Genomic DNA, 288,358 nt, shown 5'->3' on the forward strand with positions numbered 1-288,358 from the left:
CCACACCTGGCAGTTTTGCTTGCGGTAGCAGGAAATGCACAATCTGCTATCACACCTCCCTTCTGACCTCTGCCCAAAGCCGCAAAGCATCATTCCAAGTCCATCCAAATTTTATCTGCCTTTCCTTGAACTTTATTTACTGCATACTTTGCTCCCAATGTGGCCTCACATACATCGAACAGAGGAGTGCAAACTGGGGGATCAGTTCAGCAAACTTCATTGTTTCGCAAGCTTGAATCAACCCCAACTCCTGGTTGCCAGGCAGTTCTACAGCTTCTTCCACTCCTGCCATGATATGTTCATGCTTTGTCTCCTCCACCGTCAAAACAAGGCAACACGCAAACTGGAAGCAGAAAACCTCATCTTCCATCTTGGGAGCTTACAACTTTATGGACTCAACATGGATGTCACCAGCTTCCAAATCTCCCCAACTCGAACCTCATCCCAGGCGCCCCCCTCTGACAACCCCGCTCACTTGACCTGACTTACCCTGGACATATCCTTTCTCTCTATAAGTTCCACCCTTCCCACTGATATCGATGGTGCATCCAAATATAGCCACCCCACCTCCCGTTCCACCAGTCCAAACATTGTTTGTTTCTAAGCCCCGTTCCCCTTCCCACTCATGATGGACGTTTCTGCCCGAAACGTCGACTCCCCTGCTTCTCTTATACTACTTGACCTGCTATGATTTTCCACAACCGCATTCCATCGCATCCAACGTAATGAAGGAATTAATTTAGAGTATCTTGAAATGCAGTGCGACAGACAAATTCTCCAGTGCCAGATGCGATCTGTCCCATGATATTGTTCGAGGAAAAGCAGGAAAAAGTTGGGGCCTTAACACATATATTTGGCCTCATGCAAGGTTCCAGAGGGCTGGAGAATGACGAATGATTTTCCTCTGTGTCAGAAAACTAACAGAGATAATCTCGATAATTATTCTATCATTGGTGATGTCAGTGCTGGAGGTGTTGGAGAAGAGACTCTTTGGCCAGGTAATTTCAAATTTGGAAGCAAATTGACTTCTACCGATAGATTGCATTGGTTTCTGCTGAAACGTTCAACTCAGTAACTGGATTTGTTTTTTTGAGGAGGACACAAGACGGTTAATGAGGGAAGGGCAATGGATGTGGACTTTTACAAGGCATTTGATAACGTACGCATAAGAGGCTGGAACAAAATGGAGATTCTCGTGGGATCCGTGCTGAGCTGGCGAGATGAAGTAGCTTGGTCCTAGAAAACAGAAAGGTGGGATGGAATGGTAGTTTTCAGAACAGGGATATGTAACTACTGGTATTCCGCTGGCATCATTAATGGGAGCTTTGTTGTGCCTGTTCCATTTAAATTATCTGAAGGAAAATGTGGGTGGTCTGATTAGTAAGTTTGCGAATGATACAAAAATTGCAGGTAGTGCTGGGAATTATCAAATGATACATCCGGATACACCGATATATAGACAGGTTACAGATTCTGATAGAGAAAAGGCAGATGGAGCTTAATCCGTAAAATGAAACTTGTTGCATTTTGTCAGATCAAATTCAGGTGTCAATTATAGAACAAATGCGTTAGAAGCATTGGCACTGAGAAGGATCTAGGTGAAAACATCTCCAGATTCCTGACAGTGCAAAATCGGGCAGAGACGGTGGCCGAGAAGGGATAAAGCAAGCTTGAGTTCACAAGCTGAGGCATGGAGTACAGGGCAAGAATTACACCTTTTGTGGTTGCAGGGGAAGGTTTCATGTCGCACTGGGGGCTGGGGACGGTGGTGTCAGACGTGGATGAGGAATGGGCCAGTGGGTCCGGGAGAGAATGGTATTTGCGGTAGGCTGACAAGAGAGAGGGAGGTATGAGTCTGGTTGTTGCATCCCGCTGGAGATAGTGGAAATTGTGGCTTTTAATACTGAAAATAATCAGTCAGTATTGTTCCAGAGATGGCCAGATCTTTGTTGATCAGTGACTGGGTGCGGGTTTTCCCAGTTAGCTCAATTCAAAAATGTATGTGAGTTCTCTCTAGTAAAAAAACACTTGATTCATTCGTTAACTGAAACGATAATTGATATGTTAATTTGTCATATCTTCTGTTGAAGATTTCTGTGCACAACTTCACTCTTGCATGCCAAATGTGAGCGCATGTGCATGAACTGCAATCAAAGCATATCAATAAGGCTCACTTCGTTTGAGACTTTGCAAGAGCTTAGAAGCATTACAGAATGCAAGAGCGTGAAAATATTTCGAAAAACGGCTTGCAATGCGTTCAAAATTCTGAAATTTGTTTCGGTTGATTGCATGAAAAACGTCAGTCAAATAGCAATTCAGAGGAATACTGGCATCGTTTGAGTTGCTTCATTAATTATGCAAACAGAAAGTTCAAAACAATGATTGAATTTACAACAATGGGAATACCGCTTGCAAGTGATGCGCCGGTGTTACGTTCATGTTTGCAACATCGGTCAATACTGGTGCAATTTCCTTTTCATTTGTTTTAAATATTTGTAGAAATGTTGTTGCTCCTACACTTTATTTGAAACGAAAATAAATCCAGAAAGAGAAGTCCGCGATTAGACAATTGAATGTGATAAAGTAAATAAACATTTGAGTGTGCACAGCGCAGCATTCATAGAGACACCCGTCAACATGTATGTACTGAGATCTCAGGAAAGTTTTTCACAATTTTTGCTGTCGCACGAAAAGAACGAAAGTTCACATCATGTACTTAGAGACAATCATGGTCAACTCGAACTAAAATTCTTAATGACTTAGCAAATGTATCTTTGATATTTCCTGAATCTCATTCTTGCATCCCAATCTTTGCCATTTGACTACTGCGTCCCCTGTCACTTCAAGTAGGTATTGTACTTTCTCTGAAACCTGATTTTCATTTGTAACCAGGTATTATTGCGAGAAGGATACGAAACTAGAACTGGTTATAAGGATTAGTTGGCTCGTTAATTCAGGAACCAGCTAGACATAAGAGTTTACAAAACCTCCTTCCATTTTGCCAGAGCGGTGAGGAGAGAAGGAGGAGTGAAGCGAGGGCTGCCGAGAAGGGTGAGTTTTCCAGCATTAAGAGGGACTTACCTCGGGAGTCGGGTCTCCATTTTGCCAGAGCGGTGAGGATAGAAGGAGTGGTGAAGGGAGGGCTGAAGGGAAGAGTGGGTTTTCCCGCATATAAAGGGACTTACCACAGGTGTCTGGCCTCCATTTTGCAAGAGTGGTGAGGAACGAAGTTGTGGTGAAGCGAGGACTGCCAGGAAGGGTAAGCTTTCCCGCATTTAAAGGGACTTACCTCGGGAGTCGGGTCTACATTTTGCCAGAGGGGCGAGGACAGAAGGCGTGGTGAACAGAGGGCTGCATTGAAGGGTGAATTCTTCCGCATTCAAAGGGACTTAATTCGGGGCTGGGTCTCCATTTTGCCAGAGTGGCGTGGAGAGAAGGAGTTGTGAAGCGAGGGCTGCCGAGAAGGATACGTTTTCCCGCATTAAAAGGGACTTACCTCGGGAGTCGGGCCACCATTTTGCCAGAGTGGCGAGTAGACAAGGTGTGGTGAAGCGAGAGCTGCCGAGAAGGGTGAGTTTTCCAGCATTAAAAGAGACTTACCGCGTGAGTCAGGACTCCATTTGCTGAGAGGTACGAGGGAGGAGCGAAGGACATCTGGGAAGTCGTAAATTTGTGTGGTTGCATTACCCGAAGCATTAGTCGAGTAGTGTCTCCCAGTCGTCCTCCTTCTCTGAGCAAAAAAAAGGGCATGTGCGCCAGATTGGTGCGGCAACGAGTTTATTTTTATTTCTTATTTTTCACCAGTCTCTTTGGGAATTTAGAATACTGGGAAGGGAGGTGCGGGCAGTTGAATGTTCCTCCTGCAGAATGTTGGAGGTAAGGGTCACCACGAGTGTCCCTGCTGACGACATCTGCGGGAAGTGCACTCAACTGCAGCTCCTCAAAAATCGTGTTAGGGAACTCGAACTAGAGCTGTATCAACTTCGGATCATTCGGGAGGCAGAGGTGTTTATTAAGAGGAGTTACAGGGAGGTAGTTACTCCTCAGTTACAAGAAAAAGGCAGATGGGTTACAGTCAGAGGATGGAAATACAACCGGCAGGCAGTGGAGGGATTCCCCTCAACAATAAGAATACCGTTTTGGATACTGTTGGGATTGTCGACTTACCGGGGGAAAGCAGTGGGGCACAGGGCTCTGGCACAGCGTCTGTCCCCGCTGCTCAGAAGGGAAGGGGAAGAGGAGCAGAGCAGTAGTCATTGGGGACTCTATAGTTAGGGAGACAGACAGTAGGTTCTGTGGGGACGAGAGAGACTCAAGGTTGGTGTGTTGCCTCCCAGGTGGCAGGGTTCCTGATGTCTTTGATCGTGTTTTGGGGATCCTGAATGGGGAGGGGGAGCAGCCACATGTCGTAGTCCACATAGGCACGTGGCTCCAGGGATCGTGCAGGAGGGAGGGTTTTTGATTTTTGGATAATTGGGGCTCTTTCTGGGTAAGTGGGACCTCTCCAAGCAGGATGGTCTTCATCTGAAACAGAGGGGTACCAATGTGCTGAATGGGGGTATTTGCTCAGGGTATTCTGGTATTTTTAAACTAATCCAGCAGGTGGAGGGGAACCAAAATTGTAGTTCGAGTAAAGAAAATGTTGAGAGTACGGAGGTCCGAAATCAACTTTCAAGGACGCACGATGGCACCAGAAAGTAAGAAGTTGCTTTGAAGTGTGTCTTATTCGACGCCAGGGGCATCCGGAATAAGGTGGGTGAACTTGCAGCATGGGTTGGTGCATGGGACTTCGAAGTTGTGGCCATTTTAGAGACATGGATAGAGCAGGGACAGGCATGGTTGTTGCAGGTTCCAGAAATTATATGTTTCATTAAGAACAGAGAAGATTGTAAAAGAGGGGAAGGTGTGGCATTTTTGTTCAAGGACTGTATGACAGTTGCAGAAAGGATGATTGAGGACTCGTCAACTGAGGTAGTATGGGCTGATGTTAGAAACAGGAACAGAGAGGTCACCCTGTTGGGAGTTTTCTATAGGCTTACGAATAGTTCCAGAGATGTAGAGGAACAGACAGCAAAGACGATTCTCGATAGGAGTGAGAGAAATATGGTAGTTGTCATGAGGGATTTCAACATTCCAAATATTGACTGGGAACACTATAGTACAAGTACTATCGATGGGTTAGTTTTTGTCCAGTGTGTGCACGAGGGCTCCCTAACACAGCAGGTAGACAGGCCAACAAGGGGCGTAGCCACATTAGATTTCGTACTGGGTAATGTGCCCGGACAGGTGTTAGACTTGGAAGTAGGTGAGCGCTTTTGTGATAACGATCACAATTCTGTTATGTTTACTTTAGTAATAGAAAGGGGTATGTGTATACCACTGGGCACGAGTTATAGCTGGGATAAAGGCAATTACGATGCGATTAGGCAAGATCTAGGAAGCATAGGATGGGGAAGGAAACTGCAGTGGGTCGGCACATTAGAAATATGGAGGTTATTCAAGGAAAAGCTCCTGAGTGTCCTTGATAAGTATGTACCTGTCAGGCAGGGAGGAAGCTGTAGAGCGCGGGAGCCGTGGTTTATGAAGGAAGTGGAATCTCTGGTCAAGAGGAAGAATAAGTCTTCTGTTAGGATGAGATGTGAAGGCTCAGTTCGGGCACTTGAGGGTTACAAGGTAGCCAGCAAAGACTTAAAGAGAGAGATCAGAAGAGCCAGGAGGAGACATGAGAAGTTGTGGGCGGAAAGGATCAGGGTGAAACTTTAGGCTTTCTATAGGTATTTAAGGAATAAAAGAATGACGAGAGTAAGATTCGGGCCAATCAAAGATAGGAGTGGAAAGTTGTATGTGGAGTCAGAGGAGATCAGGGAAGCACTAAATGAATACTTTTCGACAGTGTTCACTCCAGAAAGCGACAATGTTGTCGAGGAGAATGCGGAGATACAGGCTACTAGAATCGGTGGGATTGTGGTTCACAAGGAAGAGATATTAGAAATCCTGCACAGCGTAAAAATAGATAAGACACCTGTGATGGAGGGGATTTATCCTAGGATCCTCCAAGAAGCTAGGAACGAGATTGCCGAGCCTTTGGTATTGATATTTAACTCGTCATTGTCTACAGTAACAGTGCCAGAAGACTGCAGGTTAGCAAATGTGATTCCCCTGACCAAGAAGGGGTGTCGAGATAATCCTGGAAATTATAGACCACTGAGCCTTACTTCAAATGTTGGTAAAGTTTTGGAAACGTTTATAAGAGATAGGAATTATAATCATCAAGAAAAGAATAATTTGATTCGGTATAGTCAGCACAGTTTTGTGAAGGATAGGTCGTGACTCACAAACCTTATTGAGTTATTTGAGAACGTGACCAAACAGGTAGATGAGAGTAAACCGGTTGATGTGGTGTATTTGGATTTCAGCAAGGTGTTCGATAAGGTTCACCACGATAGGCTATTGTACAAAATGCGGAGGAATGGGATTGGGGGAGATATAGCAGTTTGAATCAGTAATTGGCTTGCTGAAAGATGACAGAGGGTGGTTGTTGATGGGAAATGCTCATCCTGGAGTCCAGTTACTAGTGGTGTACCGCAAGGATCGGTGTAGGATCCACTGCTGTTCGTAATTTTTACAAACGACCTCCATGAGGCCGCAGAGGGGCGAGTTCGTAAATTTGCAGACGACACTAATGTCGGTGGAGTTGTGGATAGTGACGAAGGATGTTGTAGGTTACAGATAGACATAGATAAGCTGCAGAGCTGGGCGGACAGCTGGAAATTGGAGTTCAATGCGGACAAGTGTGAGGTGATTCACTTTGGTCGGAGTAACAAGAATGCAAAGTACTGGGCTTATGGTAAGATCCTTCGTAGTGTCGATGAGCAAAGAGGTCTCGTCGTCCAGGTACACAGATCCTTAAAAGTTGCCACCAACTTTGACAGGATTGTTGAGGAAGCATAGAGTGTTTTAGCTTTTACTGATAGAGAGATCGAGTTCCGGAACCATGAAGTTATGCAACAGCTGTACAAAACTCTGGTGCGGCTGCACTTGGAGTATTGTGGACAGTTCTGGTCACTGCATTACAAGAAGGATGTGGAAGCTTTGGAAATGATGCATAAGAGATTTACTAGGATATTGCCTGGTATGGAGGAAAGGTCTTACGATGAAAGGCTGAGAGACTTGATGCTGTCTTCGTTGGAGAGAAGAAGGTTGAGAGGTTACTTAATAGAGACATATAAGATGACCAGACGGTTAGATAGGGTGGACAGGGAGAGCCTTTTTCGAAGTCTGGTGACAGCGAGCACGATGGGGCATAGCTTTAAATTGAGGGGATAGATCAAGGACAGATGTTAGAGGTAGTTTCTTTATTTAGAGAGTAGTAAGGGTATGGGATGCTTTGTCTGCAACGGTAGTACTTTCGCCAACTTTAAGTACATTTAAATCGTCATTGGACAAATGTATGGACGTACACAGAATAGTGCCGGTGAGATGGGCTTCAGATTGGTATGACATGTTGGCGCAATATCGAGGGGCGAAGGGCCTGTACTGCGCTGTAATGTTCAATGTTGTATATACTGTATCATTCTGCATTTCATTATTTATTCTGTTTTACTTCTGAACAAGGGATGGGGCTGTTTGATGGATCAGTGGAACCGTGTCGGGATTCTTTTACTTTGAATTTAATCAAGTCCTGTATCTGCATTCAGGGAATCTCGTTTTTAGGCGAATACACCGAATGTTTTCTTAGTACCAAACCGAGCTGTACTGGCCCTAGAGGTTCAACCAGAACAAAGAAGAATAAACTTTACTCTGATTTACATTTGTGCAGATATGCTGTGGGAGTGTTTTTTTTTAACTGTGTAAGGTGCGAAGTCATATGCTCTATATCTTATTTGCGTTTGACTTTCATTGAGTATTTTGCGGTTGTTGTTTTAGAGGAGAAGAAGTTGTTAAAATGAACACCAAAACTCACAGTTACCCATAACCAGGTTTAAAAATTCATCCGAACTTTCGATGGAGTAGATAGTGCATACTTATATTGGAATTCCATCAGTCAATTTAAAAATAGCAAATATTCATGGAAGCCTGTAGAGGGAGTAATTGAAGAGGAAGGATGCGGTTCAGAAATCCCTTTTGGAAGAGTGGCTCATCGCGGGAGGTGGGCTCCTTCATTCACCACTTCAAATCTATTTTCATTTTATCCCGACAGCCCACTTAGAATTTCACGTAGGCATTGCCCCAACTGGGGTCTGCTGGACAACGGCTCCCCGGAGAGATGGCGATATCACAATAATGTGGGAATGTTTAATAAGATGCTACGCGAAGATTAGAATCGACTCATTTCAGAAGACAGTCTCCGAGTGGGCTCGCTACAGCGCGTGGAATGTAGAACAAAAAAAATGAAAGGCCGACGATGAGGGAGCAAACAATTTGTTCAGAAATGGTTCAGAGTCCTCGTGAAAAGATATGGATTTTGAATTCATTAATTTTTTTAAGGGCAATGTAAGATAAATGTTTTACAAAAAGTGGAGTTCAGGGAGTTGAACATGAAGTAAATTCAACTTCCACTTCCGGTCGATTCAATCATTGCTGATCTCGTCACAAAAGTGTTAAGGTACAAAGTACGAAGAGAAACATGAGTTACAAAGTGAAGTATTCCTTCATAGAATATTAGAAAATAAAAGAATTTGGCAACAGTTTACACTAACATTTCTCACGGATTAAACTAGGTTTTAAAGGAATATGCTAACCATTCAACTGATGATTCCTCCGTGCATCTCGCTCTGTTGTCTGCCTTCGACGCCACCACCACACACAGAATCGGTGCTGTTGAAATTGCAGCCTCAACGATAACTCCCCGTGCCTCAGGGTACACACTTCGGCAGGATACACTCTTATGCCGAGCCAAAATACTGCCACGAAACTTCGAGAGACCACTGACATCCTGCCGAGAGATGGAGTTGAGAGCTGCTAAGATATCAGTTCAGGACACGTCACGAGCCGCGGAGAGAACATACTTAGAGCCACCGAGTGACCAGGACGGGATCTGTCTGGAGGCGCATGGAGGCTAGAGTGAGAGCAGCGGGAAAACAAAATGATAAAAAAGCAGAAGAAACTCGGAGAAAATGAGAAGGAAACACGGAGAGTGGAGAAACTCCCGTTGGTGTGTCCAATTCCGTCGCTTTTATACGAGGAATTACGTTTTCCATACCAAATGAGACACCTGCTTGTGTCACATCGTGAAATCATTAAATCCCCACTTTGATGGAGGGACGATCGTTGATAACAGCGAAATATTTTTGGTCTCATGACACTACCCAGATGATTTTCTGTTTTGATTTACTGGGATTGCGTTGCTTGACCTCCAGTAAGTACAAACGTCTGATTTATTTTTGCTCCAACCGAAACTCCAACCGTCTCCTCTAATCAAAACCTCTGGAAACAAAATTGGACAAATACACTGCTGCAATCTGTTGCAGTCCCTGACGTGCAAATGCTACAGCTTACTTCACAAAGAATATCGTGAAATGAAAACGGTTCAGTGTTTTGTTTTAAGATCTCCAGGGACTTCTCTTTTAACAATTTAATACGGTGAGATAAAATTTTCAGTGCATTCGAAGAAGTCGATCTTTCCTGTCATGATAACGAGAAAAAAATCTCCTTCTTCTGGCCAAGTTGTGCAAACGCAACACTGTGATATATGGATACTCATGTACAAGAAATTGATGTATTAGCTATAAAAAAATCTCAGTTTACTCATTTTGTTATTTGTGACAAATTGTACGGCATGCTTAATTTCAGGTGTCAGCGCTGATCAATGCAATACGAATCTTTTCTCCCATCCTTCAGGGTATAAATGCTTCCAGGATGTCACAACATAATTTTAACTGGAACTACATTGGTTACTTTTTTCTCTGACGTTTAGGAGAAGAGGCAATCTTGGCGTGTTCGTGTACATTTTTTGTAAAATTGCAAAACAAAGTTATCTTAAAGATTTTAACAGAGACGATGGATAGCCTCCCCTCCAGATTTGACACATGGATCAATCAAATCAATTCCAAACGGAAATCTTCTTATTGTGAGCTTTTGCGCCTGCCAGAAGAGGCGATAACATGAGAAACAATCTCTGTCATAGGTGGCTACCACAAATATATAAAGAGGTGCTGTGGGTTAGTTTGTCGATCATTGCCTATGCACGTGCCAGAATTTATGAGCTGCAGATTCATAAGAATGTGTGTTGCTTTAGTGAAGTGTGGAAGTCACTTCTAGTTATTCAGCCGGTCTCACTGTATGGGACATGTCGTAATACTCTTGGTGAAGTATCTGAAAGAATCTTTGAAATCACCTGTCAACTTTGCCTGTGTCATTGCATAAATACCCGTATACGTGCATGAATGTAAGAGTTGCAGCATGTATCCGATTTACTGCAGAATAAATTTTGGGTCATTGGGATTTGAACCGACCGAATAGCTGTCACCTGAAATTCGCACAAGGAGAAAATGTGCAATATATGTCAGACAAAACAGGACGAAACTGCCTGAAATGGCAAAGTCCAACGCAATGGAGTTCCTCATGCTCTTCATTTATGTGTCGCATTTATTAGTTTTATTGTTGTTTTATTGGCGTCTCCTGAGGTCTCCTGTGGCAACCTTAATGTGTCTGACAGTCACGACATGAAGCAGCAAAATAAGAAGCATCGGAAGACATGGGGTTTATGAGAGTCCAATACCAGAGGAAATAAGCCTTTGGTTAGACAGGACATATTTGTAATCCAGAGAGTCCCGACAGTGTGAGAGAAAGCCATTTGGCCAATTTTCGCCGCACGAACCATCAAAGAACATCCCACACTGACCAGCCCCACTTCCCCACCCCTGTAAACCAACATGTACTGTAAGATCTTAAGACCACAAAACAGCAGCAGAAGTTAGGCCAATCGGCCCATCGAGCCTGCTCTTCCATTTCATCCTGAACGAAAGATTTTGTTTTCCACCCGGTTGTACTGCTTTTCCACACAACCTTTGATCAGCTTGGTAATCAAGAACCTGTTTATTTTTGTTTTAAATATTCTCAATGACCTGTCTTCCATAGCCTTATGTGGTATTAAATCCCACAGATTCACCTCTCTCTGTGCTAGAGAAGTTTCTCCTTATCTCCTGTCCTGTCTCACCAAAGGCTATTTCCTCTGGTATTGGACTCTCGTAAACTTGAAAGAAGGACATGGCAAATGTGATGATACTACGGCTTTAAGTTCTGTAAATGATGAAAGATGCTGAATATTCTGTTCCAAAGTCTGTAAAGTAAACAGCTTGTGAGGCCTTGATTTTTTTTAAAATTTGGAACAGTAGAAATGGCCTGAACTGGTGGGTACAGTCTACCCAGGACCTGTTTTTTTTTTCCAAGTTGTTGCCTTTAATAGCCTTTGCTGGTATCTTTAAAATGGATCTGGGAGCTCTCATTCCTGTCTCTGTTAGAAGTAAAGGCTGGGACTCTCTCTCAGCTACTAAAATGGCATGTCAGAAAATTGACCTTGCTGAATCTGCCTTGGCTAAGTGTGTGTTTATGTGATGTTACTGTATTGCAACAGTTAATTAGTCGTCGTTAATATATTATTTTATTAGCGATTTCGATAGAGTTTCAGTAAAATCAGCTTTTTCTTCTCTTATTGTTAAGTGTTTTTCTGCATTTTACTTACAGTGTATGGAAAAAAGTGTTTTCTTTAATAACCAACAGTTTGCAGAATCGAATTTTATCTGTAACAAAGCATCTTACACTTAGCGTTAAAATAAGCAAGATGTTACAGTCTAGACTGCCTTCGCAATATATGTTTGGGTGTGCTTGTTTTGGTCCATAAAACGATTCCCTTTATCTATGCCTAAAGTGTCTTCCCTTTAATCTGAGGCTCTTCCCTCAATCGTCGGCTCTCCTACCAATGGAAACTTCTTTCCGCTTTGTCCAGGCCATTCATTACTCATTAAATTTCAATCTAATCCTCCAGTCATCTTTCAATACCCCGTACGTATTGTCCCAGCTCTATGAAGCGATCATCATATGTTAAACTTTTCATTCCTGGGATTATTCTCGTGAACCTTCTCTGAACCTGTTCCAGCGTGAATATATATTTCCTGGCATATGTGGCTGAGATTTCCTCAAATATTCTAAACGTGGTATGGCCATAACATTATGAAGTCTCAGAGGTTCATCGCTATTTTTACATTCCGGTCCTCTCGAGATGAATGACAGCATTGTATTTGCCTTCCTAACTACCGACTCAACCTGTAAGTTTACTTTAAGGGAAACCTGTCTCGGACTTCCAATTTCCATTTAAAGTTACTTGCAGAACAAATTTTCAAAGTGTTGGTGGTGCAAATGTGGAATGAGTCTGTGGAGGAAGCAGTAGCAGCGATCAGAACGACAGCATTTTAAGAAATTGAGCATATACATGGATAGGAAATGCTGAGAGTGATATGGACAAACACAGGCTAATGGAGCTAGTTAATCTCAACACATCTGTTCGGCACTTGCCAGTTGAATCAAAGGGTCTCTGTTAAATTCTGTATGATTTTAAGACTATGAACAAATTCACATTAAGTCCCCAGGAGGATACGAGTGATCTGCTGAAGACACAGACTGTCTCAATATCATGCCTCGAGAAAGTGTCGAATATTGGATTATAAATCCAATCAGAAACGTCAACTGATCCACCAAAATAAACTCAATTGAACTTTCTGCTGACACCATCAATGATCTGTTTTAAAGTCAAAAATAAACACAATGGCACGGCAGCAAGCCTGTAACAGATATGTTGACTCAGGAAGTGTGTCATCATCTTGAAGAGGCAGGTCAAGGGAAACTATGGAATTTAGCTCTATGGAAGAAATGTTTGGGTTCCACAAAGCTGTCACTCAGTCTGTGCTTAGATTCGGAAATATAGAGCACAGTACATTGAGCAGCAAGTGTACTAGACTATACAATTATACTGAGTGAATTGCAGAAAAATCCGTGCTTCATCTCGAAAGTTTTTTTCGGGCCCATAGGTACTGAGGAGCGACGAAGTATATCCCGCAGATAATACACCATCTGTGGTTACATGGGAATGTGCCATGATGCTGTCGGGTGTGAGGTCGACGGTGGATAGGGAGCGGCCCAGGATATACCAAAGTGAACGGTTCCCTGCAGAAGGCTGACAAGAGAGAAGGAAACATGTTTATGGTGGTGGCATCCCGTTGAAGCTGGCTGAAATAGTGGTGAATAATCCTGAAATATTGTGCAAATCATACCCAACAGATGGGTCTGTATTTTTCGAGAGATGGTCAGATGTACTTCTTTTTTAATCAGTGAATGGACGAGAATTCTCCTAAAGACCATGTTCTGAAAAAAGTCAGTTCTCTCCAGTACTTAAGTATTTATTAATTAATCAAAATAATAATCTTATTTAATATTTGGTCATATGTGGTTGTGGAACATTGCTTTGTGGACTTTACCTGACGCATCGCTGACGTTAGTGGAGGTGATTAGAATGCAATGAAGACACGTGTTTTGAACGAGGACATACACTCCCGCCCAAAAGATATTTCAAAAGTATTAACCCCGACTGTAACCAGCTTGTTTCGGTTAAGCAGTGAGTTGTGGACATTTCAGGGATGATGCAATTGGTGCAACCAATCTGTCTTAAACAAATCAGAATGTATTTGCAAGATTACAGAATGAAACTCAAACGAAAGAGAACAGAATACAGAATAACTAAATCTATTCAAAAACTCAAGAGATCATCCAAACTTAATGATGTATTTCCAACTACTTGCAACAATGTGCATGAACAACGCTTGGCAAAGAGTAAAATAAAACACAGGGTCTGACAGGAGAGATGTCAGAGAGAGGAAGGATCAGCATGGACTTACTTCTTCGAATCCAGCTGCTGCCCAACTGAATGCTTGCGGACATCAAACCAAACCAGAACAGCGTAAAGCTGAGCTGGCGGGACTGGCGATTCCCTTTTGGTTGTACACGCTTTTTTCTTTAAATGTGAAAGCTTATTCAAGTACATTCCCGCAGGCATTTCGGAAACTTTCTTTTCGACCTCCTGGAAAAATAAACAAAGACAACATAAACTTGTAAAAGGAGCAGCAAAATCACACACGTCAATCATGTTAACACATTTTAAGATGTTTCAAGATCTTAGAAGCATTTTACAAATCCAACTGCTTGAAAACATTCATATCATAAAAATTACATTTTGTTCCATTCAAAATTATGACATTTCTTTACCTTCAGTACATTAAAAATTTAATCAAATTGCCAATAATTTGAATAATGACCTCCTTTGAGATGCTTCATTGATAATAGAAACGGTAGATCTAAAACAGAAATTTTAAATTAGAAACTATTGTAATATCTCTTGCAAGAGATGTTCCAGAGCTGTCTTTTTATTTGTAACAACGGTCAATATTGGTACAATAATCCTTGCTTCAAATTGAACTCAAACAGTTTTTCTGCTGTTGTTGCTTCTTCCCTTCATTGGAATCCAATCAGGCATTTGTGAAAATGTATCCACAAGGAGAAGTTCTAGATTAGACAATTGAATGCGATAAAGAAATCAAACATTTACCTGTAAAACTTGCAGCATTGATAGAGATACACATGCAAATATAAAAGAAAGATTACCCGCAAACAACCTTTTCTCAATTTTGCAGTTATATAAAACGAATCAAGTTTGCTATCTGTACTTAGAATTGATCAATTTTAAGTATGATTATAACACAGCGTGAAATCGGAAATGTTTCCGACACATTTCCTGAATCTCATCCTTTCTTCTCACTCTTACCGACTTGACTCCCAAAACCTCCCGTTTCTAACGCGCCTTTGTAATTACTCGATTAACTGATCTTAATTTGTAATCAGCACATTGACGCTGCAGGGATATGGAGATAAGACTGGATATTGGGATTTGCTGGATAGGTAATTGGGAAGCCTGGATAGACATGAATGTTTATTTGATCCCCTTCCATACTGTATAACTCAATGCAGTTGTCGTTTTTATTTTCATTTCTGAAAACACGCCAGGAGTTTTTGATGGACAGTGTAGACATGGTTTTACACTTTAAGTCATCAAGCTCTGCATTTGGATTTGGAGAATTTCGGTTTTGGACAGATTGTCAGAAACTTTTCTTCGTACGACATGTTGAGCTATGCCAGCCATAAAAGTTCGAATGGGAATAAAGAAGAGGAAAATTTTCTGTGAATTTAATTTGTTTCAATAGTTTCTGGGTGTGTTTGATTTGATTGGAACATTTGGCAAGGACAAACGTACAAAAGGAAGGGACAAAACGGTACCGAGTGCAAGAACAGGACACCTCGAAGATCAGCAAGGTGGACTTTGTGTGGAGCTGCAATAAATGGCGAGATAATAAATGAGTATTTTGCATCACCTTTTATGGCGAAGAAAGACATGGAACATATGGAATATGCGGCAATTGATGGTGATATGTTGACAAATATGGACGACTTGAAAAGCATAACATATGGTAAATCCACCGGAGCTGATATGGTGCACCCCGGAAGTCGGTGGGAAGTTAGGAAAGTTATTGGTGGGCCTCTGACTGAGGAATTTGTATTATCGATAGTCACAGGTTAGTTGATGGAAAACTGGAGCTTGGCTGACGTGGGGCTATTTTTCAAGAAAGCTTGTAAGGACCAGCCATTGAACTATAGACTAGTGAGCCTGACGTCGCTGGTGGGCAATGTGTTGAAGAGAATGCTGAGGGACAGGATATACATGCATTTAGAAAGGCAAAAACTGAATACGGATAGTCAACATGAGTAGGATGCGTGGGAAATCATGTTTCCCAAAATTGATTGAGTTATTTGAAGAGGTAACAAAGAGGATTAATAAGAACAGAGCGGTAGACGTGATCTATATGGACTTCAGTAAGGCATTCGACAAGGTTTCCCATGGGAGACTGGTTAGCAAGTTAGATCAAATGAAATACAGCGAGAACTTGTCATTTGTACACAGAACTGGCTCAAAAGTAGAGAATCGAGTGTGGTGACGGAGGGTGGATTTTTCAGAATGGAGGCCTGTGACCAGTGGGGTGCCACAAAGATTAACGCTGGGTCCATTACTTTTCGTCATTCATATAAATAATTTGTGTGTGAGCTTAAGAGGTTTGGTTAATAAGTTTTCAGATGTCACGAGAATTGGAGGTGGAGTGGACACAAGAAGGTTACCTTGGACTTCAACGTGATTTTAATCAAATGAGCCATTGGGCTGAGGAGTGGAAGATGAATTTCAATTTCGATAAACGTGAGGTGCTGCATTTTGGGAAAGCAAATCTGAGCCGGACTTTTACTCTTAATGGGAAGGTCTGAGGGAGTGTTATTGAAGAAAGAGACCTTGGATTGCAGGTTCATACCTCATTCAAATTAAAGTCGCACAGAAATAGGACTGTGAAGATGGTATTTGGTACGTATGACTTTATTGGTCAGACAGTTGAGTACAGGGTTGGATGGTCGTGTTGCGGCTACACAGGACATTGGTTCGGCTACTTTTGCAATATTGAGTGCAATTCCGGTCTCCTTTCGATCGGAAGGATGTTGTGAAACTTGAAATGTTTCATAAAATATTTACAATAATGTTGCCAGGATTGGAGGATTTGAGCAATAGGGAGATTGAATAGGCTGTGGGTGTTTTCCCAGAAATGTCAGAAGCTCGCGGTGATCTTATAGACGTTTATAAAATCACGAGGAGCATGAATAGAGTAAATAGACAATGTCTTTTCCCTAGCGTGGTCAAGTCCAGGAACTAATGGGCAGAGATTTAGGTTGAGAGGGGAAAGTTATAATAGGGACCTTCTGGGCAATCTTTTCACACAGATGGTGGTGCATTTGTGGAATTGGCTGCTAGAGGGAGTGGTGGAGGCTAGTAAAATCACAACATTTTAGCCGCATCTGAATGGGCATATGATCAGGAAATGTTTGGAGGCATATGAGCAGGGTGATAACAGATGCTAACTCTCAGTGTTTTGCTCTGTATCTTATTTGTGTTCGGCATGCATTAATTATTCTGTTGTTTCAGAATATAAGGTTTTTGTAACATGAATATCCATACTCCCAGACCCCATAATGAGAGGTTAAAAATCATCCGAACTTTAAACGAGTTAAACGGCGAATAATTGTCTCAGAATGACAGCAGTCAAGCCTTTTTTTAAGTCATTGATAAAGGTCGGGAGGAAGTGTATTTTAACAGGGAGGATGCAGTGTTCAACAATGCCTTTTGGGAGAGGGAAACACAGAGGGATGAGCACTGCTTCATTTTTCTCTCCAATTCGATTTTGATGTGATCTCACAACTTTCTTTCTTTCACAGAGGCATTGCCACTACTGAACTCGGCTTTAAAATGGTGCCCTGGCCACACGGCTACACAGATGAAACCAGGAAATTAGATTCCACTTCGTGTGGAGGAGTGATTCCGAGCTGACTGTCGAAAGAAAATGCACTATGGTTTAAAAAAAATAAATTATAGCAGAGAGATGAGGGAACACATAACTTGGTCACAAATGGTGAAAGTTTCGTGTGAAAAGACGGGGGCATTGAATTCATTGATAAATTGAAAAGAACTAGAACAGTGTAAGAATGAAATAAGATAAAATGCTTTGCAAACAAAAGGAGTTGAGAAATGTGAAAACTATGTAACTCCAACTTGCACTTTCATTACACAATATCATAGCTGATCGAATTATAATCTCAAAGCCACAGTTCCAGCGACCTCAACAACCTCTCACTCCATAGCGTGTATATAGTTGTATATTTGGAATGAAGAATGCTTGATTTTCACAATAAGTAATCGGGAAATATTAGGTTAAAAGTATCTCTTGATAATGTGAAATTACACAGACTAAAGCGCAACTGATTGAGGTAAACACCCGATATAAGTTGTCCAGTCCACCACAGCAGTTCTATAATTTGATAAGACCATGGATGATCTGGTTGGTGTGACAAATCCACTTTCTTGCTTGCCTCGATGCCCTTTGGCTCCATGACATAAGGTCTGTATTCGGTTTCTTTACAAAAAGCTTTTGGAACAGGACGACCATGATCTGTGTGTGCTGCACTAATTTTAAACGCCGTAACTCTGTCAAAATTTAAGCCACTTTTTCAATCTTGCACGGTCGTGTCACATTTATTGTTGCAATTTATCTGAGTTCTTATTGGTGCTGATTAGCCATGTATAGCTTTTCGGAGAAGAGTGAGAATTGTCAACCTTAACCACACATGACGCCATCTTAGACACCAAGAACGATGACACAATTAAAAACTTCGGGACAAAGTAATACCCGAAACAAGAGTTAAAAAGCTTAGAATAACTTCATAGAATATTCGAAAAATGAATAGTTTGCATTTACAATTTAGTATTTATTACTAGGATGATCAAGGAATGAGTTAAAAGTATCATCGTCTTTGATGACCTCTCCGCTAATCTCGCTCAGCTGTGTGTTCTCGACTATGCCCCGACACATACCGTTGCTGGTGCCGAAACTGCAGCTGAGATACTGCTTTAAACCCTTGAAGGATCAGGCTGAAAGCCACCATGAGCCCTGTAGACCAGCACAGGAGCCACAACTAGCCATCGAAGGAACAGGCTCTGAGCAAACATGAGCTGCTGCAAGAGCAGGCCGTGACATCCATGAACCGGTGAGAGATCAGGCTGGATACGTGATGAGCTGCTGAGAGACCAGTCTATGATCCCAATGAATCGCTGAGTAACCGGGCAGGGACAGCCATGCCTTGCTGCGTGAACAGGCTGGGACGGCCTTTTAGCTCCTGAGAGACTAGATCAGGACCAGCCATGAGATGCCGTGAGACCGGGCCGGCATTGCCATGAGCTGCTGAGAGACCAAAGTGGGACACGCCATGAGCTACAGAGAGAATAGGGCGGGGCTGTAATGAGCTGCTGAGACAACCGGCTTGGACCACCATGAGCTGCAGAGAGAAGAGGTTGGGACCCACCATCAACTGCTGAGAGAACAGAATTGGACCGCCACGAGCTTTTGAAAGAACAGGGTTGGACCGCCATGAGCCGCTCAGAGAGCCAAGGTGGGCCCGCCATGAGCTGCTGAGAGACCAGGCTGGGGTCGCCATGAGCTGCTGAAATAACAGGGTGGGACCCGCCATGCGCTGCTCAGAGAGCAGGGTGGACCCGTCATGAGCTGCTGAGAGACCAGGTTGGGGCAGATCATGACCTGCTGGGAGAAAAGATTGGGACACGCCGTGATCTGCTGGGAGACAAGGTTGGGAATAGTCATGAACTGTGGGAAACCTGGCTGGGATCCGCCATGAGACTCTAGGAGGCCAGGCTGAGAGCCACCCAGAGACCAAAGGGGGAAAAAAAGATATATTATGAGGGGAAATATGAGAACGGAATAGATGGAGCGAAGGGCCTCTCATCGACCAGTATTGTTCTTGAATATCAACCTTTTCATCATAAACTAATCTGCTTTGGCTGTCACGTTGTGAAGCGAGATGGGAACAATCCCCACTTTGGCGGAGTGACGTTCGTTCATAAAGCGTGAAATGCATTTTGTCTCATTATCCTGAGGACTTCCTGTTGTCATAACCTGGGACTGAGTTGTTTGAGCGAGAGCAACTGCAATCACCTGACTCATTTTATCCGTTTAGACTTCCCAAACCCTTGCTCAACTCTCAAACTCTGCCACCAAATTTTAACCAATCGCTTGCACTTCATTTAATGTAATAGTCGCAGCTTTATTGACATAAAATACTATACAATACAAACAATTCTGTGCCTTACCCTAATATCTGTAGGATTTTTAAAAATATTATGATGCTGAGAGGAAGTTTTCAGTGCGTTTGAGGAAGCACGTCAATCATTTCCAGAAAATGAAAAATGTTTCTCCTGTCGAACAAAGGTTTCCAACGTAATACTTGAAATGTGGATAATCTTCTAATAACATTAATGGATCAGTTTTAAAAAATCAATTTTACTCGTTTTATTGGCTGCCACAAATTCCAACACTGATTTAATTTTCGGCAACACAGCTTTTGTTGCTTATTAAGGGGAAAGTCAAAAATCAAAATAAACCTGTTCTCGCATAACAGCTTTATTTGAAACCGCAAGCTTTCAGAGATCCCACTCCTTCTTCAGATATTTAGTTCCGAAATATTGTGGTTTCAAATAAATATGTTGGACTGTAGCCTGGTATCGTGTGATTTTTGACTTTGTTCATCAAAGTCCGCGACTGGCACCTCCACCCATTTACGGGAAAATAAGAAAATGCCACAAAACCAGGAAATGTTTATTTCTTTATTATTATTAGCGCAAGTTACATGAGTGGAATTTTAATATAGTACTCAGCACGTGACCCTTGACATATATGTGCACACCAAGTATATTCCGAACATTTTCTCTCGTATTTCACAGATGTGACACACTAAGAAATGCATGACAGAGTCTTCATTACTTCTTTTATTGTTCTCATCCAGGTCTTTGTCAACATATAATTCCGGTTGTATCACACTGACAACTTTTGCTATTAATTCTGTTTTACAACGTTGTAATCCACAACCACCTGATGAAGGACCCGTGCTCCGAAAGCTCGTGCTTGAAATAAAGAACTGTTGGACTGTAGCCCAATTTCTTGTGACTTTTTCTAAACTTTGTACTCTCCAGACCTACTCCGGCACCTTCAGATCATGCAGTGTTTAAATTCGTCAACTTAACACATGAAGGGAATTGACAGCTGGGTAATCCATTCTAACCCAGCCAACGGTGCTCAAATTACACCAGAATACACAAAACAATGTCTAGAAATGAATAATAGTCATAAAGGTATCAAGTGAAATTCATAAATGGATATGAGTGCGAACACGTCTCTCAGAGATTTCTGAGGTAACCAGATTGTGACTATAAAAAGAGCCTTTGAAACGAGAATGAATGACGTTACTTGCCCTTGTTCACTGTTTTAGGAGTGTCAGCTAACTTTCTATTTATATGCATGAAGACCAAAAAGATGTAATTTTATTCCTACGCTCCACTGATTGAATTGCAAGTTTATCAATCAGCTGACAATATAATAAAAGAAAAGATTTTCTGTGAACACACGTTAAAATATCAGTGTGTCAAATATCTTGAACGCACACAATTTACATGAAACTCTAAACACTGCAACGGTGGATTCCTGGAGTAAAAATATTGTCGCTTTAGCAGGGGCATGCATTTTCTCTCAGTCTCAGGATTCTGGATAATCCAAGAGGGAGGACGGGAAAAAAAATCTGCCTGTAAGAGCTGCACCTTTGTTGAGGTATTTTAGGTGTTGGAGGTGATTTCCTCGAATTCCACGAGCAGCAATTACTGTTTTATATGCTGTTGCATTGTTTTGGAACTTTGAAAAAAAAAGTCAAAACAACAGCAGTTTAAGAGGGAGAAGAGCAGGCAAAGGAAGCACCTGGTGCGGACAGTTCAGAAGAGAGAGGGAGGGAGAGAACCTGCACAATTACTGCCTTTGCTGTTTGAATTCTTGTATCGCTGGACATCGGAGTGCATCTGGGAAAATTAACAAGCAGTCAAACTCACAACTAATCGTGGAGGAACTGTTGGGAGAAGTTCACACACAGAATCAGATAAGTTAGTTGTTGTTATTAGTCTGTCCAAAAGAAATTCGGCAGTAGTGAGTATAGTGGATTCTTTCTTGATTATGTGTTTTTGGAAAAAATCTCTTGATTAAACTTAAAATATAAACCATAGCTATAAATTTAACCTGGGGTAGTGTTTGTAGAGGAATAAGACGGTGTTATTTTCTGGGTCTATAGATTGTGAAGGAGCAAAAATGTCCTTTGCAGTGATATGTACTTCTTTACAGATGTTGGAGTTTAAAGAGAGTTCAAGGGTTACTCCAGATTATATCTTCCATAAATGCTGTTGGATGCGAATCTTATCAGATCGAGTAGATCGCTTGGAGAGACAGATAGAAGCGCTGAGGAATTTGCAACAGGAACAGTATGTGATGGATGGTAGTTTTAGGAGGGGGGGGTGTCTCAAATACATTCACATAGATGGGTTAACTGCAGGAAGTTTGAGAGAGGTCAGCACCTTGGGCAGGAGTCTTTTGTGGATATACCCATTTCAAACCGGTATGCTGTTTTGGAAAATGTAGTGGGTGATGGATTCTCAGGGGAACGTAGCACGAACAGCCAAGTTTCTGGTACTGAGACTGGCTCTAATGCAACGAGGGGTACGTCGGCGTCCAAGAGATCAATTGTGAGCGGGGAATCTGTAGTCAGAGGTACAGACAGATGATTCTGTGGCCAGCAGAGAAAAAGCAGAAGGGTGTGTTGTTTCCCGAGTGCCAGGATCAAGGATGTCTCAGAGAGGGTGCAGGATATTCTCACGGAGAAGAGGGGCCAGCAGGAGGTCATGGTCCACATTGGAACCAACGACGTTGCAAGGGGAAAGGATGAGACTCTGAAGGGAGATTACAGAGAGTTAGTCAGAAATTTAAAAAGGAGGTCCTCAAGGTTAGTAATATCTGGATTATTCCCAGTGCTACGAGCTAGTGAGGGCAGGAATATGAGGATAGAGCAGATGAATGATTGCCTGAGGAGCTGGTGTATGGGAGAAGGATTCACATTTTTAAATCATTGGAATCTCTTTTGGGGTAGAAGTGACCTGTACAAGAAGGACGGACTGCATCTAAATTGGAAGGTGTCTAATATTCTGGCAGGAACATTTGCTAGAACTGCTTGGGAGGGTATAAACTAGTAAGGTTTTGGGGTCAAGTGGGGAGATAGTGAGGAAAGATATCGATCTGAGACGGGTACAGCTGAGAACAGAAGTGAGTCAAACAGTCAGGGCAGGCATGGACAAGGTAGAACTAATGAATTAAACTGCATTTATTTCAATGCAAGGGGCCTAACAGAGAAGGCAGATGAACTCAGGGCATGGTAAGGAACATGGGACTGGGATATCATATCAATTACGGAAACATGGCTCAAGGATGGGAAGGACTGGCAGCTTAAATTTCCAGGATACAAATGCGACAGGAAGGATAGAAAAGGGAGGCAAGAGAGGAGTGGTAGTGGCATTTTTGATAAGGGATAGCATTTCAGCTGTGCTGAGGGAGGATGTTCTCGGAAATACATCCAGAGAAGTTATTTGGGTGCAACTGAGAAATAAGAAAGGATGATCACCTTATTGGGATTGTATCATAGACCGCCCAATAGTCAGAGGCAAATTGAGAAAGACATTTGTAAGGAGATCTCAGCTATGTGTAAGAATAATAGGGTAGGTATGGTAGGGGATTTTAACTTTCCAAACGTCGACTGGGACTGCCCTAGTGTTAAAGGTTTCGATGGAGAGGAATTTCTGAAATGTGTACACGACAAGTTTCTGCTTCAGGATGTCGATGTACCTACTAGAGAACATGCAAAACTTGACCTACTCTTGGGAAATAAGGCAGGGCCGGTGACTGAGGTATCAGTGGGGGAGCACTTTGGGGCCAGCGACCATAATTCTATTCGTTTTAAAACAGCGATTGAAAACGATACACCAGATCTAAAGGTTGAAGTCCTAAATTGGAGAAAGGCCAATTTTGATGGTATTAGGCTAGAACTTTCGAAAGCTGATTGGGGGGTGACGTTCGCAGGTAAATGGACGACTGGAAAATGGGAAACCTTCAGAAATGAGATAACAAAAATCCAGAGTAAGTATATACCTGTCAGGGTTAAAGGGAAGGTTGGTAGGTATAGGGAATGCTGGATGACTGAAGAAATTGAGGGTTTGGTCCAGAATAAGGAGGAAGCATATGTCAGGTATAGACAGGATAGATCGATTAAATCCTGTGAAGAATACAAAGAAAGTAGGAGTATACTTAAGAGGGAAATCAAGAGGGCAAAACGGGGACATTCGATAGGTTTGGCAAATAAAATTAAGGAGAATCCAAAGGGTTTTTATAAATATATTAAGGACAAAAGGGTAACTAGGGAGAGAATAGGGCCTCTCAAAATCAGCAAGGCGGCCTTTGTGTGGAGCCACAGAAAACGGGGGTTGGGATGCTAATGAATATTTTGCATCAGTATTTACTGTGAAAAGGACATGGAAGATATAGACTTTTTGTAACGAGATGGTGACATCTTGAAAAATGTCCAGATTTCAAAGGAGGAAGTGCTGGATGTCTTGAAACGGTTAAAAGTGGATAAAACCCCAGGATCTGACCATGTGTACCCGATAACTCTGTAGGAAGATAGAGACGTGGTTGCTGGGCCTCTTGCTGATAAATTTGTATCATCGATAGTCACAGGTGAGGTACCAGAAGACTGAAGGTTGGCAAACGTGGTGCCACTGTCTCAGAAGAGCGCTAAGACAAGCCATGGATCTACAGACCAGTGAGAAAGACCTCGGTGGTGGGCAAGTTGTTGGAGATAATCCTGAGGGACAGGATGTGCATGTATTTGGAAAGCAAGGACTGAGTCGGGATCGTCAACATGGCTTTGTGCGTGGGAAATCATGTCTCACAAACTTGATTGAGTTTTTTGAAGCAGTAAAGAGTATTGATGTGGGCAGAGCAGTAGATGTGATCTATATGAACATCAGTAATGCGTTCGACAAGGTTCCCCATGGGAGACCGATTAGCAAGGTTAGATCTCATGGAATACAGGGAGAACTAGCCATTTGGATACAGAACTGGTTGAAAGCTAGAAGAAAGTGGGTGGTGGTTGAGGGTTGTTTTTCAGACTGGAGGCCTGTTACCAGTGGAGTGCCACAAAGATCGGTGCTGGGCTCTCTACTTCATGTCATTTACATAAATCATTTGGATGCGAGCATAAGAGGTACAGTTAGTTAGTGTGCAGATGACACCAAAATTGGAGGTGCAGTGGACAGTGGAGAGGGTTACCTCAGATTACAACAGGATCTGGACCAGATGGACCAATGGGCTGAGAAGTGCCAGATGGAGTTTAATTCAGATAAATGTGAAGTGCTGCATTTTGGTGAGGCAAATCTTAGCAGGACTTATATACTTAATGGTAAGGTCCCAGGGAGTGTTCCTGAACAAAGAGACCTTGGAGTGCAGCTTCAGAGCTCCTTGAAAGTGGAGCTGCAGGTAGGTCAGATAGTGAAGAAGGCGGTAGGTATGCTTTTCTTTATTGGTCAGAGTACTGAGTACAGGGGTTGGGAGGTCATGTTGCGTCTGTACAGGAGATTAGTTAGACCACTGATGGAATATTGCGTGCAATTCTGGTCTCCTTCCTATCGGAAAGATGTTGTGAAACTGGAAAGTGTTCAGAAAAGATTTACAAGGATGTTGCAAGGTTTGGGGACTCTGAGCTATAAGGAAAGGCTGAACAGGCTGGGGCTGTTTTCCCTGGAGCGTCGGAGGCTGAGGGGTGACCTTGTAGAGGTTTACAAAATTATGAGGGGCATGGATAAGACAACTAGACAAAGTCTTTTCCCTGGAGTCGGGGAGTCCAGAACTAGAGGGCATAGGTTTAGTTTGAGAGGGGAAAAATATAAAAGAGACCTAAGGGGCAACTTTTTCACACAGATGGTGGTACGTTTATGGAATGAACTGCCAGAGGATGTGGTGGAGGCTAGTACAATTGCAACATTTAAGAGGCATTTGGATGGGTATATGAATAGGAAGGGTTTGGACGGATATGGACCGGATGCTGGCAGGTGGGACTAGATTGGGCTGGGATATCTGGTCGCCATGGACGGTTTGGACCAAAGGGTCTGTTTCCATGCTGTATATCTCTATGACTCTATGACTCAATAATGAATTGCTACTAATTGGCTTCTGAAGTACGGATTGTGACGTGCCTATTTAGATCTGATGTTCACCACCAGCGACACAGGTATTTTGGATCATCAGCTGTTCTTGGTACAGTCCTTATTTAAAAAATATTAATGCAGCCATATACACGCTATTGACAACTAATGGAACAGACCATGCTTGAACAGAGAAAAAAAAAACACGGTATGTGCGGTAAAGTGGTTTCAGTTTTTGAACACATAACAGAGGGAATTTCTTTGATGTCAAAAGATTTTAACGTTTTAGACGGTTTTTACCATAGCTAATGTCAACATAAGACAAATTCGAGAAGATAATATATTTTGACGCCTCCAACACCCTACTTGATAACATCTTCTGTTTTTCTACCACCGTCTTGTTGAAATAAAAACAATTCTCAGACCCCTAAACCACATTCTCTTCACATTACACAGATGCTGCCTGGTCTTACTCACCTTGTTTGAAAATTATGAACCTTTTCCAGAGCTTTCAGAGAGTAACTGAAGAGGATTGATGAGAGGAAGATGTTAACAATTAACAAAGAAGAGTGGGAGAAAATTGAGTGACTGGAACAAGGGAGCACATTGGTCTGTTGAGGGGCGAAGGAGGAATAGCACCAACAATGAGACTGATGTGACTTGCGTAGCTTCCAGTGGACCAGAATGATAGGTGGCTGATGTCTTCCTACTATTGGGCAGGTTTATAACGAGCAGGTCAGGAGGGTTGAAGGCAGAGCAAAACATCAGGGAGGAACAGCAAGACGCACAGAATAATTCCAAAGGCAGATAATGCTGTTAAATCAGGAAAAAATAAGATATCTGTCAGCTTCGGGCAATCTGTAAGCAAAAGAATTACATGGAAATGAGATGGAATGTCTTTGCTAAATACAATTGGTGAGATACTGACACAGGGTTTCTTCCACTATCCCGACCCTACCAAAAAAGCCGATGTAATATTGTGGGTGTTCCAAAGTCTCCTTCTCGGTGAAGGAAGGACTGGATGTGATGTATTGCTTTTTATGCTGTGTTCCAAAACTTAATACAATTGATGACGATAATATTTGGTGTAATAGAGAGCGAGAGATCGAGCGTGTGTGTATGTGTGTGTGTGTGTGTGTGTGAGAGAGAGAGAGAGAGACGGGGGGAGGCTGCCCCATACACAGAATGGATTGGGACTTTGCGTCTTCAGCATATAATTGTGCTGGATTGAGATATTTGTTTCCTGAGGTTCAGGTTGGCATTGGACTGCAATAACTATGAGAGATCAAGATAGGATGACTGGGAGCAGTATTATACAAAAAAGCCGTAAGTGCCGTCTTTGAAAATCAAAGGCAACAGAACCACGGGATGTATTTAAGGAATAGCTCATTTGATCCAAGTTAAGGGTTATGGAAACATTCCAGGTAGTAACAAACTGTAATTTTTCAACCACACTCACACGTGTGCACCATCATTAAATATGATCTTGGCTGATTCTATTCTCTTTCTAATTTCTCCTTTCCATCCGCCTCCAATAACTTTCCATTTCTCAAATCCTCCACATCCGTCTCCCAATAACCCTTTCCCGAAACTCCACACTCCACCCACTACCACAGACATTGTAAATCATTGCCCTCTCGTTCTGGACTGATCTATACCAGTATACAGGTCCTCTCACTTCCACTTTTCCACCATGTTCAGCATCTCATGCTCTTCAGTCAGGTCAGCCGCCCCTACCTTCTCCCACTCTTCAATAACTTGAGCGGGAACAAGATAAGTCTCTCCAACGTTTCTTCGGAAAACAGCTTACTCATTGCAGGTATCAGTCCTCGAAACTTCCACCACAGACACACTCACATCCTTTCTTCAAGAAGACAGTCCAGTATTCCAGACATCGTCTTCTCAGACCCCCATATCAGTTCAGCATCGCACTTGTATTCACTGTATCTTGTCGTAAAGACCTACATGATTATGTTCGTTGTTTATCCAATAACTTGTCGCGGATAGTGCACCTGATGAAGTAAATCACTCTGGGGTAAGTCAGAATTTTGCAATGGCCCCTCTGTTGAAATAATATTTGCTGTTGTTTTTATGATTATCTGTCAAACCGAAAAACCTGACATTTTCACACCCTATGTTGCAGCTGACCGATGTTTGCCCACTCCTTCAACCTGTCTCTGTAATTCTGCATCCTCTTTGTATCTCTTCACAACATACGTCTCCTACCTATCTTGGTGCAGGCTGCAATTTATATTGCTCCACCTCCTGTCGTTCATCTGAGTCCATGATAAAAATTGCCTGTCTTCTGTTTCCATATGTTTTTGACCCTCATTATTCCTTCTGTCACCATATAAGGAAATCTATATGCATAAAGCACACTTTGGGACACCACTTAATGCTATGCGCTCGTCTTTTATCACTCTTACTCTTTGGTTCTCTACTACAAATGTAACCTTCAGTTGTCTCGTCTAATTTTCTCTTGATATTCAATTCTAATTCCGAGTGACACTTATCATTATCATGCGTTTCAGGATATAAGAACATTTTTGTCAATTGTGGCCCTCTGACTTTGTTTATCCATGCTTTACAAATTGGGGAAACAATCCTTGATTGTACTTAACCCTTCTCCTCTTTAAAGGTAGATGAATGTTTATTTACAATCTCTTCCACCAACTTATTGTTGTGCTATTGAATACCTCTCTTCGCCAATACTTACTCTAAGTTGAGAATTACATTTACCTTCATCATCCTGAACCTTCTGATAAAATGATTACCAATTCTTAAATGTGCTTCCACTTGATCTATTTGACGTAGAACTTCTCCAAGGACCAGGACAAACAATAGCATTTTTCTTATTGACCTGGACACATACTGCTGTGGAAAGCCCTCCTGAATACAATCTCGAGACACTTTCCTTTCAAGTACCTATCGCTTTCGTTATTACAATCTACAATTGGATAAATATTATCCCTCCGCATAGCAAGATAATAACGTCAGTATCTCTAACAAACTGCTCTCCAGATTTTTGTTTCTGTGCATTCTCCCCCGCCTCTCCCACCAAGCCTCCATGCCAACGTAATGATACCTTCTTGTTCCTTCTATTTGGCAAATTGATAATCTCCTTGATGTTTCTGGCACATCCTCTTTCTCCAAATTACAAAACTTTCTCTACAGATATACTGCTCTCACCATTTTCTCTCTTTTTCTGAACTTCTTGCACCAAAGACATTTAACGCGAAGTATTGCTCTTCTTGATGTTTACCTCCGACTGTCTCCCTATCGCTATTTGACATTCTCAATTTGTCAGGCTTTCTCCCATCCTCTGCCATTCACGCTCTCATTGTCGCAGTCTTACTCAATACTTGTTCCTCCCATTGTGTATCCTTTTCTCTCTCCCGGTCTCTCTCGCTGATATACTCCTATGTTATCTCTCTCATTCATTTATCGCTGTTTTGCTCCCCTCGATATGTGTTTTTGTTTTTTAACTCTTCCCACACCGATCTCTGTCTGCCATTCTTTTGGAAAACGCCCTTTCTGCCTATCGCCCACAGCTTATTGTCTGTATATCTTTATTTACCTTTACTACAGTCTTTCTCCTGTGACGCTGCACAATATCTCAATTACTCACAATTTTCTGAACACAATTCTCTCCCTTTCATTTCCTCTGTCACACTCAGCGCATTCATTAAAATTATATGAACGAGGAGCACGAGTAGTAGTTCGTCTCCTGATGACTATTCTGACATTCAATTCGATCATGGCTGATGTTAACTCGGCGTCAACTTTCCTGTCCGTTCCCTTCAACTCGTTAAGAATTGAAAATCTTTCTATCTCCTCCTTAAACGTCCTTAGTACCCTGGGTTACCAATTCTAATGAGTGTATGGTTTGTTTTAAACAGAAAGTGCTTCCCTGAGTTTCATGTAGAATATTTGCTGTCAGTATGGAGAGTAACTAGCTGATCAGATTATTCAGAATCGAAAAATTGGCTGATAAATGAACATGTGAGTTTAGTTTGCTATTTTGACAAAAAATCAAATTTGACATTTGATTTATAACAAACGGTCAACTCTTCAAAGCTAATCAAATTTAAAGTCTGATGAACTCGACACCCAGAAGCAAAGCAGTCTACAGGAATTTCAGATGTCATCATTGGCAGCTTGAAAATTGGTCAGAGCAACTAACATCAAATATGAGAGCCAACGTCATCTGACATGCTCTCTCTAAAAGAAATATCAGAAGGTTCTATCTGTCAAAAGTAGCCTTTCCAGTAAAAACAGTAAAAAGGAGGTAGACGACCTGGGGAGAATACAACACAATTAGAAGGAAATAGGGTAGCAACAAATTTGGAAGAGTGGAAGGAATTCAGGACAAGAGATTATATGGACTTCGAGATATTAAGTGGAATTAATGTTTAATAATTGTGTTATTGGAGCAGCATTTTTAAAGAGTTGGAATTAAATAGTGGTTAGTTAAGACAAGGGGGCTCAAACCTTTAAGAGTTTTTGTTTCGATCAAAGAATAAAGAACATATAAAATTACAACACGGAAACAGATCCTTCGGCTATCTAAGCCTGCGCTGATCTAGAACTTCTATCTCGACCTGTCTCCCATTTCCTAAGGATCTGTATCGCTTTGCTTCCTACCGATTCATGTCACTGTCGCGATACATCTAAAATGGCGCTCTTGTGCCCGTCTCCACCACCTCCACGGCAAAGTGTTCCAGGCACCCAATACTATTTGTGTGAAGAACTTTCCACACATATCTCTCCGAAATGTCTGCCCTCTCACTTTGAACTCCTGAATCCTCTTCATTGAGTGCCCCCACTCTTGGAAAAAAGCTTCTTGCTGTCCTTGCTGTGGATACCCTCACGCTTTTAGAGACCACAATCAGCTCCTCCCCCAATTCCTTCAACCTGATGAAAATGATCTTGATTTCCTCAAACTCTTCATAGCGGAAGCCCTCCAAACAACAGCAACATCCCGGTGAATCATCTCTGCAACCTCACTAAAACATCCACATCCTTTGGTAATGTGGCAACCAGAACTGTACGCAGTATTTAAAATGTGGTCGATCCAAAGTAGGATGAAACTGTAACATGACTTGCCAAGTCCTTCACTCAATGGCCCGTCCGATGATAGAAATCATGCTGTATGCCATCTTAACCACTCTATTGATGCGCTTTGCCACCTTCACAGAACAATGGACTTGAACATCAAGATGTCTCTGTACATCAATATTCCCTAGGATTTTCCGATTCACTGTGTAGTTCAGTCTTGAATTGAATCTTCCTAAAAGGAACACCTTCACTTTCCCGGATAGAATGCTGTCTGCCATGTCTCTGCCCAACTCTCTGAGCGATGTACATTCTGCTGTATTCTCGGAGATTTCCTTTCAATACCTTTTACTCCAACAATCATAATGACATCTGCAAATTGCTGATCAGACTACCGTTACCTTCCTCAAAAACTTTTATGTATCTCACAAATAACAGTGGTCCCAGCACTGATCCCTGCAGCACACCATTAATCACGGGTTTCCATTGTGAGAAGCTTCCTTCCACTCCGACACTCCGTCTCCTGGTGTCCAGCCAGTTCTCTATCATCTAGGTCGTATACCCTGGACCACGTGCGACTTTACCACCTCAATCAGCCTATCATATGGAAATTCCCTAGTGCCTGACGAAAGGCCTTGTGTATTACATCTACGGCGCTTGCCTCACAAATCAACATTGTCACTTCCTCAAAGAATTGCAATAAGTTGGTAAGACATGACCTTCCCTACACAAAACCATGTCACCTATTACTGGTAATCTCATTTTCTTCCAAATGGGAATACATGCTAGGTCTCAGTATCTTCTTCACAGCTTTCCTACCGTTGACATCAGGATCACTTTTCTATAATTAGCTCGATTTTACCTGCTATCCTTTTTACACAGCGGACAAATTAGAAATTGCCCACTATTTCGTGGCCATGTTCAATGATGCTACAATGATATCTGTTTTGAAAGCCCCAGCAATTACCTCTCTCGCTTCCCTCAGTAACCTGACATAGATGCTGCCCGGATCTGGGGACTTGTCCACATTATTGCCTTTGAGAATACCCAGCAATTTCTCCCTCTTTATTTTGACTCGACCTAGGGTAATCAAACATCTATCCCTAGCCTCAACATTCATCACAACACTCTGCTCGGTGAATAACAATGCAAATACTCATTGAGAACCTCACCCATTTTCTCTGACTTTATGCATACGTTTCCTCCTTTGCCTTTGAGTGGGGCCAACCCTTTCTCTCGTTGCCCTCTTGCTCCTTGTATAGGAATAAAAACGCTTTGGATTTTCCCGTAATCCTGTTTGCTCCAGATATGTCATGACCACCTTCAACCCTCTTAATTCCACGTTTCAGATTACTCCTACATTCCCGATATTCTTCCAAAGGTTAATCTGTCTTGTGTCGCCGAGACGTTACGTACCTTTCCTTTTTCCACTTAGCTCAGCTCACAATTTAACCTATTACCCACGGTTTTAAATGGAAAAAAAATCTCCTGAACTCTAATCCACCGTTCTTTACAAATCTCCCACATATCCAATGTGGATTTGCCTTCAAACCGCTGAACCCAGTCAATATTCACCAGCTCCTTCCTGAATTTGGTGTAGTTGGCCTTCCTCCCGCTTAACCCTCTTACTTTATGACAACTACCGTCTTTTTCCATGAGTATTCTAAAACTTGAGAATTGTGACCACTACTCCCAAAGTCATGCCTACTGAAATTCAGAATACATAACCAGGCTAATTCCACAACACCAGGTCCAGTATGTACACTTCCCGAGTTAGACAATTTACATACTGCTCGAGAAACCCCTCCTGTATACTCCTTACAAATTCGGCTCCATCTACATCTCCAATACTAAGTGAATCACAGTCAATGTTGGGCACGATAAAGCCTATCACCATCGCCCTGTTGCTGCTACATCTTTCCATAGTCGGTTTACATATTTGAACCATTATCTCACGCAGGATTTTGGGAGGACTGTAGTAGAACCCCAGCATTATTACCGCACCCTGCCAATTTCTGAGCTCTGTTCTTTTTGTGTTACTCTTTGAGCCTGCCATATGCTCTCTTTCAACACAGCTGTGATATCCTCTTTGATTAGTAATGCAAACCCTCCTTCCCCTTTAACTCCATCTCTATCTTATCTGAACTATCTATATCAGGCGATATTGTGCTTCCAATCATGCCCTTCCCTCAACCAGGTTTTAGTAATAGAAATATCATCATACTCCCAGGTACTAACCCAAGTCCGAAGATCATGTGCCTTACCTACCACATTTTTAACATTAAAATAAATACACCTCAGTCCACCTTTGCCTTCCTCATCTCCTCCTTGTCTTGCATTCCACTTAGTCGCTCTGACTTCAGTAAGTTCCTTAGAAGTTTTAGTTACTACCTCCATACTGTCTCCTCATTTGATTCCCATCCCTATGCCACATTAGTTTAAACCCTCCCCAACAGATTTTGCAAAACGACGTCCAAGGATATTGGTTCCAGTCCGGCCCAAGTGTAGGCCGTCCAGAACTGATCCCAATGAGCCAAAATCTGAACAGTTCCCCGCTGCACCACCTCCAAGCCACGCATTCATCCTGCCCATTTTTTCATTTCTACTCTGACTCGCGCATGACATTGGTAGCAATCATGACATCACTACTTCTGAGCTTCTACTTTGAACATGGCCCCTAATTCCCTAAATTCTGGTCGTAAGACATCATCCCGTCCGTTTTGACTATATCACTGATGCCCATATTCACTACGATACCCGACCCCTTAAGAGGGCTCTGCACCTGTTCTGAGACATTCCCGACACGTGCACGTGTGAGGCAACATACCATTTAGGAGTCTCATTTTCGAGTTCAGAACCGCTTATCTACACTCCGTTCAATTGTATTCCCTGTGACTATCGTCTTTCCAATCTTTTGTCTGCCCTTCTGAACAGCTGAGTGCCATGGTGCCATGAATCTGATTCCTGCTGCCGTCCCCGTTGAGCCAGCTGTCCCAACATAACCTTAAAATGGACACTTGTTTTAGAGAGAGATGATTGCACGGTCACCTGCACTACCTTCCTGCTCTTTCTCTGCCTTTTGATCACTCATTCCCTTTGTCCATTGCAGGTTATTTTCATGCTGTTGGTGTGATTGTTGGGTCTTTAACTTCTGTGAGGAGCTGGTGAAAGGTTTTTACTTGTTTGTGGGCCACTATGACTACTCGCAGTCGATATGTTACTGTGTGTGTGCATGTGCATGTATGCATTTGCCCATGGGTGTATACACACACACACACATCCGTGCGTTTACGCATGTGTATATAGACATGCATACACACACACACGCACAGACACAGTAACATAGAGACGTCAAGGAGTCATAGTGGCCCACAAACCAGTAAACATCTTCTACCATCTTCTCACAGAATTTAAAGAGCCTACAGCCACATCTAACAGCACGAATGTAATCGACAAGATTACCTGCATGGACTGTGAAAAGCACAAGGTCGGACAAATGTGAAAGAAATTGACCATACAGATGCATAAACATCAGCTCGCCATTGCCATTCACCACAAGTAATCTCTCTCTTGTTTACAAACAGACAGACAATGAAGGAGACAAATTCAAATGGCACAATGAAACATCCTACTGCAGGCAAAATAGAGCGACCCGTCAGAATTCATTGAAGCCTGCACACCAATGAGTACAGGATCGTTGTATTAAACGTGACCCAATATACAAGCCAATCAGATACAGAACTGGAAGTGTAGGAAAACACAGAGGCAAAAATACCATTCGAGACAAACCAGAAACAATTCAGCGAAGGCGCACTAACCACTTCATCCAATGTGACGTCTGCAGGAAACCACATAGACTCGGTGATGAATGTATGACCGCACAGTAACACTCTCATACAAAGAGACACACACAGTGACACGCACTCTCACTTCGTCTCGTACATTCACACACACACACACACACACATGGGCATACACATACAGAAACACACACATGCACATGCACAGCTACACACGCAAAGTCATACACACTTGCACAAACAGATAGACTTACAATCACACAGACACAGTCACATTATGCATATATAGCTAAATATACAAAATTACACACTGACATTCAAGCACAGACACACACTCACTAACTCGTGTACCTCCTCCCCCCACACACACATGTTAACATGCCTAAATCTATCATATCTCAGACACACAAGGTGATTCAATGTACAGTAGTACAATGTCGACAGTGTGGGAGGACTGATATTCTAGTACTTGGTATTATTCAGTCAGTGCATTGTGCTCATCACTGCAATGTACACTGTGTGAACTAACTGAGACATGGACACTCAGCAGTGTGCATTGTGCATAGCATCGACTGTAATGCAACATCTACTCGATAATAGAATAGCTACTTGGACAATCAAAAGTGAGTACGCTGTGTGTTGTGTGCAGTAGGGTGCAGTGAACTGTAGTGGAGTACATTATAAAGAGGTTCTGCGATTTATATATGAAAGAACTGAAACCAACCTATTCATTCTAAAAACTGAGAGACTGAACAAATCATCCTGGTACTTTTTCAATATATAATTTCAGCTACATCACACTGTAAATGTTTGCTGTAAATTCTGTGCCTTATGATCTTAAGTTTGTGGCTTAAATTTGTATTTGCAAAATTACATTTTGTTTTGCTTAAAAACGGCATGAACCCATTTGCGATTCTGGAAAACGTTTTTTGAGATTAGAATCAGTCTGAACATTCTGGCAGAGACAATCTCACGAAGGGCACCTCACAGCTTAAATGCATTACCCAGTCCGAGATGGTTCCAACTGTTAAAGTTCACTTGAGAATGTAACTTTAAAACTGTTCTGCAATTTACATATGAAAGAACTAAAACCAACTCGTCATTCCAAAAGACGAGAGTCTTCACAAATAATCTTAAGATCTTATACTCCACAACCACCTGATGAAGGAGCAGCACTCTGAAAGCTATTGCTCCCAAATAAATCTGTTGGTCTATTAACTGGTGTTGCATGATTTTTATCTTTGCACACCCCAGTCCAATGCCAGAATCTCCAAAATATGTCAGTAATGCAATGTCTACTCTTTGGCATGGCTACTTTCCATTATACACACTGCAATAAAACAATACCAACAGTAACGCAAAGTTAAAAATCACACAACACCAGGTTATAGTCCAACAGGTTTAATTTGAATCACACTAGCTTTCGGAGCGCCCCTCATTCATCAGATGGTTGTAGAGGACACAATTGTAAGGCAGAGTATTTTTAGCAAATGTTTACAGTGTGATGTAACTGAAATTATACATTGAAAAATACATTGATTGTCTGTTGAGTCTTAATATGTTCGAATACCATGATAGTCTCAATTGTTTCACGTGTAAATCACAAGTTTTTTTTTCAAAAAAGGTTGCATTCTCAGGATAACTATAACAATTTGTGTTAGCTCGACAATATGTTGAAGGTGTTACCCGACTGTGTTCTCTGTCTGTGCCAAGATAAACAAAAGTGAGATAACAGAGTTTTACATGAAGCCATGCAGTTTTTCAGCAAAGTGCAATGTAACTTTGCGAGTACAAATTCACCTCAAAAACGTGTATGTGTACGTGTGCGTGTGGGTCTTTGTGTGTGTGTCTGTGTGCCTGTCTGTCTGTCTGGGTTGGTGGGTTGTGAGTATGAGAGAGAGTGTAAATGTGTGTGCATGGACGTGTTGCGTGTCTGCAGTCTGAGTGGATGCATATGAGTGTGGGAGTGTGGGACTTAGCTATCAGCCAATCAGTGGAACTTAGCTATCAGTGGCCGAGCAGAGGCTGATGGCTGAGTTCCATACCCATAAGGAGGGCCTCAACCGCGGGTCCATGGGGTCATGTCACACAACATTTGACCACCAGTGCACTATACACACACACAGGCACTCCTATACACACATACACACACACACACACAAATACAGGCACTCTTACATACAAACGGGCACACATATACACAGACACGCAGACACTCACACACACCCTTACATATACACTCCCACACTCACACATGCATCCTTTCAGAGACTTAGACCACTCTACACTCATGCACACACATATATGCTCTCTCTTACAAATACTCAGTACACCCACCCCAGACACACACACGCCCACACTCGCACATGTATCCCCACACAGACTTAAGACATTCCACACTCACATACAGACATATACAATCTCTCTCACATTCACAAACCCCAACCCAGACACACAGACAGACACACTCATACACACTCACACATGCACACATATACATACACGTTTCTGGGGTGTTGTTCCCTGACATTTGAACACTCAGCATTGTGTAACCTGTGTGGTCTACAGTAAAGCAATGTCAACAGCGTGAGATGACTGTAATTTCAACACACTGCACTTGCAGAGTCTGTATTGTGTACGGTAATGCAATGTCTCCAATGTGGAAATCCAGATATTTGGGCAATCATCATTTAGCAACATTCACATTGCCTACAGTGTAATAATGTCTGCAGTGTGTGGATTTAATATTTGGGCATTCACCTGCGTGCAGCCTGTGTATTTAACACATAATGAGAAACTGGAAACTTTCCAGTCTTTTCAGTGGAACATTGCAGTCTTTGTGGAGCCCTCAGGTACTGAGTGGAGCATTGTGGCCGTTGCGATCCGTCTAACAGGCAAATATTTAACAACCGGATTGACTGCCCAAAAGAATCAGAGATTATTCCTCTTGCATCCCTGACAAAAAGTGGTCCTGTCAATTGTGTTAGCCTCCTGGTATTTAACCTGGTTTTGTAACCATGAGTAGAAATTACTCCACAACTGATTCTCAACCAAAGGTTTAGTCATAAAGAGTCAACAATAACAGGAAAAGTACTGAGAGCTCTTGCGGTTTGAAGGAAGAATGATTTCTGGTCTTCTGACCTTTGATCCATGAGGTGTGAGTTCATATACCATACCTCCATATGGAACCTAGGACACATAAAACCAACCTTGAAATCATGCCAATGCTTTTCTTTTTCAGATTAAAAAAACAGTTGCTGTTTGTTGGTGCCATGAATGGCATGCGTGAAAGCAGTACAGACTGAGTCTCTACTTAAACCCAAGAAATGATGCATTTGGGTCTTTCAAAGAAGCAGGGAGATTGTGCATACAACACCACTTCTCTTTTTCTGAAGGTTCGGCTAAACCTTCCATTCTGAATGCATATATACTTCCAACGCCACATGGCATGACTGCTTCTAAGCCCATCGCATTGCAGGTTGCAGTTAATCAAGCTTGGAAACAATTTACTTTTTTGTAAAACTCGGTCTTCACACAGTTCCAATTCGAATATTTCTACCGGGGCCTGAGGTTTCCCAACTTCAAACATTTCACGGAATCGACCTTGAAGTTTCCCCCACCAGCATTCCACTGCACCCTCCAACACTGTGAACTGGCAACAAAACATAACCCTTCACTCGACCAGCAGTTACGCTTGTGTGCAAACTGGTTGACTTCTCCCCCCCTCCACGACCAACAAAACATTGACAGCAGACAATCGGCAATGCATGTGTCCACCACTGTGAGACGTAATGGGATTCTGGATGGTACTGACAGTTATTTATTACAATTCGGCACCTTTCCCAATATATACATTTCCCAGCAGCTTACTCTACCTCCTCTCTCCAACCCCACCCTCACTCACCCGTTGTTTACTTTTCGTTTTACTATTTCATAGCCTCTACTTGATTATTCTGTCAGAGTCTCCCTTTGTTTTCTCTCTCGATCTCATTTTCCTCTTCCTCACTCTTTCTCACTCTCTCCCTTTCCGCTTGCCATTTATTTTCCCTGGTGTTTACCTTGTCTATTTTTATGTCTCACTATCTGCAAAAATTATTTCAGCTTTCCACATTTGTATTATTGCTATGCATCGATGTTGGAGTTAATGGTGCAGAGTGATGCCAGAAATTAATGTGATTTATTTTGATTTATTTTTTCACATGCCCCAAAGGACACCGAGACGTTTAATATTGCCTGCTGTATGGCAGATCCTAACACAAAAAGACACAAGGGTGATTAAACAGAGTGAGAAATATGAACTTTCAGCTGTAATAGTGTGCAGAAAGCAACGTCAACTTAAGATTTAAAGTTTGTGATGTCCATTCAGAAGTCTGACAATAGCGGGAATAAGATGCTCTTGAACCTTTCAGTGTGTGTCGTTAAGCATTTGTACCTTCAGTTTTTCTTTTCTCAAATTGAGGGAATCGAGGATGACAGGGCATCACTTTAAGCTTCGAGGGGATAGGATAAAAGGGAACCTGAGGCACCTTTTTTACACAGCGGGCGCTGCGCATATGGAATAAGCTGACAGTGGAAGTACGCATTTGTACAAATGCATGGATAGGAAAGATCTTGAAGGACATGCAACAAGTGCAAGGAAATGCGGCTTGTGTGGATGGACATTTTGCTCGGCATGGACCAGATTGGGCCAAACGGCCTGTCTTTGTGCTGTGGGAATCGCTGACTTTATATGACTTTGAAAGGTTGGAAGAAATTATAACTGAAGTTTGGTAGGGGGGGGGGGGGTGCTTTAAAGATATTGGCTGCTTTTCCGCGGCAAAAACGAAGTGTAGGTAGAGTCAATGGATTGAAAGTTGGCTTGAGTGCTGATCTCGACAGTGATCACAGCTTTCTGTAATTTCTTCCGGTCTTTGGCTGAGCAGTTGCGGTGTCAAGGTCTGATGCAAACAAGCAAAATGATTTTTCTGGTGCATCTGTGAAAGGTGGTCCCAGTTCCAAAAAAGTTAGATTCCCTTGCCAAATGAATAGCTTCAGCACTTCCCAAATCGTACAAGATTTGTCATTTTTTTTTTCAAATAACTTTATCTGGCATTGTCTCTCCATTCATACCATGGCAGGTCCCACTTCTCGAGCCTTCCTATTGCCTGAGATATGCTGAGTATCAGGACAAACCACTACCATTCTCTTCCAATGGTTACAGGATTCTTGTAACTTGCTGTTGCTTTTTTCAGTGTTTACTTCTGAAGACGAGCTAGTCGCCATCCGACCTGACCCACTTTATCAAGCTACTGGGAATCTATGCAATTATTGTTTCGGCAAACTCAGATAATTGCGCAAGAAACAGCAGAGGAATAATGGCCAAACCGTCCTTCTGGAATGCCGTGGTTATGTGTTTGGAAGGTGCTGTCTAAGGAGTTTTCCTGAATATCTGAATTAAACAAAAAATACTTCTGCTGAACGTCTATTAGGGTGGAGTGAATACTTGTTGATGTGATGGCAATCAGGTGGGCTGTTTATCTTGGATAGCTTTGAGCTTCTCGAGTGTTATTGTAAATGTACTTTTCCAGGGACTTAAAAAGCATTCTATCAGACTCCTGAAATTGACTTGTTGATGGTGGACAGGATATAGGGCTTCAGGAGGTGGGCTACTCAATGTAAGATTCCTCGGCTCTGACCTACCACAACATTCAATGTTGTGATTTTCTACTCACAGTTACCACCCTGCACTCCCTACCCCGCAACGTAGGTTGGCAGTATGGGACTCAGTGATTGTGGTGCCATTGCATGTGATGGGACGATCGTTTGTTTCTTTCTTGTTGCATGGTCAGCGTTTGATACCTGTTTGGCATAAATATGATTTTGCATTGCCCAGCTAAGTCTGGATATTTTCCAGAAATTTCAGAGATTTGGACACATCAATTCCTTGTTCTTCTGATGCTGCCTGACCTGTTGTGCTTTTCCAGCTCGACACTGACTGTCAACAACTGGTTGTGGGGTTTGTTTATAAAACTCTTCAGAGGGTCACATTTTCCCAAACCCTGACCATCGGATGTCTGGAGGAAGAACTCCTCACCTTTCAACCTGAGACACTGGAACCGCACGGGTTGAATGCGGATTTCACCCGTTTCCTCATTTCCCTTTTCCCCCACCCACCTTATGCAAGTCCCAAGCCTCCAACGCAGCACCCCCATCTCGATCCGACCACATTATATCCGAGCTATCCACTCCACCCTCCTCTCCTACGGATCACCTTTTCCCCACCTTCATCTTCCTGTTGCATTCTCAGCTATCTTTCCCCCAGCCACATTCCCCTCCTATTTGTCTCTCAGCCCCCTTGGCCAACAAGCCTCATTAGTCATGAAGGTCTTACTCCCAAAACGTCGAACCCTCTGCTCCTCGGATGCAGTTTGCTTTTCCACCACCACACTCTCGACGCGGATCTCCAGCATCTGCATTCCGAACTTTCTCCCATAACTCGTTGTTAGGACTGGAGATCTGATCCGTTGGGTGTGGATGACGGAGCACCTTCCACCGTGCATTGTTTCACGCGCCTGTGCTGCTCCCACAATTTATCTTGCATATATTTATTTATTCCATCTTCAGCAAAACGGTCCCTCATCTGTGAGAAGGTAAAAAGATAAAAACTGCTCCTTGGATGCTGCCTGAACGGCTGTGCTTTTCAATCACCATTCTAATCTCATCTCTGAGATGCGCTTGGTTCTTAATATCCTCTTCATTTAAACAATGTCGATGGGAAGTAGAGATTGAAGTAAATATCCAGGCCGTGAGGTTATCAATAACGTTTAAGTTCATTTTTGTTTTCCATTCATTGGTGCGACCTGTGTCCCTGTTGGAGGGCGGGCATTCTCTGCCCAGCCCTAGCTGTCTTTGAAAAGGTGGTGGTGAGCTAAATTCTTGTACCACTGTAATCTCATCTTCAGTATTTCTTGGTCCACAGCGTTCCATAGACGCCCAGGTTTGAAGCTGTTCACTTCGTTTGAAATAACTTTTAGCGACATCGAGAGCACCATCGAATTGCCGCATGTGCTGCACAGCAACTGCTAAAACAAACGTGCACCTATTCTTAGAATGCAGCAAGAGATCATAAATTTCCCTCATCTCTTCGGTTTACAGACCTATCACGAAGGGAAAAGATACAGAGAGAGAGAGAGAGAGAGAGAGAGACAAAGAGAGAGACAGAGAGAGACAGACAGACAGAAAGACAGAGAGAGAGAAGGACAGAGAGCGAAAGCGAGAGAGAGAGCGAGAGAGAGAGAGAGAGAGAGAGAGAGAGAGAGAGATGGACAAAGATTGTGCAGGTTTATAACATTAACAGTACTTCAACAGGAATTCGCAGCGTGCACAATGTCTGGGAAAGTGTGCTGTAAAGTGATCTCAGCCTTTGTTCATCCACCAAATTTCCCTGAGCTCTCTCGATGAACCTTTCCAACTGTTGCCATATTTTAGGCAGTGTAGTTTTGATTTTCCATACAACCTCTTCTGTACTGCATGTTTTTTCTCATTCTGCGTTTCCACCTCGGTCTCTCATCTTTTCTTATATTTACTTCTGTCCCGAACTTTCTCGTTATTCTGTCTTTTTCTGTCTTCGCTCCTTTCTGTCTTTGTTCTTCTCCTTCCTATCTGTCTCTATTTTTACCACTCAATCTGTAGCTCTGCCTTACTTGATTTCACCTCCTGTCTCTTGTCTCTCACTCTCTGCTTTTCTTCTGTCTCTTTCTACCACTGTCTCTCCATGTATTCCACTGTCCTTTTCTCTTGATATCATTCCAATTGTTTGCGTTATTCACACTCTGTTCTTGTTCTTCCCTCACCATCTGTGTCCTGCCTCATCCTATCCCTATGCGTCTCTATTTCACCCTGCATTATTATTTTTCCACATTCTTAAACAACGTTGAGTTTTTGTTGGTTTGTTGAATAAATTCTTCCATATGGCTCTGTCTTCTCGCCGGTCACAACGCAGTTTTTCCATTGGTTGCATGAAATTATCTGTCACAGAATATGATGCACCAGCTCAGTGTCTATCAGTAGGGAAAATGCAAAAATCTGAATGGTTGAATATCCGATCATCAGATTAAATCCTAAATATTGTAAAATAATGTGTGATGATTTTGTAGATAACACATGAACAGAAGCGTCACACAGTCAAACATTGTGTCCGTCATCGATGGGAAACTGCAGACTTTTTTTCAAGGGCTGTGATCGATTCTCGGTGAATCTTGAATTTTTAATTCTTCCCAGTTAACCCAGTCTTGTCCATAAATTTGACTGTATTGCAGCCTCCATTTGCGTTCTGGCATCCTCTATATATTTGGACGTCACCGTCTGAACTGGATGTGAACACAACGAAGAGAGAGATCGTGTAATAGAGGTTTACAAGTATGGGATCCGTGTAATAAACGCACGTCTGAGGATATTAGGACGTGGCACATTTCTCCTTGCACAGGACAAGAATGAAAGACTTCAAACCAATGATGATGTTGTTTAGAGGTGATCAAGATCGACTGGTTCTCGCTCGGAAACAAACAGAGTACCACGGTGTGTGGAGTCAGGCATAGATTTCAAGTCACTTGAAAAGCAACATACTCGAGATGAAGAAGTTATTTCTTTCTCAAAACACGGAGATTTATTCTGGAATTGCTGCCTGGATGTCAGTCGGAGGCAGATTCCATTGAGGTTCTCAAAAGGGGCATTTAATGGAGACTTGAGCAGAATGGATATACAAAATTCGAGCGAAACCAAGGCGATTGCCATTCAGTCATGACGCACGTTCAAAGAGCAACTTGGAACAGTTTGGATTGAGCGGCCTCCTGCTGCACCCCGAGTGTTTTGTGATTTCGTGGGCCATACGCCAAACATACAGCAAGGCTGTGGACTAAAAGCAGAATGGAAGAGCAACTGCCCTTCACAGCATGGTGGTATTTGTCTGAGTGCGGCTTCAAGGATCGGTCGGCACAATGGAGACCACGGGATCCAATGATTACAAATGCAATTGTAACAAAGCAATGCAGTAGTCACTCTGGAGGTCTGATCATTTCAGCACAGGATGTCCACAGAATTGTGCCCTCGGCCCAGTTGGATTCATATCCTTCCTCAATGACCCTAAACGCTAGATGTTTGAAATGTCACACATGTTTAAGACAGGTGAAATTGAGCAAACTTGGACGAGTAAGCAATTCTCTTGCTGCCCGGATTCTGCCTGAGCTGCTGTGCTATTCCAAAGGACACGCTTGATTCTAATCTCCAGCATCAGCAGACCATACGTTCGACTAATCTCACAAATTGCAGACGTATTGGCTTGACATCAATAATGTGAAGACTGATGGGAGCCAATTTGCAGAATAAGTTAAAATAGACACAAGATGAAACGTGAAACAACATGTGACAGTCGACATTGCTTTGTCAAGAGCAGGCCATGCCTGACAAAGCTGATTCAGGTATTTGATGATGTTACAAAGTCAGTATATGAGGGAGTACTGTAAACGATGTTTTTCTTGGAATTTCATAACGTTTTCGCTGCCGTGCCAGTTGATAAATTGATTAGCAAATTGTAAATGTTTGTGATTCATTGGTCATTGGCAGCATGGACTAGAAATTGCGAAAAGATTGGAAACAAAGGGTAAGGGAGTTAGTCATGTGTCAGATTGGAGACAAGCTGAAGTGTCGCTGCCAGGGGATGACTTTCTGAATCCTTGGTATTTTTTCTTACTTTGAAGAATCATTCTGAGTTAGCTAATGAGGGTCAAATCCCTCAGTTTGGAAATTACATTGTTGAGAGTCAATAGTGAATTGTAAGGATACTAAGCACCTTCAGAGTGACATTAAAATAATAAAACTCACACAGCGTGTATAAGTTTCTCTAGGTGTTGTTTTTTTTTTAAATTTCAGTTTGGAAACTATCACTGCAACATGCCGGAGTGGGTGCAATACTTAATGAAAAAGTGTTCTGCTGGAAATGGACAGCGTGTCAGGCGGCATCCGTAGGGCAGTAATGTCGTCGTTTTGGACATTCGCCCTTCAGCAGGAATTCCTCATGAAGGGCTTATGACCGAACCGTCAAATCTCCTGCTCCTCTGATGCTGCTTGACCGGCTGTGCCTTTCGAGAACCACAATCTTCGTCTCTGATCTCCAGCATCTGAGTGCTCAGTTTCTGCTGGATGCAATAATTGCCAAATGTGTGTATTCATTAACTGAAAATACTGTGTGTTCTTATAAATGAATGCTGGGCTTGGATCATCTCAGTATCGCTCCAAGGAGATCAGCTGAATATGTGGGGAGCACAGCTCTTGGTGTTTGTGCTTCTGCTCCTGGAACAGCCCATCGAGTCTGAATGTGGATTAAGAGGACGGATGATGTATGGGGGTAAGGAAGCCTTTCAGTCTTCAATCTGACGAGCCACTCCGAGAGATGGGAGGCATTGACGGAACTGAAACGTCATTCAGGTGAACCAGGGATCTCCCTCAATTTAATTCTTCTTGCAATTCGTAGTTGTCAAAAAGGTCTGAACCTGAATGAAGCACTCTCAGTTTGTGGTTTCTGCCAAATTTCACAAAAATAATCTAATTTGTGCGCCTTACTTCAGCTACCGAGAAATGCTCTCCTTTTATCTTTAATCTTCTATGTACATCTAAGTTTTTGTTACTAAGGATGGTTCTGGTCGGAGAGTTCATTCTTTATGCCAAACCGAGAGCACAGAGCTCAGTATCTGGCTCCAGCTCCCCTGTCCAAATCACAGGAAAATGACAGTGTGCATTTTCTGTCTGCATTCTCGATAACAGACCACAGTCGACTACGGTGCACTGACCATGTCACTACCTCTCCTAATGGACAATGCTGGGAGTGCATTGTTCAGACCCGATCTCTATCGCCCCTGCCCAGACCATACGAGGAGCACAGTGCACTTTTACTGTCAAATTTCGCTTTTTCTTAACACACTTGGAACACCTTGCATAAAGCCTGTCGACGTATACTCTGGAATTGTTTTCCTTTCAGGGGAGATCTTTGGTTGCGTCAGAATTACTGGGACCTGTAGAAAAACGTTTTGTCGGAACGATGAGTACATAGTCCCTAACAGATGTTCCTGGGGTTATAACTGCTGCGTGGTCAAATGATGAAAACAACTGGCGAGTTGTTACTGTCGACTGTGACGTCAACACTCCAACAACTTGTCCAACTACGGAGAGAAAGTCTGAGTCTTCAGAACATGACATTTTCTTCGATCTGTGTTAATTAAAATCACTTAATTTATCTCTAACTCGTCTCAACGTTGTATTTTGATATTTCAGTCGTGGGGAGCTGTCTCAGTGCTCGCAATTGGGCAGACCCTGCTCCCTCAGCACTGATACTTCCAATTGTACCATGTCTTCAGCACAAACATTCCAATATTGCAGGAACCCCAAAGCACGAACCCACTAATAGTGTGTAGATCCCTCAGCAGTGACGCTCTAACAGGCCGGCACTCCCTCAGAACTGACCCTCTGTCAGAACAGCGCTCTTCTAGCACTGACATTCAGTGGAGATGAATATTCTGGAGACAGCAAACGCAATTGTGCTTTGATTGCATAGTTGCATAACCTTCAACTGCGGAGGTTGGAGCACTTTGGAATTTCCTGCGTAGATATGCAAAGGATTGAGAGTGGGTAGGGTGTGGAGAGATTTGCTCGTGATTGAAGTGGTTGGAATTCGTTAGGGCAGCTGAGAAGAGCGGGTAAACTATTTCCTACTGTGACCAAAGAACCAGACCACGTTGGGACAGGCTTCATTAAGTGAATAGAACATATAATGTACAGCAGCACTGTCGTTTGGGGCAGCAAGGTAGTTCAGTCTTTAACTGTGCTCCGTCACGGTACAAGGCATACGGGTTCAGTCGTACACTTGGGCGACTGTCTGTGTGGATTTTGCATATTCTTGCCATATCTCTGTGTTTTTCCTCTGGGTGCTCCTGTTATCTCCCACAATGCAAAGATGTGCATGTCAGGTGATTTGGCCGGGCTAAATTGCCCATAGTCTTCAGAGATGTATAGATTAGTCAGCGCTAAATACAGGAAAACAGGGCAGTTGATTGGGTTTGGTGACTAACTGTTTATAGGGCCGGGTGGACTTGCTGGGCGGGAGGCTTGTTTCCACACTGCAAGGATTCTGTAAAAAAAAAGTCAGAAAATACTCCGTTTTTCAAAGAATGGAGTTTTCTTCTGGATTGGAGTCTCGTTGACTCTCGTTTGCCTTAATATCTTGAATTCCAAACCTCACTCACATTAACGCCTTACTTTGAAGGGTAATCACTTTCAACTCACGACTTGTACTTCTTATTTGTCGAAGTTTGGATCAAAGCTGTCATGAATTTAAGGCTAATAATCAAGGCGAGTAATTCTGGATTGTAAAAAACTCTTGCTTTCTACATTGTACTCCTTCAGAGAGAAAGTATAACTTCTAGTTTGGTTCTGAAGCAAAATCCCATGACAAGATTTAATATTCTATATATTGTATGGAGAAGATTCACATTTAAACCAACTACATTTGGATTTTGCAGCAACTGCCAAAACTGGGTGGGGATTGGAAGCGCTCAGAGACATAAATACAAGTGTGCGGTTGGCAGTGGGGTAAGTTAATTTGAAAGATGACAGGTGAATGCAGGTGTGGGTTTATCGTGACGGGGTTTGGAACGGATGCAATGGATAGGAGGGAAGGAAGACGAACAGGCACATCATGTCAATATGACAGCGCCAAGTTGTAGCATTGGGTTCGGGTTCAGATGGAGGAACGGCAGCTTTGCAAACTATTGAAGTTGATGTTTACGTTGTGTGGCGGAAAGGTCCCAATGTGGACGACAAGTCGTTCTTCTTCCAGTTGTCTGGTGGTTTGTATTTCGTGTTGGGGGAGGCCCTGAATTTGCTTGTCCTTGTAGTAGTGTGAGGGTGAGATGACATGGTTGGACACTGTGCAGTGGGTTTCCTTGTTGTATGTGTTCCTGAGATGTTTCCAGAAAATCTCCAGGGTTTGCAGTCCTGCACCCAATGTAAAGAAGACCACATCGAGAGCAACGGACAAAGTAGATGTAGTGGGTAAACGTCAGGAAAAATCTCAGCTGAATTTGACAATATACTTTGGGGCCTTGAACAGAGTTAAGGGGTAAAGGCTAACAACTTTTGTGGCGGCAAGTGAAGCTTCCAAGTTTGTAGGGTGGGTAGATGGGGTGGGTGGAAGCAATATGTGAGTTGCAGAGGAAATGGTATATGTGGAACACAGACAGTGGTGGGTAGGAAAGTATACTTCTGCTGGTGAGCAATAATTCTAGTTGGCAGAGATTGGAAACGGACCTTAGAGACAGCATTTTCACACAGACGGTCGTGCGTGTCGGAAATGAGTAGCTACGGGTCTGTTAATTTATAATATTTAAAAGGTAACTTGATAGGTACCGGAATTGGAGGGATTTAGAAGGATATGGACCCATTGATGGCAAATAGTATTAGATTAACTGAGGTTATCTGGTTGTCACGGACGAGTTGGAACGAAGGGACGTTTGCTTTGTTACGCATCTCTATGATTATCTGACTCTGTTAGAAGTCATTGAGTTTGGCAGGTCGATGCAAGAGGAATTAATGCAGTAACTGGCAGGATCCTGAGGAGCATTGATACACAGACAAATATTGGGATGCAAATCCATTGCTGACTGAAAGTGGCAAAAAAAAAACAGATTACGTGGTAAAGAAGACGTGTGGAGTGGTAGTCTTCATTAGTCAGGACATTGACTGCAAAAGTTGGCAAATCTTTCGGCAGCTTGTGAAAAATATTGTTCCGTGACACTTGCAGCATTGTGTGCACATCCGTTTTCCGCAGCACAGGACGCCTTTGGAGATGTCGCACAAACGATTTATTAGGATGCTGTCTGGGTTCGAGTGGATTTGACATGAGTAGAAGTTCAATAAACTTTTCACGAGAGATTTAGAGGTTAAGTCGTGCATTCACAGAGGTCGATAAAATTATGAGTGGCATGAACAGAGTGAATTGCACGACCATCTTCACGGGGTTGAAATATCAGAAAACCAGGTTTAAGATGAGAAGGTAACATGAGAAGGTAACACATAGATAAGAGAGGCAACATTATTTTTTATGCAAAGGGTGGCAAGTGCCTGTAACACGCTGCCAGCTTGTCCGGAAGCATTAAAACAGATACGACAGCAACGTTTCAATGTAATGTGAGGAGAAACATGAGTACACAGAAAATAAAAGCTTTCTGACCATGTTCAGACGAATGGGATCAGGTTAGAAACACATGAAATGTCTGCATAGACACGATGAGCAAAAGGGCCTGTTCTTTTGAGGCACTGCTCTATGTTTGAAATCATAATGGAGGAGCATGTCGATGAGACTGGGACAACAAGAAGTTAAGTGGTCGATTAGAGTATGAGATGGAGAGGGAGAGGAAGGAGAGCGAAGCGGAAATATGAAGAATGATTGAGTGAGAGTGAGAGGACAGCTAATAGACGTTTCAGATGAAGTGATGAACGGAGTGACCCTTCACCAGCACTTTTTCGAGCACTAACATCTTTCAGAGCATTGGTAACATGTTGGTGACTTGCATTTAAGTCTATAACAGAGGCATTATGACCAGATATTTGTACACCACAATGATGGACCAGTCTTTTATTAAATATGATAAAATAATCACCCTCTCGACATGTCTATATGAGGGGAACATGCAATGTGGATTCAGTGTTGTTACTCAAAATAATAGACTAGGCTGCCACAATGCTCAGGTTCGAGTACTGGTGGAACCTGATTCCGATCAGTTCTATATCTGATCCCCACTGTTCGATGTGGTCAACCATTTATGTTGACTAAAGCAGATTCCGACCTGTGCTGTTCACTTTCCGCAAAGCATTCTATATATGGAATTCTATTAACAGACAATCGGATTGGCTGGCCGAGGGAGGGTACTTGTTGGAAAGTCAGCAAGGGGACTCCATTCCCAGGTCTGGATGTACTTAGTGAGATCACACAGAGTTAAACGCCAAATTTGAGGACATCCAGGGCCATCATCTTTGGAGTTTGTGTCCTTCCAGTGGGGCAAGGATATACAGGGAATGCTCCTGATCGAAGCTGCGACTTGGCGGGAAGCAATGATTCTGTAATACTGTCTTTGTGCGATGTATTAGGTGTGATGATGCTCTTGCCTTTTCCTAACTTCCCCTCTCCTTCAGTCGGTATGAACAGACAAAGAAAGCACAATGAAAAATGAGTAAAGGGCAATATGCTGCAATCAATGCTAGAAGTTTTATTACCACAAGTCAGAATGTAATGCTTCAGGGGTGACTAAATTGATCCACTGTATCTGAACCTGAACAACAAGGAATACAGTTAGTATCAGTCCCAGCCTCAGAGGGAGTATATGTGGGACAATCACTCAATCATTAGTTCTTACAGCAGCGTAACCTGCTGTATATTGTTGGAGTTTCCAGAGTTACTCGTTCAGATTCAAGTTCCATTCGTGTGCATCCCTTCTGTACTCTCTCTCGAACAATGATGCGCTCCCTGCAATTTGCTATCAAATTTCCACAACAAACCCCCGGCTTTGTTCAAATCAGTGAGTCACAGAAATCAGTGTTCAATCCTTATTTTCTCGCCTACATGCTTATCCAGGGAAGAACACAAAACGAAAAATCAAGCAAGTCAACTTTTCAAAGCTGATCTAACCGACCTGGCACAGTCGGTTTCGGGAGTCAAGCATCGTCTTCTCGAAGAAAAGCAATGCTGGTATGAGACCCAACCACCAACCCGCCCCCAACAACCCCCTCCCCCCATCACGACCACATCATCGCCGCCTCACAGCACATTATTCTGCGCCATTCTAAGCGACAGATTGCTATCATTCTGCTAATTTGGTTAAGTAAATTTCCCTCGACAGTGTCAGCAAGGTTCATAATCGACAGCAAAGCAAACGGCCTTTTGGCCCAACGCATCCTCCCAACTGCCTCACTATTCAAATCCTATTTTCCAGCGTTTGACACACTTTATTGCATGCACATTTGAATATTTCTTTATGGCTTGAGGGTTTTGCTCTTCCAAACGTAGACGACCTGATTTTCTCACCCCCACCACTCTCTGAACAAAAACGTTTGTCCTCACATCTACCATAAATTTTCTGCTGCTTACCTTAATATTTAGCTTCATATTCATTGTACCGCCAATGATGGGGCAAAGCGTCCTTCCTGCCTCTCATAAATTTGTACACCTCACTCACGTCCACTCTCAATCTCCTTCACTGAAAAGGAAACAAACCGAATCTGTTGAAACGCTCTTCAACACTCGAGCCCAAGGCAATATCCTGGCCAATCCCCAGAACCACTGTATCTTCCCCAATAAAATTTCATATCTCATACGTTGAGCATTCCAGAACTGCACACAATATAAACAGTCGATAATATAGTACAGGAAAAGTTCAGCAGTCCAGTCATCATCCGAGGAGCAAACATGATGCTTGGGCACAAGCCCTCCATCAGGCACATACTCACTGTGGACTGAGCAATATTTGATGCTGTTCAAACATCACCTTTGTTTAAATTTGCACCTCAGCTAATAATGGCAAGTATGATATGTAACTTCTTAAACATTTGATCAGCCTGTCTGGATATCCTATGAAGTCAGTGACTATGTACTCCAATTTCCTTGTGATCGTTGATGCTTCCGCAGGGTCACCCCAATCGTTTGCTATGATCTTGTCTTGTTGGGCCTACCCAAGTGCATGTACTCGCACGTATTTGGCAGAACCCCATTTGTCACTAATCAGCCCACCAATTCCATATTAGAGTCATTGGAATGAGAGACATTAGTATCTTGAATTACGAATGGCCTTCATCTGCTCTTCCATGATTCTATTCAGATAAGCATCCACTCTTAAAAAAACCTAGCAAAATATTCCTTCTAAAACAGGCATCAGCGAGGCCAGAACCAGAAAACCCAGGAGAATATACATTGCTCTTCGCATTTTCTCTTCAAAACTCCTCAGAGTCCCCATGAGCAGACACGATGCTCTTTTCAACGAGTCAGTGCCAATCCGCGCATAGTATTCATTCTCAGTGAAAAGGGATTGAATCCACCTCCTATATGTTAAAGTGAACGCGTGTTAAGCATTTTTTTCACCACCCCGTATACCTGCGAAACCACTTTCAGGTAACCATGTCACTGAACTACTGGGTCTCTCTGTTCGGCAACATTCCCCAGATGTCCCATCAACAGCACAAGTTCTATCCTTGTTTGGCTTACCAAAATCCAATGTATTGAATTTATCTACATTGAGCTCCATTAACCACAACGAAAACTGTGTTGTGAAGCTGGTGGACAAATGGTACCCTAATGATGGCAGTAAAAAGACTTGAAGCAGCTTTCGACCGAGTCGGTGTTTTTATCTTTTTTATGGGTGTGTTTTGGTCTGTTCAATGTACACCTGCTGCACAATATACACTACAATGATTGAAGAAGTAATATGAAGAGATTTTGAAGTTGAATATAAAGCTGTTGGTCAATTTCCAAGGACACCTCAGTCCCTGCAGCTCACTGAAGAGTGGCAGACAGGACGGAGACTATTAGCAATTCTGTTCCTCTTCAGAGGTGAATGTTTAGCGAAAGTGCCCGTCCACTCGGTTTTGCTGTCAATGTGACACGACCAAGGCGGAGCGAGCCCCTACCATGCATGTAAATGTATTGATGACAGAAGTCTCTTGCTGTTCACATGCGGACTGTTTGTATTTGCAGTCACGAAGACGCTGAGGAGATCAAAGCAGAGATTTAGGAACACACGACCTTCCTCATTTGTTTTCCGGTGCTGTTACAGTCCATCAGTGATGACAATGGAGTAGCGATTGAATCTCTCTGCTTTGAAGATCATGCCATATCCAATTAACAAACTACAAAATCGTTCATTGAAGCTGTGTCGGGCCATTCTGCATCTAAGTCGGTAAAATGTGGGGCTGGAATAAAGCACAGCAGGTCAGGCAGATCTGAGGAGCAAGGAGTCCCCTTTATCACGAGGACCTGATGCAGGAACCTTCATTCTGTCACTAAGGTCTATCCTGACTCTTTATCAGATACTGGCTGCTCTGTGTCTTACCACCATGCTTGTGTGATGGTGCAAATCCCTTCCAAACCAAAGGTGTCACTCTTATGTTTGAAACTTTTCTGAAATTGTGATTATGCAGTTTAACATCTTCTTTAATGATTCACTCAAAGTAAAAAAAAAACACCTGCACACCGCACCCGCAAAGGATCTCTCCTTAGTCACTTCTTATTTCACACCTTCCTAATGCCGCCGGGTGACATATAAAAGTACATGATTTCCAATTCATCCACGGACTCATCCAACTTTAATCTCGTTCAGTTGGAAATTCCTATGAGATACCTGGGGTCGTTTAATTGCCAACCTTCTGAACCATTGTGATATAATGCAGGATATAATAAGAAAGGAAAATTGAATCCTGAATTCACTGTAAATGGACTGATAAAGGCAAATTGTTATTACAATTAAACAGACGTCGTGAGACCAGAGTTGGAGTATTTTGTCCAGTTTGGGTTACCTTTCTTAAGGAAAGATGTGGTGGCACTGGAGGCAGTTCAGAAGACGTTCATCAAGTTGCTTCCACACATGATAAAACTGTAATGAAAGGAGTGCAAGTAACTTTAGCTTGAACTAGAACCTCATGATGGAGTTCAGAAGGGTGAGTGTTTATCTGATTGAGGCACTTTCAGGAGAAAGGCAATTGATAAGGTGGACATAGACCAAATTATTATTTTTGTGGGATAGTTTCGACCAAGAGAACTGGGATACAGAGTCAAAAGAGATAGTTTGAAAGCTGAGATGAGAAATAACTTCTTCTCTCAAGGATTGTGAGTCGTATGAGCTCACTGCCCTAGAATGCAGTTGGGGGAATCTAGAATTAGAGTGTGTACTCGATTTAGAAATAGAATTAGAATTGGAACTTTTGTCAAGTGTTCTCAAGCACAGAGAGAGAGAAGCAAAATAAAAAGTGTGTATTGTCCACATTCCCAGCGCCATCTTAGATACAGAGGTGTCTAATGACAAATCTTATACATTATGTAGAAAGGTCAGTAAATATAATTAAAAGTCAACATGAAAGCCTTAAAATAGCAAAATTAAGAAATACTGTCGAAAAGTCAACATTGAATATCAAGGAGCAGTGATAACATTATCTCTGATTTGACGTCAGAACTGTGGCACTAGAAAATCACAGCAGGTCAGTCAGCATCAGATGAGTAGGAGGGTCGATGTTGAGCGATAAACCCTTCATCAGAAATGTGATATTCCTAATGAAGGGATTTACCTGAAACGTCGACATTTCTGTTCTTCTTTTGGTACCTGACATGCTATGATTTTGAGCTGCACACTATTTGACACTGATCTCTAGCATCTGCAGTCCTCACTTTCACTCTTATTGCAGGAGCTTATTTCCTGGCACTAGCGCAAGGCAGTAATCACTTGTCACCTGTCAGCTCAAGCTTGTGTACTCTCTCGATCTTCTTGCAGTGAATATGGACTGTTCGGTAACTGAGGAGTCAAGGATCGGGGCTTAACATCGTACAATCATTGGCGAACGCCAGCACTTCTTTTGAGGTGACACTTCGTTGGAATGTGTCGTTTTTGGGTAAGGAAGTCAACCATTTAAGAGAGATCTTAAGGAACATCTTCTGTCAGAGGTTAGTATGGTGTTCATTACCACAGAGGACTATGCGGCTCATTCATAAAAATGGGTGTTCAATTAATAAGGGGAGTAAGTGTCTTGGGACAAGAAAAGGGAGTGGAGTGAAGGATGATCAGATCAGCCACGATATGATTCAATGTCGGGAAAGACTCAATCGACTCTATGGTCTAATTCCCCTCCTGCCTCTTCCGGTCATATGGGAAGAAATTGAAAACTAAAACGTTCTGCTATTGCTCATATATAACATAGAGTAAAAATATTGACTTGTCAATGATAAATCTGAAGATATTGGAGACAAGTGCACAGAGACCTGACAAAGCACTACAGCAGGAATGAGGATGGGAAGAATATAGCATTTAATTTGGCTGCTGAAAACACAGTGGCTCAGGGTAGTTCTCATCATGTTCAGGGAATACCGATCCTGAGGAGCATACATGCCAAAAAGTGTTTTCAGGTAGCGACCGATTGCAGAGATACAGAGGGTGTGATGAACTGAAGGGATATCGCACTGTGATGCAATAAACCCAGCTATCGCAGGCAAGCACTTGTGGAACAGCAGGAGCAGTTGAGAACTCAGAATGAACTCATTCGTTCTCCAACACCTCCATTTTACACCTTTTTTTGCATATCTCAACAGACAAAATTCTGAATATTTTTTGTGTGTATTTTGGAAATCGAAGCAAACGCCAATGGAGAAACTGAGCAGATGTGGCATAATCTATGGAGAGACATAGATAGAGATCAAAAAAAAACGTGCATGTTCAGGCCAATCTGACTTCCATCAGAGTTCCTTCAGAATTTAAACTCGAAAAATTATTAATGTTTGTCTTGCACTTGGGACGCTGCCAGACCATCTTGGGATTTTCCAGCATTCCGCGTTCTCTCCTTTCACTTTTAAATGTATCCACACCTCCTATCATAACCCACAGTTACTCAGGTCTATGAGCAGTGAAGCGCTCTGTGACCATCAGTGACTTGAGTATCAAAATCAATGTTATTGCAACCCTCCACCAGGGACTGCCCAGCCACAATTTGAGGCACATGCGCATGAGAGTTTGAACTACATGACCGAACAGACGATTCAATGGTTAATCATCACACAGATACGGTGGCCATTGCCTCCATCTCCAACATGTCAAATTGCCAGACAACTGACTGTACCCATTGTGAACAGGGAAATGATGCATACTTGTTCCAATCTTCCATCAAGCTGTTTGTGGATTTCCTGACACACGTCAGTTACCATCTCTGGCCGAGGTGGGAATCAACCATTGAATTCTAATTCGGAATTCCTGCCTCACTGCACTATTGGATGAGTAGAAAGATGGGACACAGTGAATATGTAATCAGCAGCCTTAACTATTACCTTGAACTACTTTAGTTAAATGATTAGATTAGGTTTGATTACTTACAGTGTGGAAACAGGCCCTTCGGCCCAACAAGTCCACACCGACCCGCCGAGGCGCAGCCCACCCTGACCAATTCCCCTACATTTACCCCTGCACCTAACACGACGGGCAATTTAGCGTGGCCAATTCACCTGACTTGCACATTTTTGGACTGTGGGAGGAAACCGGAGCACCCGAAGGAAACGCACGCAGACACGGGAGAATGAGCAAACTCCACACAGTCAGTCGCACGAGGCAGGAATTGAACCCGGGTCTCTGGCGCTGTGAGGCAGCAGTGCTAACCATTGTGCCACCGTGCCGCCCCTGGTTGCCACTTTCTTTTTCATTCATCAGCGGGTACAAATAAGGGTGGAATTCATAGCCATGTTCTTCCGAGGGAAACAAAATAAAATTCCATGCAGGAGGAGAAAGGAATGCAGTGATTTTTTTTTTCATCTGTTTTATCAACTCTTCCAAATTGCAGGGCCATCTTTTGGAAACCATGTCCATTAAACACAAGGTCGCTCTGTTCCTGTACTGCCCTCAAAGTGTAATACTGATGCTGCACTGTCTCTAACAAGGAGCAATGATTATTTCAGCACATACATCATTTTCCTGCCTTATTTTCTTATCTCAAACCTTGGGCGTCCAGGGAACACACACACACACGCACACACACATAGATATATATATATATATATATATATATATATATATATATATATATATATATATATATATATATATATATATATATATATCCACAATTCCAATCAAAAGTCGTAATTATTGACTGACGATTATCCTTTTCCAACTTTAGATTGAACCTTATCATGTTATGATCGCTGTTTCCCAAATGCTACCGGCGTGTGACTTTTCCATGTTGATTTGCTTAAATTCCAAAGACCCAATCCAGTATGTCTCCCTTGCTCGTTGGACTCGAAATCTGCTGCTTTAGAAAGTTCCCCTGCACACATTGCAGAAATTACTCCCTTCCTCACACCACGCATTGTTTTCTCTGGGTGTACCCTCGGATAATTAAAATTACCAACAAGCTAAACTCAACCAATCCTGCAGGTTTCCAAATTCTTCCTCAAAATGTGATGTTCCACGTCCCACCCATTGTTTGGAGGACTGTAATAAACACACAAAATAAACTACCGTCCCCCTTTTGTTGATCACCTCAGGTCCATTACAACATCATAAGTTTTGTTTTGGGCAGGAATGGTGGCTCAGTAGCTTGCACTGCTGCCTCACAACACTAGGATCTCAAGTTCGATTCCCCCCTCAGGCGAATCTCTGTGTGGAGTCTGCACATTATCATCATGTCTGCATGTGCTTCTCCGGGTGCTTGGGTTTCCTTCCACAATCTGAAGAAATGCTGGTCAGGTGAATTGGCAATGCTAAATTGCCCATCGTGCTCGGGGCATTAATCACGGGTAAATATAGGATAGGCGAATGGCTCTGGGTAGGTTACTCTTCGGATGGTGTTCGTTGTCTTGTTGGGTGAAATTGCCTATTTTGTGTACTGTAGGTGACCTCAGATAATCTGTTGAGAACTCTACTCCCCATTCCCACTGCATGAATAATAGTTCTTACCTACATAGTCTCTAATCATGTGTCAGTCCTGCCATCCTGCCAATCGGTCTGCCAAATCTTCATTACTCTCCATGTATAGACAGAACATCCTCCTCACTTTAAATGCTCAAAACTAATTGCAACAAAGCAGGTGTCATGTAATAGTGGTCAGTACAGAGGGATCCCTACATTAAAAGTGTGCCAATCTGAAGAAGTGTTATGCTGCCAGATGGTCTGTCCCCAGGCAGAGGACATTGTCAGTTGGTCAGTGCTGTGGATGCGGCGGTTTTTCCGTACAAAGGACGGCACTTATGGTGATAGAGTCACGTCTGAGGGAGCATCACACTTCAATCTGTAAGCACGAGAATGGTATGCACTATTGCGGGAAGGGCTGTAGATGTCATAACATGGACTATAGAAAGGCATCTCATAAAGTTCCCCATGATATGCTAATGGAGAAGATGAAGGCGCATGGGGTCCAGGGTGTTCTAGCTGGATGGAGAGTGAACTGGCTGGACAACAGGAAACAGAGAGTAGGAGTGGAAGGGAGTTTCTCAAAATAAGACGATAAAAACATATGACATAGGAGTGAAAGTAAGGCCATTCGGCCTATCGAGTGCACTCCGTAATTTAATCATGGCTGATTGGCATTTAAACTCCATTTACCCGCATTCTCTCCGTAGCCCTTAATTCCTTGTGATATCAAGAATTTATCAATCCCTGCCTTGAAGACATTTAGCGTCCCGGCCTCCACGGCACTCCGCGGCAATGAATTCCACAGGCCCAGCACGCTGTGGCTGAAGAAATTTCCCCGTATTTCTGTTCTGAATTGACCCCTTCTAATTCTAAGTCTATGTCCATGGGTCCTAGTCTCCTGGCCTAACGGAAACAATTTCCTAACGTCCACCCTTTCCAAGCTATGTGTTATGTTGTCAGTTTCTATTAGATCTCACCTGAACCTTCAAAACTCCAATGAACACAATCCCAGGATCCTCAGCCGTAGCTCGTATGTTAGACCGACCGTTCTAGGGATCATCCGTGTGAATCTCCGCTGGACACGCTCCAGTGTTAGTATGACGTTCCTGAGGTGTGAGGATCAAAACTGGACACAGTACTCCAAATGGGGCCCAACCCGAGCTTTATAAAGTCTCAGTAGCACAACGGTGCTTTTATATTCCAACCCTCTTGAGAGAAATGACAACATTGCATTCGCTTTCTTAAGCACGGATTCAACCTGCATGTTTACCTTTAGAGATTCCTCGACTAGCACTCCCAGATCCCTTTGTACTTTGGCTTTATAAATTTTCTCACCGTATAGAAAGTAGTCCATGCTTGTATTCTTTTTTCCAAAGTGCAAGACCTCGCATTTTCTCACATTGAATTTCATCAGCCATTTCCCGGACCTCTCTCCCAAAAGGTCTAGATCCTTCTGCAGCCTCCCCAATTCCTCAGTACTACCTGCCTGTCCATCGAACTTCGTATCATCGGCAAACTTCGCTAGAATGCCCCCAGTCCCTTCATCCAGACCATTAATATACAACGTGAACAGCTGCGGCCCCAACACTGAACCCTGTGGGACACCGTTTGTCACCGGCTGCCATTCCCTTCATATTTGATGCTCTCCTTTCTTATTTATCTCTTTGTTATCCACAGTTTGTTTTTGTAGCCTTACCAATCTTCTGATTTCCCAGTGCTTTTGGTCACTTTATAGGATCTCTCTTTTTCTTTGACACGTTTCTTGACTTCCTTTGTCAGCCCTGGCTGTCTAACCCCTCCCCAGATAATATTTCTTTTCTTCGGGTTGAACCTCTGTACTGTGTCCTCAATTATACCCACAAACTCCTGCCAGTTTTGCTCTACTGTCTTCCCCGCTAGGCTCGGCTTCCAGTCGATTTTTGTCATTTTCTCTGTAATGCCTTCATAAATTACCTTTATTTAACTGTAACACCATTACATCCGATTTTGCCTTCTCTCTTTCAAACTGCAGACTGAACTTTACCATATTATGATCGCTGCTTTCTAAGTGTTCCCTTACTTTAAGATCACTTATAAAGTCTGGTTCATTACATAGCACGAGGTACATGCTGCCTTGTGGGATCCATGACAAGCTGTTCTAAAAAGCCATCCTGTAAGCATTCCATGAATTCCCTTTCTTTGGATCCACTGGCAACATTATTTACCCAGTCCACCTGCATATTGAAGTCCCCCATGATTACCATGACCTTGCCTTTCTGACATGCCTTGTGTATTTCCCGGTACATGTTGCGTTCCTGGTCCTGACCACTGTTAGGAGGTCTGTACATAACTCCCACTTTTTTTTTTGACTTTGCGGTTTCTCAATTCCACCCACATCATCCGACCCCATGTCATTCAGTGCTATAGATTTAATTTTGTTCTTAACTAACAAGGCCACCCAGCCCCCTATGCCCACCTCCCTGTCTTTTCGATAAGTTGTAAATACTTGGATGATTAACTGCCAGTCCTGAAACCCCTGCAACCACGTTTCTGTGATGCCTACCACATCATAATCATTCACCATTGTTTGTGGCGTTAGTTCATCTACTATGTTACGAATGCTATGAGCATTCAGGTAAAGTGCCTTAATGCTAACTTTCTTATCATTAGAGATATTGGAAGTCATAAGATGACTTAAGATATCCTTCCTTTTTGCTGCATTCCTAGTCTGCCTCAAGCTTAAATCCACCTGCACACATGCTATCCTGCTGCTTATCTTTCCATTTACCTCCATACACCCTGTCGCTTTCACTTTCCCCTCCCCCCAACTCAGAAGTTTAAAGTCCTACTGACCACATTATTTATCCTCTTCGCTAGAACATTGATACCAGATCGGTTCAGGTGACCTTCGGTGTTCCATAACCATCCATGCTGGGACAACTGTTGTTTGTGATATATATATAAATAATTTGTAGGAATGCATTTGTTGCCAAATTAGCAAGTTGCAGATGACACTAAGATTGGTGGAGTAGCAGTTTGTGAAGTGGACTATCGAAAATCCAGCTGAATAAATATGGATTGGACAGATGGCAAGAACAAAATGTCAGGTATAGTTGAATGCAAGTAAATGCGAGGTGATGCATTCTGAAAGATCCAATCCAAGAGCAAACTATGCAGTAACCAGAAAATTCCTGGGTAAAAGTTACATACAGAGAGACTTGAGAGATCAGGTCCATTATTCCCAGAAGGTGTCAACTTGGGTCAGCAAAGTGGTCAGGGAGGCATATGGCATCCTTTCGTACATTGGATGAGGTATTGAGTACAAAGGTTGGCAGTTCGTGTTACGGTTGCATGGGACTTCTGTTCGACCACATTTTGAATTCTGCACATAGTTCTGGTCGCCATCTTACGAAAAGGATATATGGATGTTTTGGAGAGTGTGCAGTGGAGGTTCACCAGAATGTTACCGGGTGTAGAGGAAACTAGGTAAAAAGAGACGTGGGGGTTTAGAATTATTTTCATTGCAAAGAAGAAGGTTGGGGAGAGACCTTATGAGGTCTAAAAATACATGAATTTTAGATAGAGTGGACAGCAAGAAGCATTTTCCCAGAATGCAGATCTCAATTACTATTTGTCACGAGTTCAAAGTGAGGAGGGGAAAGGTTTAGGGCAGCTATGCATGGCAAGTTCTCTATGCAGAGAGTGTTGGGTGCTGGAACGCTTTGCCGATGGAGGTGGGAGAGGGGGGAACGATAGCGTCATTTAAGATTCAAGAAGGGACACGGAGCAAAGAGATGCAGATCTTTAGAAAATAAGCGTCACAATTAGATATCGAACCTCTATCATCGCACGTTTGGCAAGGTCAAAGGGCCTTTTCCTGTGTGGTAAATGTATTTGTTCTTTGTTATTGGCGCCTTGAGATTGAGTGCTCGCTGCATTGTCGGCTGATCAATCCTTCAGGACTGGACATTGTTCAAGGGTAAGTGCTATTAGAGCACTGCACTTATGGAGTGTCAGTGCTCTTTGGGCACCATCTTCTCAGAAGGTCAATCCTGAGGGAGCACTACACAGTCGGAGGGTCAGTACTGAGGAAATGATGCATTGAAAAAGAGTCAAAACATTGGTAGCAGCACAATGTCTAGTTTCAGCGTTGAGGGAGCGCTGCACTGGCTCCACAATTAAACATCTTGCCATGGACAATTAGGATAATACGGTTTCTGAGAGTATTGTGATAAAATGTTCTGTAGTAGGTATTTGCAAAGGAAGCACACCAGTCACTAAACTATAAGACCATAAGAACATAAGACACAGGAGTGAAAGTAAGGCTATTCGGTCCATCGAGTCCCCTCCGCCATTCAATCATGGCTGATGGGCATTTCAGCACCACTTACCCGCATTCTCCCCGTAGCCCTTAATTCCTTGTGACATCAAGAATTTAACAATCTCTGCCTTGAAGACAAAGAGGGTCACGGCCTCCACTGCACTCCGCGGCAAAGAATTCCAAAGGCCCTCCACTCTCTGGCTGAAGAAATGTCTCCGCATTGCTGTTCTGAATTGACCCCCTCTAATTCTAAGGCTGTGTCCACAGGTCCTATTCTCCTAGCCTAACGGAAACAATTTCCTAGCGTCCACCCTTTCCAAGCCATGCATTATCTTATAAGTTTCTATAAGATCACCCTTAATCTTCTAAACACAAATGAATACAATCCCAGGATCCTCAGCCGTAGCTCGTATGTTTGACGTACCATTCCAGGGATCATCTGTGCGAATCTCCGCTGGACACGCTCCAGTGCCAGTATGTCCTTCCTGAGGTGTGGGCATCAAAACTGGACACGGTACTCCAAATGGGGCCGAACCCGAGATTTATAAAGTCTCAGTAGCACAACCGTGCTTTTATATTCCAAACCTTTTGAGATAAATGACAACATTGCATTCGCTTTCTTAATCATGGACTCAGCCTGCATGTTTACCTTTAGAGAATCCTCGACTAGCACTCCCAGATCCTTTGTACTTTGACTTTATGACTTTTCTCACCATTTAAAAGTAGTCTATGCTTGTATTCTTTTTTCCAAAGTGCAAGACCTCGCATTTGCTCGCATTAAACTATTTCATCATTTGAATGAGACAGAGAGATCACACAATAAAAACAAGAAGAGTTATAGTAATACTGAATGCGAGAGCAAATATTCCCGCCTTGGCATTTATCACGAAATGCTGGACTCCCCGTCATCCCAGAAGGGGATACTTACAGCACCCTTCCATTATCTGTTTCATTTCCAAGCGCAGTTGCAACTGGATGTGAATCACAGGGGTTTGAAGGTGTACATTTATACTGAACTTCGCAATGTCCAAATGCAGCTTAACCCACACAACTTTCACGTTTGGTCTGACGAATTGCAAAGGGACTTTTGTGCCGTGCCATCTTCAGAGAAAGTAGAAGCTCCAACAGAATTAAATCAAATAACCACACCTAAGTATTTGACGATGCTTTAATCGCTCAGTGACACATGATAGAGTCACGTTTCAGAATCAGTCAGCTTAGTCGATTTTCCTCTGGGTTTTCCTGGATCGTCTTTTCTCTGGTCTTCTGCTGAACACCTTTTCTTTTTCACAGAGCTATTTGGCTAGCAGTGTATACTTGTTGCTGTTTGGCAATTCTCCTCCCAACTGTTCAGGATATCCAGTTTGATACCGCAAAACATCAGATCATTTCATTGGATTGGCGTCATCAAAACACTAAAATCAAATTTGAATGGAATTTTGCATCTGGTGCACAGCTTAAACTGATTGGTCGAATTTAAATTTGGTTTTGTTCCATGAAATTGCAATTCCACAAACTTGGTTCAATCAAGTGTGACATTTCTAGCCACGTTCAGCACTCTTTGCGCTTTCAGTCAGTCCTTGCTGGCTTCCCCTCTTTCTGAAAGGTACAGTGCACAACTACACCTTTATAACACTTGCCCTGAAGAAAAAAAAAGAACCATTAATTTACCACATAATCATGACATACATATACCTTTAATCTAAGTTCATAGTAACCTCTTCCCATATATGTGCATGCATGTATGTGTGATACACACACACACAAATACACACACACACAACATTGAATAGCTACCAATTTAATCTCGACATTGTGTTAAATCCATAATAACACATTTGTGATTACTTTCTTACGATTCACAAATGGTTTGATTTGTAAATTACAGTTCTCTATGATACAACTCCAACGGAATAGGTTCGTTTTCTTGTCTTTCAAGCGTTCAAACAATGTGAGACGGGTATGATCTGTGTACACAACCATCTGCGACACATTGTTCGTGATGTACACATTAAATGTTGTCAGGCCAGTAACAAACTCAATGTTCTCTTCTGACCGTAGAGCATTTCTCTGGTGGATGTTGAGTTTCTTCGAAAAGTAGCCAACTGGCAGTTGAATCCCATCATCATCTCCCTTTAGCAGTACAGCTTCAACTCCTAAGTCACGAGGATCTTTCACAAGTTTGAAAGGTTTCAAAAAGATTAGTGCAGCTAAAACTGGTGCAGGGGTTAATATTGCTTTAAATGTTCGAACGCCTCCTGGCATTGCTCTGTCACTGGAACTTTGTGCTTTTCTTCAGCAAATCGGTTAATGGTGACACTAACCAGCTGAAGGTTGGAAGAATATTCGGATAGAATCAGCTTAACCCCAAGTATCAAAGCACCTCTTTCTTTGAGGTTGGTCGTGGAAATTCCTCGACTATCTACATCTTTGCTTTCCGTGGGGTCAACCTTCCATGAGTGACGTTATGCACCAAGAAAGTAAACTCTGCTTTCGCGAATTCAGCATTGTTTAAGTTAATAACCGGTTCTGCTTCTCATATTCGTTTTAAGATCTCTGTCAACTGTACCATGTGATCTCTCCAGGACTTACGAAAGGTCACGACATCATCCAAATGGATTGCATAGTTTGTTAAAACGGCCACAACTCTGGTCGTGTCTCTTTGGAATGTGCAGGTGTGTTCTTCGTTCCATAGGGCATCACTTTGAATTGATGTAGCCCATTTGAGGTTAGAAACGCAGAAATGAACTTGACCGTTTCCATAACGTTACCTGCCAGTATCCACGCAGTATGTCCAATTTGGTGATGTAACTAGACTGTTCAACTTTCTCAATACAGTCCTGAAATTTCGGTTTTGGAAATTACTCCGAATTTTTAATGGCGCTGACCTTCCAATAATCGACCCAACATCATTGACTCTCGTTCCATTTGGGAACTAAGACAATCAGCGAACTCCACTTGAACTGACTCAGTTCGAAGACATCCTCGTTGAGTATGGCTTCAAACTCATTGTGGACCTGACTGGCCTTTAAAGGTTTGAGCCTATAGGAGTGTTGTTTGAATAAAAGAGCATTTAAGACGTCTACTTCATGTGCAATAGCATTACTCCTCCCCATCTGATTCCTATATTTGTCCTCAACGGCCGAATATATCTAGTTTACCCACATGTTTACAAACGTATCCCCCTCCACCTTCTTCACATTTTTAAACATATGAATAGGAAGGATTTGGTTGGATATGGGCCGAGTGCTGGCAAGTGGGACTAGATTGGGTTGGGATATCTGGTCGGCATGGATGGGTAGGACTGAATGGTCTGTTTCCATGATGGAAATCTATAGGACTCTGTGACTCTATGAGGATTTGATTCCTCATTCTACAGGGCAGTAACTAACACCTGTTTCTCCAGTTCTTTCTTTCTTTGTGTTATCTGGAGGCGATCTACGCAATCAATTATAACCCACGTGAAATGTTCTTCGAACATTGGAATTGACAACAAAGGTGCTGGTTTGATGACCACGTGTAACGTACCTGCCATTTGACATGTATGACACGCACGACAAAGGTTAACAGCTTTAGCTTTGCATTCCATGCCATTAAAATTGTTTATGTACCTTAGCCTCAGCTTTTCATACCAAGACGTGACCTTGAGGACTAAACACTTTTGCTTGACCTTCTGCCTGTTCAGATTTTCCAAGACCATTATATCAAACACGGTGTCCGCTAACGGAACCCATACTCCTTCATCTTTCTCATTAGTCTTTGCTTCGTACTTTGACTTATTATGTTAGGATATTGTGAATACACAATCTGTGAAAATACCAGGATATCTTTCTTCTAACTCCCTCAGGTTCTTGGTCTTCCTTGGGCTTTTCCACAACAAGCGGTATCACTCCCACCTTGGATCCTGCAAAATGATTCCCAAGAACAAACTGGATTCCTGGTACTGACACTCTGTCAATCACGCCCACTGTTTCCTCCCCAGTCTTATGTTGGCACGCCAAACAGATATTACACAGAAGAAGGCTAAATTTCTGTCCACCTATCCCACATTGTAACATACTTTCGAATAACAGATCGGAAAGAGTGCAAATTCTCTTATCTCCTACTATTAGCGAATGGTTACATCATGTATCTCTCAACATTCCAACTTCATGTCATTCTTCCCCTGTTCTTTAGTCTACTTAGATTATATTAGATTACTTACAGTGTGGAAAATGCCCTTCGGCCCAAAAAGTCCACACCAACCCGCCGAAGCGCGACCCACCCAGGCCCATTCTCCTACATTTACCCCTTCACCTTACACTACGAGCAATGTAGCGTGGCCAATTCACCTAACCTGCACATTTTTGAATTGTGGGAGGAAACCGGAGCACCCAGAAGAAACCCACGCAGACACGGGGAGAATGTGCAAACTCCACACAGAGTGTCGCCTGAGGCTGGAAATGGACCCTGGTCTCTGGCGCTGTGAGGCAGCAGTGCTAACCACTGTGCTGCCCACTAAATGAGTACAGTTTACCCACAGTGGCGAATTCTTAAAGAACCCAAGGACTAACTCCATACCCAGACCCTGCCTAGGCTATGCATTTACCTGCAGCTCCTCGTCTCTTCTTAAGGTTTCCTTTACTACTTTCTCAAATGCCACTGGCCTAGCTTCATTTTCCACATCTGGTCCCATAGCCATACTCCACAAAACTCTACTTACTCGAACCTCTTCTCCATTTTTGATCCAGTGTTACGTTGGCTAGTCTGGCGAACTCGAGGCTCCTGGCATTATTCACAACCCGATTCCACGAAATCAACTGAAGAGCGGCAGAATCTGCACCATTGTTATGGTATATAACAGTTGATTCAAAACTTGAAGAAAATGAGACACACAATGAGGCAGCACATTTCATACTCAATAATTAATTTGGTTCATTTCACTGTTTAGTCACTTAAGAACGAAACGAAAGGGATATTTCAGCACAACCTTCCACACTCTCTGAACTTAGTGGGTCATGGAATAAATGCATGTGTAGCATCTCAGCAGGTGTACGATGAAGCCAATTTTACATACCAGGACCAACATTTACATGAATCTGTAGTCAAAGAAATGCATACGTCTCCACAGAGAGTAAAACATCAATATTCTTCTCAACAAGGCAAAAGCTCCTGAGATAAAAAGCAATAAACTGAATGATTTCCTTTGATACTCCGTCTCTGGGTCTCTGGAAACCTTCCCACTTTTGTGAGCCTCGGAGTATCCTGCCGTTTTTGCTGGTCACTGAGATGTTAATGTTAGTAGAAGGGTTGCGAAAAAGAATCAGAATAAAATGAACACATGTTATTAAAGTATGTTGCAGGAACTCATTTGTTGTTCATTCTACTGAAATGTTCTAGCTACTAAAAACCACACAAAACCACCGAGCATTCTCAAGAGTGCCCAGGCTTATTAACATCAAAACCCAGGGAATGTTCAATGTAAAGCTCAACACAATCACTCCAACCGAAACCTCATTCAAAGGCTTATTCATGAAAGATTTCCTTTCCGACTTCTGACCAGAAATGGCCAAAAATCAATGAAGATGAAATTGCCAGTAAACCCAGCCTGTGACAGTATAAAGCAGAGCAGCGTGAATATTACACGGTGGGAGAGTCATCATAAAAAGAACGTGTTGCCTATAAACGATAGGATTGTGCCTCATTGCCATGTCAAATATAATGACCAGTTTATCCGATGTTGAGATTGTCACAAGGAAGAACATGACAAATGACGTAAGGTTGCAATTTCATAGAGAGAAAATCGAAATAATCAAGATGATTATTCCAAGGAAGAACAGAGAATTGGAACCTCAGTATCGGATCATTTAGTGTGCACAACTGCTTTCATATTCATGTTTGCTGGTGAATGATTTAATGCTTTGAAAACAATTAACCTCTTGCTTACTGGAAACATTGCCTCTGCAGCTGCTGTTTCGGATTAGGAGAGATGAAGTTAGCTGATAAACTAGAGCCGGAAAGTTGATTTCGAGTAGAGATTTCGTTACTAACATTAATTGATTTGTTCTGTCGACCAGTTTTCGATCACAGTGGCCTTCTGTTGCCAATGATTATGTGATTAGTCCTAACATAACTCGACAATTTGTCCAGCTGAATAAGCTCCAGAGAAGCGATCAGAACTCCAGCTTCTAAGGAGTTCAATCTTTTCCTGCAGTAAATGCCACCTTAACAATGAAAAAATGTCAATTTATCTTCGCAGCATCAGATGCTTTGAGGTGTGAGTTTCAATGACTAAAACAGAGATTTTAAATAACGTTACCAACATCCTGTACCTTCTGTAAATCAGCAAACAGAAATCTTCCAGAAAAGGAAGATCATAAAGCAATGTTCTTATCAGGAAGGGTAACAACTCGTCCAGTCCTGAAAACCGGGACTACTGAATTGCTTTCCCAATTTTCTCATAGGTCATAAGAGCCACTTTCTTTCATGTATAAGCGACTGTGTGTAGCCATTTGGGTTTACAAGAAGATTCATCTTTGAATTTGTAAGTTTTAAGCCAATGAATCGTACTTGTAACAATGTTATTGGAGTCTACTTATAATTAATCAAAATTAGCAGGAAGATCAATCTCCTCCGTTTTCTCTTCAACGTGGGTCTACATAACAGGATATCCCGGGTGGATTTGAAAAAAAAAAACAATCAGTAACTTTTGAGGTGACTTCAGAAGTAGAAATCTCGATTTTCAGCGGCGTACCCCCAATGAAGTGTCAAATAACTGTTGAGAATGTGGAGTCTGACAAAGGGAATGTGTCAATTAAAAGGGAGCCGGGGTGGGAAGTAATTTGACTGAGATGTACACGTTGAATGTCTTTTCCTTTTAAATAAAGGCGTGTGCAGATCAGGAAAGTTTGCATTCAATTTAGGAAGTACCTTATGGGGTTTGCTGTGTTTGACAAGGTGAAGTTGGAACCAGAAGAGGAAATGCTGGAAAATCTCAGCAGCTCTGGCAGAATCTGTAAGGAGAGAAACGAGCTGACGTTTCGAGTTTAACTGACACTTTGTCAAAGCCAAACAAAGGTGAAGATGGAGTATGGTCCAGGGCAGTATGACGTGAACCTTTGTGGTTTGTTAATGAGCTATTGCGTTAAAGGAGAGCAAATTCAGCTAAGTTTCAAGTGGGGATTTCTACAAGAGTTTAGTGATGGAAGAGGTGAACGCAAATATTGTTGCAGAAGATTTAATAGGCAGGATAAAAATGAAGCGTTGAAAAGTGTGTTGCTGGAAAAGCGCAGCAGGCCAATCAGCATCCAAGGAGCAGGAGAATCGACATTTCAGGCATAAGCCCTTCTTCAGGAAAGATGCTGATGCGCCAAGTGGGCTGAGATAAAAAGGTAGGGGGAATTTGGGGTGGGGGCGCTGGGAATACGATAGGTGTAAGGAGGTGAGGGTGACGTTGATAGGCCGGAGAGGGGGTGGGGGCGGAGAGGTCGGGAAGAAAATTGCAGGTTAAGAGGGCGGTGCTGAATCCGGGAGTTGGATAAGGTGGGGTGAGGGGAAATGAGGAAGCTGGAGAAATCTACCTTCATCCCGTGTGGCTGGAGGTTTCCTAGGCGGAAGATGAGGCGCTCTTCCTCCAGGCGTCGGTTGGCCAGGGTCTAGCGATGGAGGAGGCCAAGGACCTGAATGTCCTTGGCGGAGTGTGAGGGGGAGTTAAAGTGTAGATATTGCAATCTTTTCAACTTCCAAATTTGACTGTCAGTTTTACTGTCTTAAAATTAGACAGTATAAATCAGCAAATAATTGAGCATCCCTGAAGCAAGTAAATTATGAGAGAATCCATTTTGTGAACAGAGTCAGTATCTTCCAGCAGCCATTTAACGAAAAACCAGAAAAGCCAGATACAAAGGAATGTAAATGTGAAAAATTACATGAAAGTGTATTTTATGCAGACTGACACAGAGAGAGAGAGAGGGTGAGAGAGAGAGATGGGAGGAAACCAACAGTTGCAGAGGAATTGAAAACACATCGTGCAAATCGCAGACCCATGATTCCAATGAGAGGGTGAGGTCATGGATGAATCTGAACAAAACAATAGGATTCCTGATTCTATTAGTCACGTATATCCATATGTAGCATGGCACAATGGTGCAGCAGAATGTTGTGTTAGTTCAATAGTGATTTTTGGATGAGCTCCAGATGACAGGAACTGATGTCTTCACAGTTCCTCGGAGTGAAATGGTCCGACATTTGTCAAAGACTAAAGATGGAGTTTCACACTGCAGTCATCTGAGGCGAGCGGGAGATGGGCACTTGCGTGGATTAGATTAAAGGCTGGATTTGTTCAGTCATGGCCTTGTACCGGGGTGCAGTCCAGAATCATTGGGAATGATGAGATTGTATACAGTCCTGATCAGGCACACACCAGTTGAGCAGGATCATTGGAGTGTACACAGGCTGAGTGCTGGGCCCTGCACAGAATGGACACTGGTTTCTGAACTTTTGAAGAAGAAATGCAGCAGCACAGTGAAACATGGTTTGTGGGGCTTACATCTACAGAATGATAATTACCATGGCAGAAAGAGCAGAGAGTGTGTGTGTTAGAGAATGTCAATGACAGAAATACAGTTATCAGTGATCATTACATTTCATAGCTGTACAGAAATGCTTCCAAAAACACTAACACCAGCCAGACATGACAGTGCATGACAAGAGGTTTATTGCAGTGAAGGACACCTTTCAACATCAGTCACTGATTGACACACTTCCCCATGTCACTACGATTATTTTTTGCAACACGTGACCCATCGAATCGATCCATAATTTTAAATTTACCCATTTTTGATTTTTATAAATGTATTTCAGCTTATTGGAAAATCTCCTTTGCAATATTGCAACATTTTAAAAAAGAGTGTTGTGGAGAGATCCTCAATGATTTCCAAAGCAATCTTGGAGATTCCAATCGCTCCTCGTCATCTTTCGTGAGCCGCGGGATGCTGCTAGTTTGGGAGGTGACTCAGAACTCCCTCTGACACAATACAAAGACGCATTGGGAGTTCGGCCCGTTTTAAGAAAAACCAGGAAAACACAACTGGCACAACAAGACTCCACCAGAGGCTGCCATTTACCAGTACCTTAGGGGAGGAGTTTCAATTGCATTCTCTGACTTTTAAACAAAAGTAAAATCACTTCTAACCCAACATTTATAACAATGCACCTAGTATTCGTGAAAGACGTGCGATTTTGCTGCTAAATATGTAATGCAGTGCAAATAACCAGTGAGGTCACCAAGCGATCACACAGGCAAAACTATCCAAGAAGTATTTGCAGTCCATGACATCGAAGCGATTTGTGATGATAACAGATGACCCACTAATGTTTGTGACGGTTCCCCACACATCCCCGTCACGGACAATATCCCAGGTTAGTACATCAGCGCTGGAGCCCAGGATAAAGCACAATGCAAAGTGTTCAGTGGATAGTTATAGTCAAATGTCTTCACATCACATGAGATCAACAAACCGCTGAAGACATTGACAATTGGCAATCGCTGTCACAGTATCCCCCATCTAATACTCGAAACTCGCGCAAGTACGGGCTCAGAAATTTCCTTGTGCCGTATACATCAACATTGGCAGACTTAATCTGGGGAATACATTCTATGGGAACTGTTAAAAATAAAGCAAACAGAAACAACCTTCTTCGATCAGTTCCTTTCTCTCACTCGGCTCAACACACTCCCCAACAAACAGATGGCGAGTGTCTTTGGCCAAGTCATTAATCACATGCAGGCACAAGTGATGGATGATCAGGGTGATGTCCAGCATGGAGCTTTCGGATTCACGTGTGCTTGCAAAACTCGTTCTGAAGTTGAAGGAAATTCAACTGGAGATGTGAGGTGAGCTGGGAGGGAACACAGTAATCGAAGATCAGCGTGTCCCTCAATGTAACGTCAGTCATTGCACGTCAGTGGAAATCTGGTCAAGGCTCTTAACTGGTTGGTTACCGTCACGTTTGTAGAAAGCCAATCATCTATCACCTCTCCTGACATCTTCCAGAAATGTAAAGTCATCAAAACTTTGAACAGGAGGAGGCTACCGAACCTTCTAGAAGTTGCAAGTTTCAATCAGATCATGGGTAATATTTCAGTTTAATCTTCGTTTCCTATTGTCTGACCTTAACCCTTCGATCTCAATCTCCGAAAGTACGATAACTAAATCCTTTTATTTTATAAGATAAAAGTTTGATGAATCGGCTTCTGACGCTTTCTCTCACGGAGAATTCTAAGGCAGACCACATTCTTGACCACGTTCAAAATATGTTTCCTTATCTCAGTGCCAAACAGTTACCCCCATACCCCTTAGACTTCTACCTCATGGTTCTGGACTCTCTTACATTCATAATGCATTTTCTGCCCTGTATTGTGTCTCCATAGAAGTTTGTAAGAAACGTCTGGATCATTGGTATGAACACCTGTGAATCGAGTCCTAACCAGTCCAATAGCTCTTATACGTCAGTCCTGCCATGCGATGAATCATTCTGGTAAAACTTCGTGGCATTGTCTAAATAACCAGAACATCCTTCCCCAGATCAGGAGGTTTAAAAACCACTCGTGGTTTTCCGGATAGGATCTCATCAGGAGTAGTACTGGCAGAGTGTTTTCACAGTTGGAAGTTCTGAAACATTTGCTGAGAAAGCGTCGCACTCTAAGGAGTTTGGGGTTGGGTGGTATGGAGTGCTGTTGGAAGGTCAGTTTTGATGGAGACCCGCACTGTCGGAGAATGAGTAATAGCAGAACACTGCACAGTCGGAGTGTCAGCGCTGAGGGAGTGATGTACTTGACTCTCCTCAAATAAAGCAATTTTGCAATGTGGGGAAGGACATTTATCATAGATCAAACATATGACGCTCTTAGAGAGACACTTACTTTGGAGTAATTCAAATCAATAACTTCTGAGATAATGGTAACTCAAGAGGAACAGCAGAGAAATAAAACGCCAAGAGTAGCAAATGAAATAGCAAATGATTATGAGCTGGTGAAAAAAATCAACATTTGTCCTCAAACTAAAAATATCAATTAGTGCGGGATAGAAATTGGGGAGAAGAGAACGTAGTAAGGGAACAGTAGATCTTTGTTAAGATACTAAAGATAGTTCACCACCAGATAAAATGGAAATTGAAGTTTAAAAGACCTCCAATCCTTTCACTGAATAACGTAGGCTACAATGGTTAAGGTGGAAATGCCAGATTTTTGAAAACCACATATATGCGAATGTAAAGTTGAATAATAAAAGTCATGAACTGCAGATAATGCAGGTTCAGTATTAATAGACACTGGATCGTGTTAATCTTTCATGTTGAGAAATGAAGAGATATGTAACTCAGAAGGATTATTTTCAGAAAACCTGCCAATATGTGAAATTCATGACTCTTGACGGAGAGTGTGGTGGATGCCTGCAATGGTGGTACAGTCCGTTACAATAGCAACATTTAAGATACTCTTTCATAGGCACATGAAAGACAGTAAAATGAAGTGTATGTAGGTTAAATCGATCTTTGTGTCTGATGAAATATCGGGACAACACCGTGGGCTGAAGGGCCTGAATTGTGCTCTACTGTTGTATGTTCTATGACTGTTTTAAGCTATTTCAGTTGCCGTTATTGGTGTGTAATATATGTGTTCCTAATTTGTAAGCAATCTAATTTCTTTGAAATTTAGTTTTTCAAAATGGATTAGATCTGTTCCTGGGCATTTTCAATTTCTTTACAATCGACAATTCTTCACAAAAACATAGAGGATTGTCTGTCCGGTTATCACTTATCTTTCTATCTTATGCACTGTCTTCAGTGTACAGAAGCTTGCGCTATTTTGTTTAAGGGTTCCCTTGTGAAAATCTTTATTTTGCCTTATCCACTTTAAAACAAAAGTGGACGGAAAATGCAAAATAGAAGTGTAGTCGTGTTTTGTCTTGCCTTGAATACGAAATGAAAATATGATAATCTTGCCTTGTTGATGCGAATAGAGGCTGTGAAGGCTCGGTTTGATTCCTTTAGAGCAGTGAAGGCTGTGTACAGGACGTCTTCAAGAAAGACGGGTTCCACTTAAACTGGAACTGCACCAATATCCTGGCCGGGAGGTTTGCTGGTGACACTGGTGAGGGATCGAAGTAGTTTGGCAGGAGCGGGAACAAGAGTAGTTGGGAAATGCTGTGGTTCGTTACGGTTTTGGTGGGATGTAGCAAGTAGTCTCCGTGTTAAGTGAAAATAAATAACAGTTGTATTGATGGCAATATTATATAAATTTTAAGCAGCAGTAGATTAATTGTGGCAAAATAATTTATTTGATATTATACATACACAGATACACCTGTCCATTAAGAACTAAATGTATACTAAGCAGTAAATACAGAAGAACCATTCATCTGATTTAGATATATTGAAACACATGCAACCTAATGTGTACTGAAAATCTTCTTGACATTGTTCAACAACAAGTCACACAGCCTCCTGCTGGACGGGGACCCCACTTTAGGAATACTAATCTCGAGAACTCGTGGGTCCCGGCACAACTCACAATGCTAGTTCAAGCTGAAGTCCGCTGAATAGGGCAAAGTCCCAGAAAATTCTTTTCCGAATCTATGATTGCATGTTGCATCATCATTCTGAAATGCATTCAGTTTGTTGAAAAGACTTTCATTCATTTGAAACCATACATAACGGTGGGGCCGTGTAATAGATCTTCAAGACAATTCCCACCAACGGTCGTAACACTTTCCTTTTTCAGTCAAAACAATCAGTTTTCGAATTAGATCAGTTATCCAGTACTTTCCCACTTTATTTCAATGTCTTATTGTTATGTTCAATACCCCATTAATGATTCACCATTAATGGTTTTGTTTGAATACATCACTTCTCAGAACACAGGAAATGTTTCCACTGATTTCTCTCCATAGATGCTGCCGGACCCGTCAGTCGTTATCAATTGTGAATTGAATAATTATGGAAAAAAGGAATCTGAATTATAATCTAGCAAGTTACTTAGAAGAAAGTTGCATATAATTTTTTGTAACAAAGACGAAACATACGGCATTTGGCAATGCTTGAAACCACAACGTCATGTTCAATTAGGCGTTAAGGATTAACCTTTAATGGTTTTGTTTGAAGATACTACTTCTCAGAACACAGGAAATGTTTTCACTGATTTCTCTCCATAGTTGCTGCCAGCCCTGCTGAGCCTTTCCAGCAATCTCTCTCTTTGTTGTTCATATATTTAATTCTGTCCACACTTTGATTTAAGTGATATATTCCACTTGACTTCTTTGAAGGCAAGTCATTGCCATTTCTTTTGACACTGTATCACGTGTTCCCATTTTAATGTTAACGTGACCCCATTAATTACCTTGGCAAACTATTCAGGAACTCTGGCAAAACCTTACTTTCCTGACCAAACAGTAAAATAAGCATTTTTAGTCCAGTATTTTTCAAAGAGGCTTTGTGGTTTCAAATATTGACAAATGTCGCATGTTTGGTCTTTGTTGCGAAAACGCATAATCAACTTTCTTCTAATTAACTTGCAAGATTAAATTCAGCTTCCTTTTTTCCATAATTATTGCATTCACAATTGATAACGACTTCAAAGTTTGTGAGAAGATTTGTAGCTCGGGTGCTCGTTGCTGTGGTTCTGTTCGCCGAACTGATAACGACTTACTAAAGTTTCTTTCATGTGCAGGACCTGCAGTGTTGTTCGCTCGCAGGTTTCATTAGTTGCCAAATGATTATTTTCAAGAATTTTCTCTCCAAATTCATACTACTTACATTGGTTATAATAGCTCCTATTTTAAATTAAAATCGTAAAGAATTAACAGGTCTATAAGCCCTGAAGAAGGGCTTATGCCCGAAACGTCGGTTCTCCTGTTCCTTAGATGCTGCCTGATCTGCTGCGCTTTTCCAGCAACACATTTTCAGCACTGATCTCCAGCATCTGCAGTCCTCAGGAGGAAGAGTCAACTCAACTAATCTCAGAAGCGGCACAGCCCAAATCACTCAATGACGCCATGTCACATTTTCACTTTTACAATTTTAGAAAAACAGTCAGAGCATCTTTTAATCCTATCAAACTGGCACTTCAAAGTTCCATTGTCGTCACGAAAACGCCTTTTGGATTTTCCTTTTGATAACACGTTGAAAGTGAAATAAATGGCACACGGATAAAAAACATTGTCATTTCAAAGTCGAAGTTTAACTTGAAAGAAGTCAATAAAAGTTTTATGCATGTTTTCAGAACAAATACAATCGTTTTCTTTTGGTTAAAAAATATTTTCTATGGGAGTTTTCTATCGGAGCCTTAAATAACGATCCAAAATCATTGAAAAATGAATTGAAAGTCTTGAACTCATGATGTTTTTGCATGTCTCTTACTTTCTGTACTGATGGTCGTGTGAAATAAGGGATGCTTACAACTGTCCTGGCAATTTTCTGCGAATGCACTACAATTTCCTCTAACGGGTTTCTTTTACGTTCATTGATGGAAAGAGACTTGTCTGTATGGTCTATAAGGGTTCCATTCCATTTTTCACCCCTTTCTGAGATTAATCTGTGTAAGATTGCACACTGACTTTGTCTCGCTGCGCAGAGGTGGAATATAGGGTTAAACACTGTCAGCTACAATCTCAACAACCTGCAAAGCAAGAATTCCACATCATGACTGTACACAGATTTTTGTTAGGCAGGTTCTGAAAGTTTTCTGTATCATCATCTGTTTCAACATCAATATTCAATATTGCTGTGTCTCGTTGTCTATTCCTGTACCTTCAGTATATTGTTATCCGCATGCATATCCGATTTCATGCTGCTTGGATTATTCCAAATGTTTAATTCTTTTTAATTTAAAATTAACTTTTTAATTATTCTAACCATGGTTGCAGCGCAAAAATGATATGATTCGATAATGGGCACAGTAGAATGTAGCAAAATACTCTACAAATTAAATGATAATAATTAGGATTTTTTTGCTGGTTTCATATATATGATAAACATGAAGTGTGATGAATACATTAGGTAGCAAATTAATATATTGAGATAACTGTACGGGCATCCATCACGCAGTAGAAATATAAATAGTAGCAAATATACATTAAGCAGCAATCTTCGTTAAGGATATCAACAACACATGCAAACTAATGAGTGCTGGAATTCTACAAAAATGCTCAAAATTGAGTCTCACTACTTCCTGACTGTGGGGGCACCACTTTCCAATGTCACATCTGGAGAACTCAGGTTCCATTCACAATCTCAGTCCAAGCAGGAGTCCCTTGATAAGTACAAAGTCCACAAACATAATACCATTCTGAATCTACGAATCCATGTTTTTTCAGCGTTCCCATCGTACTTGAAGAACTTTTCCAAAACTCCATTACATTAAAATGATACGTTCAGCTCGACCTTTGTAACGGCTCCTATAAATAGTTCCCACTGATACGTTCTTCTTTTTCAATAAAAACAAAACAGGCTATTTTTGCATTTCATCTGCTTTTCCATACTTTTCCATTTAATTTGTTCATTGTCACGTCCAATTGAAGTTTAACAGTTCAGCTGTAATAGCCTGAATTGAAGACATCATTTGTAAAGCATATCATTTTATGTAGCCTGAATCATTGAGTTGGCAGTCTTGTCCAGCCTTCAACCATGATTAGATAGTAGTAAGCCATCCAAGTCACATGTACACATTTGTGCGCTGAGTTCATCCACCTTACCTATCAGGCCACGTGCATTGAAACAAACTGCAGTTTAAATCATACATTTTTCTTGTTCCCTTGCATACTCTTCCCTTCCTTGTCCAGTTATCTTACTGTATGTAAATGCTGTCCCGTACTGAATCTTTCTTTCATCTCTTGACGCTGTACCCACATCACTACTAGACTAGTGTAACCCCTACAGGGTGGCTCCTGCAAATCTCCCCGCCAAGAAAATTGTCCCCCTCTAAAGTTCACCTCTGGGGCTCCAGAACAATTCAAACGATCCAAAAAATCTGAAACCATGCCACCTCCACAACAACAATGCATTCATCTGCCACCTGTTTTCCTAATGGTTCTGTCAGTTAAGCCGTCCAGTGGGAATCGTGTCGTTGCTGATTGCAATTATTGCAGCCAGCGTATCAAGAACAGTGTTGAGCTCTGACTGATTCCTGACTGATAATGTTACGAGCGGGGAATTGTTCGGTGTTGTGGCTTTTGACATTACCAGCACCTTCATGTCATCGATGAGCAAGCAAAGGATGGCGACAAACTTCCTTGTACAACTAACAGAGTGAAAGATAATGCTTAATTTTGACTGTATCAAAGACCTTTGTAAAGTTGAATAGATTCGTTTCTCTGCACATCGCTTGTAGCTGTCCGGTGGTGCAATTCATGTGTCTGGGCCATGTTGTCAACCAATGCCATCAAGCTGCCACACGCAGATGGTGCTTGTGGGTGTGTAATCATAAGGCATATGCGAGCATTGGTTTCATTCTGAACATTCGCAAGTCAAAGGTACTCCTTCAACATTATCAGTGTGAAACCGTGATCATCAAAATGGAGTGGCCGCCTTGAAGACGTTTGACGACTTCCAATACGTCAGGAGTTTCCTGTCGATGAAGGAGACCAGTACAAGTGCAAATATCAACCTCCTGAGGAAATAGATGTTGGACCACAACAGCATGAGATCCAAAAGCAAGATCATAATTTGCAGATCTGTGGTTGTTTCGTTTGTCTTCTATCGTACTGAGATGTGGACTGTTCAGAGCAATCATTGGAAGGTGCTGGAACTGGACTCTCAATGCTGCATGCACAAGATCTTGACAATCTTCTGCGAAGAAAGCCACAAGAGCACCTGTCTCCTCGATTAGGCCGCGTTCGCCATCATAGAGGCAATGACCACCCTTGTTCAGATACAACGGATTGGATACGTGACCGAAATAAGACTCCTCAAGTTGGTACCTAATGGCGTCCGAGCTGATTGAGTCATACACTCAAGGTCTGGCTGGTGAAATACAGTATTCTCATAGACACTTTTCAACGATTGGTAAATACGAACCGAAATGGCAGAAGAATGCCCAGGTGTAACAGATCTGCAGACGTCTGTACAGACACACGCCTGGACTCAGCCAGAGTGTGAAAACCAGTCATTCCCGTATGCGAAGGCGATGATCTACCGTCGCCATTTGCACCAATTGTGCAGTGCCCTCTGGTTGCTAATGCCCCCCTTTGAAAATTTGCAGAAACTGTTATGGAAATTTTTAACCTGGCACCAGGGAAACAACACATCATCGTGAAGACTCACTCGTCCCCTACATTAATTCCTGTTTGTGCCCAAGTCTGTCACCTATCACAATTGTTTGCTTTTCTCTCTCACAGTCTTCTTTACTACAGAGCCAGGCATAGCTCCAAAAACTGGCTGTTCGTGCTATTTTCCCCTGAGACAACCTATACTCACCGATATATAAAATGCTGTACTGAGAGGGGATGACGCCCACATTACCTGCCTACCTCTTGTGGCAGTCAACCAGGAATCTTCGCCGTGATAGCATTGTTGGTGAACCTGTAGCTTAAGGATTGCAACATTTTAAAATGGCAACCTACCACCACCCTGTAAAGTGCATTCTAGGTTGGGCGATAAATGGTGGTCAACCAGTCACACCCATATCCAGAACATGACTTAATAATCTACCTCATTGAACTTGTGATGTGAACAATTAGCTGAAACTATTCTCTGTCATGCTGCTTGCCTCCTGTCTACCCCTCATGTCCATCTGTAGGTTCAACCTGCTACATGTTCAAAACAGCATGTCCATCTGTGGGTTCAACCAGCTTGAGAAAAGTTGCAATTGGACACGCTTCCTGCAGTCATAGAAGCCAGCGCCACGCGATTGCTGCCTTACCTACCACATCTGACACGATGAGAATTCGACTCAACTCTGTCGAATATATATGTCCCGCTGACAACTACCGGACACAGGGCAGCAATGTCTTTACTTGCTCTGATTTCGTCGGAGCTCACCATCCTTAGTAAAGCAGAGTTTTCATGTAACCCCCACGTGAGTGGCCAGCAGCAAGTCAGAAAAATGTTAGAGGACTCTCTCCCCCACCGCTGCTCTCCCTGGATCGTTTTTTTGTCTCTACCAGGGGCATTAGTGCTTCAGAAAACATGACGCTGTTTTAAATATCGATCTCCTGCATCTGCCGTCTTCAATGTCATATCCCCATTTTCAATCTGAACTTTGGGCGTATTTTTTTCCTGTTCACGACCAGATATTTTTCTTTGATAATTTTATTTGTGTTGCTAAATATATAGAGCAATACCCTGTGCATATTTACCTAAACTTTACTGGATTGTGTGAAATTAAATGAAGTTATAATGTGGAGAAAAATGTGAACTCTGATAAATAAACGATATCGCAGAACCCTTAACAAAATGCAGATGCATCGAGGCAGGCAGATCCACACTTCTTTGAATTTGGCAGGAGGAGTTGATAAGGTCAAAGAGGGCAGATGTCATCCTTGCTTCATTTATCAAGGCATCGAGTATATATTTCGATGTTCATGTGGGGACTGTATGCAATTTCAGGTCGGCTATACTTAGAAGTGACTTTGGAAAGAGTATAGAAATATTTTACGAGCATGTTACCTGGGCCGTAGGGTATTCGTGAGGAAGGGAGATTGTATAACCATGGTTTGTTTGGTCTTGATTGTCAAAAGATCAGTGAAACCTGACAGAAAAATTCGTAATTATTAGCTACGTGAATGGAATGGATAATCAGTGCTTTTCTGAAACTATGTTATCAATGCCAATTACTAGCCGGCACATTTTTAATGAAGAAGAGATAAATTTAAACTAGACCTCAGCTGCTTTTTCAACACAGCAGAATACACACAGGCGCACACACATTCACACACACACACACGCACACAAACAACTGAATTTCCTAGCCAGAGAAGTTTGTGGAGGCATATACGATGGTAACGCTCCAGAGGCATAATGGTAGATATGTCAACTGCAGGCAATAGAGGAAGACGACCACATAGAGGCAAAATGATGTGTTATGAAGTGTGCCGTACCTTTAAGAGAGAGGGGTAGCTGGCAAGGACTTCGAGAATCGAATATTGTGCCAAAAAATTAAACATATAAAATTTGGTTGACACAAATAGCTGGCAATGTACTTCCATGAAACAAAAACAAATTCAAATTCGGGCATTAGATTCAAATATGACCCAGATACCAAAATGCAATCGAATTTGAATTTTTCTGTTTGTGATTACATCAAATTGGACATTTTGAACAGTTAGGGGAGGACAGCAACAAGTGCAAACAAACAGACTGCTAGCTGAACAACTCTCTGAAAGCTACCTGTCCTTAACACATTTGTGCAGCAGAATTCCAAAGTCGGCCAAGACAAATCTACAAGAAGGTTCAACATCTCAATAGGATTTTTTGTTTGAAATTGATCTTTCCATAAATTTAAGGTGGAATTTATCTTATCAGTATTGTACATGGGTCGGGGGTGGGGTGTGGGGGCAAGCATTGATTTAAGAGAAATGAGTTGTAAACAGATGTGACTTTAATGTTCTCTATTGAACTTCAAGAATAATGTCGTTAATTTTAATTGAAATTTAAAAGATTAAGTCGTGAGGTGAGCTTCTTTTTGCGTCTGGTTTCAATTAGCAGAGGGGTTTACACTGTGTGTAAATGGTCTAACTGGTCAAAAATAATCATGTTTCTGCGTAATCTTTGTGGATGCACAGACCTTTTCTTTTTGCACCGTTCAGTTCTAAGGACGTCATTAGTAGAAAAATCACTGAATGTAAACTTTTTTTTGTGTTTTGCTGAACGAATTGATGGTTTATAACTCAGAACATAGATCATAGAACAGTACAACACAGTACTGACCCTTCGACCCATGATGTTGTACCGAGCATTTATCTTTATCTACGATCAAGCTGAACTGTGAACCCCTCAATTTCCGTCCATTCATGTGCTTATCCAGTATTCTCTTAAATGTCCCGAATATCTGTGACCCTTCTAGCACTACTGGCTGTGAATTCTACGCACCAAAAACTCTCTGAATAAAGATCCAATATTTGACAACTCCAGTATACATTACTCCAACCAGTTTCAAAATATGATGCCTCGTGTCAGCCACTTCCGCCCTGGGGAATGGTTTCTGGCTTTCTACGCTGTCATTACATTGTACACTTCTTTAACGTAACCTCTCTTCCTTTTATCTACTCTGTGAAAATCCCTAGCTCACTCAAACTTTCTTCATGAGACAAGGCCTCCAATGCAGGCTGCGTCCTGGAAAATCTCCTCTGCACTCTCTTGGAATCATATACATCCTTCCTATGATGAGTTGACCAGAACAGGACACAATATTCTAATTGTGGTGTATTCAAGTTTTTATAGAACTGCAGCTAAACCTCACTGCTCTGAAACTCATTTCCCTCTGTTCATGAAAGCCAAAAAAAAGCCTTCTTAAAAATCTGATCAAACTGGGTGACAAGTTTGAGGGATCTGTAAATGTTGGCCCCAAGATCCGGATGTACCTCTAATGTGTCAAGAATCCAGTCTTTTTTTTAGATTAGATTACTTACAGTGTGGAAACAGGCCCTGCGGGCTGACAAGTCCACACCGACCCGCCGAAGAGTATACCACCCAGACCCATACTCCTACGTTCACCCCTTCAGCTAACACTACGGGCAATTTAGCATGGCCAATTCACCTAACCTGCACATTTTTGGATTGTGGGAGGAAACCGGAGCACCCGGAGGAAACCTGAGACCTGATCTGGCTCGTTGCAGATAAGCAAATCCAATATGGCTTCCCTCCACTTGGCCTACCTACATATTGAGTCAAGATTCCTTCCTGGGCACACTTGACGAATTTGACTCCATCTCGATCATCTTCATTAAGGAGATTCCAATGAAAATTGGAGAAGTTTAATTTCCATAACAATAACTGTTACATCTGCACCTTCCTAAGTCCTGAAGTTCAACATGTACTTCTGTCGCACTTCTGCTTTTGAGAATCTGTAGAAAATACCGTATAAAGTGACTGCTGCTTTGCTGTAACAGACCTCCTCCAATGCGAATCGTTAAACTATATCTCCTCAACAAACTACTTTTCTGCAGCTGTGATGCACACTCTAATTATTAATGCTACTCCTCTATCTCTTTTACACCCCTCCCTGTTCTTTTTAAAATATCTAAACCCTGGAACATCCAGCAACCATTCTTGCCCTGTGAAATCTGTTATGGCCAATACATCGTAATTCCAAGCATTGATCCATGCTCTAAATTCATCACTGTTATTCCCGATACACCTTGCATTGAAACATACTCACTATAATCCAGCTCTTTGTCTTATCAATTCCGCATTCTTCCTGACAGACTTCCTGCATTCTATTTCTGCCCGTTGAACAAGTATCCTCTTCTGTGCTATGTAGCTCCAATTCCCATCCCACCGATAAACTAGTTTAAACCCTCACGAAGTGCTGCAGCAAACATCTTGCCCAGGATATTGTTTACCCGTCTGATCAAGGGCAACCCGTCCTTCGTGTTAAGGCCTCACCATTTACAGAAGGCACCCCAATGATCAACGTAACTCAAGCCCTCCCTCCTGCACCAGCGCTGTAATCATGTGTGTATTTACACTCGCTCCCTGTTCCTCACCTTAATAGCACGTGTCACCGGTAGTTATCCTGAGATAACTATTATACTCGTCCTCTTATTTAGCTTCCAACCTAACTTCCCAAATCACCTTTTAGATCCTCATCCCATTTATGATCTATGTCCCTGATGCCAACGAACATCACGACTTTTGCCTGCTCACAAAGCTCTTTTAGAATCTTGTAGCCTCTATCAGAGACATCCCATTTCTTGGCATCTTGGAGGCGGTCTTGATTGAGTAATTAACTCAAACTAATAGACTTAAATTTCTCAATCATTCCAGAAAATTTAAACTTTTCTTTGAAGCCGACATAGAAGACATTGTAGAAGACCGAGTTTCATTTTGTAGGTACAATGACTCGAGGGTCATTGTGTATGTGACTGTACTGTGAGTTTAAAAGAGATACATTCTTCCCTGTTGCTCTAGCGGATAGGTCTTAACACAGTGGCTTTGGAATATTTGCTTCATACTTTTATTTGGTAAAAAAAAACAAGAATTATCCCTGGGTGTGTTTTTTTCTTTAAAATTAGACATGAGTAAGAAGCGTATTCAGGATTAAGATAAATTGAACAACCTTGGTTTATTTCCTCTTGAACCTGGTCGAATGCTCCAAATTTATTAACTACGTGAATGGAATGGATGGTCAGGGTTTTTGTTTATATCCCCAGTTTAGAAAATTGAGTTATTAGTTGGTTTTCAGTTATTGTGAAAGATTTTGCTGCTGCTCAACTGCAATTGAGCATTCTCTGCTGGAGGAATACCTTAGATAGCGAGGCCTCGTCTTAACCGTGAAAAGGGGCTGGTTGTTTCTGTCTTCTATACTGGAGAGGGACAGTATCTGGTTGCTTTGCTAAATTGCCTTGTCAAAGGTATGTTTATGCTATACCATCTACATTAAAACATTGGATGTTTAATCTTTAAAAGTGCATTATTGGTATTTGAATTGAGTAAAAAGTATACTATCCATCTTTTTTATTGTATTCTAACTTTGTCACGAGAGCAAATGATGCTTCGTTTACAGCTTATTCTTAGACAAATCGAATCGGAGTTTGAACACACCATCTTCCACTTGCCTTTCAATAAAGACAAAGGATTTGAACGAGGCAATTGTTGTTGACGAGGCCAGACACCTCAAAATATTTCAAGAACGTAGCCCAAACCCGAACTTTTCCAGTACTTTTAAACAAAAATAAGGTGAATATTCCAGACACTGGAAAAACCACTCAGTTTTAAGCAGAACAGAATTTATTTACAGAGTACCGAATGAAACCAAGCAAAAGAAAGCAGAATTTAGAATAACAGCAATTTGTGAAGACTAGCAACACAATATCTCCTGCAATATAACGAACGGCTTTTCTGATTTCCTGCCAAATTCAATAAACAATCGCCTTGGCAAAAAAAAAGTGAAATACAAGACAGATTCTTACAGGAGAGAGAGGTTACAGAGAGGATCAAACAATGATCATTAGCTGAGATAAGGAATCTCCTTATTTCCAGCAGCTTGTTGGGTGCCCCAGCGAAAACTGAACGAAACTAGAAAAATGCTAGAACTGGGAGATTTGATTTTTCTGTGTATAAGCGTGTTTTTTTAATTAACGTTTTTCCTTATGTTTGACAAGGGTAGTTCCTGTTAGCCACAATCAAAGTTCCCTAAACACAGACAAATTGGAACCACCACCTTTTACAAGTCATTTTCAAAAAAAAAAAAGACTAGGAGAACATAATATTGTAAAAGGAGCTGCATCGTCACACTACCTCCTTACAGAACCTCGGGCCGATGGGGGTAGGGGGCTTGCAACTGGCAGGTGTCTCTTCTTCTCCATACGGACGATTATAGTTCTCGCCCAGGATCAAATTCTCGAAAAGCAGTTGAGTTTAGAATTATTGGACTTAAGCACATTTAGTGGTGACATTACGTGCTAATCTTCAGGGTTTTGCATTCATTGAGTTCAGACCGAAGGAGGTACGAGAATGAATGAGGTTATTCGACCCATCAGGTCTACTCCACCATTAAATAATAACTTGGAAGTGTTGAATACATTCTCCCGTTTCCTTCCTGTAACATTTGATGCCATTAACAATCAAGAAAATGCAAAACTCTGCCTTAAATATACTCAGCAACTTGATTTCCACGGTATGCTGCGTCCATGAATTCCATAAATATACCACCTTCTGACAGGATAAATTTCTCCGTATCTCTGCTCTATAGGGTATTTCCTTTACGCTAAGGATATCCCCTCGGGCACTTTTGGCTCCTGCCAATGGAAACATCTCCCACTCTCGACTCTACTCAAAACTCTCAGTGTTCTGTAACGTTTAATTAGATACACTTGAAGACCTGAACTGCTGGGGATTGGTTTCTCGGTTCCGCAATCAGTCAATCAGCACACCTGTGAATGACTTTTTGTCAATTTCAGAAGTAAAGGCTTATTCTATAATACAGCGTTGGGTTGGCAGACTCTGATTCCCCCAGAGGTATACACCTTGGCAATCAAAAGAATCCAACTACTTACAAAATCTGCATGGGGTTCATGTACATTGTTCATAAGCAGGCATTGAGCATGATCGCATAGTAACAACTGATCAATACAAAATTAGGAAGACGGCCTGGGCAGAAGACAACAGAATCAGAAGGGCATCATAAGTAATAGATTCAGAAGACCAGAAGGAGTTCAGCAACAGAGATTATATTAACTTCGACAGATTAAGTCGTTTTCTTGAAACAGCATTTTTAAAGAATTGGGGTAAGACCTTGGTGAGTTAAGAAAAGTGGGCTCAGTTTTTTAACAGTTTTTGTTTGGAATTCACTTCTATCGTTTGGAAAATAAATTGTTTTTTTATTAAACAGTGGAAATCAGGGATGTTTTCATTAATGAACACTTTGAACAGGGGATGAGGCAGAGCGACCTTACGTGGGTGCTTTGGTTATGATTAGCAAAAAGGTTCAAACTATCGTCATAACACCTGGCATACACCACACTCTGTGAATTCCATATACGTATGATCATTTGTGAAAAGCACTCCCCCCCCCATAATTCCATTTTAAGCTTGCAATCTCTTATCCAAAAACTGTGACCTCTCGTTCTCGGTTACCCCACATGAGGAAACATTATCTCTCCGTCTATTCTGTCAACACAATTCAGCATCTCATAGATCTCCTGCAATCGTCCACATTCTGGAGTCGGTGTTGGCCTAAACTGCTCAATATTCATGTATGACACAGAAAGCTTAAATTTGGAATTCATTGAGTGTTTATTCAAAGTTTTTTTCTCAAATAAAGACAAGCTTTAGCGAAAATAACACATCAAAGAAAAACAGGAAGTTTTGTTATTGAGCGGGACATTTCCTCTCCAGGTCTTACGATAGTTCAACAAATGTGTTTTATTCCTAAATATCTATCGGAGACATTATACGACCGGTTTGTGTGTTTTTTTTTTTAATTCACAGATTATCTGAAAATGCTGGGAGGGGTCTGATTATCAAATTGCGATGACGAATTTTCAACTCAGTGCTTCTGCACAGGCACAGATACCGTCACTGAAAATAGTGTCCCTTTGCTCAGCCCTGTATACACACACACAGACAAACTCAGTCACACTCCCATTCATATTCACACACGCACTCACAGCTCCGTTTAAACTAAATAGCAGAGGGGAGGGGACAAACTGGAAGTTTAAGAAGGAAGTTAAAGGGAAAGTTAGAACAAGAGATGTCAAGAAAGACAACGGAATCAATGGAGCACAAAACTCAAAAAAGCATCATGCCGCAAGTTCAAATGAAATGGGGATTGATAGGAAGGGTGAGGGGAGTAACAAATTAAACATAGTATATATGAATGCACGAAATATTAGAAATAAGGTGGATGAGCTTTAGGCTCATTTGGAAATTGGCAGTTATAATGTTGTGGGATAACTGAGATATGGCTTCAAGTGGTCAGGGCTTGGGAAATGAATATTCAAGGCTATACTTCCTATCGTAAGGACAGACTGACTGGCAGAGGGGGTGGTGTGGCCCCGTTGATAAGGATTGATACTCAGTCCGTTGCGTGGGGGGACCTCGAATCAAACGATGTACAGTCAGTATGGATAGAGCTGAGAAATTCTAAGGGTAGAAGGACCCTAATGTGAGTTTTCAACAGGCCCTCAAACAGTAGCCTGGATGTAGTGTGTCAGTTGAATAAGGAGCTGAAAGTGGCCTGTCTCAAAGATATTACTACAGTTGTTATGGGGGATTTCATCATGCAGTTAGACTGGGAGAATCAGGATTGTACTGGACCGCAAGAAAGGGAGTTTGTGGAGTGCCTCCGAGATGGATTCTTTGAACAGCTTGCGCTGGAGCCTAAAAGGAAGAAAGCAACTCTGGCTCTGATGTTGTGCAACGTAACGGATTTGATCAGGGACCTCGAAGAAAACGAGCCATTAGGAGGTAGTGACCACAATACCATAAGCTTTAATCTGCATTTTAAAAGGGAGAGGACAGAATCGGAAGTGACAATACTACAGTTGAATAATGGAGCTATGAGGGAGGAACTGACCAAAGTTCAATGGTGCAATACCCTAGCAGGGATGTCAGTGGAACAACAATGGCAGGTATTTCTGGGTATAATGCAGAAGATGCAGGATCAGTTCATTCCAAAAATGAAGTAAGATCCTAAGGGGAGGCGGGGTGGCCATGACTGACGAGGGAATTTAATGACCATAAAAAGACAAAAGGGAAAATGTATAACATAGCAAAGATAAGTGGGAAATCAGACGACTGGGAAGCTTGTAAAGAACAACAGAGGCTAACTAAAAAGGAAATACGCCAAGAAAAAATAAGGTACGAACGTAAACTGGCCAAAAATATAAAGTAGGATAGTAAAGGCTTTTTTTAGGTATGTGAAAAGATAAAACAAATGCTAAAGACTAAAACTGGGCCCTTGAAGAAAGAAATGGGTGAATTTATTACGGGGAACAAAGAAATGGCAGAAGAGCTGAATTGGTACTTTTTTCTGTCTTGACGGGGGAAGACATGAGCTTCTCCCAGATGTTATAGCGGCTGAAGAATCGGAACTGAAGGGAATTTATATTAGGCAGCAAATGGTGTTGGAGAGACTGTTAGGTCTGAAGGCTGATAAGTCCCCGGGACTTGATGATCTGCATCACAGGTTACTGAAGGAGGTGGCTCTAGAAATCGTGGATGATCATTTTCCAATGTTCTATGGATTCAGGATTAGTTCCTGCGGATTGGAGGGTGGATAATGTTGTCCCACTTTTTAAGAGAATTATAGACAAGTTAGTCTGACCTCAGTGGTGGTAAAAATGCTGTAGTCAATTATAAAGGACAAAATTACGATACATCTGGATAGCAGTAACAAGATAGGTCAGCGTGGATTTATGAAGGAGAAATCATGCTTGACTAATCTTCTGGAATTGTTTGAGGATGTCACTCAGAAAATGGACAAGGGAGATCCAGTGAATGTAGTATACCTGGACTTTCAGAAAGCCATTGATAAAGTCCCACATAGGAGTTTAGTTAGCAAATGTAGGGCACATGGTATGAGGGGCAAAATACTGACATGGATTGAAAATTTTTGAGGAGAAAGTGACGTCTGCAGATGCTGGAGATCAGAGCTGAAAATGTGTTGCTGGAAAAGCGCAGCAGGTCAGACAGCAGCCAGGGAACAGGAAAATCGACGTTTTCGGGCATAAGCCCTTCTTGGATTGAAAATTGTTTGGCTGAATGGAAACAAAGACTATTGATAAACGGCTCCCTTTCAGAATGCAGGCACTGACCAGTAGTTTACCGCAGGGATCACTGCTGGGACCGCAGCTTCTTACAATATACATTAATCAAAAATGTTGGTACTAAAGTAATATTAACAAATTTGTTGATGACGCAAAGCTGCGTGGCAGGGTGAAATGTGAGGAGGATGTTAGTATAATACAGGGTGACCTGGACAGGCGAGGTAAGTGGACGGATGCATGGCAGATGCAGTTCAATGTGGATAAATGTGTGGTTATCCACTTTGGTGGAAAGAATAGGAAGGCTGGTTACGACCTAAATGGAGTCAGCTCAGGTAAAGGGGCAGTACAACGAGATCTAGGTGTTCTTATACATCTGTCAATGAAAGCAAGCATGCAGATACAGCAGGCAGTGAAAAAAGCAAATAGTTTGGTGGCATTCATTACAAGTGGAATTGAGTACAGAAACAAAGAGGTCCTTCTGCAGCTGTACAGGGCCCTGGTGAGACAGCACCTGGAATATTGTGTGCAGTTTTGGTCTTCAAATTTAAGGAACAACATTCTAGCTTTTGAGGAAGTGCAGCGAAGGTTCACGAGGTTAATTCCCTGAATGGTGGGACTCTCTTTCGTTGAAAGATTGCAACGACTGGACTTGTATTCGCTTGAGTTTAGAAAGCTGAGAGGTGATCTGATTGAGACGAATACGATTATTAAAGGATTGGACACTCTGGAGGCAGGAAGCACGTTTCTGCTGATGGGTGAGTCCAGAACCAGATGAGACAGTTTAAAAATAAGGGGCAGGCCTCTTAGAACAGAGTTGAGGAGAAACAACTTCACTAAGACCATGTTGGTTGTATCGAATGCTATGCCCCAGAAGGCTGTGGAGGCCAAGTCTCTGGATACTTTCAAGGAAGAGTTGGATAGAGCTCTTAAGGATAGTGAAATCAAGGGTTATGGGGATAAGGCAGGAACAGGATACTGATTGAGGATGTTCAGCCATGATCATAATGAATGGTGGTGCTGCTCAAAGGGCAATATTTCCCACTCCTGCACCTATTGTCTATTGTTTATTGTCACAGACACACACTTGTGCACACTCACTTACACTCACATACACACACATGTTGAAACATACACATTTAAACTGGCGCACATACAGAAAAGCAGACTCTCTCCCTCTCCCTCCCTCTCTCTCTCCCTCTTTCGCATACACACATACACAAACAGAAACACACACACTCACACATAAACTGACGCACATGCACAGACACACACACAATTATATACCCTGACATACACGCATTCATAAACAATCATACTGACACATCATCACGTGCACAGACTGGGATGATCAACCATAGAGATACACATTGATGCACAAAAGAAAATACTCATTGAGACACATAACACACACGCTTACACACACACACACACACACACACAAACACACACACACAAACACACACACACACACTGCGATACACTGAAAGTAACTCCTACAGTACTGTAGGAGTCATACCGGCGCACAAACCAGGAGACATCATCGACCAGCTACTCACATAAGCTGAAGACCCGACACCCATATCCAAAAGCGCGAACGAAATCTACAAGATTATCTGCAAGGACTGGGAAAAGCACGACATTGAACAAATATGAAGAAGATTGAACATACTTTGGGTACAAACGTCAACTTGCCATTGCCAGATTCGACCAGTGCTCTCTCATTTCCAACCACGCAGACAACAAATGACAAAAGTACAACTGGCCCAATGTAACAGCTTACCACATGCAAAACAAAGCCACCTGGCAGAATTCATTAAAGAATGGCACCCCAAAGAGAATTGAAACAATAAACGCATTGAACTGGACACCCATACACAAGGAAATCCGATGCAGAACCAGGAGTTCTAGAAATAAAGGCAAACAAATACCATTCAGGCCAGACCACAAACAATTCACTGGAAATGCACTGATGACGTTATCTCGCGAGGTGACGAAACATGAACAGAAATTAATGAATTCACAGTAACACTCTCATAGAAACAAACATACACAGTGAAACACATTTTCACTTAATCCCATACATTCAGACACATACAAACGCACACTCACACACACGGATATACACGTAGACTCACACCCAATCACATGCACAGCCACAAACGCAAAGTCATGCAAAAAATCTCACACAAATAGATATGCACTCACATTCACACAAACAGACTCATTCACATCATGCATGTACAGATAAACACACAAATCACACACTTACATTCAAATGCAGACACACATACTCTCACAAACGCACATATGCACATATATAAATATGCCTTTTATCAGACTCACACATATACAGTAATTCAATGTGGACAGTGTGGGAGGACTCATATTCGAGTAATCAGCAGTATTCAGATTGTGTATTGTGCATAGTATTACACTATAAACTCTGTAAATGAACTGACACATGGACACTCGGAAGTGTGCAAAGTGTGTATCATCTACAGGAATAGAATGTCTACTCTGGAACAGAATAGCTATCTGTGCGTTGTCTGCTGTAATACAATGTCTACTGTTTGGCTTGAACAATCATCAATGTATAGACTGCAGCAAAGCAATACCAGTAGTAATACAACAACTACTGTGTTGGGTCACTGATATTTTGACACTTAGCATTGCGTAAACTTTGTTATCCACAGTAATTCAATGTGAAGCGTGTGAGGTGGTTGATGTTTCAATATGCGGCATCTGCACAGTCTGCATTGTGTACGGTAATGCAATGTCTAAAATATGGGACACAAGGTATGTGTATTGAAGACACAATGAGATCCTGGATTCTAACCAGGTTTTACAGTTGGACATTGCAGCCTTTGTGGAAACCTCAGACAGTGAATGGAGCCTGTGGCCGGTACGATCCGTGTTAAAGGCAAATATTTGACAGACTGACTGACGTCCAAAGCAATGAGAGATAATCACCCCGCATTCCTTCAATAGAAGTATTTCTGTCAAGTATTTCTTCTCGGCGTTTAACCTGATGTTGTATCCCTGAGGAGAAAGAAGTTAATCTCCAACTAATTCTCAATTAATGCATTAGTCATAAAGAGCGAACAATAACAGGCAAGTTACCGAGGGCAGTTGTGGTGTTAAGAAAGAATCCTTTCTGATCTTCTGACCTTTGAGCCAAGAGGTCTGAGTTCATATGTCATATCTCCACATCAAACCGGGGACACATAAAACCGACTATTTCATCACGCCAATGTTTTGTTCAGATTGAAGAACTGTTGCTGATTGTTGACAACAAGAATAGCATGCGGCAAAACAAAAATAGCCCAAGTCTGCATTTAAACCCTTGCAATTGGGCAAGAAATGATGCGTTTGGGTCTTTAAAGGAGGCTGGGAGATTATCCACACACCACTACTCTATTTCAGATGGTTCTGAATCAACTTTTCTTTCCAATTGCTTATATACTTCCAACGCGGAATGGCATGACTGCTTCCATTTCCCTTCGTATGGAAAGTTATTCAGTTAATCAACGTTGGAAGCAATGTAACTTTCTATCTAGTTGGCCTTCACTCCGTTCACATTGATGTATCTCTACTGGTTCCTAAAACTTCCCAGCATCAAGCAGTGCATGGAATCGGGCCTCAAGGCTTCTCACAACTCTCTCCCAGCGCCACCGCTAATAGTGAAATGACACCAAAAGGTATTGCTCCAACAGACCAGCCGTTAGTTTTTTTGGTAACATTGGAAACTTGTGTGTGCAAACTAGCTGTCTTGTCTCCCCGAAAAACTCAATGACAGCAGTCAACAGTGAGAGCACGTGCATGCTCCACTCTGAGAACTCCTGGGATCCTGGAAGGTGCTGACAGCTGTTTATTTCAATTCGGATGCATTCCTGATCTGTCGAATTCCCAGCAGCTCACTCTGCACCCGCCCCGCTACCCCCACCGCCAACAACTCTCTCTCCCACTTTATCTCCTTTTTGCGTTCCTATTTTGCTGCCTCTACCTGATTATTCTCTCTGACTATCGCTTTCATTTCTCTCTCTATCTCACTTTCTCTGTGTTAGCCATTTCACACATCTCGACTTTCCGGTTTGCCAGTGATGTTCCCCTGGGTCGACCTTGCCTACTTTTATGTATCACTACCTGCAAACAATATTTCACCTTTCTACTTTAATATTAATGTGATTGCATCGATGTTGGTGTTGGGTAGGTCATTTGGGAGGCTGACTGGTTTTTGATGCAGAGCAATGTCAGAATGGAGTTTGATTTATTTTGATTTATTCTTGCCACATGTCCATAAGTACAACGAAGCGTTTTGTGTTGCGTGCAGTATGGCAGACCACAACACACAAAGACACATGGGTGATAAAACAGAGCGAGCAATACCAAGTTTCGGCTGAAAACGTGTACAGAAATCAACGTCAACATGAAATTTCAGATTTGATTTGTCTGTTCAGAAGTCCTTAACAGCGGGGAAGAAGACGTTCTTGAACATTTTGGTATATGTGTTTAAGCTTTTCTGCCTTGAGTCTGTGAAAAGTGAATCAATACACTCAGTCTTTTCCCCAAGGCGAGGGAATCGAGGACGAGAGGCCATAATATTACGGTTAAAGGAGATAGAGTGAAAAGAAACCTGAGGGCAAGTATTTTACACAGAGGGTGGTCCGCATATTGAATGAGATGCCAGTTGAAGTAGTTGAGCAGGTAGATAAACAATATTTAAACGCATTTGTACGAAGATATGACTAGGAAAGATTTAGATGGGGATGGTCATTTTTATCATCATGTACCAGTTTGGGCCAAAGGGCTTGGATCCGTGTTGTCGGACTCGGTGGCTTTCTATGACTCTAAGTGTCAGGAAGATATTAGAACGGCTGTAGGAAGAGGCTTTAATGATGTTGTCTTTCATTCCACTGCAACGCGAAGTGCAGGTAGAGTCAGTGGATTGAAGTTTGGCTTGAACGTTGATCTCAGCAGTGACGATAGTTCTCTGTATTTCTTCCAGTCTTGGACAGACCAGCTGTAGTGTCAACCTGTGATGCATCCAGGTAACATGCTTTACCTGGTGCATCTGCAAGAGGTGGTGACGGTTCGATGAAGTTAGATTCCTGTACCAGATAAAGTACAATCTCTAAGAGATCACGCGAGGAGTAGGCCATTTGGTAACTCAAACCTGCTCTGTTATTTTGCAGGATCATGTCAGTTCAAACATCAGTCGCGTCCATTTTCCTAACCTTTTTACATGATTGCTTGATTGGTCAAGAATTCGTCTATCTCTGCTTTAAATATACAAAACGATTCTTCCCCATCTACCCACCCCCCCTCCAAAGCCCAAACTCTCAGTGCCAACAAATTCCAATTACTTACAAACAATTATATCTGCGCAACTCAATCGTAAATTTTTCCTCCCTTAATCTGAGGACCTCGTCTGTAATTCCACCATTTTGATAAACGTTCTCTCAACATTGACCTGTCAAGCTCCGAAACGGTCTTGTGCATTCCATCCGAGAAACTTTCTCATTCTTCTGAACACCAGTGAGTAGATTCCAAAATTTGTAAGCGTTTCTGTAAGATATCTGCGAACCAATATTTCATATCACGCCAATTGTGATTCTACAGCACTTTGTATAGTTGCCATTCAGCCCATCGAGTCTGCTCTGCCATCACTCAGCGCTGATAACTTTCTCAACTCCATTCCATTTTCTCTAATTCTATACCCTCCGGTCCAAACCTCTCCAAACAATGGAGACATCTTCCCAACATCGACTCTGTTCATGCTATTCAGCATTCGGTAAGTTTCAGCTGGATCACTCCTAATCCTTCTCAACTCCATCGAGTTCGACGCAGAGTCCTCAAACGTTCCACAAAAGTTAAGCTGTTCAATTCTGGGATCAGTGTTGTGAATCTCGTCTGAACACAGTTCAAGGCGAATATGACTTTCCAGAGACGTGGTGCCCAAAACTGGACTTGATACTCCAAATGTGGCCTGCCCTTCCCGACAGAGCCTCAGAAGAATATCCCTGTTTTGTGTTCAAGTCCTTTTGAAATAAATGCCATTATTGCATTTACCTTCCTAACTCCTGACTCAACCTGCAAGTTTAACTTTAGAGCGTCTGGAGCATATCTCCAAAGTCTTTGCACTTCAGACTTCTGAAATTCCTCCTCAATTACATAAAGTCTATGCCTCGATTCTTCCACCAAGATACATGACCTCACTCTTTCCCTTAATATACGTCATGTGCCACTTCATTGCCCACTCTCCTATCCTGTCCAAACACTTCTGCCACTTCCGCAATCCTCAATACCACTTGTACCTCTACCAACATTCATGTTATATGTAATCTTCGCTAAAGAAACCTCAGTTCCTTCATCTAGATCGTTAATGAAATCTTGTGGCCCCAAAACTGAGCCTTGAGGAACAATGCTTTTCACCAGCTTCCAGTCCAAGAAGGACCCTTTAATCCTCACACTTTGTTTTCTGCCAGACAGCCAAACGTCCACCCATGCTGTAACCTTTTCTCTAACATCACAGGCCTTTATCATACTCAAATCCATTGGTTCTCTTTCGTCTAGTTTGCTCATCAGTTCCTCAATAAATTCCAACAGATATTTCAGGCATGACATATACTGGTCAAACGATGCTTACTCTGTCCTATTTTACCATATACTTCCAAGTGTTCAGAAATCTGATACTTCATGATGGGTTCCAGCGTCTTACCCATGACTGTTATTTTCCGTCTACTGCCTTACACTCTTTTTAAACAGGGGTGTTATGTTAGATGTTTCCTTGTCCTCTGGGATCGTCCATGATTCTATTGATTCCTGAAAGATTATCACTAACGCCTCCACTATCATCTCAGCTGTCTCCCTTAGCAGTCAGTGTGTAGTCCATCTGGTCTCGGAGAATTTTCCAACTTCAGGCGAATCAGCTTTTCCAGCAACTTACTCTTGATGATACTCAGCGCTGTATCTCACAATCTTGAAGTTTTTGCGAAATTACTCGTGTCTTTTACCGTGGAGACTTTTGCAAAGTAATTATTCAGTTCATCAGCCATTTGCTTGTTCCTCACTACTATATCATCAGCGTCATTTTCCAAAGGCCCTATTTCTCCCTTTGTCTCTCTTTTGTATTTTATACAGCTAAAGAAATTCTTACAGTCTTCCTTGATATTACTTGCTATCTTACTCTCCTTAGTTCTTTTTATGTTGCCCTCTGTTGGTCTTGCTAAACTTCCCAATCATCTCGTTTTCCACTGTTGTTCGTTACTTTATATGCTTTGTCTTTCGTTTTATGTTATCCCTATTTTCCCAAGTCAGATTTGGTTGCCTGTTACTCCTTGTACCAGGCTTCTTTTGCCTGGGGATGAATCTCTTCTGTGTGTATTGAATTACTCCCAGAAACTCCTGCCATTATTATTCCACTGTGTTTCCTGCTCGGCTCTTCTCCCAGTCGATTATACATTGCTCCTCCCTAATGCCTCTGTGGTTGACTTTCTTCAGCCGAAATTACATTATCTTTAATTCTCCCTTTTCTCTCCCAAAATTTGATCATATTGTGATTTCTGCTTCCTAAGTTTTCTTTCAGCTGAAACTCCCTTATCAAGTCATTCTCGGTACACAGCCCTAAATCCAGTATTGACTGTTCCATAGTGGGCTCAGTCACAAGCTGTCCCAAAAAAACTTATCTCATAGATATTCCAAAAATTCCTTTTCTTGTGAACCACGAACAAACTGACGTTTCCAGTCCAACTGCATATTGAACTCCCCCATTATCACTGTGACTTTGCCTTTCCTACACATAGTTTCTATCCCCTGCTGTATCTTGCACCCCAGCTCATGACTACTGTTTGGAAGCCTATGCATGATTCCAACTTTTGCAGATCCTCATTCCTATCTACACAGATCCTACACACGTGACTCAACTTCGATTCTTCCTGTTGATTTAATTTTATTTCTTACTTCCGCGCAACCAAACCCTCTGCCCACTTGTCTATCTTTGATTCCAAGCTTTGATTGAAAGTCTCGAGTAACATACACATTTGGTGCAGTTAGTGAACTGGTCCAATCCTCCTTAATTATATAATTACATAGGCATATTGTCATCCGGTATACAAACAGTCCCATCGGTCCAACAAGTCCATGCATACCATAATCCCACACTTACTTATTACTACCTGCTTCTTGTCATTATTAACGACACAATAGCCTCCGATTTCCTTTCACAAGCCATGACTCTGATGGACTCTGAGGAGAATGAGAAAAGTAAAAATTTTGCTCACGTTCCTCAGACCTTTCGCAGCAAGCACAGCCGCTTGAGGCGTAAGTCTGAGGTTGGCAATGCGTCATTCCATCTCTGAAAACAACAAGCAGAACCATGTGCATTTGCTGGAAGAAGCCATCCAAAGCTTTGAATGTGTACTACTCTGAAATTCAATTCTGGCTGCTATGTTCTTTCATATATTTGTGCTCCATACCAAGAGCATCCTTTCCTGAACCGTCTCAGTGTGACTACAAAAGTAATGTTGGACAATGAAGAAAGTCTTTCTCTTTGCTCTTTTCCTCCAGGTGCTGACACAATCTATCAATTTACTGCCAGTCCTGAAGAAGTGCATAAGCCCGATACGTCTATTCTCCTGTTCCTCGGATTCTGTCTGACCTGATATGTTTTTCAAGCACCATGCATTCAAATCTGATCACCAGCATCTACAGTGCTTTATTTCTCCTACAGCCTACAACTGTCGATTCTGCAGTGATTTCCAGTTCTGTATTCGGAATTCCCTTTATGGAAAAACAAATCATCTCTTCAGACGCAGTTCAGAAAACGTTAACTGGGATGATCCAGGGATGAAGAGATTGTTTCATGAGTGAATAGTTAACACATTGTCACTACTCAATGATATTTAATCTCATTGTAAAATAAGGGATCTTGATGGCAAATGCTGAGAAGATATTTCCTCTTCTGTGAGAGTCTAGCATCAAACAGTATAATCTCATAATAAAGGGCTTCAGTTGAAGACTGAGATAGGAAGGAATATCTTCCTCCCCGTGTTTGAGCGACTTTCCATATTGTGGGGCCAGTGTCTTTGTTTATCTTACGGCTGAGAGTGATGGATTGTTGATCAATTGGAGGATGAAGGGCTATGTGGAGGGAAGGGAAAGCTAATGCGAGGAATGTCGGATCATCCATGTTTCTATTGAAAGGAGGAACAAGGTCGAGGGGGCAAGTGGCCTATTTCTCATAGCCTGAAAAATGAGTACACCTCTCCGTGAACAATGTTCGGAATGTTGTTGTGAAGAGTAGGTTGCCAGTCCATCCCTCGAAGCTATGTTGCAACACGACCAGTGGTTCCAGACTGTTTCCACTTTAATTTATGAAAGGCTGGATCTGACTTGCTGCAATATGTTCAGTAACAGATCTGACATGCATTTGAAAGATCACAGTTGGAGCACTGTCATTGTTTGGAATAGACGAGGTGAGAGTCTTACCCATGTCCAGCTTCAGTACAGGTGGCACACTTGACAAGTTATATGCTCAGTCGGAATCATCACAAACCTTGGTCAGACATCTGTCCAAGAGAGCAGTCGATATAGTTTTTGTTTTGTGGGTCCTGAACGATGGAGTTGACGAATTTTCCCTTTCTGTTTCATAGGATTTAAGGCAGGGACTTAGAAATTACGCCAATGCAAAAAAGGAATGAGAAGACTCACTTTCAGATGTATCTAAATTTTCAAGTGTTGCAAGCTGAAATGAGCCCCATAAAGGGAACAGATCTCCATAAAGGGACCCATCTGAGATTCCGACGTTGGCATGGTGTCTTCTAACACCAGAATACATAGACCAGAGCTGCATTCAAGGTTGCAAGTGTGCTCCAATTGTGGATATTGGAGATCAGAACTGTACACAGTGCTCCGAGTGTGGGACACAGTGATGAACATTGTTCAAGCTGTTGCAAGTGTGATCTAACTGAGGGATATGGAGAACGAAACTGCATGCAGTGTTCAAAATATAATTGAACTTTAACATAGCGAAACTGGAATAGTGTTGTAAGTGTGGTCAAAGAAAGAATGTGAAGACGAAAAGGACATACAGATCTACAGGTCTGGTCTAACTGAGGACTGTAAATGCCACGATTGTAGGAAGGTCCTCAGTTCTCTTTTTATAACTAATGGGTCTATATCCAGAAAGGCACACGGTGTTCTGAGTATGGTCTAACTGAGGGATATGGAGCGCAGATCTGTGCGCAGTGCTCCAGATGTGGTGTTTCCAACTGTTACAGAGATAAGAACTTTGCATTGTGCTACATATGAGGTTGGGGACTGAAGCACATGAGAACACGAACTGTGGAAAAGGATTGAACTATTGTCTAAACTGGGGATTCGGCTGTTGGAGCACTGCGTATTGTTTTAAGTGGGATCTGAAATGTAATACATTGACCAGAACTGTTCAGGAAATTCAGAGAAACGTACAGTCATAGAATCTGGAGAACAGAACTCGGTGCAGCGGTTTGAAGTAATTCTGCTAAGAGATAGAAGTCTCGGACAGCGTGAAATTATCAAAACGTGATCAAACTGAGGGAGAAAAGGATTTGATCTCCGCTGTGTACTCTCATTTTAGGCACACCATGCGAAATCCAGATCAGAAATGCGAATAGTGCTCCAAATACGCAAGGGATATGGAGAGCAGAACAAAGTTTCGTGCTGAGAGATTTGGAGTCCAGAAATGTGCATGTTCAGATAATGCGTGGCGTCTTACTGCGGGATATGGAGAGAGGAACTGCTCACAGTGCACTAAGTGTGGCCTAATCAATGGACGGAGTAACCACAACTATGCATTGTACCCCAGTGTTTTCTACCTGTGGTATACAGAAGGCGGAACTGAGCACGGTGCTAAGCATGCAGACTAAAGAATGAATATTGCGCTGCTAGCTCCATGCACAGTGTTGTAAGGGTAGTTTAACTGAAGCATGTGGATTGTAGAATTTCACACAGTCTTCCAAGTCTGGCTACATAGACCGGATCTGTGCGCAGTCCTATACGTTTGGATTACTTCAGTTAAATAGAGACGAGAATTATGTATAGCCGTCCAGGTGAGGCTTGCACCCTTGACTCTTTGCCCTCATCAAATTTCTTCCTCTGTCTCTGAAGCTCGGTGTCTGTCTGCCTTTCCCTTTTCCACATCTGCTATTTTATTATTTTATTTTGTTGGACTTTTCATTGTGCCTCTGTGTAATTAGCATTCTCACTTTCTCCGTCCCTTTCCATCTGATGCACAAGCTCTCCATGTATCTATCACCCGTTGTCATCTCTCTGTCCAGAAGGTGAAATATTCCCAGCTGTTTATTCGCTTGTTAAATATTTGTGTTTTGAAAACGTGGTGCTTTCATTAGTTGCGTCTTGTCTGACAACCTTGAGCAAAGTCACCAGGAAGAAGGTGTTCCTAAAAATGTACAAACAGGTCAATGACTGCCGGTGGGACATGTACACGAAACCTGGAATACTGATTATACGATTACCATGAGCTTAGCTTTTTAAGACCTCTCCTGGGACGTTGGAGCTGTCACTCTGGATGAGCATGTATTACCCCTGTCTGAATTATCATATGTCCAGAGGTGATTTGCCTTATTGAACCGCTACAGTCCATGTGATGTAGATAGACACACAATGCTGTCAGCGAGGGCAATTCCAGGATTCTGGTCATATGACAGTGAAGGAATGGCAATATATTTCTCAGTCACGATAGCGAACGACTTGAATGTGAACTTACAGTAAATGATTTTGCTATGTATCTGCTATCCTTTTCCTTTTAGAATGCAGTGGTCACGCGTTTGGAAGGTGCTGTCTAAAGATCTTTCTTGAATTTCTGAAGTAAGCAAAAACTGCTTCTTCTGAGATCCTAATGGGGCAGAGTGAGTGTTTTTAGTGTGATGGAAATCAAGTGGGCTTTTACTTTGGATGATTTCGAGCTTCTCGAGTGTAATTGGAACTGCACTCATCACAGCATTCCATCAGGCTTCTGACTTTTGACTTGTTGATGGAGGACATGATACTGGGAGCCAGGAGGTGGGCCACCCGTTGTAGGATTCCTAGTCGCAGACGTTCCAAGACATTTAGATGGTGAAATTTGTGATTTTCTGGTCAAAGGTACCCCATGAACTCCCCAAACCGTGTACTATGTTGACAGCGTGGGAACCAGTGATTGTGATGCTACTGAATGTCAAGGGATGATAGTTTGTTTCTTTCTTGTTGCTGATGGTCAGCGTTTGATACTTGTTCAGCATAAGTATTATTTTCCACTTGCCTGGCCAAGTCTGAATATTTTCCAGGTCTTGCTGAAGTTTGGAAGTTTGGACCGAAAAATCATTTCTCCAGCTCCTCTCATGCTACCTGACCTGCTGTTCTTTTCCAGCATCACTCTCTCCAGAACGAGTTGTGGGTTTGTTTATAAAACACTTCAGAGGATCACATTTACCCACACTCTAAACTGGAGGAAGAATTCCTCCTGTTCCACCTTGGCACACTGCAAACACACGGGAGTAACGCGAATTTCACCAGGTTACTCATTTTCCCTTCCACCACCTGTTATCTCAGTCACAATCCTCCAACTCAGCATCACTTTCTTGATCTGTCCATTAGCTTTTCGAACTATCCACTCCACCCTACTCTCTGACCTATCACCTTCTTGCCACCTTCATCTGTCTGTTGCATTCTCAGCTACCTTTCCACAAACCACACACTCCGTCTATTTGTCTCTCAGCCCGATTGCCCAACAAGCCTCATTCCTGATGAAGGACTTACACCCTGAAGTTCGACTTCACTGTTCCACAGATGCTGTCTGACCTGCTCTGCTTTTCCAGCACCTCACTGTCGACTCGGATCCCCAGCATCTGCTGGCTTCACTTTCTCCCACAACTGGTTGTTAGGACTGGAGATCTGATCCAGTGGGTGTGGAATGACAGAGCTCGGCATTGTTTTACGCGCCTGTGCTCCTCCCACTATTAAGCTTGCATGCATTTCTTTATTATATCTTCAGCAAGATCATCCCTCATTCCTAATGTGCACTTCGTGCTACTCTTGACATCCTCTTCATTTCAGCACTGTCGCTGGGAAATAGCGCTTGAAGTGAATACCCAGGCCGTGAGGTTATCAATAACATTGAAGTTCATTTCATTTTTCTTCAATTGGCGCGACCTGTATCTCTGTTGTAGGCAGCGTTCTTTGCCCAGCCCTCGCTCTCTTTCCGAAGATGGCGGTGAGCTAACTTCTTGCCCAACTGCAATCTCATCTTCAGTTGTTCTTGGCCACAGTATGCCATGGATGCCGAGGTTTGGAGCTGTTCACTTCGCTTGAAATAACTTTTATCGACGTCGAGAACACCACCGAATTTCCCAAAATACTGTACAACAGCTGCTAAAATAAACGCACACGGATCCCTAGAAAATGGCAAGAGATCAGACATTTCCCCCATCTGTCTTGTTTACAGGGCACAGAATGAAGGGGAGAGATACAGAGCGAGAGAGAGAGAGAGAAAGAGATAGAGAGACAAAACAAGAGAGAGGGTGAGAGAGAGATGGACTTAGATAGTGCAGGCTTGCAACAGTGACAACACTTCAACTGGAATTCGTTGCCTGCACATTACACTGGCACATTCCGACCCCGGGAAAGTGAGATAGAAAACGATCTCAGCTCCCTTTCATCCCACCATTTCCTCCCCAAGAACTCTTTGCATCTCTCTCGATCAACATTTTCAACTGTCGCCATAGTTCAGGCAATATAGTTTCGATTTTCCAAACGGCCTCTTCTGTACTGCATTATTCTTTCTTTCAATGATTCCATCTCGGTGTCTCATCCTTTCTTGTATTTACTTATGTCCCGACCTTTCTCATAATTTTGTTTGGCGTTTTCTTACTTCACTCCTTTCTCTCTTTGTTTCTCTCCTTCCTATCTGTCTCCATTTTTACCTCTCAAACTGTAGCTCTGCCTTACTCTGATGTCACCTTCTGATTCTTCTCACTCATTCGCTGCTTTTCTGCATCTCTTTCTACCACTGTCTCTACATGTGTTCCAGTGTTCTTTTCTCTTCTTGATCTCATTCTAATCGTTTGCGTCATTACCACTCATCCACGTTCTTCTGTCACCAGCTCTGCTTTGCTTCATGCTATCTCTCTGCATCTCTCTCTCTCACCCTGCCTGATTTATTTGTCCAGAGTGTTAAACAGTATTGAGTCTTCGTTGTATTGTGGAATAACTGCTTCCAAATGGTCCTGCTTTCTCGCTGCTCGCCATCAGATTTTTTTTACTGAAGTTGCAAGGAATGAGCTGTCACAGAATATGATACAGCAGCTCACTGTCTATCTGTTGGCACAATGCATAGATCTCAATGGCTGAATATCCGATAATCACCAGATTATATCCTTAATATTGTAAAATAACGTGAGTTGTATTTGTCGGTAATACCTGAAGAGAAGCTTCCCAGAGACAAGCATTGTGGCCATTATCGTTGGGAAACTGCAGACTTTGTTTTCAAGGGTTGTGACTGTTTCTCGGTGAATCTTGCATTTGTAAAGCGACCCATTTAACCCGGTCTTGTTCACTCGTTTAAAGGTACTGCAGCCTCCATTCGTTTTGTGGCATCCACTACATTTCTGCACCTAAAGTCTGAGCTAGATATAAGCACAACGAAGAGAGATAGCGCAAAAGAGCTTTAAAAGCATGGGTTCCGTGCAATAAACGCAGTTCTGAAAGTATTAATGTGGCACATTTCTCCTTGTACAGGAAAAGGATTAGTGGATCCAATCACACGATGGTATTGAACAAAGGTGAGCAAGATGGACTGTTTCCCGCTCTAAATTGAGAGAGAACACATGGGGTGTGGAATCAGGCACGATTTCAAATGACTTGAAATGCAACACACTTGAGTTGAAAAAAGTTGTTTATTCCTCAAAGCACTGACGTTTGTACTGGAATTGCTGTCTGGAAGTCAGGCGGAGATAAATTTTATTGAGGTTTTTAAAAGAGGCATTTAATGGAGATTTGAACAGAATAGTCACTCCAGAGTTCTGATCATTTCAGCCCAGGATGTCCACAGAATGGTGCACAGTTGCATTCATAACCTTCCACAATGACCTTGAATGCTTGATGTTTAAAATGTCACACTTGACTAAGTAAGAGTTAATGAAGCTCCTTGGATTATGCCTGAGCTGCTGTGCTATTCCAGTACCACACTCTCGACTCGACTCTCGACGATTTGCAGTCTTCACTTTCTCCTAAATTTGCAAATTGCAGACCTGTTCGCTTGGTATCAATAATGGGAATTCTGGATCAGTGGTGCTGGAAGAGCACAGCAATTCAGGCAGCATCCGGCGAGCAGCAAAATCGACGTTTCGGGCAAAAGCCCTTCATCAGGAAAGAAGAGTGATGGGAGCCAAAGTACGAAATAAGTGAAAATACACACTATAAGGAAAACAGGAAAATGATGTCTCATAGTCAGAACATGAGGGAGTACTGTTAATGTTGTTTCTTGGAGTTTCAGAAAGTATTTGTTACTCCGCCACATGACATATTGTTTATCAAATATCAAATATTCGGGATTGATTGATCATTGGTAACATGGATTAAAAATCGCTAAAAGATTGAAAACAGACAGTATGGGAGGTAGTCGATTCACAGATTGGAGACAGTCTGAAGTGGCGGTTCCACACATAACTTCCTGAATCCTTATTGTTTTTTAATTACTTAGAGAATCATTGAGAGATAGTGAATGAGAGTAAAATCCCTCAATTTAGAAATGACATTAATAAGGGTCAATAGTGAATTGCGAAGATTCTAAGCAACTTCAGACGGACATTAAAATAGTAAAACTCACGCAGCATGCAAAATCTTTTTGAGGAGTTTTTTTCTGGAAACAAATTTGTTCTGAAACTCACTTCAGCATGCTGGGGTGGATGCAATATTTCATCGAAAAGTGCAGGGCTGGAAAGGTAAGTGGGTCAGGCCGCATCCGAGGAGCAGTAAGTGTGACGTTTTGGGCATTAGCCCGACAGCAGGAATTCCTGATGAATGCCATATGCCCGAAATATCGACTTTCCTGCTCCTCAGATGCTGCTTGAATGTCTGTTCTTTTCGAGAACCACAGTCTTCGTCTCTGATCTCCAGCATCAGCAATCCTAACTTTCTGCTTGATACAGTATTGCCAAGCACGTGTATTCATGAACTGAAGGTACTGCGTGTTCTTATAAATGGAAACTGGGCTCTGACCATCTCAGTATCCCTCCAAGGGGATCAGCTGAAGATGTGGAGAGCACGGCTCTTGTTGCTTGTGTTTCTGGTGCTGGAACATCCCATCGAGTCTGCATGTGGATTAAGAGGACGCTTTCTCGATGGGGGTAAGTGAGCTTTTCCGTCTCCAATTTGACGAGCCACTCCGACAGACGGGATGAATTGACGGACCTGAAACGTCATTCAGGTGAATCAGAGATTAGATTACTTACAGGCTTCGACCCGCCGAAGCGCCACCCATCCAGACCCATTCCCCCTACATTTATCCCTTGACCTAACACTACGGGCAATTTAGCATGGCCTATTCATCTAACCTGCGCATTTTTGGACTGTCGGAGGAAAATCCCACGCAGACACGGGGAGAATGTGCAAGCTCCACACAGTCAGTCGCCGAGCCTGGAATTAAACCCAGGTCTCTGGCACTTTGCCAATCGTGCCGCCCACAAAGATGTCCCCCAGTTTGAATCGACATACTTAACGTAGTTCTCAAAGAGGTTTGACCCTTAACGAAGACTCTCAGTTTAAGGTTGCTACTAAATTTACTAAAAAAGAATTCTCACTTTTGTACATTGGTTTCAGTTACCGAGGAATGATTTTCCTTTATCTTCAACTTTCTACGTACATCTAAGTTTTTGTTTCTAAGTTTAGTTCTGGTCCGATTGTTCATTGGTTATGCCAAAAGCAGAGCACAGAGCTCAGTCCCTGGCTCCACCTCCCCTGTTCCGATTACAGAAGAATTCCAGTGTACATTCCCTGACTGCGTTGTCGATAGTAGACCACAGTGAAGTACAGTGTACAGACCATGTCTCGATCTTCCCTGTGAGATCACGCGGGGAGTATAGCGTACAGGCCCGATCTCTATCTCCCCTGCTCAGACCACACTGGGAGAACAGTGCACACTTCCTGTCATACTTTCCTTTTGCCGAACACACTTGAAGCACCGTGCACAATGTCTGTCTACTTATACTCTGAAATTGCTTTCCTTTCAGGGGCGATCTTTGGATGCGACAGAATTCCTGGGAGCTGTAGACAGGGGCCTTGTCGGAGAAATGAGTACATAGTCCCTAATAAATGTTTCTGGTTTTATAAATGTTGCGTGGTCAGATGATGAAAGACTGGGGAGTTGTCACTGTCGACTGCGACGTCACCACTCCCACAACAGCTCCAACTATTGACAGATAGTGTCAGTCTTCATAACATGAGATTCATTGCGAATTGTGTTAATTAAAATCACTTAATTTCTAACTGGTCTCAACGTTTTATTCTGACGTTTCAATCGTGGAGAGCCGTCTCTGAGCTCGCAATCAGGCACACCCCACTCCCTCAGCACTGATTCCCTGATTGTGCGAAGCTTCCTGAGCACAGACCCTCCAATACTGCAGGAACCCATCAGCGCTAACCCTCCAATCGTGTGTAGATACCGCAGCAGTTACTGTTCAACAGCCTGGTACTCCCTCTCAACTGACACTCTGACATTACAGAGCTCTGACAGCACTGATCTGAGATTGCATACCTCCTTCAGGTGAGCTAGGTATGAATATTTTGGAGACTGCAAGAGCAAAGGCCTTTGCTTGCATAGATCCTTGGTTATAAACGTCAGTTATGAAGATTGGAGTACTATGGACGTTTCTCCATAGATGTGCGATGGATTGAGCGTGGGAAGGGTGTGGAAGGATTTTCTAGTGGTTAAAATAATCACAATTTGACGAGGCAGCGAAAGAGAAAAGACCAGGATAAACTATTTCCTACTCGTAAATGATCAGTGACCCAGAGGATGTCCGGCCAGGCACTCAGTAAAAGTGAATAGAAAATACAATGAACAGCGACACTCTTCATTGAGGCAGCACAGTGGCAAAGTTTCCAGCACTGCAGCCTCAGAGCGCCAAGGACCTGAGTTCAGTTTTAGAATTGGGCGAATGTTTATGTGGACTTTCCACATTCTTTCCGGGTCACCGTGAGTTTACTCTGGCTGCTCCGGTTTCCTCACACAATTCAAATATGTGCAAGTTAGTTGAATTGGCCGTGTTAAATTCCCAATAGTGTTCAGGGATAATTGCACAATAATGGGACAGGGTGGGTGGGTACCTCTTCAGAGGGTCGGAGTGGACTTGCTGGGCTGAAGGGCCTGTTTTCACACTGTAGGGATTCCATTTCTTTAAAAAAAGTCAGAAACGAATCAGTTTCTTAAGAACAGAGTATTCTAATGCATTGGAGTCTCATTGACCCTCGGATGCCTTAAGATTCTCAAATCCAAAACTCAGTCAAATGACGACTGACTTTGAAGGGCAGTCACTTTCACCTTACCTCTTGTGCTTCCCCTTATTATGTCGAAATTTGGACTAAAGGTGTCATGGATTTAAGGTCAGTAACCAAGACGAATAATTCTGAATTGACAACAAACACTTGCCTTAGAAGCGATACTTCTTGAGAGAGAAAATATCCCTTTAGTTTGCTTCTGAAGCAAGAGGCCATGACAAGATTTCAGATCTTATATATTTTACGGAGAAGATTCACAGTTCAATCAACACCATTTGCATTTTGTAGCAAGCGTAGAAACTGGGTCGGAGTTGAAAGAACACTGAAAGTTAAATATATGTGTGGGGTTGGCACTGGCTTCGCTAATTTGGAATACAACACGTGGATGCACGGGGCAGCATATTGTGAAAGGTCGTGGGAGAGGGTTTAATGGATAACTGGGAAGGAAGATGAACTGGTATAATAAATCAAAATGGCAGTGTCGAGTTGGAGCATTGGGCCTGGGATAAGGTGGAAGGCTGGCAGCTTTGAAAACTAGTGAAATTGTTGTTGATTTTGTGTGGTTGAATGGTGCCAAGTTGGAAGACCATGCGTTGTTCTTGCAGTTGTTGGGTCGTTTGTATTTCGTGGTCAGGGAGGCCCTGGACTTGCTTGACCTTGGCGGAATGTGAGGGGCTGTTGACGTGGTCGGCCATTGTTTGGTAGGTTTGTTTGGTGCATGTCTTCCTGAGATGTTCCCTGAAAAGCTCCGGGAGTTGGCGTCCTGTTACAATGTAGAGGAGAGCACATCAATTGCAACGTACACAGTATATGAGATGGATGGATGTGAAAAGATCGTTTGGGGCCTTGAACGGAGTTGATGGGGATGGCTAAACACCTCTTATGGCAGCAAAATGAACGTTTCTGTTGTGGAGGGTGGGTTGATGGAGAGTATGGACCTAACATGTGAGTCGCCGAGGAAATGGTCTCTCTGAAACACAGATGGAAATGGGTAGAGAAATATACCTCTGGCGGTGAGGTACGATTACAGGTGGCAGAGATTTAAAATGGATCTAAAATACAGCAGTTTCACACAGGCTGCCATGCGTGTATGGAATATGCTGCTCGAGCAAGTGGTGGAGGCTGGTGCAATTATAATATTTTAAAGGTATTTGATGGGTACGTGAATAGGATGGGTTTAGAGGCATATAGGCCAAGTGCTGATAAATAGGACTAGATTAATTTCTGGTTGTCATGGACGAGTTGGAACCAAAGGACATTTTCTTTGCTACACATCTTTCTGACTCTTACAGTAAGTGTGAAGTCATTGATTTTGGGAAGTCAATGCAAGAGGAATTAATGCAGTAACTGGCAGAACCCTGAGGAGCATTGATGCGCAAATGATTCTTATGATGCAAATTCATTGCTGCCTGAAAGTGACAACAAAACAGATAAAGTGGCAAAGAAGACATGTGAATTGGTAGCCTTCATCAGTCAGGACGTTGAGTGTAAAAGCTTGCAAATTATGCGGCAGCTGTAAAAAAACAAAACGTTTGGTCACAGTTGTAGTGTTGTGTACATTTATTTTTATCGCAGCACAAGAAACATATGGAGGCTTCGGCCTGGGTGCAAAAAGTGTTTCAAGGATGCTGTCTGGATTAGAGTGCATTTGCCATTAGTCGAAGTTAAATAACCTTAGAACGTTTTTTATGAGAGTTTTAGACGGAAAGTTGTGACTTGATAGAAGTCGATAAAATTTCGAGTGGCATGAGCAGACTGAATTGCACGGTCTTTTTCACGGGTTAGAAATATCAGATGTAAGGATTAAGATGAGAAGGGGAATCATTAACGGAGTTATCTGAGGTAAGATATTTTCTTCATGCAAAAGGATGACAAGTGCCTGTAGCAAGCGACCAGCTGGTGTGGATATGTTAAAAACAGATACGATAGCAACGTTTCAGAGTGATTTGGGCAGAAACATGAGTACGCAGGAAATAGAGGTGTTCCACACATGTTCAGACGAATTGGATCAGTTTAGTAACGCAGCATATGTCTGAACAGACACGATTGCTGTATTGCTCTACGTTTAAAATCATAATGGTAGAATATGTAGATAAGAGTGGGAGAGCGATTATTTAAGTGGCCAATTAGAGTGTGAGATAGAGAGGGAGAGGAAGAAGAGGGAAGTGTAAACATGAACAAAGATAGACAGACAGAGAGAGAGAGGAGAGCTCACGAACGATTCAGAGGAAGAGATAACAGAAAATATGAATGATCTGTAGACCCTTCACCAGTATCTTTTGGAGCTCCAAAATCTTTCAGAGTCCTGCACACATAATGACTTGTATTTACAACTCTAAGAGAGGAATCACGAAAAGATATTTGTTTATCACAGTGATGGATCAGTCTTTTTTTAAAAAAGGATAAAATAATCACTCTCTGAACATGTATGCACGAGGGGTAATTGAAAGTCTCTTCAGTGTTGTTACTCAAAATGACAGATCGACTCCCACAACTTTCAGGGTCGGGTATTGGTGGAACCTTTCTCTGATCAGTTTTTTTTTTATCTGAATCCCACTGTTAGATGTGGTTAGCCATTTACGTTTGAGCAAATCAGATTCCGACCTGTGCCGTACCCTCCCGTCAGAGCATCCTCTGTATGATGTTCAATTCACAGGAGGTCGGCTTGTTTGGCTGAGGGAGGGTACACGGTGGAAAGTCAGCATCGGTCCTCCATTCCCAGGTCAGGACGTACGTATTGAGATCTTGTAGTGTTAGGAATCAACAGTGAGTACATCCAGGGTCATTCACTTCGCACCGTGGACACGACTGCACCACCAACTCTGGAGTTTGTATCCTTCTAGTGGGGCAAGGATAGAATGTGCACTGCTCCTGATCGAAGCTGGGACTTGTTGGTAAGCAATGATTCTCTAATGCTGACTGTATTGGAGCTATAAGATGTCAGTATTCTCTTGCCTTTTCTTAACTCCCCCTCTCTTTCTGTCAATATGAGCAAACACACAAATCACAATGAAAAATGAGTAACGAACAAGGGGTTGCAATCAATGCTATAAGTTTTATTGCCGCAAGTCAGAAGGTAATGTTTCAGGGGTGATGAAATTGACTCAGTGGAGCTGAGCCTAAGCAACAGGAATACAGTAAGTATCAGTTGGAGGCTCAGAAGAGTCGCAAACATGGGACAATTCCCAATGTCTCAATTATTTCTTCTTACAGCAGCGTAACCCTTCAGGGCAATACACAACTATGTATACTTCTCCTGGATCGCAGAAATTCGCTCTGCACACTCCTCCGACAAATTCACAAGAGGAGAATCCACCTTGCCAACAGAAAGGGAGACATTATTGAAGCAACGGTGGAGACAGACCAACCCGGATGCCTGCTATCACTGATACACATGGACCTCAGAACGCTGTACAATATTCCCATTGCCATTTTACCGAGTGACAAGGAGAAGAGAACTATTGGACCACAGTAACGTAACGGAACAAGCAGAGAGAACTTTCAGCTCAAACGCTCTGAGCTGGTCGAAAGATAAAGTCGCCTATTCTGGCTCAATATTCCAGGACCTGATGTGTATTGTTACAGTTTCCAGAGTTACCCGTACAGATTCAAGTTCAATTCGTATGCATCTCTTCTGGACTTTCTCTAGAGCATTGATGCTCTCCCTGTAATGTGCAAACCAGTTTTCCACAACAAACCTCCGGCTGAGTTCAAACCAGCGGCTCACAAGTTGAGATAGAATATCTGGATTAGAGCGGACTTGGAAGGCTGAAGAGTCTTTTCCTGTGCTGTAAACTTTGAAAAACGAATTGCCTTTACTTGATAAAAACATCCATTCCAAGTCAACAGACAAGATTGAAATTCAGCCACGAAAGAACTTTCCGAAGCAATGAAATGAAACTTGCTTAGATTCCACAATCCATTAGGGAACGATTGCACTTAGGTTTCAATTGTCAAATTTTCCCTCGTCGTAATGTCTTCTCCTCTCTCGAGTGCCCTTTTCTTTATGGAAGTCACACTTATACTGCTCATCACTTTTGATTAAATTAGATTAGATTAGATTACTTACAGTGTGGAAACAGGCCCTTCGGCCCAACAAGTCCACACCGACCCGCCGAAGCGCAACCCACCCATACCCCTACATGTACCCCTTACCTAACACTACGGGCAATTTAGCATGGCTAATTCACCTGACCTGCACATCTTTGGACTGTGGGAGGAAACCGGAGCACCCGGAGGAAACCCATGCAGACACGGGGAGAACGAGCAAACTCCACAGTCAGTCATCTGAGGCGGGAATTGAAGCCGGGTCTCTGGCACTGTGAGGCAGCAGTGCTAACCATTGTGCCACCGTGCCTCCCACAACATATTGGGGCTCTTCAGTGCCAGTGGACATTTCCTTCGAAAATGCAGCTAACCTTTTCACGCTAATTTGTTGTTTCTCTTTCTAATTTTTCGATTGCATAAATAGTTCAGAACATTGTACTATCAGAATTGTTCTTCAAACTTCCACTAAACAACAAAATTGTAACTGTGATCAAACTATGCGTTACGAAAATGCTCCTTTATAGAATGCTTACACACTGAGAACTTCCTGTTTACAGAGAGCTGATAACTTCCTCAATGTTTCCTCCTGTGGAGAATCTCATCTTGTCCAGTTTATCTCTATGGATACTACAGTTTTAGGTGCAACCGTCTTATGTTAGCTGATTTACGTAGTAGATTTGCTTGTTCAGTTTAACTTCAGATTTGAGTTGTTACAAAAGTACCCCATTCACGAAACCATTGCATAATTACCTGTCGAGTGTGCAGAATATCCTGGCAGAAGGGAACTAATATTTCTTGAGAAGCAGCCTTTGTAAACCACTTAACAAGCAAGGGGAAATTTATCAGTGATCTTTAAAGATGGCAATGTCCCTTTAGACAATGCACTTTTACGACTTAGAGACTATCACCACACTGCAATGATCACTGAACACAATTCCTGGAACACGACTACTGACAGGGTTGTTCCGCCACAACTATGGAGTTGTCATCAAGAAATTTCAAATCTACCCTTTTGAAGACAGGGAGCTTCTCTCTGCCTTTAAATACAGGCTATTTATGTTCAGAGGGTTACTGTTGATCTGAAACTGAATAGAATATAAATTACGACCATTTAAATATGAAGGTTACAAAAACAGTTCCGAGTCTGGGGAGATCTGGGCGAGTAACTCATCTCCTAACTCCCTGAAGTCTGTTCACCATCTGTAAGGTGAAAGTAAGGATTGCAATGGAAATCATCTGACTTGCTTGAGCGGGTGCAACTCCGACAATGCCCAAGAAACTCGACACAATTCCACGAAAAGCAGCCACTTAGTGCGCAACATATCTCGAGCCGCCCCTCTACTGCCGATGCGCACTAGCAACAGTGAGCATCGTCAACCATGATTGCAGGATTTTAAAGAGAAAGAAAGAATAGAGAAACTGAGCTTGTTCTCCTCGGCGCCGAGAAGAGGAAATTTAATTCAGATGCTAAAAATTGTGGACAATTTTGAAAGGGTAATGAAGGATGTTTTTTTTTTACTTGTTGGTAGGTCAGTAAGTGGGATTTTAATTTCAAGATTTTCAGCAAGAGAACTGGGAATGTGATGAGGAGAAAGGTCTTCAGACTGAAATTTGTTAGTATTTGCAATGTGTTTCTTAAAGATTGTTTCATTCTGCTGGGACAACTGCTGATCATATTGAAAAGCACTCTCCAGGTCCCTGTTCTCCTGTACTCCCCTCATGTTGTCCCACTGGGAGTTATTACTCAGAGAATTATCAGGAGTGGAGTGCATTGCCTGGGTGTTTGGTGGAGGTGAATTCTGGTGGGGAATAGCATCGCAAATGGTGCAGCTAATTCCATCAGCCCAAACCACTATACCTAAAGTTGGAATAGGTTTTGGACTTACAAATGTGGTCGTATTGGAGACAAAGACTGAAAAGGCATGAGACATATCTGGCTGAAGAAAAACGGTTATGAATTCTACTTTACTCAGTGACTAGTGAGGGTAAGGAATGCTTTTCCTGCAACGGTAGTAGATTCGCCAACTTTAAGTGCATTTAAGTCGTCATTGGACAAACATATATACATCCATGGAATAGTCTAGGTTAGATGGGCTTCAGATTGGCATGACTGGTCGACGCAACATTGAGGACCGAAGGGACTGTACTGTGCTGTAATGCTCTATATGTTCTGGATGACCCTGTTAAGTGTTGTAAAAGATCGGGGTTTTCACCAAACTTGAACTCTCTGTTGCATGAGTTACAACTGAATGTTGGCAGAATGGCTGATGCTCAATCTCACCCATTACTTTGTGAATGACTCCGCTTTGTCGCTCGCATGCTACTCGTGCTGTTTGTGAAACAAGTTCTGGATTGCACCACTTCATCAAGCTTGCATTCCATCTTTCAAATTTCCTTGATTCTGCTCTTGAAGGCCTCATTTAGCCACTTGCTTTAAGGTCGATGTTCGAATGAGCAAAGATCACTTCAATGTTCGCGTTGCCATGTCCCATTTTGAGCTTTCATATTTAGAACATAGAACACAGAACAATACAGCGCAAAACAGGTCCTTCGGCCCTCGATGTTGCGCCGATCTGTGACCTATTCTCAGCTCATCCCCCTGCACTATCCTCAAATCATCCATGTGCTTATCTAAGGATTGTTTAAATCTCCCGAATGTGGCCAAGTTGACATCAGCAGGTAGGGAATTCCACGCTCTTATCACCCTCTGAGGAAAGTATCTTCCTCTGACATCTGTCTTACATCTATCACACCTCAATTTGTAATTATGCCCGCTCGTACAAGCTGATGTCTTCATCCAAGGAAAAAGACTTTCGCTGTATACCCTATCTAATCCTCTGATCCTATTGGATGTCTCTATAAAATCCCCTCTTAGCCTTCTTCTTTCCAATGAGAAGAGACCCAAGTCTCTCAGCCTTTCCTCATAAGACCTTCCCTCCAGACCAGGCAGCGTTCTGGTAAATCTCCTCTGAACCTTTTCCCATGCTTCCAAATTCTTGCTGAAATATGGGGACCAGAACTGTGTACAATATTCAAAGTGTGGCCGCACCAACGTTTTAAATAGTTGCAATATGATATTGCGGCTCCAGAACTCAGTCCCTCATCGAATGAACCCTAACACACCGTATCGCTTCTTAACAGCACTTTTCGACCTGGGTGGAAACGTTCAGTGATCTATGTACATGGACGCCAAGATCCCTCTGCACATCCACATGACCCAAGAATATTTGCATTGACCCAGGACTCTGCCTTCCTTTTCTCCCCCACAGTGGATCACCTCACATTTAGCTGCATTGAAATCCATTTGCGACCTCTCAGCCCAATCCTGTAGTTTATCTAAGTCCCTCTGCAACCCGCAACATTCTTCCAAACTGTCCACTACTTCACCGACTTTAGTGTCGTCTGCAAATTTACTAATCCTTCCACCGAGGTCTGCGTCTTAATCACTTATAAGATGACAAACAGCAGCGGTCCCAAAACGAATCCTTGAGGCACACCACTAGTAACCGGACTCCAGGCTGAATATGTTCCATCAACCACCACTCGCTTCCTTCTTTCAGAAAGCCAGTTTCGAATCCAAAATGTTCTATCACCCTCAATTCCATGCCTCTGCATTTTCTCGAACAGCCTGCGTGTGGAACTTTATCAAAGGCTTTGCTGAAGCCCATGTATACCACGTCAACTGCCCTAACCTCATCTACATGCTTGGTTACCTTCTAAAAAAAAGCACAATAAGGTTGCATGAGACACGAACTACAACTGACAAAACCATGTTGACTATCTGACATCAACTTGTTTCTTGCTCGATGATTATAAATCTTATCTCTGATAATCGTTTGCAAAATCTTTCCTGTAACAGATTTAAGGCTCACTGGTCTATAAGTACCTGTGTCATCTCCACTGCCCTTCTTGAACAAGGACTCAATATTTGCAATCCTCCAGTCCTCTGGTACTAACTCTGTCGACAATGATGACTCAAGTATCAAAGTCAAAGTCTCAGCTATCTCCTCCATAGCTTTCCAGAGAATGCTCGGATAAATCCCATTCAGCCCAGCAGACTTGTCAACTTTCAATCCTTCTAGAATTGATAACACCTGTTCGTAACTAAACTTGATCCTTTCTAGTCTAATATCTTGTATCTCATTCTTCTCTGCAATATTCTCCTTTTTCTGATTGAAAATCAATGAGAAATGTTCGTTTATCATCGCTCCGATCTCCACAGTGTCCACACTCAACTTCCCACTTCTGTCTTGGACTGGCCCTATTCCTACACAAGTCATCCTTTTTTTCCTGACATATCTGGAGAAATCTTTCGGGTTCTCCTTTATTCTGTTTGCTAAGGACTGCTCGTGTCCTCTCTTTGCTCTTCTGAACTCTCTCTTTAAATCCTTCCTAGCTGATCTGTAACTCTCCCTCGCCTCATCTGAACCATCTTGCCCAATCAACACATATGCCTCCTTCCTATATTAGCAAGTGATGCAATTTGTGTAGTAAACCACGGTTCCCTGACCTTATCACTTCTTCCCTGCCTGGAGGTACATACCTATCAAATACACGCAATATCTGTTCCTTAAACCTCCACAGCACCACAGTTCAATTGTCTGCAGCCCCTGCATTTTGCTGCCCCATTCTGTGCATCCTAATTCTTGACTAATCGCATTATAATTGCACTTACCCCATCCATAACTCTTGACCTGTAGAGTGTACCTATCCCTTTCCATTGCTAAAATAAACATAACTGAATTATGTCTTCAAAGTACTCACCCACAACTAAATGAAACACCTGACTTGTTTCATTTTCAAGAACCAAATCCAGTGTGGCCTCCCCTCTTGTCGGCCCTTCGACATACTGTGTCAGGAAAACCTCTCGCACACATCGGACAGAAACTGATCCATCCAAATTACGAGTGTTCTAGCATTTCCAGTCAATGTTGGGGTAGTTAAAGTTCCCCATCATGACCACCTTGTTCCTTCCACTCCTACTCAGAATAATTTTGCTAATCCTCTCTTCCACGTCCTTGGAACTCTGCGGAGACTGATAAAAATCTCCAAGCAGTGTGACCTCTCCTCTCCTGTTTCTAACCTCAGCGAACACTATCTCAGTAGATGAGTCCTCATCAAACGTCTCTCAGCGACTGTTATACTATCCTTGACTAACAAGGCCTCCTCCTCTTTTACCGCCTTGCCTGGTCTTAATGAAAGATTTAAACCCTGGAACCTGCAAGATCCGTTCCTCACCCGACACTGTAGGGATTGTATTCTTCATGTTTCAGGTCCTGTTTCCCAACTTCAGTAATTAGTACTGTTATCCATGTCTCCGAAATAGCTCCAATAACGAAGTCCAAGGTACCTATCCATGCTGCAAACTCAACTACATTATTTCACCTCCGACTGTTAGAATCTTCAAACGATTCATGTGCAAATTTGAAATTGACCACTTTTCTTTCCAGTGAATGCCTCCCTGTCCCTTCAATTCCTGTGTTTCTCACTTCCCTGCCTCTATTTGTCGATATGAACAGATAGGATAATTAAACTAACAGTAATGAACTGCTGGGCATCTGAACCGAAAGCAGAAATGGTTGGAGAAACTCGCCAGGTCTGACGGAATCTGGGAAGTGGGGGGTAGAGTTAATGGTACAGTCTCTCTCTGCTTAGCACTGACTCCTCACAGCGCCAGGGACTCGAGTTTGATTCCTTCTTCATGCAACTGTCTGTTGGAATTTGTATGTTCTTCATGTGTTACCTGGGTTTCATCTGAGTGCTCCAGTTTCATCCCACAGTCGAAAGATGTGCAGGATAGGCGAACTGGGCATTCTAAATTAACCATTGTTTTCAAAGAGGAGTAGGTAAGGTGCATTAGTCTGGGGTAAGTGCAGAGTGGTAGGGGAATGGGTCTGGGTGAGTTACTCTTCAGAGTTTCGGTCTGGGCTAGTGGGCCAAAGGACCTGTTTCGACACTGTCGGGATTGTATTCTTCATGTTTCAGGTCCTGTTTCCCAACTTCAGAAATTAGTACTGTTATACCCTCACCCGTTTCGCGTAGAGGATTCGGCTGACACCGTTTCATCTCTGCTGATTTTGCAAGAGCCTGTGGCACTCCCTGACAGAGTCATGCCTCAATTAGGAAGGCTGCTACCTCTAAGTGGACTGCGAAGGAGAGAAAACATCCGGGAAAGCACACCAGGTTCAAAAGAACGATACATATTTGAGAGGGGGGGGGGGGGGGGAATGGTTGCGGTGGGGTGGGTCAGCTTGACATTTTGGACACACTGCCTGCATTCACCGAGTTAGTTATTCATTGTATCCACGTTTGACTATCCACAGAGTTGAGACCAAGACATTTTCACACTTTTCTAATTTAGCGCTGCAAAAGTAATGGCTGTAAAAGAATAACAAAGAACAATGAACAAAATAAGAAAACATAAACTGCACACGAACAGGCGCTTTGGCCCTCCAAGCCCGCGCTGATCCATAGTCACTATCTAATCTGTCACCTATTTTGTAATTATCTGTATCCCTTCGCGCCATGCCCATTTATATATCTGTCGAAATACATCATAAATAACACTATCATGCGTGCTTCCACCATATCCAATGGGAGAGTGTTCGAGGCACCCATCACACTCTGCGTAAAGAATTTTCCATAATATCTCCCTTCAACCTTTCCCACCTCACCTTGATCTGGTGATCACTAGTACCGAGTTCCCCAGTCAGTGACAAAAAAACTTCCTTCTATTCACCACGTGTGTACCTCTCATGATTTTATTTATCTCAAGCAATTCTCCCTCAACGTTTGTCTTCCTAATGAAAATATTTCCAACCTACTCAATCTCTCTTCACAGCTTGCGCCCTTCATATCAGGCAATATCCTGGTGAACCTCTTCTGCACACTCGCTAAACTATCCACATCATTTTGATAATGTGGCAACTAGAACCGAACTAGAAATGGATCAAATATGACGGAACTAAACAACTGCAACATGACCTGTCAACCCTTGTACACAATACCCTGACCGATGAAGGAAAGCATGTCATCTGTCTTCTTGACCACTCTATCGCACTGCTTTGCCACATTCAGGGTACAAAGGAAAATATCACGCAGATCACTTTGGTAATCAATTTTCTGAAGGGCATTTCCATTTACCCGTATTATTCGTTCTTGAATTGGAACTTCCAAACTGTTTCATGATACTTCGCCCGGATTGAACTCCATCTGTCATGTCTCCTCCAAACTCACCAGTGTGTCCATATTCTGCTGTATACTCTGACAGTCCCTTTAAATACCTGTTCCTCCATCAATCTGAGAGTCATCTTCAAACTTGCTAATCAGAACACTTCTCCCTTCGTGCAGGTCATTTATGTATGTCACAATCAATGTGGTCACAACACGCATTCCTGTGGAACACCACTTTTCACAGCAACTCGCTTCCCTGCTACTCGATGTCTTCTGCTTCACAGCCGATTGTCTATCCATTTTGCTAGTATACCCTGTACCCCATGCGACTTCACTTTCTCCACCAGACTATCATTGGAAAACAGATCAAACGTCTTTCAAAAGTTCATGTTTTTGGCCATTACAGCCCTTTCCTCATCAATCAACTTTATCAATTCCACAAGTAATTCTATTAAGTTTGTTAGATAGTATTTTCCTCCATAAAACAATGCTGCCGCTTGCTGCTCATTTTCTTGCAGATCTAAAAAGTTCATTTGCTTCAGTATGCTCCCCAACAGCTTCACCACCGCTGACGTCAGGCTCATTGGTCTATAATTACCTGGACTATCTCTACTAACCTTCTGAAACAAAGCGACACCAGTCCTCTGGGACCTCATCCGTGTTCGATGACGTTGCAGTGATATCTCTTAAGATCCCAGCTATTGCCTCTCTCACTTCCCTCAGGGTCCTGGGCATGACCCCATCAGAACCTCGGACTTGTTCGCTCTTATGCTTTTCAGACTACCCACCAATTCCACCCTATTTATGCCGTCTTTATCGAGTGTGACCAAACATATAGCCCTAACCTCAACATCCGTCATGTCCCTCTCTTTGGTGAATACTGAGGCAAATACCAGTTAACAATCTCACCCATTTTCTATAGTTCCATGCATAACTTCCCTCCTTTCTCCATGAGTTGCACAATCCTTTCTAGAATTAGCCTCTTGCCCCTTTCCTGCGAGCAAAGGGCTTTGAGATTGTCCTTAATCCTGTTTACACAAGACATTTCATGGCGTTTTTCAAACTTCTTACATCTTCGTTTCAGATTGGTCCTAGTTTCACGATATTCACCCAAAGCTTCATCTGCTCTCAGTCACCTAGAATTTGGCCCTACGTACTTTTTCCTCTCAGCTATTCTTACAATTTCAAAGTTTGTGAGAAGATTTGTAGCTCGGGTGCTCGTTGTTGTGGTTCTGTTCGCCGAGCTGGGAATTTGTGTTGCAGACGTTTCGTCCCCTGTCTAGGTGACATCCTCAGTGCTTGGGAGCCTCCTATGAAGCGCTTCTGTGATGTTTCCTCCGGCATTTATAATGATTCTATTCTGCAACTTCCGGTTGTCAGTTCCAGCTGTCCACTGCAGTGGCCAGTATATTGGGTCCAGGTCGATGTGCTTATTGATTGAATCTGTGGATGAGTGCCATGCCTCGAGGAATTCCCTGGCTGTGCTCTGTTAGGCTTGTTTGACTTCACATTCACATTCAATAACCAAATATATGAACAAATCCACGCACACCCATGGGCTCACCCATCTCTGGACTCATAGCAGAAGCGGTAATGCATAGGTTAGAACAAACAGTCTGACCATAATTTCAAACCAAACTCTAGGTCAGATATGTAGATGATACCTTTCTAATTGTTAAAAACACAGAAATAGTGAACACACAACGGGTCATCAACGCCACACTCACAGGAATCCGATTCACTGGAGAGGAAGAAAAGGGCAACGAACTCCCATTACTAGACGTGATGATACAGAGAACACCGAATGGAGAATTCACCACTAAGGTATACAGGAAAGCCACACACACAGACCAAGTCCTAAACGACGAAAGCATCCACCCCAACACACACAAAAGAAGTTGCATCAAGACACTGTTCAAAAGGGCCACAACACACTGCAGTACACCAGAACTGCAAAAAGAGGAAGAAGAACACCTATACAATGCATTCGTCAAAAATGGAAAGCCCTGAAATTTCATCAACAGATGCCTAAGGGAAAGACAACAGAGTGAGGACATGCCACAACCCAAAGGACTAGCCACACTACCATGCATAAAAAATATTTCTGAACTGACAGCCAGACTACTGCGACCCGTAGGACTCATAACAGCACACAAACCAACAGCCACTCTCAGACAACAACTCACCAGGACGAAGGACCCGATACCCAGCATGAGAAAAACCAATGTAGTGTACAAAATCCCATGCAAGGACTGCACAAAACACTACATAGGACAAACAGGAAGACAGCTAATGATCCACATCCATGAACACCAACTAGCCACGAAACGACATGACCAGCTATCCTTAGTAACCACACACTCAGATGACAAGCAACATGAGTTTGATTGGGACAACACTACTAATATAGGACAAGCCAAACAGAGAACAGCCAGGTAATTCCGAGAGGCATGGCACTCATCCACAGATTCAATCAATAAATACATCGATCTGGACCCAATATACCGGCCACTGCAGCGGACAGCTGGAACTGACAACCGGAAGTAGCAGATACAAATTACTTTTAATGCCGGAGGAAACAATACAGAAGCGCTTCACATGAGCCTCCCAAGCACTGAGGATGTCACCTAGACAGGGGACGAAACGTCTGCAGCACAAATTCCCAGATCGGCGAACAGAACCACGACTTACAATTTCACCTGCCATCCATGGTTCCTTAATCTTTCCGTTTGTATTCCTCATTTTCGCAGGCACATGTGCGTCCTGCACTCTAATCAAACTCTCTTGAAAAGCCTCGCACACATCAAATGTGAATTTACACTCAAAAAGCTCATCCCAATCCACACCCCCAGATCGTGCTGAATTCTGCTGTCGTTGTCCTTCCCCCGTTTAGCTCTTTTCCTTTAATACCATTGTCGTATTTGGCCACTAGGATTCTAAAAGTTACGGAAGTGTGATCACTATTCCCTAAATAATCCCCAGCTGAAATTTGAACAACCTGGCCAGGTTCGTTCCTCAACATAATTTCCAGTCTAACCCGATTCCAAGCGGGACTATTTACATACTGCTTTATAAAACTCACCTGGATGTTTCGAACAAGTTTTGTTCCATCAAGACCTCTAACGCGAGTCATTCCCAGTCAATGTTGGGATAATTAAAATCTCCCATTTCCAACACCTTGTTGCTCGTTTAACTTTCCATAATCAGTTTATATATGTATGCCTCTCTCTCACGATCGCGTTCGAAGGCCTCCAGTACAACCCCAGCATTTTTAACCACACTCTTCCTATTTCTGTGCTCTTCCCATATTGCCTCACTGCACGAGTCCTCCATGTGCCCTCCTTCAAAGAAAAGAACAAAGACAATTTACAGCCCAGGAACAGGCCCTTCGGCCCGCCAAGCCTGAGCCGATCCAAATGTACTGTCGAAACCTGTTGGTCAATTCCTAAAAATCCGTATCCCTCTGTTCCCCAACTACTCATGTATTTGTCCAGATGCATCTTAAATGAATCTACTGTGTCTGCCTCTACCACCTCTGCTGGCAACGCATTCAAAACGCCCATCACCCTCTGTGTGAAGTACCTGCCGCTTGTATCCCCCTTAAACTTTCTACCTCTCACCTTGAAAGAGTGTCCTCTCGCTATTGAGTCATTCACCCTGGGAAAAGACTTTTCTCTATCCTCCTTGTCTATAATCTTCATGATTTTATTAACCTCAATCAGCACCCCCCCCCTCAAATTCCTTTTTTCTGATGAAAATAAACCTAACCTACTCAACCTTTCTTCATAGCTAGCATCTTCCATACCAGTCAACATCCTCGTAAACATTCTCTGCACCCTTTTCAAAGCGTGCACATCCTTTTGGTAATGTGGTGACCAGAACTGTACACAGTACACTAAATGCGGCTGAACCAATGTCTTGTACAATTTTAACATGACTTGCCAGCTCTTATACTCAATACCCTGTCCCACGAAGGCTAGCATACTATATGCCGTCTTGACCACTGAGCCACCTGTGCGGCAACCTTCAGGGTACAATGGACCTGCACTACAAGATCTCTTTGCCCATCAAATTTTCCTAAGGCTCTTCCGTTCATTGTATAATTCGCTATAGAATTAGTCTTACCTCATATTTGTCTGGATTGAAAACCATTTTCCACATTTCCGCCCAACTCTCCAGCCTATCTATATCCTCCTGTATTCTCTGACAGTGCCTTATGCTTTCTACGACTCCACCAATCTTCGTGTCATCTGCAAACTTGCTGATCGTACCAATAATGACCTCTTCCAGATCATTTATGTATATTACAAACAACAGTGGCCCCAACACTGACATATGTGGAATACCACTGGTCACCTATCTCCATTTCGAGAAACTCCCTTCAATTACTAATGTGTATCTCCTGTTGCTCAACCAATTCTTTATCCACCTAGCTAGAACACCCTGACCACCATGTGACTTCACTTTCTCCATTAGTCTACCATGGGGAACCTTATCAAACGCCTTACAAATGTCCATGTATTTGACATAAACAGCCCTTCCTTCATCTATCAACTTGGTCACTTCCTCAAAGAATTCTCTACAGTTGGTAAGGCACGATCCGCCCGCACAAAACCATGTTGCCTATCACTGATAAGCCCATTTTATTTTCTAAAGATAAATAGATCCGATCCCTCAGTACCTTCTCCAGCAAATTTGCCACCACTTACAACAGGCTCACTGGTCTGTAGTTCTCCGGAATATCCCTACTGCCCTTCCTGTGCAGGGGGACAACATGAGAAGCACTCCAGACCTCTGGCACCTGATCTGTATTTAATGATTTCTCAAAAATATCTGTCAGGGCCCCAGCTATTTCCTCTTGCCTCCCTCAGAAACCTGGGATAGATCCATCTGGTCCTGGTGATTTGTCCACCTTTATAACCTCTAGCCGACACAACATGTCTTCCTTACTTATGTCAATGTGATCCAGACTAATCAAACTTCTATCTCTAATCTCAACATTCATCATGCTCCTCTCCTCAGTGAACACTGATGCAAAATAACCATTCAGAATCTCACCCATTCTCTCAGGTTCAACGTACAGCCTTCCAACGTTATCATTTACTGGCGATTCCTTTCTCTAGTTAGCCATTTGCTTCTTATATGTGAATAAAATGTTTTGGGATTCTCCTTAATTCTGCTCGCTCAAGCCAATTCATGACCCCTTGTAGCCCACTTGACTCGTCGGTTAAGACTTGTCCTACTATTCCGAAATTCTTCCAAGGCCCGTTCTGTTCTGAGCTGCTGAGACCTTATGTGTGCTTCTCTTTTCCCCTTGGGTAGTCGTACAATTTCTCATGTCATCCACGGTTCACGAATCTTGCCCTTCCTATCCTTTGCTTTCAACGGGACACGCCAGTCCTGCACTACCTTTAACCTCTCAATGAAAGCCTCGCACATCCAAAGTGCGGATTTTCCTTCAAAGAGCTGTGTCAAATCCACATTTCCGAGCTCCTACCTAATTTTGATATACTTGGGCTTGGCCCAGTTTAGTACTCTTCCCTTAGGACTACACTCTTTTTATCTACAACTATTCTAAAACTTACAAAATTGTGTTCACTGTTCTCAAAGAAATCCCCCACCGCAACTTCTACCACCTGCTTTGGCTCGTTCCCCAGTAAAAGGTCCAATATGACCTCTTCCCTCATCAGACTATTGACATACTGCTCTGTCCCTCAACCAAGTCTCATTCATATCCGTAAAATCATACTTAAACGTATTAATTCAAGGTCTAAATTCATCTGCCTTAACTTTTACGCTTCTCGAATTAATACAAATGCATCTCAGACCAGCTGTCCCTTTGTGTTCATCATGTGCTCCCTCCTACTCCCTCACTTAGTCACGCTGACTTCAATATCTCTTTCCTTAAACGCTTTAGTTACTACCTCCTCACTATCTGCTAACTTCCTTATGCAGTTCCCACCCCGGTGTCACGTTCATTTAAAGTCTGCACAACCAGCGTTACTGAGGGGACACTCAAGGACTTTAGCTCCAGTACACCCCAGGTGTAGAACGCCCAATTTACAATAGTCCCAGGTTCCCCACAAACGGTGCCAATTTCCCAAAAATCTGAACCCAACACTATTGCCCCATCTCTCAGCCCTTCGGTCATCTTTTCTGTTCTTTCATTTCCACAGTGCCCAACTATATCAGTGCACTGGCCTACCCAGAGCCAACTGGCTGCCGAGGAAAGTCCTTTTTGAGGGGAATGTACCTTCCCAACATACCACAGCTCCTCGCTCTCACTGCTCCTTCTGCTACTGAAAATGGAGGCTGTGAATCGCGTAATGAGTCACTGACTTCCTGAATCTACCCAAAACCCTCTTCACAATCGACACAAGTCAGGATGATAAGGGAATAATTCCCAACTGCATTGCTGGACGAAAATTCAACAACACTCTGGGAATTCATCATCATAGAAGACAAACAGCCAACATCGTTGGCATCACATTCACAAATGTCCTCTACATGAACTTATAACGCTAAAGAGCAATAATGCGTGCTCCCTGCAGGATGCACTACAGAAATTTTCATAAGATACTTAGGCAACACCATCCAAACTTACAAGCATTTTCTTCGAGAAGGACATCTGTCAGTTGACTCCGATGCCACTCACCATCGTGACTTGACAATCTATTCGCCGTTTCTTCAGTGTGGCTGGATTAATGCTCGGATCACCTCCCTCACGGAATTGTGTATTTACCTACAGCATGTGGACTGGCAACGTTTCAAGAAGGCAGCTCACCAATATCTTCTTAATGGGCAGATTTAGATGAGCAACAAATTATGCTCTCAGCCATTGACGTCCACATTCCACCAGAGCAGACACAAAAAATAGCGGGATGACTTGGAAAATAGACTCGAAAAGGAAGTTTCAGTTGTATTATACAATTTTCAAGCAGTGAATTCAGTCGGGTATTAAACCAACAACATAATGATGACTCAGATCCCTGGTAAGGACTTTAGTGAATAAGAGACATTAAAGTTCTTTCTTCAACAGTGCAAGCAGTGGCACAGAAGAAGGGTCTCTGTAATGCAAACATTAAGCCTGATTCTGTTAACTGATGCTGCCGGAGGTGTTGTGTTTTCCCAGTACTTTATGTGTTTTTTATCTGATATGTGCAGTTCTTCCGGTTTGTTTGGGTCTGTTGGTTGGGCTGTGAGAAGGTCATCAATCATGACAGCATTGATTGCTGGAGAAACTCAAGTTTGCAGTTCGGACAACTTACGTGGAGAGAAAGCGGAGTCAGAAGTTTGGGTCCAGTGAACCTTCATCTGAACTCAGGAGACAAACAGTTCCTTGGACTCACCGATCAATGACAAGCTCAAGTCTCAATCGCAGATTCAACGGGAGTTTATTGGTATAAATGGCAGTTTTTTTGGGATGACATACATTTTAGCAAAAGAATGAGGAGTAAGTCAGTGAGCATTCCAGTTTCTGAAGATGCCGAATGCGTTGGGGTGGCGGAGGTGGAAAGGAGGGAAAATGACAAATAAAGCCAAGAATTCCATTTTGCAACAAAAGTCAAAGGGAAATGATGCAAAATCAGACTTGCTTTTCAGGAGAGAGATTTCGACTATTCAAGTACACATCATTGAAAGAAGATTTACTATTTGTGTGAATCATTACAATATCAAATTCCAAACTTCGATCCATACATTATTTTTATTTCCAGCTGGGATATGATCATCTTTGATTGTGACAACACGTTATTACCCTTCTTGACCATTCTATTGACTTGCTTTGCCAACTTCAGGTTACAATGGAACTTAAAAACGAGATCTGTCTGGATATGAGTTTTCCCCAATGCCTTTCCATTTACTGTGTGGTTCGCTTTGAAATGACTCTTCCAAAATGTTCCACCCTGCATTGCACGGATTGAATTCCAACTGCCATTTCTCTGCCCAACACTACAATCTATCTATATTCTGCTGCATTCTCTGACATTTAAATTCACTACCTGCTAATCCAGCAATCTTTGTGTCATCTGCAAAATTGCTGATCAGATCTGTGAGAGACGATTTCGGTACAAATAGTTAAGATGTGCATGACCTCAGAGTCTAAGGGGAATAGAGCCGTGGGGGTAGGGTAAAACATGCTTCTCTATAATAAAGGACGAGACATCTGCTGCTACAGAGTAGAAAAACAAGTCCTTGATTGATAAGACCACTAACTCTGACAGAGAAGAATAAGTCCTTGACTGATAAGACTACAGGGTAGAAAAACAACTCGGGAAACTGTTGCAGACTTTGTGAGAATGTGAACCTCGTGACTCTTTAGAGCTATAGAGGGGAGGGGCTTGTACTGTATTTAATCAGAAACATTGTTAGCCTGGGGCGCCTTTTTTTTTCAAGGGTGCCCAACTCTGCAGACTTGCTAATAAAACTTTGTTTTCCTGAATTTGTCTGGAGCGATTATTGAGAAGCGATTTTCGTTTCTAACAAACTTGGGGGCTCGTCCGATCAACACTCCGGCCGCTAGGGGGGGCTGAGGAAGGACATCGGAGAAGGTGCACCCTGCCGAGTTCGGCAGTCCTTGATTCCTTGCTTGTCGCCCCGCGCGGCTTGAGGGAGTGATATCCGGAAGACTCAGGAGAACAAACGAGGGGTGTGGCCGAGGCAGTGGGGACGGTTAACGATCGAGTAATTTCGGTGCACCGAACCCAGGTAAGAACAGACTTGCGGGAACCGTTTTTCCGGAGGACTGGGGACCTGCGGAGTGCCTGTAGATTTTTCTACAGAGACATGGGACTCAGGAATCTCGAGACCGGGGCTCGTCTGTGCGGGATTTTGCAGAGACCGTGTTTGCGGAGGAACGTGGACCTACGGGGTGCCTGTGATCTGTTTCACAGAGACGTAGGACACAGGAATCCAAAGACCGGGGGTGCGTGCAAAGGGACCTTGGCGATCACGGAACTGAAAGTCCGGGAATTGGCTAAATAGTGATAGATTATCACGGGATAATACAGGAATCTCCGATTTTACAAAGTCCTCGGCAATGGGAAATAAGGGATCCAAGGCGAATAAGGGAAAGGTAGGCTTGAGCGTAGACAATGAAAAATACCCCGGGGTACCTGACAATAGTCCGTTAGGAATAATGTTAAATAATTGGGATCAGGGTAGGAGAAAAGGAAAATCTAGAAAGAAGATGGTGAGATACTGTCAAACGTGGTCCCAAACACCTATTCAGGGAGACTCAGTGTGGTGGCCTAAATTCGGCACTGATGAAGACTGGGTCCGGCAAGCTCTAATTTTATATGTCAATTCGAAACCTAATGTTACTCGGGGGGAAAGTGATTACGCCCTTTGTTGGCTGCCAGTCACACTATCTTGCAAAATGAAGGTAACCAATGAAGACTCGAAAGGGCAGAAAGAATGGGAACCTTTAGATCACTTACCGCCGCCCTTCGTGACCCCGTCGGCCCCGCAAAATGGTCCTTCGGGTGGCGACGATTCAGGGGAAGGGGAAGAAAGCGGGGAGGAACCACCAGGTGCCTCAGGAGTACAGACTAGATCTCAAGCTGAAAAGAGTCACAGACGGAACTCTGTCCCGATTGCAAGAATGAATCCACTCCGGGAAGTGCCCATGGGAGGCGCGGAAGGAGGGACGGGATATGTGAACGTCCCCTTAACGAGTACTGAAGTACGGAATTACAAGAGGGAGATGAAGGGCCTACTGGAGGACCCCATGGGCCTGGCTGAACAATTAGATCAGTTCCTGGGGCCAAATACTTATACGTGGGATGAGATGTATTCCATCATGGGAACATTGTTCTCTAGCCAGGAGCGACAGATGATACGTCAAGCTGCGCTGTTGGTCTGGGAGAGAGAGGGAGGAGTAGGAGGGGAGCAGAAATTTCCCCTCACCGACCCCGAGTGGGATAAGCAAACGGAAGAAGGAAGACGCAACATGAGGGATATGCGGGAATATTGGATAAAAGGAATAAGGCAGGCAGCCCCGAAGGGGCACAATTTTACCAAGGCTTTTGGGAATCATAAAAACCCGGAAGAAACCCCTACAGACTTCCTAGACAGGATTAGGAAGAACTTGCAGCAGTTCGCTAGGGTGGACCCTGAGACGGAAGTGGGACAGCAACTCATACGGGTAGAGTTTGTGTCAAAAGCCTGCCCGGACATACGAAAGAAGTTAGAGAAAATGGATGATTGGGATAGTAAACCTCTGAGTGAACTACTACGGGAGGCGCAAAAGGTGTTTGTGAGAAGGGACGATGAGAAGCAAAAGAAGGCGACAAAGATAATGATGCAGACGGTGCAACAAGTGACAGCTGGAAGGAGGGAAAAGGGGAGCCGTGGCAGGAACAGGAAAGGGGAGAGTCGTGGCAAGAGCAGAGGAAAAGAGGACCGGGGCCGGAACAAAGGAAGGGTGGAGGAACTCGAGGCCGCGACAGGGAAACGAGGAGGATACTCAGATGTTACTACTGTAATGAAGAGGGACATTTTAAGCGAGAGTGCCCCCTCTACAAGCGGGAAGTGCGGTCGTACGCCCTGATGGAGGAAGATTAGGGAGGTCGGGGGTTCCTACCCTTGGGGCAAAAGGACGACAGGAACCCCTGGTAAACTTGAAAGTAGAGCCCCAAGGGTCGGAGATCACATTTATGGTGGACTCGGGAGCCGAAAGATCAAGTACAATCCAAATACCCCCCGGCGCCCGAGCAGAAAGAACAGTTATGGGGTTATCTGGCATTGGAGGAAAGACATTGCAAGTCCCAGTAGTGGAGGACGTGGAAATTGGGTATGAAAACAGAACTACTAAACGAGACCTCCTTCTACTGCCATCGGCGGGGTTTAATTTGTTAGCAAGAGACTTGCAGGTCAAACTAGGGATCGGAACGGTACCAAGTAACGGGGAAATGGTGGTACGGTTGTTCGCCCTCACCGAAGAAGATGATCAACAAATAGACCCGGGAGTTTGGTACCGGGAGGGGAACAGAGGGGGTCTAAACATCAAACCTCTCCAAATCACCATGTTACCAGGAAAAGGCCCGGTAAGAAGGAAACAGTATCCGATTGCTATCGAAGGACGGGAAGGGTTACAACCTGTGATAGAAAGATTAATCACAGATGGACTACTGGAGGAATATATGTCCCCTTTCAATACTCCAATACTCCCTGTGAGAAAGCCGGATGGGACGTATAGGCTGGTGCAAGACTTGCGGGGGTTGAATGAAGTAGTCCAGGCTAGATACCCGGTGGTACCCAATCCCTACACGTTAATGAGTAAAATTCCCCCCGAACATGAATGGTTCAGCGTAATAGATCTGAAGGATGCCTTCTGGAGTTGCCCCCTTGACGAAGAAAGTCGGAACCTTTTTGCATTTGAATGGGAGAATCCCTTCACAGGACGAAAGCGACAGTTAAGATGGACAGTCTTGCCGCAGGGATTCACGGAGTCACCCAAATTGTTTGGACAAATACTAGAGCAGATCTTAGGAGGATTTCGGTGTAACGCGGAGAATCAATTGCTCCAATATGTCGATGATCTCTTACTCTCAGGACCGAGAGAAGAGGAGGTACGAGCAGACACCGTTGCCCTGCTGAACTTCCTGGGGAAACAGGGCCTACGCGTCTCCAGGACAAAACTCCAGTTTGTGGAGCAAGAAGTAAGATATCTGGGCCATCAGGTTAGTAAGGGGCATCACCGTATCACGCCAGAATGAATATCGGGGATTACGGGTATGCCAATACCCAGGACGAAGAAGGAAATCAGACAGTTCCTGGGGCTAGTAGGGTATTGCCGGATATGGATTGAAAGTTACACCACTCTAGTAAAGTTTTTGTACGACAAACTGGGACAAGAAGAACAAAAACTGGACTGGTCAGATGAGGAGGAGCAGCAATTTAATATTATTAAAAGTAAACTGATCTGAGCTCCGGTATTGGCTTTACCCACCCTGAAGGAACCGTTCCAGTTATATGTTAATAGCGCCGGCGGAATTGCCCAGGGTGTGCTTACCCAGCTGCGGGCAGGGAAACGTCAGCCGGTTGCATTTTTGTCAAAAATGTTAGACCCTGTGTCACGTGGATGGCCGACCTGTATCCAGGCAGTGGCAGCTACGGCAATGTTAGTAGAAGAGGCCCGGAAACTTACCTTTGGAGGAAGAATCACAGTATACTCCCCACATTTGGTTAGTACCATACTGGCTCAAAAGGCTCACCGCTGGTTAACAGACTCTGGCATCCTGAAGTATGAGACGATTTTGATGACCGGAGACAATCTCAATTTTGCAAAATATCTCAGTTGCAACCCTGCCCAGTTTCTATACGGACGTCCTGCAGATGGGGAACAGGAGCATGATTGTGTGGAATTTGTCGACTTCCAGACCAAAAGCCGAGAGGACCTGCAAGAGGCTCCGCTGGGTGAAGGACAGGAACTGTACATCGACGGGTCCTCCCGGTGCATAAATGGGGTACGGTACAGTGGCTATGCGGTCGTAGATGGCACAACGAAACGGACGGTCGAGTCCGGACGACTGCCCGGGAAGTGGTCAGCCCAATCCTGTAAGTTGTACGCCCTCCAGAGGGCCCTGAAGTTGTTGGAGGGGAAAGTGGGGACCATATATACTGACTCAAAGTATGTATACGGAATTGTTCATACTTTCGGGAAAATCTGGAAAGAGCGAGGAATGATAACTTCCCGGGGAAAAGAATTAGCTCACGAACAAATGATCAGCCTAACGTTGGAAGCCCTGGCGTTGCCGACAGAACTCGCAGTAGTCCATGTACCCGGTCACCAGAAGGGGTCGACACCGGAAGCGGTGGGAAACCGGCTGGCAGATGAGGAAGCCAAGCGGGCAGCGGTCGAAAAATCCGTCCAATTATTAACATTAATACCGTTGAGGGAAGGGCTCGCTAAACAACCCGTCTTCACCCAGGGGGAGATTGATAAAATGGATCAATTGGGTGCCCGGCTAGAAACTAACGGGAAGTGGACGGTTCCTGATGGGAGACAAGTACTAAACAAACAGATCACCCGGAGTATTCTGCACCGATTACACCATCAGACCCATTGGGGGGTGCAATCCATGTCTGACACGATCCTGAGAGACTATGTATGTAGGGGGATATACACGTTAGCCCAACAAGAAATAGTCGGATGCCTCACTTGCCAGCGAATTAACAAGAAAGCCATGCGTTCTATGCCAGCTGGTGGACAGCCCCTCGCAATTAGGCCATTCCAGAGGATCCAAATTGACTTTACAGACTTACCCCCAGGACAGAGATGGAAGTATCTGCTAGTAATAGTAGACCATTTCACTCACTGGGTAGAGGCTTTCCCAACCGCCAAAGCCGATGCACCAACCGTGGCCCGTCTATTGTTAGAGAACATAATCCCGAGATATGGCATGATGGAATCTGTAGACTCAGACTGCGGGACACATTTTGTTTCTAGGCTACACCATTTGATCTGTACTGCCCTGGGTATCCAATGGAAATTCCATGCACCCTGGCATCCCCAGAGCTCGGGTCGAGTGGAGAGAATGAATGGCACACTCAAGACCCAATTGAATAAGCTGATGTTAGAAACTAAGTTACCATGGCCAAAGTGCCTTCCCATTGCCCTATTGAGAATACGTACAGCACCTCGCCGGGATATCGGGGTCTCCCCCTATGAGATGCTGTTCGGATTACCATATTGGATTAAGGTTGATGGGTGTCCCACTCTACAAGGGGGAGATGTATTTGTCAGAGACTATTTACTGGCCTTATCCCGTTCTTTTGCAGAGCTCCGGAGGAAGGGTCTCCTGGCTCAAACTCCGCCGCTCGACTTCCTCTTACATAAGGTGGAGCCCGGAGATTGGGTACTTGTAAAGACCTGGAGGGCCGAAAAGCTCCAGCCGCAATGGGAAGGACCGTTCCTGGTCCTGTTAACGACTGAAGCCGCTGTTTGGACGAAAGAAAAAGGGTGGGCCCACGCATCGAGGATAAAGGGGCCTGTTCCGACAGAAGGAGAGAGCACTTGGACATGCGGGCCAGGGGACAAGCCACTGGTGGTAAAGCTGAAAAGACAGCGACAATGAACTCTACCTGGACTGTATTGGTGGGGATATTGATCGGTTTACTCCTGTATGTGGGGGAGGGCGAGGGGAGATGTGACAAATGTCGGACTACGGTGAGACTTGGGAGTCAGATCTACTCGGGATCATTTGTGTCTCACTCCCATGTGAACGATCGGTGTTACGATGTGAATGCACGGCAAGAATGTTGGGAGGATGGAAAACCCTATTATCAAGTGTATAATAAAGGGTACGGTGGCAAAGTCCGTGGGTGCCCTAAAAATGACCGCTGGGTGTGTGTTAACAAAGATGGGCAGTGGGGCCTACCCTCCGTGTTGCTCAGAGAGCAGGTTGACAGAGTCAAGGAGACCAGAGTTCAGAACACTGAACGGGAGTTAGAGAAAGAGAACGACCGTCAGAGAACGGTCGTTGTCTCTAAAGTGCCATCTATATACAAAGAGGTAGAAGAGCAGATTGAGCTCCCTGATGTAACACAAAACCTGTTTCTTGATCTCACCTCTAGGATTGCCACTGTTTTAAATGTTAGCAATTGCTGGGTTTGTGGGGGGCCACATATGTCAGAACAATGGCCGTGGACTGGGCAAAGCTTAGACATATGGGAATTGCTTTAATACAATTGGACACATGTCAACGAAAGGAAAAGCCAGGGGTGGAGACTGACAAATAGCCCTGAGGGCCAGTTATGTGTTGAAGGCCAGGGGACCGTGGAGGTAGGAATTAGTCCCTGTCAGAGTGTATTGAATGCCACCACACAAGTATGGTGGCCTGAGAATATTGCTTGGTACATTGCAAACCGAGATCATCAAAATTGCATTCGGTTACGTTCTGATTCCTCCTCTTACGAGCTAAGTGCTGACCCTTCCGATGGCATGAAAAGAGTGTGGAGCGGTGGTTGTCAGGGGAATTAATGCTGGGATAATCCTGTCCAGACTCTGCCACGGGGCCAACAATCCGAATACTGGAATTGCAGTGGTCCTGGTCCTTATGAGGGCGTCCCTGGCGTAAAGGAGTTGTGGGATGACGTTGTGAGGCAGGGAGGGCCTGCTCCAGATGGCCTATTTTGGATATGCGGTAATCAGGCATATTCCAAACTGCCCATGGGATGGGCTGGAGTATGCTTCCTGGGTCTAATAAGACCTGAATTCTTCCTATTACCGCGGGAGGAAGGCGATGATTTGGGAGTTAAACTCTTTGACTCCCTGCGTAGGTCGCCAAGGGATATCCAAGTCGGTGATTGGGGGGATGAGTGGCCACCGGCCCGTATTATTGAATACCACGGGCCTGCTACGTGGGCACAGGACGGATCATGGGGATACCGTACTCCTATCTATATGTTAAACCGAATTATCAGGCTCCAAGCAGTCGTAGAGGTCATTACTAATCAGACCGCCCTGGCCCTGGAGTTGCTGGCTAAGCAGCAGGATCAGATGGGGGCTGCTATATACCAAAACCGGCTTGCCTTGGATTATCTGTTGGCCTCGGAAGGGGGCGTGTGCGGGAAGTTTAACCTGACTAACTGCTGTCTGAAAATTGACGATAATGGTAAAGCGGTTTTGAAGATTTCCGATGAAATTCGGAAACTGGCCCATGTGCCGGTTCAATCCTGGCGCCCTCTTGGTGGCATCGGATGGTGGGATGGTCTCCTAGGTGGTAGTTGGTGGCGCACGGCGTTACTGGTGGCTGGGGGCGCGTAATGCTTCTACTCATCTTACCCTGCCTGATCCCCTGTGTTCAATCTTTAATCCAGAAAAATATTTCCCAACTCCAGGCAGTGGCGGTACCCCAACATGGAACGCAGGAACTTAAGGTGCTGTTGCTGCGAAAGACCAAGGATTTCCCGGGCCCCTGATGGGAGGACGCTTATCTTTGTCATGCACATCTTAAAAACAGAAAGGGTGGAATTGTGAGAGACGATTTCGGTACAAATAGTTAAGATGTGCATGACCTCAGAGTCTAAGGGGAATAGAGCCGTGGGGGTAGGGTAAAACATGCTTCTCTATAATAAAGGACGAGACATCTGCTGCTACAGAGTAGAAAAAACAAGTCCTTGATTGATAAGACCACTAACTCTGACAGAGAAGAATAAGTCCTTGACTGATAAGACTACAGGGTAGAAAAACAACTCGGGAAACTATTGCAGACTTTGTGAGAATGTGAACCTCGTGACTCTTTAGAGCTATAGAGGGGAGGGACTTGTACTGTATTTAATCAGAAACATTGTTAGCCTGGGGCCTTTTTCAAGGGTGCCCAACTCTGCAGACCTGTTAATAAAACTTTGTTTTCCTGAATTTGTCTGGAGCGATTATTGAGAAGCGATTTTCGTTTCTAACAGACCACTTATATATTTATGTATATCACAAATAGCAATGGCCACAACATGAATCCCTGTGGACCACCACTGTTCACAGTTCGCCATTTTGAGTAACTCCCTTCCACTACTAATGTTTGTCTCCTGCTGTCCAGTCAGTTCTTTATCCATATAACTAGTACACCCAGGAGCCATGCAACTTCACTTTCTCCGCTACCCTACCAAGGGGAAACCGATTAAACAAGTCACTGAAATGCACGAATATGCTATCTACATACATTTCCTCATCAATCAACTTTTTCACTTCGTCAAAGAATTCAAGTAAATTAATATGACATGAATTTCCCTAGACAAAAAGAGATGCCATTTACTGTTAAGCCAATTTTCTTGCAATCATAAATACATCCTCTGCCTCAGTAAATATTCCAGCATTTTCCCTGACAATACCTTGACCAGTCTATAATCGTCTTGATTATCCCTGCTACCCTACTCAAACAGAGGGACGCCATCGTAATCCTCCGAAACTCCCGGACTTCATACATGTTTAAGGATGCTGGAAAGATATCTCTTAAGGTCCCAGCTATTTCCTATCTCGCTTCTCTCAGTAACCTGGGATCGAACCAATCAGAATCTGAGGACGTAGACACCTTAATGCCTTTTGCAAAAGTCAAAACTTCATTCCTAATAATGCCGATTGATCTAGAGTAAACAAACATCTATCTTTAATCTCAACATCCGTAATACCCCTCTCCTTCGCGAATACCGATGCAAATTATTCATAAAGATTCAGATTCTTCCTATAACTGAGTGGGTGTAAAATTTGTTGTGTTACTCTCTTATTCCTTTCATACAAAGAAAAAGCTTTGGAATTTTCCTTGATGCTGTTTTCTCAAGCTATTTCACGACCCTCTTTAGACCTCTTAACTCCTCATTTCTGATTTGCCCAACTTTGCCGATATTATTCCAAAGCATCGCCTGTTTGATTCCTTTATCCTCTTAGCTCGTCTCACAATTTCACCTGTTTCCGCCATTTGTTTTCTATTTCTAGTCCTAAATTTCACAGGTACACGTATGCCCTGCACGCTACTCAATCTCTCTTTAAACATCAAATGTGGATTTACCCTGAAGCAGCTGCTCCCAATCCACATTCGCCAGCTCCTGCCGAGTTTTGCTGCAGTTGACCTTCCCCCAAAGTACCAGACTTCCAATAGGACCACTCTCTTCTTTGTCCATGGATCTTCTGGCCGCTACGGAATTGTGTTAAGTATTCTCAAATTAATCCCCTTCTGAAGGTTCAATCACGTGTCCGGGCTCATTACACAACACCAATTCCAGTATGGCCCCATCCCGAGTTGTACTATTTGCATATTGTTGTATGAACTCTCCGAGATGATCCTAACAATTTTTTCTTCATCTAGACCTCTAACACGAAATGACTCAGTCAATCTTGGGAAAATTAAAATCTCTCAATACCACCAATAATTTGTTTGTATATTTGCACCTCAATCTCACACACCCTGTTGGGACGCCTGTCATACAGCCCCACCATTGTTACCTCACACTTCGTATTTTTAAACACTAGTCCATATAGCCTGACTGCTCCAGTCCTACACATGACGTCCTTCAGCATGGCTGTGATGTCCTCTCTGACTGACAATGGAACTCCTCCACTCATTTCAACTTTTTCTCTCTCCTGAATAAATCATCAATATCCTGGGATATCGAGATGCCATTCCTGCCCATCCCTCAACCAAGTATTACTAAAAGCAATAGCATCATACTCCCAGGTCCGAATCCAATCTCGAAATTCTTCTGCCTTGCACTGGAATGCACTTCTTGCATTAAACCAAATGGCCACTTCAGGCTACCTGTCCCTTTGCGTTCGTCATGTGCTCCAATTCTCCGCAGCCTTCATCCACCCAAATGGTCAGGTTGAATTTATTATCTCGTTCTTTACAGGTTTTAGTTAGTACTTATTTAATGTCCATTAATCTGATGATTTGATTCCAATCCACCTGCCACATTAATTTAAACAATCCAAAACAGCATAAGCAAAAGCACCCAAAGGTCACTGGTTCCAGTCCTGGTGGCTGTCGCCCGTTCAACTTGTAATAGCCCCACCTCCTTCAGAACCAGTCAAAATGTTCCAAAGGTCTGCTCCGTTCCCTGCTGCACCATTTGATCAGCCACTCATTCATCCTGCCTACACTTTAGTTTCTACTCTAACTGATATACTCCCTGAAACATACTTTGTACTGAGTTATTCGACCCCTCCCGCTCAGTTCTTCGCACACAACGCCCATGCGACTGCAAAATGGATGCCACTGACTCTGCAGGTCAATCCATTTAGAGGGAAATTTACCTTCCCAGCGGCCCCCGATCGTCGCTCACACTGCTCCATCTGTTGCTGAACATGGCGGCTGGGAATCCTGCAATGACTCCCTGACCACCTGAATCACCCCAAAGCCAAGGCATAAATCAGGATTGTAATGGAATACACCCCGATTACTCTGTTGGATGCAAATTCAACAACACTCTAGGAAATCAACTCCACCCAAGATAAATTGCCCACTTGATTGTCACCACATCCACAAACGTCCACTCCATCTACGAACAATGCTCATCAGCAATAATGCGTGCTACCTGCAGGATGCACTACGGTAATTCACAAAAGATTCTTATACAGCACCTTCCAAGCTCATAAACAATTATTCTAGAAGGGCAAAGTCAGCAGAAACATCGGAACAACACCAACTGCAAATTAGATTCCATGACACTCACCATCATGGAGTTGGAAATATATTGGCTGTTCCTTCAGTGTGGCTGGATCAAAGTCCTGGAATCGTCTCCCTCAGGAAATTGTGCATCTACCTACAACATGCGGACTTACAGGTTCTCAAGAAGGCAGCTCACCAATATCTTCTTAAGGGCACCATAATGATGACTCTGGTAATTATTGTACAAAATAAAACATCTTAAGGTTCTTTACTCAAAATTGTGAGAAGTGGCTTGGAAGAAGTGTCACTGTATCTGAAACATTAAGTCGGATTTCTGTTCACTGATGTTGCCAGACGTGTTGTGTTTATACAGTACTTGCTGCTTATGAATCTGATTTCCAAAAATTTGCAGGTCTTCCAGTTTTGTTTTGGTACTGTTCTTTGGTCTGTGAGAAGGCAATCAGTCAGGAGAGCAAAAATTGCTGTGAAAACTGAGGTTTGCAGGTCTGCCAGCTTATGTGGAGAGAAAGGATATTAGAATTTATGGGTCCAGTTACCTTTCTTCTGAACTTAGGAGACAAACACATCCTGTTGCTCGGGGTTCAATGACAGGCTCAAGTTTCAATCGCTGATTTCACATGGGATTTCGCTGGTAAAACAGGCAGGTTTTGGGATGACACACGTTTTGGCAAAAGAATGAGGAGTCAGTCAGGGAGGAATCGAGTTTCAGAAGACGCCAATGTGGTTGGGGCGGTCGGAGTGAAAAGGATGGCAAAAGACAAAAACGCCGAGAATTCCTTTTTGCAGGAAAAATCAAGGTGAAATGAGACAATGTCAGACATGTTTATCAGGAGAGAGATTTCGACCATTTAAGTACACATTATTGAAAGAAGAAGGACGCTTTGTTTGAATTATTACAATGTCAAATTCCAATCTTCGATCCATGCATTATTCTTATTCACTTGTGGGTTGGGAGCATCCTGGCTGTGACAGCATTTTATTTCGGATCTCGATTTTACTCAGTGAGAAGGCTGTGGTGAGTCGCCTTCTTAAATTGTTGCAATCTGTGGGATGCACAAATGTTCATGCCGTTTACGAAGGAATTCCAAAATTGTGACTCAGTGACAGTGAAGGGTTTGCCAATAAATTTCCAATCAGGGCGGTGAATGGCTTGGAGGCGAACTTGCAGCTGGTGATGCTCCCATGTGTCTGTTGCTCTTGGCCTTTTTGATGCAAGTGGCCAAGATATTGGAAGGTGCTGATTAACGACCTTTGTTGCATTTGTGGAGGGTATCTTATAAATGCTAAACGTTGCTGCGTCGAGGCATCGATGTCTGAGGGAGTGAATGCCTGTGTCCTCGAGACAGAGACTGCAAAAACCAGGATATTACGCATCAATAGTTAAATGCCTAAGTTTGCTGTAGTTTTTTTTTGATGAGCCCAGTTTCAAATCAAGACTATCTAGGCAGGATGTGGAGCTGGTGTGGAGGATCTTTGGTCAAGACGTCAGGGTCGTAATGTTATGGATCAGACATACATGGTCACTTCCCAGGTGAGGAGATTTGATCACGGTATTGAAGCTCATCTTGGTCTTTTTCGGATTTAAGTGACAAGGGGAGAGGCCGGAAAGGTGGGATCATGATGTGATGTGGGAACTGAAGCCTGTTGCTTGTGTCAATCTAAATCACACAGGAGCCCCGCAGTCAGCGGAAATCACAAAGTCAGACGAAACATCTAAACTACTCAATCTCTCTTTACTTGACAGCCCACTCATCCCCGTATCGATAGACTTAGCCAAGACACCAACAGCAGCAAGGAATGGATAGTAAGCGTGCTGAAACAGCAGAAGAGTATACCGTATTCGATAGTAGACTGTCATCCAATGCTGATTTCTAATGTAATAGGCGATTTGTGCAGGGAATCTTCTATTCATATTTGTGGAATTCCAGTCTGCTGTCTCTTGGTTCAGTTCCATTGTTGTAATATTCCAGTATGTCCTTCTCAGATTTCGATCACACGTCTCCCTCATTTTTACTGAGGCTGTTCACTCTGCAAGCCACAGCTAAGGGCGCTCTGTGATACCATGAGATGACACTTTGGAGTGTTGCCCTTATGAAACGAAAAGGGGAAACCTCCACTGATACAACGAGGATCCCTGGAGACTGACATAACTGGTGGTCTCTGAATAAATAATTGCTGCTGGTGTCTCTCATTGCAACATGCCTTCTCCTCAGAAAATCACAAAAACAATTTTTTTCATTGAAAAGAGGAAATCTCCACTGATTCGACGAGGATCCCCGAAACCTGACATTATTTGTCGTCTATGAACATATAATTTCTACTGACGTCTCTCAGGGCAACACACCTTGGCCTCAGAAAATAACAAAACATTAACTTTCCCAGTGAGATATCGAGAAAATAGGACTTCACAAAAAAGATAAACAAACAGCAAAACCTTTCAAGTTTTTAATTCCGAGCTTTCTTGCTTGATTTGTTTGAGAAGCGGTTATTGAAAAAGTGCACTTTTTAGTAAGATAATGGCATTCATATAACATGTTAGTGCGGGCCACTAGGAGCAATATCAGAAAGAGTGTGCAGAGAGGCACAGGACCTTATGACTATAATTCAAACATATTCTTCCAATTTGCCAAAAACATGGAGTCAGAGCTCGCTAAGCACAAATATGTCAAATCTAGACACTGTGTTCAAATTTTGTGAGAGTAACTGCATCAACCACCATCTCCGCTAGCACATTACACATTCCAGGTGAAAGGAATTTCTCAGATCTCCGCGAAATCTCTTGCTCATTTACCTTTAACTGATGTCCTCTGGTCTGAGACAGATCTGCCATGGTTTAATAATGATGTATCTCTTACGTATCGTTCAGAATGTAGCAGAGAGGACGGATGAATCTCACAGCTGAAGGAAGAATAATAAAGTTACCAAAAAATGTGGCGAGAAGTGCACAGCAAAATGGAGTGCTTTAGAGAGAAGGGACAATATCACCAATGATATGATTTATGTGACCGGAACACTTTTCAGTGGATACACTTTGACAGGCTGCAGTGCGGCTAATGTGATGTGGGCAGATTTTGCCAACTGGTCTGGATCGTAGACCCAGAGTGAAAATTGGAAGAGAAACAACAGGACGTACTGAATGATTTCAGGAGTGATAACCCCACCTCAGGAAACTGAAAGATATTGATCACTCATAGTTAGGCGTACGAGAGGCAATAACATGGAAAGTAAACATAATGTGCCTGCTCGTGAGTTCCATGTAAATGTTAAACTGTGCTCGCAAGATACAGGTGCAGATTTCATTCCACCTGTCCAGAGGAGAAAACAAAAATAATGCTGCGGGAGCTCCTAAGTCGGGGTTTCAGTTAGAGCATTACTGCGTGTGTCATTTTGCTGGTTATAAAATATTCAGGAAACATAAGAAAATAGATTAAGGTAAACGCCGCATGCTTGTGGGGAAGAGAGTGTAGCGGGTGACCCACAAAGAGAAGAGATTGTGACTATGTGTCAGTATAGGTCATTGCGGGGAACTGAGACACAGTTTACGATAAGTTCCAATTTGGGATAGTACAGTGCAAGCTGTGAATACCCAAGAGAGGTTCAAGATGAACGAAGTGAGAAGGCATCTCACTGTAAAACTGGACATAGCGTCAATGAGATTATAAGCAAGCAGAGACATGGAATGTGTTCAATGAAGATTTCATTCAGTCACAATTACAGGAGATACCAGGCAGGAGCAGCCCAAAAGACAATCGGCTCCCCTCGAACCTGCTCCATCTTCAAAATTATCGTCATTGATTCTGCTGTCTTTGGAATTTCACGTTGCCATATCCACCTCCAATACTTTTCCATTTCTCTGTTAAAATAATCTGTTCACCTCCATCTTGGAAAATCTTTCGTGTGCAACCTCGACCACCTTCGGAGTGCACTGAGTTCCACAGTCACACAAAAGATTCCTCAGAGAGAGAGGGAAAAGTTTCATCTCCGAATTGAAAGGGTGGCATCATACCCCGATCCTCAGCCACTGCAAATCCGTTTACCTCTCATTCCAGACTGACCCACAACAGGAGACATGTCTCCCCATGTCTGCTTTGACCAGACATTTCAGTATCAGACACTCATCAATCTGGTCACTCCCTTGCCCAACATCTCACTTCTCAAAACTCCAGTGGGAGCAAGACCAATCAATCCAACCTTATCTCGTCATTCCAGGGAATCAACCAATTAATCCTCCTTCTTAATCAGTTTTAACAAATTTACATCCATCTTTCAGTAAGGAGCCCAGAACCGCACACCATAGTCCAGATGAGAAAACTCCAGCACCCTCTGCAATGAACCCTGTATAACAGAAATATCACATTTAGGTTCACTCTGTCTTGTCATAAAAGCCAACACCACATTCGCCTCCTGCATTATCCTCTGTTTGTATAGAGGAACGACTTGGGACTCATGCACCTGAAGACGTAAATCACTCTCCTCTTTAGACTTTAGTGTCATAGAATAATGAAGATCTACGGCACAGAAACAGACTCTTTGGTCCAAGTCGTCCATACTGACCAGATATCGAAGAACAAAGAGAATTCCAACACAACATCAGGCCCTTCAGCCCTCCACGCCTGCGATGATTCAGATCCTCACTTAACCTGTAGCCTATTTTCAAAGAATCTGTGTTGCTCTGCTCTCAGTCCATTCATATATCTGTTTCAATACAATTTAAATCACACTATCGTCCCCGTCACTACCTCCACCGCTGGTAACGCATTCCATGTACCCACCACCCTCTGCAGAAAGAAGCTTCCATTTATATTTCCCTTAAGCGTCCCCGTCATCTTGAACTTGTGATCCATAATAGTGGAGACCCCATGGTGCGAAAACACTTCTTGCTATCCACCCTATCTCTACCTTTCCTGATTTTGTAGATCTTAGTCAGGCGCCTCCTCAATGACCGTCTTTCCAATGAATGTAATAAAAATCTGCTCTAAATATCTTCAGACCAATTACCCTCTAAACCAGGCAACATCCTATTCAACCTCCTCTGCACTTTCTCTAAAGCGTCCACATCGATTTCCTAATATGGTAACCTGAACTATATGCATGAATCCAACTTTGGCCGAACCAAACTTCACGATAACTGGAACATGTCCTGCCAACCCTTATACTCAATACCCCATTCAATGAAGGAAATCGTGCCGAACGTATTCTTGATCACTCTGTCGACCCATGTTGTTGATTTCACAGATAAATGAACCTGAACATGCAGATCTCTCTGGACATCAATTTTCCCTCGGACTTTTCCATTTACTGTATAATTCACTCTAAAACTGAATGTTCCAAAATGCATCACTTCGCATTTGCCCAGATTGGACTGCATCTGCCATTTCTCTGCCCAACTCTCCAATCTATCTACATTCTGATGCAGTCTCTGACCGTACCCTTCACTATCTACGACTCCAAAAATCTTGGTGTCAACTGCAAACTTGTCAATCAGACTATCTACAAATTCGTCCAGATCATTTATGTGAATCACAAACAACAGTCGTCCAAACAGACATCCCCCTGGAAAACCACTAGTTGCAGTTCTCCATTCTGATATACTCCCTTCCACGACTGCACTCTGACCCCTGCTGCCCAGTGAGTTCTCTGTTCATATGGCTGGTACGTACTGGGACCATGTGACTTCACTATCTCCCTCAGCCTACCATGTGCAACATAAGTAAAAGCCTTACTGAAGACCGCGTATCTGACAACTACAGCCCATTCTCATCAATGAACCTTGTCACTTGTTCAAAGAATTGTATCAATTTGGAAAGACATGACCTTTCCCTGCACAAAAGCATGTTGCCGATCATTAATTAGCGCATTTTCGAACAGATATAAATGAATCCCATTCCTTAGCACATTCTCCAGCACCTTCGCTACAGTTGACAACAGGCTCACCAGTCAATAAGCACCAGGATCATGCCTTCTTAAACAAAGGGACAACATTAGCAATTCTCCACTCATCCAGGACCACACCAGTGTTCCACGACGCTCAAAATACATTTGTTAAGGCCCCAGCTATTCATATCTCTTTTCCATCAGTATCCTGGGATAGATCCCATCCAGACATTGGGACTTAAGAACCTTAATATTTTTCAGATAAACACTTCCTCTCTCCTTCAGCGGACGTGAACTAGAGTATCAAAATTTATCCCTCACCTCAACTATCACACATTTCTCCTTGTATAATACTGAGTCAATGTAATAATTAAGAATCTCACCCATTTTCTCTTCCTCCACGCAAAATTTACCTCCTTTGTCCTTGGCTGGGCTAGCCCAGTTCCCCTCTTGCTCCTTATATACGACTAAAAAGCTTTGGCATTTTCCTTAATCGTGTTTACCAGAGATAATTCATGACCCCTTTTTGTCATCTTCTTGCTCATTTCAGATTGCTCCTCCTTCTCAATTTTCTTACAAGGCATCGCCTGTTTTCAGCTGACTGACCTTATTTAAGCTTCCTTTTTCCTCTTAGCTGTTTTCACAATTTCGCCTGGAACACTTTAGTTTCCTTGTTTTGCCAGAGCTAACCCTCATTTGGACAGGGTATGTCCGTCCTGCCCTCCGGTCAATCAATCTTCAAAGGCTTCCCACATATCAAATGTGGATTTGCTTTCAAATAGGTGTTCCCAAACCACATTACACAGCTGATGCCACATTTTCCTATGTCTTTCCTTCCCCTAAATCAGCACTCTTACTTTAGGACTACTCTCATCTTTGCCCATGCGCATTCTCAAATAATGTAATTGTGTTCACTCTTCCCAAAATAATGCCTAACTGAAATTTCAACCTCCTGTTCATTTCATTCCCAACAACATGTCGAGAATGCCCCCTTCCAGAATGAAATATCTATATCCTTGGATTTTTAGTTGCGAATCTTCCATCTACCAAGTCTCAGTACTAACAATAGCACCATATTGCCAAGGTACTAAGTCATGGCCGAAGTTCATGTGCCTCACCTACCGAATTTCTCACATTTAGAAAAATGCACCTCAGACCACCTTGCTCCCTGCCTACCTTTCCCCTCAGACACGTTGAACTTCATTATCCTGTTCCTTACAAACTTTTTTTACTACCTTGCTGTGCTCCACTAACCTTGTCATTTGATTCTCACACCTCCGCCACGTTAGTTTTAACACTCTCCAACAGCATAAGCAAAAACACCCCGTCGGGGATTGTTTCCAGTCCTGTCAGGTGTAGACCATCTAATTTGTAATCGTTCCACCCCACCCAGAAACGGTCCCAATGTCGCGAAAATCAGAACCCCCTCCCTCCAGCACCATCTCCCAAGCCACGCTTTCATTCTGCCTATGCTTTCATTTCAACTCTGACGAGCACATTTCATTGTTCGCAATCCTAGGTTGGATGAATATCTCCAACGTCCTATCTTTTACATGTCTCCTAATTCCCTAGATTCTGCTGGGAAGATCTCATCCCTCTTTTTCCATATAACATTGGTGTTTTGTGCACCAAAATTAAGGGTTCACCCCACAACTTCAGAATATTCTGCAGCCAATCCGCGACATACCTGACCCGTGCACCTGGGAGGCAACATCCCATTCTGTCGACACGTTTTCGACCACAGAATATCTGTCTACTCTCCTTCCAATTGAACCTGTACAATGATAGCCCTTGCGCTCATTTTTACACCCTTCTACACAGCAGAGCCATGATGTACATTGCCATGAATCTGGCTACTGCTGCCTTTCCCTGGTGAGCCATCCCTCTTAGCAGTATTCGAAAGAGAATACCTGTTTTCCAGAAAGATCACAATAGGAGTCACCTGCACCGCCGTCCTGTTCTTTCTCCGCCTTTTTGTCACACATTCAATTTCTCCCTCATTAAGCCTGATGTGCGGTGTGACCAATTTACTAAACGTTTATCCCCGATCCCTTCAGCATTTCAGATCAAAGCAAGTCCATCCACAGCTCGAGAGCTGTCATCCAGGCTAACATGAACTGCAGCTGGAAACACAGCACGCGAAGGAGTATGGGATATCAGTTGTGTTCCTGATCTTCCATAATTGAGCAAGAGGAGGATAACGCGGGTCTGACATCTCCTGACATTTTTAATCTTAAACGCAATTTAATCGAAGCATATCGTGTTCCCTTTGCTAGCACTTAGGCTATAACCCTCTAATCCGTTCCAATTCATATATCCACCCAGATACTAGCCTCCACGTCTTCCTCTGCCAGCTTAATCCGTATATGTACCATTCTCTGTGTTAAAGCTAGGCACTTTGGTCCCTTCTACATTTTTCCCTCTCAACCTCAAGCTATGCCCTCTGTTTCCAGATTCTACGACCAAAGTGAATACACGTTATCTACTTACACAATCCATGCACGTCATGATTTTCTTATCTCCTCCTAGGTCACCCCTCAGGCTCAGGTACTACAGTCCCAGACTACTCAACATCTCCCGACAGCTTAAACCCATTGTAAATCACAATATCCTTCCAAGAGGTGAGCGACTAGAATTGTACAAAATATTCAAATGGTGGCATAACCAATTTTAGAGTAGCACTTGTTGAAATAATGTTTGCTATTCCTTTTTGTCATCTTATGTCTGCTGAACTATTATGATGAGGTCGGGAAAACACGTGAAGCGAATTGATTAATCTTGGAGTGAAAAACGCACCAGCGTTTCCAAAGACGCGTGAAAAGTGTTGTAGCTGGATTAACAAAATGTGCAGTCTGTCTGAATGATTTAGTGAGCTCTGTGAGTCAGGGAAAGATCACATGGTGCAATTAGCAGAGATGTTTCAAAGATGAAGAGAAGCCAAACTGTTAATAAGCTGAATTAAAGAGAACTTGCGAAGGCAGAGTTGATGCTCTTTGGACATAACATCAGGCATGGAAGATTGAACCCAAGGAATGCAAAGATGAAGGCCATCGAGGAATTTCCACGGCAACTCTAGAAGAGAGAAGTGATTCCGTTTTTGGGAATAAGTGAATTCTACCAGAAGTTTGTTCCTGACTTCAGCAGCGTATTTGTACGGCTACAGATTCACTGAAGACAAACAACTTTTCATTGGATAGAACAATGCCAGAAGACATTTGGCAATTTCAAAGCAGTATGAATCATCGAACAAGTTCGAGCTACACCAAAATTTTTGAAACGCTCCAAAGTTGCAATCGATGCATGTGATAAAGGGGTCGGAGAGGTAATGCTGCAGGAAGATAACGATGGAATTGAACGGCCATTCGGTTAATTTTCGGAAAAATGTCAACACCTAGCAGAGAAAATACTCCTCGGATGCTGCCGAATCTGGTGTGCATTTCCAGCACCTCTCTAATCATGTCTCAAATTAATTCATGATCATTGTTCAAATTCTGGTTTGGAAAGTAAGGGTGAGGGTATGTGTTATCCTGGTTTGGTGTGATTCCCCAGAAATGTGAGGACTGACCGGACATATTTCAGAGAAATGCATGTAACTTTCAGTTGATGATTTCCGAGTCATTTCTGGTAAAACACAATCTTGTTCTCTAATCTCCACCATTTTCAGTACGCACTTCCACAAGAGTAGCTCAGTTGTAAGAGTGGCTGGGTTGTGATGCAGAGTAATATCAAAAATGAAGGATTAATTTCTGTAAAGACTGTAAAAGATGGGACGAGGAAAAGGCCAAATGGTGCCTCAAACCTGACCTGATGTTCACCCAAGCTACGGCTACTCAAACATTCTTCACATCCACTTTCCTGCCCTTTCTCTGTTACTCTTGATTATCTGATTGAGCAAGAATCTCTCTGTCGCAGTCAGCAAGGTAACTATGGAATTGGCCGCCAGAGCTCTTTTTGGGAAGGGTTTCCAAACAATCATATCTCGGAAAGAAGAACGTATTCTTCATCTCAGTGTTAAACTGGGGTGCCTGTATTCGTAAAATATGGTCCTTGACTCCCTCATTTCGAGTAACATTTTCACAACATTTGACTGCCTTAAGAATTCCAATCATTTAACATCAGAAAACCTGTCATTCGTCTAAGCTCCAGTAAATAGAGTCATAAATGCTTCAGGCTTTGCTGATAAGATAAATCCTTAACATCAGAAATCACCAGAGTGACCCTTGCCTCCAATGAAATGATATCATTCCTGCGAAATGGGGACTGGATCTGCTCACACTACTGCAGATAGGATGGCACCAGCACTTTGTACAGACTGGAATGCCATCATCATTTCCGATGACCTGCTACCTCTCTGAGACAGCCTTCTGTGTTTTGAGCACAAGTGCCATAGTCCCACGGTTTTGCAATTTTCTCTATTTACATAATGTTCCTTTTTTTTGGTTCTTCCTCTCTTCACGTCTTCCAGCAGAATTTACCATTTGCCATTCCCGCCACCATCTGATTTAAACTACAAATATATCTGTATAAACTAATTCGATGTCTCACCAACTGCATTTCCACCTTCTGTTACGTCGGCTATAACAGAGACCAGTGACTTTTCGCTCCTCACATAAGCCTTAAATGCGCAGTTTTTATTTTCTGAGAAGCTGCCCTTTCGTCCGAGACTCCAACCCAAAGGGGAAATAATCTCTGTCAAGTCCCCAAACAGCTTAAAAATTTTAAGGAACCTGCCTCTCATTCGTCGAAATTCTGATGGGTGCAGGCTCGATCTACTCGACATATCCTGATGAAACAATCCTCGTGCCTTGATATAACCTTATGAAACCTCTCATAAGCAAGATGGACATATAGGTTATAGGTCCATTAGTGAATTCAGTAGTCTACTCCATCCTTCAGGTTCATCTGGAACTCACTGCCAGTAATGTGAGGCGAGGACTAAATCCTCGTAGCATAGAACTATTATTTTGACAATAGTGTTCAGAGGGATCATATGGTCCATGTCAATTGCTCCCTGAAAGTGCAGTCAGCAGATCTGAGCAAAAGACCAGAGGAAGGTCATTTTAGTCTTTGAGTGAATTTTGTGCAGGTTTATATGGATGATCCCCGGACCTCGGAGTTACATTCTGAGGAACGTGGAGACTAATTTTGCCTTTATTCTCTGGAACTTAAATGACTGAAAGCTATTACAGCTGAAGTCTTCTTGATGTTCATCGAGAGAGAGAGAGATGGTTGATAAAAATAAATTATTTCCAAAGGTTGAATTTGAAGACAGAAATATCCTCGGATTCACTGCTGGAATTACGTTTCGAAACACATTATTGGTCTACTTACAGTATATGGACTACTTCTGTTCAAGAACGTAGTTCATCGCCACCTTCTCAAACGCAATGAGTGATAGGCAATAAATGGTGTTCTCTGTCAAAGACATTCGCACCTAATTCTAAGAATTAAGAGGAGGTCATTAATGAGAGATGAACGAGATCGCTTGTAAACGCAAACAAGTTTTATAACCTTGAGAAATTATAACCTGGACAGTTTCATATTCAACAGTGATATCAATGATATGGTCCCAAGACTGGCATATGGAGCTCTCCCCACAGGTCAGCCAATTTCTTATTGAGTAGCTGAGCTTGCTCAAAATGATGAATAGAATCCCTCTGTTTCAAGGAAGAGTTGATTTTGAATTTCCTCCGTTTTAATCATTACTTAGATCAGTATCATGGTTCGGTTTTTGATGTAAATGTCCAGAAGACAAGATTAATCATTTTTTTCCAGTTGATGTCCGTCTCAATTAGTGGATCTACATTTTAACAGAAGTCAAAATGGAGACAGTCGTCATTGTGTCAATGTTGATAGAAAATAGACAATAGGTGCAGGAGTAGGCCATTCTGGCCTTCGAGCCTGCACCACCATTCAATGTGATCATGGCTGATCATCCTTAATCAGTATCCTGTTCCTGCCTTATCTCCATAACCCTTGATTCCACAATCCCTGAGAGCTCTATCCAAAAATATCAGAATGCTCTGTGAGCACATGCAAAGAGGATCTGTGTTCCGGTCTGATCTTTCGCCCTCTCAGACTTACAGCGGTGATGTCACAACATCGCTTTTGCTGCTTGAAGCCCCGGTGTTCACAGAAGCCGCCACAGAAGGTAATTCCACCTGTTAATCTTACCTGCAGCGGAATTTACATCTCACCATTTGCAAATAGGGAAACCAAGATGTGCAACAGTGATCTCTGTCCTCTTGAGGTGCTTACTGCTGTTCAGCTGTGTGTTCAATCCTTTTCTTATTGCAAGCAATGATGACCAAGCAGCAAGTCCCTGTCCTTTCAGTTGTCACATTGACATGCTGCGCCTCAGTGAGAGTGGCTCTTGTCATGCAGTGGTAGAAGCCCGGCCGCTGAGCCTGGAAAAAACAGTGTTCAAGTCTGACCTGATCCAGGGGTGCGCAAAACCATCTCTGAGCATATTGATAAGCAAAAAATTCCAAAAGTTTTGAAATGCATACATGGCTTTGCCAAACTCTAATTTAAAAGGGAATGAAGTATAAAAATTAGGAGACTTTGCTAAAACCCTCTAAAAATCGAGAAGGAGCATAATGAGAACACTTTTCAGTCTCTCGTCTGAGGAACGATAAGCTGACAATGGAGGCAATCCAGCGAGGGTTCAGTGATCAGAGAGGCAGACAGAAGTTCAGTCTGGAAGGGAATCGCGGAATTAACGGGAAAATGCGGGAGAGCGGAATTTAGAACAATCAAATCAGCCACGATCGCATTGTATGGCACAGCATACTTGATGTTCTGAATGGCCTACTTGTACTCCTCCATCTTCTGATCCGATAACTGCAAGTGGTTGAATATCGAATCCTCATTATGTCTGGGCCTTGCCAATTCCGACTTTCATTGCTTGATGCTATATTAATGAAGTTACCATTGTAGGTTGCTTGTTGTCTATGACGTGTACCTCCTGTCGAAAATTAACAATGTATATGTCCTTCTTTAAGATCGGTCTTGAAATCAAGCCCAGAAAAAGTCATTTTAGAATCAAAGAAGAAAATATGGCAAAGCAGGAATCTGGAAGAATACAGCCAACCAGGCAGAATTAGGAGGTCGAGAAATCAACGTTTTGGTTGTATGAAGAAGGGTTATACTCGAAACGTTGACCTCTCCATTTGTTGATACTGCCTGGCTTGTGGTCTTCTTCCAGCCTCCTGATTGTCTCTCTTGGATTCCATCATCCGCAACTTTTCTTTTTCTCTACTCAAAAAAGAAAAATCAATATGAAACGCTGGATATCATTCAATTTTGTGAATGCAGAAATCTTTCATCTTAGCATTTCAATCCAATAAGCCATAAACTCTGCTTTCTTAGCCATATAGATAAAAATGTACGACACTGGCAAGCCTTCATTGTTCATATATTATTAAACATTCAAATCCGTGTCATGAGAGAGAGGAACCCGGAGGCAGAATATGAGCAAAATACAGCCTTCTCATGTGCTGGCATTTTGTCAGGAAAACACTGGAGGATCGTGTACATTTATAATCACCGCAATATCGCAAGCATAGAGAGATTCAGAGAGAATGCAAAATTGGTTTCGAGAGAATGTGCAAAATCTCCAGTCGGTGAAGAGGTTGTGCCAGATTTCCGCTGACTGTGGCACACTCGCTCTCAGACACACGCTGAGCTTCCATCAAAACAATATTCGTTCTCACCTCAGCTCTCCAACACAATTCCCTGCATCTTAGGAACACATCTGAGTCTGAGTGGTCCTTCAGTATATCAGATCAAACATCGATTATTTCTGCCTGTATCGGAGTGATGGATCTGCCAATAACACAGTCCATCTCTTGTTTGGGAATGAGGGCTGCAAAACGACAGTTGGGAACTGACTGGATAAGTTAGTGTTTGCCTTTCCTTTACTATGACCTCGCCTCACATGAACACATTGATAAAATGGTTTTCCTATGAGCTTGATCACAATTATGAGAATCACAAAAATGATGCATTTGGAATTGTGAATCGATTGGCCAATTCGGATTTTTGATCATTTTTACTGCCCCATTCTGAAGATATTTGGCGTCTCTGGTAAGTATCTGCTCTCAGGCGTTAATGCTGGAAAGCAGCTCCTAATGCAAGAATGCGCTTGTCATTTACTGCCACCTTCTACTACGATTAATGTCCTGGTGAAATATGAGAGTAAAATCGTAAAACGCCGTGAGCACAGATAACCCTGTTTAATATTCTTTACAAGTACTCTCTCACATTTTGCAAACAGGAATAACAAACCAAAGCAAATCTATCATTGATCCTGAGATAATTACAACAGTGAATTTAAAGTATTGAATCATACTCAAAATTGTCCAACGTTTCCTAACCAGAGTTGTAAAATAATGGATCTTGAGAACTAACTTCATGACTTAAACAAAAGCTTATTTTCATTCATTCGTTAACTTTGGCAGGACAAAGATAAACACAGTTTTCTATTTAATGACTATGATTTAATCCCAAATTTCGTTGATCATGATCTTCACTCACGCACATGCAGACAGCCACAGTCAAGCGAAGAATTACAAGGGAAATTCAACAATCAACTTTGAAGGTCAATTAACAAGTTTCAAATAGTACATTCCAAAATTTCGTTGTATCATAATTTGTTCACAGACACAAAGTTGCATCTCTAACTTCGAAGTCACGTTTGATGTTTACGGAGACTTTCCAAGGTAATTCGTTCTTTCTTTTGTCAGAATATTCAGCATATGTCGTACTAGACAGAAAACTAGAGAGAGGAAAACACATGAGTCAGTCCCAAAGAATCGAAAAATCATTTCTGTCCAACCCCGTTTTATCTTTTTTATTTTAATCAATATTCATTGTGTTGACGGTTTAGTGTCTCTCCTCCCTTTGTTAGTAAAATCAAAATGCAAATAACAAACAACAGCGAGCATACCAAGACTCGTCCACAGCATTCCCCAGATTTGTAACTCACTACCGTTACCTTCCTGATCAGTCCTCAAATAAACACATCTCTGCCTGTTCGATCCCACTTTACCACAGTGAGACAGTGCCAAGGTCGAGAATTCAATCCCCAGACTGACCAGGTGTGGCATTGGGGTTTGCAAGTTGAAGCTTCGCACTTGAAGTCTCGTTTTTGGCGTTGTTTTCTTTTAAGTGGCAACACGGTCGCTCAGTGGTTAGCAATGCTGCCACAGAGCATCAAAGACTTGCATTTGATTCTCACATCGGGCAACTGTCTGTGTGATGTTTGCACATTCTCCTACTTGTCTGCATGGGCTTCCTCTGGGTGCACTGGTTTCCTCCTACAATCCAAAGATGTGCAGTTGAAGTGAATTGGCCATGCTAAATTGCCCACAGTGTTAGGCTCATGAGTCAGAGTAAATATGGGGTTGGGGAATGGCTGTGGGTGGGTTACTCTTCAGAAGGTCGGTGTGAAACTATTGGGTGAAAGGACCAGATTCCATACTGTCGGGGATATAATCTAATTAATCTTGCTACTCCAGACTGTGAACTGATCCAACTCTGTCGCCAACTGTCTCCATCATTGTGTCCATCTGCAATCCACCTGAACGGATTGCATGGTGAAAACTCATATGTGCTTTTTTTAAATCCCCATTCTCCTCGTCTAATCTTCTCCCAGTTAGATTCCAAAAAAAATCAAAAGCTACAGTCAGCTGCAATTTATCAGAAGTCAGGAAGTTACTCATTGACTCACACCACGTCTTTGATGAATCCTGCATTCACGACGATTTTGGGGGTCCATTCGGTCGATGTCTCGAATTTAAAATTGTTATCATTGTGAGCGAATCTGTCAATAATCTTAAAGTGCACTCCAGACCAGGACCTTACTGGTTTGAAAGCGTTCTGTAAATCTTCAACTTTCAAATCAATATCCTTTTGTCTTCCATCTCCTCCCTCACTCCCCAACCAGTGTCTCTCTGTCTGCATCCATTGTGTCACTTTTTTCTGTTTCTCTCTCAAGTACACTGCTCCTATTGTTGAATGGATAACATGAAACGGCAGTGCTGTTCTCTCCCATTCAGCTCCACAAGGAAGTGATGGAGTAATGAAATATTCATCTTATAATTTGCACTCTCCTGTTTTTAGTGAAGTGAAATCTATGATTCCTCGTTTTCCATCTGAAGTATTGAATTGTATTTGAGATTTGTCAAGTGGAATTTCATGGTGGAAGTTCCAGATCCCAACAGTTCTCTTCGTGGCAGCATGTTACATTTTACACCTCTGCATCTTTGTTTATTATTTGAAACTTGTGTCTTGTCTCCAAACAACCTTTCAGAAAACAGCATCAATATCAGTCATATCAACCAGTAGTAAAACGTCTCCTCAAGGTTCTCAAAATTTTGAAGTGATTTTTCATTGGAGTGGTTGAGAAGGTAGAGTTTGTACTCTCTGGAATATAGAATAATGAGTGGCAAATTTATTAAAACTTCTAAGGTTCTTAGCTGAACTGACAGGGTTCATGTTGGGATGTTGCGTGAGAGCTTGGTACGTTAGGGCAAAAACTCACTGTAAGGACACATCTATGTCAGGCAGAGACTAGGAGTGATCTCGTCTCTTCAATGTTAGTGAGTCGATAGAATTCTTCCCTGCAGAGGACTGTTGTGGTTGAGTCATCACTTCCATTCAAGGCTGGGTCAGACAGATTTTTAACCTGTAAAGGTATTGGGAGTTCATGATAAAGGACAGGGAAGTGGATTTGAGGATGATCTGATCAACCACAATCTCAATGAATGCTTGAATAATCCAGATACACCGAGTGGGCTTACCTGCTCCTCCGTCTTATGGTTTGAAAAAGCTAATTGATGGAAGTAAATGTGACTAATACATATTTGACACAACGTAGCCGTTAAGAGTTCCTGATCTCATTACCAAAGCTGAGACATGAGAAACTAGAAGCTTCATAGTCAGTAAATGATTTCAGTCCAATTAATTTGTTTACGTCTTCACTGATAATTGCTAAAAGTAACATGCCACCCAATCCGATTTCTTGTTGATAGAAAATACACTTTCTTCTTGAAGGCTTTTGGCTTGCGTCCATCAGGACATTTCGAACGAACATTAACTGAAATGAGAGGAGAGCAGAGATTATTTAGGCAATGATCACGGATGAATCAGGTTGCACCTGTCGACAATTAACCTATTGACAGTTAATGGTCAATTTTGGTGAGACTGAAATTGGGCGCTGTGATCCTAATTGTCAGTATTTTCCCGTGAGGAAAGCGACGATTGATGCAGACTGAGATTTACTGATCAGGCCTGACTTCATTTAAGCTGTGCAAAGTGATTTTGACAATAGGAGAATTAATGCAGGTTAACATTAAGCTGCGAGACCTCTGGCGAAGTTGAAGTCAGACTTGGTGAATCTGATCGAGACGAGTATTTAGATGCAAAACAGAGCCATTGATGTTGGGTGACAATCAATTGCAAGGATTGATTACAATTAAACAGAACAGTGCGAACCTGATTGGTCTGAGAAAGAGACCAATGGATGAGCATCGCTTATTATGTTCATGTGGCTTAGAGCCTGAAAGTGGTAACTATTCCCTTCAAAGCTTATTCGGGCTCTGCAGTGATTTATTCCCATCATTCATCATGTTTTGCTTTACTACATATGATATTTCCGTCTGAATACATCCCTGATGATTGTACTATTACCTCTTTAATATGTTTGTCATATTAAAAGGATTCATTTCACTAAAACCACTATTCAGCAGTATCTGCTCTCAGGTTTCACAAAAACAACCAACAGGGAAATTTGAGACAAATGCACGAATTTCAGCACCAAATTCAGAAAGATGTGGGGAAAACGATTATCCGTCTGTCACTCCTCCACCCAGTCCTGTTCCTTCAGTGTCTCAACATGTGTGTACACTGTGACCAGTGTATATTGGAAGTTCCACAACTGAGGAATATCTACACCGGGAAGTTACAAAAATGGATATGAGAACACTCAGTATTTAAAGTAATGTTTTAAATCTAAATTCAAAATGCAAGTTGCAGTTTCGTTTCATTTTTGTTCCAGTAGGGTCACATGGAATCTCGATAGCACAAAAAGAAGCCATTCAGCTTCTCGTTTCTGCTCGAATTCTCTGCAGCATAACATGCCGCCCAACGCTATCCTCAAATTTCTGATGGTTTACCTAACTAACCTGTACATTTCTGACCTGTGGGAGAAAAGCAGTGCATCTACCCGAAATCCTGTGGCCATGGTTTGAATGCACAAACAATCAAATCGGTAGGTGTTTGGGAATGAACTGATATATTGCTGGATTATTGTTCTAGTTCAAGTCAAGGGTATTACATTAATGTGGTTCACTGAGAATCCAATTTTCCTGCTCTGTTTTGGCCAGAAAGGCACAAAATTGTGATTGTAGAGGAGATCATTAAACAATTAATATCGGGATTCTGAAAATATTTAAAATGATGTTGCCAGGATTGGAAAGCTTGAACTATCCAGAGACGCTGGATAGTTTTTTCATTATACAACACTGAGGGCTGAGGAGTGACCTCATGCAGGTTTATCAAACCATGTGAGTCACGAATAAGATGAAAAGAAAAGGTATTTTTCCCAGTGATAGAACATTCAATGCAGAAGGCATAGGTTATAAGGTGAGAGGGAAGACAGTTGAAAGAGACATAACAGAACATTTTTTCAAGAATATTGTGCTGCTTGTATGGAATGTACTTCCCGATGAAGTGTTAGTTTGGACCAAACAGTATGGTAACAGGCCATTCAGTTCAATAAGTCCACACCGAAACTCTGAAGAATAACCCACACAGACCCATTCCCCGCCGCATTATTTACCCCTGACTAATGCAATTAATACTATGGTCAATTTTGCATTACCAATTCACTGAGCGTCACATCTTTGGATTGCAGAAGGAAACCACAACACTCAGAGGAAACCCACGCAGAATTGGGGAGATGGTGCAAACTCTGCACAGACAGTTACCCGAACTGGGTATTGAGCACAGATCCCTGGCGCTGTGAGGTAGCAGTGCCAGGTACAATTAAAATATTTTAAATTCATCTGTATTGTTACCTGCATAGGGAGGCTTTAGACGGATATTAGCCAAACGTTGGTAAATGGGACGAGATTGATTTAGGATAGCCAGTTAACATGGACGAGTTGAATTGAATTGCCGGTTTCTGCGCTGCTCAACTCTATGATTCTATGAAGTGAAATGTGTTCCCTTTCAGATTACCAGATCAGTCCTACATTCCCCAAACAGAAAAAAAAACCTCTCAATTTCGTTGACAGTTCCTTGTGTTTTACCAAGAAATGACTGGTTTAACATCAACTGCTATTTATGCACACTTCTCTGAAATGTGTCTGCTCGGTCCTGACATCTCAGGGGAATCACAGAAAACCAGGGTTTAACAGATACTCTCACCCTTACGTTCCAAAGCAGAATTTGAACACCGATTGTGAATTAATTTCAGACCCTCACAAGACGTCCAGGTTCTGAATCTAAAAGGCGAGATCAGAATAATGTATGAACTGACACACACTTGACAAATATTTTGACAAAGCAAACAGAAGGAATAGTAATCTATATAACTTGCATGAAAACAACCCACTATCGCCTCGGAATTATCATGACTCAGTACTGATCTCACCACAGTAATCCACTGTACCCTGGGAATTATTCTATTTACAGTTCGATCAATGATCTCATTGCTTGTCGTCTTTATTGCCCTCGTTCACCATAATATTTCATAGCTTCAAGAAATGTTTTGAGAACACAGTCAGGCAACTGAACACTCAGTAAATTGGTGATTTCTGGAATGTGTGGTAAAATGATGGAATTTTGAGAAAATATTTATAAATCATTGTCAAGGTCGAAAAGATGAATGACTGTCAGTTGTTGTTCTGTGAATAAGGAAACAGGAATTTAATGTGGACTGTATAAAGCAACATTTTCGTAGAATCCGTACAACGTGGATGTAGACGATTAGGTCCAACGAATCCAAACCTACAATTTGAAGCATATCCCACCCAGAATCAGCCCCGACACCTGTAACCCGACGTTCCCCATGGCCAATGCATGTATCATGCACACCTTTGAAATGTGTGAGGAAAGTCACGTGGTCACTTGCAACTTCCAAACACATTTCTCTGAGACTGAAATGGAATTCGGATCCCTGGTGCTGTGAGGCAACAGTAGCTGACGTTGATCCACTGTAACACTCTTTATCTCCTACTTGTGGCAATAATTCTGTTCATTACATGACAGGACTAATGGTCTTATTTACCTTCAACTGATCCTAGCTTAAACGTGTACTACTCAACCTCACGGGCAATCTCACAGCGATCATCATCCTCTTTCAAAAGACTTGCGTCTCTCTAGATCTGTCAGTTGTTACCTTGAGGCCATGGCAATGGCGTATCTAATGGTCATTTTCCTTGACGTGAAAATGATATTCCTTCAGATGATTTATTGGGAGTGGTTTTATTTCTTTTATTCAATCCCCGTGTGTAATATACATGCCTCATTGGTTTATGCTGCCACCAACTATCCTGTCTGGTTTGCCATCACTTTCACCTTTGATCGATTTCAGGACATTTGTTTCCATATGCTGAAAGGCAAATATTAGAGACAGCTTGAAGAACATTTTCTGCAATTTCATGTAAGAAATCGCATACACTCTTCAAATAACTCGCTGGTTTTGTTGTACACAAGGTACCATGACATTGTTGTGGACAATAATCGATTTTCTGCATTCGATTCTGAGCCCATTTGTTCCATTTGTCTTGATTCCTCTTCTGAATGATTTAACTTCCAGGCTCTTATTAAAAGCTAACGGTGCCCACGGGAGACTTCAGGTCCACAAAAGTGAGAAATCTCCGAAGATCAGAAATGGAGCGTCGAACAAAATCCATCATTTTATTATTTGTACTCTCGGCTAACTTTAGATTGTTATGAACAATACAAATTCTCTATTCCCTGTGGAATCGAAACTTTTTATTCAGTGATGTATCACTTTGGATAACCGGCCTTGTACATGAAATGGGATTCATGCTGCAGCTCTTGAGTTGCTGCAGATACACTTTTATGTATGCTGTGATACAGACTATGCTTCGACATCAATTGAAACATATGCTGAAATATCCTTCACTCTTACCAGAAAATATGTTCAATGAGGACATGAGCGGAAAATGCAGAATAAGATTGGACTGCGTTTCACTTGATATATGAACGAGCAAATGTCTTCTGCAAATCAGAATTTCCCACGAGTAAATTTAAGCATATTCCGAAGACTCTCAGTTACATTTCAATGCGTCATTATCTGTCTCGAAATTCCCAGAGGTTACTATTGATTCCACACTTTACGATATCAATAGTATTCTTTATTTTAGCTGCATGTTTTGTCGGAAGACTCATGCATTCTATAAGAAGTAACTCTTCCCCTACTGCCTGAAGTCTGGAAGCTTACTCCAAGGAGGAAAACATGCCTGAAGGTGTGCAAATTCACCAACATTCGGGAAGGTCAAAACCAAACAGCAAGAAGGATATGTTGTAGGGAGAAATATCAAATTGGAGTTTCCCATTGTGCGGTTCTTAGCTCGTCCAGAGCAATATTTCCACATATGTATGAGAGACCAAAGACAATCCCGATGTAGTTTCCACGGGGTGCAGTTTCCCTCTTCATCGCAGCTCGGATTGGAAGGACAATGATGTTCTGGGTTCCCCAGGGAAATACAATGTTTACTTCCATCCGCGTCACAGAAATTGGCGCAACATTGACATAATTGTTCAGCACAACAACTAAATAGACATTGAAACCATTAAAGATGCAATCAATGATTCGTAACTACATGGACAGCCCTATAATCTCATGGTGACTGCCAGATACGTATAACATCTGTGTTTGGGGTCTTACAATGCTTCGGATAGTTTTATTATTCCCAGACATTTACCAGCTGCGTGTCATTATTTACCAATTACCTGAATACTTGCTTTCCATGAAGAACTGTTCCAAATTCCGTACTGATGGAGAATGGCAGGTTAGGAACAATATTATTTTCTGAAAAGTGTTATAAGGCCTTTAAAATCAACTATTATATAATCAACAAAGGACAAATTTAGAACATCCACTCTTGCATCTCAGCCTGAGAATCAAATAACAGTTCCTCTGACTTGCAACTGCAGTTTACGAACCCTGCTGCTTACATGCTGCATGTCAATTTGAAACTATAGTTTTATTTTCAAATAGATCATTATTATTTTCTCTCTAAAAAGCTTTACATCACTAAATAACTTTTCTTAGCAAAGACACTTATTCGAATTCCACTGACAAGAGTAAAATTCAAACACCTAACAACTTTATCAAGCCAACAAATGAAACTTGTTTAGATTCCACAAACAATGAGTGAACGATTACACTCAGGTTTCACTGTTTAATTATTCCCTCGCAGTGAACGTTTCTCCCACACTCCAGAGTCATGTTTTCATTTTTTTGGAAGTCACATTTACACTATTCATTACTTTATCATGCCCAAAAATGCATTAGGCCACTTTATTACAGATGAGGATTTCCTTAAGTAATGCAACTAACCATATCATACTAATTTATTTTTTGTCTTTGTAACTGTAGAGTTTACGAAATCCTTCAGAAAACTGTAATATCAGAATTTGCCTTTTACGTTCTACTAAATATAAACTTGTTTAAAGTTTAAAAGTGGTTAAACTGCAGATTACAAAAATACCACTTACTAGATTGTTTATATCCTGAGAACTGTCTTTTTACAGAGAGATGATAACTTCCATAATGTTTCCTCCTGTGGAGAATTTTATCTTATCCAGTTTACCTGTATGCTGACTACAAATTTAGCTCTGACGGTCTTTTGTATGTAACTGTCACAACCTTTCAGCCATCTTATGTTAGCTAAAAGAAAGCTCAAACAGCCATCTTACCAACTTCAGTTCTGAGTCGTTACAACAGCACCCCATCCACAACACCATTGCGTAATCACTGGTGAAGTGTGCAAAATATTCTGGCAGAAGGGAACTAATATTTTTTGAGAAGCAGCCATTGTAAAACCACATAAATATCAACGGAAAAGGCATTAATGATGCCATCGTCGCTTCAACAACGAACGTTGCGAGGCAGAAACAATACCCACTCTCTCAGGATCACTGAATACAATTACTGGAACACGACTGCCAACATGACTGTTCCGCCACTGGTATGGAGCTTCCGTCAAGATGTTTCAAATTCAACCTTTTAAAAAAAGGGAGCTTCTCTCTGCCTCTAAATGCACGCTCTTCATGTGCTGACGGTTGCTGTTGATCTGAAACTAAATACAGTATAAATGCTCCCATTTCAATACGAAGACTTCAAAAGCAGTTCAGAGCCATGGAAGATTCGCCAAATACGTTTCGCCATTAACAAGGCCCAAGGCAGGGATGCAATAGGAAGCTTCTGACTTGCGTGAGCGGGTTTTACTCGAAGAACGCTCAAGAAAGTCAACACCATTCCAGACAAAGAAGCCCACGTGGTGGGTAACTTACCTACATGTACCCAGCCTTCTACCACCGGTGTGTAATTGTAGCAGTGTGCACCAACGTCCATAAGTGCTGGATTTTAGAGAAAAATAAGATGAGAGAAACGGTTTGTTTTACTCGGCGCTAAAAAGAGTTAACTTCATTCACGTGTTCAAAGTTGTGAACGATTTTGACAGGGTAAAGAGGGATATTTCGACTCCATTAGTTGTTGGGTCAGTAAGTGGGATTATAATTTCAAGATTGGCAGCAATGGAGCTAAGGATGAGATGAGGAGAAAGGTCTTCAGTCAGAGATTTGTTTGGATTTGCAAAATATCTCCCCAGCTCCCTGTGCTCCCCAAACTCTGCTCATGTTGTCCCATTCAGAGTTATTCCTCAGAGAGTTATCAGGACAGGAATGCACTGCCTGGAAGAGTAGTGGAGGAAGATTCTGTCGACGATTTCAAAAGAGTGCTCTATATATATATTTGGAAGTGATAAATGGAGAGGTCTGCAGAGAGAGGACTGGAGAATAGGACCAGCTGGGCATCATTCTAATGAACCAATATATACACTATGGCTGGAATGGCTTCCTTGCGTTCTATGAAAACTCCAGAATTCTCATTATTTTGTCGAGACAGGATCCCATGGGATTCCTGAAACCTGAGGGAGACCTTCGGATTCAATAAATAACAGCTGGAAATGTGTTGCTGGAAAAGCGCAGCAGGTCAGGCAGCATCCAGGGAACAGGAGAATCGATGTTTCGGGCATAAGCCCTTCTTCAGGAATGAGGAATGTTTGTCCAGCAGGCTAAGATAAAAGGTAGGGAGGAGGGACTTGGGTGAGGGGCGTCGGAAATGTGATAGGTGGAAAGAGGTCAAGGTGAGGGTGAAAGGTCAGACTGGGGTGGGGGCGGAGAGGTCGGAAGAAGATTGCAGGTTAGGCAGGCGGTTCTGAATTCAATGGATTTGACTGAGACAGGGTGGGAGGAGGGGAAATGAGGAAACTGGTGAAATCCGAGTTCATCCCTTGTGGTTGGAGGGTTCCTAGGCGGAAGATGAGGCGTTCTTCCTCCAACCGTCGTTTTGTTGTGGCCTGACGATGGAGGAGTCCAAAGACCTGCATATCCTTGGTGGAGTGGGAGGGGGAATTGAAATGCTGAGTTACAGGGTGGTTGGGTTGGTTGGACCGGGTGTCCCAGAGGTGTTCTCTGAAACGCTCCGCAAGTAGCCGGCCTGTCTACCCAATATAGAGGAGGCCACATCGGGTGCAGAGGATGCAATAGATGATGTGTGTGGAGGTGCAGGTGAATCTGTGGCGGATATCGAAGTTTCCTTTGGGGCCTTGGAGGGAGGTGAGGGGGGAGGTGTGGGCGCAAGTCTTGCACCTCCTGCGGTTGCAGGGGAAGGTGCCGCGAGGGGAGGTTGGGTTGGTCATCGTCAGACCATATCGTCAGACCTCCATCGTCAGACCTCCATCGTCAGACCACAACAAAACGACGGTTGGAGGAAGAACGCCTCATCTTCCGCCTAGGAACCCTCCAACCACAAGGGAGGAACTCGGATTTCACCAGTTTCCTCATTTCCCCTCCCCGCACCCTGTCTCAGTCAAATCCATCGAATTCAGAACCGCCTCCCTAACCTGCAATCTTCTTCCCGACCTCTCCGCCCCACCCCAGTCTGACCTTTCACCCTCACCTTTACCTCTTTCCACCTATCACATTTCCGACGCCCCTCCCCCAAGACCCTCCTCCTTACCTTTTATCTTAGCCTGCTGGACAAACTTTCCTCATTCCTGAAGAAGGGCTTATGCCCGAAACGTCGATTCTCCTGTTCCCTGGATGCTGCCTGACCTGCTGCGCTTTTCCAGCAACATATTTCCAGCTCTGATCTCCAGCATCTGCAGACCTCACTTTTTCCCTTCAATAAATAACAAACTGCTAAAGAGACCCATCAGCCCTTCTGGTTCTCCGCTGCCAAAGATGTACTAAAACCATTTAAGGCCGCTTTATCAAAAGTTTATCACCATCAAGTACTTATGATAAGGTGTAGGCTTCCGCCTCAGCTAACCTCCCAGGCAGAGCATTCCAGAGGGTCAACTCTCGCTGAATGACAAATTATTTCCTCAAGTCCCATCTACCACCATGTCATTTTCCACAAAATCGTAACCTCGTTGGTCCTGACGTTTTGATGAAGTGGACCCATTATATCGTATCCAATCTGTATGTGCCCTCAGAAGCATAGACACCACAAACAGGAGTCCCCAGAACCTTCTCTGCTCTGAAGAAAACAAACTGAGCTTGCCAGCCTCTCTTCGCAGATGAACTGCTCTGACACATTGTCTGTGTGTCTGCTTCTCTGTATGTGTGTGTGGGCACATGCACATGAGGTGGGGGGAGGTAGAGAGAGAGAGAGAGAGGGAGACGGGTCGAGAGAGAGAGAGAAAAATGGTACACATTTTGATTCAATTAATTAAAATTTTGATAATCATAACCTCACTGTCTGCTGGTCTGAACATGAAGTAATGACATAGATCGATAGTTAGAATTAAATGTTAGGTTGTGTGTTGTAGAATTGAAATAGAGATCATTAAGATGGTCGGCCTCTTCCCTGACAACATACCGAGGAATGTTGAGTGTTTGTGTGTGTGTGTGTGTGTGTGTGTGTGTGTGTGTGTGTGTGTGTGTGTGTGTGTGTGTGTGTGTGTGTGTGTGTGTGTGTGTGTGTGTGTGTGTGTGTGTGTATTTGTGTTCCTGTATGTGTTTTTGAGGGAGAGAGACAGCGACGGGAAACAATTTGAATAAATGACTTTAAAAAGCCTGATTATTCTGAGGCTACTCGTCTCACTCAATCTCTCTTTCTCTCTTTGTTCCCCTTGTGTTCAAGCTGATCCAATGCAAATCTCTGCTGACCTCCCATGTAACTGCAAAAGCAAAAGTCTTTTTTGGATAAAAGTTCCTATTAATGTCTTAGGGTAGGCAATTATTTCGTGCTTTAAAGCATATTTTTTGCGACTTAGAGCACATATATTGCATCCTTCGTGAGGTTGTCCCTGCGAGTTAAGCAGAAGCATAGAACATAGAACATAGAACATAGAAGAATACAGCGCAGTACAGGCCCTTCGGCCCTCGATGTTGCGCCGATCCAAGCCCACCTAACCTACACTAGCCCACTATCCTCCATATGCCTATCCAATGCCCGCTTAAATGCCCATTTAAGCAGAAGCAGATGAAAGTGAAAAATTGTTTTATTGTCTGTGATCTCGGAGAACGTTGTCTTGATATGGACAATGATGATGGTTTATTCGATATGGAGATGCATGTATTACGTTGGTTACAGTCCCCTATGAATGCCAGACCTTGCACGTGAAATGGGGTTCATGCTGCAGCTGCTAAAACGCTACAAAAAACGAAATAAACACACACTTGCCGTTCTGCCTTGAACAAGACTAATTTTAGAGAGCAATTGATGAATGTGTTGAACTATGCTTTAATCGAATTCTTAAATGCATCAAACAGCTAGAAGAAACAAAGTATTATTAGATTCTAAAATTTATGGAGCCTCAACATTTTCACATTATATTCTCACCGAATGAAACATCTCATATCTAAATCAACTGTGCAGTTTCCATCGTTGTGAAACTGATTCTGTATCAAACGTCCACTTGGAAAATATCACAACCTGTAAGGTGTCAGTATGTGTACCTATTCATTGTGATTGTGGGTGTGCTTCCTTGCAAAGTAACATATAATGCGCACATGTATTGCCCTTTCAGGCAACATCCGAAGAGCAGGAGAATTGATGTTTTGGGCAAAAGCTCTTCACCAGGAATAGGGCTGATGAAGGGCTTATGCCGGAAACGTCGATTCTCCTGCTCCTCGTATGCTGCCTGTCCTTCTGTGCCTTATCAGCACCACCATCTCGACTCTGATTTCCAACATCTGCAATGCACACTTTGTCCGAGGAATTTCATGGTGAATTGCAGGGTCTTAAGGCGCGTAGTGGAATAGATGGACCTTGGCGTTCATGTGCGAGAAGTGGAGTAACAGGTAGGCTAGTCAACAAGGTCAGGGTATTGACTATAGAGGTTGGGATGTTACGTTGCCAATTTAGAGGCCATTGGTGCGGCGACAGCTGGGAGCATTGGCATGGCACGGTGGCTTACAATCCAAAGATGGGCAGATTGCGTGAATTGACCATGCTAAATTGCCCATAGTGTTCGGTGTGTTAGTAAGGGGTAAATACAGGATAGGAGGAATGGGTCTGGGAGGATTACTCTTCAGAGCGTCGGTGTGGGCTTGTTGGGCAGAAGGGCTTGTTGCCATACTTCAAGGAATCTCATCTAAGTATTATGTTCAGCTTTGATCACCTTGTTATAGGAAGAATGTTATTAAACTGGAAACAGTGCAGGCTAAATTCGCAAGCATGTTGCATGCACTCAATGGTCTGACTTACAGTGAGGGGTAGAACAAAGTAGGATATTTTTCATCAGTGGGTAGGAGACTGAGGCAGGACCTTATAGAAGTGCTTAATATCATGGGAGACATGAAATAGGTGAATGCACTCACTCTTTTTTCCAGGGCCGGGGATTCAAGTGCCAGTGGGCGTCAGTTTAATACTTGAGGGGAATGAATAAAAGGGAACCTGAGGGGCCACGTTTTCACACAGTGTCTGGCAGGGGCTGCAAGTGGAAGCGGTTGAGGCAGATACATTAAAGACATTTAAAAAGCATTTTTACAAGTACACGGATAGGAAAAAATGATAAGGAAGTGGGCCTAGTGCTTGGGCTCATTTTGAATACTGCCTCCAGTTTTGACTGCCATATTATCAAAAGGATGTAGATGGCTTGGAAAGGGTGCAGATGAGGCTCACCAGGATGTCACCTGCTATGGGCCGCCCCAAGACAGGAAGAGAGGTTGAGCAGATAAGGATTATTTTCATTAGAAATAAGGATGTTGAGGGGGGGAGGGGCGGGGGAGATGAGTGAAGTCTATAAAATCATGAGAGGTACATTCAAGATGGATAGCAAAAAGCCTGTTTCCCAGTGTGGGGCACTCAGTTACTAGAGATCACAAGTTGAAGGTGAGCGGGGAAAACTTTAAGGGATATTCTTTGCGCCGAGGATTATGATTTCCTAGAACACGTTGCCACTGGAGGTAGGAGAGGTAGCCATGATGGAGTCATTTACATGTTCCGAGACACATACATGAATGGGCAGAAAGCAGAGGGGTACAGGTCCTTAGAAAATAATCGACAGGTTTAGATAGATGATCTGAATTAGCGGATGCCCGGAGGGACAAAGGACCTGTTTCTATGCTGTAATTTTCTTTGATCTTACTTCTTTGTTCTTTGGCGAGTAGTAATCACAACGCTGAGTCTAGAGTCACGAGAACGCAGGAGACCTGGAAGAGATTATTGATAATCAGAGTGATGTGGGACTGTATTACATTTAAAAATGGAACAGGTCTTTGATGACTAAAGTGCTGTGCATCTGGAATCATATGAAGATAAAAAACAGGTCAGTAGTAATCGCAGTTCTCTGTGTTCGAAGTCACATCTGGAGATGAAGCAGGTCAGTGGTGACTATAATATTGTTGACCTGGGGATCACATGTGCAGACAGAGTAGGTCCGTGGCAACCATAGCGGTATGGGTCTGGAGTCACATGTCGAGACTGTTCAGATTATGCTTACGACAGTGCAGTTGGCCAGAACTTATACATACAAACGTCGAAATGGAGCATGTCAGTGGCAACCACAGCACTTTGGTCTTCATTCACATTTCGACACCGACCAGGTCAATGGTAACCACAGTGATTTTGGACTAGACTCACATGCAGTGGCAGAGCAGGTCAGTGAGTATTATAGTATTGTTCGTTTAGTGTCACATGCAGAGACAGACCTGGTCAGGGATCACTAGAGTGTTGTGGTTCCACAGTCATACGTGAAAACAAAGTACATCAATGGTATCTACAATACTGCTCGCCTGGAATCACAAGTATGTCCTGCAGGTCAATTACTAAGTCAGAGTTGTGGCTGGTGCAAACTAAAGAACCAAATAAAATCAGTTGCATTTGCAGTTCTATGAGACTGGCAGCACCTGGAGACATAGATCAGATGAGTAGGAGATGCAGTGCTGTGGATCTGGCGTCACGTGCACAGACAGAGTTGTCAGTTGTCACTATAGTTCTGTGGTGCTGTATTCACATATAGAAAAGTACAGGTTAGTAATAACTACAGCGCTGAAGATCTGCAGTCGCATGTAGATCCAGAACAGGTCAGAGATGCCATGAGTGATTTGGGCTCCGATTTTCATGTCGAAACTGAGCAGGTCGATGTAACCACAGTGCGGAAGATCTGGGGGTCACATGTAGGGTCTGAATCAGGTCAATTTGAAACACAGTGTTGTTGTTCTGGAGTCAATGGAAAGATCAAACAGTTCAATTATAACCAAACGTACTGTAGATCTGCAGTCATATGGAGAGACAGGGCAGATCAGTAATAAAAATAATGCTGAAGACGTGGAATCAGATTAGGTCGATAACAGGTCAATATCATTCACAGTGCTGTTGGTCTGGATTCAATTGGAAGCCCAGACCAGATCAATGGGACCCAAATTGCCGTGAGTGTGGTGTTGCGTGTAGCGACATATAGATGAATGTTTGCAACAATGTTAAATGTCTGGCATCATATGTAGAAACTGTTCAGGCCAGCGATATTCACAGTTCTGTGGAACTGGATTTACATTGAACGACAGGGCAGGATAGTTGCAACTACAGCTTTGTTGGTCTGCATTCATGTGCTAAGAAACCACAGGTCAGTAATAACAAGTGTTGTGGGTCTGGACACAAATGCTAACACAGATCAGATAAGTCTCAACCAACATGCTGTTCACCATGAGTTACATCCTGAAACAACAGACGAGAGGGCGGAAGGGTGTTGTGCGTCCGGTGTCAAATGTGGAAATATATCACATCAGTAATAACCGGAGTGTTGCGGATATGAAATAACCTGCAGAGGCACAGCAGATTATTGATCACCACTGTATGGGCATGGACACACCCGTCAGACCAGAGTAGCTCAGAAGTACTGGCAGGGCTGTGAGCCCATATTGATGTCCATAATCCTTTTGTCTGTGTAACATGAAAACCCAGAATAAGCCAGCAATAATCACAGTGCTGTGGGTCTGAAGTTACACATCGAGACCGAAATGGTCAGTGATAACTGCAGTGCTGTTGGCCAACTGTTACACTTAGAGACAGAGCCCGTCTGTAATAATCACAATGTTGTGGCCTGCAGTCATGTGCAGAGACAGAGAAAGTCCGTGCTCACCACTGTGCAGTCGGCCTTGTATCACATGCAATGATAGACAAGAACGCGATAACCAAAGTGTTGTGCGCCAAGAGTCACATGTAGAGGTGGAGCAGTTCAGTAGTAAACGCAGTGCTGTGGATCTGGTATCACATGTAGAAGAAGAACAGGTCAACGTGGACCACAGTGATGTGCATTTGGAGTCACAAGTAGAATTAAAAAACAACCAATAGCAATCACAATGCTTTAGATCTGCAGTTTCGTATGGGCCCAGAGGAGGGCAGTGTTAACATGAATGCTGTGGATCTGGAGTTAGATGTGGAGACAGAAAATGTCAATGAGAAGTATAATAGAGTTTTGTCCTGTAGTTACATCGAAGACAGATCAAGGTTAATGAAAGCTACAGTTCTCTACTTGGAGTCACATGCAGACACGGAGCAGGTCAGTAATTGCTATGGGTATGGAGGAACATGTCTAGAAGGAGCATGTCAGTGAAAACCACAGTACCAGTACTGTTGGCTTGAAATCATTGTATGTTAATGCTGTGGGTATGGTGTAACACGTAGGGAGACGTGCAGTTGAGTATTAAACACAATTCTTTGGGTCTGAATTCATAAGTAGACACAGCGCATGTCAGTGATGACCATCGTGCTTTGAGCCTGGAGTCACATGTCGGTCCATAACGTATTAGTGGTTATCGCATTGCAGTGAATGGAGTCACGTGAGAGGATAGAGCAGGTTCGTGATACCCCAAGTGTTGTGTTTATGTGGTCACCTGTAGAGGTAAGACAGGTTTTTGATCACCAGAGTGTTGAGGGATCAGAGACTCACTTAGGGCAAGAACAGGTCAATTTGCATGACAGTACTGTGGGTTTGCAATTACATGTAGAAACAGAGCAGGTCAGTCATGACCGCTATGCTGTAGACCTCAAGTCACCTGTAGAGACAGATTAGGTCAATGGTAACTGCGTTGCTGCGCGTCGAGTTTCATGTAGAGACAGAAGATTTCAACCAAACACATATTTAAATTTGCAAACACAGAAACATAGAAGGTAGAGCAGGAGGAAGGCGGCCATTTGGTTCACCAAATCCACATTAACCCTGACGCACAGACTACATCACCACTCTGTCACTGTAGCCTGGCACTTCCCATGGTTCATCTACACAACCTGCACCTTCCTACATACTAAGGGCGATTTATCTTGAACAATCCACCAAACTTGCACATCGTTGGGCTGTGTGCGGAACAGCCAAGCATTCGGAGGAGTATTCCCTTCCCTCCACAATCTGGGTATTTATCCACTACCAAAGGTAAGTAATGGATTGATAATCTTTCCTGCAATTGATAACACTGGGGATTTCGTGATGGGTACAAACAAAACGTTTAAAGATGTTCTATCAAGACTGCAAGCGAAAACCACATGTGGACTCTGATTGGAACTCCATCGTGGCAGATGGGGAATTTAGGAGAATGTGCAAACACCACACAGACAACCTCCTGAGCGTGGAGTCAAACCTGACTGCCTGGTGTGCAGTGACAGTAGTGCTAATGGTTGAGCCACCATGCAGTTCAATGAAAGAATTTGAGATAAGGTCAAGCTTCCTGAGCCTGACGTGAAAAATACAACAAGATATAATATAATATAATATAATATAATATAATATTACATAACATAATATAATATTACATAACATAATATAATATTGGGTAATAGTCTCCTCATCTGAGGAATGATGTTTACAGAGCCAGTACATCAAGGATTCACCAGACTTGGATGGTGGCAGTGATGAATGAATATGTATGTGTTCGCTTTCTACGTTGATCATTGGAGTTCAGAAGAATGAGGTGGGTCGGGGGCATTCTCATAAAACTTGTCCACAGGTCAGTCATGATCTCATTGAATAGTCGAACGGGCTCCAGTGGCTCAATCGCCTGAATCTGTACAATCCAGCAAGACTGGGCAGGCGAAAATCAGAAATCATCATCCCCGTGACCAGAGGAGTCCAGAACCGACAGGCTAAGAGATATAGGATAGGCCATTTAACACCATGACCGAGGAAGTTTCATTTAACCTAGAGAGTGGGAAGTCTGTGGAAATTTCTAGCACTGAAAATGCTCGAGACCAAAACTTGGAATGTTTTTAAGAAGGAGTTAAATATGGTTCTTGGAACTAAATGGATAAACGATTATGGGATAAAAGCAAGGGGACGTAATTGCACGATCAGCCATGATCACATGGAATGATGCAGCAGGGTATAAGACCGGAATGGCCTACTCCTACTCATAGTTTCGAAACTGAATGTGAAATTGACAGTAACGTGACTCATTCATGAACAAATCGATAACTTCATTCCAAGCAGACAGGCAGCATGGCAATCTGTTCCGTGACCGAGGTAAATATTGGACAAGCAGAAAATACAGTGCAATATAACCCGAAGCAGATCAGATGAAAAGTTCAGAAATATATTTAAAAAAGCAAAACCTTTCATGGCCAGTGAGGCTCGCTGTCGAGGTGAGCGATTTAATACATCTCCCTCGTTTTCTGGAGAGTTAACTGTATCAATGCGGCTCTGTCGTGTGGTGGTTACTCACTGGGTTAGAACGGCAGAATTCCTTCCATAAAGAACATGGTTGATTTGGACGGGATTTAAAGAAATTTGCAATGCCTGGAATTGGGCTTGCTGTCATTCTTTCCAATAGTTATGCTTTTCTAAATTTTCTGCCTTTGGTGAAGGTTAAACTATAGCATTGAAAAAAAAATGTGTTTTATTTAACGTCGATAATATTGACTAGTCACACTAAATTTGAGGCACAGAGCTTACAATTCCGTTTAAATTAGCACCAAAGTTTGGGTTTAGGCGACTTTCTGCAAATATTTTGAAGGGTCAGGTCTGGTCATTATCACGGTTACCCCTCAACCCCCTCTATTCCAGAGAAAACAACCTCAGGTTATCCAACCTCTCTTCATTGTTGACACTCACCAAGCCCTCTCCCCTGGCTGTATAAATGGATCCTTCCTGTAGCTTGTTGATCAGAACAACATACACTTTCCACAGTGAGGGCACATTGCCATGCTCTGTTCGCTGTCTGCCACATTAACAAGTCCCGGACTTGTCTGGAAGGGCGGGCTATGCTGATCCTCGCCCAGAATCTAATATATTATTAACTGCACAAGTCTCTCCGACCAGGTTATATAGAGCTCCCGTATTTTGGCAATCTCACTGGGAATCTGCAGAGCTGAGTGTGAGAGAGTGAAAACTCTGCTCTTGGCCGTAGCAATGTTCGTTCTCGGAGTGGGTATTGCTGGCCCCAGGGGAGTGAATGTGAGGTAATTAGCGACAGGTAGGTCCACCATTCATAAACTGGTTTGGGGATACCGTCACAGAGGAAGGCAACATTGATCGTTTCTGGATAGTCCCGTCACTGACTTAGATCTTGCTGGGATTGGAGGGAAACACCGGATTGCGAAATGGAGTCAGAAAAGTGCGAGACACGGAAAAAATGCAGAGTGTGAGCAAAATAAAGACCGACTGAGAAACAAGAGAGCAAGAATAATCGAAACTGAGATTGAGAGAGCATCGGGGCCAGAGAAATGCAAGATAACGTTATCAGAGAGAAGCAAAGATGGAGACAGCAGTGATGGAAAGAGAGAGAAGATAAAGGTGTTAAGAACAGAAATTGTGGTCGAGACAATAGTGAGGGGCAAAGAAAGAGGATAATAAAGCTTTTCGGCACTAGCAAGTAATAGGGAGAAAAGATAAATGTGCTCGAGAGAGTAATAAGATTCAAAGAGAGAGAAGTCAAGGTACAGAAGTACCAATATGAAAATGTATGGAAGAACGCTTTCGAGAAACAGTTTTTCATTGATAATGGAAAGTATGTAAAGAAATACAGTAGAGAGAGAGAGATTGAGACATGTAGAAGAGGCATTGTAAATAAATACGTTAGAGGTAGAAGTAGGTGTTGAGAGATTAATGATGGCAAAGAGAGAGAAACCAACATAAAGCAGAGGAAAAAGGTTCAATGACAGCAGGGAGAGAGATAGAAAGCACCTTGGTACTATGTGATTTGTTGCTGATATCGTCGAAGGTGGCTGTCTAAACATCTTATTAACTATTTTACATTCCTCTACTATCGTCAGGATCCATGCTCCAACATATATGTCTGAACGTTTGTAACAACTGAGCAATAGGATTGGACGGTGAGTTATAACAATTCGAGGGGGTGGTGCTGTCAGAGGGTGGGGAGGGGAGAAAGACATTGCAAGGATTCGTGCCCACTAAAACACAGCACCACTGTCTTCAATCGCCCGTTATTCCTTTTCACTCACGGCATGTGATAGCCCCTGTCTGGTCCACCATTTGTCGCTCATCCGTGGATCACGCCCCATTGAGAAGATGGTGGGAGTGGGCTCTGTCGTTAAACACTGCAGCCTGTTAGTTGAAGACAGACTCACAGTAAATTGTCAGAGTGGGAAGTCCAGGATTTTGAGCCAGCAATGGACGAGGGTTGGTCCGGTGATGGTGATGGCATTGAACATCAAGGTGCACTCGTGAGATTCTCTCCCAGTAGCAGAGCTGGGATTTTGACAGAGAGGTGATTCAATGAGGAAATGCGATTGGAGGTCAAGATCACTGAAGGAGTGAGCGGGGCCTAACCTGGGAGTTTATCAGAGTGGACTTAGTGACAAATATGTGAAAGGGGAATCTGAACAATTTTTTGGATACTGAAAGCCTCGTTCAAAGGGAGACAATGTGCGGGAGTGGGGAGATGGCCGGGGACAGAAGTGAGTTTTCTTTTTGCTGTTTTCAGGATTGACACTGGGCTTTTAAAGCCTGGGATGGAACTGCGCCAGACCTCTGTGCCGACCAGAACAATCCCCAGCCACACACAGCTGCATCCGCGCTCCACGTGTTGCCAGATGAGACGAACTGTTTTACGGGTAGGTGTCAGCTAACACAACGACGTCGCAGCTTCTGGCTGGCTTAATCAATTCAGGCTTTTATGTGATGGCACTTTTTGACGTATGGCAATTCCCAATAACCCGACACCACCAGGATCCCTAATAAACAAAAACACATCATTTACTCACCTGTGTCGAAATTCATGCGTATTTTGTGGTGCAGCCATAGTGATGCAGATTGATTGAATGTATTCTCTCCCTGTAGGCAGGACAGGACCATTGAAGTGGAGGGGGATTAGAGAGCGTATTCGGGTTTAAGAAGGCTCTCTCCATCTCTTTCTCTCCATCTCTCTATCTCTCTCTCTCTCTCTCTCTCTCCTCCCCCCCTCCTACCCCGACTCTCACTGGTGCTTTCACAGGCGCCACATTGAAAACACCGACCCGACTTTGAGTACAGATTGATCTCACACTGAATACACATTGATCCTATACTGATCACACAGATCCAACACCGAGCACAGAGGACCAAACACTGATCCCACCGCCCCGACATTGAACACAGAGATGCCCACACAGATCACACTAACCCCACACTGAACACAGGCACCCCCGCACTATATACGCTGACCAAACCTGCATGCACACTGGCCTTATTCTGAACACACAGACCCTATACTGAAGACACAGACCTCACAATGAAAACACCAAGTCCACAGTGAACATATAGGCCTCACATTGACCTCACACTTCACACATATACCCCATTCTGAATACACATCACCCACACTGACCACACAGACTCCACTCTGAACATGCAGATCATATACTGGACATACAAACCCCACAGTGAACACATACGGACCCACATCAAGCACACTAAACGCACACTGACCACATTGCTCCACATTGACTCTACTCTGAACACAGGCCCCACAGTGACCCCATACTGAACACAAAAAACCCACACTCTCACTGAACAATCCAATCTCAAAATTTCAAGGCACTCAGATCATAATCGGCCTTCCTCATTTTGCAACCAAATTTGTAACCCTCATATTTACCAACATTATACCGAATCTGCTCTGCATTTAGCCACTCAAAGCACATGGATGCATATCCATGATTCTCGTCATGTTGCTGGCTATGTCTCTCTCTATCTGTATATTAGCATGTGTGTCTGCTTTTGTGTGTTTTCCATGACATATACGCCTGTCATTATGTGTTTATGTGTGTGTGTGCACGTGTGCTTGTCAGTGTGCATGTATGTGCACCTGGGATTGTTTCCGCACGTGCCTGTGTTTATTTTTCTGTGTTAATGCATCTCTCCGATTCTCCTTGTGTGTTTCTGTGTGTTTCTCTTTCTGTCTCTCTCTCTCTCTCTCTCTCTCTCTCTCTCTCTCTCTCTCTCTCACTCACTCGCTCGCTCATGGTAAAGCTGATGCAATGCCGAAATCTGCTGCCTTCCCCACTTCATGAAACAGACTTTTTTCTTTGAGAACGCATCATAGCGCATGAATCTCTTAGAAGATAAAAACTGCTAGACAATGGAAACTCACAGCACCGGAATGCGTCCTTCAGCATATGACTTTGCGCTGAACATGACATCAAAATACACTCGTCGCTTCTTCCTGCTTTCATATGCTTATCAAAGTGTTCCAGAATATCCTCAATGGTACCTGGATTCACCACCACCCCTGACAGCGCGTTACAGACTCCTGACACCCTCTGTGTAAAGCAACTTGCACCTCATATTTCTTTGAAGCTTTCCCCTCTCGCCTTTAACGCATGTTCGCTAGTTTTAGACATTTCAACTCAGCGAAGACGTTACTGACCGTCAGCCTTTTACATACATGTCATGATTTTTTCTTCTATCCTCCGCTGGTGCAGAGATGTTTCCAGGGTATACTTATAGCCCATGCCCTCTAATGAAGGTAGCTTCCTGGAAAGAAACTCTTGTGCACCCTTTCCAAGTCATTTAAATTCTTCCTGTAAATGTGTTGAACAGAATTGTACGCAATATTCTGATGTTTGGCCTGACCAAAGAAAGAAAGAAAATAAGGAAGGAAGAAAAGAAGATTGAAAGGAAGAAAGGAAGATAGAAAGAAAGGAAGATAGAAAGAAAGAAAGATAGAAAGAAAGGAAGATAGAAAGAAAGAAAGAAAGAAAGAAAGAAAGAAAGAAATAAAGAAAGAAAGAAAGAAAGAAAGAAAGAAAGAAAGAAAGAAAGAAAGAAAGAAAGAAAGAAAGAAAGAAAGAAAGAATGAAAGAAAGAAAGAAAGAAAGAAAGAAAGAAAGAAAGAAAGAAAGAAAGAAAGAAGGAAAGAAAGAAAGAAAAAAGAAAGAAAGAAAGAAGGAAAGAAAGAAAGAAAGAAAGAAAGAAAGAAAGAAAGAAAGAAAGAAACAAAGAAAGAAAAAAGAAAGAAAGAAAGAAAGAAAGAAAGAAAGAAAGAAAGAAAGAAAGAAAGAAAGAAAGAAAGAAAGAAAGAAAGAAAGAAAGAAAGAAAGAAAAAAGAAAGAAAGAAAGAAGGAAAGAAAGAAAGAAAGAAAGAAAGAAAGAAAGAAAGAAAGAAAGAAAGAAAGAAAGAAAGAAAGAAAGAAAGAAAGAAAGAAAGAAAGAAAGAAAGGAAGGAAGGAAGGAAGGAAGAAAGAAAGGAAGGAAGAAAGGAAGGAAGAAAGGATGAAAGAAAGAAAGAAAGGAAGGAAGAAAGAAAGAAAGAAAGGAAGAAAGGAAGATAGAAAGGAAGGAAAGAAGGACACGGTTTCGGCTGCGTGGGAGACAGTGTGTGGAATAGGATATAACAGAGATAGAGTCATCGAAGTGAAAAAAAAAGGTCAGGGCAAACTAAAACCAACTGTTGAGGTCGAACTTGGTCTGCACCCCTTCCCAAAAGACCAGGAGTTGGGCCCGAATCTGTCCCTCTCCAGCTAGCTTCTTAATCAAAAAATAAAATTTAGATCTGCTGCTTGGCACATTTTAGATAACATTTTCCTAATTCATAAACTGAAATTGTAAGCAGCATACGTGTGATTACGTCTGGTCTTCCTGGCCCCGGAATTGAGAAAATAAAAACATTGGAACATGCCCTATTAATTATGACAAGCTTGAACAAGCCAGAACTGCTGTCAAGACAATGATAGGATAAACTTGCCCGAGATCAGTAACGGTAAATTTCTTTTTCTTGGCATTGCATTGCAGCATATTTCTGCCAATCCCTGTTCCTATCGGCCCAGGGTGTTCTGCGGTCTTTCTGGTCACTAAAATATGTCAGACGGTTTAAATATTGAGGAGTAGAATTCGGGAAATGGAAACGTCAGGTTTAGAATGTGCTGGAGGAATTCAGCCGAAAACAAAGCCCGAAAGCCATTAACATTTATCTTTGAATCACAAAACCAGAGGATGTTTCTTTACACAGAGAGTTGTGAGAGCATGGAATGCGTTGCCAGCAGCAGTTGTGGAAGCAAGGTCATTGGGGACATGTAAGAGACTGCTGGACATGCATATGGTCACAGAAATTTGAGAGTGCATACATGAGGATCATTGGTCGGTACAACATCGTGGACTGAAGAGCCTGTTCTGTGCTGTACTGTTCTATGTTCTATATTCTATGTTCACCTTTTGTTCATTCTTGGTTCCATTTCATGACACTGAATAAATACATTTCCGAAATCCAGCACGTTCACATCTTCAGTCTAACACTCTCCCATATAGCACTCTCTGAATGATCATGCACAATGCTTCTTTCCAGAGTCTTTCCAGTCATTACAAATTCTAGTCTCTCCACTCATAATTTGTATAGCAGAGTCTTCGGTCGCACATTTGATGAGAGCTAAAGCAGATTCGAAACAAATTGAAATTCATACAGCAGGCATACCAGGGGAAACAATTATTACAAAGCACCTGACATTTATCGGTCAATTTCTAAACTATAAAATAGAATTAGGAAAGTTGCATTGAACGGTCAAAGTTACAACTGAAATTCTATAAAATACGGATCAAAATATCAGGATGCATTCAATTACCTACAGGATTAATTGTACATTTTCTGGACCTAAGCTTTTATTAGAGGCAGTGAGTCATCCTGTATCCCAAACATTCAGCTATTTGTCGATTATCATGGACAACATGCAGCAGACAAAAGTGTAGGTGAAGATACACAAGTGATACTGAGGCCCGGGGGAAGGTGATATAACCTAAAGAAGAGCTGCCTGAGCCTCAGCATTCAGTAACATAAAGACCAGCTTAGCCGGGGGAATGCAGGGTAATAAGAAACTTAGGAGATCAGAGAAAGAACGGCCAACAAAGTGGGAGAATTTCAAAAGGCATGAGGTAGAAGAACAGCGACATCTCAGAGGGCTTTGGCCTGAAGGAGACAGTGACGATACAATAAACCATCAGATGATTTTGAGGCCATAGAAGTGAAGTCAGCCATATAGATTGATGGGCTGATTCATTTGAGAAGAAATCCCATTGCCACTTCAATCCATAGATGTTAGATTTTATTTCCTTTTGATTTTTTCCTCTATTTCTTGTTTCAAACAAGCAAAAGCATACCTGATTATGTTTACGTTGATGCAATTAACGTTAGTAATGCAACTGTTCATTCTTTTTTCTTTGTGAATTTGCGTTTCTGTGTGTTTGTATATATGCCTTAAATTTAGTATATGGGTTTTGTGTATGTCTAAGCATGTTGGTTGGAGTAATATTGAGTGCGTGTGACGTGAGTATGGATCTCTCTGTTTAACTACATTTTCAGTGTTCAGTGTCTGTGTGAGTTCGTGTGTGTTATAGTGAGTGAGTGAGTGTGTATGTCTGGGTGTTTGTCAGTTTGTTTGTATCAGTGCATGTGAATGTCAGTGTATTTCAGTACACGGGACAACAAATCAAACAAAGCAAATTAAATCATTTATGTAGGTTATTTGGAAGTAAGGATATCATGAAAACTCTGACCATTACAAATACACGCCTTGAATACAAATATTTCTTTCTATTCACAAGTAGTAAATGTTTTGTCACATATACGTGTAGTTTTAACGTTAATTCTCGTTTGTCAGCTCTCCAGTGCCTCACGTTGTAATCTGAAGATTCGGACTTTTCACGTTCTGATTTATAATTGGCTGAGTTTGCTGAAAACAAGGAAAGTGTGGTCAGTAAGCTCGAGGGGAATGTTGACCCAGGCGCTCGTAATTTGGGTTTCTTTAAATGTGCTTCAGTCCTGAATGTGTAAATGACGGTATAGCTTCTGAGAAGCGTGAAAAATGATCATTGAGAGATTAACAAATGTGAGCATATTCGAGTGAAGTTTGTAAGCCCCAGATTTCGGAAATGTGTTCATTCTGTTTCACTAACCAAACACGAAAGAACGAAAGGTAAACATCCCCCGGTTTTGTGAGGTATCATTTGGTGTTAATTACTATCGGGTTGGGGTGACAATCGAATTCGTTCACCATATCCTAACTCCGACTCTCCCTTTTCTCCTGATTTTATTTCACCATGTTTTCACTGTCAGACACATTTAGACAACAGGTTATGCGGTTGTTGGGGGTTGGGAACATGAGCTCCTTCTTGCAGTCCGTGTGCTATAAACTGACCCATAATCAACTGAAGAGGTAGAAATTCTAGGAACTGAACTGGGCAATATTTAAGGAATAATTGATATATTTCCAAGTCACGATGGTGAGTGGCTTGGAGTACAATTTCAAATGCTCCTTTGTGGCTACCACCCTTGTCCTTCTAGGTGGAAGTGAACATGCGTTTCTAACGTACTGTCTATTATCCCTCTACTCATACTTCAGAGAGATGGTAACGGTGCATTTTGCATTTTCTCTCAACAATGAATCAATGAAGCTGGCTGGTATGGAGCTGACAGTAATGACCATGTCTCTGCCATTTCTGACCGTTGCCCACCGATGGCAATATGGTTCACAATCGTCACAATCGGAAATTAGACAAATATGACAGGATGTTAGAAATGCAGTGATCAACTGTTTTGACGTTTCAAAAAGAGTGAGTTGTGTTTCATGGAGATGAGCACAATCTCGACGGGCCCAGGCTATAGAGACTGAAGGTGTCCAACCATTTCATCTCCCCCTATGATGTGCCCAATGTGGGTCTCCTCCAAAGCCTAATCATGGCCACCCACAAACGGGAGGAAGCACATGTCATTTTCCACCTCGGGGAACTACAAGCACATGGCATCAACACAGACTTCACTAGTTTCCCAATCGTCACTCCCATCCCAGATTCAACCCTTTGACTCGACACTATCCTATTGACCTGCCCTACCTTAACATATTCCTTCTCACCTGTCCGTTCCACCCTTCAAACGGACCTAACACAATGAATCTTCTACCTGTGTGCACCTATCGTCATCCAACCTACTTTTACCCGAGCCTTAAACCTGGTATTCATTTCTCAGTCCGCCTCTCCACTCCCCAGAATTGTTGAAGTGTCCTGCCCAAAACATCAACCCTGCTTCTCCTTGGGTGCTGCCTGACCTTCTATGCGTTCCCAACGCCACATTTCATGGTCCCTGCACCATCATCTAGAATCTAAAAACTAAGAACTGGACAGTTCTCATCCTTTGTGATTTTCTGCTGCTGTATAATCTATTTGGAAGATGAACTGTCCTCAATTGATAACGCAGGCTCTCCTGTAGTTAATAACTGTGAAAAACAAATCACGGATTTAATCCATGATGCACATGGGAGACATTTCATTCATGACTCAAACTGTAACATGTACAAGTGTAGACTCAAATGTAGCACCGACCACATGCACTGACATATACACACACCAAGTCACCAATGCACAGTAACACATGAATGTTCGCACAGACACCGCAGACAAACATACCCAAATGCTCAAGCAAACAGAGATACATCTTCAGTTCTGTATTATAGATAGTGTGGGATAAGTGATGTTTGGTCTTATTCCTTATGATCTGTATCTCAGCTGATGCCCGAACTGAATCTCCATTGGTGACATAATTCGGATAGTAAAATCGGCAAACCAGTGACCCAACCTCAACATTGCCACAATAGCAATAACACTAAGGTGGAAAGTTGAAGCATTGTTCGCAGATTTAATAGCTAGAACAGGACAAGGATGAGACAAGGAAAGCAACTGCGAAACAAAAGTAGAGCGATTTCGTGAAATACAGTGGATAGCGCGAGCGGGAGATAATCCCAAGGTGTCTTAGAATGTTAGATAGACGTGAAATAACAAATTAGTGATACCAATGTTTTATTCAGGGAGATAAGAGTTGCAGTTTTCACACAGTAAACTCCCAAGGTTAGCAGTGAAGCATTTGCTGGTCTGGTCGAGAGGTTTTTATATTGGTGCCAGATTACTGGAGGGAAATCTCGAGGTCTGCTTCTCGGCAGTGTTTGAGGTTGGGTGAGATTCAGTCACTGGGAGAGATGCACTGATGGGAACTGCGAAAAGGCTTATTTGAGGAATGTGGAAATCGCTTTCAAGTTTGGTTAACTACAACATGCCATGACAACGCGAGCTGGAAGCTCACTCAGTCATACAATATAACCCTGGAAGTCGATACGTGAACAGAAAGGAAAGTCACAGCAGATCCAGCAGAAAAAAGACAATATCACACAGCTCTTTCAAAGATTCAAACGCATCATTCTCAGTAGAATTTCAACGTGTTTAAAGACAGACTCTACCTGCTACCCCCGTCAACAATTGACCGAACTGCGAGCAGCCATTGTTCATTTCAAAGAAAGCATTGGCACCATTTTAAAGTTGGTTTTCTGCTTCCTTGGTTTGATGAGGAGACGTGGGAGATGATGGAGGGGACAGTGGCAATCACATTGGGATGAGTGACCATAGTTCTATTGATTTTATAATAGTCATAGAGAGGGGCAAAACTGCTTCACAGTTAAAGTTCTAAATTGGGGAAAGGTGGATTTTAATGGAATTAGACAGGAGCTTGTAGTAGTTGATTGGAATATTATGTTGCAAGCAAAGTAATCTGCGGCAAGTGGGAGGACTTTAAAACTGAAACAGTTCAAATTCAAGGTCCACGTGTTCCTGTGCGGCTGAAGGGTGATTTGGGTAGGAATATGGAATCCTGGCTGACAAGTGATATTATTCTTTTGAACAGAAACGACGGGTGTACAGCTCAGGTACAGGCATCTGGGATCAAGGGAATCTCTGAAGATATATAGGGAATATAGGAATTCACTGAGGAAGAAAATCAGTGTGGTGAAAATCGGGGCACGAGATAGCATTGGCTAAGATGATCTGGGGAGACCAAAGAGGTGGATTAAGTATACTAAAGGAAAAACAAAAACTAGAGAGAAGAGATGTCCCCTGAAGTAACAAAGTAATAATGCATATGGAGATGAGCAGGAAATGGGCAAGTTCCTGCATGATCATTTATCTTCTGCGTTTATCATGGAATAATATATCAAGACTTAGGAACTTGGGGATGTTTTTGTGATATCTTGGGGAAAGCCCACAACACAGCAGAGGTTATTTTGAATGTATTAGAAGTTATTGAAATGGAATGCTCTCCTAGTTCTGAACAGATATATCCAAGAACACAGTGCAGCTCTTCAGAACTCCATCTTTGCGCCGTTCTGTGAAACCAAACTGAAGCTCATCTAACTGTCATTATTCCATTGTCATCCATTGTTTATCCAATGACTGGTAAATGCCCTTAACGTTTGTGAGTCGACGACTGTTGCAGGGAGGGCGTTCCAGGCCCTTACTACTCTCTGACTATAAAAGCCTACATCTCACATCTGTCCTCCGTCTATCATCTCTCAATTTGTAAGTTATGTCCCCCCGTGCTAGCCATCATCATTCGAGGAAAGAGGCTATCACTATCCAACCTATCCATCCTCTGACCATCTTTTATGCCTAAATTACATGACCTCTCTGCATTCTCTCTAACGAAAGCAGCCTCAAGGACCACAGCCTTTCCTCTTCAGATCTTCCTTCCATATCAGGCAACATCCTGGTAAATGTCCTCTGCGCCCTTTCCAAATCTCACACATCATTTCTCTCATGCAGCAACCAAAACTGCATGCACTACTCCAAGTGACGCTGCACCGGTGACTCGTACAGCAACATGATCTGATTGCATCGAAACTCAACCCCTCACCTATAAAAGCGAACACACTATACAATATCTTGATAACCCTATCAACCTGTGTGGCATCGATCAGAGGTATGTGTACATGCACACTGAAATCTCCTTGCTCATCCACACTCCCAAGAATCTTACCATGCACACTTCTCCGCCTTAACCTCCATTTACCATCTGTCAGCCTAGTTCTGCAGCTTGTCATTGTCGGTCTGGAGCCTGCCACATCCTATTGGCCTGACCACAACTCCACTGACTTTCGTGTCACCCGCAAATTCATTAGCCCATCTTTCTACGCTCTCACCCAGTTCCTTCAATACAAATGACAAACAGCACCGGTCCCAAAACAGATCTTTGCGGTATACCGCTAGTAAATGTTCATATCCCATCAAAGAAATCCCCTTCTGTCTTCTTTCAGCGAGCCAATCTCTGATCCAAACTGGTAAACCATACTCAATCCTATGCCTCCATATGTTGTGCAATAGCTTGTCACGGTGAACCTTATCAATCGCCTTCCTGAAATTATATACACTGCATTATAACTTTACCCGAATCCACCTGGTTGGTTACCTTCTGAAACAACTCAATAAGGTTTTTGAGGCACGACGTACCCTTTACAAAATCGCGTTGACAAGCCCAAATCAAATTGTTCCTTGCCAGATGGTTTCAAATCATATCTATCGTAATCCTTTCCAATACTTTTCTCGCAATTGAAGACAGGTAATGTCCAGGGTTATCTCTACTTCCGTTCTTGAAACTGGGGACAACATTCGGTCTCCTCCAGTCTTCTGCCACTATTCCTGTAGTCAATGACGACAGAAATATCAAAGCCAAATGTCCTGCAATCCCCTCCCTTACCCTCCAGAGAATACGTGATCAAATCCCATTCGGTCCAAGGGAAATATTTCTTTTCACAACTTACAGAATTGCTACCACCTCCCCCTTCTGAACCTCAATCCTGCCTCATTTAATATCTCGTCTCTCAGTATTCTCCTTGCCAACATTGTCTATTTCCAGTGTAAATACGGACGCGAAGTATTCTTTTCACGCCTGCCCTATCTCCTCAACCTCCACACGCACCTTCCAAGGGCTACTCTTGACTGCCCCTTATATAAACCTTGTCATTCTTTTATCCCTGACATAGCTATACAAAGCATAACAGGTTTTCTTGATCTGACCTGCCAAAGATTCTCATGTCCTCTCATGTCACTGCTTAGCTCTCTCTTTAAGTCGATCCTGGCTAACTTATAATTTTTTAGCGCCATCACTGAGCCTTTACGCGCCATCTTTCTTGAAGCCTCTTTCTTCCTTGATAACGGATTCAACTGCTTTAGTCAACAACGACGCCCTCGCTGAACCCTTTCCTCCCTGCCTGACAGGGACTTACTTATCAAGAACACTCAGTACCTGTTCCTTAATCAAGCTCCACTTTTCAATGGTGCCCATTATCTTCCGTTTGTTTCACTAAAACTTGCCCAATTGCATCAAAATTGCCTTTTCCCCAGCTATGTCCCACACCATGCAGTATATACATCTCCCTTTCCATCACAATAGGAAACACAACCGAATTGTGGTCACTATCACCAAATTGCTTAGCTACCTTCAAAACTAACACCTGGCCTGTTTCATTAGCCGATAACAAATCCAACTTGGCCTATCCAAATTACAAGCTTGACAAATGCCTGAGAAGTCGTCGCGAGGACATTGGCTGATATTTTTGCATTTTTATTAACCACGGGTGACGTCCCAGAAGACCGCAGAACAGCGAATTGCGTGCCCTTATTCAAGAAGGGCGGTAAATAAAAGCCTGGGAAAGAAAGATCAATAAGGTGAATATCTCTGCTAGGTAGGTTACGTGAACAGATCCTGAGAAAAGATAATCCAGTATTTAGACATATAGGGGTAATTAGAAACAGTCAGCATGGACTTTTTTTATTTGCTTGGGATGTCATGCTTGTCAAATTTGTTCGACTTCATTGATGAACCGACCAGGAAGTTTATTGAGAGCGGGGCCATAGATGCGGCTTATATGGATTTTAGGATGTTCTTTGATAAGGGTCCATATGGTAGGCTGCTCTGGAAGGTCAGTTTGTATGGAATCCAGAAGGGCTGGCAAATTGGAAACATAGTTGGCTTGATGGTAGAAATCAGAGGATATTGTGGACAGTTTCTTGTCTGACTGGAGGCGTGTGACTCGTGGAGTGCCTCAATAATCGGTGCAGGGCACACTGTTGTTTGTTATCTGTATCACTGATTTGGATGAGACTGGACATGGCCTGAAGAGCATTTTTGCAGGTGACATTAAAACAGGTGGCACCATGGAGAGTGAAGAAGGTGACTGAAATGGCAGCAGGACTTGATAAGCTGGGGAAGTGGTCTGAAATTTGTTAAATGAAGTTTGCTATAGATAAACGTGAGGTATTGCATTTGTTGGGAAGTCACATCAAGGTAGGAGTTCATAGTAAAAGGTAGGGCATTAAGGAGTGTCGTGGAACAGATGGACTTTGGATTTCAGATCCAGGGTTCCCTGAAAGTGGAATCTCAGGTAGACAGAGCAATGAAGAAGGCTTATTGCACACTGGCCTTCGTCAGTCAAGTCATTGAGTATAGAAGTTGGGCAGTCATGTGTCATTTGTACAGGAGGTTGGTGTATTGTCTTCAGTATTGGTCACCTTGCTGTTGGAAGGATGGTATTAAACTGGAAAGAGTGCAAAATAAATTCACAAGAATGTTGCCTGGTCTCAATGGTCTGGTTATAGGGAGAGATTGGACAAGCTAGGATATATTTCTTCAGTGTATAGGAGACGGGGGCGAAGCAGAATTTTTTAGAAGTGTGTCAGATCTTGAGAGGAATGGATAGGGTGAATGCTCTCAGTCTTTTTCGACCGTTGGATAATTGAGGACGACATTGCATCAACTTATGTTTAAAGCGGAAACAATAAAAAGGAAACTGAGGGGTAACGTTTTGCACAGAGGGTGGTACGCATATGAAATGGAATGTATGGGGGATGAACTGACAGCAGAAATGGCTGGGGCAGGTACATTAACAATATTTAAAATACATTTTAATCAATACGTAGAGAGGAAAGGTTTAGAAGGATATGGGCCAAGAGAAATGGAGTTAACGGTGATTAACATTTTGAATGTCGTGGACCAGCCAAGGCAATGGCACTGTCTCCGTGCTGCAGGATTCCATTCCTCGATTAACCCAGATCTCCTGGATTAAAGATAGGGTCACTTTCATGTCACCACAAGACCACTCAGCGGACTTCCTATTTTCCTATTTTTGAGTTCTCTAACATAGACTCACAGGCCACAAAGCTCCCTTCCGTCTCCCAGAGCTCAACAAAATCTACATTGTCCCACGTTGAAGAGCATCTAATTCTGCCATCCTGTTTCCCAAATACAGGCTACAGAGCTGAATGCTCAATTATTAGTCTCCCACTCTGTAGACATTGAATGATTGCAGATAATGCATATGATGCATGCTACTGAATGTCCAAATCTCAGTTCTCCAACACTGTACTTATTGTATTACTGAAGGCAGTGCACAATCTGCATGCTGTCGAGTGTCCATATGTTAGTTATCTGACACTGTCAATATTTATCACTTCAGATGCTGTTTTCCTGTAGAAAGTGCACATGTTACACACTTCGTAGCATCCAAGTATCAGCCGTGCAACAGAGTAGTGATTGTTTTGACATAGACAATCCAGCAACTGAGAATTGTTGAGTGACCAAATATGACTGAATAGGACGTCTGATTACAAGATAATGGTTACACTGGATCGCCTTCATAATTCACACCTTACCCCGAGCCTACCATTCCGACACCCGCCCTGTACCCCGCATCTGGTCATGTTCTCCAAAATGATTACAGGTTTCTAAACATTAAACTTGTTGACGTCTGAACGGGGAAAATATCATTTTGGAATGAATGGTTGAGAAAAACGTTATTTAAAATCAGATACGAAGAGGAGTGGACAGGTCTGCCCCTCAAACCTGCTCTTCCAGTAAGAGAGGATCGTCTCTGTTCCAACATTCGTCTCATCCACTTTCCTGACTTCGTCTGTAACCCGTGAGTCCCCGACTGATAAAATCTACCTATCTTACGTTTACCCAAAACGTCTGGCCACCATAGCTCTCTGTGACACAGAGTTCCAAAAATTCACACCCTCCCGAGAGAAGAAATTCCTCCTCATCTCTGTCTAAATTGCTGCTTACTTATTCAGATTCTCTGGTCCTGGATTCCACTATGAAGGAAAACTTCCTATCAGCATTTACCCTTTCAATCACGCTTCAGAATCATGTATGCTCCACTTGAAAACAACGTTTATTCTCGAAATATTCAGTGAATAGATCCCGGCAGACTTAGGCTTTGCTTATGAGATACTCCCTTCAAACCTGAAATCATCTTAGTGTACCTTCACTAAACTGCCTCCAATGAAATGACATTTTTCCTTCAATGAGGGAACAAAATCTGTTCACAGTATTCCAGGCATTGTCTCCCCAGAACCTTGATCAGTTGCAGTCAGACCTCCTTGATATGATACTTGAAACTCTTGAAATAAGGATCAACATTCCATTAGCCTTTGTGAATGTCTGTTGCCCCTATCTACCAACTTTTTGTGTTTCGGGAACATTTTCTCCCAAGTCCCATTGTGTTGCAGTTTTCTTCATTTAAAATTCCCCCTTCCAAAATAAATATCTTCACGTCTTTCAATGTTATACGATACTTGTCAATTTTGTGTCCACTAACTTGAACAATTAATATATTTCAATGAATTGTTTAGATTTTGCTCGCAACTTTCCATTCCACCGATCGTAATGTTGTGACCAATTTTGGAAACTGGATGTTCAGTTCTTTGCTCCAAGTCATTAATACCGTGCTGGCACGACTTTTCAATTCTCCCCTTGTCTGGGATGTGGTGATTGTGTTTCCCAAGTCTGACCATGTTTCTCCTTTGACACGGTTATGTTGCCCTTGGTTTGGTTTCAGTTTGAGCAGTCTGGCTGTTTAGAGCAAGTAATCAGTCAGTTTTGAGGTTGCTGGTCTAATAAGCGATGGAAGAAGGTGTTCCATGCTAAATCTCTCTGCTGTCTCTCCCCAGTGGGCCCTGTTTGATTTTATATTTTGTGCCAAGGCCGCGTTTATGGAGGTTGTTGCAGTTATTTGCAACATGATTAAGTTGGGATAATCTGTTCCGCTTTCAGATCGGTTACGTTTGTGTATATTCTGGTCTCTGTTGTTTGTGTTCCATTCGCTAATCTTGCAAATTAATTCTGATTTTCTGCAAACTAACTGGTGGGGCCAGCTGCATCACTCAGGAATAGCTGCTCTGCACCTGCTTCAGACAATTAACAAAGTTAGGGTCTGGGCAACTTCCTTGAAATATTTTGATGGCGTGGCAGGCCTGGTCCATAACAAAATCTTTGAATATTTTTGTTGTGCGCATGTTATTTTGTTCGAAATTTCCTCTGAAACGGAACCAGTCACTATCCTGTCTGACCATGTTTCTCAAGTTGCTTGGAATCAACAGCTCACTTACTGCCTCCGTTAATGCAAGTCAAATGATATGTTGGCCTTATCTGCAAGGGGAATGGAGATCAGGAGTTGGGATAGCTCATTGAAGTTATACAGGGCTTTAGCGAGACCAGACTTGGGTATTGTGTTTTGTGGAGTCTCACTAACCCAAATAGGATCTTCTCGCCACAGAACGCTCATCGAGACTGCATTGACACTCCATGAGATTACGACTGTTCAGATCATACTGAATCGACTTCCCTGCATTTTCCCCATAACTCTCGATTCCCCATCCTGATTAAACTTAATTTGTCACAGCCTTAAATATACTGAAATACCCAACCTCCACAGCCATCTGCGGTAAAGAATTCCAAAGGTTTACGATCCTCTGAGACAGGAAATTGCACCTCAATCGGTGACCCATTATTATGAGACGAATCTCTCTGGTCCTCAACTCTACCTCTGGGGAAATGGCATTTCTGCACCTCACCTTTCGCGTCCCTTACAAATATTGCATATTTCAATGATATTGTCTTTGACTCTTGTCAATTGCAATGAGTGCGATAGAATCTAATCCTCATAAATAGTCGCTCCTACCTGGCTTAATGCCTTTTGAACCTTCTGGTAAGCAACTTGGCCAGTGGGCTGAGAGTCCTTAGGTATGGTCAGGAGTATGGTCCATCCCTCAGCTACTCGCATGCTGTACCAGAATTAGGTCTCCATGTAAAAGCAGCAATGTTTTCAGACCTCTTGCTCAGCTGCTCAGGGCTCTATCCCAGACTCAGACTGCCGTTCAGCTCTTAACAGAAGATTTGAAACAGTGGTGGTACCGCTGAGAAAGCTGGAACTGTGCAAAATGTTGCTCAGGGCACAGGCAAAGTATTGCGTGCCCTTATGGAATACTCAAGATAGGAAGAATGTGATTATAATGGATGGGGGTGGGTTGGGGATGATATGCAATTGACCAATACCGTGCATGAGCTGAAGAGTTTCAGTCGTGAAGAGAGATTGGATAGACTGGAGTTGTTTGGAAAGATTAAGACTGCACCTCCTCCCACCATGCCCCCTGTAAAAACGCCATCCCATATTCCCAATTTCTTCGTCTCCGCCGCATCTGCTCCCAGGAGGACCAGTTCCAAACCCATGCAACCCAGATGGCCTCCTTCTTCAAGGACCGCAATTTTCCCCCAGACGTGGTCGACGATGCCCTCCACCGCATCTCTTCCACTTCCCGCTCCTCCGCCCTTGAGCCCCGCACCTCCAACCGCCACCAGGACAGAACCCCACTGGTCCTCACCTACCACCCCACCAACCTCCATGTACAGCATATCATCCGCCATCATTTCCGCCACCTCCAAACGGATTCCATCACCAGGGATATATTTCCCTCCCCTCCACTATCAGCGTTCCGAAAAGACCACTCCCTCCGTGCCCCCCTCGTCTGGTCCACACCCCCCACCAACCCTCTACTCCCGTCCCCTTCCCCTGCAACTGCAAGAAATGCATACCTTGCGCCCACACCTCCCCCCTTACTTCCCTCCAAGGCCCCAAGGGATGCTTCCATATTCGCCACAAATTCACCTGCACCTCCACACACATCATCTATTAGACCCACTGCACCCGATGTGGCCTCCCCTATATTGGGGAGACAGGCCGCCTACTTGCAGAACGTTTCAGAGAACACCTCTGGGACACCTGGACCAACCAACCCAACCAGCCCGTGGCTCAACACTTCAACTCCCCGTCCCACTCCACCAAGGACATGCAGGTCCTTGGACTCCTCCATCGCCAGACCATAGCAACACGACGGTTGGAGGAAGAGCGCCTCATCTTCCGTCTTGGAATCCTCCAACCACAAGGGATGAACTCAGATTTCTCCAGTTTCCTCATTTCCCTTCACCCCACCTTGTCTCAGTCAAATCCCTCGAACTCAGCACCGCCTTCCTAACCTGCAATCTTCTTCCTGACCTCTCCGCCCCACCCCACTCCGGCCTATCACCCTCACCTTGACCTCCTTCTACCTATCGCAGTTCCAACGCCCCTCCCCCAAGTCCCTCCTCCCGACCTTTTATCTTAGCCTGCCGGACACACTTTCCTCATTCCTGAAGAAGGGCTTATGCACGAAATGTCGATTATCCTGTTCCTTGGATGCTGCCTGACCGGCTGCGCTTTTCCAGCAACACATTTTCAGCTACTTCCCTGATAATATGCCGAGGCACATTGAGTGTCTGTGTATGTGTATCTATATGTACCTGTCTTTGAGTGCCTGTTTGTGTGTATGTTTTGTTATGCATGCGTACAAATAATTGTGATTTTTTTTGTTTATATATGCGTGCGTGTCACTGTATGTAGCTGTGTCTGTGTCTCTGTGTGCATGTGCGTCTCTGTTCGTGTGCATGTGTATATTTGACAAAGATAATCTGCCTCCAACAGGACACAATTTGAATGAAGGAATGAAAACATGATGGATCAAAGGGTTAGACTCTCTCTCTCACACTGTCTCTCTCTCTCTCTCTCTCTCTCACACACACGCACACACACACACACACACACACGCACACACCCACACAGACTCTCTCTATCTGTCTCTCTATCTCCGTGTGTTCTTGTGTTTAGTGGTACAATGCCACCCTCTGTTAACCTTCGGAGATAACTGCAAAAAATAGCAGAATTTCTTTTTCGGTGAAATCATCAACTCCTGGTAATTTCTCAGTTTACACATCTGATTTGGTTTTCGAAAAATGTCTTTGGGGACTCTGAGTTACGTTGTGCAATCACTTGTGATATTAGCCATGCGAGATGAACAGAAGGAGATGAACGTGAATAATTGAAGGAAGTGAATTGTTTTACTGTTGCTATCCCGGGGAGTTTTGCCTTACTATGGACAATGCTGATTGTTTATCCGATATTAAGATGCATGTATATCTTTGGTTACAGTCCGACATGGATGCCTGACCTTTTTTTGTGACATATCTTTTGTGCTGCATTTCCTGAGTTGCTGTAAAAAAAAAATGTCATTGTGTTGTGTCTGAGACTAACTTCACCGAGCAGTTGAAGAATATGCTGAATTGTCTTTTAAACAAAATGTTAAATGCATTAAACAGCGAGAATATTTAAAATACTTACAATCTCTGAAATCTTAGAGACTCGTTTTTTACATGAAATGACTCCCATATCGGTCACTGGTGCAGATTCCTTCGCTCTACATCTGATTCTGTATCAAATGTTTACTTGCCTCCGACATCACATCCCATAAGGCGTCATCATATGTACCAAATATTCCTCTTCATTGTGCTTGTCGGTGCTAGTTCTGGTTCCGTTACTGAGTGCAGTGGTTTTTTTCATGGCAGAAAAAGGTGAGGACTGCATATAGTGAAGATCAGAGTCGAGATTGTGTTGCTGCAAAAGCACAGAAGGTCAGGCAACATGCAAGAAGCAAGAGAATTGACGTTCCGGGCATAAGCCCTTATTGATGTAGGTCCGATGCCTGATTCTTCTGGTCCTCGGTTGCTGCCTGATCGGTTGTGATTTTCCAGTGCCGCACTACCACTTTTTCAAAGTAGCATACAAATCTCACACCAATTGCCCTTCAGAAGGTGGCGATGAACTCCTTCACTTGAGGCACTGCACCTCTGTGCTGGGGTCAGATCATGCGACAGTGCTGTCAGGAAGCAATGCACACAGTTCTGTCCCCATTATTGTGAAGAAACGCTCACGTCGTTCTATGTCTTGATGCGTTCTGGTTTGAAAGTGACCATCAAGTTATCACTAGATTTGCCGTCTCTTTTATTCTCTTGTTACTGTTCATGGCTGCAGAAAGTGCTGCCAAAGGGATCTTTGCGAGCCGCAACGGTGTATATTGTACAAGGTGCACACTGCTGCCCCTATGGGGATAGAGCAGATCGTCATTTTTCAAGTGTTCAACAGATTATTAATCAAACGGAAAATTGTATCCTACGTAGAATCAAGAGTTGATGCTATGGATGATGTAACACCAGGATAAATGTTGTTTTCAGGTTCAGCTAGAAATGAGTGGTGAACACAGGATATTACTTGTGCGACATTCAGTGATGGGAACATCAATGTGAATCAAGGCCGTGGCAGCGGTTACTGTTTTTGATTTCATTTTGTTGGAATTCGGCCTTTACTGAAAACGGTGTGAAACAAAGTTCTCTTGCCATTTGTCAGCACAAGCCTGACAGTTCTCTGTGTCTTGCTGAATTTGAACCTACAGTAGTTCCGTAAAAATGTATCTGACCAAGCTCCTTTCTACAATTCTAGCTGTGACTAGAGATGGAAAAGTAAGCAGCCAAAGGAAAGGGGATGTTCCATAATCTTCCATAATCCTTCCTCGATGATTGAGGAGACGAGCACGTCAGATTATATCCAAAGGTTGAGGCAATTGCATTCATTTTGCGTGATATGATTCATTCATTGTACGATCACGGACCTTTGTCTATCGCATTTAGAATACTTAAAACGGATCACAGATGTTGTCTTCATATAAATAACTGTTTTATGAGTTGTTGATCAGATACCCACATAAACTGTTGCATTTCACCTGCCCACCACATGATCTGCCTCTGTAGAGATAAAAACGTGATGTGGACTCCCAAAAATCGAGAGATTACATGTTTCTGAAAATAGCCCAGTGCCAAATTTACAAGCAGTTGCCAATGTGTATAACAAGCAATTAACAGAGAAGAAATTATGGTAGCCCTGGCTGACATTTCTGCAACGGTGTTAGCCATGAGTGACCCCAGAAGACTCGACGATAGCGATTATTGTGCACTTATTAGAGAAGGGCTACTTAGTACATCCTTGGATGTACAGAGCAGCAAAACAAACATCTGTGTTAGTAAGATTATATTCTGACAGTTAAGATATGCAAGCATTTAGATAGACAGGTTTTGATTAAAAATAGTCAGCATGTTTTGGTGCGTGCGAAATCATGCCCCACAAGCTTGGGAGAACATAGAATGTAGAACAGCATAGTAATATACAGTCCCTTCGGTCCTCGATGCTTTGCCAGCCTTTGATCATGCTCTGAGATCAAACAAACCTGCAGATCTTTCACTGAATCAACTTTCATGTGCCTATCCACGAGTCGCTTAAATGTCCATAATGTATCTGACTCTACTCCACAGTTCGCAGTGCAGTGCACGCACCCGCCACTATCTGTGTAAAGAACGTACCCCTGACATCTCCCCTTAAACTTCTTCCAATCAGCTTAAATTTGTGACCCTCTCATGATAGACATCTCCACTCTGGGAAAATGCCTCTGGCTATCGTTACTTCTCAAAACCTTGCACACCTCTATGAAGTCATCCTTCTTAACTCCAAAAGAGAAAAGTCTGAGCTGCGTCACACTTTCTTTATAATACATGTTCTCCAGTTCAGACAGCATCTGTTAAATCTCTGCTAAAGCTTCCACATCACTCCTGTAATGAGACGAGCAGAACTGAATATAATATTCCAAGTGTGTTGAACCTGGGTTCTATAGAACAGTAGCATAATGTCACAGTTCTTAAACTCAATCCCCCTTCTAATGAAAGCCAACGTAAATTGTGGTTGCAGTGCCAAGAGGTTGAGAGTAGAGAGGCCAGAAATATGGTTTCAAGCTAGCAAGAGTTTACTGGCAAATAGGAAGGTGGTCTGAAGAAAGTCTACATCAATGCCAGGAGCATCCGGAATAAGATGGGTGAACTTGCAGCAGAGGTTGTTACCTGGGACTTCGATGTTATGACCATTTTAGAGACATGGATAGAGCAAGGACAGTAATGTTTGTTGCAGGATCCGGATTTAGATGTTTCAGAAAGAACAGATAAGATGGTAAAAGATAGGGTGGTGTGGCATTGTTCGTCAAGAACAGTATTACGGTGACAGACAGGATGCTTGAATACTCGTCTACTGGCATAGTATGGGCAGAGGTCCGAAACAGGAAAAGAGAGCTCACCCTTTGGGAGTTTGCTACTGGCCAGGTGTTAGATTTGGTGGTATGTGAACACTTTGGCGATGGTGACCACAATTCGGTTACGTTTCCTTTAGCGATTGAAAGCTTTAGTTTTATAACACAGGACATCAGTTATTGGTGGGGTAAAGGCAAATATGATGCGATTAAGCAAGTTTAATGATGCGTAAGATGCGGAAGAAAACTGCAGTGATGGGCGCAATTGAAATGTGGAGCTTATTCAAGGAACAGCGACTGTGTGTCAGGCAGGGAAGAACTGGGCGAACGAGGGAGCCGCAGTTTATTGAAGAAGTTGAATCACTTGTCAAGCAAAAGAAGAAGACTTATGTTAGGATGAGACGGGAAGGGTCATTTAGGGTGCTTGAGAGTTACAAGTTAGCCATTTAAGACATAAAGAGAGAGTTCAGAAGAACCAGGAATGGTCATGAGACATCGCTGGTGGATAGGATCAATGCAAAGCCTAAATCATTCTGCCGGTTTATCAGAAATAAAAGGATAACTAGAGAAAGATTAGGGTCAATCAATGAAAGTTGTGGGAAGTTGTGTGTGGAGTCCAAGGAAATAGGGAAAGTGCTAAATATATAACTTTCGTCAGTGTTCACACATGAAAAGGACAATGTTTTCAAGGAGAACACGGAGATATAGTCTCGTGGACGAGATGGGATTTATGTTCGCAAGGAAGTGGTCTTCGCTATTCTGGAAAGTCTGAAAATAAATAAGTACCTTCGACCAGATAGGATTTATCCGAGGATTTACTGGGATGTCGGGGAGGAGATTGCAGAGTTTTTGCTTTGATCTTTATGTCGCTATTGCCTACAAGGATATTGCGAGAAGACTGGCGAGTAGCAAATGTTGTCCCTTTATTCAAATATGGTAGCGGGTGGAATGAACCATAGAAATTATGGTCCAGTGTGTTTTACTTTCTGTGTGCGTAGTGATGGAAAAAGGTGAGAGAAGATGGGACTTATAATCATCTAGAGAGGAATAAATCGATTAGGGATAGTTAACACGGTTTTTCAAAGCGAGGTCTTGCCTCGTACACTTTATTGATTTCTTTGAGATGGTTTGAAAATGGGTAGATGAGGGTAAAGCGGTCGATGTGGTGTATGGGGATTTCAATAATGCTATTATTTCCCCACAATAGGCTGCTGCACAAAATTGAGGTCGATTTAGCTGTTTCGACCAGAAGTTGGCCATTAAAAGTAGACAGAGCGTGGTCATTGATGGGAAATATTCATCCTGGAGTTCCGTTACTCGTGATGTACTGCAACGATCTGTTTCGGGCTACAGCTGATTATCATTTTTATAAATGAGTTGGTGAACGCATATGAAAATGGATTAGTGAATTTGCGGATGACACTAATGTCGGTGGTGTTGTGGATAGTACCGAATGATGTTACTGGTTACATAGGGGCGTAGATAACCTGCAGAGCTGAGCTAAGTGGTGGCAAAGGGAGTTTAAAGCCGAAAGGTGGGAGTTCAATATCTTTGATAGGGGCAACACGAATAAATTCTACTGGGTTAATGGTTAGATTCTTGGTAGTGTAGATGAGCAGAGTGATCTCGGTATCCATGTGGATAGGGCGTAATTAAGAACGCTTACGGTGTGTTTCCTTCTATTGGTAGACGGACTGTGTTTCGGATCTAGGAAGGATGTGGAAGCTTTGGAAAGGGTGCAGAGGTGATTAAATAGGATGGTGCCTGTTTGTAGGGAAAGTATCATGAGGAAAGGCTGACAGGTTTGAGGCTGTTTTCATTCGAGAGAGGAAGGCTGAGAGGTGAATGAATTGAGGCATGTAATGTAATCAAAAGTTTAGATAGGGTTAACAGTGACAGTCATTTTGCTGGAATGCTGAAGGCTAGCACGAAAGAACATCGCTTTAAATTGAGGGATGGTAGATACAGGACAGATGACAGAGGTTATTTTTTCACTCCGAGAGTAATAAGGGCGTGGAACGCACTGACTTCAACAGTAGTCGGCTCGCCAACTTTAAGGGCATTTAAATGTTCATTGATAATCATACTGATGAAAATAGAAATCTTAGGGCAAATAGGCTTCAGATTGGTTCCTAAGGTCTGTGCAACATCGAGGGCTTGTACTGCACTGTAATGTCCAATGTTCTATGGTCTCGATTCGATGTGCCCGCAATTTTGTGGCAACGTTAAGGGATCTACAGACACGTGGATGTTGACTCACACTGTCAACATGCCGGTAATGTACCCTGTATTCTACATTCAAGCTGGACCTTCCAAAGTGAATTACTTCACACCTTTCAGGTTGAACTACACCTACGTCTTATCAGCCAGTTCTGCATTCTGGCAAAGCCCCGTTGCAACCTATAGTAGTCTTTCACACCATCCACAACTTCCTCAAACTTCGTATCATCGGCAAATTACTAATCCACTTCCACTTCCTCACCCAAGTAATTTGTAAAAATCACAATCAGCAGAGGGGCCAGATCCGATTCCTGTGAACACCACTGGCCAAAAAGGATCAGGCTAAAAACCTTCCATCAAACACAGCACTCTGTCTCCTGGAGCCTTGCCAACTCTGTATCCAGACAGACAGATATCCCTGCATCTCATGTCTCCTTACTTCCTGAATCAGCCGACCATTGGGATACGTCATCAAACGCCTTGGACACCACATGCACAGCTCTACCTTCAGCAACATGTTTTTCTTCACATACTCAAAGAAGTCAATAATGTTTGTGAGGCAGTGCTGTCCCACAAAAAAAAACATGATGGCTATGTCAAATCATGCTACGAATTTAAAGTCCCTAAAATCTTGTGTCTCAGTATGATCTCTAATACTTCGGCCACCACTGACGGAAGAGTAGCTTGTCTTTAATTCCGAGGATGATCCCTAATCGATTTCTTGAACAACATTTGACATCCTCAATTCATCTGGCCCTGTACCTTAATCCTACCCGTTAAAGCTTTTTTCATATTTCCTTCTATCTCTCTTAAATCCATTCTTCACTTTCTTCCTGGCACCCTTTAGTCCTTCAAAGCCCTGTCAGATCCTTGCCTCATCAACATTATGTAAGCTTCCTTCTTGCATTTAACCAGACGTTCCACATCCCATGTCACCCAAGGTTCTTTCAATCTACTACTCCTTCCTTGCCTCGGTGGGGCAAACCTGCCCAGCACTATGAGCATGTGCTTCCTAACCGACCTCAACATTTCTGTTGTTCACATGCCTGAGAACATCCATTCCCAATTTAGGCAACCCAGTTATTGCCAACTGAAATCGTAGTTCCAATACCGTCTGCTCCTATTCCTCTCGATGGCAATAGTAAACATTAGGGAGTTGTAATCACTATCACTAAAATGCTCTCTCACTGAATGATTTGACACCCGGCATGTTTCATTGCCTCACACCATATCCAATATGGCTTCCCTTCAGCCAGCCTATCCGTCTAATACACCAGAAACCCTTCCAGAACACAATTGACAAATTATGCTAATTCCAAACAATTTGAATTAAGGAGTTCCAATCAATATTAGAGAAGTTGAAGTACCTTCTGACAACTGCCTTACTTCTGCACCTCTTGAAAATCTGCCTCCCAATTTGCTCTTCTGCCTCTTTCTTGCTTTTGAGGGGCCTGTAAAAAAAACGTCCAATAAAGTGGCTGCTCCTTTCTGTTTCTGACTTCAAAGCAAAGTGACTCTGGAGACAGACCCTCCTCGACGTCTCCCGTTCTGCAGTAGCGATATAATTCCAGATTAGCAATGTCACTCCTCCACCTCTATTACCTTCAGACTCCCCGCCATTACCTCCCACCATTGTTTATGGAACATCTAACACTTGGATCATCCAACAAACATTCCTGCCTCTTTCATATCCAAGTCTTTGTAATTTTCACTACATTATAGTTCCAAGTACTGATCCATGCCCTGAGTTCATCCCCTTTAATACTGATACTTCTTGAATTATTGCACTTACTGCACGTTTGCCCTATCAAGTTCCTATGCCTACTCACAGACTCTCTGCACACTGCATCTGGCTGGTTAACTACCTAATTCATCACCCAATCTGTAGTTCTGGTTCCCACCCTTTTCCAATGTATTTTAAATATTCGCAAAAAGCTTTCGCAATACTCCTGCCCTTCCAATTCAGGGGAAACCCGTCCTTCTAAAGATCCCACATTCCCCAAAGGGCATCCCAAAGATACACATATCTGAAGCCATCCCTCCTTCGCCACCCTGAGGCAACGTGTTCAGCAGCACTCCCTCATTATCCGTCGCCTCACTAGCACGTGGAGCGGGTAGCAATCTTAGATTACTACTTTGATCGTCCTATATGCTAACTTCCACCTGAACTCTCTTTTTCAGCTCCTCATCCCTTTTCCTCCATATATTATTGGTACTGATGTACATGGCGATATTCTGGCACCTCTTCCTCCCCCTTACGAATCCAGTAGATCCTATCCAAAACATCTTTGATCCTGGAAACATATAAGATGGGTATCTCGCTCGCAACCACAGAATCTCCTATCTGTTACTCTTGCCATTGTATTTTTATCAATGTTGTTCTCCCATGTTTCCTGCTTCCCTTCTGAGCCACAGATCCAGGCTCAGTGCCAGAAACGTGTCGTTTCTCTTGATAGGTTGCTGCCCAATTCAACAGAATTTAAAATGATATACATATTATTGAGAGAAACGTCCGCAGGCTGCCCCTACACTGTCTGCCTATTGTCTTTTCCTCTCCTGACGATCACCCAGCTAAATTTATCCTGAGCCTTAGATGTGACTACCTCCGCATAATTCCTCTCTACTAACCCCTCAGTCTGTCGAAAGATCCGAAGTTCATCCAGCTCCAGCTCCAGTTGCCGAACTTAATCTGTGAGGACTTGGATTTGGGTGCACTTCTCATAGCTGCAGTCAGCAGGGACACCAGTGATAACCCTTCCATCCCACATCCTGCAAGAGGATCATGTAACTGCCCTAACGTCCTTCCCCTTGCTCTAAATTGCCAACAGAGATTGAATAATGGGGAAAAAAGCCTGACATTACCAAACCACCTGACATTACTGCCTTTTTTTTCCCTGTGGCGGAGGACAAGTGTAGCTACTCCAGTTTCACAACGGTCCGAATATACACCCAGTTCATGTGTCCAGTATTCCCCGTGTCTCGGTCCACTGTCTTTGAGACTTCATTACAACTGTTCAGGATTTCAGTTTTTAAAATGGAAACTTCCCTTCCTGATCGTCTTCGTATACACCCTCACACTGCTCCCGCTGCTGCGAATGGAGGCCACTGAGTCACGAGTTACGTATTTCAGAGGAGCATTTAGAGTTCTTTGATGAAGTGAACTGGAATATTGACAATGGAAGTGTGATAGATGCAGCCTATATGGATTTCAGTTCGGCCTTTCATAAGTGTAGTAGGGTGCTCTGGAAGGTAAGATCGATTTGGAGTCTAGAAGGAGCTAGCAAATTGGACATACAGTGGATTAATGATAGGAAGCAGAGCGTAATATTGGAAGAATTATATTGAGTGTGGGTTCTTGCACTCCCTTTGTGATTTCTAAAAAAAACCTTTTGCTCTGATTTTAATTACAGTTCACTCTCACGCTTCTGATCTTCGGAAAATCGATACAGAGAATTTAGGGTAGATCAGAGGACTTCCTCGTGGGTCTGCTGCTCGGCCTGGCCAAACTGACCATAACCAGGTCCAGACAGCAGGCCATGGAGAAGGTCGTTAGAGCCGGCTAGCTGCCACTCTTTCCACGTTTATGTTAGAGCCCGGGTGTCTGGAGAAGGATCACGCAGTGTCCACGAACTCCCTTGAGCTGTTCAGGGAGTAGTGGGTGCCGCAGGGAGTGGAGTATATTATTTTCCCCTCCAATTCTATTTTGATGTAATCCCTTCCCTTCCCTTGACTGTCTGATCACACAGCATTGCCCTTTGATGTGAAGGCCACTGCTTGTCGCTGGCCACTTGGGTGTTTCATTTCTTCTTGGTGGTCGAAATTTAATAATGATTTGTACACCTTGTGTCTTTCACTGTGTCACACACCTGCACAGACACACACACAACATCGCTGCTGGGGAAAAATAAGCACTCCTGCAGTTGGGCGGTAGTATGTGTGGTCATTAGAAAAAAAATTAAGGTGGACTGTTAAAAAACAGAAATGTCAGATATCCTGTTCAACCTAAAAAAGAAGAAAAAAAGATAATAGTGGAAGGATGCTTGTCTGTCTGGAGGCATGTGACTGGTTGGGTGTCTCCAGGGTCAGTGCTGGGTCTATTGCTGTTTGTTATCTATATCAATGATTTCGATGAGAATATATAAGGCATGACTGGTAATTTGCCAATTTACACTGAACCAGGAATTATTGTGTATACTAAGGAAGATGTTCGGTAATTGCAGCAGGAACTTGATCATCTGGGGAAGGAGTGTGAGAATTGGCATATAGTATTGAATATTGAAAAGTGTGAGGTCTTGCACTTGTAAAGTTAAATCAAGTTAGGAGAATGGTAGGGCCTTAAGAAGTGCAGTAGAGCAGAGGGGCCTTGGAGTTCAGGTTCACGGTTCTCTGAAAGTGGAATCACTGTGCAGAAGCTTTTGGCAATCTGGCATTTATCAGCCAGGGTATTGAGTATAGAAGAAGGGGAAAAAACTAGGTAATAACAATGACTGCAGATGCTGGAAACCAGATTCTGGAGAAGAGTCGTGCTGGAAAAGCACAGCAGATCTGGCAGCATCCGAGGAATAGAAAAATCGACGTTTCGGGAACAGGCTCTTCATCAGAAATACAGTCAGAGTGACTGAAGGTTGGAGAGATAAATGAGAGGAGGGTGGGGTGGGGAGAAAGTATCATAGAGAACAATAGGTGAGTGTGGGTGGGGATGAAGGTGATACGTCAGGGAGGAGGCTGGGAGAAGGTACCAAAGAGTACAATCGGAGGATGTGTGTGGGATGAAGGTGATATGTCAGAGAGGAAGGTGGAGTGGATAGGTGGAAAAGGAGATAGGCCGGTAGGACAGGTCATGGGGATGGTGCTGAGCTGGAAGTTTGGCACTGGGGTGAGGTGGGAAAGGGGAAATGAGGAAACTGGTGAAGTCCACATTGATACCCTGGGGTTGAAGTATTCTGAGGTGGAAGATGAGGCATTCTTCCTGCAGGCGTCTGGTGGTGAGGGAGCGGCGGTAAAGGAGGCTCAGGACACTGCGTGTCCTCGGCAGAGTCGGAGGGGGAGTTGAAATGTTGGGCAATATGTTTTGTGTGGGTGATTGGTGCGGGTGTCCTAGAGATGTTCCCTAAAGTGCTCTGTAAGGTTGTGTCCAGTCTCCAATGGAGAGGAGACCGCATCGGTAGCAACGCATACAATAAATGATATTGGTGGATGTGCACATAAAACTTTGATAGATGTGGAAGGCTCCTTTCGGGCCTTGATTGGAGGTGAGGGAGGAGATGTGGACACAGGTTTTGCAATTCCTGCGGTGGCAGGGGAAGGTGACAAGACTCACCGTGTGTGGGTTGTTGCGGGGCGTGGACCAGACGAGTTGTCACGGAGGGAACAGTCTTTGCAGAAGGTGGAAAGCAGTGGAGAGGGAAATATATTCCTGGTGGTGGGGTCCGTTTGGAGTTGGGGGAAACGTCGGCGGAGGATTTGGTTTATGCGAAGGTTGGTAGGGTGCAAGGTGAGCACCAGGGGGGTACTGTCCTTGTTACGGTGGGAGGTGTGGGGTCTGAGAGCAGTCGTGCGGGATGGAGACGAGATACGTTGGAGGGCATCTTTAAACACGTGGGAAGGGAAATTGTGGTCTCTAAAGAAGGAGGCCCTCTGATGTGTTCTGTGGTGGAACTGGTCCTCCGTGGAGCAGATACGGCGGATGTGGAGGAATTGGGAGTACCTGATGGATTTTTGCAGGATGTAGGGTGGGAAGAGGTGTAATCAGGTAGCTTTGGGAGTCTGAGTTTGTAAAATTGTCGGTGTCAAGTCTGTCTTCATTAATGGAGATGGCGAGGTCCAGGAATGGGAAAAAGGTGTTAGAGATGGTGCACGTAAAATTAAGGTCAGGGTTGAATGTGTTGGTGAACTTGATGAATTACTCAACCTACTCGTGGGATCACGGGGTGGCGCAAAGCAGTCATCAATGTAGCGGAGGAAGAGGTGGGGAGTGGTGCCGGTGTTACTACGGAAGATTAACCTTTCTACGTAGCCAACAAAGACAGGCATAGCTGGGGCCCATACGTGTGCTCATGGCTACCCCTTTGGTCTGGAGGAAGTGGGAGAATTCGAAAAGGAAATTCTTAAGAGTGCGGACCAGTTTGGCCAAACGACTGAGAGTGTCGGTGCAAGGGTGCTGTTGGGGAGGTCGGTAGAGGAAGAAACGGAGGGCTTGGAGGCCCTGGTCATGGAGGTATAGAGCGATTGGATATCCATAGTGAAGATGAGGCGTTGGGGCCGGGGAAACTGAAGCCTTGGAGGAGGTGGGGGTGGCGTCTCAAACGTATGAGGGGAGTTCCTGGACTAGGGGGATAGCACAGTGTCGATTTAAGTAGAGATAAGTTCAGTTGGGGCAGGAACATGCTGAGACAATGGGTCGGCTGGGGTGGTCAGGTTTGTGGATCTTGGGATGGAGGTAGAAACGGGCAGTGCGGGGTTCCTGGACTATGAGGTTGGAAGCTGTGGGTGGGAGATCTCCTGAGGTGATGAGGTTCTTTATGGTCTGGGAGATGATGGTTTGGTTATTAGTGGTGGGGTCATGGTCGATAAGGCGGTAGGAGGAGGTGTCCTCGATTTGGCATCTGGCTTCAGCGGTGTAGAGATCAGTGCGCCAAACTATCACTGTGCCCCCTTTATCTGTTGACGTGATGGTGAGGTTGGGATTGGAGCAGTTGGATTGGAGAGCTGCGGGTTGTGAGAGTGAGAAGTTGGAGTGTGGGAGGGGGGTAGACAGGTTGAAAGCGGTTAATGTCTCGGTGGCATTTGAAAATGAAACCATAGGTTGACAGCGAGCTGCAGAGTCATATTCAGGGACAGCTCATTTTTGCTAAATTTGTTCACCACTCTCAGACTCGAAGTTGACTGGTGACAGGACAATTCTGTTCCAGAACGAAATACAATACAAAATGGTAATGTCTTGGAGTCAGAAATATATAACCATAGCAGATGCAAAACGTGAAGAGAGTACGATGGCAGAGAATAATCGCATTGGAGCAATGTGGAGTATGAAAATGAGTACGGGGAATATAATGATTTTGCCACCAAGGTGAAGAACGAGGGAAGTAGTGAGAGTGACAGACAGAGAGAAATGAGAAAATGGCTGAGACAGAAGTAAGTCTCAGAGAAGGGGAGAGAGTGAGATGGAATGAATGAATCATTAATCATAGACTTTTGAAAAGACGCTTTCGGTTGCCAAACCTTTGCTGTTAAAAACATGGAGACACAGAGAAAGTTCGAACAAGCGAGAGAGATACTGGACGAGCCCAAAGAAAGATCGTGAGAAGAAGACTGCCGTAACATCCTCTCTCTCCAGCCCCAGGATATGTTATGTCCTGTGAAACCTGAGAATTCCTGTTAAAATGTTGTCAATGTTACACTCGCTCGTCTCTCTCTCTCTCCCTCTCTCTATCTCTCATCCTTCACGATATGCTTGGACATTTTGACAAGCATTAATGTTGATAAGTCCGTAAGGCCAGACCAGAGTTATCCTAGGCAGATCCGGGAAGCAAGAAAGGAGGGTGCTAAGCCACTGTCGAAGAGCTTTGCTTCCTCACTCTCCACGGGGGTCGTACCAGATGATTGGAAGGAGGCGAATGTTGTTCCTCTTTTCAAAAGGAGTAATAGGAAAATCCCTGACAATTACAAACCAGTCACTATAACGCCTCTGGTCAGCAACGTTTTGAAAAGAATTCTGAGTAACAGGAGTTATGAGTTTTTGGAAAAGGGTACTGAAATTAAAGTCAGTCAGCTGGCTTTGTGAGGGGATGGTCATGCCTCACAAATCTTATTGAGTTCTTTGAGGAGGTAAAAACAATTTCGACGAAGGTCAAGCAGTGGATGTAGTGTCTTTGGACTTCAGCAAGGCATTTGATAATGTTCCCCATGGCAGGCTCATTCATAAAGTCAAGAGGTATGGGATACAGGGAGATTTGGCTGTCTGGATTCAGAACTGGTTGGCTGACAGAAGGCGGAGAGTGATTGTGGATGGAAAGTATTCTGCCTGGAGGTTGGTGTTGAGTGGGTTCTCGCAGGGCTATGCTTTTGTGTCTCTGTTCTTAGTAGTTTTCATAAATGTCTTGGATGAGGAGGTTGGGGGGTGGATTAGTAAATTTATAGATGACGCAAAGGTTGAAGGAGGTGCTGTTGATAATATCAAGGGCTATTGCAGGTTGCAGCGCGACATAGACAGGATGTAGAACTGGGCTGAAAAATGGCAACTGGAGTTCAACCTGAATAAATGCGAAGTGTTGCATTTTGGAAGGTCGAACTTTTGAATGCTGAATATGGGATTAAATACAGGATTCTTGGCAGTAGACAAGAGGGACCTTGGTATTCAAGTACATAGATCCCTCAAAGGTGTCACCAAAGTGGATAGGCTTGTTAAGAAAGCATATGGTATTTTGGCTTTCAATAATGGGGGATCGAGCTTAAGAGCCGCGAGGTTTTGCGGCTGGTGAGACCAAACTTGGAATATTGTGCCCAGTTCTGAACGCCCTACTACAGGAAAGGTACAGAGGCCTTGGAGAGAATGCAAAGAAGTTTTCCAGGATGCAACCTGGACTGGATGGCTTGCCTTATGAAGAAAGGTTAACTATGCTCGAACATTTCTCTCTGGAGAGAAGGAAAAAGAGAGAAGACCTGATCGAGGTATGCAAGAAAATGAGAGGAATGGATGGAGTCAATTGCCAAAGACTTTTCCACAGGGCAGGATGGACTGGCACGAGGGGTCATAGTTTTAAGATATTAGGAGAAAGGTATAGAGGGGGCGTCAGAGGAAGTGTTTTTACGCAGTCAGTTGTGAATGCATGGAATGTGTTACCATCAGTGGTGGTGGAAGCAGAGTCATTAGGGGCATGTAAGCGAATGCTCGACATATACATGCACAGAACTGAATTGAGGAGTGCGTCGGTTAAGTTATTTTATTTTGCATTAGGATTAATCCTCGGCACAACATCGTGGGCCAAAGTGCCTGTTCTGAGCTGTACTTTTCTATATTCTTTGTTCTATGTACTGGAAAAGATTCTGAGAGATAGGATTTATTTCGAAAAATACTTACTTTATTAAAGATACTCAGCCTGGCCTTGTGACTGGCAGCTCATGCCTCACAAGCCTCATTTAACTATTTAAGGTAGTGATGAGACTTGTTGATGAAGGTTGAAAGGTGGACATGGTATACATAGATTTCAGTAAGGCATTTGATGGGGTTTCCCACGGTCAGCTCATTAGAAAGTTAGGAGGTATGGGATACATGGAAAGTTGTCGATCTGGATACAGAATTGGCGTGGCGAAACAGGACAGCGAGTGGCAGTGAATGCAAAGTTTTCGGCCCGGAGGACGGTGACCAGTGATGCCCTGGAGGGATCTGTTCTTTGCAGCTTTTGTAAATGACTTGGATGAAGAAGTGGAAATGTGGGTTCATAAGTTTGCCAATGACGAAAATGTCGTTAGTATGGTAAATATTATCGAGGGCTGTTGCAGGTGACAGCAAGACATTGACAGAATTCAGAGCTGGTCTGAGGAGTGTCAGAAGGTGTTCAACCTGGCGAAATGCGAAGTGATTCATTTTCGAAGGTCGAATTTGAATGGTGAATACCGTTTTTAAGACAGCATTCTTGGAAGTATGGAGGAACAATGGTTTCTTGAGATTGTGAGAAGAATTGAAAAGGGAATGGGTGTTGGTGTGAGGCGAGTGAGAGAGACAGAGATCTGAGAGAGAGTCACAGAGTGATGGAGAGAATAATCAGTTAGATGAAGCAAAATGGAGACATTTGGTGCATAGAGACAAAACGGGCAAAGGAGAGGGAAAAGCCGAGTGAGCTGTTGAGAAGATGACATAGCATGAAAGGTGCAGAATTATAGGAAATAAATGACAACACCTTCCTGAATCCCCGGACGTCTTAGAGCTTTGAACAGACATACATTGAGTGATTTCACTGTTTGAATAGTTGAGACAAGGCAATCAATTTGCACAACCAGCTCCCAATTGTAGCAACAAAGTCATGACATATCTGATCGATGGCTCGTCAACCAGACTTCAGAATGGTGCTTTGCCTCCCGGGTGTCAGAGCCAGGCTTGTCTCAGAGAGGTTCAGAATATGCTCAAAGAGGAGAGATATCTGTTGGAGCTCGTTATAAACATTAGACAAATCGACAGAGAAAGAGGAAAAGATAAGTTTCTGAGGAGAGGATATGAGAAATTATAGGCAGGAAGTTAAAGACTAGGCCCTCAATGGAAGGGACATCGGGATTGGTCCCGATGCTAGATGCTCGTGATAGTAAGAATATGAGGAGAGAGTAGATGAATGTATTGCTGAAGAGCCGGTGCAGGAGAGAAGTGCGAATACTTTTGAATCATTGAAATGTCTTCTGCAATCGAAGTGACCCGCATAAGGGCGGGTTGTACCTGAATTGGTTGGGGCCTAATCGGTTGCCTGAGACATTTGTTGGACTCGAAGGGAAGGTAGGATACAGAGAGACTGTGAGAAAAGGGATCAGTCTGAGGCTGGTGCAGTGTAAAAAGTAAATAAAATAGTCAAAATCGGCAGGAGCAAAACAGAGAATGAAGTAGGACCGAAGAATTAAACTGCATTTATTTCAATGCAAGACCCTGACGGGTAAGACAGATGAACTCAGGTCAGGGTTGCGAACATGGGACTGAGTCATCATAGCAATTACAGAGATGTGGTTCAGGGAAGGTTGGGAATGGCAGCTTAATATTCCTGGATATACGTGCAAAATGACGGATAGAAAGGGAGACGAAGGCGGGGTGGGGTGTTGTTTTTATTTAATTGAGATAATATTACAGCTGTACTTGAGGGGGATTTTACCAGGGAGAAAGTCCATTGAAGTTATTTGGGTGAAGTCGTGAAGTATGAAAGAGTTAATCACCTTACTGAGATCGTACGATGGACCTTCCAATATTCAGCGGGAAATTGAGACCAAATTTTGAATGTGACCTCAGTTATCTGAAAAAAAAAATGATAGGGTGGTAATAGGAGTAACTTTCCTACATAGACTGGAAGTTTTCTTCACCGTATGGACATACCTTCTCGTGAAGGAGCAAACCTTGGCCATCACAAGGAAATAGGGCAGAGTGGGTGACTGAAATTTCAGAGGGAGAGCAAGTGGGGAAAGTGATCATAACTATATTGGCTTTAAAAATGATTTTAAAAAAAACATCGGATTTTGAAGGTAAAGTTTGAATTTGGAGGAAGGCCAGTTTTGACGGGATGAAGCAAGAAGTTGAAAACATTGATTGGGGGCTGATATTCTTGGTAAAGGGACGGCTGAAAAAAGGTGAAGCCTTCAAAAATGAAATAAGGACAGTTTGGATACATTTTGTTCTGATTGCGGTGAAAAGAAAAAACTGGTAGGTGTAGCGAATGCTGGGTGACAAGAGAAACTGAGAATCTGATCAAGAAAAAGTAAGGAAACACATGTTAAGTATAATGAGAAGGAATCGAGTGAAACATTATAAAGTATAAGGGGAGGAGAAGTAGACTTAAGAAGGAAATGAGATGGGAAAAATGGGACATGATTTAGATTTGGCAAACAGAGTTGATAAAAATTCGAGGGGCTTGTACAAATGCGTTAAGGACAAAAGAGCAACCAGGGAGAGAGTCGGGCTCTTTCAAGATCATCAAAGATGCAGAAGAGTGGAACTGAAGAAGATACTAAATGGGTATATAGCATCTGTGTTTACTGTGGAGAAGGATATGGAAGCTAGACAACATGGACAAATAAATGACGATATCCTCACCATAGAGGAGGAGGTGTCAGACGTCTTGAAACATATAAAGGTGACAGAATCTCTGAGACAAGAGCAGGTGAATCCTAGAGGTCTGTGGGACTATAGAGATGTGATTGCTGGGCTCATAGCTGAGATATTCGTATTATCGATAGCTATAGATGAGGTGCCAGAAGGCTGGGTGTTGGCTAATGTCGTGCCATTATTTAAGAAAGGTGATAAGAAAACGGCAAGGAACTTAGACTGGAGACCTTGATATCAGTGGTGGGCAAATTGTTGGACAGGATTCTGAGAGGGAAAATCTCCATGTACTTCGAAAGTCAAGACCTGCTAATGGACAGTTCTCATGGCTTCATGCATGGGAAATCATGTGTCATGAACTTAATTGATTGATTAATTAATTCATAAATTTATTGTCGAGTATACTGAAGTACAGTGAAAAGCGTTGTTTATGAACATTACAGGCAGCTCACAATACGCAAGAACATACAGATTAAAAAGACTTACATAGAAGCATACAGGTTACATTTTACAGCTGCGCTAGGCGAGAACGTTATTTGAGGCTACAGACTCCATTCATTAATCAATTATGGCCGGGAGCAAGCTGTTCCTGAACCGACTGCTGCGAGTGTTCAGAGTTTTCCATTTTCTGCCTGATGCAAAAGGTGCAGGAGTTCTTTTCCGGAGTGTGATGGATTTATGATGAGGTTGGCACTATTTCTGTGGCAGTGGACCATATAAATGGCTTCCGTGAATGGAAGGTTTAATACCGTGACGGTACAGGCTGTGCACAACACTTTTTTGTAGTTTCTTACATTTCTGGACACAGCGGTTGCCATACTAGACTGCTATGCATCTGGACAGCATGTTTTCAAGCGGTCCATCAGTAAATGTTGGCGATGGCCCTTATGCGCATGCCAAATTTCCTGAGCCTTCTCAAGAAGAAGAGGCGTTGTTACGCCTTATTGACTCTTGCAACTACATGGGAAGCCAGGACAGTTTGGGGTTATCGTCACACTGAGGAAATTGTCGCTGTCCACCCTCTCAAAGTGAGTTCCCTTGATGTAAACGGGAGCGTGCTATCCTCTTTTCTTCCTGAAATCAATCTATTTTCTTCAGTTTTACAGACATTGACAAAGAGTTTTTGAAATAATGACTAGATATTGATCAAGGCAGAATGGTAGACGTTATTTCTATGGACGTCAGTGAGGCTTTTTCCAAGGATTCACCCGGTAGACTGCTCAAAACGTTAGCTCACGTGGAATACAGACCTATTTGGCCATGTGGATACAAATTTGGCTTGAAGGAATGGCGTGCAGCGTGATGGTGGAGACGTCCGTTTTGGAATGTAGACCTCTGACCAGAGGTGTGCCGTGAGGATCTGTGCTGGGTCCATTGTTTGTTGTCATTTATATAAATGGTATGGATGTGCATATGGGACATAGTTTTCGTAAGGTTTCAGATAACACCGAAATTGATAGTGTAGTGGAGAGACAAGAAAGTTACCTAAATGTACCACAAGACCTTGATCAGAAAAGCCCATGGGCTGAGGAGTAATAGATGGTGTTTAAAGTTGATAAATGTGTGGGAGTGCATTTTGGTAAGACAAACCAAGGCAGTACTCAAACACTTAATCGTAAGATCTTGGGTACTGTTACCAAATAAAGAGGCCTTGGAGTGCAGTTACATAGTTCCACGACAGTGGAGTCAAAGGTAGACATGTTCGTGGCGAACCTCCAGTATGCTTGCCTTTATTAGTTCATGCATTACGTACTGCATAGGAATTTACAGGTCATGTTGCGGCAATGCAGGACATTGGTTATGCCCCTTCTAGAGTACAGAGGAACCTCGGTTATCCGAATACCAATTATCGAAATATCAGATTATCCGAAGGAGATCCAGAGGTCCTGATAGAAATATTACGTGAAAAAGCTGTTTCAACACTAATCGCATCTTTCGTTTACACATTAAAAATGATCTCTGCTAAGATCAGTCTTGGACATAGATGAGAGCTCACACACTGCCTCCAAATGACTGGCATTCGGTCCTCTCTCTCCCTCACACTTTCCCTGGACTTCTACATAGGTTTGAATCCTAAAACCCTTTCCCCGGACATTCTCTCTAACATTGTCTGATTCAGGGTGGAGGTGTCAAAATTTGTAGTTAAAAAGTCTGCGTCTGCGTGTGTGTGTGTGTGTGTGTGTGTGCGTGTGTCTGTCTGTGTGCACACGCAAGTGCGTACTATTTGGACACTTACCCCAGAAAGGTAGCAGCAGTCTTACAGTTGATGTCCAATCTAACTGTCAGCGAAGGGGATGGCGAAGTCGGCGGCGGCGGCGCAAACAGGGTTCAGATGGTGGGTGAAAGTGAACGCTGTGTGGGGGAAGTGCTGGACAGGGTTGGGGTGGGCGGGGGGCGATGTTGGATGAGGTTTTGGGGCAGACGGGGTTTGGGGGCGGACAGGCTGGAGCCTTGTGTACTGTGTGCTGCAGTCTCCTGAAAAGGGAACAGACTTAATAAAAAAAAACTCCCGAGCCCCACAGGAAAGGAATTGAAGTGATTAACCGAATAATCAATTATCAGTATGATGTAATGCCTGCCCACCTCCTTCAGATAATCGAGGTTCCTCTATATATCGTCCAGTTCTGATTTTCCCTGCTTTCGGAAGGACGCTGTTGAACTTGAAAGGGCTCCGAAAAGATTCACAGGAAAGTTGCCAGGGCTGGAGTATTTGAAATACAGACAGAGGCTGAATAGGTTATGGATATTTTTCTGAAGCATCATTGCTTGAGAGATTTTAAGGTTTACAAAATCATGAGAGGCATGGGTATGATGAATAATCCAAAACCAGAGGGGCATAAGTTTAAAGTGAGAAGGGAAAGATTTAAATGGGTCCGAAAGAGCAACGTTCACAGAATGCGGTGCCTATATGGAATGAAATGTCAGAGGAAGTGGTGCAGGCTGTTAGTTACAACATTACAAAAAAATCTGATTAGGTATTTGAGATGAAAGGGTTTGAGAGATAAGGCTCACATGCTGCCAAATATCACTAGAGGTTATTAAGGAGTATAAATCCTCAGGACCAAAAGGGATCTATCACAAGTTGCTGAGGGAGGCGAGAGAGGAAATAGTATGGGCCCTGACAGCTATCTTTGTGGCATCCTTAAACACAGGTGAGGTGCCGGTGGACTGGAGGGTTGATCATGTTGTGGCACTGTACAAGAAGGGCAACAGGGATATTCTGGGTAACCACAGAACAGTGAGCCTGACGTCAGTGGTGGAAAGGTGTCGGAAAAGGTAATGAGGTATAGGATACATTTATATATAGAAAAGAATGGGCTTATCAGTGGTAAGCAACATGGTTTTGTGCGGGGGAGGCATTACTAAATTAATGCCGTTTTTTGAGGATGTGACCAAGTTGACAGATTAAGGAAGGTCTTTGATGTTATGTACATGGACTTTAGTGAGGTGTTTGATAAGGTTCCCCATGGAAATTTAACAGAGAAAATGAAGCCACATGATGTCCTGGTTGTTCTAGCTCGGTAGATAAAGAACGGGTTGAGCAACAGGAGACAAAGTGTAGTAGTTCATGGGAAATTCTCGAAATGGAGAAAGGTGACCAGTGGTTTTCCACAGGGATCAGTGCTGGGGCCACTGCTGTTTGTGATACACATAAATGATCTGGAAGAGGGCACTGTAGGTTTGAGCAGCAAGTCTGCAGATGACACGAAGATTGCTGGAGTAGCAGAAAGCAGAAGGGACTGACAAAGACTACAGGAGAATATAGATAGACAGGAGAGTTGGCCGTAGAAGTTGCAATCAAGACAAATGTGAGGTGATGCATTTAGTCAAGTCTAATTCTTGAGCGAATTATACAGTGAATGGAACAGCGATGTGAAAAGTTGATGAGCAGAGAGATCTGGGAGCGCAGATCCAGTGTACCCTGAAGGTTGTTGCACAGGTGGATACAGTGGTCAAAAAGGCATATGGTATGCTTGCCTACGGATGGTGTGTTGAGTATAAGATTTTGCAGGTCATTTTAAAATTGTTCAAGACATTGGTTCGGCCGCATTTCGAATCCTGTGTACAATTTTGGTCGTCACCTTACCAAAACGGTGACGACGCGTTGGTGACAGTGCAGAGAAGGTTTACGAGGATATTGCCTGGTCTGGAAGGTGCCAGCTATGAAGAGAGGTTGAGTACGTTAGATTCATTCTCATTAGAAAAAAATGAGATTGAGGGGCGACCTAATTGAGGTTTACAAAATCATGAAGGGTATACACAGGGTAGATAAAGATAAGCCTTTTTCCCAGGGCGAAGGGTCCAATAACCAGAGGTCACGCTTTCAAGGTGATAGGTGAAAAGATTAAGAGGATACACGGAGCAAGTACTTGATGCAGAGGGTGGTGGGAGTCTGGAACGCGTTGCTGGCCAATGTAGAAGAGGCGGGCGCAGTTGATTCGTTTAAGCTGCGTCTGGACAGATGCAAGAGTAGGTGGGAACAGAGGGCTACAGATTCTCAGGAATTGGGCAACAGGTTTAGACAGTACGTTTGAATTGGCTCAGGCTTGGAGGGCCGAAGGACCTATTCTTGGGCTGTAAATTTTCTTTGGTCTTTGTTCTTGGTTCATTTGGATTTCTGCTTCCTGTGTCTGATGAGGACATGGAGGAGATGAAACCAGTCCACTTGGATAAAAAATACCAACACTTTGAAAGCACCACATGAGCCCTCAGTAACTTGCCTGTTATTGTTATATCCTTAAGAGTAACCCAGTGGGTGAGAATTAGTTGGAGACTAACTCTCCTCAGGGAGACAGGAGCAGGCTAAACATCTGGAAGTGCACACAATTAGCAGAAATATTTCCGCTTCAACTTTGTGAGGGGAAAACAATTTCTAACTGTTGTACAGTTGCTCAGTGAGTTAAATATTTGCCTCTTACATGAACCTCACTGGTTAAAAGATTCCATTCAGTGTTTCAGAGTTCATCACAAGCTGGATTATCCCAGTTAAAGGCGGCAAAGTTTCCAGCATCTCATTGTGCGCTCTTCTGTTCAATGCACATGGTCTACACACAGATGAGTGAAGAATGCCAGTCTTTCACACGGTAAACAATGCATCAGTGTGGACAACACGTCGGTTGTATACTGCTAAATGTCCAAATGTTAGTCTCCCACCCTGTCGCTGTTATAAATCTGCAGACATTGTTTTACTGAGTACAACTCAGAGGCTGCATGCTGCTGAGAATCCAAATATCAGTTGGCCCGAGCTACAATACTCTATACAATATATTACTGTGAATAACCCACAGCTTGGGCAACATTGACTGTCCACATATATGGTGTCCAACAAGATATACTTTGGATTACAGTTCACAATGCACACATACAATACACAGAGGCGTAAAGAGCAGTATTGGTTATGAAACATTACTGGAACAAGTTGCTCAGCAAAGAAAGGGAACAGAGAAAAGGAGGGATATTTGCCCTGCTTGTAAAGGATGTCATGTTAGTGCTGGGGTGAAAAGCGGTTCTACACTTTTCAATGACATAATCAATTAGAGAAGCTTGAAGGAATAAGAAAGGTGCAATTACATTGTTTGATAAACTTTTGAGCGGGATGCACATTAAAAAAATCCTGCATAGGAATTAGGGAGAAATCCAAAATTTTAAAGTTATTATAATAATCACCCAGACGGAGATTTGAACAATTACAGTCGCAGAGAGGGAGAGAGAGAGACAGAGAAGTGACTGATACTGTGTACAGGAGAGCTCCGACATCAGCATGTGTCCAGTCCAAGAAGAATTGATACACTATTAGTGAAATAACTGCACAGAGGCCGTTATCCCGTCAGCAGGTAATCCTTTATGTTCTTGTGAACAGTTCACTAGCTATAGCCAGCCAACTCAGAGCCAATACCCTGAACTGGGGAAACTCTAAATCGTCTGTTAATTTGATCTCCAGACCATCCCCATTGTGCCCATGTTAACAGCAAAAATCAAGGATCTCATAGTCAACAAAATCCATCTGGTACCAATAAAGATACTTGGATTCTTGGCAATAAGGTGGGCCAAATGGATCATGTGGGAATATACCTAGGTAACAATGATCATCATATCAGGTGGCTCAGTTGATAGTAGAGAACATTGCTTAATGCAGAGTTAGACCTGGCAGAGTTACATCTTCAACTGGATGAGTAAGGGAGCCAGAAATACTGCAATGACATGTTGGTCGAAGAGACTGCAACTAAGCAATGAGCTAACTTTAAAGAGGAGATGACTAAGTTGCGATTAAGTTATATTTTCGTGCATTCGAAAGATCGGACAAATAAACGCACATCACCTCGTTTGATCAAGGAGACAAGATAACGGCCGAAATATGGGTTAGGGAGGAAATGCAATTGAAAAACAAATGGAAGAGAAAAGATTCAAACTGAGGGTGAAAAATCATAATAGAGAAACAAAGAGGAATTATGAGAAAAGTCTGACAGCTAACAAGGACTGTCCCAAAACGTTCGATACGTTTATCAACACTTAAGCACAAAGGGCAAACAAAAAATGTCTGGATGGTGCATGACAAAAAGTAAACACGTGGAAGCAGAGGGCTGAAACCTGTTTTTTAATGGATTTAAATGGGGAGAGAGAGCATGCGGCAATAAAACTTGCAAATGGCATCAAGATATACGGGGACGAAGGCAGACGGAGGATGCAGACTCACAAGGATAAGTTGAACAAGTGAGCAAACATCCCGCAATTGGAACATAAGGTGAGAAAATGGCATTTGAACAGCCTGGATTCAAATGTTAAGAGGAACAAATATTACTTCAACACCCACTGCAAAATACATCTTCAGGCGCACAAATCCCAAGCAGTTTTTGGGACAGATCTTAATGAAGAGAGTTAGTAGGTTGCTGTCCTTTATTACAAGATGGAGTTGAAATACCTCTCTCCCTCTTTCCACTGTTGACTGTTGACCTTTCTGTCCTCGGAAGGCGACAGATGTTGGAGGTTTTTGCAAGTGAACAGATTATTGTCGACAGAAGAATGAGAAGGTTATTGGAGGCTGAAAGACATGTGGTATTAGAAAGACAATAGAATCAACCATGACCTTACAGAATGGTACAGCAGGCTCGAGGTGATCTGAAGGGACGAGGTTCTGCTTTTGACTGTTAGCTTCCACAATTGTGACTAAACAAGCTCTTCCTTAGACATTTCCAATGGCTTTGTTTAGCATCAAAGATCATGCATCCACTTTCGCATTGTGATCCCTTCATACTCTGCTCATCTCTCTATCCCCCAATCTCTGTCTGCCCCCTCTCTCTTTCCTCTCTCTTCAACGACTCTCTCTTCCCATTGCTCCCTCTCAGCCATAATGTCTCTTCCTCTCCCGCGCTCTCTCCTACTCACTCTCTCCCAGCTACCACCATACCCTCTCACTCTCCCTCTCTCCCCCACACTGTCTCTTCCATTTCATCCGCCAACTCTCTTTCTCTGCCTCACAATTTTCCCCATTTTCTCTCTAACTGACTCGAACTCAGTCCCAACTCAATTACTCTCTCACTCTCTGTCTCTGCCCTCGCACTTTCTCTCCCACAACCTCCACTCTACGTCTCGCTCCCAGCCTCCCCAATCTCTCTCTCCCATCCCACTCTCTGGCTCATAATGCCCCATGTATTTACACTCCCTTTCTCCCCACTCTCTCACGCGATTCTCAATTCGCCAAATTCTCTCCGTACGCCACAATGTCTTTCTCTCCAGCCCGCCTTCTCCCTCTCACCCACTCTCGTTCGCCACCCTCAGTGTCGCGTTCCCACATTCTCATTCTTCACACCGCGTCCTCTCTCCCCCACTCACTCTCTTCCAACGCCCAATCGCAATCTTTCACTCCCCACCTGACCCTCGCTCCCCACTAAGTATCTCCCTCTCCCCATACTCCCTCGCGGTCCACCCACGCTCTCTCACTCACTCACCCACGACTCTCTCTCACGACCCCTCTCTCTCCCCTACTGCCTCCCTCTCCACACAAACTCTTTCTCTGCCCACACTCTCTGTCACTCACCACCCCACTCTCCCCCCATCAACTATCTCTCTCTCCCCACACTCCCACTCTCTCCAACACCACTCGCTCTCGCTCACAGCCAAGACTCTCTCTCACGATGTCTCTTTCTCCCCACTGTTTCCCCCTCCACCCAATCTATCTCTCTGCCCACACTCGCCCTCTCACTCACCACCCCACTCGTCCTCCCACTCTGTCTCTCTTCCCACAATCTTTCTTTCTCTCCATACCCCACTCTTTCTTCCACCCCACTCTCCCTTTCTCCCCTCCAATCTCTGTCTCTCCCGAACTCTCTCTCTCCAATCTCTCTCCCCACGCCACTCTCACCTTCCCTGTCTCTGTCTTTCCCCCTCGCTCAGACTCTGTCTCCCCAATCTCTTTCCAGATCTGTCTCCCACACTTTCCCTCTGTCATCCCACTCCCTTTCTCGCTCCTAATTTCTTTCTGCCCCCACCACACTCTCTCTCCACCGAACTCTCATTCTCCCCACTCTCTCTGACTACACTGTCTAACGCTACTCCGACTATTTCCCGCCCTCCCTCTCCACTACGCCTCTCTTTTGACCCCACCACAATCACTCTCCATCCCTCTCTCTCACACCCACCACCCTCTCACTCTCCACCCCCTCTCTCATATCCAGCACACTCTCACTCTCTACTCTTTATCTGCCTTGCAATTCTCTCTCACTCTTCAACCACACTCTCTCCCCAACTTTCTATCTCCTCTTCATCCGTCCACATTACGCCACCCGTTTCTCGGATCCCCCTCTCTCTACTCAATCCTTCTCTCCCCTGGCCTACTGTCTCTCTCTCCACCATTCTTCTCTCCCCACCACTCTCTCTCCCTTCACTCCGCGCAACAACACTGTCTCCACCACTCCATCCCCTTCTCCCCTCCCGTCACCACTGACTCTTCCCCCCTTCCCCGCAACTCTCTCTTCCCCTCTTCCCCTCCCAAACAACTCGCTCTCCTCCTCTGCGCCCACCCCCTCTCTCCCCACATCCCCTCCCGCAAATTCTCTCTGCCACTCTTCCCCAACAATCTCTCTCCCCCTCCCACACTTCCCACCATTCTAGCACACCCACTTCTCAACTCCCCCACAACTCTCTCACCCGTTCTCCCTCCTCCCCACCACTCCCTCTCTCCCATTCCCCGTCCCCGACAATCACCGTTCCATTGTTCCCACCTTGCCACCACTCCCTATCTCACTCTTCACCCACCACTCTCTCTACCCCTCTTCCCCAAACCTGCCACTCTTCTCCATTCCACGACAACATTCTCTACCCCTCTTACCCCTTCCCCAATCTCTCTCCCCTTCTTCCCCAATCTCTCTCCCCGTCTTCCCCAAACCACTCTCACTCCCCCTCTTCCTGCTCCCCAAAACTCTCTCTGCCCCTCATTCCTCCTCCGCCCACCATTCTCTCACAATCTTCCCGAGCACTCTGTACCCCTCTTCCCCACCACTCTCCCCCATCTTCCCACACCACTCGCTCTCCCTTTTGACCCCTACCCTACCGCTCTCACTTCGCCTCGTTCCCCCAAAACGCACTCTCACCCTCTCCCACTCTTCCCACCCCAGCACACTCTTTCCCCTTCTCCCCTCTCCCAGCACTCTCTGTCCCATTACACCCTTCCCACACCACTCTCTCTTCCCGTCTTCCACTCTGCACCACCACTCTCTCTCCCAATCTTCACTCCTCCCATCACGACTAGCTCTCCCACTCATCCCCTGCCTCCATCGTTGTCTTTATCCCTTCCCAACCCCACCACTCTCTCTCCCCTCTTCGCCTTCAAGCCAACACGCTCTCCCTATCTTCCCCACTCCCCCACCAGTCTCTCTCCTCTTCCTCTCTACCCTCAGCACACTCTCTCCGCTTCTTCCCCCAGAACTCTCTTCTCCGTTCCCACATCACTCTCTCGTCCCCTCTATTCACCTCCCCACCACTCTCTTCACCCCTTCCCCACCGCACTCACTCCGCCTCGTTCCCCCAAAATGCACTCTCACCCTCTTCCGCTATCCCACACTACTCTCTCTTGCCCTCTACACCCCACCACCCTCTCGCCCCATCTTCTGGCCAACACACCTCTCCCCCACTTCCCAAACCAACTCTCTCCAACTTTAAGCCCTCCCCACCAGACACTCTCTCCCTCTTCCCCCTCCCCATCATTCTCTCTCCCCTCTTCTCCCTCTCTATTACTCTCTCTCCCTATGCCCCAACTACACACACTCCCCCTCTTTCCCCCACCACACTCTGTGACCCTCTGCCCCCTCCCCCAACTGTCCCCATCTTCACCCCAACACACTCCCCCACTCTTCCTCAACCTTCTCTCTTCCTCAACCTTCTCTCACCTCGTCCACCCTCACCACACCTCTCTCTACCCCCTGTTACCCACTCACCCACCGCTGCCTCTCCCGCACACTTCTTCCTCCTGCCAGTATCACTCCCCCTTCACCCCATCACACTGCCTACCCACTTCCACCCTCCACACCACTCTCTGACCCCTCGCCCCGTCTGGCACCTCTCTCCTGCTCTCTCTCTCCTTCTCTGCCCTCCTTCCAAACCACACCAATCTCTCCCGCCTTCCATCCACACCCACCGCACTCTCTCCCGTCTTCTCCCTTCAACCCATCGCGCTCTCCACTGCTTCCCCTTCCCCTCACCACTCTCTCGCCGCCTCTTACCTGCACATCCCACCACTCTGTCTCCCCCCCACCACTCTCTCTCACCCCTTCTCCCCACCCCCTCTCCTTCTCTTACCCATTTCGCCACCACACACACTCCTATTCTTTCCCCACCCACACAACTATCTCACGCCCTCTTCACCCCGTCCCCACCACTCTCTCGCCACATCTTCCCCTCCCCTATCACTCTCACTCCCATCTTCCACACCACTACTCTCTCTTCACCTCATATGCCCATTATGCGCTCTTCCCGTCTTCACTTCTCCTCCAACTCTCTCACTCCCCCTTCACCCACCACTGTCTCCCCTTTTCACCCTCCCAATTACTCTCCCTACCCCTCTTCCCACCATCATTCTCTCTCACCATCATTCCCGCTTCCGCACCACTCTTTGTACCCCTCTTCCCCAGCACGCTCTGTTCCTCTCATCGCCCCACCACACTCTCTCCCCCTCATCCCACTACCACTCTCTCCCCGTCTCTTCCCTATACTGCAGTCTTTTCCCCTCTTAAACCCTCCCCAACCAGTCTGTCTTCGCCATTTCCCACCTCTCTGCCCCTCTCTATCCCGTCTTTTCCCCTCTCCCACCACTCCTCCCCCTCTTTCCCGCTCCTCCCACCAATCTTTCTCACCCTTCACCATCACCACTCTCTTTCCCGTCTTCCCACCACAACTCTCTCTCATCTCTATCCCCAACACTCTCTCCCTCTTTTAACCCCACCCCGACATTCTATCTGCCCCAATTCCCCATCCCCACCACTCTCTCTCGCAATCGTGTCCCACCCCCGGAAGTCTCTCTCCCCTTCTTGCCCCTCCAACCACCTCTCCACCCCTTACACCCTCCTCCACCACTGTCTCTCCCTTCTTTCAACCTCACCGCACCTCTCGCTCTCCCCCTCTTACATGCTCCCCACCACATTACTCTCTTTCCTTCATCCCTTTCACACCAACAATCTCCTCCCCTCGTCCCCTACCCCTACCACTCTCAGTCCTCGTCTTCATCGTCCTCCCATCACTACCTCTCCCCTTCTTCACCCCACCACACTGTCTGCACCTCTTCTCCCCTACTCCCTCTCTCCCTCTTTCCCCGTCGCCCATCACACTCTCTTCTCCTCTTCCATCCGTCCACACCACCACACTCTCTTCCCTTCCCTCCACATCCCACCATTCCCTCGTCCCGTCTTCTCCCCTCAACCCACCGCTCTCTCCTACGCTTCACCCTCCCCCACCACTCTCTCCCCGCTTCCCCTTCCCCACACCACTCTCTTTCCCCCTCACGTGTTCCTCCCATCACTCTCTCTCCCTACCACCAGTCTCTCATCTCTTCTCCTCACCTCTCTCTCACTCTTAACATATACCCCGAACACTCTCACTCCTTCTTTTTCCCCACCCTCGCAACTTTTTCACACTCTCTTCACCTCTTCCCCACCACTCTCCCTTGCGACCTCTTCCCCCACTCCACCACTTTCACTTCCCCTCCTCCCCCACCTTACTCTCTCTCCCTGTTTCCCCACCATTCTCTCTCCGCCTCTTCTCCACCACTCTCTCTCCTCCTCATCCCCATTACTCTCTCTTCCCCTCTTCTAACCACAACGCGCTCTTCTTGAAATCTTCTCCCACCAGTCTCACTCCCTATCTTCACACATCACTCTCTCTCCCCCTCTTCCCAGCATCACTTTTTCTCCCCCTCTCGCCCCCTCCCCCACCAATTTATCTCCCCCACTTATCCCGCCTCCCCAGCTCTCTTTCCCCCTTCCCCGCTCCTCCCACCAATCTGTCTCACCATCTTCCCTCACAAATCTCTCTCCCCAACTTGTCCCCACCTCACACTTTCCTCCACTTCACCGTCACAAACCTCTCTACAACTCTTTCCCGACCACACTCTCTGCCCCTTCAGCCCACCACACTCTCTCACTATTACCACAGCAGTCTCTCTTCCACTTTGACCCACCAAGCTCTCTCCCATCATTACCCCACCAGTCTCTCTCCCCTCTTCCCCACCATGCTCTCTCCCATCCTTCCCCACCACTCTCATTACCCAACTTGCCCACCCACTAACTTGCCCTGACATCCACTTCCCCACCACTCTCTCTCCCCTCTTGCCTCCACCATAATCGATCCTCCTTCTACCCCACCACTCTCTCTCCCTTCTTCCCCCTGCGCTCTCTCTCCCCTCTTCTCCCCGTCCTCCCCCACATTTCTCCCTCCCCATTTCCCCACAACTCTCTCTCTGCCTCTTCCCAGCAGTCCATTACTCTCTCCCCCCATTCCCTCACCACTCACTCTCACGTCTCCTCACACTCCCTCCCTCTTTCCTCCCACTCCCTTCTTCTCTCCCCTCACCCAACTCCCTCTGTCTGCCGTTCTGGCTCTTTCCACCCCACGCTGTCTCCCCGAAACTCCTCTTTCATCTCAGTCACTCTCTTTCTCCCAAATCTTTCTTTTCCCCCACTCTCTGTCTCTCCTTTTTCCAAAATCTCTCCCTTCTTTGTAAACTCTCTCTCCCTTCTCCACCACTCTAGCTCTCTGTCCCCACTCCTTCTTTCGTCCCCACAATTCATCTCCCCCAGACTCTCTCTCCCTACCCCCATTGTGTCTCACAACCCCTACTCGTTCTCTCCCCGGCTCCCACAAACCTATGCTCTCTCTCTCCACACACTTTCTCTCAGCGAGCCTCTCTCTCTTTCCCATTCTCATTCTGACCCTCCCACTTTCTCTCAACACCCCAACTCTTTCTCTCACCCCTCTTTATTCTCACTCCTTCACCATTCTCTCTGTGCCCCCCCTCTCTCTCTCACTCTCACCCAGTCTCTGCTCACCATACTTTCTCTCGCCTCTCCCTTCTTCCTCCGCCTCTCGCCGCCCCTACTCTCTCTTTTTGTCCTCCCCATATTCTCTGCATCACTCCTCACTCTATCTACCATCCCACACTCTTCCTCTGCCGCCCACACACTCCCTCAACTCTGTCTCTGAACCCAACTCTCTCTCCCTCTCCCTGAACTCTCTCTCCCCAATTGCTCCCTCCCCGTATAAACTCTCTCTCCCACACACTACTCCCTTCATCCCCTTACAAGCTTTCTGTCTCCCCCACTCAAGCCCCTCTATATCCCTCCCCACTCTTTCTCCCCTCCCTTTTTCACAACCAAGTGGCTATTCCTCATTCTTTCCATCTTTCTCGTTCCCCCACTTTCTGTCACTGACTGCCACTATCTCTCCACCCTCGTTCTCCCGCACCCCACAACTCGTTATTCTCTCCCTTCCCACTCTCTCCACTCCTCCCTCTCCTTTCCCACTCTCAGTTCCCCTCTCACCGTCTCCTAGTCTGTCTCTCCCTCCCACAATCTTAGAATCCCGACAGTATGGAAAGAAGCCATTCAGCCAACAAGTTCACACCGACGCTGGAAGAGTAACCAACCAAGTCCCATTCCTCAACCCTGTATCCCTGCATTTGCCAATAACCTACACACCTATGCTCACAATGTGTAATTTAGCATGACCATTTCACCTAACCTGCACATCTCTGAATTGTGGAAGTAAACTGATGCATGCGGCAGAAACTTACGTGTCCACACAGACAGCTGCACTGAAATTGAACCCAGGCCCATTGCGTTTTGAGGTAGCAGAGCTAATCATTGAGCCACCATGCTCTTTCACTCTTCCTCTCTGCCACACTCTATCACAACCTTACTCCCTCTCTTTATCCAACTCCCTCTTCCCAACCCCTCTCACTCTCTCTCCCTAACCCTCTACGCTCCCTCATTCCCTCTCATCCGCTGATTATCTCTCACTCGTTCCCTCTCTCCCGCGTCCTCTGTTTAACTCTTTGTCTCGTTTCTTCACTTCTTCCTCTGTCTGATTTTCTCACTGTTTCTCTCTTGCTCCCTTACTGTTCCTCTGTCTCATTCTCTCTGCCTCCCACTGTCTCGCTCTCTCTCTCTCTCTATCCATCTCAGTGAATATGTCACTCTGTCTGTCATTCTCTCTCTCGTTCCATTCCTCCTACTTTCTGTCTGTCTCTCTCCCTCAGCCCGTCCCTCCCTCTCCCTTTGTCTGACTCATTCTCTCGCTCCTCCCTTTTCCAGATCTGAATGTTTCTCTATCGCTGTCGCTCCCTCACTCATCCCCTCCCACTCGCTGATTCGACCTTTCTCTCCTTCACACACTCCCTCCCTCTGACTCTTTGCCTCTCTCTACCACTCCTAACCTCCCATTCTTCTCTATTTCTGCGCACTCTCTCTCCTGCCTCTTCCTGTTTCTCTCCTACCCTCTTCTCCTTCTGTTTGCCTCTCTCTCCCTCTTTCCCCTGTCTGATACTCTGCACCCTCCCCATCCTTTTCCGCTGACTGACTCTTAATCTCTCTCTCTCACCTACCTCACTCGATTTCGCTCTGATTGAAACTTCCTCCCTCCCTCATATCTGAAAAACTCTCGCTAGTCCTTCTTTCGCCCTCTGTCCCATAAACGGGGTTGGGGGTGTGGAGAGACTACTTGGAAGGAGAGAGGATGGAGAAATGTGATGTTTGAGAGGAGTGAGAAAATGGCGGAGAGATGGAAAGGTGGAAGGTAGACAGAAACAGCAGGAGAGTGAGTAATAAGGTGACAGAGAGAGAAGTGTGGAGGCAGGTGGAGAAACTGAGGGGTGAGAGAGGGAGAGAGAGAGACAGAGAGAGACAGGGAGAAAGAGAGGGAGAGATGGAGACACACACACAGAGGGAAGACAGACTGTGAAAGGGAGAGGGGGAGTGAAAATGAGAGCGTGCAGAGAGAGGGAGAGAAATGAGCATAAACAGAGGGAAAGGAAAAGAAGACAAACTGCAAGAAAGGGGCGAGGGGCGAAGAGCAAAAAAGAGAGAGAGATACAGATGAGTGTCGTTGATTGGAGATGGGGAGGGAGGTAGACAGATGAATTCTGCTGAACGCCAGGTCGGAGTGTGGGACACAGAGGTGAAAGCATTGACAGACAGACTTAAACCGAACTCCTGAACGTAGACCCAGGTCCCCTATCCGACCCTGAGGACCAGGGTTTGGGGCTGAGTCTGTCTCTTTCCAGCTCAGATTTTTGAACACACACACAAACAGCAACATCGTTTATTCTGCTACTTGGCTCTATCTAATGAACATTTTTATTGTTTACAAATTGAAGGAGTCGATGCAATCCGTAAGATGGTGCGTTTTCTCATTTGGAGAAACGTGGTAATGTGTCCCTGTAACACCTTGTGGGACATTTTAGGCAAACCAACACTATCCTAAGTTTATTGCCGTAGGGACCGGCTCTTCATTGCTGAACAATTGAAGTAAAATGGGAAAATCCCGGATGGATTGATTAATGAGTGGATTTCATTGATTGATGAATGTGGTAGAAAGGATATGTCAGCAGATTCTTCAACTGCAGTCTGAACTTAGTCTGGGTCACGACATAAATCGCAGTGTTTGTGCAGCAACTGAGGAGCTGCAGCATAAAGCCCAATTCTCGCACAAAGGGATGTAGATACACAGACCAATACCCAATATTATACATCCTGTACCATATGGAACGCACCATTAATATTGACCATAACAGGATAAAATTGGCCGAGATCACAAACAATAAAATGATGGATTTTTTTCGATTTCTCATTTCTATGTCAGACTGAACGTCTCCATTGGTGTGAGCGCGGAGTCTCCTGCGGGCTCTGCTGGTTACTAGAATGTATCTGACGGTGAAAACTTTGAGCAGCAGAATCAGGAGAAATGGGATGGCCGGGTTTAGAATGTTGTGAAGGAATTCTATTGCGACCCAAACACGGGACTTATAAACAGCTTGTGTTATATAACAAAACCATGGGATGTTCTCCAAAAGATAGTAACCTTCAAGCATAAAATACCAGAAAATGTTCTTTAAACAGCTCAGGATAGTAACTGTTCCAAGAACCACAGCCGCCGTTTTCTCACTGCAATATTTACTTTTCAGTTTCTGGCAAGAAACAGCCACAAACCGATCAAAAGTGAAAGTAACGGTGAACCAGACAGAACAATCAGTGGCTGCATAAAGCAGGACGGCGTGAATATTACACACGGGGATGAAGTACAAGAAATAAAACTGTTCCCGATAAACAATCGGAATGAATCTCAACATCACATCGAGAACAATGACCAGTAGATCTGCCACCGCCATGGCCCCAAGGTAACGAATGACACATGGAGACAACCCACAATCTTTACAAAGCAGGACGTAGATCGTCATTACGTTAGCTGTGAGGAAGGAAAACAAATACATTATACATTAACCTGAAGGCAAAGTGACCAGTTTTATTGAGGAGCAGGAAAATTGACCTCATTCCTGATGAAGGGCTCCTGCCCAAAACATCGATTTCCCTGCTCCTCGCATGCTGCCTGACCTGCCAAGCTTTTCCAGCACAACTCTAAACTTGACTTTGATCTCCCGCATCAGCAGTCCTCACTTGCCCCCAGTTTTTTGAGGACCAATGAGGTTTTCAGATGTGTCACTATATTCAGAGATTTATTCATGTAACTGGAGCAATAGTAAATATTGGGAAGGTTAGGATTACTGACAAAACTCTGACGTAAATCACCAGAACTCTCACTCCCAAAACACACAGAGACACATCCAGAAGGACCAATGTTTTCTACAGCATTCCCACACATTCGATCACTCGAAAGCAGACACAGGTCACTTCGTTCCAGTTGTTAATATGAAGGGTGAAAAGGTGGCTGTACTGAAGGATACGCTCCCAGTTCCTTGACGACAAACGGAGGTTGGAAATTTCTGTCTGTTAGTCCAAGTTGTGGTTAACCCTCTATCATAAAGGAATGTGAGCACAGGGAAAACGTATTAATCCATTTAACTGCCGGAGGGGACTTCAGAACAATGTCCCATTCTCTCTGGAATGTGATCTCTTCCCTCGGGATCTTATCTTTCTTATCCTCAATTTACTGACATCCGGCAGTTGACAAAACAATGTCAGGAATCGAACATTCTGGGGAATGTCAGTTATAGAATGTTTAAGGGAATGACGGTTACTGAATGTTCTGGGGAATGTCGATTTTAGAATGTTTCAGAGAATAGCAGTTATAGAGTTAGCTTAGATTACCTACAGTGCTGAAGCTGGCCATTTGGCCCAGAAAGTCTCACGGATCTGAAGTTGGTTATAGAATGTTCTGGGGAACATTGACTGCAGAATGTTCCAGACAACATAAGTTACAAAATGATCCTGTGAATGTCAGTCATAGAATGTTCCAGAGAAACTCAGTTACAGAACGTTCCAGAGAAATTCAGTTATAGAATGATCTGGAGAACGTCAATTAGAAAATGCTCCAGAGAAAGTCAGTTAGAGAATGATCCAGAACAAGTCTGTTATCTAATTTTCTGGAGAACATCTGTTATAGAATGCTCCAGAGTGGAGGACGATGGCTGTATAATGTTCCAGAGAATATCAGTTATGAAATGTTCTGGAACAAGCTGATTATAGAATGTTTTGGAGAACGTCGGTTATGCAACGTTCCCATAAACGTCAGTTAGAGACTGTCTCGGAATATGTTAGTTTTGGATTGTCGAATATGGAAGGTTGGTTGTAGAATGTTCTGTGTAATGTTGGTTAACGAATGTTTTGCAGAAGGTCGGTTATATAATGTTCCGGGGAATGTCGGGTATAGAATGCTCCAGAGAATGTCAGTTACAGAATGTTCGAGAGAAAGTGGGTTATAGAAAGTACCGGAGAAAGTAAATTATAGAATGTTCTGGAGAATATCCGTTGTAGAATGCCTCATAGAATGTTTGTTATAGAGTTTTCCGGGAATGTCATGTGAATACTGTTATGGGGAATGTCGGGCACAGAATGTGATGGACTCATAAAGGCCCACATCACAAAGGACCTGCGGCTCATTACGGTTGCGAGACCCACTCAAACGTGCAGTGGGAATATATCCCCAAACTCAATTGAACTACCACTTTGTACACAAAATGAATAAGATAAAGATAAGGGGTCAGGAATTTTATATAAGATCCTCTTTAATGATTATGTAGATGTTATCCTTACTCAGCTATTTTTCCCCACCTCATTTTCAGTTCTCGCATTCCCAGCTTTAAAATGTTCAGGATATTCAGTTCCCAGTATTGGTCACCCTGTCTGCCTAATATTATTAAATCATATCCATTTCCCTCAATGCATGCACTGATTTCCTCAGTCTGTTTTAAGAATACAACAGACATTCTGATAGAGTGTCTTCAATTCAGCTTTCTAACCTATTATTCTATGTTCCATTGTCTCCTTTATTCGTCGCTTTGCGGTGTCAGGAAAGAGTTTAATAACATCATAGTCACAGAATCAGACTTGATGGTTAATGCTTCATGAAGCCCTATCACCATCCCTGCATAAATCCTGTTCCATTGTGTTACGTGGCCCTACCTCCTGCGCTTCAGGACAAACGTCTAAACCGCCGAGCAATAGAAACTTGGCATCCATGAGGCTCTGTGGTTATCATAGAGTCTGTAAATGGACAAGCAATTGACAAAAAACTGGCAGATGGAATATGATGTGGTGAATGCGAACCTGTGAATTTTTCAGGAAAAGTTAAAGGCTGCATCATACGTAAATGGAGAGAGATTACAGGACTTAGTGATACAGTGTGTCCTGGACGGTTCACTTTGACCTGTTCAGACATGGGGACTATTGCTCCATCTTCCTGATGCAACACTAGATGATGTTCTCAGTGCCCTACTTGCTCTCCGTACAGATGGCATATTTTGATCAGATTGCTTGACGCTGGGGTGTGGCGAGGTGAGAGTGTTTTGAGCCGTGTGTCAAGGGGACGGCCTTTATCCGACATGCCATCCTTTCTTTCTGCATGGGGAATAAAAAACATTGGGAACGGCTCACTGCTTCTGAATGAAGTGGCTGTGGCTGCTGCCAGGAAAGCGGGTGTTCACAAGAATGATGTACTGTGCTTAGAAACACTGCAACATTAATGCAGCTAGACATGGAGGGTCCAATCGCAAGAATGAGAACATAAACTAAAGGCAGTACCAGATCAGCTGAAATTGTTAGTTATATCACATTCTTAATCCACCACACCGAACCATTAACCCAGAGCAGACACCTGTTCAGCACAGTGCACAGTGTATATCAAGCTCTGTTTGACACAACCAAGCAATCATGCGGAAAACTGCAGACCACAGAAGTGCATTTATCTATGAACCCGGACTGGATGTCTGGCCAGCTCAGAGCGCTATGCAGATCACAGCATTACATTGATCAGTAAACTCCAGCGAGATATTTGTCTTGCACCTGGAGCTTCGCAGGCCGCTGCACTACATTAATCTATAAACCTGGACTAGATATCTGTCCAACACCGGAAGCTGTGCAGACCATAGCAATACACTGATTTATAAACCCGAACTAGATATTTGTCCAGCACAAGGAGCAAAACAGATCACTGCGGTGCATTGATCTATAAACCCAGACATGATATCTTTCCAGTACAGGAAGCTATGCATACCACAAAAATGCAATGATCCATAAACCTAGATTAGATATCTGTCCAGCATCGGGAGATACGCAGACTATAGCAGTGCATCTATCTATAAAATGAGATTATATATACGTCCAGTACAGAGAGCTATGGAGACCATAAAAGTGCATTGATCTATAAACCTAGACTAGATATCAATTCAGCAAAGGCTGTTATGCAGATCACAGCAGTAAAAATGTATTCAGGCTTCTCTGATTGAAGCACTTTGGAAGATGTTGAGACGATTTTTATCGCACTTTATCGAACTTCTTTTTGATATTCCCTTCCAAATTATACAGATAATGGATTTAAATGGCCTGGGAAAAGCCCAATGTTAGCATATGTGCCAACACTGAGGTTGTTACAGTCATGCAGACATGGAGTAATAGAGTCCCACAGCAAGGAAACAGGTTGGACCAAATTGATCCATGATGATCAAAATGTCCAAATATGCAACCCCATTTTCCTGCACTTCGCCCAGACCCTTCATAACCTTGCCTATCAATGCATTTGCCCAAATGCGTTTAAAATGTTTCTAACGTACCCGCCTCAACTTCTTCCCCGGGCAGTCATTCTATCAGCGTACTACTCACTGTGTAAAAAGTTGACCATGTTGTACCCTTTTCGTCTTTCCCTACTAACATTAAAATGATCCTTCTCACCCTCGATTCCCCCATGATATGAAAAAGACTGAATGTGCTCACCCTATCCATACTTCTTATGATCGTATACACCTCTAAAAAGCCCCCTCTCAGTCTTCTACACTCTAAAGAAAACAAATCCTAGCTTGTCCAAACTCTCCCTGTAGCTCATACTGTTGAGTCCAGGCAACGCTCTTGCAAATTTCTTCTGCACTCTTTCCAGTTTAATAGCATCCTTCCATTAACAATTGGGAAATAAGGCAGGGCAAATGACTGAGCTTTTAGAGTGGGAGCACGTTGGGACCAGTGATTAAAATTATCATAATTTTAATATAATTCTGGAATAGGATAGGCCTGGTCAACAAGTTTGCATTATAAATTTCTGCAAGGCCCATTTAGAAAGCATTAGGCAGGAACTTTGAAAAGATGATTGGGGGAACTATTCTCAGGTCTTCTGGTTTGTGGGAGTCTTCCAAAAGCGATATAATGAGAGTTCAGGGACACCATGTTCCAGTCAGTGTGAGGGCAATGTTAGCAGGATTAGGGAACAGGACATGGCAGAGGATATTAAGGCTCAGGATAAGGAATAAAAGATATAGGCTGTTGGGATCAAGGGAAATCCTCAAGGAGCACGGGGATGTAGACTGATGTGAGAAACCACGAGATTTAAATGCAGCATGAGACAGCTTTGGCAGATAAAGTTGACGAGAATCACAAGCGATTCCACAAGTATATCATTGGCAATGGACCAACTAGGGAGACCGGCCCCCTTAAAATTCAAAAGCCATCTTGGTATGGAGGCACAGGAGATGATTTCCGTCGATTACATTTCTTGTCACGTGAACTCATGTAAGGACAGTGAAAAGTTTACCAACTATCTAAGGTGACTACGGAGGTGGACGAGGGGAAAGCGGTAGATGTGGTGTATATGGATTTTAGTAAGGCGTTTGATAAGGTTCCCCATGGTAGGCTACTTCAAAAAATACGGAGGTTTGGCATTGAGGGTGAGTTGGAGGTTTGGATTAGGAATTGGCTGGCTGGAAGAAGACAGATGGTAGTAGATGATGGTAAAGGTTCATCTTGGAGTGCAGTTACTAGCGGTGTTCCGCAAGGATCTGTTTTGGGACCATTGCTGTTTGTCATTTTTATAAATGACCTGGAGGAGGGGTTAGAAGTTTGGGTGAGCAAGTTTGCGGATGATACGAAGGTCGGTGGAGTTGTTGACAGTGAGGAAGGACGTGTCAGGTTACAGCTGGATATAGATAAGCTGCAGAGCTGGGCAGAAAGGTGGCAAATGGAGTTCAATGTGGCTAAGTGTGAGGTGATTCACTTTGGTAAGAATAACAAAAAGATGGGGTACTGGGCTAATGGTTGGATACTTGGTAGTGTGGATGAGCAGAGGGATCTTGGTATCCATGTACACAGATATTTGAAATTTGCCACCCAGGTAAATAGTGCAGTGAAGAAGGCATATGGCGTACTGGCTTTTATTGGTAGAGAAATTGAGTTCCGGAGTCTTGAGGTCATTTTACAGTTGTATAAGACTCTGGTGCAGCCGCATCTGCAGTATTGTGTGCAGTTTTGTTCGCCATACTATAGGAAGGATGTGGAGGCACTGGAACGGGTACAGAGGAGGTTTACCAGGATGTTACCTGGTATGGTTGGAAGATCTATGTGGAAAGGCTGAGGCACTTGGGATTGTTTTCATTGGAGAAAAAAAGGTTTAGGGGTGACTTGATAGAGGTGTACAAGATGATTAGGGGTTTAGATAGGGTTGACCGTGAAAACCTTGTTCCACGTATGGAGTCAGCTATTACGAGGGGGCATAGCTTTAAATTAAGGGGTGGTAGGTATAGGACAGATGTTAGGGGTAGCTTCTTTACTCAGCGAGTCGTGAGTTCATGGAATGCCCTGCCAGTAGCGGTGGTGGACACTCCCTCTCTATGGGCATTTAAGCAGGCATTGGATAGGCATATGCAGGATAGTGGGCTAGTGTAGGTTAGGTGGGCTTGGATCGACGCAACATCGAGGGCCAAAGGGCCTGTACTGCGCTGTATTCTTCTATGTTCTATGTTCTATGTTCTATCCAGATGTGACGCAACCTTATAGAGAAAGTTTCCCTCCCCCTCAAGGTACAGAATCTTGGTACAAAGCTGGAAAAACAAGGAAACGCAGTAAAAATGGAAAACGTTACAGCCCTTCCTGTAAAAGTGGTAAAACACAGAAACACAGTTCACTGTTCAACAACACAGTTCATAAGCGCCTCGCCATGCTGCGTGCACACTCCTCGCAAAGATTCGATCAATTCCGCTGCCATTCAGCTTGTTCGAGCTCGGTGGATGACGTCCGACACGAATATATAACATCAGTATTTGTTGAGGAGAAAGGCACGGAAGCTCAGGAACTCGAGAAATTAAGTCCATGTCGTGATATTTTGAAATTATGCCACATTACAGAAGAAATAAAATCATGAGGGGTATGTAAAGGATAAAGAGACAAAGTCTCTTATCTGGGGTGGGGGAGTCCAGAAATAGATGACGTAAGTGTAGGGTGAGAGGGGAATGACATAAAAGGGACCGAAGGGGCAACCTTTTCACGCAGAGGGTGGGACATGTACGGAATGAGCTGTCAGAAAAGTGGTGGAGTCTAGGACTATTGCAACATTTACAAGGCACCTGGATGGGAAAATGAATAGAAAGGATTTGGAGGCATATGGGCACGATGTTGGCAGATCGGACTAGATTGGGTTTGGATATCTGGCCGGCATGGACGAGTTGGAATGAATGGTCTATTTTCGTGCTGTAGATCCCTATGACTCTATGACTCTAAGAAGTGCTGGAGGTCTGAAAATGCATAACCGTAGAAAAATAACCAGGGTTTGTTTGAGTATTCCAGGTCATTGTGAGAAGCTGTCGAAGAAATTGTAGGGCCATTAGTTTAAATATTTACATTATTCTCTAGCGTTATGATGAATGGTCCCTGGGCCAGAAACATTAACTCTGATTTTTCTGCACAATGTTTTAAATGATATGATGGAGACTGGAGTTTTGAGATGAAAGGATAGAGACGAGAGTCTGGAATTATTTTTCCCATTAGCTTGGGAGGCGAAGAACATATCGCGGCTTATAAAAGCCTGAAGTGCATTGGAAGGGTGAATAGTTAAGTCTGTACCGATGGGAGAAGTGTCCAAAACCAGACTTCATAGATTTAAGATGAGTGGCGAGAAATTTAAAAGGGATCTAAGAGGGATCTAAGTTCCTTCTCAGAGAGGAATGTGTTTATATGTAACAAGTTCTCAGAAAAAGTAGTGCAGGCGAGTACAATTACAACACTTAAAAGGCAATTGAATGGAGACATGAAGTGAAATGATTAGATGGGTTGTTTACTTAACTCAGGCAAATAGCACGAGTTCAGTTTAGGAATCATGGTAAGCATGGACGAATTTGACTCTATTATGCCCCTTTCATTGCCAATTCTTCAATTACTTCAATTCATTTCCACGTCAAAAATCATCTTTAAATACTTTTAATGATCTCTGAACTTTCTTGAATAGAGAATTCCTGGCATTCATGTGATGCTTTAGACCAGAGCGGCGGCAGCAGCAAACTTGTATTCAACCACAATCTGCAACTTTTTTTTTGCCCGGGATAATCCTTGAGTTCACTATTGCCATCATGTATGGTTCAGTGACGAGTGTAGGTCAACATGCCAGACTCAGAACCATGTGTACCTAAAACTGATGATCCCCCGCTGAATGCTCCGGGTGCTCCGGTTTCATCCCACAATCGGAAGATCTACAGGACAGATGAATTGGCCTTGATAAATTGCCCATATTGTTAGGTGCATTAGTCAGGATAAATATAAGATAGGGAAATGGGTCTGGGTGGGATCCTTTCCGAAGAGTCGGTGTGGATTTGTTTGCCCTAACGGCCTGTTTCCATGCTGTAGGGAATCTGATCAGTCCAAAGCTCTGTGGTTCTGCTGCATCCATTCATAAATGGTGATGGACTCTTAAACAAATCACTAAAGGAAAGTATTCCACAAATATATCTATCGTAAATAACGGAGCAGCTACAGTCAAGGATGTAATGTCTGCATAATCCTCAGCCAGACGTTTTGAGACAGTGATCCACCTCACCCTCATCATGGTGCCCACAGAGTCACAAATGCCAGACTATAACTAATTCGATTCCCTTCAACTGACATGAAGAAACAGCTGAACGCAGTAGGTATGACAATGGCTATGGGCTTAACACCAATCCTGCTGATTCATTCCAGCTCCAACTCTGACAGCTACCTGGCAATTTGGAAAGTTACTCAACTATGTCCAGTCCCCCGTGAGGAGAAAAATTACTATCTGAACAATTGCCACCCCCTCAGTTCCCATCATGTCAAGTAAATTGGTGGAAATGTATTTTTGACACAGCACAGAAATAACCCGCATAGTGTGATTACCAACGTGGAGATTGCACTATCATGGAAATGTCACTGGATTGCTAATCCACACAGGTTTATTGTTGTGGAAGCTGGTGAAAGTCGCAAGCAATTACGTAAATGTGAAGATCTCAAATCTGGTGTCAGTGACAGTGATATTGTTGATTGCAAACTCTAATTTGTTTCACCAATGCCCTTTCAGGAATTGAATGTCCCATGACTCCTTGGTCTAGTGCAAAAGTGACTCCAGACACATAGATATGTAACAAAATCGTCAATGGACACGAAACGGTCAAGCAAGACACTCAATTGCATCAGAAAGCTACGAGGTCTTAAAGGATCAAACTGGAATGAACACCCGACCTGACTCGAAATACGACACGGGAAACAGAGACTTGGCGAACCTGTAGCGACTTCCTTCCTAACGTCTGAAAGCTTGTTTCAACGTTTACAGAGCTTTCCTGCAGACTGCACAAAAATATCGGGAATGGAGTAGGTCATTCAACACATTGAGCCTCCCCCATTCTAGTTCATAATCGAACATCTCCTCAATGCACTTTACACACATGACGTTCATATCCCTTATTGTCGAAGAGTGTGGCATTGGAAGGAAAAACAGCAGCTCTGGGAGTTTTGGAGGAGCAAGACAATCAATATTTCGACCTTAAGCACTTCATCAGAAATGAGGGCAGGCCAGGGGTTGGGCAAGGAGCCTGACAAGCTCCCTTCGCCTGTCCCACTTGTCCATCTTCCCTCCCACTTATCCACTCCACCCTCCCCTCTGTCTTATCAATTTGACCCCTCACCTTCATTCTCAGTTAGCTTCTCCTCAGCCCCAATCCCCAACGTCCTAAATAACTTTCAACCTTATCCCCGCACCCCATTTCGAGTGAAGGGTAATTTAGCATGGCCAATCCATCTATCCTGCACATCTTGGAACTCAAGGAGGAAACTGGAGTACTCAGAGAAAACCTATGCAGACACGGGGAGAATTTGCAAACTCCATATGGTCGCCTGCGGCTGGAATTGAACCAGGGTCTCTGGTGCTGCGTGAGGCAGCAGTGCCAACCACTGACATAGCCAGTGTGGGCAACACAACATGTCTGCAGAGTGAAGCAGCAGCTTATCCTTGTTTCTGGGTACCTTTCCTGCACGACGTGATTGTGATAACCAGTACACTACAGGAACACAGTGGGGCCGCTGATCCACTGAAGTTTCTATGCTGTCTCTCATCATGGATTATTTTGAGACACTCAGATTACATTTTGCTGTGTTCAATTTAAACAGAACTTGCTCGCACCATGATTCAGCATAACACATTACCAGCAAAACTGGCATTGATGGGATTCTCAGCAACACCTACTTTCGGACAGAAACTTAAAGCCTGCGTTCTTAGCTTCCTGGGCTACGCTACCAAAAGAATGTGAATGCGTAAGAATGATTTGAATCCAGCTCCCAAGGACATTGCTGCATCACTGGCTGCATAGGAAAGCAATTATACCCGTGTGCCATCACCATAACTGAACCCAAACATTCTATGGTGGGGTTCTAGAGTAGAGTGATGTTGGGAAAGCACAGCAGGTCAGGTAGCAAACGAGGAGCAGGAAAACCGACGTTTTGGACAAAAGACCTTCATCAGGATCAAGGGCTGTTGCTCAAAACGCTGGTTTTCCTGCTCCTTGGATGCTCTCGACTCTATTTTCCAGTATCTGCAGTCCTCACGTTTGCCTATTCTCTGATGGGGGTCAAACCCAGCCAAAAGGAGTGGCAGCACTGATTCCTGTAAACACGGGAATCACGTGCTGTCAATAGCTGTGACCTTCTACATTATCAGTTAGAATCAACAATCTGCTGGAAGAGCAACAAGGCATTTGCGAGTAGTTGAAACAAGGAATGGTTATTATGAGGTGCCCGCGCTGCTCGGGTTTGAAACCCAAATTGACTTATTTACAAAGCTGGCATTTTATTCAAGTAAACCACAATGCCACGTTAACTTGGGGTGAGTAGGTTGTTCCAATTCCTATTAAAGTTTACAAGAATGACGGATGATCTTGTTTTAAGGTTCAGAAATAGAAGACAATCACACAGCGAACTGAAAAGTCCGTTCCACTTCTCAAACCTGAAACACAGGAGCAGCAAAAGTAGATTCTTCGACACTGTTACATCAAATGAGGAGGAGAGTGATTAATGCCTGTATCTTGATACACTATTCAGGAAGAGGCCAATCAACCCCTCCACACTGCAACCCATAATAGAGCATGACGCACCTGCATCCTGTTACAAGATGAGATCATTCATCCTTCTCAATGTTATAACACAAGAACTGGAACGTGCCATAAAGTGACTGTAAATTGCCAAATGAGGAAAAGGCCATTTAGTCCATTGAGTCTGTTGCACAAGAACAGGAGAAGGACACAAAATGATTTGAGATATTTTTTTATGTGAATAGGAAGAGGTGACTCAGCCAAGTTTGGGTTGTATGGGAACAGGAGAAAACCACCCACTCCCTTGATCTCTTTTCAGCGATATGGGAGGAGACTGTTCAGTATCTCCTACCTGTTATGAATGAATATGGGGAGATCCTTCAGACCATCGAAATGTTGCACCGCAACAGGAAGATTCCGTAAATCCACAAACCTTCTACAGCAACACGTGAACATTCAGGTCTTGAGCGAGTTGGTCAGGAACAGGAGCATAAAGTTCAGCCCATGGAGACTCTAATGACGGAAACCCAGGAGGGCATTCAGCCCATCGAGCGTGTAAACCAGGAACAGAATGACTCCATTCATGCCTCTTTCACAGCAATCGAAGCTGATCTTTTAAAGTCTTGTATCTGTCACACATGAATTTATAAGGAACATAGGCGTTAACAGAAAAGGAAGAACTTAGAATAAGTTCCCAACTTCACTGAGGAAAAAATGTCTGAGTAATCTATTAGGATTGAATGCAAATTGTTAGAATCTGTTAGCAAGGAAATAATAACTGGAGATTGTCAAAGTCAAAGCACACTCCGTCACAGACCACATGACTTTAAGATGGATTAATTGTTATTTGAATTACTTGCCTTTTGTTAATATGACAAGAATGGTGGGCAAAGAGGATTCAATGTGTGTATTATATCTGGACTTCCAGAAGTCACTGAATAACGTGCCTCACAAACGATTAATATGCATGACAAGAACACGTGAGATTGTAAAAAGTTATTTGCTTGGATGGAGGATTGGCTAACCAATAAAATACATGATGTCGAGATGCTGGTGTTGGACGGCGCTGGAAAAGAGAAAAAAAGTACACACTAGCAGGATCTAGTCCAATGGTTTCAATTTAAACCACTAGCTTTCACACCCCTGCTCCATCAGGTTTTAGTGAGAGGAAGACTTTAGGCACAGAATGTATCAGGAAAAGATCAAAGGGTTGTACAACACATGCTCATGAATTGAACACACCTAGAATGCCTTCTAAACATTTAATCAGTTAGAATGGAGGTACAAGTTTTTATTGATTAATATGCAAATCGCAGAATTTCTTTCAATCTCTGCCTGGGGTTAACTTAGCTTATTATCGACGGAAAGGAAGTGAAACCTCCGATCAGAAAATGTACTTTAGCTGTGAGGTTTTGTCTCGAGCCTATCTGTGTCTTAACCTGGAGTCAGATTAGTTTGATTTCCCGGGTAGGCGTTTATGAAATGCACCATTGACTGCCTACACATTGTGTGTTTTTTGAACGAAGTAGATTGTAGCTACAAATACAAACCTTCAACTCCAAATTCAAACTGCAAATTTATATATATATATCTGCATGTGTGTGTGTGAAAGGGGGACTGCGTGTGTAGGGGTGGCACGGGGAGAGCGAGAGAAAGAGAGAGACACTGTGAGTGTGAGAGCGTGTAAGGGAGAGAGTGAGCTTGTGTGTGCTCAATTGAAGACACAGACAGATATGTCAGATACCTTTGCCCACAAACACTGACTTCGTGGTTTCAGATCTTCCCCTGTCTGCAGCCTCTGCTACATTTATTGTTAATGTTGCTGTAACTTCAGGTCCCCCATTCCATAGAGAGTTGGGGAGCGAACCTTCACGTCTCCCTGAATGTATGAGGCCGCTCACAGCGCAATTTCCAGCAAAATATCCCTTGCATCTCCCCTAACGGCTTCATAACAGGAGCCAGTCAGAATCCCCTCAGCTACAAATTAGATGCCTGGTCCTTTATGACATTACACGAGAAGCTTCCTAATGTTACTGACCGCACGATCAGCTAAGAAGGACAAACAGACGTTCAATGACGTGCTATAATATAATTAGAGACCAGGATTTAAAGACGTGTCTCAAATCTTCTGAAACACCCCTGTGCAACATGGACTAGCACATTGGTTACATCGGTAAGTGAACAACAGTCCGACACACACATTTTTTCATTGTTTCTGAGCTTCAGAATGCTAGCACTCGATACACCAAGGAGTCAAAACCCAACACCACGGGACGATACGGAAGGAGATTAACATGAAAGATACAAACATTGATAAATTAACTGAAAACATCAAGTGAAAACATGGGTGGGGGGGAATGAACGACAGGGAAGTGGGAATAACTGGATGGGTATGACCTTGGTGCGTGCACTCACAAGAATGAGAACATAAATAAATGATTTGCTGGATGAGTTGTAGAGATTTGTTCCATCCAATTCTAAATCTACCCCACAGAACCTAAGCAGACACCATAAACTGTGGGAACAGGCCAGCATGGAGAGCTGTGCTGGTCTATCTGCCCAGCATGGAGAGTCTTGCAAATATTTGCCAGTATATTGCTACTATACTTGATATCTGCCAAGCATGGGAAGACTTACACAGAAGAGTGCAATTGATAGTTAATGGCGCTCCCACAAATTTATGTCTCTGTGTTTCCATGCATCAGCGAAAGGCAAGACGTTTCATGAGTGCATACACGCGTGGTGTTGGAGCTGTGATCGATGTGAAAATCCTTGTGTGAGAGACAAGTATGGAGGACATCAATTTAAATATGAACAACTGGCAGGGGTTTGCATAATGAACAGAGATAAAGGGGGGGGGGGGGGTTAGTCGACAGATGTGAGGATCCCCTACAGTCTATATCTTCCATATCCTTTTCAACAAATGCAACTGATGCAAAATTATCATTTAGTGTCTCCCCCATTTTCTGTGGCTCCACACAAAGGCCGCCTTGCTGGTCTTTGAGGGGCCATATTCTCTCCCTAGTTACCTTTTTGTCCTTAATATATTTGTAAAATCCCTTTGGATTTTCCTTAATTCTATTTGCCAAAGCTATCTTCATGTTCCTGTTTTGCCCTCCTGATTTCCTTCTTAAGTATACTCCTACTTTCTTTGTACTCTTCTAAGGATTCGCTCGATCTATCCTGTCTACATCTTACATATGCTTTCTTCTTTTTCTTAACCAAATCCTCAATTTTTTTAATCATCCAACATTCCCTATAACTACCAGCCATCCCTTTCTCCCTGACAGGAATATACTTTCTCTGGATTCTCGTTATCTCATTTCTGAAGGCTTCCCATTTTCCAGTTGTCCCTTTACCTGCGAACATCTGCCTCCAATCAGCTTTTGAAAGTACTTGAGCTGAAAAATGTGTTGATGGAAAAGCGCAGCCGGTCAGGCAGCATCCAAGGAGCAGGAGAATCGACGTTTCCGGCATAAGCCCTTCTTCAGGAATGAAGAAGGTGTGCCAAGCAGGCTAAGATAAAAGGTAGGGAGGAGGGACTTGTGGGTGGGGCATTGGGAATGCGATAGGTGGAAGGAGGTTAAGGTGAGGGTGATAGGCCGGAGAGCGGGTGGGGGGAGGAGAGGTCAGGAAGAAGATTGCAGGTCAAGAAGGCGGTGCTGAGTCCGAGGGTTGGGACTGAGATAAGGTGGGGGAAGGGGAAATGGGGAAGGTGGAGAAATCTGCATTCATCCCTTGTGGTTGGAGGGTTCCTAGGCGGAAGACGAGGCGCTCTTCCTCCGGGCTTCGTGTTGCCATGTTCTGGCGATGGAGGAGGCCAAGGACCTGCATGTCCTTGGCGGAGTGGGAGGAAGAGTTAAAGTGTTCAGCCACGGGGCGGTTGGGTTGTTTGGTGTAGGTGTCCGAGAGGTGTTCTCTGAAATGCTCCGCAAGTAGACGGCCTGTCCCTCCAATGTAGAGGAGGCCACATCGGGTGCAGCGGATGCAGTAAATGATGTGTGTGGAGGTGCAGGTGAATTTGTGACGGATATGGAAGGATCCCTTGGGGCCTTAAAAGGAAGTGAGTGGGGACGTGTGGGCGCAAGTTTTGCACTTCTTGCAGTTGCAGGGGAAGGTGCCGGGAGTGGAGGTTGGGTTGGTGGGGTGTGTGGACATAGCGAGTGATTCGCGGAGGGAGTGGCCTTTCCGTAATGCTGATAGGGGAGGGGAGGGAAATATATCCTTGGTAGTGGGGTCTGTTTGGAGGTGGCGGAAATGACAAAGGATGGTACGATGTATCTGGAGGTTGGTGGGGTGGTAGGTGAGGACCAGTGGGGTTCTGTCCTTTTGGCGATTGGAGGGCCGGGGTTCAAGGGAGGAGGAGCGGGAAGTGGAGGTGATGCGGTGGAGAGCATCATCAACCACGTCTGAGGGGAAATTGCAGTCTTTGAAGAAGGAAGCCATCTGGGTTGCTCGGTATTGGAATTGGTCCTTCAGATTACAACAGGACCATGTCCAGATGGATCAATGGGCTGAGAAGTGGCAGATCGAGTTTAATTCGGATAAATGCGAAGTGCTGTATTTTGGGAAAGCAAATCTTAGCAGGACTTATACACTTAATGGTAAGGTCCGAGGGAGTGTTGCTGAACCTTCGAGTGCAAGTTCATAGCTGCTTGAAAGTGGAGTAGCAGGTAGATAGGACAGTGAAGAAGGCGTTTGGTATGCTTTCCTTTATTGATCAGAGGATTGAGTACAGGAGTTGGGAGGTCCTGTTGCGGCTGTACAGACATCGGTTAGGCCACTGTTGGAATATTGTGTGCAATTCTGGTCTCCTTCCTATCGGAAAGATGTCGTGAAACTTGACAGAGTTCAGAAAAGATTTACAAGGATGTTGCCAGGGTTGGAGGATCTGGGTTCCAGGGAGAGGCTGAAAAGGCTGGGGCTGTTTTCCCTGGAGTGTCGGAGGCTGAGGGGTGACGATATAGAGGTTTACAAAATTATGAGGGGCATGGATATGCAAAGTATTTTCCCTTGGGTTGGGGAGTCCAGAACTAGAGGGCATAGGTTTAGGGTGAGAGGGGAAGGATATAAAAGAGACCTGAGGGGCAACGTTTTCACGCAGAGGGTATTACGTGTATGGACTAAGCTGCCAGAAGATGTGGTGGAGGCTGGTACAATTGCAACATTTAACAGGCATTTGAATAGGTATATGAATAGAAAGGGTTTGGAGGGATATGGGCCGGGTGCTGGCAGGTGAGACTAGATTGGGTTGGGATATCTGGTCGGCATGGACGGGTTGGACCGAAGGGTCTGTTTCCATGCAGTACATCTCTATGACTCTATGACTGTATGTGAATGACAATATAAATGTACAGGCATTTCCATACCAACAACAACATCTGTCAATATAGACAAGAATGACGGTTGGATGCGATTTTAGCGTGGGTTCAGCTATGAGCCATGGAGTATCGGCACAGATTTGCTTATTGGATTGAAGTTCGGTGAGTCAGCCGCAGATTACTGTCATCATTAAAACTGTATGTCATAAATCGAAGTTCAAATAGTAGACGGGATGAATCGGTGAAGTATATTTTGTAAATGCTGGTGTCCTGCATATTCCCAATACATAATTAGTTATGTAATATGATACAATGATTCTTGGCTCAAAGCTGAATCTGAGTACGTTAACACAGTTTCCCATGAAGGACAATGTCAGCAGCAAAGAGGAAAAACAATCACACGACACCAGGTTCTGGTCCAAGACTTCTATTTGGACGATAATCTGGCATTTTATGATTTTTAACTTTGCCCACCCCAGTCCAACACCTGCACCTCCAAATCAAATGAAAAAGGGAGAGAATGAATAAACAAGTTCCCTGATGGAGTTAGTAGTGGTGTGTAGTATGAATCTCTGAATTCAGAGACTCAGCAGCAACAGTAACGATGGCAGGGAGAGTAGAATCAATGAAAAGATCTGTATTACAGTCCAACATCCTTTGTAGAATTAATTGCTGAGCAGTGAATTTTTCAGGGACACAAACGTTAGCCAGGATAGGATAATAAAAGTATTGAATAATAAGAGTGCATATTCGATCCGAATTGATGAGGATAACTATAATAATTTGTAGAAAGAATCAAAATATCCCAGTATAAAGACCGGTCTATCCTTGGAACATACCAATATAATGTTCTCAGATTCTGATCCCTCTGCCCTCTCTCCCTGGTGCTGCTGATACTTGTTAGTACTATAACTGATCCTTCCACTCTGACTACCTAAATGGAGTCAAGTTCGGTAAAGGGGCAGTACAACGAGATCGAGGTGTTCTTGAACATCAGTCAATGAAGGTTAGCATGCAGGTACAGCAGTCAGTGAAGAAAGGTAATAGCACGCTGGCTTTCATAACAAGAGGAATTGAGTATCGAAGCGAAGAGGTTCTTCTGCAGCTGTACAGGGCCCTGGTGAGACCGCTGCTGGAATATTGTGTGCTGTTTTGGTCTCCAAATTTGAGGAAAGACATTCTGGCTATTGAGGGAGTACAGCGTAGGTTCAATTCCCGGGATGGCGAAACTATCTTACGTTGAAAGTTTGGAGCGACTGGGCTTGTGTACCCTTGAGTTTAGAAGGCTGAGAGGGGATCTGATTGAGACGTATAAAATTATTAAGAATTGGACACTCTGGAAGCAGGAAGCATGTTTCTGCTGATGGATGAGTCACGAACCAGAGGACACAGTTTAAAAATAAGGGGTAGGCCATTTAGAACAGAGTTGAGGAGAAACTTCTTCATCCAGAGAGTGGTGAGTGTGTGGAAAGCTCTGCCCCAGAAGGCTGTGGAGGCCAAGTCTCGAGATAATTGCAAGAAAGAGTTAGATAGAGCTCTTTAGGATAGTGGATTCAAGGGTTATGGGGATAAGGCAGGAACAGGGTACTGATTGCGGATGATCAGCCAGGATCATAATGAATGGTAGTGTTGGCTCGAAGGGCAGAATGGCCTACTCCTGCACCAATGTCTATTGTCTATTGTCTACTCCGAGATACATATCGAATGAGCCCATTTATCATTAAATAATAGAAACTCTCCACTGGCATAATTGAAATCGATGGAGACTGACATGAATCACAAACACTGAACAACAAGGTTGACTTAACCCCTTCATTACGTCACTGTGCAAACCACAATAAAAGGGAACATTTGCTCACTATCAATAGAATGGATGAGGACTGCTTACGGATGGACCATAAATATTTCAATCTTTTTACCTGTTCCTCCCTAAATGCAGGAGTAGTGCCAGAAAACTTCAGAGCTATATATATTCCATGCTGTTTATTAAAGCAGACAGAGATAAAACAACAGACCAGTTGCAGAAAATGACTCGTGCAGAAATTTCCAGAGATTGTAATCCCGGGTGCAATATTTATTGCCCGTTGACTTTGTGTCATGCTGATTTTTTTTAATAAGATCACTGTTCTCAAATTCTTCCATAACCTGAGGACACCCTCCGGAACATCGAGATTTCTGCTCAGGAGTAGTAGTCAGTAATACTGTCCCCATCGTGCCTGTTACAGAGGGACAGGAGGACGCCATTCAGTTTCAACAGGCAGAGGACATTGCTTCTTGAGCATGTTGCACAGGGACGGAAGGACGTCACTCGACTTCTTGAGCCTGTTATACAGTAAATGTTAGTTTTATAATAGTTTCGGAGAAAAACAATCCTGATGAAGATGTTAAATTTCTAAATTGAGTCTGGCTAAATTTGACCATTTTCGGCAAGCACGTTGAAAAGCTGCTTGGTAGATGCTCGTGGCAGGAAAGTGGCAGGCCTTTGAAAATAAGATTACAGGATCTATCAACAGTATGTTTTTATTCATGGGAAGGGCAAGGCTGGTAGGTGCTGTGAATGCTGGGTGGATGGTGAAATTGAGGCTATGGTCAAGAAAAAAAATTGAAGCATATGATAGGTATAAAGAGCCGGGATCAAGTGAATCCATCTAGGAGTGCAAGGGCAATATGATGATGTTCAAGACAGAAATTAGAGTTGCAAAACTTAGACATGCGGTATCTTCACCAAGTAGGGTAAGGGAAAATTCAGAGAGATTCTACAAATTAATGTCAAAAGAGTAACTAAAGAGAGAATACGACTCCTTAATCATTAGGTTCTTGATCTGTGTGTTGCTGGAAAAGAACAGCAGGTCAGGCAGCATCCGAGGAGCAGGAAAATCGACGTTTCAGGCAAAATCCCTTCATCAGGACTTCCTGATGAGGGTTTTTGCCCGAAACATCGATGGTCCTGCCCCTTAGATGCTACCTGACCTGCTGTGCTTTTCCAGCACCACTCGAAACTTGACGCTGAGCTCCAACATCTGCAGTACTCACTTCTGCCTCCTTCAAGATCACCAAGGCCAACTATTTGTGGAACCACAGGAGATGAGTGAGATACTAAATGAATATTTCACATACGTATTTCGTGTGAAGACGGATAGATAAGGTAGACAACTTGTGAAAATAAGCACTCTTGAAAAGTGCCCATATTATAGAAGAGGAGGAGCTGGAAGAAGTAAAATGCATAAATGTAGATAAATTCCTTGGACCAGATAAAATGTACAGAAGAGTTGTGTGACACGCTAGGGAAGTGATTTTTGGGTCTTGCTTGAGATATTTATATCATGTATAGTCCACGTTATGTGCTGGAACATTAGTGGTTGGCTAACGTTGTGCCATTAATTCAGAAAAGTCGGAAGAAAAAGCCTGGGATCTGTAGCTCAGTTAGCATCACGTCAGTGTTGAATGAGTTGTTTTGGGGAGGGGGCTTCTGAGGGACAGGATTTACATGCGTTTGATTAGAGTTAGTCAACTTGGCTCTGTGCAAGGGAAATCGTGTTTCACTAAATTGATTGAGTCTTTTGAAGAAGTGAGGAAGAAGATTGATGAAAACACAACAATGGAAGTTGACTGCACGGACTTCAGTAAGGCATTCGATAACGTTCGTCATGGTAAACTTCTTCGCAAAGTAAGATCACAGGGAATCCATGTAGAGCTGGAGGTAATTCGTTCATAGTAAAGTGACAGTGATGTTGGTGGGAGTATGTTTTTGGGATTGGAGGTCTCAGACCAGCATTGTGCTTCAAGGTTCCAATGAACATTGTCATATATGTAAATGATACGGATGTGAACATACAAATGTTTAGTGAGTGTGCAGATAAATTGGTGTTGTAGTGGACAGTGAAGTGGTTAAGCCATAGTACAACGGGGCGGCACGGTGGCACAGTGGTTAGCACTGCTGCCTCGCAGCGCCAGAGACCCGGGTTCAATTCCCGACTCAGGCGGCTGACTGTGTGGAGTTTGCACGTTCTCCCCGTGTCTGCGTGGGTTTCCTCCGGGGGCTCCGGTTTCCTCCCACAGTCCAAAGATGTGCAGGTTAGGTGAATTGGCCATGCTAAATTGCCCGTAGTGTTAGGTAAAGGGGTAAATGTAGGGGTATGGGTGGGTTACGCTTCGGCGGGTCGGTGTGGACTTGTTGGGCCGAAGGGCCTGTTTCCACACTGTAAGTAATCTAATCTAATCTAATCTAATCTAAAAACGAGACCCTGATCAGATGGGTCAAAAGCCGAGGATAGGCAGTTGGAGTTTGTTTACGACAAACGTAAGGTGGATTAATTCAGTCAATCAAATCAGGCTAGCACTTATAGGTAGGTCACTTCGAGGTATTGCCAAACATAGACATGTTAATAGAAATTATTGAAGCCCCGCAGTGTCAACAGGTCATTCGGCCCATCGAGTGCACACTGATGCTCCAAATAGCACAGCACCAGACACACCCAAACATTATTTCAAAAACTTTATATTTCCCACAGCTAATCCACATATCTGGATACTGTGGGCATATTAGCAAGGCCGCTACATTTAACCTGCTGGTTTTGTACTGTAGGAGGAAAGCCAAGCACACGGAAGAAATCTGGACAGACACAGGAAGAATGCGCAAACACCACACAGACAGCCAAACATGGAATCGAGCCCAGGTCCTTGGTGCTCTGAAGTAGCAATGCCTACCACTGAGCCACTGTGCTACACCAATGACCAACTCAGCGGGACTACATACTCCCACTTTCTCTGCATCCTTCTCATCTGTTCACAGGACGTCGAATCCTGGTGGAGTGCCTTTAACATGCCCTCCTCTTCCCTCACCCAAGGGTTCACACCCCCATCCCATAAACGGGTGAGCAGAGCCTTCACAACACTCACCCCTTCCCCTCTTTCCCAGATCAAGTCTTCCATTAATGCTGTAGCATGCAGGATAATTGCCGATCGAGAATAAAACAAATAGCCGCAGATTCTGGAGATCTGACAAAGGAAAAACTGTTCTGATGAAGAGTCCCCAGATTTGAAATGCTGTGTCTTCATTCTTCCTACAGAAAGAAACTCCGGCCAGTAGTTGATTCCCATAGCTGTTCCTGCGCTCCAACCAGATTGTTTCTGTGGTGAGATTATTGGCAGATTGGGGGAGATGTTTTGTGAAGCGTTTCTTGATGTAGCAATAATCTTGCTGCCTCTTGTTCGTTCTTGTCAAGGGTAATGGTGAGATTTTCCCTTATACTGATGGAGTGCAGAAGGACAATGATCTCCATAAAATGCTGTCCATTCCTTCCGATGGTTGAGACTGCTCTAACCTGAGGGGAAACTTCAGAGCAGACAGGCATAGTGCTTCCTGTGGGAAGGGCAAGTTTTGCTTGTGACCCTCCCACCTAGTAGGAGCTCCATGCCAATGCCCACAAACGGATGGGAGTTCAGTAATTCCCATTGGTTTGTCACGAGCAGTCTCAATATCAGGGGCATGCAAATTAGCTTTGCACGGTCTGTGATTGTCCCAGTGCACCATGGGCTTTCAAAGATAGCACTGGTTCCCGGGATCCTGGTTAATTCCAGGATCTCTGGTGAGTGGGGTGTCACTCTGGCAATGTTGTACAGTGTAAAACGGCGGAACATCAACGTGATTCTCACTGTGACGCTGGAATGTCAAGTAATGTTGTGGGTTTGGTGTGATCTACTCAGCCTCATGTTGGAAATCATTCCCCAAACTCGACTCCACTGTCATTTACTACACAAAAACAATCAGTTTAAGCAAGATTAAAGGTAGCAAGTGTATGCCATCTGACCCCACGAAACTGCTCCGCCAATCAAACAGATCATGTTTAATTAGACGCAGTTCCAATTACTTGTACCGTTCACCTTCAATTTCTGCACTGTTCAAAAATCTCAATGTTTTGCCTTAAGAACATTCAACGATGTAATCTTGACTGGTTCATTGAAAATTGAATTCCATAGATTCACAATCCTTTGGGTTGGTCAAGGGTAAATCTGCTCCTCCGTATTTTCAAGCTATGCCCTCTAACTAGAATTTCATTCGCCAGTGGAAACAATGTCCCTGCTTTTATCTTATTTGTTCCCTTTATAAGTTTGAGATTTTCTATAAATTCCCTTTCATTCTTCGAAATTCCAATTACTATATCCCAGTCTGCTCAATGTTTACTCATAAGAAAAGACTCGCAACTTCCGAATCCACCCAATCACCCTCTTCGACACTCTACATTTCCATCCAGTGACAGTGCATACTTTCTCCAGCAACGAGACCAAAACTGTATACAATAATCCAGATGTGCCCTCACCAGCACCATGTACGGTTGTACCATGATCTCACTGATTTTGAACTACATCTCTTTAGCAATGAAGAACATTGTTCCATCAATGAAGAACATTGTGCCTTCTTACTCACCTGCTAAACTTGCAAATGAACTCTCTATGATTCATGAACAAGAACACCCAGGCCTCTCTGCACAACAGCATGCTGCAATGTTTCACAAGTTATATGTTCGTGATTTTTTTCCGGCATTGCTACCAACATAAATGACCTCACAATTACAAATGTTAAACTCCATCGTTCTGACCATTGCCAACTCAGTTAATCAATATCAATCCCGACGCAGACTTACAGTGTCCTCTGTCCACTTTGATCTACCAATCGTCTTAGCTTCGGCTGTGAACTTTGACACACTACACCTGATCCCAACACTTCGACATCTGCGTAATACCTTGACCATTTCATGTCATATTTGCTTCTTTTACGATAATAGAGAGGTCATCTATTATTCGGAAATCTAACCCACTTCCTTTTCAGTTTTGCATAGCATTCCTATCTGCAAAATATACTGAATATGCAGTTGCTAATATTAGTTATCATGTCACCATGTCTCTCGAATGCTGTTAAAACATATCCGTTTATCTCAATATATACGCTGATTTCCGCAATTTCGTTTGAGAATCCAACACGCATTCAGATACAGTGCCTTTCATTCAGATTAGATTACTTACAGTGTGGAAACAGGCCCTTCGGCCCAACAAGTCCACACCGACCCGCCGAAGCGCAACCCACCCATTCCCCTAATTTACCCCTTTACCTAACACTACGGGCAATTTAGCATGGCCAATTCACCTAACCTGCACATCTTTGGACTGTGGGAGGAAACCAGAGAACCCGGAGGAAACCCACGCAGACACAGGGAGAATGTGCAAACTCCACACAGTCAGTCGCCTGAGTCGGGAATTGAACCCAGGTCTCTGGTACTGTGAAGCAGCAGTGCTAACCACTGTGCCACCATGCCGCCCCCGAATTCAGCTTTGAAACCATTATTCCCTGCTCCATTTTTGCCTTTTTCCCTCATGTTTAATCGTTCAGTAAACAGTCTGGCTTCGACATACTCACAGAGTCAGACGTGATGTTTAATGTTTCATGATGCCTCCTCACCATCCCTGAGTATATTATGTCCCACTGGGTGGACAGACCCACCAGTGGCGCGGGCAGCATGGGATACAGTCAAGAAAGGAATTTCCCCGAAATTATTCAGCATTGAATCCAGAACGCGGAAAATGTCATGCTAACAGGTCAATAATCGTCACGGATATCCCCTGATGATGTACGTCTACTGCTCTACTTACCAACTCTCGCTAACAAATTAATTCCCTAGATGGTAGAAGCAAATCGGAGGAAGCTTTGAGGATAATACCAGCTGTTATTGTTCATATGGGCACCAAAGGTGTAGGTATTAAATGGAATGACTTCCGTCAAGCAGAATTTAGTGAGTTAGGAGCCAACTTAAAATATAGGACTCCGAGGTAGTAATCTCAGAACTGCTACCAGTGCCAGATTCTAGTCAGAGTAGAAGTGAAAAAAATAGGCAGAATGAATGTGTGGCTTGGGAGATGGTGGTGGAGGGAGGGTTTCATACTTTTAGGACGTTGGGGTCGGTATCGAAGTTAATTCAGCAGTTATGTAGTTGAAGGGAATGCATGCTCAGGATCAGAGTTACAATCACACATAATAGTAGTGCACTGTGATAGGCTAGATAAATCACTGATTGGTGAGCGAATCGTGTAGACAATGATGGTATAATATGATAGGTTAAGCGTAGCGTAGTGAACAAGATTCGCTCAGAAACTCAAAGTCAGCTCGTATGACTGGTTATGCTAATACCCTCAGTTAAGCGCGGGAACTAGGACTGCATAAAGTGCAGAAAGACAAAGGACTGGTGGGCAAGCGTGGACATACCTTCTGATTGCCACAGCATTTCTTTGCAAATAAAAGTTTATCTTCGCGAAGGATTTTCTGTATCTCCTAGTAATTTTCACAGAGTGCAAAGTGATTTTTACACAACAAATTTGGTGCAGCGTGCAGGGTTGGAAAGAACCCCCACCCCCGCCACCCCCGAAAAGAGGCACTGCTGCAGGGCACTTTCCAGTTTAACTGATGGATCTCCTGAGACTGATTGAATAAAGATCTGGCCGCCCACAAAAACGGTCAGCGTTTTGCTGCTAATTGAGTCTATGTTCTGTCAAGTAAGGGAGGTCCTCAGGAACGCAAAAGTGCAGAGAAACTGCCGAAGGGTCTCTCTGATCCAAAGAACCATGAGCTGAATGGTAAATTAAAGTTTGGGGAGACGCAAAGGATTGTTCAGGAAAACTGAGCAGTATGGTGAGTCGATGTAGAAAAAAGAGATTGATTGAGATAAAAGTCCATGTGGTGTTCTGTGGATACAGACCTGCTGCAAGAAAAACAAAAATAAAGCAAAGAAAGTAAAAGCAGGGGACTGAACGCGCAGAAAAAGGTAAGGAAAGGCTGTTTTATTGTTATTATAATTGATTTTGAGTGAAGTTTTATAGCCGGCAGATTGTTAACAGATTATTAAAATTAAAATAATTGAGAATAGCCAAGTTTTCATAAATGCTATCGGACTGTTGAATTTCTTCAAACAAGGACTGCATGATAATTAGACGGACGCAATTTTCAATATGAACAAAGGGTCTGCATAGGCAGGGATTTGTGTTTGAGAGAGAGAGAGAGAGAGACTCTGGCGCAGTGCTGAGTTCGTGGCTGCCTGAAGAAAAGTTCTGTGAGTTAGACAGAGAGAGAGCGAGCGAGAGAGACTCTAAATTTAAACGTTTGTGATCTGTTTTGAATGCACACTTGCTTGTTGGAGGTTGAATGTTTGTGTCTTGTTCCCCGGAGCTCAAGATCCAGGAGTGTTTGAATTTTAATTTGCACTGTCGGAATTTAAGATAATTTCGTGTAAACGATTTCCAAGGAACTATCAGTAATTAGTATGTCCTGCGAATGCAGCCTTAAAACAGTCGGTGTCTGCATAGGCAGAACGAGCGAGGACAGATAGTCTTTATTAACTATTTGAAACCAAAGAAGTTTAGGGGCTGACATATTGAAAAATGGCACTTGCAAGCTGTAGAGCAAGGGAACACTCATAATAATTGACGAGGCGCCAGTCGACTTGTGAAGCACAGGGGAGTGAACTGTGAGAACAGTGGCAACACATCAGCTGGACTGAAACAGGCAGGAGGAACAAAGCCACTGTAGTTAAAATATTGTTTTAGAAATTCTAAGTAGCAACAAATTACATTATAGAAGTTGCGAAAAATGGGGAAGAAGTACTAAGGATTTGCTAACTAAATTGCCAAAAGAGGTACCTATGGTATAAATATGTGCAAAGAAATGGAAGAGTTAATTAAGGATTACTGACGTAACGACAAGTAAAAAAAAAACATATTTTAGAGGGAACAGGAAAAAATTTAAAGCTGTTTAGAATTGTTGGAAAAGATTTGAGAAAAGTCTTTTAGGCACCAGTTACAACCGATGGGGGTACCAAAGAACAAAACAGTTTCTGGAAACAAAGACTGGATTGAGAAAATGTTCACGTGATCAGCGCAGAACAATGAGTCATTGGATATGGAGGCTCAGAAAGGGAAACCACTTGTATATCCCGAATGGAAAGAATTAGAAAAACTTCCTCCCTATTCATGTGAAGAGAATACAACACAATATCCTATAATAAGGGGAACAGAAGAAATATAGTGAGAATTGAATTGGGAGGAAGCTGACCCAGAGTCGAATATATCAAAAAATGAAAACAGGGACGGCACAGATGAGAAGACAAATAGAATTAGAAGCTATACAACTGGTAAAAAAAAATCGATTGTTAGTTGAAATTCAGACTTTACACATGTTAAGAGAACAAAGACACTATGAAGCATATCTAAATCATTCCAACAAATGGGCGGCACGGTAGCACAGTAGTTATCACTGCTGCCTCACAGCACCAGAAACCCGGGTTAAATTCCTGCTTCAAGAAACTGCGTGTTTGGAGTTTGCTCATTCTCCTCCGTGTTTGTGCGGGTTTGCTCCGGTTTCCTCCGGTTTCCTCCAACAGTCCAAAAAGGTTCAGGTTAGGTGAATTGGCCATGCTAAATTGTCCATGGTATTAGAAAGAGGGGGATGGGTCTGGGTGGCTTGTTCTTTAGAGGGTGTGGACTTCTTGGGCCGAAGGGCCTGTTTACACACCATAAGTAATCTAATCTAATCAATTTTGAGCAAGGAGAGGCAGAGTGTGATTTGGAGGGGAGGATAGAAGGCAGTAACACAGGCAGGAAGATGTGCCTGAACAAAACAAGTAGGAAACAGATGGGAGAATATAGAAGTAGGGTCAGAATTGGAATCTGATGAGAAATCGCAATGTAACAATTTTTATAAGGGAAAGAAGTACCCACGAGATACGATGCTGTCATTGCTTATGAACGGGGGGAGACAGTCACAATGCATTCCTTGGGGAACCCAGGATCTAGAAGGGCTGAAATATTGGTTTCCCAATTGACATGATGGAGCATGAAAGTGGATTAGAACCTTTGAAGGTGAAACTAAAGGACGGTTGATCGCTTTGTGGGATTTGAAAGCACTGCCAGTAAAGGTGATGGGGCTCCCGAAATTTAGAGACATAAAGGAACAAAACTTTCTGAAGAACGTGGTGGAAAATCCGATGATTGATGGTACTGGGTTGATCGAGTAAGACAAAGGGTATTACAGGCCAATAGTCTGTTACCCACCTAAGATCAATCCCAAAGCTTTGACAGCGGATCCACTGGGAGACACTGAACACCCAGGAGACGATCCAGAAATCCAAAGAGAAAGGTGGAGGCTTCAATCAGAACAAGACGTGAAAGGTGGCCAAGTATTGACCACAATGTTCCGGGCCGCTATTGTCGAGGCAATTTCCCCTCAATTTAAATCTAACCTGGAGCAGGTATTGGGTCTAACGTCAATGGCTCGCGATGAATTCCGAGATCATACAGTCCATGCTGTCAAAACATTCCAGAAAGGCAAAAAGAAGCTGGCCGAACAACAGGAGGAGGTGCAAAGAAAGTTGACACAGATGCAAACGAGTAACTTAAAAATAAAGAGAGAGAGAAGAGGCAAAGCATTTTGCCAGTCACCACTGCGTTCATAGGTACCTGGTAAGGTCTGAAAAACCCCATATTGATAATAAACGTTTATGAGGGAATTTTTCCACAGATACCATACCAAGGGGAAAATAAAATTAACCAACAGCCCAGACAGAACTGGTGTCTCCAAGGACAGAGAGAAAGAGGTGAGGGGCCAAAGGGTATGGTGAGAAATCTGACTCGGAGAGAATCTAAAATAGTATGTTGGGGTGTTATCACAAAGGCCATTTTAGAAAACATTGCCCATAGTGAAAGTGGCAATCCTGGACCCAGTGTGGACTTATGAGTAAGGAAAGCCTGGCTGTCTGGCCAGAAATGCCTACGGGTCCGACAGGGCATGTTAATCTGTCCAGGATGTGATAGCAGTGAGCAGAGAACCCGAGTGGGAAGGGACAATACCCTATGATAACACGGGAGGCTGAAAAAGAACCTAATGTCCAGGCTGGTTTAGAATGTGGGTTGATGCCTGTGGTGATAGATACTGGAGTTAATTACACAAGTAACAAACCGCAATATGCCTCCCACATTCCAATGTCAGTTAAATTATTAAGACTGTAGATTTCTCGGGTAAACCACAGTTGTCCAGGTTTGCAGCTCCAGTAAGTTTACAAATGAATAGTCGTCTTGCCTTTATTAGTCTCAAAGTGGACACCGATTAGTTTGCTAGGTAGAGATGCAATACTGAAATTAGAATTGAAATTGGAATGTACTCAAAAGGGATTAAATGTAGAAAGATCGAATTCTCAGTTGGTATTGCAGGAAGTTTTGAATGCCAATATATATTGGATAGGAGACATATTGATTTTAGATTTTAGAAAACTTGGGAAAAAACAGAGGAATGATATTTTAGCATTAGTGAATGAAGCAAAGCCGGCCAACTCTGAGCTGCACGACAAAGTGATTTTTGACGAGACTCGGAGTAAAGTGTTGGAGGAGCAGTGACACTGTGAAGTTGTCACCCTGCATCTTTCGAAGAGTGAAGCTATAGCGCGAGGAAAGCAGGAAGCACCATTGCAGATAAGACAAAAAATAATTTCTGGCGAAATGGTACACTGTCCCAGGGGCTGCACCCCATGTGACACTATTAATTAATGAGGGACGTCAGTCGAATGATTTGAGAACCATTGTAAAGTAAGCAGAAATGGCTAGTGATTGGCGAATGACAGCACCAGGGGTCGGGAGCGGTACATTTTTCATATGAAAATATGTCCTCCGTAACCGTGGACTACCTTGTGATCTTGTACACGCATCATAAGATAGCAGAATTGTGAGAAAGAGGACAATTTGTAATTGTCTACCTTTCGAGACAAAAGTATACAGAGATGCGCTGTAAGGAACTCGCTGACTGTGTTCGCAAAACATGAGTGAGAGCCCCATGGTTGCACAGGGGACGTGTCTACATTCGCTAAATTGAGGACTGATTTACAGTCTGGGCTGCTCCCTGATGAGGGTAAAATGTTCTGTTCGTGGATGGCTCATGTTATAGAGTCTACGATGGGAATCATGCGGGCTTTGCAGTAAGGCAACGAGAGAAGACTCAGTTTAGAACTGTTAAATTTGAGACCTATCCACAACCTTGTCTAGCATAGTTAGCTGAGCTTAAGGCACGAACGCAACATGTGAGTTGGTGGAAGGTGAGAAGGCCGATATCTATGCTGATATAGCCTATGTTCATGGGGTCTGCCATCTATTTTGGAAGCGAAGAGACTTCAGGAAGAGCGACGGAGATCCCATATAATACAAAAAAACAGATTGTCAAGTTGGCGACCACGTTACTGAAGCGAAACACGCTAGTTAACATAAAGTGCCAGGCTCTTAAAAAGGACAGCAGTATGATGGTTAACAGTAATCAAGCAGCAGATGAAGCGGCCAGAATGGCCTCTGCTTGCACTTCAGCTGTCATTGCGCCCCAGGTGTGTTTAGATCCGGAGCCTACTATAGCGGAAACCAATGAGATACAAGGTAAGGCGTCCTCAGCTGAACAAATAATGTGGAGACAAAACCAAGTAGGTCTGGGGTGCACAGAAGGAGGCTTGTGGGAGGCGCCTACACCTATCTCAGAGGCACATGAGTTCGATCGCTGCGCTAAAGGGGAATTACTGAAGAAGATAAAGAAGGGTGGTTTCTGGTCATGTTACTTGCAGGCTCAGTGGATTACATATTGTCACAATGTGATGTATGTGCTCAAAATAATGTCAGGCGGGAGATACCGACTAGGAGAAAGTGAGGACTGCAGATGCTGGAGATCAGAGCTTAAAAATATGTTGCTGGAAAAGGGCAGCAGGTCAGGCAGCATCAAAGGAACAGGAGGATCGACGTTTCGGGCATAGTACCTGACGGACAATTTAAGCATTTGGTGACCGAGTATGTGGACATAGTAAAGACGTTGAGAAGGAAGAGAGCTGTGTTGGTGGGAATCGGGAGGTTTCGTAGATGGGGAGAAGCAACACCATCGAAGGATTCAGGGGCAGACATAGTAGTCAAATTCTTAACAACTGAAGTTATTCTGAGGTTTGGCATGCTGTCAGAGATCAGTTCAGATAATGGGTCTACTTTTAACCAAAGAGTGGTTACATTGGTGCGATTGAATAAAGAAGGGCTTATGCTAGAAACGTCGATTCTCCTGCTCCTCGGATGTTGCCTGACCTGCTGTATTTTTCCAGCACCACATATTCAACTCTGGTGTCCAGCATCTGCAGTCCTCACTTTCTCCTTGTTGTTGACTTTGAGAATCAAGCAGAGATTTTGATGTGTGTATCGCCTCCAATCACAAGGAATGGTGAAACTGGTTAATGGAACGTTGAAAACTAAGTTGAATACAATTTTCGTAAGTACCAATCTTAACTGGGTCACTGCGCTGCCACTGGCACTGATGAGCTACCGTATGCAAACTAAGCACGTGACGAACATAACGCCGCATGAAATGCTTTCTGGTCGACCCATACCAGTGCCCAAGAGAAGGGATCTGTATGACTGGCCGAGCTTGGAATAAATTGAGCTTGAACTAAAGCAGTACATGCAACAGCTGACTATAATACGAGTCCACCCACAGACAGGAAAAATTGTGGAAGCTGGTTTCTGCCAAAGGAGCAGGCCCTATTCAACCTGGAGATCAGGTATATGTGCGAGTTTTCCGGAGGAAGTGAAATGAGCCGAAAAGGGAGGTACCCTTCACAGTAACCAAGGTGTTGTCCACTGCCGTTCAAGTCGAGGGACGGTAATCTCAATCATTACACCAGAGCTGTCACGCAGATGCGGACTGATTCTGTAGCTGAGGTATGTGAGGGCGTAGAAGGTGCAGCAGTGGCCAGAAGGGATGCGGTGGGACTCAATACTCCTTCTCATGATTCTGAGAATTCGGTAATTGGGGTCTTCGGGTATACTGGTACCTCCAGGGTTATCAGTGATGGGTCTGTGAAAGCTGAATTTTCTCCTGATTGTGTGGCTGGGGATGGTTTAGGAGAGGTCACTGATGCCCCGCTCCCCAGTCCTGAGCCTTACTACTCCTGTACAGACTTGGGGACAATCAATTTGGTTGACCTGGCGAATCTCGCTTGGGAGTACCAAAGCCCTATCATAACCGACTTTGCACTGACCTAAACGGGAGCATGTCTACGATCCAGCTATACACATTGTTGATACTGGTTAGCCAAGGGACATCCGCAATGAGTTCAAGTCCAAGAACAAGATTGTCGCAAGCTGGGAAGCACTTATCCCGGCCATCGTTATCAGCAAAAATGCTGAATCGATTTATTGCATCTATTACATTCCACAGAGATTTATTAATTGCACCGACGCTGCTCTCTTGGCGTTATGTGAACTACTGAATGCTACTAGTAGGATGGCAGGACATGGCAAAATAGGCAGAGCATGGACTCGCTGTTGGCTGAGAAACGTGGTGTCTGTGTCATGTTTGGGGAAAATTGCTGTAACTTTATACACAAAAATACTCGCCGGGAGGGATCTTTTACTGTGCAATGGATAGGTTGAGGAATTTCCGAAAGAGGTGAAGGAGAATGTGGGGTTCAGTCATTTTTTTTTTGGTTGTTTGATTGGATAGCGATTGTGGTGAATGGGAGGCTTGGTCGGTCAAAGTTGGGATTGTTGCAGGTATTGTGCTGATAATTGTTGCAGTTGTCCTTTGCTGTGCATTCCATCTTCTTAAGTCTTTTAGTGGTCTTGGTGCGTGACATTTCCCTGCGGTTCCGGTGAACTCACTCTTCTGCTACCATTCTAATGTTCTATTGCTATGACCTGACGTGTGCTGAAGCTTTGTCTGGATGAAGACGCCTTAATTGCGTGTTTTGCGTGCGCACACAGATTGTGCGCGCTCCTTGCTTCCTTATTCTTGTTCGAGCTATTGTTGGTCAGGTTTTTGGCTCAGTGACTCCAGGTACAGGGGGCGAATCCTTTGAGATCTGGACCCAGGAAATTGTGTTTGCCTGCTTTCCGGGCTGTAGCCACCAAATTGGCCTTTGTGCGTTCAGCCTCTTTGTATTCTTTCTCCAGGCACATGCAGTAGGTCTCAATGGGAGGAATATATGGAAGTTAATTTGGCAGATATGTAGTTAACTTGGTTTTGTAATGCATGCGTAGGATCATATGACAGAGTTCCAGTAACAGATAATATTAGCGCACTGTGAAAGACCCATTAAATAATTGATATTTGAGCTAATGCTAAAGAGATGGTGGTGTAATGTGATCGGTGAAGTGCAGTTTAGTGAACCATCGTGGCAGAAGATGATTAGTTTAGAAAGACAAAGCAAGCTAGTATGTTTGGTTATATTAATGCCATCAGATGAGCGCGGGAACTAGGACTAAAAAACTGCAGAATGACACATGACTGGTGGGCAAGGGGGGAGACTACCTTCTGATTGCCACAGATTTTCTTTGCAAATATACGTTTATCTTCGTGAAAGATTTTCTGCATCTCATGTTAATTCTCAGAGTATTGAGCGAAATTTCCACAACTCCAATTCCAGTGGAGCTGGGACTATTACAAAATGGATGGTTTAAACCTGGGGCAGACTGGGACCAATTCCCTTGGTAGTCATTTTGCTAATGCTGTTGACGAGAGTTGAATCTAATATGTTGGTGTTTGGAAACGTAATGAGGTGTTTAGTAGATAGTACAGACGGAGTAATTAAACAGTGTAAGGATCTAGATAATGTAGTCAACGTGATTAAGATGAAGTTTAAGGAGGTTACAAATGATGAAAACAAAGGAACACGTGGTCTGAGGTGATTTTGTTTTAATGTAAGAAGTGTGGTAGGGAAGACAAATTAACTTAGGGCTTGAATTAGGACCACAGGGTATGATTTTATTGCTATTACTGATACTTGGTTGAGGCAAGGGCAAGATCAACCTCGAAACATCTCAGGAATCGATACTTCAGGCAGGGTAAAGAGGGAGGTAAAAGAGGTGGACGAATTGTATTACTAGTCAGAGCGTATATCCCAGCTATGCTGAAGGAGGGCACGATGGAGGACTCGAGCAGTGAGGCAATATGGGCAGAGGTCAGAAACGAACAGTGTGTTAGCAATAATGGGCCTGTACGACGAGCCTCCCAACATCGAGCATGTGAATGAGGTACAAATGTTTAAACAGATTATGGAAAGATGTCGGAGCAATAGGCTGCTGGTGATGAGAGATTTGAATTTTCCCAACGTTGACTGGGATTCACTTAGTGCTGGAGGATTGGTTGGAGCAAAATTTGTAAGGAGCATCCAGGAGTGTTTTATAGAGCAATATGCAAGTACTTCAACACCGGAAGGGGCCACACTGGACCTGGTCTTGGGGAATGCTCCCGACCAGGTGTTTTAAGTTTCAGTGGGTGATTACTTTGTGAATTTTCATCACAATTCGGTAAGTTTGAGAATGTTTATGGACAAAGACGAGGGTGTTTTTGAACGAAGCATCTGCAATTGGCCGAAGGACAACCGTAGCAAAAATTGTCAGGAGGTGGGGAGTGTAGATGGAGAGCAGCTAGTTGTGGGTAAATCAACTTTTGTTGTGAGCGGCCTTTATGGAAGATTGACTAAAGGGCACAACAGATTTGTCCCTGTGAAAGTGAGGGATAAACATGGCAAGATTAGGGAACCGTGGATGACAGGTGTAATTGTGAGACGAGCAAAGAAGAAAACGGAAGCATACATAAGTTCCAGGCGACTGAAGACAGACAAATTCTTTGGGAAAATTTCGGGCAAGAAAGTCCAATCTGTAATGAGGAATTAAGAGAGTAAAAGGTGTCATAAAATATCTTTATCAACAATGGTTACGGAAAATTCCAATACCTTTTATTCCCATATAAGGAGCAAGGCCGTAATTATAGAAAGGCTTGGTCCACTGAAGGACAAAGAGGTAAGTTAGGCATGAAGTCAGAAGAAATGATTGAGATTCTGAATGAATACTTTGCATCGCTATTCACCGAGGAGAGGGTATGAATGATATTGAAGTTAAGATAGACGCTTCATTACTCTAGGTCAGGTCGGCATAAGGAGAGAGGAGGTGTTGAATGTTTTAGAAGGTATTAAAGTGTACAAATCCCCAAGTCCTGACAGGAGTTATCCCACGTTACAAAGGGAAGCGAAGGAAGAAATACCTACGGACTTAAAAACAGCTTTTCAGCAAGATTTTACACGGGTGAAGTCTCGGAGATTTGGGGAATTTCTAATGTTCTCCCCGGTTTTAAGAAGGGCAGCAACGATATTCCAAGTAATTACAAACCGGTGAGCCTGATGACAGTGGTAGGGGAGTTACTGGAGAATATACTGAGGGACAGGATCTGTTTACGTTTGAAGAATATGGGTTTATCAGTGATAGGCAGCATGGTTTTTTACAGTGAAGATCATACCTTAGCAACTGAATAAACTTTGAGGAAGTGACAACGTTGATTAATAAGGGAAGGGCTGCAGATGTCATTTACATGGACTTGAGCAAGGCGTTTTATAAGGCTTTCCATGGTAGGCTGATGGAGAAATTGAAGTTCCATGGCTTCCACGTTGTACTAGCTAGATGGATAGAGAACTGGCTGGGCGACAGCAACAGATAGTAGGAGTGGAAGATAGTTTTGGATAATAGAGAACTGTGACCAGTGGTGTTTTGCACACTGATGCTTGTATCGACCACTGTCGTTTGCGATACATGTAAGTGATCTGGACGAAGAGATAGATGGTCAGCTTCGCAAGTTTGCAGATGACACTATGATTAGTGGACAATTAGCTGACAATGAAGACGTCCCAAAAATAATCTAGTAGAATACTGATAGATTGGAGAGTAAGGGGAAGGAATGACAGATGCAGATCAATCCGGGCAAATGTGACGTGATGCATTTAAAAAAGATCCAATTCTAGAATGAACTACACGGTAAATGGAAAAGCCCTGGGGGAAACAGATGCGCAGAGAGATCTGGATGTTCAGGTCCACTGTACCCTGAAGGTGGCAACGCAGGTCGATATAGTTGTCAAGAAGGCATTGATCATGCTTTCCTTCATCGAACGGGGGACTGAGTACAAAAGTTGAAAGATCATGTTATAGTTGCATGGAACTCTGGTTCGGCTCCATTTGAAATACTGGGTAAAGTTCTGGTCGCCACATTATTAGAAAAAAGTGGATGGTTTGGAGGGGGTGCAGAGGACGTTCAAAGGGATGTTGCCTGGTATGGAGGGCACGAGCTATGAAGAGGGTTTGACTAGATTAGGATTATTTTAGTTCGAAAGGCAGAGATTGATGCGGGACGTGATTCAGGTCCACCTGTCAGGCAGGGAAAAAGTGGCTCGAGCGAGGCAGCTATTGTTTACTAAAGAAGTTGAATCCCTTGTCAAGAGGAAGAAGTCGTTTTATGTTTGGATGAGACGGGAAGGCTCAGTAAGCGCGCTTGCGAGTTACAAGTTAGCCAGGAAAGACCAACAGAGAGAATTAGGAAGAGCCAGGAAGGGAACACGAGAAGTCGTTGGCAGATAGCATCGTGGAAAGCACTAAATCTTTCTCTCAGTATGTCTGGAATAAATGAATGATGAGCGTAAGATTAGGGCCAATGAAGGACAGTCGTGAAAAGTTTTGCGTGGAGTCAGACGATATCAGTGAATTGCTAAACGAATATTTTCCTTCAGCATTCACAATGAATAAAAATATTGTTGTCGAGAATACTGAAATACAGGCTAGTGGACAAGACGCAATTGAGGTTCAAGAGGAGGAGGTGTTCGCAATTCTGGAAAGTGTGAATTAAGGTAAGTTCCCTGGGGCAGTTGGGATTTATCCTCGGATTCTCTTTGAAGAGAGAGGGGAGTTTGCAGAGCCTTTGGTTTTGCTCTTTATGTCTTCACTGTCTACAGGAATAGTGACAGAAGACTGGAAGATCGGAAATGTTGTCCCCATGCTCAAAAAGGGAGTCAACCCTGGGAATTATAGACAAGTGAACCTTACTTTGCTTCTGGGTAAAGCGTTGTAAAAGGTTATAAGAGATGGGATTTATTATCATCTAGAATGGAATTGGTTAAGTCGGGTTTATAAACGCAGTTTTCTGTAGGGTAGGTCGTGCCTCACAAACTTTATTGTGTTCGTTGAGAATGTAACGAAACATTTGGATGAGAGTAAAGCGGTTGATAGGGTATATTTGGATTTCAGTAAGGTGTCTGATAAGGTTCCCCACCGTAGATTATTGCACACAATACGGAGTCATGGGATTGAGGGTGATCAGAAGGCATTGATCATGCTTTCCTTCATCGAACGGGGGACTGAGTACAAAAGTTGGCTAGTTGAAAGAAGATAGAGAATGATGTTTGATGGGAAATGTTCATCCTGGAGTTTAATTACTAATTGTGTGCTGCAAGGATCTGTTATGGGAGCATTGCTCTTTGTCATTTTTATAAATGACCTGGAAGAAGGCAAAGAAGAATGGATTAGTAACTTTTTGGATGACACTAATGCCGGTGGAGTTGCACATGGGACTGAAGGATGTTGCAGGTTACAAAGGGACACAGACAAGCTGCAGAGCTGGGCTGAGAGGTTGGGCTGGCAAATGGAGTTTCATGCGGAAAAGTGTGAGGTCATTCACTTTGGAAGAAGCAACAGGATTATGGTGTACTGAGCTAAAGTTAGGATTCTTGCTGATGGAGATGAGCAGGGAGACCTTGGTGTCTATTTGCATACACCTCTCAAGTTTGCCAAACAGCTTGATAGTTTGTTAAGAAGGGATACGGTACGTTAGCTTTATTGGCAGAGGTATTGAGTTTCGGAGCCATCATGTCATGTTGCAGCTGCACAAAACTCTGGAGTCGCCACTCATGGAATATTTCATTCGTTCTGTCACTGCATTACCGGAAGGATGTTGAAGATTTGTTAAGTGTTCAGAGGATATTTAAGAGGATATGGCCCAGTATGGGGGAAAGTTTTTTGAGGGGAAAGACTGAGGGATTGAGGCTGTTTTCGTTTGAGAGAACAAGTTCGAGAGGTGACTTAACTGAGACGTGCATGGAATCAAAGAATGACTAGAGTAAGTTTGGGCCAATTAAGGACAGTAGTGGGAAATGATGCGTGGAGTGAGAGGAGATAGGGGAAGCACGAAATAATATTTTTCATTAGTATTCACACTGGAAAAAAGACAATGTTGTCGAGGAGAATACTGAGAAACAGGCTACTAGACGAGACGGGACTAAGGTTCACAAGGAAGAGACTATAGAAATTCCAGAAAGTGTGAAAATACATAAATCCTCTGAGCCGGATTTGATTTATCCCAGGATTCTTTGGAAAATTCGGAATGAGATTACCGAGCCTTGGCTTTGATCTTAACGTCGTGATTGTCATCAGGAATAGTACGAGAAGACCGGAGGACAGCAAGTGTTGGTTCCTTGTTCAAGAAGGGGATTAGCGACAACCCTGGTAAGTCTAGACCAGTGAGGTTTACTTCGGTTGAGGGTGACGTTTTGGAAAATGTTGTAAGAGATAGGATGCATACTCACCTAGAAAGGAATACGAATATTAAGGATAGTCAATACGATTTCATGAAGGGTAGGTGGTGCCTTTTAAAACTGATTGAGTTCTTCATGAAGGTGACCAAACAGGTAAATGAGCATAAAGACGTTCATGTGGTGAATATAGATTTCAATAAAGCGTTTGAAAAGGTTCCCATGCTAGGCTACTGTACCAACTGGGAGGCAGAGGATGGGGGATGATTGAACAGTTTGGAGCAGAAATTTGCTAGCTGAAAGAAGACATACGATGGTGGTTGATATGAAATGTTTATCCTGGAGTTCAGTTATTGCTGTGTACTGCAAGGACCTGTCTTCCATCCACTGCTGTTTGTCGTTTTTATAAATCACCTGGAAGTAGAATGATGCGTTATTGATTTTGGGGACGGCACGAATGTCGTTGCAGCTGTGGATAGTGCCAAAGGATGTTATAGGTTACAGAGGAACATAGGGAAGTTGCAGAGCTGGGCGGAGACGTGGAAAATTGAGTTTAATGCAAACAAGTGTGAGGTGATTCACTTTGGATGGAGTAACACGAATGGTAGAATTCTTGGCAGTGCAGATGAGCAGCGAGATCTCAGTGTCCATGTGCACAGATCATTCAAAGTTCCAACCCAGGCGAATAGGGCTTTTAAGGAGGCATTCTATATGCTGGCATTTATTAGTAGAGGGTTTGAGTTTCGGAACCATGAGGTCATGCTGGAGCTGTACAAAACTCTGATGCAGCCAAAATTGGAGTATTGATGCAGGTCTGGTCACGCCATTTTAGGAAGCTTGTGGAAACTTTGAAAAGGTTCAAGATTTATTCAGATGTCTCCTGTTATGGACGGAAGGGCTTACGAGGAATGTTTGAGGGACTTGACTTTGTTTTCGTTAGACAGAAGAAGGTTGAGAAATCAAGAAATTGACACATTTAATATAATGAGAGGTTTAGATTGGTTGGACAGTGGGACCTTTTTCCGAGGATGGTGATGGATAGCACGAGGGAGCAGAGCTTCAAATAACTAGATATACGACAGACGTCAGAGGTAGGTTTTTTTTTACTCAGTGGTGTGGCCACACTGCTTACAACAGATGTAATCTCGCCAACTTTACTGGCATTTAAATGACCATTGTATCGTCAGATGGATGAGGATGGAATAGCATTGGTGAGATGGGCTTCAGATTGGTTTCACAGGGCAGCACCACATCGAGAGCTGAAGTGACTGTACTACGCTGTAATGTTCTATGTTCTATGTTTAATGTTCTATAAGATAATCAGAGGGTCAGATAGAGTGGGCATGGAGAGCCTTTTTCTTCAGATGGTGATGTTTTGCACGAGCGGACATTGCTTTAAATTGAGGGGTGATCGATATCCGACGGATGTCATAGATATATTCTTTAATCAGAGAGATCTCGGGGTGTGGAACGCCGTGCATGCAACAGTAGTAGACACATCAACGTCAAGGAAATTTTAATGATCATTAGATAAACATATGGATGAAAATTGAATAATGTAGGTTAGATGAGTTTCAGATTAATTGTATCAGTCTGCGCAACATCGAGTGTCGAATTGCCTGTACTCTGCTGTAATGTTCTATATTCCACGTAAACTCGTGAGAGCTATGGTCAGGGTGGATAGCAAGACGCGTTTCCCAGAGCACGGGACTCAATTAGTGGGGGTCACGAGTACAAGCTGAAAGGGGAAATGTTGAAGGGAGATATGCGAGAGGGTGATGGGTGCCTGAAACACGTAGCCAGCGGAGTTGGTACAGGCGGGAACGATAGAGTCATTTAAGATGTACCTGGACAGATACATGAATGGACAGAGACCAGAGGGTTGCAGAACCTTAGAAAATAGGCGACAGGTTTAGGTACAGAATCTGGATCGGTGCAGGCTTGCAGGGACAATAGGACTATCCTGAGTTGTAATTTACTTTGATTTTGTTCTTTGTTACAAGGACACAGAACGTAATATGGGTGCGGTACTTCAAAGTCCATCATCAGGAGTGTCTCCACAGGCCCAACACTGACTGAGCAGGGCGAGGCCTCAAAGGTAAAGCAGCCCGACTGTGGAAAGTGATGGGGAAACCAACAAGAGGAAAACATTCTCACCAAACTATTTGTCACAGGTAAATGTGCCCCCAAAAGTATCTGTACCCAATGCACAGTCCTGGTGGAGGGAATATCCCAGCTTCATATTGAAGATATTGCCAACTGTGTGTGTGGAACTAACTCCTGTGAAGTACGACTTATTTCAAAAGGTTCAAGCAAACAGAAACTGATCATCAATGAGGCAATCTGGGCTATTAGTAGCCGCAGCATTAGTTGGGTTCCCTCCATCATAAAGTCAAATGTGGGTTTTTCACTTTTGATTCCAAAACGTTCAGCACCATTCACAACTACACTTATGGGTAGAATACGAAAGAGTCATAAAGTGAATTTTCTAAAAGCGGGGATTACCTGTATACTGAAACAGTCTATTCAGGCCATCAAGAGTTTTATACAGGAACAGAATGGGGCCATATAGTCATTCAAGTCTGTTACTCAGCAATTGGATAAGCTCTTCTAATGTCTCATGTCTGTAACACCGGAAACGGAAGGGAACATGCAGCATTTCAAAACTGCTACATAGGATACAGGGAGGACAGGTTACTGAACCGGAAACATGGATTAATGGCTCTTCTAATACAGTAGTCAGTGTTTCCTAAGATTAAACACTTAGTAGAAGACTCCCGCCATTCCATCTACCCCACCAAAAAATTCCTGAAGTCCATGAAAGACTCGAAGATAGAAGAGGATGAAATAATGGTCTCCTTTGATGTCACAGCCGTGTTCACATCAACCAACATCAACCTGACCAAGGAAACACTGACTACGCTATTAGAAGACTCAAAGACACATACACCAAACACCACCAAATTCATCAGCAAGGACAGTATCGTTACGATAGCGGACCTATTCCTCACCACCCACTTCAACTTCAACAGAAAAACCTACAGAACAACGAACGGAATACCACCCATGGGATCCAATAACTCTGCTTAGCATCCAACCCAAATTTTGGGTCTGCTATTTGGACGACTCCTTTGTCATCACGAAACGAAACAAATTAGAGGAAACCTTCAACACCATCAATATTGGCTTTACTGGCATAACATCACTAAGGAGGAGAAAAACAACAATAAGCGGTCATTCCTAAATGCCACAGTAGAGCGAACAGTAAATGGGGAACTTCAAACCTCCATCTACAGGAACACTACACATACGGATCAAATATTGAACTACAGAAGCAATCAACAAAACTTCCACAAACAAAGCTGCATTAGAATATTAGTCCAATGAGCTACCACACGCTGTAGCACAGAGAAACTGCGTAGAGCAGAGGAAAATCACCTGTAAAGTGTATTCAAAAAGAAGGGGTACCCAATGAACACAATAAGCAGATCTCTCAGCAACAAACCCGAAGAATCAGATAAAACAAGTCCGAAAACTCTAGCCACTACTTAAACCCTAGTTACTGAGACCCGTTGGAATCATGGCATCCCACAAACCCACCAACATTCTAAAATAGCAGCTAATGAAATTGAAAGAACTTATACAAACAACAAGCAAAACCAATGCCATTCATAAAATACTGTGCATGACTGTGAGAATCATTACATGTTGGGACCAGTAACAGTAAATCTGTTAGTTTGAACATTGTTCTGGAAAAGGGCAGGCCTGTTAACAAGCCAATGTTATAAGTTGTGACAAGGTCAATTTTGATGCTATTACGCAGGAACTTTCAAAGATGTTTGGCGGAAGCTGTTCACAGGTAAAGGGGCACCTGATAATTGGGAGTCTTGGAAAAGCAAGACGACGAGAGTTCAGGGACAGCATGTTTCTGTTACTGTGAAGGGCAATGCTGGCAGGATTAGGAAACAGTACATGACAGGGGATATTTAGGATTTGCTAAGTAAAATGTTGGCGAGTTATCTCAGATGTAGGCAGCTGGTATCAAGTCATCCCTTGACGTGCATTTGGGGTGTAGGATTACACTTATGAGGAAAATCAGGGTAGAAAGAAGGGGGCATAACATTGCTTTTGCAGATAGATTTAATGATAATCGAAAGAGATTCTACAAGTATATTAAGGGCAAATGAGAAATTAGGGAGAAAGTTGTATCCCTTAAACACCAACGAAACATCTACGAGTGGAACTACAGGAGATGAAAAAGGTTTATTAGGTTTATTATCACAAATACTCACTTGAGTATAGAGAAATTTTCACAATTCGCAACATGACACACAAGTTTCGGCACAAAGGCAAGCCACCTCAGGTACAGAATCTTTGTTGAAATCAGAACACACAATGAAAACAAAGTTAAATATAATACATCACAGGCAATTGTATAAAAGTGTAAAAACAAAGAAACAGTTAAACGTTCGTCAATACAGTCCAGCATAAGTGCCTGGCCATGCTGGGTTCATACACCTCACAAGGACTCGACCTCCCCCTCTCCACTGCTTTACAGCCTGCTCCTGCTCGATTGGTGAGGTCCTACAGAAATATATCGGGTCCGTATTTACTGTGTAGAAAGGCATGGAAGCTAAGGAATTGGGAAAACAAACACATACAATAATATTTTGAAATGAGGCCATATTACCGATGCGGAAGTGCAGCAGGTCTTCAAATTCGTAACCAGGGATAAATGCTGAGGATCTCTTGAAGAGTACATTGTGGGAAGCGAGGGAACAACCAGCAGAACACGTTGCTGGGATATTTCTACAATGCATCACAATTCTGAGGATGGTCAATGGACCCAAAACACTAACTCTGGTATCTCTGCACTGATGTTGCCAGATCTACTGAGCCTTTCCAGCAATTTTCATTTCTTTTCCGTTTTACGGCATCCACAGTTTTTCAGATTTTACATGTAACATGGATAAGGTGCTGGACGACTGGAAGACAGCTAATGGAAGACATTATCTTTAAAATGGTTGCAATGAAACGCCAGGAAACTACAGACCAGTGGGTTTGAATTTAGGGGTGGGTAAGTGTTTGGAGGAAATTCTGAGAAAGATTATTTACATGCATTCAGAATGGCAAGGATTAATTAGGGATAGTCAGCACGAGGGTGTGGGTTTGAAAACATATCTCACAAATTTGAGTGACATTTTTTCAACAGGTGACCAAAATGATCGTTGAAATTATAATAGCTTACGTTGTCTGCATGCACGTTAGTTAGGCCCAACAGGGCTCTGCATGGCAGACTGTTTAATAAGGTTAGATCAAAGCGGATCAGGGAGAGTTAGCCAATTAGATACAAACTTTGCTTGACAATCAGACACAGAGCGTGCTGCGAGAGATTTAATATTCTGACTGGAGGTCTGTGACCAGCCATGTACTAATAGATCCACTGCTGTGTCAACTGCTGTTCCATATTTTTATAAATGATTTGGTTGAGAATATACGAAGCGTTAATAGTAAATTTGCAGATGACATCAAAATTGGTAATATAGTGCACAGTGCAGAAAGTAATCTAAAAGAACCATGAGATTTTTGTCAACTGTGCCAGTAGGCTGGGGAATGACACATGGAGCATCGTGCAGATAAATGTGAAATGTTGCATTTTGTAAGACAAGCCAGGGAAGGAATAATACAATTAACAGTAAGACGCTGGAGAATGTTATCGACAGACAGACCTAGGGATGCACATGCATATTTACTTGAAAGTGAAGTCACAGGTAGAGAGGGTGGTTAAGAACCTGTTAGGCACACATGTCTTCTTCATTTACGTTTGGAGTTGGGATATCATTTCGAGGCTGGACAAGACAATGGTAAGGCATTTGGAGTATTGAGTACAATACTTTTCGTCCTGCTGTAGGAAAGACATTATACATTGGAAAGGGTAAAAGAAAATTAAAATGATATGACAGAGATTTCGAGACATAAGGATAGGCTGGATAACCTGAGATGTTTTGCCCTTTTATGCTGGAGACTAAAGGATGAAGTTGTACATGTTTATAAAATCATGAAGTGCATGGATAGGATGAATATCCAAGGTCTTTCTTTTTCCAAGCGGGTGCCCAAAACCGGAAGGATAAGGTGAGAGGGAAAACAGTTAAAAGATATCGAAGGGGCAGCTTTTTCTCACAAAGTGTATACGTAACGAACTGTTGTAGAAAGTGGAAGATGGAAGTTTAGAGTAATATGTATCAAACGCAGCCAAATGCGACCAGTTCAGTTTCGGAATTCTGGTGAGTATGGACGAGTTGGGCTGCATAGTCGGTTTGCTTATTGCATGGCTCTAAAACTCTATGATATCATAACACCTGTTTCATCATTAATTCTTCAATGTTCTCAATTCGTTTCGAGGTCAAAAACCCTCTGCAAAAGCTTTCGATGATCTAGTTCTTCCAACCTCCCTGAATAGAGAATACCAAATAGTGATGCAGGCCACAGAAGCAGAATTGCATTCAAACCCAATCCGTAATTTTTTGGGCGGGATAATCCTTTAGTCTACCATTACCATCAAGCAGATCTATGGCTTAATGAAGAGTCTGTGTGAATATGCCACGATCAAAACCATGGACAACTAAACTGATCACAACATGTTACAGCTACTGCATCTCGCTGCTTAATTTCAAACAGCAGAACTAACAACTGAAAGAGAGGGCAAACTGATCCCAAGATTAACAGATCAGATTGAAGCTCTGCAGTCCTGCCACATCCAGTCATAAATCGTGATGAACTATGCAATAATTCACAAGAGGAGAGGTTTCCACAAATATCCCATCCCTAAGTAATGAAACATCCCTGCACAACAGTGTAAAATGCAAGGAGAAATTATCTGTCAAAAGTGTTGAATCAGTGATTCACCTCAACCTCATTATGATGTCCGCAAAATCACAGCTGCCAGTCTTGAAACTAATTGATTCGCTGCATGTAACACAAAGGAACAGCTGAACAAAGTAGATACGACAAAGACAATGAGCCCTAACACAATTCCTGCAATAAACTGAAAACTTTTGCTGCAAAACAAGCCGTGTCATTGGGGAAGCTATTTCAAACCAGCTCCAACTCTGACATCGACCTGGCAATGTGGAAAGCTTACTCAATTATGTCCAATCCCCTAAGAGGAGAATAATTACAATCTGACCAACTACCACACATTCAGTCTCAAAACGATAGTCAAATCGGTGGAATTACCTTGTCAAGCAGCACAGAAATAACCTGTTCAATACGGTTTCCAATAGGTCCTTTTGATACATATTCCTCTAGATCACACCTCTACCACTTTCTACAACAGTTCGTTACGTATACATTTGTGGAAATGGTGCTATATCGGATATATCACAGGATTATTAATCCAGACAAGACGACTGCTCTGGCAGCTGGTGGAAGTTAAAAACAATTAATGAAATGTGGATATCTAAAATCTGGTGCAGTAATAGTGACCTTGAAACCAATATCAATTGTAAGCACCTCCTTGCTTCATGAATGTAGTTTCATAAGCAATTCTCAAATGTTTTCCTGGTCTGGCCTGACTCCAGTCACACAGATATGTGATATACTCTTCATCGGTCTTTGAAACAGACAAGCAAGGCACTGAATTGAATTGAACTGCTCGGAGATCTTAAACGATAAAACTGGACAGAATATCTGGCACTGGCCTTGCTACCAGTAAAGGTACTGGGAAACACAGTCCTGTTGACCATGCAGAAATCTCCTTCCTTGCATCTGAGATTTTTGCGACAACATTCACATAGCTTTCCCACAAGCTGCCAGAAACAAATTCACAGAGCTTTCGAACAAACTGCTAGGATACATCGGGAAAGTAGTAGGCCATTAACACTTTCAGCCTCCCCATTCTAGTTCATGGCCGAACATCGCGATGGACGTTTCCCACACAATGTACACTTCACTTCATGTGGTTGACGTTGGGAAAATATAAAATATTAATTTCAGCAGTCCTCTCCATTCACCGTTTTCTCTACATTTCAATATAATGATGCCTGATTCTTTATCTCCACACCACACTCTTGCTCTGTCCTCAATCCTTTCGTAGGTCAAAATTCTTCTGCATACTTAGTGTCTTGCTTTCCACAGCCTTATGTGGAAGAGAATTCCTCAGTTTCACCAGTCTCTGAGTGCAGGCATTGATCCTCATCTCAATGCAGAGTGGCCTGCCCATACCTAACACTATGGCACCTTGTTTTAGATGCCCCAGCATGGGGAATTGTCATCACTGCTTCAAATCTGTTTCAACCTGTCAGTGTTCTTTATATTTTACTGATATCTCCAATCATTTTCGTAAATCTCACGGAATAGAGGCCCAGGTGACAAAAGTACTGCTCCCTCAACAAGCGTGTCATCCCAGAAATCAGTCTGTTCATTCTTCACAGCACTCCCTCAATGTCAGGTGTGCCCGTTATTAGATAAGGAGATCCAAACTGCTCACAATAATGAACAATGTCTGAGATGATATCTTACCAAGGCCATGTACAGCTGCAGTAAGATTCCCTTACCCTTGTACTGAAATCCTCCTGAAGTGAACGTCAACAAATCATTTATCTTCCAAACTGTTTTCTGTGAATGTCATATTTCTGTCAGTGTCTGTTGTATAAGGATATCCAGCTCCGTTTCAATGTTATAGCTACCCAATTGGTGGGCCTATGTGCACTCGTCCATGTGCCATTGCCATTCCCTGTATTGCCTTCAGTCTTCACAACTCGCTGCCCTGCATGGACCTCTGAGGTCTGCGCAAAAAGAAACAAAAAAACGGGACATAAGTCCCTTTGTAAAGTTCCATTTAAAAAAAAAATGCTTTCCAAATATTCGACTGTCTTTCAATTCTTCCAACGAAACTGCACCACGTCATAACTACACACATTGCTCTTCATCTGCCACGAATTTGGCAACTCACTCCAGTTGTCTCAATCAACTTGGATTCTTTTTCCATCCTCCTCACCCTCTCGCAGTTCCATTCTATTACCATCCGCAGACTTGTAAACATTGCATTTGATTAACTCCATCAAATGTTTGATGTGTATTGTGAGCAGCTGGGTCCCAAGCATCTATAACTGTGACTCTCCACGAGCCTTACATTCCAAAAATGATCCATTCATTCATACTTATTGTGTCCTGTCAGCTCTACAAATTATAACACCATGCCCATATATAATTCCCAATTTTGGTGCTTTTATTTTGCAGAATAGATTGGCACTCCATCAAACATTTTCCGAACATCCATGCGTTTTGCAGCCATTGTGATTTCATAGTTTATCAAACCATTGTTTTCTCAAATATCACATCCATTTCATAAATCGATGTTGACATTGTCTTTGCCCATTATATTCAAAACTCATAATTATTCCAAAAACGTTTATTTACTTATTTCATCCGATTTCTTTTTCTCATCAGACTTATTTTTTCTACTATTTCTGGGAGGTTTTTTTTAATATACTGCCATTATTTGCCTTAGATATGTAATAGACAGTCAGGGAAACATTTCCAGTTGGCATAGGGTTTGTGAACTTTCTAACTTGAACTGCAATTGCCTCTCGTTCTTTGAAACTCTCGAGAAAACAGGACAAGTTACCTCATCAGACATTCTTACTATCTGAGGGATTGATTTGGGGAATGTTCTTTGCAATTCCTTTGTAATCAGCATATTCTTTCTTAGATTGGGACACCAAAGCTGTATGCAATACACCAGGTACAGTCTTACCAAAACACTGTACAACTACTTCATGATGTCCTTACTTCCATATTTCAATTCCTTTAAATGAAGAATAAATAAATTTAACTTTACATTTACATGTAGCCTTCGGAATGCACGTTAAATCGATTTTAACTGTGTGAGTTCGTATAGAAAGCCTTCTGAAAATCCAAATTTACCTCTTCCAGTGGTTCTCCATTGTCTATGCTGCAAGTAACGACTTTAAACAATTCCAATGTTTACCAAGACTGGTTTCCCTTTCCCAAATCATGCGGATTCCCTCCAATATTGCTGTTATTTCTCAATAACTGATATCACTTTCTACTTCATAGATTGCGACAGTTTCCTTACTGATGCTCATTGCTCTGAAATTGCTCCCACTACCTCATCATCCTTCGTAAATGGTCGGATCACGTTTAGTCCCTTCCAATTATCTACAATGGCTTCTGGCCTTTGCAGAATGTATAGAAAAGTAAAACTGTCATCGACAGTACAATTAAGGTGACTCTTGCTTTTTTTTCTGACATTTTGATGTGAAGTACATCTGGTCCCTCAGACTTAGCAATGTTTTCATCCAGCTACATTTTCAAAGACTACCGTGATATAGATTAACTTTACGTTTCCCATTGTTCAGGTCTGATACAGTGGCTCAATTGTTGGCACTATTGCCTCATGGTGTCAAGTTAAGGGTCCGATTCTAGCCTCGGGCAACTATCTGTGTGGAGTTTACACATTTTCTCTGTGTCTGCGTGCGTTTCCTTCCTCAATCCAAAAACGTGCAGGTTTGGGTGAACTGGCAGTGCCACATTGCTCGTAGGGTTCAGTGATGTGTCGGTTAGGTGCATTAGTGTGGGGGAATTGGTCTGAGTGGGATACGTTTCGAAGGGTCGGTGTGAACCTGCTGGCCCAAAGAGCCTGTTTCCACACTGTCGCTGTCTAATTCGAAAAAGATACCCAACTGATTACTTTTTTTTTCTCAAAGAATTTCTGGATCTTCCTGCATGAATACAAATGCAAAGCAACTGCTTAGTTTCTCTACCATTTCCCTTTTCTCGACAATAAATTACTAATTTCCTCATTTGATATTGCTTTTCCTTTGTTTTCCTTGCAATACGAATCATAGATTTAGACTGTCTTCGTGTTTGCTGTTCATTTGTATTCATGTTCTCTTTTCTATTTCCTCATCGGTTTTATGGCTCTCCTTTTCTGGATCGTCAATTTCAAACAATTCTCAGTTTCTCACAATATCTGCATTTCTTCTGAAGCAGCTTCCTTTGATTTAATAAATCCTTAAATTTTGTATTTTAATCATTATTGAGTTACCTTCCTCTCTTTTGTGTATTTACTCAAGAAATTTTATAATTTTCAGACTTCACGGTATTTCTGTAAGTAACAACAATTGCTTGTCCAACGCTTAATTTTATATTGTAATTTCCCAAGTCACTGTAGCCTCTTGACTCTGGAGCCTCCAGATGTTTCATCAGAATGTCACCATGACGTTTCATCAGAATGTGCAAAAATCTACGTGGTAAGCAGGCGCTGTGTAAAATGCCTGCTGTTGTCACTATCCATCAAAACCTACTTCAGAGTAAAGCTATTAATTAGGTCTTATGAGCACACAATACCAAATCCGAAATAATTTCGTCTCTAGTCTGCTTCACAAAATATGTTTCAACCTCCCTCGTATACACTTACAGAATTGATCTTTTCAGTCTTAATTGACAATTAGTTTACAAAGTTTAGTTGCGACCTGATATCATCTAATATTACTGCAACAACCATAATAATTGCATATTTTACTTCCAGTGTATAAGGGGCGTAAACTAATTTTGTTCAGAAACGCAATGCACTAACGTTTGCTTCTCATTGCTATGTATAAACTCCACCAAACTGGTCCTTTGGAATCTGAGGGACATGGCCTGTGGTGTTATTATTGATAGTCTTGGACAAGATATTCGCGGAGGCTCAACTCAATAATCACATAATATTAAGAAATTTCCAGTAATACAGGACAAGCATCAATAAACTCGCGCCAGGATAAGTGTCACTGTATTCACTGTATTCAACCACATTAGAATTTAAGCCGTGGCACACACACCACAATCGTCTCGATATTTCATTTGAATATCGACAACGCATTGGCACTCACGTGTTCGAGACCTCATACTCACTGTACATCTTTTCAGCACCTACCGCAAAACAAAGCTCATGGTCTATCTCCGAATGAGGTGCATGGTCTACCACTCTCAATTCTACTACGATTCAATGCAATGCCTTCCTTCCTACACTGTGGGCGGCACGGTGGCACAGTGGTTAGCACTGCTGCCTCGCAGCGCCAGAGACCCGGGTTCAATTCCCGACTCAGGCGACTGACTGTGTGGAGTTTGCACGTTCTCCCCGTGTCTGTGTGGGTTTCCTCCGGGTGCTCCGGTTTCCTCCCACAGTCCAAAGATGTGCAGGGTCAGGTGAATTGGCCATACTAAATTGCCCGTAGTGTTAGATAAGGGGTAAATGTAGGGGTATGGGTGGGTTTCGCTTCGGCGGGTCGGTGTGGACTTGTTGGGCTGACGGGCCTGTTTCCACACTGTAATCTAATCTAAATCTAAAACTTCTCCCCCGTCCAACACCCTCCCCCATATACCAGATCTAATGGTAGGTTCACCAACTCCCACCCTCACACCCTCCGTTCCTTTCTGCCATTACATGGGAAACAGCTTAAGAATGGACAGAAATGTCCAAACCAAGTGATGGAGTCCCCGATATCCGTTCCCTCTCCCCCGCAACACACCCCCAGCATTTGGAGAGGACATTGGAATGAGCCAGAGAGAACTGGGACAGCTCGTGTGGAGATTCTGAAACATCCACGTCCCGCTGACCGTGTAAGGAGCAATACTCATTGAAGGGTGATTCTCACTTTAAACCCATTGTCAATTCCAACGACAGTTCTCTCACTCACAAAACAACAAATGCCTCGTTGTACAGAGATGCACGTACAGAACTACACAGTAACATTGGTAAACAACAGAATATACTAACACGCACACTAGAGCCACAGAGGCATATACATAATGCTATGGACGAGGGCAGACCACTCAAAACATTCTCAAGCAGGCAGCTCAGACCATAACTTTACTATTAGTTTCAGTAAGTGCACAGTGAAAATTACCCGGAATAAGTTAGCCAGGTTGACTACCAGGTTGTAGTTCAGACAATAAGGTTACTCACAAAACTACAGAATGGAACACAAAAAACAGAATATAGAATGCCGACAGAACTTAGTCTATCCAAACTGGACATAATTAGGCTGTACCGAAAATACGTAGTTGTCCCAATAAACAAACCCCTTATAAACGGAACAAAAATGAGCCACAGGCATAAAGTAGAAGGGCAGAAGGAGGGGGATTCTACCAGCCCGTTTCTACACAGCCCACAGGCTGAACTGGACTGACCTCACAACAAACATTCAGCTTCCAGGACTGACCACGCTTGTTTACGTATAAACAAAAATATCTCTTCGTAAAGCTTTTCATCTACGACCTCTGACAAAAAATGAAGCACACAGTATCCTTGAGAAAAGAAACAGCTTTTAGAAAAAGGACTAGCTTCGTGACACCTATCCTTTTAAAAAGAAGAACCATCTACTGTATATGCAAAGAAGCCTTCACTTTTAAAACCCTTCAAAACAAAATTGATTAGTGTACATGACACTGACCATGCACATGCAAACATGCACAACCACATTCGAATTTCGGCCGTGGCAGACACACCACAATCATCTCGATATTTCATTTGAATATCGACAACGCATTGGCAATCACGTGTTCGAGACCTGCCACATGCACAATTGACAAATTGAATGGTTGCAGCAATAAGTTCAACCTAAACAGGGTGGCATTTTAATCCTTAAATTTCTCCACAAACGACAGTGGGTTGTTATCAGTGTACACGATTGTCTCAGATGTGTTGCTGACAATATAAACACTGAAGTGTTGCAATGCCAACACCTAGCTCAAACTCTCCTTCTCAATTGTTGAATATTTCTGTTGATGAATGTTCAACTTCATGAAAAAATCCCCCCTGGGTCTTTCTATCCACTCGTAAACATCTGGCAGGAGCACCGCACTGACACCCACATCAGTGGCATCAATAATTACCTTGAAAGCCTTCACGTAATCAGATGGAGCTAATACTGGAGTAGTGGTTAACACAATTGTTAGGTGGTCAAATGCCTTTTGACAGTCTGATGTTCACTGAAACCTCTTCCCCTTTTTGCAAGATTGTGCACAAACATTCAGTAAAGTTTAGTCAATCCCTGGAATTGTAGTAGGATGATGTCATTGATGCTCCAACATCACACACAAATGGAGCACATACTCCAATGATAGAGGGTTGCATGATGTCTATCTTGGCTTCATTATTTGGGGAACACATGATACTTTAACGTGGTGTGCTGGCAGTGAGGAAGGAAGGAAAGAAGGCAAATGTTTTGCACCAAGTCTCAAGGAGGCATCTTACATCTCCTAAAAGACAGACACATGCTCTCCATGCAGGTCGGAAAGTAGTGGGAATGGTTAACTATTTTAGAATGAAGGTATTGTGGCTGTTTTTAGAAGTCTGCCTAACATGACGTACAGTGCAGGCTCACACACCAACTGCACTGTGTTCATGTGGGGATAGTTTATTCAAAGCCTGAAACTTGTTCTCACTTTCAATCGATAAAACGAGGTGTAATGGAGTACGGGGAATGTCCTTCGAGGCAATTAAGCTGTCAAGAATCATGTAAACCGGGCAAAAAATAAACCAAAGTAATTATCACCTTCTCAGAGTCCACTTAGAACATAATGAGTGATTGTCCATTACCCTCTTATTCCCTCACAGCGCTCCAGAATAATCTTCACTCACTCCTCATGGTACCAGCATGCCAGGGATTAGTCTGGTGAAACTGTCACAACAACACTCTCAGAGACGATGGCAGGAATTCTTTTTAATCACTTTGCCATCTCTGTTTCTTTCATGTGACATGTAAAGCCATTCTTTCTCTGTGCAGTGCGACTGGCGTGGAATTTACAAGTTTATAACGTTTGTACACCAGCATCAATAAAACCAGAACCAGAGGTCTCTATCAGGTGCACTGCACTCTCGATAAAGACTCAATCGGAAATAATATACTTGAAACTGAAAATAGCCACCTGTCTGAATGGAAATGAACTGTGGGAATATAGAAAACAGGCAGAGGAAGGGAGCTATCCTTCCTTTTGATCTTCTTTGACGGGATGTGTGCCGTTCTGGTCAGACCAACATGGTATGCTATTTTGAACGGACTGGCTGGTTCAGCTATTCCACAGGAGAGTAAAAAGTAAAACACATTGTTGTGGGTTTGCAGTTAGATGGAAACCTGGCCAGGAAAGATGACACATAACCTTCTCCAAACGACATGGGGCAAGCAGATGGGATTTTTATAACAAAAGATTATGGTTTAATTTAAATGCCATCTATTTCGGTCATAAAATGTCAACAGATTATTATTCTGTGCCTCGAGATTTTGAGTCAGTGACTGTCTGTCCATCTAACAAATTCTTTGCAAACAACAAGTTAACATCTCAAGTGCAATTACTTTCTTATGGACACTTGGTTAGAAGGGACATGGAGCAGGTGAATCCAGACTTTACAAAGATGCAAATGATGTTTTATTCAGAAGTTGCACTGAGGCTGTGGAGGAGAGTACGATATCATTATGGTGTTGTTGGATAGGATTCGTGAGTGGAGATGATATGGAGATGTAAATCTGTTTCGGTCTAAAAGAATTTTAGATTTTTAGAACAGTCTAGTTACTCCTCGCATATTGGTGAACAATTCGTAAATATTCATTAGTTATAATTTGTAAGGAATGGAATTTTTGATTGGAAATGAACACGTTGACTTCGACTGGGCCAAATCTTAAATAATATGATAAGCAAGACAGCTTAAACTGGTTTAAAAGACAGACTGACTTACCAGGAACACCAACTATAGCGAGAGTGGGATAATAACCACCTTGAATAACCATCAGTACATCATAGATCCGCACTGGTAATGATATCCATGGCTGAGAAAGCCAGTACAGACCCGAAGATAAACTCCTGTCCATTGTTGTAATATTCCAGTCTGATGTTCTCAGGCTCTGATCTCTCCTCCCTCCAACCTCCACACTCACTGGAGCTGCTGATCGCTGAAAGTGATGTCAGTGCTGCTCCCGCTCATATTATGGAATAACGAATTAAACCGAGTAGCTTAATTAATAGGGGAGGCAAACCCTCCAGGGACATATTTAGTATCCACGGAGACTGACATTAATCATAATCACTGAACAAACAGCTCTAGCCAACGTCTTTCAGTTCAATTCAAAACAATGACTAACATTTACACATTCTCGATGGGATACGAGAGGGTGACTGAGTGAATGAATGTTGGAACTGGTAAATGAGTTTTGAGTAACCATTCAAACTGTCTTGGAATGGGAACAATTCCAGAAGTTTATCGGAACATAAACATGCTTCTCTCGTTTATAAATGGAAGCATACGTTCTGTAAATACTGATCGGGCATTTTAATATCAGTAAAACATTGAGAGACCGGTTATGTTTCATGACCTGAGGGGAATATGTGCCTGAGACAACGTGGGGTTATAACAGATAAACAGCGCGGGTGTGTTAACAAAGAAAGGTACCGAGAAGACATTTGGGATAGCAAATACTGGAGCATTCAGAATTGGTATAGCGTGGCTATGGAAAAGACACAGCAGGGTCAAGAAGCATCTGAGGAGCAAGAGAGTCGACGTTTCAGGTACGACTATTAAGGAGAGTATCATAGCAGTATTCTGAAACAAAATAACTGAAGAATCATCCAGTGAAGCTTTCTGCGTTGAACGAAGAAAAAGGCAGGGGATGGTGATGTTATTGCGGTTGTACTAAATGACCGCAAATAGTCAATGGGAATTAGGCGACCAAAAGTATGCAGCGAGATCTGGGAGACTTGCAGGAATAATAGGATTAACATTGTAGGGGTTTCAATTTTCCTTACATAGACTGGAACTGACATAGCATTAAGAGCTAAGGTGGGGCGAAGTCTGTTAAGTATGTTCAGGAAAGTTTCCTCAAACAGTGTATAGAGGGTCCGAGAAGGAAAGGGCAAAACTCGAAACACTCTTCGGAAATGGAGCGGGTCAGGTGACGGAGGTGACGGTGGGGAACACTTTGGGAACTGTGGCCATTCTTCTAATAATTTTTAAATAGTTATGGAGAGGGATAAAACCGGTCCCCTTGTTCAAGTTCTAACTTGGGACAAGGAGATTTTTGATGGAATTAGAATATCGAACATAGAACATTCAGGGACAGTACACACCATTCGGCCCTCGATGTTGCGCAGCCCTGTGAAACCAATCTGAAGCCTATATAACCTAAGCTATTCCTTTGTCGTCCATATGTCTATCTGATTACCAGTTAACTGCACTTAAAGTTGACGAGTATACCAATGTTGCAGGCACACCCTTACTATTCTGAGGAAAGTAACTACCTCTGACATCTGTCCTAAGTCTATCACCACTCACTTTAAAGCTATGTCCCCTCGTGCTAGCCATCATCATGTGAAGAAAAGGGATCGCACTCTCCATCCTATCTAATCATCTGATTATTATATGCCTCAATTGAGTCACCTCTCAACTTTCTTCTCTCCATTGAAAATGGCCTCAAGTCCCTCGACCTTTCCTCATAGGACCTTCCCTCCATACCTTACAACATGGCATTGAATCCCCTCTGAACCTTTTCCAAAGCTTCCACATCCTTCCTATAATGCGGTCGTGCATTATACTGAGTATGGTGGAATTTAAAATCAGTAATTTAAAAAATATTAATTAGCAATTCACAAATAAATATAACCCATTGTTAATGCATGAAAAAATCCAAACATTTGTCCTTTAGAGATGGTCATTTGCCATCCTTATATGATCTACAAGATATACCCACAGCAAAATGTTTGCCTCTCAATTATTCTCTGCAATGACCTCGCAGGCCATTCAGTTCAAGGGCAGCAAGGTCTGGGTTATAAATGTTGGGCATCAAGTGTCACCCACATCCGATACGTGATTTTAACAAAATGTCCATTAGGATGGCCCCACTGAAACCGTGCTGTGATCAACGTCCTGGCCAATCATATTTGGAGGTTTAAGGACAGGACTTTACACCGACAGAGAGGATGCAGGGGCAGGGTTCACGTGAAAGTAGCTTTCCAAATTGAAAGCGGCAAAATGAAGCATCAGAACAGCATAAAGATGTGGCTGTACACAAGCAGACAGGAATAGGAAGGAACAGACTTTACCTAAATTGCACATCAGCAAATAGGTTTGTGACAGGAAATGTGGGAAAAAGTAAGTTATGCTTTTTTTGGAATGGACAAAGTCTCTGCCATAAGGTAGATGGATTTGTGGCACAGAGATAAATGAGATATGATACCAGAGACACGTGGTTACAGAGTGAACAAACTAGGAACAGTACAAACCTTGCCGAGACTCGGACAGAATGGGAAAGCAGAATGTTTAACCCTGACAGTAATGGTTAACAAATGCATAACACAGAAAGCGTTTGGCCTCAGATCGTGAAGGAGAGTGAGTATGAATGTTAATTCTGGCTACTAAATGCCAGACACTCAAGCAGCAAACAATGTTTGGCCATCTAGCAGCATTTTGTTGCTCATCACTGCTTGAAACAGGAATTAATTGGAATTTTCAAAGACATTGTTATAGTTTTGGGAAACGTTAATATTCGTATAATCTATGACAATCATACTGTCAAGAGTGATATTTCAAGAGCAGCTCAGAGAATGTTCCTGTCAGTTTTTCTTTGAATAGCACATTGTACAATTGGCTACGGGTGCAACTATCTCAATTTTGACGTTGTGGTATGAAGCTGAGAGAATGAGTAATGTCATACGGAGAGATCCTCCGGCTAATTGTGATAAAGTGCAGCTTAAAGGAATATTAAGTTTCAACCTGAATCACAGAAAAGGACAATCTACAACTAGAATCAAAAATATCAAATTACCTGAGTTTGAGAGGAGAACTGATCAAGGTAAACATGGTAAACGGACTGAAATGCATGTTTGCAAATGAACGGTGGGATACATTTGAAGGAACTCAACAAAAGGAAACTAAATTGAAACATATAAAGTCTCAGCAAGTAAATCTCACCCATCCCTCAGTCAAGCCCATTTGGATTATGAAACATTATGAGGCTTAGAAGTCGCTAAAAGTACGAACAAATCTGAACTGAGAGAGAGTCTCAGAAGTATGTGTTAAAGCGATTTCATACGATCTCCTCGTAGGAAGAGAGCAGTGGGAAGTGGAATCATTATCAGTGTTGAATAACACAATAGGACCAGTGAGATTTGAAGGTGCTGGAGGTGCTGAGAGCGTTACAGAGAGTGTTAATTGAAAATTGTTATAAAAGACAGTACGAGTTTCTGCAACTGGAGGTATTTACAGAGGTAGGGAGGAAAGTATGTACTTTTGTTTATTCATTCATGGGATGTGGAATCACTAATTGGAACAGCATTCTTTGCCCCACTGCTAATCATCAAGAGGGCATCTCGCAGTCAGCCACATTGCTGTGGGTCTAGAGTCACATGTTGGCCAGACTGGGTAAGAATGTCGGATGCCCCTCCCTAAAGGACGTAAGTGAACCAAATGAGTTCTTCCCAATGATCAACAATGCCTTTATGGTGGCCTCACCAACATCGTGTGCAGCCGCAATATGACATCTCAACTCCTATTGTCCGTACTCTGACCAATGAAGGTAAGTGTCCCAAATGGTTGCTTCTTCAGTCTGTAAACGTCGGAAACAATTTTCGAAGAACTGTATACCTGTATCCCGAGGTCTCTGATTAACAACACTCCCCAGGGCTCGTACATTACATGTGCAAGTTCCACGCTCGGTTGTTTTACAAAAATGGAACACTTCGCATTTATCTAATTAAACTCCATCTGCTAATCTTCAGCCCTCTGCTCCCTGTCAATCTACTATACTTCAGCCCACGACACTGTTAAGCCTGTTATATCAAAGATAACCTTCTTTGTTGTCCATTATTTTGCCAATTTCAATGTCACCATCAAAACTAACTTACCAGGAACCAATATTTCCAAACAAATCATTTATCCAAATCATAAATAAGAATGCACCGGCTACAGCGCTGGTCACATGCCTCCAGTCAGAAAACTAAAATGTCTCCAATCACTCTCTGTCTCCTACCCTCAAGTCACATTTATATCCCATTCACTATCTCCTCCTGCATGCTGAATAATTTTACATTGATATGAACTGATTACGCAGTCTAACATATGGAACGTATATCACAGAACATAGAACAGTGCTGAATAAGGCCCTTTTGCCATTCATGACATGCCGATCTTTTGTCATAGTCTAAGATCAAAGTAACCGACGAACTCTTCATGTTACTATCACCCATGTGGCAATCCAAGAGTCTATTAAATGTCCCGAATGCATCTTCATCTACTAACATCACTGGCAGTGCATTTCACTCACCTTCCACTCTGTGTAAAGAACGAAACTCTGAAACCCCCACCCCAACCTGCAGCCTATCACTTTAAAAGTATGTCCCCTCGTGATAGCCATTTCAGCCACGGGAAAAGAGTCGCTGACTATTCACTATATATCTGTTCCTCTCATCATCTTGTTCCCCTCTGTCAAGCGTCCGCTCACCATTCTTCGCTCCATTGAGAATAGGCTAAGCTCCCTCAACCTTGCTTCATAAGGAATGCCATCAGTCTAGGCGGCATCCTGGTAAATCTCCACTGTATCCACTCTAAAGCTTCCACATCCTTCTTTTAATGAAGGGGCCACCCAGAACTGAAAAAAATATTCCAAGTGTGGTCTAACCAGGGCTCCATTGAGTTGCAGCATAAACCCACGTCTCATAAAATCAATTCCCCTGCTAACGAAAGCCAAAACACGATACGCCTTTTTACCAACCCTCTCAACTTGGGTGGCAACTTTGAGAGATCTATTGACGTGGACAGCAAGATCCGTCTCTTCCTCAACAATGTCAGGAATCCTGTCTTTAACTCTGTATTCTGCATTCAAATTCGACCTTCCAAAATGAATCACTTCACACTTTACCAGATTGAACACCACCTGCCAATTCTCAAGCCAGCTCTGCATCCTGCGAATGACGTGTTGTAACCTACAACAGCCGTCCACACTACCCATTATTCCACCAACCCTCGTGTCATCGCCAAAATTACTAACCCACTCTTCCACATCCACATTCAAGTCATTTATCAAAATCACAGAAAGTAAAGGTTTCAGAACCGAACTCTGTGTGACACCACTGGTCACTATGCTCCAGGCTGAATACTTTCCGTCTTCTATGGGCCAGCCAATTCTGTATCCAGACAGCCAAATGTACTTTCTGGACGAGTCACAAACGTGTAGAAACATTGAGTATATATCGGTTGGCCCGGGGGCTTACCTATCCTTATCTTTCTCAAATATTTCAGCACGTCATCCTTCTTAACGTCAACCTGTTCACATATATCAACCGGTTTCACGCTATCCTCACAAACGACAACGTCCCTCTCAGTACTGAATACTGAGCGAAAGTATTGATTAACGACTTCCCCTACCTCCACTGACGCCAGGCACAAGTCCCCTCCACTATCCCTGATCGGCCCTTCACTCAAACTAGCTATCCACTTGTTCCTCACAAAAGTTTAAAATGCCTTACGGTTTTCCTTAACCTTTTTCATGCGTCTTTAATCCATTGTTCAATTCCTTCCTTGCTACCATCATAGAATCCCGACAGTGTAGAATCAGGCCATTTGGCCCAACAACTCCACACCAACCTTCCAAAGTGTATTCCACCTAGACACATTCCATCCACCCACCCCCACCCCCCGATTACTGCACATTTTCCCTGACTAATACCCACAACCTACACATCTCTGAACGCTATGGTTAATTTGGCATGGCTGATTTAACTAACCTAAAACTCCTTGGACTGTGGTCAGAAACCGGAGCACCCAGAGGAAACCCATGCAGACACGCGGAGAATGTGCAACTCCGCACAATCGCCCGAGTCTGGAATCGATCTTGGAATCTAATCAAAAGTTATCATTTTCAGAAGCTTTTGGAAAAGTTTCATTTAGGGCTAAAGAGTAACTCTGGAGTGAATAGGGCCTATTAAAGATCAATGAAGTCATCCACGTATCGAACCAGAGGAGATGGGTAAGATGGGCAGAACTATGAGGCAGCAGTACAAACCACTGAGCCATCATGCAGCCCTACGTAATCCTCTGGAGCGCTGTCTGATCATTGCTTCCTCAACCTAAAGTAAGCTTCTTTCTTCGTCTTGACTACATGTTCAACACCCCTTCGAACCTTGTCAAACGCTTTACTGGTGTCCATATAGACCACCTTTACCGCTCTGCCTTCATCCACCTCTTAACCGCCACATCAAAGTGTCAATCAGATTAGTGAAACGCAAATTTACGTTCACAAAGCCGTGCTGACTATCTCTCATCAGCCCTTGCCTTTCCAAATATACGTCCCTACCTTCTCTCAGAAGCACCTTCAAAAACGTACCCATCACTGGTCTGTTGTTTCTTGTCTCTTCACTGCAGCCCGCAGTCTTCCAGCATCTCAACGTGTCTGTCGATAGTACAAATATCTCTGTTCAGTACCACGCAATATCTTGCCTAACTTCCCACAACATGCTGGCATCCATCTTATTAGTTACTGAGGATCGGTCCACCTTTATCCATTTTAAGATTCCAGGACCTTCTCTTCTACATTGTGGATTCTTTCCAGGAATCACTATTTATTTTTCCAACTTTCCGAGTTTCCATGTCATTCTCCACTGTAAATATTGACAGGAGTTTTGTTTGTTTGTATAATATCTCACCCATCTCCTTTGGTTCCACACGTGGACGGCCTCATTGATCTTTAATAGGCCATATTCTCTCCCGAATTCTTCATTATCCCGAATTGAAAGTTGTCTACAGGCTTCTGAAAATGCAAACAAACCATATCCTCCGACCACAACACACCTCCCCCACACTTATATATTCTGCCATTTAAGTTCACACCAACAAATAAAATCCAATTGGCTCAAAAACAAATTGTCTTTAAGAAAATGCATCTCCCATTGTTTCTATAAGTTCAGTTGTCATTTATCGCCATATGGTTTATCGTATGTTTCTGTGTGCTCGTGCCCTACTGTCAGGCTAATACTGGTTGGTTTCAGACTGACTGCACAAAGGGAATTGGGAATCCTGTCTATCAATTTTTTTTTAAAAAAGGTACATTCCAGTTTCAGCAGGTAACAGAGAAGGCAAATCAAATGATGGTATTTATTACAAAATAGGAAGTCTAAAATAGGAAGGTCATGGAAAACTATGCAAAGGGAGAGTAAGACCATATCTACAAACTTATGAACAGTACGGTTGTCCTAAGGAAAGATATACTTGCATTGGAGGCACACCAGAGATGGTTGGCTCGACTGATTTTGGAAATAGAAGTACTTTCCAATTAAAGAGGTGGATTGATCGAGTTTGACCTCATTGGAATTTTGAAGAATGACAGAGAAACTGAATGAAGCAACCAACATTCTGAGGGACTTTGGCACTGTCGATGCTGCGGAGTTAGAAAAGAGAACAGTACAGCACAGCAACAGGCCCTTCGGCCCAGGACGACTGTGCTGACCATGGTACTATTCTAAACTAATCCCATCTGCTTGCACATGGTCCATACCTGTATATACTCCGCCTGTTCACATGTCTCTCTAAATGCCACTTAAAAATAATTGTTCATATTTCTGCTTTTACTGCCTCCCTTTGCACTGTCCACACTTTCTGTGAAAAATAGTTGCTTCGCATATATCATTTAAACTTTTCGAATTTCCCCTTAATCTTATGTGCCTTTGCATTTGTTACTTCTGCTCCATCCAAATAGAAACTGTATTTTGATTTTCGTATCCACGTGGCTGTCTCATGAATTCACTGACTGCATCATTTCTTCAGAACAATACTGGACCGTCTTTGGCTTTCTCCCTACCATTCCTAAGTTCTGACAAGCCTCCAATGTTCACTTCCCAACCATGGTCAACTGCAACCACACCTTCATATTGACATTTCGCTCATATAAATTCACTTCAGTTAATGCTGTCATTCCATCTGTCTCGTTGCAAATCCGGGAGTGTTTCAGTAATTGTGGAGGTGTAGGGGATGGATAGAGGTTACAGAACTAGGACGGCGTTCAGGGGCTCGTGGATGTTACAGAGTTATGGATGATTATAAGCAGTCAAGAATGTTAGTGGGAGAAAGGGTTTGAGGAATATGAAGAAATTACAGAGATAGAGCAGGTTGGATTAGATTCCAGGTATAGGGATGGGTGGAGGGAGAGGCAGGCAGAGAGGGGCACACAGAGAGCAGAGTGTTTTTGAGACAAGACTGGAAGAACTAACAGAGATATGGAGAGGTGTAATGACTGAAGAAGTTTACATGTATAAGAATGTTTGTATGTTCTGCAGCTTACATAGACAGGAAGGCTGTGGAGTGTGGCAGCTTTTCCAGGCCACAGACAGTTGCATACACAGAGGGTTTCACGCAAAGTGGAGTAGGTACCCTCGTTAGGGAAGGTCGAAGGGGAGAGTGAATAGTCATAGTATAGCTGGAGAAGAATATGGAGTTAAGTACATGGATAGAGAGACTGAATGAGCTGATATTAAAAGTGAGTGTAGTACAATCTGGAGAGTCACAAGGATTAGAGCGAGTGCTATCGATCAGGGATTCTGCCGGGACTTGAGGGGATTCCCAAATAGAGAAGGTTGTAGGGGGTCCAAAGACTGGAAATGTTGTCAGGTCTGAAAGAGGTCACACAGAAAGGGAGGACTTTAGGGCTGCAGGTGTTTATGGAGCAAGTGGATGGTTTGGAGCAGTTTACACAGACAGGGGAGGTTTTGTGCACAGTCGCAAGATGCACAGAACAATTGTTACAGGCATTAGTGACTGAGGGTATTGGAAGCATAATGGGTCTGGAGAGTTAGGAGAGATACGGATGGGTATGGTATAGTAGAAATTTATGGACTACAGAGAGACTTGTGGCGACTTGGAGATGAGAGAAAGTGTGCTTCAGAAACTGATATACATTGTAGGGACTGGATTAGGCCTGGCAAATGAGAAGTGATATTGGGGCTGGAGCCTGTTGCAGTAAATTAGGTGCTGAAGGGTTCGGAAAAGTTTGAAGATGAAGGATAGATTGGAGGCCGGTGGGATTAAGAGATGTGGAGGGCTGCAGAGGCATCGGGGACCATATAGAGTGGGAGATTTCTAAGAGCAGGGGAAAGTAAGAGAAGTAGAGAAAATGCAGTGCCTGAAGAGGGTTCAGCAATCAGGTGGTTTCAAGGTGCAGGATGATATTACAAAGAAAGGACTAATTTCAGCGATTGAACGAGCATACAAAGATAAGGAGGTCTTTCGACAATGGAGGTTATTAAATTACAGAGATAGGAAGGGCTTATTTACTCCAGTAATTTACAAAGGTGTGGTGGGTTGGAGGTATTCAAGCTGGGTTGATGTAAATGAAGTCTTCTAGGGTTTGAAGGAGTGTGTTACAGGGAATACTTTCAGAGCTTGAGTAAGTTACACAGATAGGGAGTGGTGCGAACGCTGAAGGATATTAAGGAGATAGAGAGGATGTGGGGACGATACGTGATTACACAGATAGGAGCAGTTGTGGAACTGGAAAAGCTTACACAGATGGGGGTGTTGTGAGGACTGGAGACGTTTCACAAATAGGGATGGCTGTGGGGACTGAAGGAGGATATGCAGATTGGAAGAGTTGTGAGGACTAAAGGAGTTTATGGAGTTAGGGAGGATCGTGGAGACTGAAGGAGCTTATGGAGGTATGGAGGGTCGTGAGCACTGAAGCAGGTTAGACAGATAGGGAGGATTTTGGGAACTGAAGGAGGTTATTGAGAAGGGAGGATCATGGGGACTGAGGGAGTTATTGACAGAGGGACGGTCGAGGGGACTGAATGATGTTACACAGCTAGGGAGAATCATTTCGACCGAAGGAGGTTATGGAGATAGAGAGGGTTGTACGTACTGAACGAGATTACACGGACGAAGAGGTTGGTAGGTACTGAAGGAGATCACAGAAATAAGCAGAGGCGTGGGGTCTGAAGGAGTCTATGGAGATAGGGAGGGACGTGGGGGATGAATGAAATAATGGAGTTCGGGACGTTCTTGGGGATTGAATGAAGTTACACAAATATGGAGTATCATTGGGACTGAATGAGGTTATGGAGATAGGGAAGGTTATAG

Source organism: Chiloscyllium plagiosum, unplaced genomic scaffold (assembly GCF_037043375.1).
Source record: "Chiloscyllium plagiosum isolate Xiang-an unplaced genomic scaffold, Cpla_swu_hap1 HiC_scaffold_41, whole genome shotgun sequence".
Taxonomy (NCBI): domain Eukaryota; kingdom Metazoa; phylum Chordata; class Chondrichthyes; order Orectolobiformes; family Hemiscylliidae; genus Chiloscyllium; species Chiloscyllium plagiosum.